This window comes from Hypanus sabinus, chromosome 1, assembly GCF_030144855.1.
Source record: "Hypanus sabinus isolate sHypSab1 chromosome 1, sHypSab1.hap1, whole genome shotgun sequence".
Taxonomy (NCBI): domain Eukaryota; kingdom Metazoa; phylum Chordata; class Chondrichthyes; order Myliobatiformes; family Dasyatidae; genus Hypanus; species Hypanus sabinus.
Window position 1 is genome coordinate 102,448,131 of NC_082706.1, and position 243,793 is coordinate 102,691,923.

At 44.4% G+C, this 243,793-nt stretch overlaps 1 protein-coding gene across 1 annotated transcript; it reads left to right on the plus strand.

Moving 5' to 3' along the window:
• Positions 1 to 129,481: 129,481 nt before the first annotated feature.
• sntb1 (syntrophin, basic 1) lies at positions 129,482 to 240,568 on the plus strand. The gene is made up of 8 exons (XM_059973075.1): positions 129,482 to 130,045; positions 137,364 to 137,583; positions 209,620 to 209,842; positions 213,025 to 213,232; positions 221,930 to 222,072; positions 232,861 to 233,057; positions 237,023 to 237,213; positions 239,996 to 240,568. Exons 1-8 carry the CDS (start codon positions 129,773 to 129,775, stop codon positions 240,086 to 240,088), a joined length of 1,548 nt encoding a protein of 515 aa, XP_059829058.1. The 5' UTR covers positions 129,482 to 129,772; the 3' UTR covers positions 240,089 to 240,568.
• The last annotated feature ends 3,225 nt before the right edge of the window (positions 240,569 to 243,793 follow it).

The window sequence follows — 243,793 nt, forward strand, 5'->3', positions numbered from 1 at the left end:
CAGAGCAGAATTAAGCCATTTGGCTCAAGAAGTATTCTTTGCCAGGATGTGTGGCAACACAAGCGAGCTGCCCTCAGCACTTCCTTGGGCGTGTTGCTTGTGTCACGTACCCCGTGACCGGGTTACAGAACCAGCAGAAATGGAAAACACTTTGGAGTCTGGTATTACTATAAGCTAACTGTGTTTATTAGTAACTAAGCAACACAGTACTATAAATGCAAATATATTGAACAGATTAGCAATGATGTATAGAAATAGGAACAAAACTAGGCTCTTTCAAACCTAGGGGTAAATGGGTACAGTCTTACGATGTGATGAAGAGAGTTCAGTTCAGTTCGAGGTAGTAGAGAGGTGAGAGGCGATGCCGTCAATCTTCCCGTTGTCTTCCGAAGTCCTGTTGTGGTCCCTGACTATGACCATAATACGTAAGACCGTTCTTCAGTGGTGGAATTATCACCCAGGTGAGGGTGGACACGCAAATAATCCCCACCGGTCGCACCTGAGCCACTGATTGATTTCCCTGAATTGATCCTCTGAAACCCCCACCTTCCTATGGGTGCAACAAAGCTCGCCCAGTGTCCGCTCTGCGTGTCTCGTGGTCTGTGTCCCAGCGGACCTGGCTTTTATCTCCACATGTTGGACACCAGCTGTCCATCAACCTGCTCCGTCCACCACTTTCTGCAGACTCTCTACAAGCAGGCAAGTGACCTTGGAGAAAGGTAGACAATCACCAGAGAAACCATAACATCATTCTTTCGAGCAGTTTCTGTTTCTCTCTCTCTCTCATTGCACTGGACGCCTCCCTCTCTCTCTTTTAATAGCAGCACAGTTCATGGGGTCTATTCTGGACCCCTTTTCAAATTAGGGTGACCCCTGACACGTGTTAACGCAAACAACACAGTCCACTGTATGTTTCAATGTACACGTGATGAATAAATCTGATGCACAAGGCTGTGTCCTCTCCTCTCCTCGTTTGCTTTGCGTCGGAATTGCCATAACTGGCCATGATCAACCAGTCAGGAGACTTTCCACCAAGCAGCTGTAGAAGTTAGAGTTCCGTTGTTGGATTGCACACACGTTGAGTATGATATGTCAGCGTGAAGAGAAGATCTTCCCAGATAGGGCAGAGCAGGGACCACCACATGGGCTTGTAGCACACTCAGGAGATTATTATTCTCCTGCAGACACAATCTGCCGCGTGTGGTGTGAGTTGCATAAGACATTGGCGAGGTTATACTTGGAGCATCGTTTTCAGCTTTGGTCTCCTTGCTATAGGATAGATGCCAATAAGACCATAAGATATAAGAGCAGAATTAGGCACATTGAGTTTGTTCCACCATTCTATTATGGCAAATTTATTATTCCTCTCATCCACATTCTCCTGACTTCTCTCCATAACCTTTGACACTTACCAGTCAAGAGCCTGTTTAAATTGCTTTAAATATACACAATGACTTGCCTTCCACAGCTGTCTGAAGAATGAATTCCATAGATTCTGGCCTGAGAAATTCCTCCCCATCTCTGTTCTACAAGGACAAACCTGTATTCTGAGGCTGTGCTCTCTGATCCTAGACTCCACGACAATAGGAAGTAACTTCTCCATGTCCACTCTATCTAGACCTTCCAAAATTTGAAAGGCTTCTATGAGATCTTCTCTCATTCCTCTAAACTCCAGTGAGTACAGGCCCAGAGCCATCAAATGCTCCTAATGCATTAACTATTTCATTCCCAAGATCATTGTGGTAAACTTTCTCTGGATCCTCTCCAATGACAGCACATTCTCTTTTAGATACGGGGCCCAAAACTGTTCACAATACTCCAAGTGCAGTCTGCCCATTGCTTTATAAAGCCTCAGTATTCCATCCCTGTTTTTATATTCTAATCCTCTCAAAATGAATGCTAACATTGCATTTGCCTTCCTCACCACTCAACCTGCAAGTTAACCTATAGGGAATGTTACACAAGGACTCCCAAGTCCCCTAACATCTCTGATTCCTGAATTAGCTCTCCATTTAGAAAATAGTCTATGCCTTTATTCCTTCTAGCAAAGTGCATGACCATACACGACCCCACACTATCTGTCACTTCTTTACCCATACTCCTAAATTGTCTTAGTCCTGCTTTCTCAACATTACCTGCCCTTCCACCTACCTTTCTATCACCCACAAACTTGGCCACAAAGCCATCAATTCTGTCATCAAAGTCATCGACATATAGCATGAAAAGAAGCGGCCCCAGGTCGGTGATGGTCCGAGGTTGGGATTGATCCTGGGATGCCTGACCTTGAGCTACGTGCTGCAATGTTGCCGCATTAATGTCAGACTTGCATTGCATTCTGATTGGCATTGCTCCTTGATACCACCGGGCATCACGTGTCAGATGCCAGCTACAACTCGAGCACAAGTGCCTATCAGCTTTGGTGATCGATATTTGTGCCTCTGTCCAATGGCAAGACAGAGCAGAGCAGGGAACTTTCAGCAATATGTTGATGCACTGTGCCCTCTACTGACTGCAGCCTGCAACTGGCCAAAAACATTCATCTCAGAATGGTCCCGCCCAACTCCAAAACTACAGCAGACAAAATGCAGACGAAGTAAAGACTGGGTGAAAACTCCAGAGCTGAAGGGAGTGGGTATCTGGAGCTGATCTGAGACCCTTAACCCCATGATCAGGTGAAGAAGCATCTGTGGTTCTGTGAGGCAACTCAGCACCACCTTCTCAGACAGTGAGGTCCAGACGGTAAGGGATGGTCTTGATAGCCACTCCAACACCCTGAACACAATGCCCAAGGGGAGTCTGTTACCTTAGCTGCAGCATCACTGCATACATTAAACTGTTGATTTGAAATAGTTCTGAGGGTTTTGTTGCAAACATATCAAATATTTGCCTGTTATTTCATTAACATGAATGTGGATATGATCTATTGTGATTGATCTTACTGGGTAAGACTAGTATTCAATCTTGCCAAAACTGCCTTAGTGTTTCAGTTTTCCTGATGGGAACCACGTTTCTCTTGTCTCTCCCCAACAAACACGCACTCTGTTCCAGCAGGGTAATATCCAGGAATAATTATCCTGGTCCATAACTGTGCTTGTGATGTTATTATTGTATTAATTGTTTTTTGGGGAGCTTTGGTTCTGGGCACCTGGGTCAAGGCCGGCATTTTGTTCCCCATCTTTAACTACCCTGGAGGTAGTGAGGTGGCCTTCTTCAGCCACTGCAGTCCTTCATATTGAAGACGCTCCCTCATTGCCTTTGGGGAGGGAGACCTAAGATTTCCACTCAATGATATAACCGTATAACCATATAACAATCACAGCACGGAAACAGGCCATCTCGGCCCTCCTAGTCCATGCCGAACTCTTAATCTCACCTAGTCCCACCTACCCGCACTCAGCCCATAACCCTCCACTCCTTTCCTGTCCATATACCTATCCAATTTTACCTTAAATGACACAACTGAACTGGCCTCTACTACTTCTACAGGAAGCTCATTCCACACAGCTATCACTCTCTGAGTAAAGAAATACCCCCTCGTGTTTCCCTTAAGCTTCTGCCCCCTAACTCTCAAATCATGTCCTCTCATTTGAATCTCCCCTACTCTCAATGGAAACAGCCTATTCACGTCAACTCTATCTATCCCTCTCAAAATTTTAAATCCCTGGATCAAATCCCCCCTCAACCTTCTACGCTCCAATGAATAGAGACCTAACTTGTTCAACCTTTCTCTGTAACTTAAGTGCTGAAACCCAGGTAACATCCTAGTAAATCGTCTCTGCACTCTCTCTAATTTATTGATATCTTTCCTATAATTCGGTGACCAGAACTGCACACAATATTCTAAATTTGGCCTTACCAATACCTTGTACAATTTTAACATTACATTCCAACTTCTGTACTCAATGCTTTGATTTATAAAGGCCAGCGTTCCAAAAGCCTTCTTCACCACCCTATCTACATGAGACTCCACCTTCAGGGAACTATGCGCTGTTATTCCTAGATCTCTCTGTTCCTCTGCATTCCTCAATGCCCTCAATGCCTCAATGCCCTACCATTTACTCTGTATGTTCTATTTGGATTATTCCTGCCAAAATGTAGAACCTCACACTTCTCAGCATTAAACTCCATCTGCCAACGTTCAGCCCATTCTTCTAACCAGCATAAATCTCCCTGCAAGCTTTGAAAACCCACCTCATTATCCACAACACCTCCTACCTTAGTATCATCGGCATACTTACTAATCCAATTTACCACCCCATCATCCAGATCATTTATGTATATTACAAACAACATTGGGCCCAAAACAGATCCCTGAGGCACCCCGCTAGTCACCGGCCTCCATCCCAATAAACAATTATCCACCACTACTCAATGATGATGATGAAGAAACAGTGATATATTTCCACATTAGGTTGGTGTGTGACCCAGGAATCTGCAGGGGTAAACATTCTCCTGTGTCCACCACCTTTGCCCTTCCTAGTAGTTCCAGTCACAGGTTTGGGAGGTACTGTCAGAGACATCTGGGCAATTTCTAAACTGCACACTACAGTCACAGTGTGCCTGTTGTGGACACATTGAAAGTTTAGGCTAGAAGCGGGATGCCAGTCGAAGGGATAGTATTGAGCTTCTTCAGTGCCTTTAGGCCTGCACTCACTTAACCAAAGAGAGATAGAGGTAGGAGTGACTTGGTCCTCTTGAACTTCTGCACTGGCTTTGATTGGCTGAGGGAGACGGGCCGGAGAGATTCTCAGGACTTCAATGGATAAGGATGAGAGACCCTCATAGAGAGGACAGCACGGAATACATCAAAATGTGAAAAGCAAAGACGAGAAGGTTCCAAGAGTGCTCAGGAGCCGTGTGTTAGGCCATCGAATGTCAAGGACGGTAAACACACAGTGATGGGAGGGTTCTGGCTGTTCTCATCAGAGCACTGGAAAACAGTGGCTGGAGCTTGTGCATCAACAACACAAAGTTCACTCACAGTTTGGTATGGCAACTGCTCTGCCCAGCGCCACACAAAATCGCAAAGTTCTGAATGCAACCTAGTCCATCAGGCAAACCAGACTCACCTCCCCACTGACTCCCTTTACGTTTCCTGCTGCCTTGGTAAAGCAGTCAGTATAGTCAAGGAGCCCTCGCACCCCCAGCCATTCTCTGTTCTCTCTCCTCCCAATGCGAGGAAGATGCAAAAGCTTGAGAACACACTCCACCAGGCTCAAGGACAGCTTCTATCCTATTGTTATTAGACTCTTGAATGAGCCTCTTATACGCCAAAGATGAACTCGTGATCTCCTAATCTACTTCATCATGGCCCTTGCACACTACTGCACTGCAATTTCTCTGTCACTCTAACACTATATTAGATTAGAACATCTTGCCTGATGAATGCTTTGAGGAGATTACAAGTAGGATAGATGAAGGGGATGTAATAGAAGGTGTATATTTGGATTTTCAGAAGGATTTTGACAAGGTGCCACACATGAGGCTGCTTACCAAGTTAAGAGCCCATGGTATTACAGGAAAGTTTCTAACATGGTTAGAGCATTGGCTGATTGGTAGGAGGCAATGAGTGGGAATGAGAGGATCTTTTTCTGGTGGGATGCCAGTGACTAGTGGAGTTCTGCAGGGGTCGGTGTTGGGACCATTTCTTTTTATGCTGACCATCAATGATTTAGATGATGGAATAGATGGCTTTGTGGCCAAGTTTGCAGATGATACGAAGATTGGTGGTGGATCAGGTAGTGTTGAGGAAACAGGCAGACTACAGAAAGACTTAGACAGATTAGGAGAATGGTCAAGAAAGTGCCAAATGTAATACAACGTTGGAAAATGCATGGCCATGCACTTTGGAAGAAGAAATAAATATGTGGACTATTTTCTAAATGGGGAGGAAATCCAAAAATCTAAGATGCAAAGGAACTTGGCAGAACACCCTAAAGCAGCGAGCTGGCTGTGTGCTCAGAGACCCGAGTTCTTTGGGACAGAGCTCGGAAGAAGCAACGCAACAGACTTTTAACACCATGAGTCAGCGAGATGTTTTGTTATGTCTCCCCCCTCGCTGTCCCTTATCAGGGAGTGAGAGAGCTTGTGGTTATGTCGAGTACCGGTAGAACGAGTAGTCTTTGGGTTACTGTAAGTCTGTATCTTTACTGATGCTTTGCTGCACGCTTGAGTGCTTGGTGGGGGGAGCTGATGCTTTTTTTTTGCTGGTGGGGAGGGGGGGTCATTGCTTTGCTGTTGCTTACATGTGGGAGGGGAGAGCTGGGGAGGCTTTGGGGTTCTAACATTTAACTGTCATTCATTCTTTGGGCACTCCTCTGTTTTTGTGAATGTTTGTGAAGATAAAGAATTTCAGGATGTATATTGTACACATTTCTCTGGCATTAAATGTACCTATTGAAACCTAAAGGTTAACTCAGGCTGAATCGGTAGTGTGGAAGGCAAATGCATTCATTTCAGGAGGTCTAGAATACAAGAGCAAGGATGTGATGCTGAGGCTTTATAAGGCACTGGTGAGGCCTCACCTTGAGTATTGTGAACAGATTTTGGTTCCTTATCTAAGAAAAGATGTGCTGGTATTGGAGAGGGTTCAGAGGAGGTTCACAAGGATGATTCTGGGAATGAGAAGGTTATATTCCTCATGTGAGGAATGTTTGATAGCTCTGGGTCTGTACTCACTGGAATTTAGAAGGATGAGTGGGGTGGGGGGGGGGATCTCATTGAAACTTTTTAAATTTTGAAAGGCCTAGACAGAGTAGATGTGGAAAGGGTATTTCCCATGGTGGAGAAGTCTAGGACAAGAGGGCAGAGCCTCAGAATAGAGGAGCATCCATTTACAACAAAGATGTGGAGAAATTTCTTTAGCCAGGGAGTGGTGAATTTGTGGAATTTGTTACCACAGGCAACTGTGAAGGCCAGGTTGTCAGGCATATTTATGGCAGAGCTTGAAAGGTTCTTGATTGGCTATGGCTTCAAAGGTTATGGTGAAAAGGCTGGGGAGTAAGGCTGAGGAGGGGAAAATAAGATTAGCCATGATTGAATGGCAGAGCAGACTCAATGGGCTAAATGGCCTAACCCTCAACATACTTACGTATGGAATGATATGTCTGAATGACACACTGAGCATTTTCCACTGTATCTTGGTACACGACAATAATAATAATAATAACCTCACCTGAGGTTGGGAGATACAGGTAAATGCAGGCAGATCTAACCTCCCCTCCACACCCCCAGCCACCAGTAATTTATTATTTCCTGTCAGACATTCCTGTGGCTAGCGTCACTTTATGGACACGCAGTCTATCTATGCATACAAGTTATCTTATGTACTTGTATTTACTGTGTCTTTTTTATTATTGTGTTCTTTATCTTGTTGTGTTATTTTTATTCCTCTCCATAGAGGCTGCCTGACCTGCTGAGTTCCTTGGGCATTTTGTGTATTACTCCGGATTTCCAGCATCTGAAGAATATCTTGTGTTTATGAGATGGTTTAGTAGGGAGGCTGGGATTATAGAGAAATAAGCAAGGAAACAGGCTCTTCTGCCAGTTCTTCCACGGTGCCCTTCTAAGCTAGTCCCACAACCCTCCAGACCTTTCCTACCCCTGTACTGACCCAAATGTATTTTAAATGCTGTTATTGTGCCGGCTTCAACTGATTCCTTTGGCAACTCATTCTATGCATGCACCACCCCCTTCATTAAGTTGCCTCTGAGTTCCCTTTACAATCTTTCACCTCTCACCTTAAGTACCCTTTCCTAGGAGGAACAAAGTTACATGCATTCACCCTCATGGTTTTATACACCTCTATAGGGCCACCCCTCAAACTCCTGTGTTGCAAAGAATAAACTGCTGGCCTGCCCAGCCTCTCCCTAGACCTCAAACACTCAGGTTCTGGCAGTGTGCTGTAAAGCTGCTCTGCAAGTCTTGCCAGTTGAACAATATCTTTCTTAATAATAGGGCATTCAAAACTGTACACAATATTCCAATGTCCTTAGCAACTGCAAAGCACCACCCCGAGTCCTACACACAGTGCCCTGACTGATGAAGGCCAGCGTGTCGTTGACCTGTGGCACGGTTTTCAGAGGACTATCCACTCGTACTCCTGGGTCCCCGTGTTCTCCAACACTCACTACAGCCTCACCATTCATGTATCATTCTTACCTGGTTTGACTTCCCAAAATGGAGCACTTTACACTTCTCCAAACTGAAAGCCATTTGCCAATCTTTGGCCAATTTCCCAAGCAGAGGTTATCCTAGTTGTCCTGTCTCAGTGTAATAAACTGCCCTGTTCCAATGTACCCATGACTTTGTATTTCCATATTCCCTCATTCCTTTCAATTATACCACAGCTGGGGGCTAGTGGCCATACAGCAGTTCTACTTGGTGACAGCAAGAGGGAGGCTTACAATTTTGTAGTACCTTTCACATCACTTTCGGTACACCACAACATGCTCCACTGCCATTGAAATAATTCTTTCTGTTAAAAGGTTCATTTATTATCAAATTATACAACTCTGAAACTCTTCTTCTCCAGATAGCCACAAAATCAAGAAAGAAAAGAACAGCAGCACGATCCTCCCCACACAAAGAACAAACTAAAATGGAACAGGTACAATGACCCCCAACCCCCAATCTCCCCAACACAAAAAAATACAAGAGAGATCTGCAAAAAACACAGTATATAAATACTATATGACTGAAAAAAAGTCCATAGTCCATATTGAAAATGTAGAAAACCTAGCTAATGTACTCTGGGCAGAACAGTAGGCCTTTCCCTCTCCATAGCAGAGCAATCTCTCAGTGATCGAAAGGCATTCTCCACTCTCCGTAGCAGAGTGGTCTCATAGTGATCCCACACACCTTCTACATTTGCCTCGATGTTTCAATCTCCCTTGTCGCTTTAATCAGTGAGCAATGGACGCTTTTATCAATGAAGTGGAATCGAACACTGGCAAGCACGCTGTCCTGCAGCCTTCTTGCCACGAGATTCATGCACGTTGCCCTTGCCTCCAGCATCCTCTTGGAGACTTCAGAGCATTGAAACATCCATGCGATGTCCAAACAGCAAATCACAGGCTCCAACACCTCCAGAATCACATTCAAAATGAAAAACAAATGTAAAAGACATAAAAGAAGTGAAATATATGGTTTCATGATCTACCCAGAAGATCTCGACCAAAGGACCGCTGTACACAGGTGCCATCTTTACCAGAGTGTGTAGCTACTGTTGCAAGAAACTTTGTAGCCAATAACACAACCAGCTCCTGGTGGTAACAAATGGGTGGATGATGTGTTTTCAGTGATGCTAGTTAAGGGAGTCAGGGCAGTGGCAAGGACAAGTATTCTATGTGGAAAAACATCATTCACGTTCACTGGAGAGGACGTGCAGGATTAGAACTTGAAAGATAACACCAACGACACTGAAGCACTCCCTCTGCGCTGAAGCCAAGACACACTCTCAACTTTGTGCCTCACAACCTGAAGTGAGGCTTGTAGTGACAGCATCTGTCCCCTGACCTGCAGCCACTAATCTGTGCAGGTATCTCCTTGCTGTTGACAAACAACACTGGCGCACTTCAGGAGTTTGTGCTTAGTCCACTGCTCTACCCTTGCTAACCCATGACTGTGGCTAGCTATAGCTCGAACGCCTTCTATAAATTTGCTGATGATACAACCATTGTTGGTAGAATCTCAGATGGAGATGAGAGGGCGTACAGGAGTGAGATGTACCAGCTAGTTGAGTGGTGTCACAGCAAGAACTTTACACTCAATGTCCATAAGACCAAAAAGTTGTTTGTGGATTTCAGGAAGGGTAAGATGAGGGAACACGAGCCAGTCCTCATAGAGAGATCAGAAGTGGAGAGAGTGATCAATTCCAAGTTCCTGTATGTCACAGTCTCTGAGGATTTAGCCTGGTCCTAACATATCGATGCAGCTATCAAGGGAAGACAGTGGTTACATTTTATTAAGGGTTTGAGGGGATCTGGTTTGTCACCTAAAACACTCAAAAACTTCTACAAATGTACCGTGAAGAGCACTCTGACAGGCTGTACCACTGTCTCATATGGAGGCGGGGGCTTCTGCACAGGATCGAAAGAAGCTATAGAAAGTTGTAAAGTTGGTCAGTTCCATTTTGGGTATTAGCCTCTGAACTACCAAGACACCTTCAAGGAGCAGTGCCTCAGAAAGGCAGTGTCCATTATTAAAGACCCCCATCACCCATGATGCTCTCTTCTCACTGTTACCATCAGGTAGGAGGTACTGAAGCCTGAAGGCACACACTCAGCGATTCAGGAACAGCTTCTTCCCCTCTGCCATCCGATTCCTGAATGGAAATTGAACCTGTGAACACCACCTCACTTTTTTTAATATTGTTTCTGTTTTTGCATTATTTTTAACTTAACAATTTAATACATATATATATACTTACTGTAATTGATTTAGATTTTTTTTAAAAAAATTCTATAATCATGTATTGCATTATACTGCTGCCACTGTTAAGATTCATGATATATGCCAGTGATGTCAAACCTGATTTTGATTCTGATTCTGTAAAGGGCAGAGACAGAATATTGCTGGGACTTAGTACATCAGGATGCCTGAGCCCCAACAAAGACTCAGTTTAACTTGAGAGGTGCTGCAGCAGAAAACCATGATACCATCACAGGGTGACTCTGAGCTCCTGTAAGTAATATCCTTGATAAGAGGATAAAATATTGAACGCACTATTCACTGAACAGGAGCAGGCCGCACCAGAGGGGGTATTTATACCCAGTTCCTTCCTTCCTTAGCTTATAAAAAGCAGGAATCTCATTGGTATCTCTAATGTTATTTTACCAAGTGCAGCAAAAGCTTTTCTGTAGTCTCAAGTAGTCTCTGGGCCGATTATTAGAAGTAAGGAGTGATCCCTGTAGATTAGTCCAAAGAAGAAACCTCGCAAGCCTTTGCTTTCCCTGTCAAGGATCCACCGCCTCTGCCCTTAGTTAAAGGAAAGACTGACATTATCACTCTCTCCATCTGGCTAGATTCATCCTGATGGTGTCGTCCACAAGAAGGCACGCACCCCGCCAATAATTTCAATGCAAGTGCTTCCATGCAAGTTTGACTCAGAGACCCACTTTATTAGTACCTCCTGTTTGTACTCTTCCGTTTCTCTAACCATCCACTTCAAACCTTGACGCGTTGAGCATTCAGAGATGGTCCTGTACACCACTATTGTGTGGCTTTTCAAAGACTCAAGCACATTAATTATCAAAGAATGTATAAATTATACACCCTGCAATTTATCTGCTTACAGGCAGAGGCAAAACAAGGAACCCAAATAACCAAATTTTAACAGAGACCAAAAATCACTATGCAGAGAAAGAGGGAGGAAAATACACAAATCATGAGAATAATAGAAGCAAGCCAACAGCTTTTCTGAACCAGATTGAGTCCCAGAACAGCCAGAGAATGCCCTAGATCATCACAGCAGCAGGACAAAAACGCACAGCAGCCAGATCAGTTCACAGCCTCGGTGCCTCAGAGAAAGGAATGAACATTCGCGGGAGCTGGAGCAAAATCAGCCAAACCATCATGTCCGTTCCTGGTACTTGGGCCTCCAGACTCTCTGTGCCACCGTTTAAATCGTCCAAGCACAGGTAGTGCCTCGTTCTAGGACCCAGACCCCAGCGCCATGATACGCTTGGGGTGTCCAGTCCAAAGTCGCTCTCAATCTCACTAAATCAGCTCAGAACTTGGAGCAACCCAACATTGCACCCAGGTTAGGGGAATGGGCATTGAAACTCTTCCACATTGACTCCTCTCCAGAGTGCTCACTCCGTCTACTACCCCAGCCCGAACATGTTGCCCCTCGCAATACCCCGGCATGGCTCATCCCCTGAACTAGCCTTGCCTCCACCTGCCTCCTCACTGTTTGTGGCGATAGTTCACCACAATTTGCAGTTACTTGAGTTACTGTCTCCTTCCTGTCAGCTTGAAGCAGTCTAGACACTCTCCTCTGACCTCTCTCGTATTAGCAAGGAAGCTTTGCTCATTGGATGTGGCTTGCTTTTTTGCACCACTCTCTGTAAACTCCACCCCATCTGGCACCAATATTCACTCCACAGCCAAAGTCACTTAGGTGACGTCTGTTCCCATTCTGATGTCTGAACCTCCTGACCACGTCTGCAGGCGTTTGTGCACTGCGTTGCTGCCACGTGATTAGATATTTGCATTAACGAGCAGAAACAGAAGCTGGAAGAGATATTTGCTTCTGCCTCTGAGTGAGATCATGGCAGACCTTCTATCTCAGTGAGCTTTTGTAGGATCAACCCACACCCTCTGATTCCCTGAACACCCTAAAACCTATCCATCTCTGCCCAAGTGCCTCAGTGACTGAGCCCCCTCAGCGCGGCTGGCTCGAAAGCTGCAAAGATTCACCACAATTCTCCTTGCTGTCCTGCAAGTACAGCTCTTGCTTTGGGATGGTGACGCTGGCTGCACACCCCAACATCCACCATGTCCTGCACCAAAAGAATTTTGTCTGTTTTACCTCATATTACTCTGAAATCCAGAGATGGGCAGAACCCATATCCCGGAAACCGATATGATGAACTTTCCTCCAATCCCTTTTCTGCATATGGTCTGACCATGGGTCTACACAGTTGCAGTAAGTTGCTGGTATTTTCCTGCTCAAACTCTCCTGCACTGCTGATTATGGTACCTGCACTTAGCTTGTCCAAGGAAGCTCAGGTCAATCTGAACTCCAGCGTATTTCAATCGCTGATCATTTAAAGGAACAAAGAAATATTTAAAACAAAGATGAGACAAAAGCACGTTCCCTTCAGAGGATCAGGGAAATTTCCTGCAAAGGGTGATGAAAGCAGAGTCTTTGGATTTCTTTTTTGAAAGAGGTAGATAAATTCTTGATAGAAACTTAAATGGGAGGGATGAGTTGAAAGGTTACCAGGATAGTCGGGAATTCAGAGGGAGAATCATAGTTAATGATCTTACTGAGTGGTGGAATTGGAACATGGGGCCAAATGGCTAACTGCTGCTCTTAATTTATATGTTTTAAAATAATCTCCACTCCTCTTTTATAATGTCTTTGTAGAAAGGTGTCCCTGGTGACACCATTACACTAGGGATTGAGAAGAAAGAGCTGAGAAAGGGAAAGCCATGGGAGGTGCTGCTCCTCATTAAAAAGCCAGTTCGGTGCCAGCCCCTTGTCCTTGACTCAGTGGTTGCACACATCAGAAAAAGTCAAGGGCTTTGCCTCAATCTCATTGTACACATTTCCCACACATAAAAAGACAGAATTTCTATACATAAAAGCAGCCAACTCCTCCTCCTTCCCAACTGAGCATCTGTCTTCCACCCAGGAATCCCAAAGGATAGTCTGTCTTGCATGTGGGCCCAGGGAAGATCATTCATTCTGAATTAAATAAACCCTGAATGGTGTTGAGTAAATATAAAGTATTAGCATAATGTTAACATCTGTCTGCAAATCCAGTGCACAGCCTCATGGTATACTTTGTGGTATTACAATGAGAGAAGTTCATCTGGCAGGATAACAGTTTGTGATCAGCAAGCTGCCTTTGTAATATACAAAGCTGGCAGCTTATTTGCTGTGTCCTGTGACTCCTGGACCAGGCTGCCCGGGTTCTACACCTTGTGATTAGAATACGGAGTGGAATAGCACAGGAACAGTCTTTTGGCTGATAGTGCTGTGCTGAAGCTAATGATGATCAATTCAACTAATCTGTGGCAGCGCAGTAACGCAAGTGGTCACTGCTCAGGGTTCAATTCCTGACACTGTTTGTAAGGAGTTTGTATGTTCTCCCTGTGCCCTCATGGGGTTCTCCTGAGTGCCCTGGTTTCCTCCCAATTTCCAGACACGTATGGTTCGGGTTCGTGAGCTGTGGACATGCTATGTTGGCACGGAAAGCACGGTGACGCTTGCAGGCTGCCCAGCTTAATCCTCGCTGATTTGATTTGATTTGATGCTAATGCACTTCACTGTGTGTTTTAATGTTTCAATGTGCATGTGACAAATAAAGATGATTTTTCATCTTTAATCCACTCTGCCCGAACATAGTGCATATCCCTTTGGTCGCCATGTGTTTAAGTGTCTGTCGAAGAACCTGCAGTCTTCAGAGCCTATTAATTTTGGCCAGCAGTTTGTTGCTTAGTTATTATTCAAAACTCATTAGATTTGGTTATTAATCAGCTGCAAACCCATCACCGTGTTAGACAGAAGTACAAAATCCTATTTGTCCAATTTGGAACATAGAACATACAGCACAGGAACAGGGCTGTTGATCCATGACGTCCACACTGAACACAACACCAAACCAACTTAAGTTCCTTCTGCCCGTAATTAATTAATATCCCTCGATTCCCTGCATACCTGTCTGTCCAACAGCCACTTAAACACCACTATCATATCTGCTGAACTGCTGTCTGTTAACGTAGCATCAACTACGCATCTTGCCCTTGTAATGAGATATCACTGTGCTGAGACTCCTTTCACTCCCCACAGCAGGGGCAACACATTTGGTGCAGCCAGTAGAGTGATTGACACATCGCTCCAATAAGCTCGGCTTAGTCCTGACCTCCAGCGTGGTCTGTGTGGAGTTTGCACGCTGTCCAAAACCATACATGCTCCTCCAGGTTCCTCCCACATCCCAAGGGCATCCAAATTGGAAATCAATGAGCCATTGCGAATTCTTCCCTGTGTGCAGGTGAGTGGTAGAAGCAGGGGAATATTGAGAAGAATGTGGAGAGAGTAAATATGTAGTTCATGGTCAGTGGGCCAAAGCCCCTATCATTTGGCTTTATGAACTCTCTGAAGATGCTGTCTGACCTGCCCAGTTCAAGTCCTACTTTACCAAAGTATAAATGCTATGAAAATAAGGTGTTTACAGCAGCAGCACAGTACATGAAAAACATGTTAAATTCCAATTATGTAAAGTTAAATTAGAATAAATTATTCATAACTTACACAAAATGATAAACAAAAATAAACATTAATGTTAGTGCAGGTCAAGGGGACAGGAATCTGAGACAGAATTAGGGTGTTTTCATGTTAGTTCAAGAACCAGATGGAAGCTGTGGTTGAACCTTGAGGAGTGGGTCTTCAGGTTGCTGCATGTCATGCCTGTTTACAGCATCGAGAAGAGGGCATGGGCCAGATGGGGGTCTTTAATGATGGATGTTATCTTCCTCAGTCATCACCCCTTAGAGATGTTTTCAACTGCAGGGGAGAGCTGGTCAAGTCTATCCCACATTGTCTGGTTTTATTACGTGCTGGACTTGATTGACCTTTCACCAGGAGTGCTGGGTTATATCGTCTCTGCGTCTGGAGACCAACAGTCTGTGCTGGAAATGAGAGTTGTGTTCATTATTCTGATTCCTGGGAAGAGGAAATGTTCCCCTGAAGGGAGACAGAGTAGGCAAGGCCCATGCTTACTGAAAATTTAAGAACAAGAGGTAATCTTTTTGCAGTGCTAGTTTCTACAAGGGCAGGGCATTTGGAGAGGTCTCAGGAGAAGGAGTTGGCCAGACAGGACAGAAATAAGGATGGATTTCTTCTCTTGGATCCTTACTGCAGATCAGCAGGCTGGATATAATTGATCAATTATTGCATGCTGCTGTCAACACAAGGCATCAGCACACAGTCTGCGAAGTCCAAGGAATAAACTTGAAAGTCTGGGTCCTATTTAGGGTTGTGAAGACAAGGTCAAATTCATGATTATGAGCTGCAGATTCTAACTCACGCTGCCCAGATTGGAGAAGATCTGGGGAGAGATTGGAAAAGCTTGGGTCTGTTTACCCTGGAATGAAGGAAGCTGAGCAGCGATCCAAGACTGGTGTATGAAATTATAAGAGACATGGATTAGGTAGGTCATCAGAATCTTTATTTCTATACACAAGTACATTTATGTGTAGGTACAATGAAAAATTTATTACACATAGAATTATAGAAACACCATTCACACGAAAAAGATAAATTAAGCATAAATTGTACACAAAGAACAGAATGAGAACAAGTCCATTTTCGTGCAAAGTGATCAAGGAGGTCATGGTGTTTCTAAACTGTAGTGATTAGGTTTGGGCTGGTTGGTTCAAGACCATGTGGATGAAAGTAAGTAGCTGTTTTTGAACTTGGTGTTGTGGGACTTTAGACTTCCGTACCTTCTGCCCAATGGTAGCTGCTAGAAGATGGCAGCGCTCTGACAGTGCAATAATGGATTATATACTGATGAAAGAGGGAGGAAAGAATATAAAAGGGGATTTGAGGGGAAAATGTCTTTACAGAGTGACTGCTATCTGGAACCCACAACCTGAGGATGTGGTGGAATCAGATATAACCGCTACACAAAGAAATTAAATAGATAAGGCACTGGACGACGCAGTCCTAATGCAGGCAGATGGGATTAAAGAAGATGGACAAAATGGTTGACATTAAGATGACAGGCTGAGGGGCCTGTTTGGGTGCTGTATGACTCTATGTTCAGCCAGATGAACTGAATTTTGAACCAAGGGTAATGGAGAATGGAAGTGAGGTCACGATCAGGTCAGTCATGGTCTCAGTGAATGGTGGAGCAGAAGAAAGGGGCCAAATGGCCTATTTTCACTTTTAATCTTTCTGTTTTTCACAAATCAGTTTCATAGAACGGTACAGTATATGAACAGGTCCTTCAGCTCACAATATTGTGTCAGACCAATGAAATTAATAATCCAATATCCAACTAAACTAATCACTTCTGCCTGCACAATGTCTATATCCTTCCATTCATGAGCTTATCGAAATGTCTCTTCAAAGTCCCTCTACCATCCCACTCTGGGTGGTAGAGGTGGTATCTACCTCAGGCAGCACATTCTAAGCACCCATCACGCTCTGCTTAAAAAAAATTGCCCCTCGCAGGTCGTTTGGAATTATCACCTCTCACCTTATACGTATGCCCTCAAGTATTAGACATTGAAATTCTGGAAAAAAGATGCTGTCTGTCTATTCTATCAATGCCTCTCATAAACTTATAAAGCTCTATCAGATCTCACTCTCCAGAGAAAACCACCCAAATTTGTCCATCCTCTCGTTTAGCACATGCCCTCTAGTCCAGGCAACATCCCTTTTGCAGTATTTCCAAAGCCTCAACATCTTTCCAATAATGCGGCAACCAGAACTCAACGCAATGCTCCAGATGTGGCCTAACTAGAGTCTTGTGAAACTGCAACGTAACTTCCTGACTTTTGAACTCACTGCCTCAAATAATAAAGAGAAGCCTGTCGTATGCCTTCTTAGCCACCCTATCAACTTGTGTAGCCACTTTCAGGGAGCTATAAAATTGGAACCCAAGATCTCTCTGCTTAAGGGACTTGCCCTTAATAATGGACTATCTCTTTACATTTGACCTTCTGTGACACCTCACATTTATCTGGGTTAAACTCCATCTGCCATTTCTCCGCTCATCTCTGCAACTGATCTATATCCTGCTCTATTCTTTGCCAGTCTTTTACACTATAAAACATCATCAATCTTCATATCATCTACAAACTTGCTAACCCATCAATCTACATTTTAATCTAGGTTATTTATATACATCACAAACAGCAGAGGACCCGATACAGATCCCTGTCACAGACCTCGAGCTAGAATAAGTCCCTACTGTCTTCTATGGCAAGCCAGTTCTGAATCCAAATGATTACATGCTTCTTAACCTTCTGAATGAGCCTCCCATGAGGGATCTTGTCAAAAGCCTTACTAAAATCCATGTAGACAACATACACAGTTCTACCTCCATCAATCATCCTTATCATCTTGTCAAAAAACTGAATCAAGTTAATAAGAAAAGACTTGCCCCACACAAAGCCATGTTGACTCCCCCTAATTAAACCATGGTTTTCCAAATGCTCAGAAATCTTATCCCTAAGAATTCTCTCCAGTAACTTCCCCACCACTGACATGAAACTCATCAATCTATATTTTCCAGGATTATCCCTGGTTTCCTTCTTGAACAATTGAGCAACATTTGCTACTTGCTGGTCCTCTGCGATTTCATCTGGGGCTAGAGATGACATGAAGCTATCGATCAAAGTTCCAGCAATCTCATTTCTTGTCTTTCTCAATAACATTGGGTATATATCCCATCAGGCCCTGGAAACATTGACCTTACTGCTCTTTAAGAGACCCAACATAACATCCTCCTTTACCTTCAAATGTCCCAGTATACCAATACGCTCAACACTGATCTTCTACTCTCCACGTCTTTCTCCTTGGTACATGGCTGGAAAGATTTAGAAAAAGTTATGGGTCAAATGCAGGCAAATGAGACCAGCTTGAATGAGACATTTTAGTCATCATGGATCCTTTGGGCCAGAGGGCCTGTTTCTGTGTTGTATAGCTCCATAATTTCTGTGCTCATCTCAAGACATCATTAAAGTGGAAAAAGTGCAAATGAGATAAGTATATGAGAACTATACCAGGATTCAAGGGCCTAAGCTACAGGGAGAGGTTGAGCAGCCTAGGCTTTGTTCCTTGGAGCATAGGAGATTGAGGGCTAAGCTTATAGAGGTGCATATCATCATGAAGGATGAATGGGTACAATCTTTTTCCCAAGGTTGGGGAATCAAAAACTACAGGGAATATGGTTCCATTGAGAGAAAAGAGATTTAAAGGGGAGTTGATGGGCAAAGATTTCACCCATTGAGTGGTCCATATGTAGAACAAACTGCCCAGGGAAGTAGTTGAGGCAGGTTACAATAACAACATTTAAAAGATATTTGGACAGGTATATTTATAGGAAAGGTTTAGAGGGCTATTAGAAAATTGCTGTGGGGAAAATGGGACTGGCTTATATAGGTATCTTGGTTAGCATGGATGAGTTGGGCTGAATAGCCTCTCCCTGTGCTCTATTACTGTAAAACTATATTGTGAAGTGAGTGGGGGTACAATTGGAATTAGGTTGGATAAGTATCTTAGTCAGCATGGATGAGCTGGGCTGAATGGCCTCTGTGGGCTGCATTACCATATGACCACATTGTGGAGTGAACGTACCACAACATCAGATACTGCTTCACTCTGAAATACAGGAGCAATTCGTACAATGATGTTTCTTTCTCTGGAATTGTGCACCAGGTCTGGATAGGACATCAGACTGAAGCAACCAGAGAACTCAGATGAGCAAAGACCTCAGTGGCCTGCTCTGTTGCTATCACTTGGGTCTAATACTGAAATTCGAAAATGTAGGAACGTAAGAAGCTGCTGAGAGCTGTGGATCAGCCCAATATATTCATTCCTCTCCTCTGTCAGTAACAACTACAGGCAGCACTGCCTCAAGAAGGCAACGACATCCATCAACAAAGATCCTCATCATCTGGGTCATGCCAACGTGCAGTTCATGCAGGAGGTACAGAAACCTGAAGTCCCACCTCAGCCGATTCAAAAACACCTACTTCCCTTCAACCATTCCATTCTTGAATCAACTGGTATAGCCCTAATTACTACCTCTGTATAGCAACATATGACCAATTTGCTTAGTTGGCATTACAGTTGACTTTTGTTTTAATTGTCTTTTTGTGTGATATTGTGTAATTGACATTATTATCATGAATGTCATGTCTCTAATACTAGGGGCCCGCAATGCTGCCAAAAGCAATATTTTCATTGCGCTTGAACTCAAAGACTTGGATTCCTCTCCCTTCTGCTTGTGACATCAAAACCATTCATTTCAGTGGAAGTGGAACTGATTCGCTCAATAATCATGTGAAATTAACATAGCTGAAAGTGGGGATTTACCCTTGCATTCATGCTGCTTTTTATGCTTTCTTCAGCCCGATAGCTGGTCATTTTTCACCTAATAGATTGTTCTTTTAGGAATGAAACCGATGTGAAAATCTGCCTTATTTCTGGACTGATCTCTGGGAGCAGGAAGGCAGGGTTGATGTACTTCCAAACACAACTTGGTTGTACAAATCTACTCTGCAAATTTAATTAGCTTCCGGATTAGCAAATTTTAAGCGTAATGAGAAACAGCAGGAATGCTTTACCCCATGTCACAAACTCTGAGTATCTTGGACACCAAGTCATCCTTTTTTTCCTGTTGGTCTGAAGATTGCGAAGTGTTTCCAAGTAATATTGAGAGAACACAAGCCAAAACCAAAGGGAAATAACTTGTCACTTAAAACTCTACTTCCACACTACTCTTCAAGGAGAAAAAAAACAAGGGTCCCTCTCTCTTTCTCTCTCCTTTCACTTTCATTTTTATTCTCTCTAACATTAACAAAGCAGAACTACCTTGATTCCATGCCGTGGGAAATGGGCTATTCAGCCCCTCTGCTCTGTGTCAGTGTTTCTTCTCCACATCAGTTGCCTGTAGTTGAAGACTATGCATGGGAAACGGTGGGGCAGAATCACACTATCAAAGGACACAGCTGTACCACTGAAGTTATGAATTGAGATGGAATAGACTTCCATTTTGAAAGGACAGCTCCTAGATCTTATCCAACCTGTGTTTCCAAGCAAACAGCACCTCAAGAAGGCATAGAAATGGTTAAGGGCAGTAAAAGAGGCTATTTAAATGCAAATCTCTTTTCTTCTATATGCAGATCATAAGAGTAAGATGCCTCAGACTTTACACAAAATGCTATTAATTTGCCAGGGATTGGAAAATATCCAGTCACATTGGAAGGAATGAGGGGACAAGGCTGAAGAAGATTTGTCACAAACCTTTAAACATAGCCCCTCTATCACTCAGTACATTGCTGAATTTGTCAGGCCAAGATCTGGAAAGCAGAACTGACAAAGATATCAGTAACACTCCTTCACCGTACAGCTTTCCCAGCCCTTGGAAAGTGCCTCAAGATGTTTCACAACATCAAAGATGCCCTACAAGTGTTAGTTTGCTATAATTGAATAATGCAGCAACTGCGATCCTAAAAAATAGCTGTGGAGCCAAGTTTTAGAAGTCTGTTCCTAAGATACAATTACTTTGTGAACTTTGAGCAGAATTCACAGGAAGAATATCAAACTAGCTTTCGTTTCTATTTTTTAGCAAATTAAACAATATGTTTAATGAATTGGAAACATAAGCAAGAAAGCAGTCGATAGTCAAAGTTGGTGCTACGCTCTCAATGCAGAGTAGTGGGGTGAGGAAAGTGGAGAAACACGCTATGGAAAATTGGATGGTGATGAATGTGCAGCAGAGAGCATCCTGACTAGCGGCATCACCACCAGGGATGGAAACATCAATGCACTTGAAAGCAAAATCCTACAAAAAGAGGTGAATACGGCCCAGTCGATCACAGGTAAAGCCCTCTCCGCCATTGAGCACATCTACACAGACGTTGTGACAGGAAAGAAGCATCTATTATATGCACCCCCTGCCCCACCACCACCCAGGTCGTGCTCTCTTCTCACTGCTGCCATCAGGAAGAAGGTACAGGAGCCTCAGGACTCCCACCACCAGGTTCAGGAACAGTTACTACCCCTCAACCATCAGGCATTTGAACCAAAGGGGATAACGTCACTCAACTTCACTTGCCCCAAAATTGAAATGCTCCCACAACCCATGGATTCACATTCAAGAACTTTTCATCTCATGCTCTCAATACTTCTGCTTACTTATTTTTCATTATAATTATTATTTCTTGTTCTTTCTTTTTGTATTTGCACTATTTGTTGCCTTTTGCACATTGGTTGTCTGCTCTGTAGGTGCGGCCTTTCACTGATTCTATTACGATTACGGTATTTATCAAGTAGGTCTGCAAGAAAGTTAATCTCAGGGCTGTACACTGTTTGTACATCGATAATAAATTTACATTGAGCTTTGAATGGCGACTCCAATGTACAAGATCAAAAGAAGGTGCAGATGGTTGTGGACTCAACTGCTTCCACAACATTGCAGGCATCTTCAAAAGGCATTGTGAAGGATCCTCACCATCCAGGACATGCCCTCTTCTCATTGCAACCAGCAGAGAGGAGATACGATAGCTTGAGGACACATAGCTTCTTCCCCCTCGTCGTTAGATTTCTGACCAGTCCATGAACTCAAAAACAAGACTCCTTTGCATTATTAATTTATTTTTTATTGAAATAGAGTCATCTTTTTGTACAAATTCCATGGCTTATAGTGCCTATAAGAAGTGTTCTTCCCTTCCTCCACCAGCAACGCTACCCTTAATCGCACTCTTCCATTTCACACATCTGCTCTCACCCCATCCTCCCGCCACCCTACCAGGGATAGGGTTCATCCTGTCCTCACCTACCCTACCACCCCACCAGCCTCCGTGTTCAGCACATAATTCTCCAAAACCTCCGCCACCTCCAACAGGATCCTACCACCAAGTACCTCTTTGCCTCCCACCCACTCTCTGCCCTCTGCAGGGGTCACTCCCTACATGACTCCCTTGTCCTTTTGACCCTCCCCCGATCTCTCTCCTGGCACTTATCCTTGCAAACAAAACAAGTGCTACACCTGCCCCATTTTACTTCCACTTCCCATTCCCATTCTGAAATGTCCATCCATGGCCTCCTCCACTGTCGTGATGAGGCCACACTCAGGTTGAAGGAATAACACCTTGTATTCCGTTTGGGTAGCTTCCAACCTGAAGTCATGAACATTGATTACTCAAACATCCGGTAATGCCCCCCCACAGCCCCCCTTTCCCCATTCCCCATCCCCCTCTCACCTCATCTCCTTGCCCACCTATCACCTCCATCTGATGCTCCCTCCTCCTTTTTCTTTCTTCCTTCTGTCTTTCTAGCCTTTCTTTCTAGCCTTCTGTCTCCTTCACCAATTGATTCCCAGTTATTTACGTCATCTCTGCCCCTCCAAGGTGCGTACAAAAACTGGTGATTCTCTTGCTCTCTCTCCCCTCCCTCACCTTTTAAATCTACTCCTCAGCTTTTTCTCCTCCAGTCCTGCCAAAGGGTTTTGGCCCAAAACGTCAACTGTACTTTTTCTATGGATGCTGCCTGGCCTGCTGAGTTCCTCCAGCATTTTGTGTTTGTTGCTCGGATTTCCAGCAGCTGCAGATTTTCTCTTGTTTGTTCACCCCCCTCCCCCCGGGAAGTTTTCATGCTTTGTTGTTTACAACATTAAATCTTAGTGGATTTAACTTGGTTTCAAAAAACTTCGTGGCAAAGTGAAAATAGATCGCTACAAGGTGATCTAAATTAATTACAATATAAAACACAAAACAATTGATTACTTATGTATTTACCCGTTCAAGTCAGTATTTAGTAGATGCACCTTTGGCAGCAATTACAGCCTTGAATCTGTGTAGAAAAGCCTCTGTCAGCTTTGCATACCTGAACACTACAATTTTCCCCCTTTCTTCTTTACAAAACTGCTCAAGCTCTGTCACGGGGATCATGAGTGAACAGCCCTTATCAAGTCCAGCCACTCAATCATTCTTAAATGGTTTGAGGTCTGGCCACTCCAGGACATTATCTTTGTTGTTTTTAAGCCATTCATGTGTAGCTTTGGCTTTATGCTTGGGGTTATTTTCTTGTTGGAAAACAAATCTCCTCTCAAGTTGGAGTTCTCTTGCAGATTACATCAGGTTTTCCTCCAGGATTTCCCTGTATTTTGCTCCATTCATTTTACCATCTACCTTCACAAGCCTTCCAGGGCCTGCTGCAGTGAAGCATCCCCACAGCACGATGCAGCCACCACCATGTTTCATGGTAGGGATGGAGTACTTTTGATGACCTACAGTGTATGGCTCACACCAAACATAGCATTTAGTCTGATGGCCAAAAAGTTCAATTTTGGTTTCACCAAAGCATAGAACCTTCTTCCAGCTGACTTCAGAGCTCCCAAATGCCTTCTGGCAAACTCTAACTGAGACTTCATGTGAGATTTTTTCAACAATGGCCTTCTCTTTGCCACTCTCCCAAAAAGCTGCGACGGGTGAAGCACCCGGGCAACAGTTGTTGTATGCACAGTCTCTCCCATCTCAGCCACTGAAGCTTGTAACTCCTCCAGAGCTGTCATAGGTCTCTTGATGGCTTCCTTCACTAGTCCCCTTCTTGCTCAGTTTTTGAGGGCAGCGTACTCTAGACAGATTTATAGCTGTGCCACATTCTTTCCACTTCTTGGAGTTCTTAACTACTCCAAGGGATATTCAGTGACTTGGAAATTTTCTTGTATCTATTTCCTGACTTGTGCTTTTCAATAATCTTTCCACAGAGTTGCTTAGTGTCTACTGTTGTCTTCATGCTGTAGTGTTTACCAGGATATTCACTCACTAGCATTTGGACCTTCAGCTTCTTCTTCTTCTTCTTCTGCTATTTCCAGCAGTTTAGACGCATTTAGGTGTATTACCATTCTCCACAGGATTTATAATTAATTATAGAATTTCAAGAAACTCAAATTCTCAAATATAAACTAATTGCACGTAGAAACTGAATGATAAACTCTTCAATCAGATGGTGGTTCTCTTGGTGGCCAAACAAAGATTTAATAGAAAAACAAAATACATTTAAGTCAGACAGCCTCTTGAACAATATGCTTCTTTCAATTTTATATCGATTATAACTCAGCAAACCATGCTGAACTCTCTCTGGACTACCACAGTCACATAATCCAGTGGGATGTTTTCCTTTTATCATTAAATAATAGCCCACAATGCCCCAACCTAAGTCTTGTTAATTTCACAATATCTCTACGATTTAAAGAGTAACAGTCTGAGACCTTTTTAACTAGTGGCTGACTAGAAAAGAAATGCCTTCCCTTTAATTCATTTTTCCAAACCTCCTGCCACTTCTTCTCTACACCTTTTTTTTTATCTTACTTCTCAATTCTGCTCTGCCTAGGGGTACTCTAATTCCCACTTGCCTGCTCTGTAAGGAAGACTTTGCAATGCCATCCACAGTTTCATTTCCCTCCACCCTAGCATGCCCAGGTAGCAGTTGGACCTTCCAGACACAGGTGTATTTTCACTCCAATCAACTGAAACACCTTGACTGCACACAGGTGATCTCCATTTAACTAATTATGTGACTTCTAAAGTCAATTGACTGAACCAGAGATGATTTGGTGTGTCACATTAAAGCAGGGGTCACCAACCTTTTTCGTGCCGTGGACCGGTTTAATATTGACAATATTGTTGCGGACTGGCTGATGGTGGTGGTGTGGGTGTTAATCATGACCGGAATATAGGTGATAAGACAACTATAAGTCACTTATAAATGGCTAATACACTCAATTTCGTTTCTAAAAGGGTTTATCTAACGAATTTAATATTAAACACACAGCGCATGTTTTTCTCGTATGAACATATAAAATTATTACAGTACAGCAGTGAGAGGACAAGGTCAGGGCCACGGTGGTCGCAGTCCGGAGAGAGCGACCAACCGAGCGAGGGGTGCGACAGGACACGTGCCTGCCCCCCCTTGTAGGTAGGGAGGATCTATCGGCCAACAAAAGTTTGGCTCGAGGGATGACTTTCAGTAGATTGCAGCGAGGTAACTGCTCTGCTACTTATGAATCCCTGAGCCTGAATTAGGTCGTCTGCGAATATTTTAGCACAGAGTTCCCCACGAACAGTCGGTGTGCTAAAGAGGTTTAGAGGCAGCGCCCATCTGTCTGCATTCCAGGCCAACCAAGAGGCATGCTCCAGGCTGGAGACGGCCGGTTACCTGAGACCAACCAGTGGTCCCCGGCGCGAGGGTATCACCGCGTTTAGGCGACTGATGACCTCGCGTGCGTACAAGCTCAACAGTGGGCGTGACAGGGAATGAGGAAAGGTGCAGCTCACCCACATCGTTTCCTCGCGGCCCGGTGGCATGTGCTTTGTGGTCCTGTGGTTGGGGACCACTGCATTAAAGGGTGTGAATACTTATGCAATCAATTATTTTCTGTTTTATATTTACAGTTAACTTAGATTACTTTGTAGAGATATGTTTTCACTTCGGCATGAAAGTCTTTTTCTGTTGATTAGTGTCATAAAAGCCAAATTAATTCCAGTGTAATTCAATGTTGTAAAACAATAAAACATGAAAACTTCCAAGGGTGGGAGAGGGGGGTGAATATTTTTTATAGGCACAGTATACCAGTGATAATAAACATGATTCTCATTCTCATGCCTCCAGCTTCTGTCAGTTCAAGCCCTCTCCCTTCCAAAGAGTCTAGGCACACACTTGTTTGAAGATGGGTCTACACATCTTAATGATGCTTAGAGCATCAGACACACAACAGTTCGTTACTGTGCGAACAGTACTCGAGCCAGACATCCTCAATGGATAAGAGAGGTTGTGGTCCTGAGCTGAAGGTCGACATTGGTGATATGCGTCACAGGCTGTGATTTCCTGTAGTCATGGCCCATGTTGTTGCAAAGGCCCTAGTCGTGGTGTTTGGCCACAGGCAGCCCCCCTGTAAAAACCCTCGGTCAATAGGGTGGTGCAGAATCAGAATATGGTTTACTATCTCTGACGTGTTAAAAAATTAGTTGTTTTACAGCAGTAGGTGCAATACATAAATGGACTACAAATACTGTAATAATAAGAAATATATATACTGTATAGTATAAAGGTAAGTAGAGCAAAAAATAGTGAGGTCACAAACAGGAGAAAATCTGCAGATGCTGGAAATCCAAAGCAACACACACAAAATGCATGAATTCCTTCAGCAAAAATAGTGAGGTAGTTCTTTTAGTTTTATTGTCCAGAAATTTGATGGCAGAGGGGAAGAAGGTGTTCCTAAAATGCGTGAGTCGTCAGGATGTTGTACCTCCTCTCTGGTGGTATCAACGCGAAGAAGTCATATCCTGGATGGTGGGAGTTCTTTTTTTGAGGCATTGCCTGTTGAAGATGCTGGTCACTGTGTAGTTCAGCCCTGGCCACTGATTGGCTCAGCTTTGTCCATTGCGTGCTTCAGCCCTGGTCAATAGATGAGGGGGGATCTCACTGAAAACAGAGAGACCTGCGTAGAGTTGACATGGAGAGGATGTTTCCATTTGTAGAAGAGTCTCAAAATCCACAGCTCAGCCTCAGAATAAAGGGACACACCTTGAAAACGGAGATGAGGAAGGATTTCTTCAGCCAGTGGTTGGTGAATCTGTGGAATTCATTGTCTCAGAGGATTGTGGAGGCCAAGTCATTTAAGGTAGAGATTAGTAGCTTCCTGATTGGTAATGGAGTTAAGGTTTAAGGGGAGAAGTCAGGAAAACGGGGTTGAAAAAAAATCAGCCTTGATGGGATGGTGGAGTAAACAAGATGGTCTGAATAGCCTAATTCTGCTCCAGTGGTCTAAGTGTGGTGGGAAGCAGTTGATACTTGTCACCACAACAGTGCGGTTGCTAAGTTCATTAGGATAAGCATGTTTGTAAACTGTCTGCTGAGCATCAGATCTTGTGCTTTGAAAGTGATGAGCATAATTCAAGACTCGTAAACCGCAAGCACGTTGCTGAAGTCAGGGATGCTGCACAAAGGATTTACAATTGCTTCGGAATGGAAGGGGCTGAGGGGAGACATAAACAGTGAGAGGACCAGAGAGGGTGAATGAAGAGAACATATTTCACTTTGCAGACTAGTTACAGAACTAAGGGACTGGGATTTAAAGTAAAAAAAACCCTAAAAGACAAGAGAGTAGATGAGGAAAGATTAACAAACATTAGCAAGTCTGGAGTGTGCCACATGATAAGGGGACTCAGAGGTTGGGTTTGTGTTCCTTAGAATCTAGGAGAATAAACAAAAAGCTTATTTAAACATCTAAGATCCTAAGAGGAGCTTCACAGGGCAGATGTTAAGATGTTCCCTCTGTAGCGATTCACAAATGAAGGGACATAGTTACAAGATAAAAAGTCAGTCATTTAAAACTTCTGAAATTCTCAGTCCCTGAGAGTGGTGGAGAACAAATCATTAGTTATACTTAAGGCAGGGGTTCCCAACCATTTTTTTGCCATGGAGTCTTACCGAGGGCCCGTGGGTCCCACGTTGGGAACCCTGAATTAAGGCGAAGATAGATAAATATATGAAAGATCAAGGAATAGCATGTTATGGAGAACTGGCACAAATAAGATGTTCCAGCCAGCAGTGATCAGCCATGATCACAGCAAATAGTTGGACAGGTTGGAAAGGCTTTGTGGTCTACTTCTGTCCCTGTTTTCTTGAGTTCTCATGACTGTGAAGTCAAATGTCACATTTAAAATGTACTTGTAATAATTGGAGTTTAATCTGAGAAGTGTGAATGTTACATTTTAGGGGGGGTCTAATGTAAGCAGAAAATACACAGTTAACAGCAGGACCTTTAACAGCTTTGAGGTACGAATTCATAGATCCTTGAAAGTGACTACACAAATGAATAGGGTGGTAAAGAAAATCAGGCCATTAAATATAAGAGACAAGAGGTCATGTTGCAGCTATATAAAACTTTGGTTAGGCTGCACTGGTGCGTGTTTCTGGTTGCATTATTATAAGAAGGATGTTGAAGTTTTGGAGAAGTGCAGAAGAGGTTTACCAAGATGCTGCCTGGATTAAAGGATATGACCCATAAGGGGAAGTTGTACAAACTTGTTGTTTTTTTTTTCAGAAGCACGGCAGGCTGAGTGGAAAACTGATAGAAGTTTATAACATTACCTGAGGTAGACAGTCAGAATATTTTGTCCATGGTAGAACTGTGAAATACTAGAACATACTTATAAGGTGAGAGGGGGAAGGTTTAAAGATGTTCATGGCAAGTTTTTTTACATAGAGAGTGGTTGGTGCCTGGAACAGGCTGCCAGGAGTAATACTGGAAGCAGATGCAATAGTGGCTTTCAAGAAGTGTTGGATTGACACAGGAATATGCAGGGAATAGAGGGATATGGACCATCTATGGGTAATAAAATTTAGTTTAATTTGATATCACGATGAGATAGATAGACCTTTTCCTGTGCTGTAACTGTTCTATTGATGATCTTAGTGTACTGTGACCTTTTGGGACTATGGGTGAAGATGTGGGGTTATCCACAACAGCACTTCTTCTATAATGACCAAATTGGTCACCCTATAGGCTGTGTACTTCTCTGTGTGTTTAGTGACAAGAGTATTTCTGCCCTTTTTAAGGATGTGTTCCACAGTGGAGCACACACTTTCATGATAACTGACTGGAATCTTGGAGTGGCCGTGGGTTGTATCATCTCAACAGGTTTGATACAGTTCAATTCCCTCTGATTGTACAGTTTATTGACTTTGCAAACAGGCAATCACAGGGAGCCCAGCCTGGGCTGAAGAGCAAAATGCTGCATATGCTGGGATTTTGAAATTAGACCAGAACATGCTGGAAACAGCGTCTGAGAGAAACAGAGTTAATGTTTCAGGTCAATTAACCTTTATCAGGGGCTCAGAATCAAACATCCTTTAATATCTAATTATTTTTTTCGGCCTTCATCTATGGATCAAGCTTTTCTTTTATGGAAAACAAAAGGTATAACATGTTTTCGTGATCTGTTTCTGGATGATAATATCATGTCCTTTGAACAGCTATTTATAAATATAATTTATCTAAAACCCATTTTTTTAGATATTTGCAAGTTAGAAATTTTTTGTATAATGAGTTACAGTCTTTTTCGAAAGAATGTCCATTGGACATTACAGATAGAATTTTAGCCCTTAATCCTTATCAAAAGGGTTTAGTAGCCATCATTTATAAGATGATCATGAATTTACAGTTAGATGTATCAGAAAAAATTAAGGAATGGCAAGAAGAGTTGCATTGTCCTATATCTACTGAGCAATGGGAAAAATTTTTATTATTGGTAAATTCATCTATTTGTGCTAAACTTGCCCTAATACAATTTAAGGTTGTACATAGAGCTCATATGTCTAAGGATAAACTGGCTCGATTTTATTCTCATCTTAACTCAACCTGCGATAGATGTCATTCTAATGTTGCTTCATTGACTCATATGTTCTGGTCTTGTCCTTGTTTACAAAATTATTGGAAAGATATTTTCAGTATTATTTCAAAAGTCTTAAATATTAATTTCCAACCGCATCCTCTTACTGCAAGTTTCGGTTTACCAATGATGGATAATAATCGTTTATCTGCTTCATCTCAATGAATGATTGCATTTGTTACATTAATGGCTAGAAGATCTATTTTATTGAATTGGAAAGAAATTAATCCTCCAACTGTATTTCAGTGGTTTTCTGAAACTATTTCTTGTTTGAGTTTAGAAAAAATTAGAAGTGTGGTTTTTGAACCTTCAGTTAAATTTGAAGAAACTTGGAGACCTTTTATTCAACATTTTCACTTGAGTTGAATTGTCTTTTCCTAAACCTTACTTATATTATCCTTAATTATTTGGATGGAGGTTCGGAGTTATTGGCACTACTGTATATGTACTTAATATTATTCAGTGGCCCATGTTGGTTAGTGTTTTTTTTTTGGTTTTTTTTTCTCTCTTTTTTGGGGGGTTTTTCTTTTTTTTCTCTTTTTACTTCTTTGTTCATTAATGTTCTGAGTTTGAGAGGTTATATATTTTTATTATTATACATCTGAATGTCTATTTAAACTATTAATTATGTACTCTCAAACATTTTGTATTCATGTTTCATTTATGTTTGTTTAAAACTAATAAAAAGATATAAAAAGAAAAGGAATCAAACATTTTAAGTTCCAAAGGAGGGGGAGGGGTGGGGCGAAGAGAGGGAATGTCAGTGATAGGATGGAGACCAGTGGTAGTGGTGCTGGCTGAGAGAGCAGGGTTTAGTGAGAGGGGAAAGATTTAAAAGGTACTTGAAGGACTTCACACAGAGAGTGGTGAATATATGGACCAACCTGCCAGAAGTGGTTGAGGTGGGTAAAATAGCAACCTTTAAAAGACAAGCAACACACACAAAATGCTGGTGGAACACAGCAGGCCAGGCAGCATCTGTAGGAAGAAGCACTGTCGATGTTTTGGGCCGAGACCCTTCGTCAGGACTAACTGAAAGGAAAGATAGTAAGAGATTTTAAAGTAGGAGGGGGAGGGGGAAATGCGAAATGATAGGAGAAGACCGGAGGGGGTGGAGTGAAGCTGAGAGCTGGAAAGGTGATTGGCAAAAGGGATCCAGAGCTGGAGAAGGGAAAGGATCATGGGACTGGAGGCCTAGGGAGAAAGAAAGGGGGAGGGGAGAACCAGAGGGAGATGGAGAACAGACAGAGTGAAGGGCAGAGAGAGAAAAAAAGGGGAGGGGGGAAAAACTAAATATATTAGGGGTGGGGTAAGAAGGGGAGGAGGGGCATTAACGGAAGTTAGAGAAGTCAATGTTCATGCCATCAGGTTGGAGGCTACCCAGACGGTATATCGGGTGTTGTTCCTCCAGCCTGAGCATGGCTTCATCTTGACAGTACAGGACTGAAAGAAGCTGCAGAGGGTCATAAATCTAGTCGGCTCCATGTTGGGTACTAGCCTACAAAGTACACAGGATATCTTCAAGGAGTGGTATCTCGGAAAGGCAGTCTCCATTACCAACGACCTCCAGCACCCAGGGCATGCCCTTTTCTCACTGTTACCATCAGGTAGGAGGTACAGAAGCCTGAAGGCACACATTCAGCAATTCAGGAACAGCTTCTTCCCTCCTGCCATCTGATTTCTGAATGGATTTTGAACACATGAACACTACCTCACTTTTTTAATATATATTCCGTTTTTGCACAATTTTTAATCTATTCAATATACGTATATTGTAATTGATTTACTTTTTTTTTCTATATTATGTACTGAATTGAACTGCTGCTGCTAAGTTAACACATTTCCCGTCACATACCGGTGATAATAAACCCGATTCTGATTCTGAAAATAAATAAATAGCACAAACTAAAGGAGTACAAGGTAATGTACATGGGTTCATGGACTGTTCTGAAATCCGATGACGGAGGGAGAACAGCCATTCCTGAATTGTTGAGTGTGAGTCCACCTCCACCCTGATGGTAGTTACAAGAAGAGGACATTTTTGTGATGCCTTGAGTTTAGTTGCAATATTATGTTCATAGAAACACTTTTTGAAGTGCACGAATTTGAAGCAGCCCAAGTTTGGTGCCTGTGTAGAGTATGTATCGATGTTTATACGTAGGAAGGCAAGTGATTGTTCAGACTGCTAAATGCTATAAGCTGTTAAACTCTCCACAGTATCAGCAAGGAAGGAATGATATAGAAATGAAACATCGACAGATAGACCTTCCATTCACTGATTCATGGACTATACCGTGAACTGACTGGAGAGGCTCCGTCAATGCAACAAATGCTGTCAATGGATGGTTCTGTTCAAGCTGCATAATCCGAGCATTTATAACATCAGAACAGGACCCGGAACCAGGTCTGGGATTGACCTCACCCTGCATAGTTGATGGCCAGTTAAGTGTGATCAACTTGCATCCTTTCCAGCTAACCCTCTGCTGCTCTCCCCCCTTCCCTAAGGGCGATTGGTGGTCTTGAAAAGAGTGCCTCTTCTGCTATCACAGATCTAATCCAGACATTATCTCATCTTTGCATCAAACTGCTGAAAGTTTTCCAGTGCAGCCCCTGGCAGCAGGCCTGTCTGACTATTGTTTGTTTGATGGCTGCAGATATGGAAGCTGTTCCTTCTTTTGCAATGAGCTTGATGCTGGAGTGGGGATGTATAAACAGTAGTTCTGTGCGTGGACAGGCACACTTCCAAGGTCTGACGTCCAATGCTAGACAAAGAACAAGGAACTAATTTAGTCTCCAGTGTATGGTGCTGTGTGATATATTTTTGGAAATAAGGTTAAAAGGAACTTAATTTCACTGCTATAAACGGATTCTTGATGTGGCAGGGAATGGCATTTAACTTGGATGGCTGAAATACTACTGATTAGAGGGGGAGGAATCACATCCAACACAAAGCAGTGCCACTCTGTACCAAGTCTGCCAAAGTAGACAACCAGGTTACATTTCAAGATTCAAGGTTATTTCTTCTTGTTCTTCATTACATGAGTATAAAGGACAGCATTATTATTGTTGTCAAATCTGACACAGCAGCTAAAAGGACAATAAGTGTACAGAAACAAAAAGATCCAAATAAATAGAAATATAAATATAAAAGCAATTCTCTAAACATAATGTACATGTAACTGTTATATACATAGACTGCTTGTATGTACATAAAGTGACACTAGGTGATATGTGTGTGGTGGTGAGGTGGGTTACTGGGTGGAGGTGTTGATCATCCTGACAGTATGAGGGAAGTAACTGTTTTTGAGTCTGATGGTCCTGGTGTGGACGCTAAGTCGCCTCTTTCCTGATGGGAGTAGGACAAACAGTCCATAAGCAAGATGGGTGGGATCCTTTATGATACTGCTGGCCTTTTTCTGGCACCTTTCTGTCTATATACCCTCGAAGGCAGGTAGACTGGTGCCTTCTGCCTGTTATGGGTGATCCATGAGGTGCAGTCAGCTATGTGTCCACGTCAGATGTATGGCCCTGAGTTCCTGCCCGGGAAGCTCCCAGAAAGAGCAAGGTAATAACCACCAGATATATGCCGTATGGGGATGCTACCAAGACTCAAGAGGTTGATTCATTGGGAGAGGTTGGACAAGTTGGCACTTTATTCCCTGGAGCTTAGGGGAATAATGAGAGATCTGATAGAGGTGTGTCAAATCATGGGGGGCTTAGATAGGATAAATACAGGCAGTCTTTTTCCAGGGGAAAAAGTACCAAAAATTGGAGGGCATAGGTGTAAGGTAAATGGGCAAGATTTAAAAGAAGCAACAAGTTCTGAGAGGCACCTCCTTGACACAGGGGGTGGTGGGTATATGGGACAAGTGCTCGAGGCAAGGACAATAAGAGCATTTAAAAGAGATGACAAACACATGGACAGGAAAGGTTTAGAGACAAACATGGGCAGATTTTGGGCTGAAGGGCCTGTTTCTCTGTGACTATATGAGGAGAGTTATTGGCCGTGGAATCTTTTCCATCCGCCAGGGAGAGGAGGCAGGACCTCAGTTCAACTCACTGATAGGGCAGCCCCTCCAGCGACGGAGTACTCCCTCAGGCAAAGCTTCGGAGAGGGTTTGTACTTCAGCTTTGGGGTTGACCTTTAGCGTGTGGTTAGAGGTGGAAGAGCAGCCCATTGATCACAATGAAAGCATTTGTTCACTTGCCCCCACCTCCCTTCAATTCCCACCCCTTTTCCCTCTCTCACCTAATCTCCTTGCCCACCTGTCACCTCCCTCTGGTGCTCCTCTCCCCTTTTTCTTTCTTCCATGGCCTTCTGTCTCTTTCACCAAACAGTTTCCCAGCTCTGCTCTTCATCACTCCCCCTTCTGGTCTCACCCATCACCTGGTGTTTCTCCCTCCCCTCCCCCCACCTTTTAAATCTACTCCTCAGCTTTTCTCCCCAGTCCGCCGAAGGGTTTCAGCCTGAAACGTCGACTGTACTCTTTTCTTAGATGCTGCCTGGCCTGCATTTTGTGTGTGTTGCTTGGATTTCCAGCATCCGCAGATTTTCTCCTGTTTGTTTACTTAATCTAATTGTTTCTGGGTTTTGGAGAGGGATTTTCCTGCTCATGGTAGCTGTGAGTGCTGTCCTATTGACACAGCCCAGAATTTTCTTGTCTGCTGTGAGTCATAAAGCAACTGAAAAGACCGTTGTCTTCTTTCTCTCATTCACTCTCACAACTACGTTGACACCTCGGCAAAGAAGGTACAGCACCGCCTTTACTTCCTTGAAAGGCTAATGAAATTCGGCATGTTCCAGATGACCCTCACCAATTTTTATTGATGCACCGTGGAAAGGGTTCCATCCTGGTACATCACGCTTGGTAGGGCAACTGCTTTGCCCAGGACTGCAAGAAATTGCAGCAGCTGGGAACACAGGCCCATCCATCATGCAAATCAGCCTCACCTCCATGGACGGCATTTATACTTCCCACTGCCCCAGGCAAGCAACCAGCTTAATCAAGGGTTCCTCCCCGCCAGTTGTTCTCTTTTTTCCTCTCTCCCATCTGGCAGAAGGTACAAAAGCACATACCACCAAATTCAAGGACCATTCAAAGATTCAAACTGTACAAATTGTACAACCTTGAGATTTGTCTGCTTACAGGCAGTCGCAAAGCAAGGAACTCGAAAGATCCATTGTTATCAGACTAGTGAACAGACCACTTGAATGATAAAACTGACCTCTTGATCTTCCAACCTCCCTTTATCTGCCAACATGCACTGCACTTTCTCTGTAACTGTAACACTCTATTCTGCTTCCTGTTATTTCTCTTCCTTCGTACAAGCTCGGTGTATGGAATGTTCTGTCCAAATGGCATGCAAAAGCAAAGCTTTTCACTGTGTTTTGTTACGTGACAAAAATTAAACCAAACAGCAATCAATCAACAATCACTATCATTCAATGTGAACAGGGGTTGGAGATAAAGCTGACCTTGGATTTTAGGGAAATTTTTGTTTTTGCACGTAACCATGTTGTCTGTGAACATCTGCTCCAAAAGCTTGATGTACAAATTGACCAACAGTAACATTTTGCATAGCAGTGGCTGAGAAGGTAAATTCCACATTTCAGCCAATTACTCTGATTTCAGAAGCATTCAGAACTAAACTTTATCCTGTCTCAGAGTGCTGTGGGTTTTTTTTTGATCCAACTAGCCATGGAGTAGTCAACCCAAATTAGGAAACCACACTACCAATAACTCACTAACTTGGCAACATGATATTGGTGCCTCAATTCACTTAGTAACACTGAAAGGCCCTTTGTGATGTCATTGGCCAAGGTCTGCATCTGAGTGTTAAGAGGAATTTTCTCCCCTCAGTTTCACTGTCAGAAAGGTTTCAACTGTGCATATTTGGTAATTGCGGGTCTGGTTTCACAATCCCCCCGGGCCCTATAAGTTATATTATTTTTGAAGGAAAATAATGTCTGATGAAAATTGCCACTGTACATTTGCCAATGAATTTTATTATAACCCAAAAGCAGGACATCACAAAGTCTGAAAATATGAACTAAAGCAATCAGCAGGTCAGGCGGCTCCCGCACCTCAGGAGAGCAAAATAAAACAAATACTTCACTCAGAGCCAAGGTTATTGGGCCTGAAATATTACCTCTGTTCCTCTCTCCATGGATGCTGTCCAGTTTGCTGTGTATTTCCAGCTTTTGTTATAGATTTGTAATGTCATTTGGACCAGGGATCCAGGCAATTGAACTGGCAATTTAATATGTTTCACATCAACCCTAATGCGCTTCGCTCACTCTGATTCCAACACTGGCAGAGGACATTCAGAATCAAAGTTCAAAATACATTTATTCAAAGATCAACATACATTTATTGTCAAACTATGTATACATTATGCAATCTTGAGATCTGTCTCCTTACAGGCAGCCACAAAACACAAACAAACCCATAAAAACATGACAAACACCCAATGTGCAGAGAGAGAGAGAGAGAAAAAAACAAAAACAAATTGTCCAAACAATAAAAGTTAGCAAGTAGCGTTTAGAACGAGAGTGAGTCCTCAGACACGGAGCCGGAACAGGCTCACAACCGCAGTGAAGAGCTGAGTAAATGTCAGGTGCAGAACCAGAATCTGATTTATTATCACTGGCTTTTAAGATGTGGAATTGGTTGTTCTGCAGCAGCAATACTGTGCAAAGGCATAAATTACAAAATTAAACAAATAATGCAAGAAAGTAACATCAAGGCAGGGTTCATGGGTTCACGGACCAGTCAGAAATACGACAGCAGCGGGGAAGAAATTGTTTCTGAATCATTGAGTGTGGGTCTTCTGGTTCCTGCACCTCTACCCTGGTGATAGTGATAAGAAGACTGCATGGCCCAGATGCTAAGGGCCCCCAGGGATGGATGTGCCTTCTTTGGTCACTGCCTCTTTGTTCCTGCCCTCCTCTGTGATCGCCATTCCACTTTGCCCATCCCTACAGTTATCTCCTATGGTCCAGTATTCACCAAAATCCATTATAAAATTCACACAGGGGAAAAGCAATAACAGAATGCAGAACAGAGTGTTACAGACAAAGAGCGATGCAGACAACAGGAAGACGCAGGGTCATAATAAGGTAGACTGCAAGGTCAAGACTCCGTCTTATCATACAAGCCATTCATTCATTGGTCTAACAGCAGCTGGATAGAATCTTGAGAAGCTGTCTCAGAACTAAGTCCTTGACCGGAAGCCTTCTCTTTCCATAGTTGCTGCCTGACCAGTTGACCACAACCATCTGTTTCCATCTAAGCGATACAGCTGGAAGCATTGTGCGCACACATGAGATTCTGCAGATGCTGGAAATCTTTAGCAACACATACAAGATGCTGGACAGAATCTGCAAGTCAGGCAGCATCTAGGAAGGGGAATAAATAGTTGGCATTTTGGACGAAGACCCTTCATTAGGACTGGAATGGGAGGGGACAGAAGCCAGGATAAGGAGATGGGGGGAGTGGAAGGAGTACAAGGTGGCAGGTGATAGATTAAACCAGATGAGGAGTGGGGGGGAAAGGTAGATGGGTGGGGGAAAGGAGATGGTGAGAAGCTGGGTGGTGATAGGTGGTAGTTGTAAAGGGCCAAAGAAGAGGATGCCTCTGAGATAGTATCTTGAGTGAGATTTGAACCTACAGACACCTGACTCAGAACCACCACTGAGCCACAGCTGAAACAAAACAGTGACACAGCTGGTAGAGCTGCTGCCTCACAGCTCTATCACCCTGGTTCAATATTGTCCGTGTGGAGTTTGCACAATCTCCCTATGACCATTTCTGTTTTCTCCTAGTGCTCCATTTGCCCCTACATCCCAAAAAAAGTACTATTGTCCTCTGTAAATTGCCCCCAATGTGAGGGTAAGCAGTAGAATCTGGGGGAGGTGATGGGAGCCTGGGGAGAATAACAATGGACTAATTAAACAGGTGCTATTTGGTCAACACAGACTCGGTGGGCCGAAGGGCCTGTTTGTCACAACCACAGAATCAGCAGCGCAGTAGATACAGCAATTGTGCCTGTGAATATGCATGTGTCAGCTAATTATTATTTAATCATGGCAGTATTTAACCCCATACTTGTCGTTGTAGTGCTTGTAGAGACTTGGACACAGCACAGCAACACTTCGCTGCTTGTTTGCATTCCACCTTCCCTGAGAAATTGGACTTTCAAGTCAACTGACTTTGAAGACTAGCAGTATTCCTTTAATTTTTAGATGTTCTTTTGAGCCACAGTGTAGGCTTCGTGTTCCTTTTGAGAGTTTTAGTTAATTGCCCTGCTTGGCCTAGCATTTATTGTTTTGCGCTCCCTTTAACACTGTTTGCATTGAAATTTTGTGAACTATCGACCTGCTTCAGTGTCTTTCACTCCGCAGTTGGGCCGTATCTGAATCCTGTGACAGCAAGTCTAGACCACACAAAGATGGACCCAGCAGAGAGTGAGCAGCTGACCTTGGCCGTGAGGTTCATTGGTCAGGTAGGAGACAAGCTACAGGCAATGGAATCTGTTCTCAGTGAAGTTATAGAGGCAATGAGGCAGATAATCTCATGCCGACAAGCCCAGTCTCATTTGGAGGAACAGGTATCGTCCCTAGCTGCAACTGTTCAACAGCTCATCACAGACAATCGGACTCAGGTGTCTGCGATTTCTGCACAAATGGCCACCATCCACAAACTTACGGTCAACAGCCTCAGGCCGCCTCAGACCCACTCCCAGCATCTTGCAGGTCCTCCTTTTCTGTTGCCCCGACAATCTCTGCTAGTAATGCCCCCGCTACTGCGCCTCAACTAGAGTTGACACTCACGACCATACAGGAACCGAATATTCCACCACCAGGCAGATATTCTGGTGATCCCGATGTTTGCAGGGATTTTATTACCTAATGCGAGCTGACATTCCAAGCCCAGCTTGGTTGTTTTGGTATAGATACATGCGCGAAAATTGGCGTATGCGGTCAATTTTCTTGACGAACCTCCACTCAGTCTGTTCAACACTTCATGGGAGCAATGATACCACGCAGCCTAGTAGTTTAGACATTTCGTGGTGGAGTCAAGGAGGATTTTTGACCTTCCAGTACGGGGTCAGGAGGCTGTCCACCGACTCTTGGACCTGCACCAAGGCAGAGGAGGGCTGAGAGCCTATGCAGTTAAATTCTGTACCCTTGCAGTAGGGACGGGATGGAATGAGAGATCTCTCATCACTGCTTTCCAGTGTGAACTGAACGTAGGGATCCGGCATGAGATCGCTGTCCGGGATGAGCAGGACAGTCTGGATGACCTGATTAATCTGACCATTCGAGTTGATGACCGGGTACCTGAGTGGCGCAGGGAAAGACTGTTTCAAACTTCCTTCACGCCGCCTGATCACCATCCTTCCTCACCCTCTCCCCCTCCCTCACCCCCCAGCACCCAGCCCACAGACACAGAGGAGCCTATGCAAGCGGGTGCATGTGCCTGTCTCAGAAGGAACAAGAGCAGCGCTGGAGAACAAGTTCCTGCCTCAATTGTGGTGAGCCAGGACACTTCCGGGTGGCATGTCCCAAGAGAATACCCGTCAGCAGGGAGGGGAATGCTGACAGGTCGGTTCTCTCTTCAGTCAGCTTCCCCTAATCCTGTAATGCTCGCAGCTTCCTTGTCGTGGAGGTCTCAGACCCATGAACTTAAGGCGTTTATCGACACTGGTGCAGCCAGGAATCTCGTGCACATCTCTCTTGCTCAAAGATGGGGAGTTCCAACTCAGGGATTAAGAGAAAAGATCAACGTCAAGGTGCTGGACGGTCGATCTCTGGGAACCTACCAGATCCACCTTTCCACCCAACCCCTCCAACTGGTGCTCGAAGGCAATCATCATGAAGAAATATCTTTCTATCTGGTTAATTCACATGAACTGCCACTGGTACACGGTCTCCACTGGTTATCCCGACATAACCTATGGATTGATCAGTCTCTGAAGGTACTCCAAGAGTGGGGGCCGGCATACCTGTCTGCCTGTCTGGGTCCAATTCAAGCTCCATGTCAGTGAAGGATGCGGACCTGTCTGGGATTCTGGCTGAATATCCGGATCTCCTTGAGATTTTCAATAAAAGGAAGGCCACCACCCTGCCCCCACAATGGCCATACGACTGTGTCATAGACCTCCTACCTGGCACTAGTCCTCCCTCTTGCGTCCTGAAACGGTGGCCATGGAGGAATACATGAAGGAGGCATTGAGCATGGAGTTTATCCGTCAGTCAACCTCGCCGGCAGCAGCAGGCTTCTTTTCTTGTGAGCAAGGAAGATGGCATTGATTATCGGTCCCTGAACAATATCACTGTGAAGAACCGCTACCCTTTTCCCTTGCTGGCGTCTGCGTTTCCAGGGAGCAACAATATTTTCAAAACTTGATCTGCACAATGCTTGCAATCTCCTTCACATCAGAGAAGGGGATGAGTGGAAAATGGCTTTCAGCACCTCTAATGGCCGCTACAAATACCTGGTGATGCCTTTTGGTCTGGCCAATGCCTCTGCTGTATTCCAGGCCTTGGTTAACGACGTGCTCCGGGACATGTTGAATCAGTTTGTGTTTGTGTATTTAGATGACATCAATATCTATTCCCACTCTCATCAGGAGCACGTTCAGCACTGTTCTTCACACAGTTCAATTTCGTCCTCACTTATCACCCCGGCAGCAAGAATACAAAGGCCGACGCTCTCTCCCAGCAGTTGGACGGATCTGAGGACAATTCCAATCCAGAGCCCATTCTTCCTCGCTCGTGAATCACTGCTCCAGTGATCTGGGGAATAGAGGCCGAGGTGAGGGCCTCCCAACAATCAGATCCAGGCCTGACAGGGGACCTCCCAACCGGCTGTTTGCCCCTGCAGCGGTGCGTTCCAAAGTGCTGGAATGGGGTCACTCCTCCTGTCTGTCTGGGCATTGAGGAATTCAACGGACTCAGGAATTTATAAAGAGACAGTTTTGGTGGCTGTCTATGTCCAAGAATGTCCACGACTTTGTATCTGCCTGTCCCACCTGTGCTTGGAACAAGACATCACGCCAGCATCCTGCGGGTTTGTTATGTCCACTGCCTGTGCCCCACCGCCCCTGGTCCCACCTCTCAGTAGATTTCATCACTGGTCTGCCCCTGTCTAATGGAAGCACCACCATTTTGGTAGTTGTGGATCAATTTTCCAAGGCTGCCCACTTCATTGCCCTCCCCCAGCTCCCATCGGCTCGTGAGACTGCCGCACTCATGGTTCAACATGTGTTCAGGCTCCATGGTTTTCCTCAAGACATAGTGTCTGATCATGGACCACAGTTCACTTCACACTTTTGGAAGGCTTTCTGCTCCCTTGTAGGAGCCACAGACAGCCTCTCGTCTGGCTTCCACCCCCAATCCAATGGCCAGACTGAGAGAGTGAACCGGGAGTTGGAGACAACCCTGTGCTGTCTTGACTCTTCCAACCCCACATCCCAGAGCTCCCAATTGGTTTGGGCAGAGATCACCCACAATGGTCATCCTCCACTGGTATGTCTCCCTTTGAATGCCAGAAGGGATTCCAGCCCCCACTTTTCCCTGATCAGGAGATCGACGTAGGAGTTGCTGCTGCTGAACAGCTGATCCACCTGGAGACGAGCCAGGGCTTCTCTGCTGCTCGGCCAGAAACAGCGCTCCCGGCAAGCTGATCGGCTCCGTCGACAGGGAAGGCCATTCAAGCCAGGAGAGGAGGTCTGGTTGGCATCAACGGATCTTCCCCCAATTCCCCCGAAATTGGCACTGCTCTACGTGGGACCATTTGTAGTGGAAAAGGCTGTCGACAAGGGTGTCCTATAGATTGCATCTACCACCATCATTGAAAATCCACCCAGTATTCCATGTTTCCTAGCTCAAGCCGGTTACTACCTCTCCCCTGGTCCCAGTCACCCCACCTTCCTCTGCTCCCCGCCTGGTAGATGGTTTCCTTGTCTATACAGTGTGGCACCACCTGGCATCTCGCTGGGTACGTGGTAAGGTCCAGTACCTTGTGGACTGGGAAGGGTATGGCCCAGAAGGACGTACTTGGATCCCGGCGAAGGACATCTTGGACAAATCGTTGATCCGGGACTTCCAGTGGACACAGGTCTGTGGTGTCTCAGGGGCTGAGCCTGGAGAGGGGGCCCTGTCACATCCATGGATTCAGCAGCGCAGTAGATAGGGCAACTGCGCTTATTATTATTTAATCGTGATAATATTTAACTCCATACGTCATCGTAGTGCTTGTCGAGACTTGGACAGAGCACAGCAACACTTCACTGCCTGTTTGCTTTTCTGAGAAATTGGACCTTCAAGTCAACTGACTGAAGACCAGCAGTATTTGGTTAATGTTCAGATGTTCTTTTCAGCCGCAGTATAGGCTTCATTTTCCATTTGAGAGTTTTAGTTAACGACTTTGTTTGGCCTAGCATTTATTGTTTTATTTTCCCTTTGACACTGTTCTCATTAAAGACTTTGAACGATCGACCTGCTTCAGTGTTTCTCACTCTGCACCTATCCGATCATGGTAACGCTGTTTCCATGCAGTATAATACTATGACCCAATACACAATGGTTTAAGGGGAGAAGAGGAATCCTTGTGCATAGAATGGGGACACACTTCCTGAAGAGACTATGCAAATACATTCCAGTGATGTTTCCCCAGGCATCTGGATGTACACGTGAAGGTGAGATGTCGCCAGGGCTGTGGGAGAAGAGGAGGGGAATGAGATGGCATCAGAAAGCAATGATACCTACAGAAAGGGCAAAATCTGAATACAAAAATGCAAGAAATAAAGCAGGAACAGGCCACCCAGCTTTGATATTCAATAAGTTTTGGCTCAATTTCCCCTCAGCACAATTTCCTGCACTAACCCTATTTCCCAGGGGATCCAGGCAACTATCAATCTGCCAGTGTGAACATACTCAATGACTGCCAGCCAAGATCTTTCGGCTACAGAATTTCACAGATTCACATTCCACTGGGTAAAGACATTTCATCTCCTCACTGTCCTGAGTGGCTAACACTTTACTTTGAGACTGTGACCCCTGGTACTGGACACTCCAGCTGAAGTTAGCAGCTACAACATCAGGATTTGCTTGAGTGTACACTTGTGGGAACAATACTGTACCATCACCTTGGTTCCTAGCAATCTTTGCAAACAGCGAGTAACCAGGATCATAAGCACAGGGCTGGAATTTTGACTAGGTATCTTTTAGAATGGTATGGACCCTGTCAGTCCCACCCTGGACATTCTCTCTTCTCCCCTCTTGCATCGGACAGACGACACAAAAGCCTGGAAGGACATAGCTCAAGGCCCAGGGGTAGCTTCTGCCCTGCTATTATAAGACAACCAAATGGTTCTTAGTATGATAAGATGGACTCCTGACCTCACAATCTACCTTGTTATGGCCTTGCACCTCACTGTCTGCCTGCAGTGTACTTCCTCTGTTGCTGTTACATTTTATTCTTCATTCTGTTATTGTTTTACCGTGATGCCTTGTGCAGTGATTTGATCTCTACAAACAGTTTGCAAGACAAGTCTTTCACTGTATCTCAGTACCTGTGACAATAATAAACCAACTACAACAATGAGACAGACGATCCCAGTCTTCATCATTCCAACTGAGCCTCTCTCAACTTTAATTGTTTCCTGTAGCCCTTATTTTGAAATCACTGCTCTTCTCCAAACAAGGTCCCAAGCTGCATGCTTAAATGTCTTTTATCTCATAAATTGTTGCTTCTATGAGTAGGTCCTCTTGGCAAATTGCCTGAACTTTTCCTGGGGTGCAACTGCTTTTGCTTCTCTTATGATCTTCTTTCTCCGTCAGCTGGACAGGACAGACCTCTACTTGCAACCCACGACGAGCACAGAGGACAGCTCTGAACGGATTGAATCTTTGGAAGATTTGTTCTTTCCCTCCATTCACACTCCACCTGGCCAATCCAGTCTGCAGCCGTTCCTTGGCACAAAGCAGCTGTCTGCTCCGGAAGTCAGAAAAGATGATGGAAGAAGAACGCTCCCTGTGAAGGTAGAAAGGTACCTAGAAGCAGCCATCAGCATAAGCACCAGGAAAGGATGGAGATGGATTGTGAGACAGAGGGTTAATGTTAGTCTCCTGCTCACAGGGGCTCCCCATTGCTCATAGTCTTTCATGTGGAAACATCTGTCCCTGAGTCTCACACTGATCATTGTCTATTCAGCGCAAGTCTTGATGAGTTAGTGTGAGAGCATTGCCAACGCAAACATCAACATGTGTTTAATAACTAAACATCTGCCTGGGGAGTATATAAAAATCCCCACGTTAATCTGCATTTCCCTGTCATGGTGTGGCTGTGTGTGCTTTGTTCCAGCTGGTCCAAATGCTCGCTTGAGGAACCTCAGGAGGACAGTCCCTGCAACAGAAAGCTACCTGCACATTCATGGGGTAGTTGTCTCCTGCTAGCGATGTGGCTCCTTTAAATAAAACTCGAGGTTTATTTACTTATTTACAGAATGTAACTTACATAGAATGCAGAACAGTACAGCATGGCAACAGGTTCTGTGCCAAATATAGTGCCAGATTAAACTAAATCACTCTCGTCTATACATGATCAATATCCCTATCCTTGCTTATTCATTTGTCTGCTCAACATTACAATCATATCTGATTCTGCCAATTCTCCTGGCAGTGCATCCCAGGCATCTCTATGTAAAAACTCACCTCATAAATCTCTTTTAAACTTTCTCCCTCTCACCTTCAGCAAATGCCTTCTTATATCTGACTATTTCATCCTAGGAAAAAGGCAGTGCTCATTCACCGTTTATAACCCTCATGATTCTATAATGATCACTGCTCATTATCCTACGCTCCAATGGGTGAAGTCCTAGCCTGCTCAACGTATCTCTGCAAATCAGTCCCCTGAGTCTCAGCAATATCCTTCTCAGTTGTTTCTTCAAACTGTCCAGCTTAATGGCATCTTTCCTATGGCAGGAGGACCAAAATTAAACATAATATTCCAATTGCACCTTCTAGACTCAGTATTGCAAAGCCACAATTGCCTGTCAATTCGGCCACAGCTGCTAATGAAACAATCCTTTCCGTTTGTCTGGGCAGACGTGTGTCCCATGAGGCCGACTCTCAGCTCTGCATCCGTTTTCATTGCGGGAATTCTGACTAATTTTGGTGACCTTGGGTTTTGCTCTCTCCTGCAGCAGCTGGCCACTTGACAAAGGAGGGCATTCTCTCTGCTCACAGTCCATAGGTTGGGTGTCTACACCCAGGTTGGGTGTCCTTGCTGTAATTGGCAAGGGGGAGGTAGTGCACTTGGGGAAATCAAATATAAAGTGAAAGTTTACACAGGTAGCCTTTAGCAGTGTTGACGTACACAGGGATCTTGAGGTCCAAGTCCACAGCTCCCTGAAAGTGGACACATACGTTGATAAGGTGGTAAAGGAGTACAGCGTGCTTGTCTTCATTGTTTAAGGCACTCAGCTCAAGAGTAGGGAGGATACGTTGCAGATCTATAAAACTCTGGATAGCCCATATCAGAAGTATTTCATTCAATTCTGGTCACCCCATTATAGGAGGGATGGGAAGGATTTGGAGACGATGCAGAAAACTTCTACCAGGATGCTGCATGAGGGCATGAGCTACCTGAAGCTGGGCAAACGTAAGGTTGTTTTCTCTGGAGTGGAAGAAAGACCTGATAGAGGTTTGTAAAATCAGGAGAGGCATAGAGCGACACACAGTATTTTTCTCCCAGAGTCAATCGTCGAATAGTAGGGGGCATGTATTTAAGGTGAGAAGGGGTAAGTTGAAAGGAGATGTGCGTAGAACCTAGAACAGTACAGGCCCTTCAGTGTTGTGCAAAATGCTTAACCTACTTTGCGATTAAACCTAACCCTTGCCTCCCACATAGTCTTCCATTTTTCTTTCATCCATGTACCTATCTAGGAGAAAAGATGGTGGTTCCTGGAATGCACTGTAGGGGTGGTGGTGCAGGCAGGTGCTCTTAGGTAAGTACATGAATATGCAGGAAAAGAAGGGTTACGGAAACTGTGCAGAATGAATTAGGTGTCATTAGCTAATTAGCTCAGAAAACATTGTAGGCCAAAGGGCCCAGTCCTGTGCTGTACTGTACAATGATGTGTGTTAACAGAGGCTTGGGGCAGGCTTGATCAGGGTGTCTGAGAGTAAGTGGGGCGTTGGAAATGTGGGGGAGAAATGTTCCTCTACATTTGTTTCCCCACCCGGGAGATGAATGATGGAAAGGAAGGCTGCACTCCTCTGGCGGATCAAGAGTTTCCGGTTAGGTTTTCCACTTATCCAGCACAATGGCTGGGGAATTTGAATTCAGCTAATTAAATACATTTGGCTAAAATTCAACTTTAATTATCATTCAACTAAATACGAATACCCATGAGTACAGCCAAATGGAATAATGTTCCTCTGGGCCAAGGTTCAAAGCATAGTACTAACTCTCATACACAGAACAAGTTACATATAGCACATTGAAGATAGCAGTAACACGAAAACGTATATTATAGACCAAGCCCCTAGGTGATATGTCCTTTAAGTTGATGGAGTATGGGTGACACCAGCAAGAACAAGCACCTCTCAGCAGTCTGCAGATGAATATACACACACGTGCAATTCAGCTTGTCATCACACCAATTGAACACTGGAGGGCAGTTCCGATGGGAGAGGTCCGCCCCCAACCCAGCATGGTTGCCACGCTACACCGCCTCTGACATCTCCTCTGCCGGATTGCTACAACAGGCAAGCCTGTGGCTTGAGGACTGGTCCTCACTACAACCAAGGCCATGCATACCCCTCGCCGCCTGTCTCACCAGTAAACAAGGGAAACAGACTTGCAGCATTTTACATTGTCAAGGTCTTGTGATCGTATGAGGAACATTCAAGATAATCACTTGCTGTTACAGTGCGCACTACCTTCACACATTGACTCTGATGTCTTCCTGTAGCAGATAGTAACACGGTCCGTATCAAGTCCAGCTCCTCCACTCCTCCATCAACGAGCAGCTCGCTGATGGGGTAGACCTACAATTCCTGAAGTTTTTCATTTCTAGCATTGTCCTGCAATTGTAAAAAAGTCACTGCATCCAAGTGCACTGCCATCTTACTGAAAGTCTCAATGACTGTAACTCTGAAACTCCAGGACTATTGAAAACATCTGGTTCAGTCATGTTCTTCAGGGAAGGGAGTCTACTGTCCTCACCCAGCTTGGCTTTCATGTGAGCATCACAGTGACACAGTGGGTAGAGCCACTGCCCTACAGTTTCAGGGCCCCAAGTTCAATCCGGACCTTGGCAACTATCTGTGTGAGGTCTGCCTGTTCTTCCTGCGACTGTATGGATTATCTCCAGATGCTCCGGGTTCCCCTTGCATCCTAAAAATGTGGATCAGAAAGTGAATTGTAGAGTACTCCCAGTGTTGTATGTCAGAAGTAGAATGGTGGAGAATCTGATGGGAATGTTGGGAGAATAAAATGGGATTGAGGTGGGATAGAAGTAACTGGGCATCTGATGGTCAGCACAGATTCAATGGGCCGAAGGGCCCAATTCTGTTCTGTATGACCACGGCAAGGATGTGACTCCAGACCAAGAAACATGCTGAATCTTCACCACCTTCTCACATTAGGGATAATCAGGGATGGAGATCATCCTGTAAATAAATAATTTTTTAAGAAGAACTTTAGCAATAAATCCAGTGTGAAATTCAAGAGTAGGTTCCTCCCCCAGATGGTGGGCATGAATGTGGAGCTCAGTGCCATAGCCATAAGGGGAAGTCAGGAGGGTAGGAAGCTCTAACTCAATCTACAAGTTTGCAGATAATACTTTTGTGGTGGGTCGCGTATTAAATAGCAATGAAGTACAGGATGGAGATAGAAAGCTCAGTGACATGGTTTCATGACAATAACCTTTCCCTCAATGTCAATAAAACTAAAGAGCTTGTCAATGACTTAAGAAAAAGGGGCTGTGTGCATGCTCCTGTCTACATCAGTGTTGGGGTTGAGTGGGTTAAGAACTTTAAGTTCCCAGGAGCGAACATCACCAATAGCCTGGCCTGGTCCAATCACATTGATGTCATAGGCAAGAAATCTCCCCAACACCTCTACTTCCTCAGGAGACTTAAGAAATTTTGTATGTCCCTGTTGACTTTTACCAATTTTTATGATAAGCATTCTGTCTGGATGCATAACGCCTCGGTGTGTCAACCGCTCTGCAGGAGACCACAAGAACCCACAGAGTTGTGGACACAGCTCAGCACACCGTCGGAATCAGCCTCCCCCCCCCCCCCCCCCAGACTCTGTCCATATCCTCACTGCTTCAGTAAAGCAGCCAGTATAATCAAAGACGCTACCCTACCCGGACATTCTCTCTTCTTCCCCTCTCTCATTGAGCAGAAGATACAGAAGTCTGAAGGCATGTACCATCAGCTTCTATCCTACTGTTATGAGACTCTTGAAAGGACCACTTGTACGAAAGGATGGACTCACAATTTACCTCACTATGATCTTACACTTTATTGTTTACCTGAAATGTTCTCTTTCAGTAGTTTTTACAGTTTATTCTGCTTTACCTTATTCAGGCTCAATGCACTGTGCAATGATTTGATTGGTATAAATAGTATGCAAACAACCATCTTGGTACATGTGACATTATAACACCAATATAAATACCAGTACATGAATCAGTGTAAATGTTTTGCGGTAAAGTTGTCTCTTGTAGTATTGTCACCAAGGAAAACAATGTCGGTCAAGCTCACAGCTGATATCACTCTCCCTGAAATCACTTTGATAAATCTTTTCTCCAGATCCGTCACATCTGCATAATGGATGGTCACTGCATACGTCCACAGTTTGCTTGGGTTCTGATAGAATAAGTGATGAGATCTCTTCTCGCTACTACTATTAGGCAGGGGGTACAGGGACCTCAGGTCCCGTATCACCAGGTTCAGGAACTTTACAATCATCAGATTCCTGAACTGACATGGATAACTTCATTCACCACAAACTGAACTTATTCCACAACATACAGACTTAATTTCAAACACTACAACTCATTCTCAGTGTTATTTTTTTTATTTGCAAAATTTGTCTTCTTTTGCACATTGGTTGTTTGTCAGTCTTTGTGTATAGTTTTGTTTTTTTATGAATTCTATTATATTTCTGTATTTTCCCATAAATTCTTACAGGAAAATGAATCATCCCAAGATAGCTTATGGTGACATATACATACTTCGATAACATTGCCCTTGATTTTATGTTCCCACAGACAGGACAGTGGGTAGGCGTAGGATTTTGGTAAAAGGACAAGGGACTTTTCGAAGAAGGAGGAAGGAGATGTTTTGTTTAACCCAGTGAGTTGTCAGGATGAAAAAGGAAACCTTTCGCAATATCATGGGCTGGTGTTCGGGAAGCCTTTAAAGTGCTAACACAGACAAAATGGGTCAAACATCTTCCTCCTGTGCTGCAAGGTTCCAAGCTATAGGTAATATGAAGCCTTCAATATAGGCACATTTCTTTACCAACAAAATGGCATCACAAATCAAGAATCTTATTTGCTGAAGCCTGTTGGTGAGTCGAACCTCCAGGGTCACAATCCCAATACTGCAGGACATTTCTTTCCCTCGGTGCTGATATTGTATTCTTAAATAATGCAAATGGATAAAATAGAACTGTGAAATAAGAGCTTTAGGTGATACGAATGGAATAGATTTAACCAGTGCAGTTTTATAGATTTTATACAGTAGTAAAAACAAACAGGCCTTTGGGCCTATCTGTTCCATTCTGGTGTTTCTACCCCCCAACAGCCCTCTCTGTCTCCCTCAATTCATCATCTTCTTCTGTTTATTTACCCCTCTTACAGTCTCCTGTTAAACCCATCTCTGTTACTAAACCCAACTCCTCCCCATACAAGGAAAGAATTCCTCACTTTGTCACTTTTCATTATTGAGAGTTACCCACAGCTGGAGGCAATGCCTCCACATCTGCCCTAGACAACCTCAGAGCCCTGATAGAGTCTTGACCCAAAACGTCAACGATCCCTTTCTCTCCTCAGATGTTTCTCAACAGGTGGAGATCCTCCAGCAGTTTCTGATTTGTTCCAATTTCAAAATCTTTCAACATGCAAACATTTAAAAAATATTTTCAGCTTTTATAATTAAGCAGAACAGCACAGAAGTGTAGTGGTTAGTGGAATCTCTCTTTAAAATTGCTCCGCCCAAACAGGATCAAAGCTGGTCTCTGGTGCTACGAGAGAGCAGCTGTACCGAATGTGTCACCTTGTGACCCAGTGTTACTACAACTCTGTTTAAATTTCATGTTTCCAGCATCTGCAGCTTTCTGCTTTTTAAACATTGATCAATGCCAGTTTGAAACTTCTGATTATCCCTGGTCTCAGCTAGTTTTTTGGGGGAAAGAGATTTTGCCCCCCCTAACTTTGTGTGGGGAAAGTCTTCTGATAACATCTCTGAATGCAAGGGTTCGAAGTTGTTGATGCTTTCTTTAGTTCTGGGCTCCTACTGACCAGAGGAAACAGTTTTCCTTGATCAACTTGATCAGATCTGTTAATCTTCTCAAATGCTTTAATTGAATTGACCCCATAATTTCTCACAATTTCTCTTCTCATAACTCATCAAGTTAATGGGGTCAGCAATAGTGGAACTAAATAAAATATTATCTTTATTTGTCACATGTAGATTGAAACATCAAAACGTACAGTGAAATGCATTGTCTGCATCAAATGAAATCAGCGAGGATTGTGATGGGCAGCTCATGGAGTCACAGAGCTTCTGGCGTCAACATGACTTGCCCACAATTTACTAAACTTAACTCATACATTATTGAAATGAGGGAGGAAACCCACACAGTCATGTTATTGCCTCACATATCAGTGGTCCTGGTTAAATTCTGACCTCTGGTGCTGTCTGTGTGGAGTTTGCATGTTCGTATTCTTCTTGCAACCATGCAGATTTCCCCTGGGTTCCCTGGTTTCGCCGCTCATCCCAACAACGGGGAGGGGGAGGGGAGTTAATGGGAATGTGCGGAATAGATTATCGGAGAGTGGGAGTACCTTGTGATCTAACACTGACCTGATGGGCCAAATTGCCTCCTGTGCTTTCAGGAATTATGGAAAGGTATGGAGGAGATAGAGGTGTGGGGATGTAGGAATGCATTGTGTGAGTCTGAGGTAGGGAATATTTTTATTTGCATTAAGTTTGTTAAGTGACGGCATCGGAAGCCACAGAACAAGGTGAGTTGTTGACGTTCAGATTGGCCAAACTAATCGAATGATGGTTCTGTCCCTAGGGGGCAGAATGTTAATGCAAAGACCCAGCTCTGGTAACCCAAACATGCAGCTCGTGGCTGGAGTGCAAAGTGGGCTGAACGATCGGAATTTATAAAGCAAGTCTGCAAGAGTGTGAAATCACTGGCACTAAGCCATTTGGGATCACCAGGATGGAGTCTGAGGAAGCACTTGGGGTTGCACTCTCCCTCTTGGGGCGTCTGCATCCCAGGGTGTGCTGCAGTCAACCCACACTGGCCTGACGCTGCAGGCCCCGGTAATTCTGTAGAAAAACTTGGAGAGCCCCCAACTATGGAACTACATCCTTCCCCTTGACAGATAAACTGGGGACCAACGACATTGAGGCTGCGAATTAAACCCCCATCTGATTGTCTGAAAATCACTTTGTTTCATCAGCTCGACAGTGTCCTCTGCAGAGACACATTCATGGAGAGACACAGCACGGAAATGGCTTGTTGCACCATCAATAACTCTCGGAGACGTGAGTCGAGGTAGGTTTTTATTAGCTGGAAGAAAGCACCGTCAGCAGCAAGAGACCACCACACAACATCCTGGAGACTGAGGGAGGAGCAGTGCCTCCGATCGCCTTTATACCGGGGTCTGTGGGAGAAGCCACAGGAGCAGTCACAGGAGGGGGGGTGAACGTGTCCAGACAGGTATATGTAGTTCACCACATGGCTCCTTCATCCCGCCAAGTCCTTGCTGACCATCAATCACCCTTTTATTCTAAACTCATACCAACCCCACTTAATTCCCCCAAGATTTTACCACTCTCCTATGCACTCAAGATAATTTACAGTGGCCAATTAATCCACTGGCACACATCTTTGGGATGTGGGAGGAAACTGGAGCATTCAGGGAAAACCCATGTGGTCACTGTGAGAACGTGCTAAGCTCCTGGACCTGAACCTCTAGACTCCTAGATCACCTATCCCCCTCCTTGACAGATAGACTGCATATTGTGCGATCTCTATCCCCAAAGATGAGGCCACATTGATCGGAAGCAGCAGCAGGAACCACGTCGGGCACGTGCTTGGAAGTGCGTACAATTACCAGGTCAGACAGAAAGGCCTTTCACATTTCATCTGAGTCAGAGAGGTCACCGGATGTGACCTTGCCCTTCACACTACGAGGCACGGGGACGTGGACTGCGCAGCTGTGGCTGGTCTGATGCAAACTCGCTGCATTTTGATCTCAACAAAGTCCCTTTCATAGAAGCTGGAGTTAATGTGGAATATATTCTAGAGGTACATATGTAACTCATTGTGGTGACATAAATTAATTCAGTCTACAACTCTCAATAATTGAAAGCACATCTGCAGTAGGTATTGCCTAAATGAGGCAGTCCTAATGGTATCATTGAAAACTTTTAATGATACTTCAGTTACATATCGCATTCACAAAGGTGCTTTCAGTGATCTCATCTCCGAATCTACAGACTTTAAAGCAGAAATCCAATAACATTGCAAACGTTAACCTGTTCCAATCCTGCAGCCTCTGAGAGCATTGAAATCCCCGACTATGACCTCTTGTATCTCCATCTGACCTCTTCGGACAGCGGAGAGGCGCAGCTGGTAGAGGCTTCAGGGGCTCTGCTTCGATCTGGACTTCCGGCATGGACTTTCCACGTTCTCCCTGTGCCGCTGGCTTCCTCCCGCACCCTGAAGGTTTGCCAGTCGGTTGGTTAATTGCCACTGTCACGTTTCCCTCGTGCGTGGCTGAATGGTGGAATCTGACACTGTTCATGGGATGTAGGGGAGAATAAGGCCAGTTAGTGTGGAGAACCTTTCCTTGCAACCCGACCCTGACATAGCCCCTTCACGGTGAGGGTCATCAGGTCGGGGGTACCCGAGCTAGAAGACCCAGGCGTCAAGGTTCAGCAGTAGGCTTTTCCTCACTGCCATCAGGTTCCTGAACATACCTGAAAAACTCCAACACTACATCAGACTATATCTACTTCTCTCTCTTTCAACTTGCAGGATGTTTATTGAATTCTGTAATTTATGTTTATTTACTATGTTTGCCTTGTTTGTAATGTCCTGTGCTGCTGCTTCTGCTTGGCATTTACCCCCAGGGTAATAAACCCGGGCCTGGCCTGGAACCTCCCCCGACATTCACGGTGTTTCCATGTGCCGCACAAATGAGCCTTGGCTGGAACCCAAACGCGTTCCCTGTCCTGAAATTCCATTGGGTCTCTGTGTGAAAGTTGCTCCCGTGGATGGAGAGCGTCGTGACGCCAAGCAGCTTGCAGTGTTTCGTGGATATCACTTGCATCAAGGAATGTAAGTAGCCCGTGCGTGGAACACAGAAGCACGAGCCGCTCACCCTGAGGTAGGTGAAGGGTCCGCTGTTACCCGACGGACGATCCAAGCCGCTGAGCTTGTTATGTTTGCGCAAGGAGGGCAGACGCTGAAAACCAGAACAACACACAAAATGATGGAGGAACTCAGGGGGTCAGACAGCATCTGTGGAGGGAAATAGACTGTTGATGTTTTGGGTCCAGATCCTTCATTAGGACCATTTTCTATTTCATATGCTCTCGTGCATCTGGAAAAAAAAATGCTTGACTTCATCCAGATGTTCCTTTCTCTCCACAGATGCTGCCTGACCTGTTGAATTCCTCAAGCATTTTGCTTCTTGATCTTTTGGTAATTTCCTTGTGGGCTGCACAGTGGATCAGATACTGGGGCCACTGCTTCACATCTCCCACGACCTGATTTCTATCACAAGCTCCAACACCATGCATCCATAGAGTTCTCCCTGTAGCCATGTTGGTATCCCTTGGGTGCTCCACTTTCCTCCCACATCCAAAGGCTTGCGGTTCAATAGGCTAAATGGTCAATGTGAATTGCCTCCAGTGTGTGAGTGAGGGGTAGAATCAGTGGGGGAGTTGAAGAGGATTGCAGGGAATAAAATAGGTTAGAGGAGCGTAAATGAGTTTTGATGGTCAGCCTTCTGAGTTTCTCCAGCTTTTTGCATCTGTTGCTCAACATTCCCAGCATTTGCAGAGTCACTTGTGCCTCCGTTCTTGGCACTTGGTTCCTCAGTTTAACGGCAGCCATGGGGGAGTGGTGAAACAAGTGGCAAAGGAGCGTAGTGGTTAGCACAACTCTGTACAGTACCAGCGACCCAGGTTCAACTGCTGCCGCCGCTGTCTGTAAGGAGCTTCTATGTTCTCCCCGTGACTGCATGGGTTTCCTCCCACAGTCCAATGACGTACTGTCTGGTAGGTTGATCGGTCATTGTGAGTTACCCTGTGATTAAGCTGACGTTAAATCGGGGGTGGCAGGGCCAGTTTCATGCTGCATCTCAATAAATAAAAAATAAATAAATAAACCTGGCTAGACAAGATAAATGAATATTAATCTATGTATTTTAAATTGATTTAGAATCTTTACATTTTTTACCTAATTTGTTATTAAATTATTTAATTTAGACTATGTATTTAGATTGTTAACTATTTAACTTGACTCTGTTGGTTTCAGTCACTGATTGGAGATGCCGGAAAGCTCTTTAACAGCAAGACTTGTCAAGGGCCATCACGTCAGCCCAGGGGCGGAGCTTCGAGATCCTCAGCCCGGCACCTCGTTGTGGCACAGCATGTCAGTAAGGGCTCTAACTCTTTTCCGCGGTAGGAAATGATCAGCACGGCTGGGAAAATACATGGGCGACAGGGGCAAATTTGATGTGAGGGTCCAGTCAAACATAAGTTTCTCCACTCTTGCTCCTTAATGTTTTAAACACCTTCACTAGATCACAACTTAATATTCGCAAACTGAGGGAATTTGAACTTTTCTACACAATCACACATCACAAGTTAACCATTTAGGTCAAAGACCACACTTTGAGTCTTGTGAGTGGTTTTGGGCCCTCCAATTAAGAGAAGATGTGCTGGCATTGGAGAGGGTCCACAAGAATGATTCTGGGAATGAAAGGGTTAATGTATGAGGAGCACTTGATGACTCTGGGCCTGTACTCATTGGAATTTAGAAGAATAAAGGGGGATCTCATTGAAATGTAATATATATATTGAAAGACCTAAACAGAATGAATGTGGAGAGGATGTTTCCTATAGTGGGTGAATCTAGCCTCAGAATAGAGAGACAGAAATCTAGTATGGAGATAAGGATGTTTTTAGCCTGAAGGTGGTAAAACTGTGGAATTCATTGCCACAGATGGCTGTGAAGGCTATGCCGTTAAGTACACTTAAAGCAGAGGTTGACAGGTTCTTGATTAGTCAGGGCATCAAGGGTTTTGGGAAGAAGGCCCCATGAGAGACTCATCCAGAAAGTCATGAGGCATGGGATCAGTGGAACCTTGGCTGATTTGTTAAAAAATTGGCTCACAAGAAGAAAGCAGAGGGTAGTTGTGGAAGGAAAGTATTCTGCCTGGAGGCCGGTGACTCGTGGAGTGCCACATGGATCTGTCCTGGGACCCCTGCTCTTTGTGATTTTTATCAATGACCTGGATGAAGGATGGCTGAGTAAGTTTGCGGATGACACAAAGATTGGAGGAGTTGTGGATGGAGCTGTAGGTTCTCGAAGGTTACAAGATGATATAGACAGGGTGCAGAGTTGGGCAGAAAAATGGCAGATGGAGTTCAATCCGGACAAGTGTGAGGTGATGTATTTTGGAAGCACAAACCAGAAGACTGAGTACAGGATTAATGGTCAATTACTTAAGAGTGTGGATGATCAGAGGACAAATCCATACATCCCTCAAGGTCGCTGCACAGGTTGATAGGATAGTTAAGAAGGCCTATGGGATGCTAGGCTTCATTAACAGGAGGATTGAGTTCAAGAGTAGAGAGGTCATGTTGCAACACTACAAATCTCTGGTGAGATTGCACTTAGAGTATTGTGTTCAACTCTGGTCACCTCATTATAGGAAGGATGTGGGAGCTATGGAGAGAGTGCAGAAGAGATTTACTAGGATGTTGCCTGGATTGTAAAACAAGTCTTATGATGTAAGGTTAGCAGAGCTGGGACTTTTCTCTTTGGAGCGTAGAAGAATGAGAGGTGACTTGATAGAGGTCTACAAGATTATGAGAAGCATAGATAGGGTGGATAGCCAGTACCTGCTTCCCAGGACAGAAGTAGCAAACACCAGAAGGCATATGTACAAAGTTAAGGGAGGGCAGTTTAGGGGAGACATCAGGGGTAAGGTTTTTAGACAGAGGGTTGTGAGTGCATGGAATGACTTGCCAGGGATGGTGGTGCAGGCCAAAACATTAGGGGTATTTAACAGCCTCTTGGACAGGCACATGGATGAAAGAAAAATAGAGGGTTACGGGGTGGTATGGGTTTAGAACTTTTTTTAAAGAATATATGGGTCGGCACAACATTGAGGGCTAAAGGGCCTGTACTGTGCTGTAGTATTCTAGTGTCTAGAATGTGGCTGAGAGGGATAATCAATCAGCCATGTTGGAAAGGCAGAGCAGAGTTAATTGTTGAGTAGCCTAGTTCTGCTCCTATATTTTATTTCTCCTGCTTTAGAGCAGTTTCATTTGAAATGAAGGCTTTTATTCTTCACAGAATAAAGAATATATCCTCACCAAGAAACACACCATACTGATTTCCAGAATTCACCTAGACTCTGATGAAAGCTTCACTAAAACCCTTCACCTCCTCCTGCTGTTTAGATTTTTAAAAATTTCTCCCAGAAACATTGGATGAAAATCCATGGGGAATAATTTCCATGTTTTAATCAAAGTATATCCAGAAATCAGTGCCATATGTAGCCCCTTCAAAGAAAGTGACACACCATGTGTATTTCTTTCTTAAAGAACATTAATACAGAGACACACTCACTTGCAGATTTCCACTGAACTCCCCTGAGGGTTATAAGTTATACCTTTCAAAGTTAATTTGAAATTCGTAAAACAGAATAGAAATATTGAAACTATAATGATTAAGAAAAATATATATTTCCTTACACATAGGCCATTCTGGGCATTAAGTTCAAACCAGCTCTCAATGCTAATCATTCCCCTGTAAGCTATTCCTTCTCTGACACGGCCATTAATAACCCCTGATTCTCAGGCCAGCCACCTACACTAAGGTACACTAAGGGGCAACTTGCAGTACTCAATTAATCAGCTTGCGTGTCTTCAGGATTTAGGAGGGAGCTGAAGCAATCAGGAGAAGCCCATCCACTTGCAGGGAAAACATGCAAACTCCACACAGGCAGTAGCGGAGTTCAGGATCGAACCTGGGTCACTGGAGCTCCGGTGCAGGCCACAGCCCCACCCACTAGCTATTCAGTCCGATCCACGTAACAGTGCAGGTGACTCTGAAGCACCAGAGCCACTCCCTTCCAGGGCATTTAGGGATGGACAATAGATGTTGGGCTTTAACCATGATGGGTCACACCTTGTGAAGTATTTTTAGCAGGAAAAATGAAGCTGAAAGTGATTACCCGTCAGCAAACATGGCAGAATAAAATGTATAAATAGGTTTAAGGTGAGCAATAAGAGGTTTAGAGGGGAGCTGAGAGAGAATTTTCTTTCACACAGACAGTGGTTAGAATCTGAACTTCACTGCCCAAGTCTCGCCACATTTTGGAAACATCTGGAGGAGTACTTAAATCACCTAAGCAGAGAAGGCTGCAGACCCAGTACAGAGTATACGAGTGATTAGTATACAGGTGGTTAGCAGAGAAGGATATAGATCATGTGCAGGCAGAAGGAATTAGTCCAATTAGAGGTTATTTGCTTAATTAGTTTGGCACAGCATTGTGGACCAAAGGGCCTGTTCATGAGCTGTACTCTTCCAGAAACCCTACACCTTTCAATCCGGTCTAACAGGTGAATGAGTGTAAGTGACCCGGGTGGAAGAAGACAACAAGGTATGGTTGTTGGATTTGCCAATGGCACAGAGATGGGTTGGAAAGTAGGTTGTGAAGGATGTGATCAGAGCACATCCAGACCTAAGTGATGTGCAAATGCCGGGCCACACAGCAAAAAATAAACGTTGGAGTAACACATAAAATCAGGCAGCACCGGTGGAGGAAGATGGACAGTTGGCATTTTGGGTCGAAACTCTTCTCCTGGACTGCAGGTGGATGATGGAATGACAAGTTAATAATATGTTATCAGCAGGAAAAACAATCTGGTAAGTGCTGTACAATATACAAAATTGCCCTCTTTGATAAGAAAAATGGAAACAGAATAAAACGCTCCAAATGGTGAGATATCACACCCCTCTGAGAATCTGGGGGATCCTAGCACCTGATTCACAAACAGTTCAATTGCAGGCACAGCAAGTAATTGGGAAAGCTGACAGGATGTCAGTGTTTATTGAGCAAGGGGTTAAATACAAAGGTAGGGCGGATGCACTGCAGATACATGGAGCATTGGGGAGGCCACATCTGGAGCCCAGTTAAGAATGTAATTGTATGGAAACAGTTCAGAGGAGGTTTGCTGTGAAATCTGGGATGGGCAGGTTCTGGGGAAAGGTGGGGCAGGCTCACATTGGTGTCCAGGGAGCTTAGAAGAGTGTGGAGCAACATGCTTGTAACATATAGTTTGATGAGTGTCCTTCTGAGCATTGATGTGGGGAGGAGCTCTGGGAAATGTGAGCAGCTGGTAGAATCACTGTCTGACCACACCAGAGTCCCAGGTTCAACCCCGACCTCAGGTCCTGTCTGTGTTGTGTTTGCCCATTCACCCCGTGACCGCGTAGGCTTCCCTGGATGGCTCAGCTTCTTCCCGCATCCCAAAGACCCACAGGCTGGCGAGTTAATTGGTTACTTTAAATTGTCAGTTTCCCATATGAAATTAAAAGTTTTTTTCTCTCTCTGTCAAAGGATTGTGAGTTCTTAGAAACACAAGGAAATCCACAGATGCTGGGAATTCAAGCAATACACACAAAATGCTGGTGGAACACAACAGGCCAGGCAGCATCTATAGGAAGAAGCACTGTCAACATTTCAGGCCGAGACCCTTCGTCAGGACTAACGAAGTCCTGACAAAGGGTCTGAAACGTCAACAGTGTTTCTTCCTATAGACGCTGCCTGGCCTGCTGTGTTCCCCCAGCACTTTGTGAGTTCTTGGTTCTCCCTTCATCAGAAGAGGTGAATAGTTTGAAGACAGCTTCTTGATAAGGAAGGGGGTGAAAAGTTACTGAGGATAGACAAGAGTGCGTATTGTAAGTGACAAGTGGGTCAGCCATGATGATATTGACTGGTGGGTTTGGATCATGGGGCTTAGTGGCCCAGTCTTACTCTAATCCCTATTTTCATATTTTTGTAGCAGGATTAGGCCGCTCAGACCCTCTATCGCAGCGGCTAAGAATTTTTTTTTCATTTTTTTGCAATGTTAAATTCCCATCACAAAGTTGCCTTTGTGAAAGTGGTGGTGACCTGCCTTCTTGAGACACTGTGGTCCTGGAGGTGTTGGTATCTCCACAATGCTACTGGGGGGGGGGGGCACTGCCAGGATTTTGACATAGTTATAGTGAAGAAAGTGATATACTCCCAAGTCAGGGCAGCGTGTGGCTTGGAGGGCAACTTTCAGATGGGGGTGCCCCCATGCTTTTGCTGCCATGCTGGTAGAGCTGGTGGCTTTGAAATGTTGTATCTCAGAAATCTTGGTGAGTTGCTGCGAAACACCCCGTAGATGGTACAAACTGCTGCTACTGTGCACTGGTGTACAGTTGTGCATGGGCTGCCCATCAACTGGCATGAATGTCCTATATGGCATCAAGCTTCTTGAGTATCATTGAAGCTGCTTTCTACCAGCCAAGTGAAGAGTGGTCACACAAATTGGAAACAGTGCCAATTATACTGCCCATAAAACCACAGGATTGTCATAAAAACTTAACTGGTTCACTGACATCCTTCAGGAATGGAAATCTACCACACTGTCCAAATCTGGTCTGTGTGAAACCCAGACTCTCAATGATGTGGTTAATTAATCAATGCTCTGTAAAATAATTCACCATGAAATGGCTTGGTGCCGGAGGAGCTCACTGGATCAGACAGCACTAGTGGAGGGAAAGAGACAGTTGATCTGTCAAGTCAAGACCCTGGATCTTGGCTAAAAGAGGAGGGGGGAGATAGCCAGTATAAAGAGGCAAAAGGATGGAACATGTTAGGAGCTGACAGGAGATAGGAAGGATGATAGATAGATGGAAGAAGCCAGAGCTGTTAGAAGTTGGGAGGTGATAGGCAGAAGTCACGGCAACAGATGAAAGACCTGGTGAAGAACCTCAGCCCAAAGCATCGACTTTTTACTTCCCTCCATAGATGCTGCCTGACTTCCTCCAGCATTCTGCGTGCATCTGCAGAATCTCTTGTCTCTGGAAAGGCTGAAGATGATGGAATCCTCTAGGAGAAGAAGGTGGACATGCACTAAAGGGAATAAGTTGAGGAGTGGAACTATCTGGAGAAGGGTAAAAGAGAAGCAACAATGGAAGGTGAGGTAGTTCAGGAGGAGAGAGAAAAGAGATGGGAAAGCGATTACTGGAAGTTGGAGAATTCAATGTTGAGGCTGTCAGCTTGCAGACTACTCAGGTGGAATATGAAGTGCTATTGTTCTGAATTGGGATTAGCCTCATCTTGGCAGTAGTGGAGACTGAGGTCAGACATGGCAGTGTGGAGATGGAGAGGAGAATTATACTGGCTGACCATCAGGAGATCCATTTGGCCACAGAGAGGACGGAGCAAGGATGCTTGGCAAAGCTGTCATCTGCTTCTGGTTTCACTGGAGGCAACAACGGGGGTACTGGATGCAATAAATAATGCCAGGGATGGGCATGTGAACGGCTGCTTCACCCAAAAGGGCTAGTTAGGGCCTGGATGGTGGTGAAAAGGAGGTACAGAGACCGGTGTTCCACCTCTGGCAGTTTACTGGGGAGACGGCCTTGGGGAGGGAGGGGTATGAGCACAGTTTGGTGGGTGGATGAACCTTCCTGGCTGATCATTCCAGTGACTTCCATGTCCCATGAATGAAAAACGGGTAAGAGCTGGTGGAAAAAGTGAAGACTTTTCACAGGAAAACTCCCACCACCTCCACTGTAATTTTTCCAGTGCAAGGTGATTTTGATGAAATTTATGACTACCACATCACGTATATTAAATAACAAGGTTCTAACCGAGAAAGATATACATCAGCCCTTCAGTACAACGAGCTACTGGGAGAGCAGCCAACTCAAACAGTACCTTATAATGAGGCACTCTGCTCGGTGGGCTCTCACTGATATTTTATACAAGTGTAAAGCACTGTTTGTGTTGGCAGTCAGCAGGGGAAATGCTACAACTCCCCGTCCCCATTCTTCCAAGAGATATGTTGTCATCTGCACGTTCAGCTGGACAAACTCTTCCACTGCTGCCGTGTCCAACTGTGTTATCTGAATTACCAGGGGCCAGTCTGACCATGATCAAAGACCAAGACACAACACCCGCTCTCAGAGCAGGGGGTGTATATCCAGTAATGTGTGTTTGTGTGCTGGCTTTCATGTCCAAGAATGTTCTCCAGCTAATGAGCTGCTCTTTACAGTATGGACATGGTCTCTTTCAATCAAGCTGGTCACTCGATAATTATTCTCCAAGACTCCTTCCAAGGATGTGGAGGTTTTGGAGAGGACACAGCGGAGGTTTACCAGGATGCTGCCCGGATTAAAGGGTATGGACAAACCTGGGTTGTTTTTCTGGAGCGTCAGTAGCCCAGGATAGAAGTATCAAATACAGGAGGATGTACATTGGAGGTGAGGTGAGGTGGGGGGGTGGTTTAAAGGAGATGTATGGGGCAATATTTTTCCAGGAGTGGAAGTGCACGGAGCAAGCTGCCAAGGGTGATGGTGGAAGCAGATATGATAGTGGCATAAGAAGAGTTAGACATAAGTACACAGGGAATGGGGGATATGAACACGCACAGGATGAGATATTGTTTAATTGTATGCTGTGCTTTGCATAGACATTGTCAAGTCAAGTCACTTTTATTGTCATTTCGACCATAACTGCTGGCACAGTACATAGTAAAAATGAGACAACGTTTTTCAGGACCATTGTGTTACATGACACAGTACAAAAACTAGACTGAGCTACGTAAAACAACACAGAGAGAAAAAAACAACTACACTAGACTACAGACCTACCCAGGACTGCATAAGGTGCACAAAACAGTGCAGGCATTACAATAAATAATAAACAAGACAATAGGCACAGTAGAGAGCAGTGAGTTGGTGTCAGTCCAGGTTCTGGGTATTGAGGAGTCTGATAGATTGGGGGAAGAAGCTGTTACATAAACTGGTCATGAGAGCCCGAATGCTTCGGTGCCTTTTCCCAGATGGCAGGAGGGAGAAGAGTTTGTACAAGGGGTGCGTGGGGTCCTTCATAATGCTGTTTGCTTTGAGGATGCAGCGTGTAGTGTAAATGTCTGTGATGGCGGGAAGAGAGACCCCTATGATCTTCTCAGCTGACCTCACTATCCGCTGCAGGGTCTTGCGATCCGAGATGGTGCAATTTCTGAACCAGGCAGTGATGCAGCTGCTCAGGATGCTCTCAATACAACCCCTGTAGAATGTGATGAAGATGGGGGGTGAGAGATGGACTTTCCTCAGCCTTCGCAGAAAGTAGAGATGCTGCTGGGCTTTCTTTGCTATGGTGCTGGTGTTGAGGGACCAGGTGAGATTCTCTGCCAGGTGAACACCACTAAGGGCCTGTACTGCTGTACTGTTCATGTTCTAGAACATAACCCACATCTCTAATGGCTGCATAGGGTTCTTCATAACCAGCTACATATGGCCTTGATGCAATATCTCATCTAAACATCAGCACCTCTGACAGTACAGAAACCCACAGTTCTGCACGGCATTCTCGTTTCTCTAATCTCCAAACTTGTGCAGTCCACTCAGAGAATCTCAACTTGGGGGGTGGAGGGTGTTGGCTAAGCTTGGTTTCGGGTGCATTGGTAGCTTGCTCCTATAAATGGGATTGAACTACTTTTATCCCCATGCCCCCCTTTAGCTCAGTTGATGTCTCAGGGCCAGTACTTGATAACCTTCAGAAGGCTGAGAGGGAATCTCATTTCATTTCATCTGCTAGTAAATGCTGAAGGGCCTGGATAGAGTGGACATGGAGAGGAAGTTTCTATTAGTAGAAGAACCTCACACCTGAGGATATAATCTTAAAGAAATAGAACTTGTCCCTTTTTAACCAGAAGTTAAAGTTAGTCTGTCCCGAGCCTTATAGTGCTTATGCCAGTTTCCATGGCATAAAGCAACTGAGAGTACGAGACTGCCCTTGATTAGGATGCCAGTCTATCGCGAGGTTAACCCCCAGCATTTTGCCAGTACCCATTTCAGCTGGGTAGACTGGTGCAATGTGTGGTTAAGTACCTTGCTCAAGGACACAACATGCTGCTTCAGCTGGAGCTTGAACTCACAACCTTCACGTCACTAGTCCAACACTTTAACCACTTGGCCACGCACCACACCTTTTTAACCAAGGTGAGGAGCTATTTCTTCAGCCTGTGGATGACAAATATTGATTGGCTTTTGATTAGTAAGGGATTAAGGGTTACAAGGAGAAAGAATTAGATTTAGGAGGGAAAAATCAGCTATGATTGAATGATGGAGCAGATCGATATGCTGAATGGCCTAATTCTCTTCCAACATATTATGGTATACTAGAAACAGCCTTGGATGATGTAATCTATTAGTTAAAGTATCCTTATTTTGCTCAAGCAATCAGTTGGTATATGTCCTACATCTGCAGGGTCATCAACTATATTTATCGACCATTAGAATCATGGAATATATGAATTGTTTCATCATCTCAATGTTGTTTTCCAACATCAGACCCACTACACTCTTCTTATTTTCCTGAATCCCTGCAATTTATTCTCTTTCACATCCTTATCAACTCTACTAAATTATTTTTGCCAATAAGCTATAAAAAGAGAACATTTAATGTAGACATATAACCAAACAGCATATTTTTAGGAAACCCATGCAGTCACAGGGAATATGTGACAACTCCACTGGGACAGTGTCGGAGGTCAGGATCAAACCTGGGATTGATCTTCAGGGTCACTGAAGATGGCAATGTTTGGGATTGGAAATGGTTTATTATTGTCACAAGCACAGTGAGAAGCTTGACTTGCATGCTGTTCATACAGATCAGATCATTACACAGTGCTTGGAGGTAGAACAATATAAAGCAATAACAATGCTGGAAAAAAATGTAACATCGAAACCTTACAGCACAATACAGGCCCTTTGACCACAAAGCTGTGCTGAACATGTCCTTACCTTACATCTACCTAGGCTTACCCATAGCCCTCTATTTTTCTAAGCTCCATGTATCCATCCAGGAGTTTCTTAAAAGACCTTATTGTTTCAATCTCCACCACCACCGCTGGCAGCCCATTCCACACACTCATCACTCTGCGTAAAAAAACTTACCCCTGACATCTCCTCTGTACCTACTTCCAAGCACCTTAAAACTGTGCCCTCTCATGCTGGCCATTTCAGCCCTGGGAAAAAGCCTCTGACTATCCACATGATCAATGCCTCTCATCATCTTATACACCTCTATCAGGTCACCTCTCATCCTCCGTCACTCCAAAGAGACCCGTCACAGGAAGAGTGCAGTGTGGTTAGCAGTAAGGTGGAACATCATAATAAGGTAGATCGTGAGGTCAGGAGTCCATCTTATCATGTTATGTAATAGTTTTGTAACAGTGGAGTAGAAATTGAGCTTGGTCTTAAGGGCTTTCAGGCTTTTGTATGGAAGAGAGAAGCAGGGAGAAGAGTGAACATCTAGAGTGGTGGGGTCTTTAATTGTGCTGACTGCTTTACTGAGGTAGTGACATAGATAGAGCCTATGAGGAAGATAGTTTCCATGATGTGCCGGGCTCTGTCCATGACTCCTTATGGCAGAGCAGTTGCCATACCAAAGTGTTTTGCATCCAGAGAGGGTGTTTCTGTGGTGCACCAAAAAGGACTGGTAAGAGTCGATTGGGACATGCTAAATCTCCTTAGCATCCTGAGGAAGTAGAGGCATTGGTTGGTCTCCTTTGTCATGATGTTTGTGTGGTTGAACCAGGACTGGCTATAGGTGATGTTCATTCCTAGGAACTTGGCACTCTCAAACTATCTCTCCAAGGCCCTTCTGTCAATTCCTGTTGAATCTGCTCTCTTCTTGCCAGATCATGGTACCTTCAGCACAGTGATGCAGACTGTAGAAACACTGCTCTCTGCTCCAATGACAACAACAACCTCCCACTCAACATTATCAAAACCAAAGAGCTGATTATTAACCACATGAAGAGAAAACCAGAGGTCCCTGACCCAGTCCTCATCAGGTGGAGAGAGACAGCAACTTTAAATTCCTCAATGTTATCATTTCAGAGGATCTGGTTTGGGTCCAGCACTGAAGTGCCATAACAAAAGAGGTTCTATTTTTCATGAGTTTGCAAAGATTCAACGTGCATGGTGCAGGGTATACTGACTGGTCAAATCACAGCCTGGCATGGAAACACCAACGCCCTTGAACAGAAAAGCCTACAAAAAGTACTGGATATGAGCTGGTCCATCACAGATAAAGCCTTTCCCAGCATTGAGCAAATCTACAAGGAGAACTGTCAGATAAAAGCAGCATCTATCATCAAAGACCCCCATCGTCCAGGTCATGCTCTCTTATTCCTGTTGGAATCGGGAAGAAGGTATGGGATCCTTAGGTTGCACACCTCCAAGTTCAGGAACAGTTATTACCCCTCAAGCATCAGGCTCTTGAACTAAAGGGGAGAACTTCACTCACCCCGGACACTGAACTAATTTCACAACCTATGGACTCACTTTCAAGGACTTCACAGTTCATGTTTTCAATATTTATTACTGATTTATTATTTTTGTGTTTCCACAATTTGTTGACTTGAACCTTGCTTGTTTGTCCACCTTTGTGTGCAGGTTTTCATTAATTCCATTGTGTTTCTTACTGTGAATGCCTGAAAGAAAATGAATCTCATGATTGTATATGGTGACATATATGTATGTTGATCACACATATACTTTGAACTTTGACCTGAGTGCATTCCTGACTGTCAGCATAATCTGTGCAGAGTTTGCATTCTCCCTGTGACCATATTGATTTCCTTCTTGTACTCCAGTTCCTTTTCACACCCCAGATTGGTAAGTTAAGTGGTCACTGAAATTTCCTCCTACTGTGTAGGTGAGCGGTAAAATTGGTGAATTTTGATGGGAATATGGGAAGAATAAAATGAGATTAGCATGGGAAATGGTGTAAATGCGCGGTTCATGGTCAGCTTGGGACCTGTCTCTGTTTTGTATATCCACAATACTCAATCAATTCTTTAAGCTCAGCCTAGTCTACTCAATCTGTTCTGGTAAGGCAGATCTGCCATCCCTGGAAGCAGTCTATTGAGTTTTTGACTCTAAGGCAAGTACATCCTTTCTGTATGAGGAAAATACAGTCAGCTGTACTCGAGGTGCAGTCTTAGCAAGGCTCCACACAACTAAAGGAAGACTTCTTTACTTCTGAGGTTATAATGTTGGAAGCACTCCACAGGTCAGGTAGCGTCTGCCAAAAGTAAAGCATCTTTCAACGTGGAACATTAAGCCTACTTTTCTGAGTGTTTCTAGCACTTTCTGCTTGCAGCATTTGCAGTGTTCAGATGATCTGTGTCACTGAGCTCAACTCCTGGTGCAATAAAGGCTGACATATCAATTACGCTCACTGGGGATTCACAGTCTACTCTGGAGTCTGAGGAGATTCGGTACATCATCAAAGACTCTTACAAATGTTTATAGACGTGTAATAGAGTAGAGAGTATGCTGGCCACATCACAGAGGATCCAATGCACAGGATCACAAGGGGCTGCAGCCAGCTCAATCATGGACACAACCCTCCCCACCAATGAGGACATCTACTAGAGGCAGTGCCCCAAGATGGTGCTATACATCATTAAGGGTCCTCACTGTCTAGAACATTCCCTCTTCATGTTACTGCCCTCAGGGAGGAAGTACAAGATCCTGAGGATTCACACATAACGATTCAGAAATAGCTTCTATCCCTCGGCCATCAGATTTCTGAATGGTCCATGAACACTAACTACCACATCGTTCCTTTATTTTGCTATTTATCTGTACCAGGTCCCTCACTTATTGTTGTAATGCTGAGTAATTTTATGTCTTTACACTGTACTGCTGCCACACAACAGCATATTTCGCTGGTCATATAGATTAACGGTAAATCCGATTCAGGCGTTCCTAGTTGCTTGCTCGTTTTCTTTGACGTGTACAAAAATACCCAGGTCCCTTTGAACATCAAAATTACCGAATCCCTCCCCACCTTAAAATATTCAATTTTTCCTCTGAGCATAATGAATCATTGGAACCCTTGCTCAAAGAGTTATTCTATATCCTCGAGGCAGAGATAGATGTATACTTGCTCAAAGAGTTATTCTATATCCTCGAGGCAGAGATAGATGTATACTTGCTGAAAGAGTTATTCTATATCCTCGAGGCAGAGATAGATGTATACTCGACAAGCAGTGTGCTACAAAGTGAAGAGGCAGCAGGAAATGTTGTGGTGGAAAGCAACGTGCATCATCATCAAAGATCCTCCCCACCCAGACCATGCTCTTTTCTTGCTGTTGCCATCAGGTAGATGGTACAAGAGCCTCAGGACTCGCACCTCCAGGTTCAGGAACAGTTACTACGCCTCAACCATCAGGCTCTTGAACTAAAGGGGACAACTACACTCATTCTATTTCCAGTTTCCCACAACCAATGATCTCACTTTAAGGGTTCTTTATCTTGTTATTTCATACTTGTTACTTATTGCTATTTATTTATATTTGCATTTGCAGTTTGTTGTTCATTGATCCTGTTAATAGATACTGTTCTATAGATTTGCTAAGTATGCCCGTGGGAGAAAGCATCTCATATGTGGAGACATGGACGTACTCTAATAATAAATTTTACTTTATCTTTTGACTTTTGACTTTTGACTGAGATCCATAATCAGATCGGATGATCTGGTCATCCCATTTCAAGAAGGAAGTGGAGGCTTTGGAGAGGGTGTAGAAGAAGTTTACAGGGGCACTGCCTGGAAAGGAAGGCATGTGCTATCAGGAGAGGCTGAACAAATCTGGGCTGTTTTCGAGGTTGAAGGGAGACCTAGCAGAAGCTCAACACAGGAGGGACTCAGCAGGTCAGGCACGCATCTATGGAAATGAATAAACAGGCCAGGGCCCAAGAAAGGGGGAAGAAGCCAGAGAAAGAAGGTGGGTTGAGGCGTAGGAGAACAAGCAAGAAGATAATAGGTGAAGCCAGGGGGGTGAGGGAGAGGAGATGAAGTAAAAAGTTGGGAGTTGATAGGTAAAGGGCTGACAAAGAAAGGATCGGATAGGAGAGGAGTGGACCATGGTAGAAAGGGAAGAAAGAGGGGAACCCAGGGGGAGGTGATGGGCAGGTGAGAAGAAGAGAAGAGGTAAGGGGAGGTGGCAGAGTGGGAAATAGAAGAGGGAAGAAGCAGGGTGTAAAGTTAACAGAAGCTGGAAAAATTGATGTTCTGACCATCAATTTTGGCTCCAAGTTATTTTTTATGCTGCATCAGATCTGGAGTAGCAATCATCGTGTTCTCCTTTACACTAGTGTATTGACCAATGAAACTAAACAATCGTGAATTGTATAGGCAGAAAGGATGAGGGCCTGTTTCTGTGCTGTTCTCTGTTTATCAAATGGAGAGCACGTTCAAGGGACAGAGTGGTCTTCTTCTCCAAGGTCATTTTCTGGGATTCACTGTGACAAAATCTATAGTGAACGCATCAGTTCAATGAGCTAATAAACTGACATATGGAAGTTAGTCATAATGGTGCTGCTGAGCGTTGGATTGGCTGGACAAGTCTAACTCCACCTAGGCAGATCCACCTCAACAAATGAATTGGCTAGCCATGTCTAAGTCCACTACTAGATCAGCTTTTAAAAATGGACGAAACAATTCTCAGTCTTGCTTTCAAATCCCAGCGTGGTCTCAGAATTCAGCCAGCAGGAATTAAGGAAAGAATTCCAGAGCTTGGGCTCCAAGAGCTGAAGGTTTGGCCACTGTAGTAGAGCACTTATAAAGGGGGCACTGAAGTGGACAAAATGAGGAAACCACAGAGATCTCAAAGAATTATAAACAAGAGGACAGAAAAAGACAGGGTATCTCACTATGCTGGTATCATTACTAACTATTAAATAACAGGTCTTTGTGCTGCTAAATTTGTAATCACTGGTCTCATTAAACTTATAAAACTAACACAACAGTGTTAAAGATTCACTTTGTGTCTAATTGACAATTAGAGCAATTTAGTCCAACTGTATACTGTGTGGAATTGTAAACTTTACCAGAATTATAGGGCCACGGAATGAAATGACACAGACTGACTGAGCTTTGAAAGAGCTCTTCAATTAGTCCATCTGAATGTCTTTACCTTCTGCAACAACTTGCCCAACACATTTATAAAATTTGGGATTGAACCTCTTTCTACTACACCTCCTGGGACAAAGCTTTCACCTCTGCCAAGCAACACCTGGAATATGACACTATAGATGATTAAAATTGACCTTATATTAGTTGTAGAACCACAAGGGAAGGCATACGAGAGTCTGTTTGTTTCTGAGATAGCCATTGAAGATACTGTGTGCGGAGTGCCCAGTGGGGAAGGGAGGAAGTCATGTGACAAAACTTCCTGGATCACAGCCAACCAACAACAGTGTGGTCTCTGAGTTCCTTCTGGTGTCCAGGGTCTCGAATTGGTAAAAAAAAAGCCTCCTCTGGTGGAAGTTCATGTGGAACATTCATACAGAGCCCAGGGTTGTCCAGATTATTTGGGGTTGGCACTCCAATTGACTATGGTTTCATTGTTAGTGACTGCGTTGTTAGAGAATGGGGCCTGATTTAAAGCTAAAGGAAGGCTTTCACTTACTGACGTATTTCAAATTCCCAAGCGAGACACATTTTGGCATCGATTACCGTTTATTGTTTCTAAGTTCCACTTAATGTTCCTCTCAGTTCTACAAATTGAAATCATGTTTTCTCCTTCATTTGGAACTCAAAGCAGCACTTGTGACCACTTATCCCAGAAGGGTACACTTTCCCTGTGAACAATGAGCAAGTACTTGTGGATCTGTTTGCAATTGAGCAGAATGGGGTGGTGTTTGCCACAGCAAATCTGAAATAAAAATGATGTTTATGACACCATGCCTGCAAAGCTCCAAATGTCATCAACGTCTCCAATAAAATAGAGGAAATTAGCTTTTAATGTCCTGCACTTACTTGCCCAGGTAACTCCAACAGTTCCTCCCCAACTGTGACCTCTATCACCAGAAGTGAATAGACAGCAGGCACAAGGGAACACCACCACCTACCTTGTGTTTCCTAAACACCGCACCGTCCAGACAAATATACATCTGCACCTTACTGAATCTAAATTCCAGGACTTCCCACCCAGATGGTTCAAATAGATGGCCAACCACCACCTTCTCAAAGGCAATTAGAGATGATGGATATAGACAACTACACCAGTGGGACTTGGAGCCTGAATATGATCAAGAAAACATTGCCATCAAATACAGCTGAGGCTTTAATAGCAGAGAAGGGGAGAGAGGTAATTTTAGTTGGGCTATTTCATAATTTTTCTGACCAAATATAGGGAGCGATGTCATGGGCACGGTTGGTGAGTGGGAATATCAGCATCTTGTTTATGTATGTACTGCAACTGAGGATAGCCCCAATCACCAGCCTTCCGCCATTTTATCCATACATTGGCCGCAAGTGCTTTTCAAGGTGGCTAGGGTCCTATCGAAGTCGTGATCTGGAGCTCAGCTCAGACTCCATGAGTGATGGGTTCTCATTTTCGGTCTCGCCGTGCAACCTGGTGCTTCAATATATCCAGGTGCAGCCTGGAATACGTGCGAGGTGCGGCCCTGTGAATGACCCAGCTCCTCGCCGACGTCGCTGACTGAACCATCATAGGAGATTGAAACATTGAGACAGCAGGTGGTGTACGTTACCGTCAGAAGGCCCCTGCAATCTCTTTCAATGGTGAGTGAGAGTTTGTTGGTCCTCAAGTCGGGGGACTAGGACAAGCAATACGCAAAATGGTGGGGTGGGGAGGGTCAGTGCATGTTGTGTGGTGGGGGCTTGGTGCTTGGTGGGTGGTGGGGAGGGTCAGTGCATGTTGTGTGGTGGGGGCTTGGTGCTTGGTGGGGTGGGGAGGGTCAGTGCATGTTGTGTGGTGGGGGCTTGGTGCTTGGTGGGTGGTGGGGGGGTCAGTGCATGTTGTGTGGTGGGGGCTTGGTGCTTGGTGGGTGGTAGTGGGGGTTTCAGTGCATGTTGGGTGGTGGGGGGGTCGGTGCATGTAGGGTGGTGGTGGGGGTTTCGGTGCATGTTGGGTGGTGGGGGGGGTCGGTGCATGTAGGGTGGTGGTGGGGGTTTCGGTGCATGTTGGGTGGTGGGGGGTCGGTGCATGTAGGGTGGTGGGGGGGGGGTCGGTGCATGTAGGGTGGTGGTGGGGGTTTCGGTGCATGTAGGGTGGTGGTGGGGGGTCGGTGCATGTTGGGTGGTGGTGGGAGTTTTGGTGCATGTTGGGTGGTGGGAGTTTTGGTGCATGTTGGGTGGTGGGGGGGGTCGGTGCATGGTGGGTGATGGGGTATCAGTGAATGGTGGGAGGTTGGGGGGAGGGTTGATGCTTTTAATGCTGTTTGTGCATGGGAGGGTGAGGGGGGCTTTGGTATTCTAACATTTCTGTCATTCATTCCTTGCGGATTTTTTCCTGTTTCACGGATGTCTGTGAAGAGTAAGCATTTCAGGTTGCATACTGTAAACATCCTCTGATATTAACTTGATCCACTGGTACAGGGCCAAGGCCAAGGAGGTGGTACCAGCCACACAAACCACAGAGATGATCCCAACGCCCTCCCCCAGCAGTGTGTCTTTGTAGCAGAGGAGACTGTCCCCAGCCTTGTGGAACGGCTCTCCTGCTGTCTGCTCTTCATGTCTCTCTCAGTTAGTCTGGGAGCAAACTCCCAATCATCTGACCTTATCCCTTCCCCATCCTCTGGCCTCTTCTCCCCTGTCCCCTCACCTCTCCTTCCCTCCTCACTGCCCTCCCTTCCTTTCTTTATTTCCTTTCATACCCACTCAATACATCTCCTTCCCTTCTCTTCCTTCCTCTACCCATTTCCCTCTTCACACCTGCTCCTCACTCACCACCTTCCCTCCCTTACATACCCCTCCCAACTCCTTACCATGGGACATTATTTTATTTTGCACTAGTCTTTGTTTTTGCGGTCTCTTTCTTCAAGGTATGGCATAATGTTATACATAATGAATCCATAATTTATGTTCTGTCTATTTTTTCATTGTTTTCATTGTTCTTTTCTGTCTAGTTTTTCATTGTAGTTGTCCCTCGCCATGCTTGTGCACCTGACAATAAATTTAACTGGATTAACCCTTCATATATATCCTCCCCTCCTGTCTACTGCCCCCTTCTTTTGCCTCTTACTTCTGTTTGTCTGCACTCTCACCTTGCCTTCCACCTATTCTCCATTCTGATCCTTTCCCGCTTCCCTCTCCTGTCACTCGGTTCTTCCTCCTCCCCTCCCTGCACCCTTCCCCTCTGCTTCCCCCTCTCCCCCATCTCCAAGACCGGTTGCAGCCGTTGTCCGCGGGCAGTGCAGGGCAAATTTTGTGTGGTTAGCCCCTTTAAGGACTGGATCCAGAGGTCACAGCTGCATGGACGAATGCCAGCTGTGCAGCGCAGCTACAGAATAATTTGTGTCAGATGTGCGGAGACTGAAAACAATGCCATTTCATAACCAAGTGTTTCTTAATGAGAGTTGTACTCGAATAGCACAACCCTAATGGCACTTTGCAATTCAACAGCCTTTGCACTTTAGACACGAGCAAGGTGAATTATAGACGGACAGTTGTCATAACACAATGTGGCTTAAGCAAGCTGACATAATGTGACTTGAGGCCTGAGCCAGTGCATTATTACAGTCAACTGCACAAATGGGTTATGCAGCTCCTTGGTAATCCTGATTCCAGCCTGTCTGTTAAAGGATATTCAGAGTTCAAAGTAAGCTTATTTTCAATGCACATATATGCCACCATATCCTGAGATTCATTTTCTTGCAGGCATTCACAGTACATAAAAGAAGCACAATCGAAGCAACGAAAGATTGTACCCAGCAGGGCGGACAAACAACCAACGTGCAAAAGGTAACAACCTGTGCAAATACAGAAGGATAATAATAAATAAATACACAAATCAATCGACCAGTAAGTGATAAATATCAAGAACATGAGTTCCTGGAGTAAGTCCATAGGCTGTGAGAACAGTTCGGTGATGGGGGGAGTGTAGTTGGGTGAAGTTATCCCCTCTGGTTCAAGAGCCTGATGGTTGAGGGGTATTAACTGTTCCTGAGCATGGTGGTGTGGCTCCTGTGCCTGTTTCCTGATGGCAGCAGTGAGAAGCGAGCGTGGCCTGGACGGTGGATGGTGGATGTTGCTTTCCGTGATAGGGAAGGCTTTACCTGCAATGGACTGAGCTGTACCCAGTATTTTTTGTTGGCTCCTCTTTTCAAGACGTTGGTGTTTCCCATGCGATGGTCTTCTATACACACCTCTCTCCTCCCCGTGATTCCTGGAAGTGGGATGATCGAGGGAGAGTGCACATGAGGCAGAGGAGGTAAAGAATACCTCTGCTCGATCAGGCTTCAGCCGGTGCAGGGTCAACCCCTGGCATTTGCCTTCACTGCAGGTAGAGCTGCTCCCTGCCAATTCAACCCCAACCTCTGTGCTGCTTCTGTGGAGTTTGCACGGTTTAGGGAGACTGTCTCGGATAAGAGTAAGGCAGCACGATAGAGTACCAGTTGGCATAACTTTATTACAACACGGGTTCAATTCCGCCACTGTCTGTAAGACGTTTGTGCAATATCCCTGTGACCTCGCGCATTTTGTTTGGCTGTTCCGGTTTCCTCCCACATTCCAAAGGCATGCGGGTTAGAGGTTAATTGGTCACATTGGGTGTAATTGTCTGGAGGGGTCTGTTACTGTGCTGAATCTTGAAGCAAGTAAAATCAATTAACAAAATTAGCAACATCAGACAGAAGTGAAGAGTGTGACAGAGGGCAGATTGTAGTGTTTCTTGTCTTGAGCAGCAATATGGTCAATATCTTGGGTAATGAAGCGAATTCAGCAAATATATAGTGGAACGTTGTCCTGTACAAAGATTACCAGATCACCAAGCCCCTGTCCGGCTCCAGTTGCCAAGATGTTAAGCTGTAGCCCTACAGCTGTTGGCTGACTACGAGCAATATCTGCCTCCCATGACTCATGCTTTGCCACTCTTCTGTGATCCAATAGACTTAGACTGCCAAACTTGCTCCAGCTGTGAACATCAAGCCACATGTGTTCATGTGATGGATTTAACTTAACTCCCTCAGCACTGCGGTAAAACATTCATAATCCTTGTTGGACTGTGTCCATTAACCAGGCAGTGAAACGTGCTCTGATGGCAGCCCAGCTTTTGCACTCCCTCAGCAGACGGATGGGGGACCTGGTAAGCGTGGCCCTTTCCCACCCGTCGGGGAGCAGGTAAGAATGGGGCAGCTCCGTGGCACAGCCCTCCCCCACCCTGTGTCAGAGACCTGGTGTCAGTCTTGACCTTGGATGGTGTGTGTGTGTGTAGTTCTCCGACCACTTGGGTTTCCTCCAAGTGACATACATAGAACTACACAGCACAGAAACAACTCCACAACCCACACTGACCATGATGACTATGTACACTAATCTCATTAACCTGCACTTGGCCCATATCCTTTCCTATCCATGGACTTGTCCAAACTTCTTTTAAAAGTAATAATTATAACCATCTTCCCCACTTCCCCGGCACCAGCCTCCCTGTGAAAAATTCAGTTTCCCTTTATAGTTTTCACCTTAAGTGCAACTCCCTAGTTTTACACTTCCCTATCCTGGATAAAAAAATACTCTGTGACTATCTAACCCAGCTCTGCCCCTTATAACTTGATAAATCTCTACCCCCCCCCCCCTCAGCCCCCGTGCTCTAGTTTCCTCTCTTATCCTAAAGATGCATGAATTGAGGGGTTATTTGGCCACTGTAAATTGCCCCCTGTACGTAGGTGAGAGGTGGAGTCTGGGCAAGTTGATGGGAGCATGGGTGCAATCGTCACAAGCTCTGCTGGTCTCCGTGGCTTGCTGGAGAACGTTGATCTTCTCGGGTTCTTGAGCACCACTATTTACTAACTGTTATCTTAACTAGAGCCGTCAAGCCCTTGTGCTTTCAGTTTAGTCTTGTGAAGTTAATTGTAACTGGCATGTGTTTCCTACATTCTATGAATATTTGAAGAGTCTCCAGTTAGCTCTTTAGCGGAGTCCTATCGTGTTATGCGGACTCGCCGGTGGTGTAGTGGTATCAGCACTGGACTTCAAGGCAAATGGTCCTGAATGCAAACCCAGCTGGGTCCCAACCCTCACAGCAGCGAGACCTGGCACTCTACTTCCATGAAAGCCCTGTGCTCAACATCGTGTTGTATGGTCACGGTGATCGCTGTTCCTCTGCACGTGGCTCCAGTCCAGGGAGCGCACACCCTGACAAGAACGAACAATGTCTTAACAATGTAATAAACAATGTCTGACCTGCACGGAGTCAGTGGACTGAAGGACCTGCTTCCATGTGGCCCTGGATTCCATGTAGTCCCACTCTAGAGGTTCGGACATATAGAAGATGGAGCACAGAACAGCACAACACAGGAACACATCCTTCAGCCCACATGTCTGTGCCAAACACAATGCCAAATTAAACAGAATATCATCTGCCTACATCCCTCCATTCCCTGCTTATTCTAACTAAAAGCTTCTTAAATGCCACTGTCATACCAGCTGCCAGAACCACCCCAGCAGCCTGTTCCAGGCACCTATTATGGGTCCCTCTCTGACCGGGGGCCTGTGTCTCGTGGTGTGCTGCAGGGATCGGTACCGGGTCCGTTGTTGCTTGTCACCTATATCAACAGTCTGGATGGTGATGTGGTTAACGGATCAGGAAATGAGCAGATAACACCAAGAATGAGGATGCAGTGAACAGCGAGGAAGACTATCGAAGCTTGTAATAGGATCTGGAGCAGCTGAAAAATGGAAGATGGAATTTAATGCAGACAGGTGGGAGGTGTTGTACTTTGGAAGGACAAACCAGGGTAGGACTTACACAGAGATCAGCGTGGCACTGAGTATGACAGAACAGAGGTATCTGGGAATACAGATCCATAATTCCTCAAAAGTGGCATCACAGGTAGACAGGATTGGAAAAAGAGCTTTTGGCACATTAGCCTTCATAAATGAAAGTATTGAGAACAGGCATTGGGACGTTATGTTGAAGTTGTATAGAACATTGGTGAGGCCTAAGTTGGAGTATTGTGTGCAGTTTTGATCACCTGCTGGAAAACGAGTACAGAGAAAATTTAGAAGGATGTTGCTGGGTCTTGAGGACCTGAGTGATAGGGAAAGGTTGAACAGGGTTAGGACTTTACTCTCTAGGGCATAGGAGAACGAGGGCAGATTTGATAGAGGTGTACAAAATTATGAGGGGTTTAGACAGGGTAAATGCAAGCATTTATCATTGAGGTTGGGTGAGACTAGAACTAGAGGTTATGGGTTAAGTGTGAAAGGTGAAATGTTTAAGGGGAGCATGAGGGGGCACTCCTTCACTCAGAGGGTGGAGAGAGTGTGGAACAAGCCAGCAGAGGTTTATTTATTTACTTAGTGATACAGTGCAAAGTCGGCCCTCCCGGCCCTTCAAGCCATGCCGCCCCAGTAACCCCAAATAAGCCAAACTAACTCTAATCACAGGACAATTAACCTACGCCGTGTGATATTTGGAGTGTGGTAGGAAGCTGGAGGACCAGAGCATTCCACGGGGAGGACTCCTTATGGAACAGCACCAGGATTGAACTCTGAATTCCAGAATACCCCGAGCTGTAATAGCATCATGTTAAACACTACAGTCCCATGACATCCCATGCCTTCGTTGTTACTGAGTGACCAAGTGTAAGTATGGTGAAATTGGTTTATCATTGTCACATGTGCTGAGGTACAATGGAAGTCTTGTCTTGCATGCACCATCATTTCATTACAGCAGCACTCTGAGGTGGGAACAAGGGAAAACAGTAGAAGGCGTAGAATATAACGTTTATAGTTACTGAGAAAGTGCAGCGCAAGCAGACAAACAAAGTGCAAAGTAGAGCGTGAGGCCAAATATTCATCTTTGTCATACAAGATTCTTCAAATCGTGGGGTGGGAGTGTGCTTTCAGGCTCTAGGAACTTCTGCCTAATGGGAGGAGGAGGAGGAAGAGAGAATGGCCAGAGTCAGAGTGGTCCTTGATATACTGGCAGCGAGAGGTCAGTCAGAATCAGAATAAGGCTTGTTATCACTGACATGTCATGAAATTTATCTTTTTGTGGCGACAGTGCAGTTCAAGTCATAAAAATTGCTATATGTTACAAAAAATGCAAAAGAGGCATAACTAAGTAGTGTCCATGAGTTAGCTGACTGTTCAGAAATCTGAGAAAGACAGGAGGAGTCTGTTCCTAAGATATTATGTTCTGCAGACTCCTGTTCCTCCTCCTTGATGGTAGTAAAAAGAAACCATCCATGCCTTGGATGGTTTAAGATGGCGATGGTGAAGCCCAGCAACTACTTCTCACTGGCAAACAAAACAAAGAGTACAACTTTATTACTAATACTATTTCTGGTAAAGTTTATGGTAAACAACCACCACAATGGGGAGGTGAGTGAGGGTGAGGTAGAGTTGAGGGTCAAACAAGTGGAGGCGATGCAAAGTCAAGGCAAGGTTGAGGCAGATTGAAGGCAAATTCAGGGCAAATGGAGGCAATGAAGAGTTGAGACCCGCCAAGAGCGAGGAAACACCCGAGGATTGATCGATCTAAGTGCCAGGCCATTTTGGAAAGGTCGGGTATGGGCTGAAACATGGTGGCAGGTTCCAGACCCCGAGTGTATCAGAGTGTCAGGGCCTGGGTACCAGAGCAAGGAACAACATGTTGTTTGGACAATGTAAATGACAGACCAGATTGAAAAGGCCGGAAGCAATGCTGGGCTTGTTCTGCTCACTCCTCTGCAATGTCTACTCAGCTCTGGGCTGAACTGAGGTCGAATCTGTGGCCTGCTCTGGCTACTCCAGGCTTCGCGTCTGAGGACTCACTTCTGTTCTGAAAGCTATTTGCTCACTTCGATTGTTTGCACAATTTGTTTTTTTCCCCCTGCACATTGGGTGTTTGACAGTCTTTTTTAAAATCGGTTCTTTTAGGTTTCTTTGTTTTGTGGCTGCCTGTAAGGAGATGATTCTCAAGGTTGTATAATGTATGCATGTTTTGACAATAAATGTACTTTGAATTATGAACGTCCTTAATGATGGATACAGTCTTCTTGAAGATGTCCTCTTTGATGGGGAACGTTGTGCCGTGATGAAGCTGGTTGAGTCTACGACCCTCTGCAGCCTCCCTGGATCCTGCAGATTGGAACCTACGTGCTAGGCAGTGATGCAACCGGTTAGAATGCTCCCATGGTACATCTGTAGGGACTTGGTGACTTACCCAATCTCCTGTCGTACATAAGAGTCCAAAGGGTGGAAAGCTGGTTTCAATAAAGAGACCGGGCAGAGCTTATCACTCGCTGCAATTTCGTTCAGTCTTAGGCACATTTGCCAAACTAAGCTGTGATGCATCCACCAGAATGCTTTCTATAGGACGTCAATAACAATTGGCGAGGGTTATCGGGGAAGTACTGTATTTCCTTAGCCTTCTGAGGAAGTAGAGGCTCTGGTGTGCTTTCTTGACAATGCCAGTACGAGCTAAAGCTGAACCTCTCTTCCTCCTCATACCACACTGGTTGTGTGTCGGAGATCATTCATTGATTGTAAGATGTTATGTGTTTCCCGATGAGGTGAAAATCTCTGAAAAATACAAGTATTTCTGTCCTCAGTTTGTCCCTCCTCACAGCTTGGATCAAATTTGAGCTTACTGTCATATGCACAAGTAAATGTACACACGGGGCAATGGAAAATGCACTTCCAGCAGCATCATAGTGCCAGACAAGCAGCTTTCACAAGAAAAAAAACATAAATTGAACATAAAGTATACAGAATTTTTACAAGAAAGAACAGAATGAGAACTGAAGTCACAATGTCCATTTTAGGACAGTGATCAAAGTGGTCATAGTGTTGCTAAACTTTAGTGATTAGGGCTGTGCAGGTTGGTTCATGAACTGAACAGCTGAAAGGAAGTGGCTGTTCTTGAACCTGCTGATGTGGAACTTCAGGCTTCTGTGCCCGATGTTGGCATAGCTCAGACTGTGGGGATCTTCAAAAATGGATGTTGCCTCCTGTGGGTACTGTCAATGGTGGGGAGGGTTCTGACCGCGAGGCATTGCACGGTGTCCTCTACTTTCTACCACTTCTTGCATTCCTGAGCATTCAGATTGCTGTACCAGACCATGATACATCAGTTACAACCAGTCAAAATACTTTCAGTTGTACATCCACCAGATCAAGTTCCTCTGTATTTCAATATTTCCTTTAGTTTAGTTTCCTGTCCCCAGGTGCTCTGCTTGGGGTTACCACAGTACAACCGATAACTGGAGCCCCTGGTGATGTTACATTGGCTGCTGCCTCTCCCTGCTTTATATTTCAATCAACTTTCAAACTTGGGGTTACTTTTAGAAGTTAATTTATCCCGCTTTTGACTCTGGCATTTTAACATCTGCAAACAAAGTCGTCTTGTCTTTGGTCGATACTTTCATCACAAGATTAACTGTCTCATGTTTGTGGGATTTCCTGCTTTAGGGCTGCCTTTGTGACTCTGGGACCTTTCATCTCTGTGGAGTGCCGGCCTGAGAGGAGCCTTCTCACACAGCCGTTCTTTGTTCTGCCTCCACCTTACCCTCCTTCTTTTCCGCGTTACCTCCGGCTGATGCCTTCCCCGATTCACTCACGGCTTTCTGGAGCCCTGGCCTTTCCTTCCCCAATCCCTGGGAGAAAGTCAGCAGCATCAGATCCCTGGGCGTTAAAATCTCCAGTGACCTGTCCTGGGCCCAGCACATCGAAAGTGAGAGGTACAGGCATGAGATTCAGCAGAGACATCAGGATGGTGCGTTGCCTCTTGTGTGCTAGGGTCAAGGATGACTATGAGCGGCCACAGAGTATCCTCATGAGGGAGGGGGAACTACCAGAGGTTGTTGTTCATGTTAGTACAAGTAACATTCCTCACACAAAATAGTAAAGATTTTACTCTGCAAGGAGCAATTTTGGACTTCTTAGGGAACGAGGTGGGCCAGGTAATTGAAGAAGCAGTTGGGGAGCACTCCGGGGTCAGCAACCACAATAGTTGTTCATAAAGACAGAGTGGGTTCACAGGACGAAGTCAGGAACTGGAGCACAGCCAACTTTCGGGGCATTAGGCAGAATCCAGCTGGGGTGCTCTTCAGGAGCTGATGCCAAATGGGAGGCTTTTAAAAGGGGCAGCACGCTCCTGTTAGGGTGCAACAAAAGTCTAGAAATGGAAGTGAGGGTCCTTGCTTCAGTTCATCCCAAGCATGCGCATAGCAGAGAACTCTGTGATCTATGGGTTGTTCCCAAGCACAGACACACAAACACACACACACACACACCAAATGGTCCTGAGAGATCATCAGCCAAGTGGTCTACCCCAAACTTGTTGGTCTTGCAGCATGATGAGCTGGCCTGGAGGGAATGCTGCCAACTTCCACTCGCCAGGCTGCAGGAATACGTGCTGAGAGATGCCATGAAGCTTGGCTCTGCAGACAAGGACCACAGTCCAGGGTCACGCCACCCTGAACACAAAGGGGATAAATCCGTGTAGAAGAATCTCAAGCATTTAAAGCTTCTTGCATTCCAGGAGAGTGACAATGACATTCTATACACAGAATGTACCGACACTGCTGACGTATGTAGAATCAATATGAATGTATTGACTGAAGGACAACACTCCATTTTTTTTGTATTCTTTGTACGGTATTTTTTTTATGAATAAAGTTTATCTTTAAAATTAAATGATAGGTACTCCTTCAGCTCCTTTAAGCATTGGCACATTGTGCCCAAGGGTTGGCAAAGAACCAGTCCACTACTGGCTGGTGAATGCTGAATTACTCCACTTCACTGTAGTCAGGTGTGCCACGAGCCAGCACCGAATGAGGCTTCGAGGTTTATGAGCTGGACTGTTGACTCTGAACCCTGCCCAGAAAGTGGTGCTCACTCTGAATCTCAGTGTCCCTGAGAGGAAACTCCCCCCCCCCCCCAAGACTGCGGCTTTGTTGGGGGCAGGTGGACCAGACCATCCCTGCCAACTTTAAGTTCCAGTCAACAATAGCCTCCCAGAAGTCAGAGGAAGAAGAGGAAGAAGTGAGCCAGGGGATTACCAACATTCTCATTAGCTGGATCTTCACTACGTATTGTAATTCCTACGAGATAGACAGGCCCAGAATCTGTGCCCCCTTGTGAATAAAATCTGTAGTACTCTGATCCTGTGTGTGTGTGTGTGTGTGTGTGTGAAGTTGTTTACACAGCAGTGTAGACAAAAGAGCACAAGGGTAATGGTTGAACTGGGCCTTTATATAGGAGCCAGTGTGATATGACTCAACATCAGCCCTATGCACACTGTGTAACAGATCCTGTCACATCTTCAAACCTTAAGAGTATTAATAATATGCAGGTCAACCTTTTCCTTTTATCATCTTTGACCTACAAGTGACCTCGGGGTTAATTCTGCCTTGACCTTCACAGCCATACAGAAGGTAGAGACAGTGATGAGTATGGTTTGAGGTCACATTGAATCAGGGCTCAGTCACTGCATTGTTCCAAGGACCCAGCCTAGAGCAGCCCCCTTGGGCCAGTCCACTCTAACACAAACGTTGTACTGTGACTAGAAGCGGCTTGGAATTGGTGTGGTGTGACTTTCAATGGTCCCTTCTCTAACACCTCTTTCAACCTCTCTGGCTCGCTGCTCCTTTAACACATATCTGTGACCCAGCCTTTCATCGTCTGTCCTAAAACATGGCTCAGCACCAGGTTTCATGGTCACAGAATAGATTCAGGCCCTTGGGCTCACAGAGTAAATGCCAATCATCAACACACCTAATTTTTAATAATCCTAATTTCCCACACTCCCATCAATTTCTCCCAAGTTTTACCAGTACCTACACACTGGGGGAAATATTAATGGCCTATTAAACAACCTACTGAAACATCTTTGGGATGTGGGAGAAAACAAGAGCAACCCTGGAGGAATCATCCACAGGGAGAACTTGCAGACTCCATGGCAACAGTCCTGGAGGCTGGGATTGAAACCGGGTCTCTCGCTCTGCGTGGCTTCTACAGCAAGGCTGGTGGCTGAACAAGGCCGATATAGAGGAGCCAGTGTGATATGGCATGGTCCGACCACACGCACTTTATCAGCCGTGCCACTGGGCCACTGCTTCAGCTGCTTACAGACTCGTGAACCACTTTGCTCTGTTTTACCATCTCAAATCTGAGTTCCTCCATTCATAATAGTAAATTTTAATTGTTCTTAAATTGTGTACCTCAGAACAAACCCCATTACTCTGTTGCCAATTTATTTGTTCCTTTTCCAGCCACATTCCTCAAAGGGCGCTGAAGACTTGCATTCAGTAACACGGACGAGGGGACTGAACATGCAGCTGCCAAACTTGCTGATGACACAGTGATAGGTCAGTTTGTCAATTGTGAGGAGGGCACAAGGGACCTGAAGAGGGATGTAAAGAAGTTCAGTGAATGGGCAAGAAGCTAGAGAGTGATGTGTATATTGTGGTGTTGTCCAATGAAAAGTGGCAAAATAAATAAATATTTAAACAGAGTGAGATGACATAATCATGTGTGAATGTATGGAGGATAAGGAGTTACCGTGCTGGTGGAGTTAGGAAGACTAGTCGAGTGCTGGGCTTTATTTCAAAGGTATAAAGGTGGGAACCTTTGATGAAACTCTTCAGGGTGTTGGTGAGGGTGCTCCTGGAATACCAGGTACATTACTTGCTGAAGAACGTGCTGGATTTGGAAGCAGTGCAGCGAAGGCTCACTGGATCAATTCATGTGATGAAGAGGATTTTGTGCGAAGAGAAGCTGAGAAAGTTATTGAGGATGAGAAGAATGAGGGGTGATCTTATTGAAACGTAAGATTCTGAGGGAAGTTGACAGGTTGGATACTTTCTGCCCCATGTTGTTTCAGAGTAAGGGGGTTGCCCATTTCAGCTGGAGGTGAGGAAGAATTTCTTTCCTCAGAGATCTGTGACTCTTTGGAGCTTGTTACTGCTGAGCGTTGTGGGATGGTGTCAGTCAGTACGTTCAAGGGAGAGACTGACAGACAGAAGAGCAGAGGAATAGAAAGAGAGCAGGACAGTTGTGCTGAGACCAAGATTAGATCAGACCCGACCTTATTGAATGGAAGGGCATCTTCACTATGTGAAGAACAAGTTGCTGGAGGAACTCACAGGTTAGGCAGCATCTGTGGAGGGTAATGTACAGTTTCAGGCCAAGACCCTTCACCCGACAGAAAATATTCAGCCTCAGATCTCTTTTAACCCATGTCTTATAGTTGTAGACTCCAGCGGGAAAAAGCCAGTGACTATCCACCCAGTCTATGCTCCTCATGATCTTATCTACCTCCATAAGGTCAGCCCTCATTCTCGTACCATCAACGGGAAAATAAACCTCTGCCTATCCAGTCTCTGCCTGTAACTCAATTTCAATATGCTTCCAAGCTTTCCATTCTGAATAGACTTTGCTGAGGTTAGATTACTGCCCTCTTTATGCCTTGACAAGTCCTTCCAACTTCAATCAGGAAACTAAGTGCTTATTAGAGTTGGGACCTCTCTCATTCCTAAGTAGGCCCAGGCTCCAAGTGCCCTAATTTAGTTTATAAAATGAACAAAGGAATTTGTGGAAAACACTTGCTTGCAGAAAGCATTGCTGAATTATATGTGCTTGTACTGTTCTGGACTGAAGTGAATGAATACAAAGTTACTGAGGGAATACCAAAGAACAAACATTTTGCAGAATTGCATAATACTGGGGAGCGTTAATCAGTAGCTACTTAGAAATCAGCCTCTAGGTGGGCTCCATTTATGGGAACCAGCACTTATAGTAAACATTATGTACTTTTGTTGCTTTAGTTTCTCCGATTTTGGAACTAATAGTGTCTCTTTAGGCCAACATCTGCCTTGAATTACCCCTGCTGATATTTTATTCTTACTGTGCTAACTCTACAATGTTGGCTCTATGACACGTTACCATACTAGGGAACTGAATTAAACTACCTTCTTTGTATACCTTTGTCATTTGCCCTGCAGCTACCAAGTGAGGAAATTGAATCAGCATCTCTATTGTCTCATCATTCTCTCTCGGTGTAATTTTCCCTACCCCCCCCCCCCCCATACCCCTCCTTATCTCTCCAACCTCCTCTGGCCACCCACATCCCTCCTTATTTCTGTAAACCCCCTCAGCCCTATATCTCCCTCATCTCTATAACCTCCTCTAATTCAGCCATCCTCTTTACAACTCTGCGGGAATCCAATTATAACTCCCACTGCTTCCCAGATTTCCTCCGCAAATTTCCCCTTTAGGATGGTCCCCACACCCATCCCATTGACCTAGCCTTTGGTCTCCCTCCCCAGTACATGACTGGGTGACAGATTTTGTTGGCTGAAGCTTCTGCAAAGCAAGTTCGATTTACTGGTTGGGAAGTGCTTTATAAATGCAATGGCTGATGTTATTGATGGTCCCGGCTATGTCGTGGTAGAATTGCTCCTGAACTGTCGTAGCTTTAGAAAGTACTGCTTCAACACATCTCCAACTGAGAAGCAGTAACCTGGGAGTCTGAGAAAAGATCTCTGTGCCTATGGGAGCTATATTATTTAGGAAAAGTTTAGAACATAGACATAGAACTCAAGATCAATCTAACCCTTCCCTCCTACATAGCCCTCAATCTTTCTTTCATTGATGTCCCTATCTAAAAGTTTCTTAAATGTGTCTGAATCTATCACCATCCCTGGCAAGGTACTTCACCTTCACACTCTGTGTACAGAATATACCTCTGATGTCCATTCCCACCCCCCCCCCCAATACTTTCCTCCAATCACTTAAAATTATGCCCTCTTGCATTAGATATTTCCACTCTGGGAAACTGTTTCTGGCTGTCCACTTGATCTATGCTTCTCAGCATCCTGTACACCTCTATCAAATCACCTCTTATCCTCCTTCACTCCAAAGAGAAGAGTCCAACCTATCTTCTAATCCTGGTAGTATCCTAAACATCTCTTATGTACCCTCTCTAACGCTTCCACATCCTTCCAATAATGAGGTGGCCAGAAATGAACACTATATTCCAAGTGTGGCCTAAGGAAGGATTTGTAGAGCTGCAACATTACCTCACAACTCTTGAACTCAATCCCTGACTAGTTGGGGCCAGCACACCATACGCCTTCTTATCAACTATCAATGTGCGGCAGCGTTGAGAATCTATGGACGTGGACCCCAAAGTCCCTCTGTTTCACTACATTGCTAAGTATCCTGCCATCAGCCTTATATTTTGTCTTCAAATTCGACCTTCCAATGTGCAACACTTCATAATTTTCTGGGTTGAACTCCATCTGCTCATTCTCAGCCAAGCCCTGCATCCAATCAATGTCTAAAATCAATGAGCAACAAAACCATCCAAATGGATTTCCTTTCCTTCTCCGATCATCTTTGATGGAAACCTTTCTCCCACAAGAAAGGTGTCAGAACAATGGAATAATAAGTTTAGGGAAAGAGAGTTTGAGACAGCTAGCAGAAAGAGTTGGACACATTCACTTGTAGAGTTTACACGCCAGTTTTCAAAAGCGAGCAGGGCCTGTTGGGACTTGGCTCTGGACCAAGAGGTTGCTCGGGTTATTTACAAGAGCTAATAAAAAGAAGCGAGGTGTAAGAGAGTGGCCATTATGACAGCAGCCATTGTTGGAGTGGGCCAGGATTAGAGTGGGAGGATTTAACTCAGCAGGCTTCAGCAAGAAGGTGTCATGGTCCCTCCTGGCACCTGGCAATCTTCCTCAGGAATTGGGCCTCAATCACCTCGTTTAGTTCCCAATCACTCCCAGGTTCCACCAACTACAAACACCCGCTTTCCATCAGCAAATGCCGTATAAAAATCCTGTGACCACAGCAAGGAGCTGCTAGTTCGTTTGGCTGACTGGTGTATGAGTAACCTCATTCCATGGTTCTTAGGACTATCAGTTCTTAGTCTAGCATCGTTCCTGAATTCTCTACTGAAACTAAGACTCCAGGTAAAGACTCCCTTGGCACCCATCCTACACTCGCTATAACTGTAACACCTCCCAACTCGGCCTCTGCGCCTGTGTTCAGCACTTGGGTTTCTTCCACCACCATGTCCTTGTGACAGAAGGCTTAAGTAAATCCCTAGTAAGCTTTTTTTTCTCTTTCTTTGTCTGTTGGTACATAGCTAGTGTATTCAGAATGGTCTAGGGTTAGCAGTATGTTCTTTGTATGAGATGTGGCAACTCTGGGAGACCTCTAGTCTCCCTGATAACTACACCTGCATGAAGTGCATCGAATTGCAGCTCCTTAGAGACCAGGTTAAGAAACTGGAGCTTCGTCTCATACAGAGAAACGAGGAAATGATAGGCAGAAGCTACAGGGAGGTAGTCATGCCAGAGTTGCAGGAGGCTGGTATCTAGGTGACTGTCAGGAAAATGAAAGGGAATAGGCAGCCAGTGGAGAGTACCCCATGGCCATTTCCCTCATTATCATGTATACCTCTTTGGATACTGTTTGGGGGTGGGGTGGGGGGGTGACCTATCATGGAAAGCCATAGTGATGGTATGAGCCTGGTACTGAGTCTGGCTACGTGGCTCTGAAGGGAAGGAAAGGGAAGGGAAGAGAAGGGGAGTGCAGTAGTAATCGGGAATTCTACAGATGGAGGAGAAGACAGGAGATTCTGTAGAAGTGAAAGAGACACCAGAATCATATGTTCCTTCCCAGGCCCCAAGGCCAGGGATGTCTTAGATCAGATCCACAGCATTCTAAAGGAAGGGGGTGAACAGCCAAAAGTCATGGTACATATTGGTACCAATGGCATAGGTAGAAAAACAGAAGAGTTCCCGAAGAGAGAAGTATGAAGAAAGCTGAAAGACAGCTTTCTTCATACCCCAGTGGGGGCAAGAATAGGATGATCTGGCAGATGAATGCACGGCTGAGGAACTGGTGCAGGGGGCAGGGTTTTGACATTTCTGGATCTTTGGGATCTCCTCTGGGGAATGTACAAAAAAGGACAAGTTACACTGGAACTTGAGGGGAACCAGTATCCTTGCAGGCAGGTTTGATAGAGCTGTTGGGGAGGGTTTAAACTAATCTAGCGGGGGGGTGGGAACAGGATTGATAGGGCTGAGGAAGGGGCAACTGGTGTACAAGTAGATGCAGTGTGTAGTGAGACTGTGAGGGGGGACAAGGTTAAAATTACAGAGAGTGAGATAATTTCAAGTGTAATGGAAGAAATCGAAAAGAGTGATGAATACAGAACTGAAGATGTTATATTTGAATGCACACAGCACACGGAATAAGATAGATGATCTTATAGTGTGTTTGGATATTGGCAGGTATGTCATTGTGGAAATCACTGAGTCAGGGCTGGAAGAAGATTATAATCAGGAACTTAACATCGAAGGAGACATTGTATCAAAAAGGGCAGATCGGTAGGCAGAGGGGGTGAGGTGGTTTTGCTGGTAAAATATAAAATCAAGTCCTTAGAAAGAGGTGGCATAGGAAGATATAGAATCATTATGAGTACAGTTAAGGAACTGCAAGGGTTAAAAAAACCCTGATGGGAGTTGTATACAGACCTCCGTACGGTAGCTGAGATGTGGGGTACAAGTTACAGTGGGAGATAAAAGGACATGTAAAAAGAGACAATGTTATGATAGTCTTAATAATTTTAATATACAGGTAGATTGGGAAAGCCAGGTTTGAGCTGGATGCCAAGAGAGAGAATTTGTAGAATGCCCACGAGATTGCTTTTTAGAGTAGACTATAGCTGAGTCCACTAGGGAAAAGGCAATTCTGAATCCAATGTTGTGTAATGAACCAGATTCGATTAGGAATCTTAAGATAAAGGAACCTTTAGGAAGCATTAATCATAATATGATAGAAATCACCCTACAGTTTGAGAGGGAGAAGCTGGAGTGTCAGGGAGTGCTTGGAAAGTTGAAAGGTCTGAAGGAAAATAAATCAACTGGACCAGATGGACTACAAACCAGGATTCTGAAAGTGGTAGCTGAAGAAATTGTGGAGCATTAAAAAAAGTTCAAAGCAAACTTATTATCAAAGTTTATAAATGTCAGTATATACAGCCCTAAGATTCATTTTCTTGTGGGCATACTCAGTAAATCCAATAACCGTAATAGAATCAATGAAAGACTGCTCCAAAAGAGCAGGCAACCAAGTGTGCAAAAGATAACAAACTGTGCAAATAGAAAAAGAAAGAAAAATAAATAATAATAACAATGCTAAATAAGGAATAAATATCAAAACATGAGATGAAAAGTCGTTGAAAGTGAGTCCATAGGTTGTGGGAACAGTTTAGTAATGAGGCGAGTGAAGTTGATTGATTTTATCCCCTCTGGCTCAAAAGCCTGAGGGGTAATAACTGTCTCTGAACTTGTTGATGTGAGTCCTGAGGCTCCTGTACCTTCTTGCTGATGGCAGCAGTGAGAAGAGAGTATGACCTTGGTGGCAGGCGTCCCTGATGATGGATGCTGTGTTCAATTGGCAATGTTCCATGTAGATGTGCTTAATGGTGGGAGGGCTTTATCCATGATGGATTCGGCAGTATCCACTGCTTTTTGTAGGATTTTCCATTCAAGGATGTTGGTGTATCCATACCAAGTTGTGATCTTTCAAGATTCTCTAGATACTGGAATGGTTCCGGAGGAGTGGAAAATTCCAAATGTCACTTCACAGTTTACAAAAGGAAGGTGGCAGAAGAAAGGAAATTATAGGCCAGTTAGCACAACTTCAGTGTTTGGGAAAATGTTGGAGTCCGTTATTAAGGATGAGGTTTTGGGGTACTTGAAGACTAAAGATAAAATAGGCCAAAGTCAGCATGATTTCTCCATGGGCAAATCTCGCCTGACAAATCTGTTGGAATTCTTTGAGGAAATAAAAAGCAGGATCGACAAAGGAGAATCACTGGACTTTGGTTACATGAATTTTCTGAAGGCCTTTGACAAGTTGCCGCACATGAGGCTGCTTAACAAGCTAAGAGCTCCTAGTACTACAGGAAAAGTGCCAGCAAAGTTAGAAGATTGACTGACTGGCAAGAGACAGAGGGTAAAAGGAGGCCTTTTCTGGTGGTATTCTGCAGAGGACAGTGATGGGTCTGCTTCTTAGGGTATATATTAATGATGATGGGATTGTGGCCATGTTTGCGGTTGGTGTGAAGATAGGTGGAGGGACCGGTAGTAGTGAGGAAGCAGGGAGCCTGCAGAAGAACTTGGACAGATTGGAAGAATTGGCAAATAAGTGACAAATGGATTATAGCATAGAGAAGTACATGGTCATGTACTTTGGTAGAAGGAATAAAGGTATAGATTATTTTCTAAATGGGGAGAAAACTCATAGGTGGACTGGGACTTAGGAGTTCTTGTGCTGGATTCCCTAAAGGTTAACTTGCAGGTTTACTCGGTGGTGAGGAAGGCAAATGATTCCGGTAATGAAAGGGTTAACATATGAGGATCCTTTGATGGTTCTGAAGTGTAGAAGAGTGAGGAGGGATCTCAATGAAACCTATTGAATATTGAAAGTCCTAGATAAAGTGGATGACGAGAGGATGTTCCCTATAGTTTCCTATAGGACTGGAGGGTGCAGTCTGAAAATAAAGGGACGTCCATTTAGAACAGAGATGAGGAGGAATTTCTTTAGCCAGAGGGTGGTGAATCTGTGGAGTTCATTGCCAAAGACAGCTGTGCAGACCAAGTCATTGGGTGTATTTAAAGCAGAGGTTGATAGGTTCTTGATTAGTCAGGGAATCTAAGGTTACAGGGTGAAGGCAGGAGACTAAGCTTGAGAGAGATCAGAAATCATCCATGATGGAACGGTGGAGCAGATTTCATGTGCCTAATGGTCTAACTTTTCTCCTCTGTCTTATGCAGAAGAAATTTGGTTTACTCCTGTCCAGCATGGACGCTGGGCGCCAAAGGGCCTGTTCCTGAGCTGTACCGTTTTATGTTCATTGATAATCATCCAAAGAGCCCTTCAGAGGTAGTCATCACTAAATTGCTGCATTCATCCCTTGGTCAGAGCATTAGTGATAAGGTAGGAGGTAGGATGGATCAGAAGGAAGGGTGGAAGGAACAGAACTGGGGTTGGTGTAATACAGAGCAGGAATATACAACGGGCTTTGGGAAAATGAGGATCTTGTGGTCTTAAGTACTAACCTGAGGTTACAAACACAGTGAGGACAACAACCTTTCCTGAGAGAACTTGAGGATCTCACAAGCAATAATACATTAATGCCAAAAGATAACTGGGGAGAGTTTTTTTTTTTAGCTGAAATATAGATATGGAGATAGTTGAACTGAAAGTAGGAGAACAAAATCCTCATCAATACACAATCTGCCCAAGGAATTCAGCATCAATGAAGGGAAATGGACAGTTGATGTTTCAGTCAACCCTTTCTCAGGACTGGAAAGCCAGTGTAAAAGGACGGGGGAGGAGTGGAGCAAGAGCTGGCAGGTGGGGAAGGGGGGAGAAAGTGAGGATGATGAAAGAAACTGAGAGTTGATAGATGGAAGTCACAAAGAGCTGAAGAATATGGAATCTGACAGGTCAGTGGACCATGGAATGAAAAAGCTGAGGAGAGGAACAGGAGGGAGGAATGTATGGAAGACCAGCAGGTTGCGAGGGCAAGGGAGGGGAAAGCAGTGAGGTGATAGGGGCCGGTGGGATAAACAAAAACAAAGGGAGACAGAGGGGAATGATTACCAGAAGTCAGAGAAGGCAGTGGTCATGCCAAACGGAATATGAGGTGTGGTTCTTCTCATCTCTGCAGAGCCTGAACCTGGCAGTAGAGAAGGACATAGACAGACATGTCTGTGTGGGAATGGGAGTGGAATGAAAATAATTGATCACTGGAAGACACTGGCTGTTAGGGTGGACAGAATTAACCCTAACCTTGAACAATTCATATTAATAATGGGTCTAAAGTAACAAAAATTGATATAATTTGCTAATTATAAACTTGTCATGCTCGCTGACACAATAAAGTTATCTCATTGATACAAAGAAATTCTATTAATTTAAAGCGCAATGCTCAAAATAATGTCACATCTAAACCCAAAAGCTCAAGATACTGAAAGAACTGTAAGTTATAATCTAGGGTATAGCTCCCTCCAGTGTTACTTTCAGTGACCTGCTAGAAAAAGACGATAGTTTGTTGACTTATATTTGACAATGTTTAATAAACTTTGTGAAAAATTTATAGTCCAAATTGTGCTTTATGAAATTGCAGAGAGAAATGTGCCCCCCCCTCCTCAAGTATGACTAAACGATAAACATATAAGGGATAAACATATGCTTGAAGAAGGTTAAGGAGCTGTGGTGGAAAGATGACAAAGTCTAGGAAGGAAGGTAAGTGGGAACAGCAGTAGCCCTTGCACCCTGTATTACCTTGCTTCGAATTAGATTGAGGCAAATCTCTGCCATAACTTAACCTCCCATCTACAATGGGTGGTATCAGATTCTTGAACAGACCTCTCATACACTAATGACAAATTATTGATCCAACGTACATCAATCTAGCAATCTACCTCACGGTTCTCCTTGCACTTTACTCACTCAACTTTCTCTGTGTCTGTAATACTGGCTTTTGTATTCTTTTCCTTTTTACTCCTTGCGTGTAATTATGTATGGCAGACAAATTTTTTTCACTGTCTCATTACAACGATAAGCCATTTCTACTTCCAATTCCATCATGGTTATAGTCATAAAGTTACAGAGTCTTCAGCCCACTGAGTCTGTGCCAACCACTAATTTACACTAATCCTGAACTAATCCCTATTTTTTTCCCAACATTTTAATTAACTTGCATGCAATTCTATCACTCACTTGTACACAGGAGTAATTTACCTCAGAACCTGGGACGTGGGAGGAAGCTTAAGCACCCTGGGAAATCCCACATAGTCATTGTGTGTTGCTCCAGATTCCAACGCCTGCCATTGTGTCTTCTTCATACATTATCCGAGACTGGGATTGAACCCTGGTCCTCAGTGCTGTGGTTAATACTCTTAAGCCGACAAACTCAACCAATCCCACACAAATGTGCTGCATTTGCGGGATTAAATTTTCAATGGACCAACATCATGCAGCTTCAGCAGATTGTTAAGGCTGCGATTTCCAGATCTCTCCCCACCTGTGTGATAAACAGCTTCCTGACTCCACAATAAATTTAACATTCTGTCCTCAAGTATTGGTCTCAGCCCACCAGTGGAAATAGTTTATCCACCCCGTTAAGTCCTTTGATAAACCCAGACTCTTAAAGACTCCTTCCACATGAGGCATCAGTTCACTTGCACTGTTTCCAGTCAAGTGCACTACATACAGTGTTCATGATGTGGCCTTGATTACACAGGAGAAAACAAACACAGACCAGGCTTCTGCTTCACAGAACACCTTTGTGAGGGTGACCTTGATGTTCCAGATGTCTGTCACTTTATTTCTCCATCCATAAGACATAAGAGCAGAATTAGACCATTTGGCCATTGAGTCAGCACTACCATTTGATTATGGCTGAATTATTAACTCTCTCAATTCCAATCTACACCCTCTCTGAGCTCTCCCTCCAGCCTCTTACCCTGTGGAGCTCAGCATAAACTCAAAGAAAATTATCTCATCTCCAACTAGGCAATCCTCAGCAACCAATCTTTCCAGTCTGTGACAGAAAAATCATTAAACGGTAACATTGACTCCGTGTTTCTCTCAACATATGTTGCTTGACTTGCAGGGTATTTTGAGAACTCTCCCTAATTTCAGATTTCCAGCAGCTTCCTGCAAGTCCAGCATCGTTTTGTTACCTCCTTCCCCAAGAAAGATCAGTTGTGATTAACCATTCTTCACCACCCTCTCCCAGCTAGCACCACCTCTACTTGTGACGTTTGTTCTCTCCTTTTGTCCCCAACTCCACCACTTATAACACCTCTGACCTTCAAGTTATGAAGAAACGTCATTGAACTGTCTCGTTATCTCCCCTATCTTTGCTAAAATGTCTCCATTGATCCTCTAAATTCCAGAGAATGCAAGCTGAGACCGTGCAATCTGCACTGGTAGTTTAACCCTCAGTTGTAGAATCACTCGAAGAATGCCCGATGACTGCATGAGCTGGAACAGCTTACAGTCATTGACTCATTGAGTTATGCAGCATGGAAACAGGCCGTGAAATGAGTCAGTCACAGTCGTGAGTCTGGAGTCATATAGAGGTCAGACTGCACAAGACGGAAGATGTCCAGCAATTGGAGTGTTGTCACAGTGTCACTGTGTAATACAGCATAGAAACAGGCCTTTCAGCCTCACTCCTCCATATCGACCAAAGTGCTCATTTAATCTAGTCCCATTCACCTGTGTCCCATCCATATCTCTCTAAGTCACTTCTATCCAGGTACTTGTCCAAATATCTTTCAAATGTCATCATTGTGCCTGCCTCAATCATTTCCTCCGGTAGTTTGTCCAATATATGTACAAGCTTCCTCATGAAGTTCTCTCTCAAATTCTTCCCTTCTCAAATTATACCAATGCCCTTTTTATTTTATTTCTTTGGTAAAAGAATGTGTGCATTCACTTTATCTATGCCCCATGATTTTATACACCTCTATAAGTTCACTTCTCAGCTCTCTATGTTCCAATGAATAAGGCCTGTCCAACCTCTCCATATAACTTCAGTCCTCTGATCCTGAAAGAATCAAAAATTCTTCTTTGCACTCTTTTTACCTTAATGACTTCTTTCCTAAAACAGAGTGATGAAAACTCTACATAATACTCCAGGTGAGCCCTTACTGAATGTCTTTTTGCAACTGCAACACAAGATCCCATCTCCTACGTCAATGGCCTGACAGATGAAGGCCAGCAAGCCATATACCTTCTCCACCCATGACACCAGCTTCAGGGAACCATGTACTTGTTTCTCATAGTTCTGGCATTGCCATGTATTCGATGACTTCCTCTTTTCTTTGTCATCATTTATTCCTTGATTAGAGAGCAGTCTGGTAGTCTCGTAGCAAGTGTTACTAACTGATAAATAGTTTTTTTTTTGTTGTCACGTGTACCCAGGTATAGCAGAAAACTTTGTCTTGCATATCTTCCATACAGATTACATCATCAAGGTGGTTCAAGGGAAAGGCAACAATAGAATGCTGAAGAAAGTGTTATGAGTTGGATCAAAGGGTTACAGAGTTACAGAGAAAATGCTGAGCAGACTGACAATAAGCTGCAAGCTATAATGAGGTAGATTACGAGGTCAAAATTCGATTTTATTGTACTAGGGGACCATTCAGAAGTTTTACAACTACAGGATAGAAGATGCCCTTGAGCCTGGTGGTACACACCCTAAGGCTTTTGTATCTTCAGCCTGGTGAAGGGAGGAAGAAGAGAAACTGTCTGGGGTGGGCAGTTTGATTGTGCTGGCTACTTTACCGAGGCAGCAAGAGAGCCAGACTGAGTCCATGGAGAAAGACTGTTCCGTGATGGGCAGAGCTGTGTCCACAACTCTCACCAGTGTCTTCGGGTCTCAGGCAGACCAGTTCCCACAGCTAATCATGGAGCAAATGGATGGAATGCTCTCCATGGAACATTTATAAAAATCAGGGCATGTCAAAGGGATCAGGCCAAATTTCCTTGGTGTCCTACCCCAGTAGAGGCTCTGGTATGGTTTATAAAAAAAGATTTATAAAAATCAGGGTGTGTCAAAGGGAACAACCAAATTTCCTTAGTGTCCTGCGCCAGTAGAGGCACTGGTATGGTTGGACCAGGGCATTCTATTATTGATGTTCACTCCGAAGAACTTGAAGCTCTCAACCCATTCAACCTCAGACAGAACCGTGTGAGCTGACCCGTCACCCCCACTTCCCTGAAATAAATGGCAAGCTCTTTCTGTTTTGCTGACGTTGTTGTCACAAGACCGTGTCACTAAGCTCTCTGTTTCCTTCCTGTACTCCAACTCAGCCTTATTTGAGGTTCAGCCGCCTACATTGGATGACAAGGAACATCTCCAAAATCTCAAGACAATGCTAAAAAGATTAGAAGGTTATGGGCTCAGTGCATGAAGCAAAGAGTGTGAATTCTTTAAACCAATCATCACTTCCTGCGGTCACACTATTGACACACAAGGTTTACACAAGTGTGCTGAGAAAATTCAAGCAGTGCTGGATGCCCCAAGGCCAAAGGATGTGTTACAATTGTGATCCTATTTAGGATTTGTCAATTACTGTAACAGGCTCCTGCCTAACCTGGTTACTGTACTCCACCCCTGAACTCATTTCTACAGACTGGGAAGAAATGGAAATGGACAAAGCAGTGTTTGGTGGCGTTCCAAAAGGCAGACACTGTACTCGCGCATGACAACCCACATCATCCTGTGACGCCTGGCCTTATGGTGCAGGTGCAGTCATGTCACACGTTATGAGTGTCGGAAGAGCATCACATTTCTTCATCGCTGCAGAGAAAAATTACACACGGATTGACAGAGAGGCCTGGAGTTTCTGGTTTGGGGTGTAGAACATTTCAGCCAGTACTGGCTTGGGAGAAAGTTTACCCTCATTACTGACCATCAACCACTAGTGACTATTTACAGCCCACGGAAGGTTGTTCCGCTGAAAGCGGCAGCGCAGATGCAGAGATGGGCTCTCTTTACTGGAGGGCACAACTAATCATGAAAATGCTCATGGATTGTCCCACTTACCATTGGAAAAAGAAATACCTGAAAAATATTCAAAAGAGTACACTCCTCTTGATGGATTTCCCCCAGTGCAAATCAAAAGTCTTCCTATTATGGCTGACATAATCCAAAGGGAAATCAGAAAAGACCCCACACTGTCTCAGGTCTACATGGCAACCCAAAGTGGCTGGAACGTGACCCCCATTTTTACCAATGCCAGAATGTACTTGCCCTTGATGGGGATTACCATGTGTGGGTATGAGAGTTGTTGAACCATCCAAGCTGAGAGCTAAAGTGTTAAGAAGCTACATGCCAGCCATCTAGGTGTGGGCAAAATGAAAGCATTAGCTCAGAGCTTTGTCTGGTGGCCGAGGATAAATCAGCAAATCAAGCAGCTTGCCATGTACTTTTTTGGGTTGCCAACACATCCACAAGAAAAATGTCCAGAGCTGTCAGAAATGCTTTCTGCAATCCCAGAGTCAGTTCCTACAGCCACCATGGAGGAGGCCTCAAAACCTGTGATTGTTTCACAACCACAAGTGTCACCTGCTGAACAGTGGCTTCGCTTGTCAGGGAAGGCATAGTCCCACAAGAGTAAGAAATCCTCCACAGATATTAAATCTTTAGGCTGATTGGGACAACTTAAAATTTTCAATGCTGTGGATGTCTATTTAGTAATTGTATTGTATAGTATACTGAAAACATACACATCTTAATATAAAATGTATTCACCACCCCATTGGAAGTTTTCATGTTTCATTTGTTTTACAACCTGAATCACAGTGGATTTAATTTGGCTTTTTTTTTTACATTGATCAACAAAAAAGACTCTTTTGTGTCAGAGTGAAAACAAATTTCTACAAATTGGTCTAAATTTTTATAAGTATTACACACACAATATTTGATTGCATAATTTCTTACCCCCTTCAAGTCAGTATATAGATGCCCCTTTGGCAGTAAGTACAGTGTGGAGTCTGCATGGATAGGTCTCCCTCAGCTTTGCACATCTGGACACTGCAATTTTTATCCATTCTGCTTTACAAAACTGCTCAAGCTCTGTCAGATTGCATCGGGATCGTGAGTGAACAGCCCTTTTCAAGTCCAGCCACAAATTCTCAATTGGATTGTGGTCTGGACTCTGACTTGGCCACTCCAGAACTTTAACTTTGTTGTTTTTAAGTTACTTCTGTATAGTTTTGGCTTTATGCTTGGGGTCAGTGTCTTGCTGGAAAGCACATCTTCTCCCAAGTCGCAGTTCTTTTGCAAACTTCATCAGGTTTTCCTCCAGAATTTCCCTGTATTTTGCCACATTCCTTTCACCCTCTACCTTCACAAGCCTTCCAGGGCCTGCTGCAGTGAAGCATCCCCACAGCATGATGCAGCTACCAGGTAGGGATGGTGTATTTTTGATGATGTGCAGTGTTTAGTCTGAAGGCCAAAAAGCTCAATTTTGGTTTCACCAGACCATAGAACCTTCTTCCAGCTGACTTCAGAGTCTCCCACTCCCGCTGAGATTTCATGTGAGTTTTTTTTCAACAGTGGCTTTCTCTTTGCCACTCTCCCATAAAGCTGTGACTGGTGAAGCACCCGGGCAACAGTTGTTGTATGTGCAGTTTCTCCCATCTCAGCCGCTGAAGTTTGTAACTCCTCCAGAGTTGACACAGGTCTCTTGGCCTCCCTCACTAGACCCCTTCTTGCATGGTCACTCAGTTTTTGAAGACAGCCCTCCCTTGGCTGTAAGTTCTTGATGATTGACCGAACTGTTCTCACGAGGGATTTTCAGTGACTTGGAAATTTTCTTGAATCTGTCTCTTGACTGGTGCTTTTCAATAACCTTTACGTGGTGTTCTTTTTTGTCTTCACGGTTTAGTTTTTGTCAAGATACTGACTCACCAGCAGTTGGTCCTTCTAGATAAGGCTGTAGTTTTACTACAATCAATTGAAACACCTTGACTGTACACAGGTCTCCAAAAACAGATCTCCATTTAACTAATTATGTGACTTCTAAAACCATTTAGTTGCACTTGTGATGATTTGGTGTGTCATATTAAAGGGAGAATACTTGCGCAATCATTTATTTTGTGTTTTATATTTGTAATTAATTTAGATAACTTTGTAAAGATCTGATTTCACTTTAACACAAAAGAGTCATTTTCTGTTGATCAGTGTCAAAAGAACGAAATTAAATCCACTGTGATTCAATGTTGTAAAACAATAAAACATGAAAACTTCCAAGGGGTGTGAATACTTTATATAGACACTATATATACATACACACACACCCTAACCACATGCCTCACTTAAAGTAAAATTGAAACTAAGCACAAGCTTATCACAGGCTCCTTTGTTTTTCTTTCAATTAGTTCTATGCAGTGGAGTTACTTCCATCTCCCCACCCCCCACATATTTCTTAGAGTGGAGTGACATTAGCAATGTTCCAGTCTTCTGGAACAATTCCTGAATCTAATGATTCTTGAAAGAATCATGCTAATGCTTCAATAATCTCTTCCGCTGGGGTCTGATCTATCTGAACTGGTTAGAGCTGTGACCACACTTGAGCATGGTAAAGTGTTTTGTAAAAGAGAAGAAGTGACATTTACTATTTACCAGTCCTCTGGAAAGATTTTAGAATTTAGTGATTCTTGAAGGATCACTGCTAATGCCTCCACAATCTCTTCAGCCACCTCTCTGAGAACCTTATGATGCAATCCATCTAGTCCAGGTAACTTATTTACCTGCAAACCTTTCAACTTCCCAAGCACCTTCTCCAAAGGAATAGTGACTGCATTCACTTCTGTTCAAAATTCAAAGTAAATTTATTCTCAAGTTTCATATATGTCACTATATAAAACCTTGAGATTCACTATCTTGCAGGCATACTCAATAAATCTATAGAATAATGACCGTAACAGAATTAATGAAAGATAGCACCAACTTGGGCATTTGACCAGTGTGCAAAAGACAACCAACTATGCAAATACAAAAGGAAGAAAAAATAAATATTAAGAACATGAGATAAAGAGTCCTTGAAAGTGACTCCAACATAGGTTGTTCGTGCTTTTTAATGATGGGGCTGTGGCGACCCGCTTTCTGCGCAGGCGAACCGTCTCACAAAATGGCACATGCGTCGGCAGAGAGGCCAGCCCCAAAACGGCGTCGGGCCGCTTTCTACACTAGCAAGGGGAGAAAGCCCACGCGCGGGAAGAGACTTTTGTAATGCACCTCTGACATCATTTCCGCCCAGAGAGGGCAGGAAGGGGACTGCATAAAAGCCAGTGCCGCGGAGTTTAAATAAACTAGTCTTGAGTGCAACTTACAGACTGCATGTCATTATTTCTAGCTCTGTGTGTAGCACATCGCTACAGGGCCAGTGAAATTGAGTGAAGTTATCCCCTTTGGTTCAAGAGCCTGATGGTTGAGGGGTAATAACTGTTCCTGAATGTGTTGGCGTGAGTTATGAACCTCCTGTATCTTTTTCCTGATGGCAGCTGCGAGAAGAGAGCATAGCCAGGGTGGTGGCGGTCGCTGAAGATAGATGCTGCTTTCCTGCGACAGCATTCCGTGTAGATGTGCTCATTGGTGAAGAGGGCTCTACTCATGATGGAGTGAGCTGAGGCCACTTTTTTTTGTAGGATTTCCCGCACCAGGCTGTAATATGGCCAGTCAATCTACTCTCCAATACATATTAATAGAATTTTCTTCAAGATTTAGATGTCATGCTGAATCTTTGCAAGCTCCTAAAGAAGTAAAGGTGCTATTGTGCTTTCTTTGTAACTGCATTTACGTGCTTGGCCTAGGACAAACGCCTGAAATAATAACACTGAGGAGGTTAAAGTGGCTGACCCTCTCCATGTATGGACCACCGATGAGTACTAACTTATGGACCTCTGGTTTCGTTCTCCTGAAGTCAATAAGCAGCTCCTTGGTCTTCCAATCACAAACAAGAGAAAATCTACAGATGCTGGAAATCTGAGCAACACACACAAAATGTTGGAGGAACTCAGCAGGCCAGGCAGCGTCTAGGAAAAGAGTTAAGTCGATGTTTCAGGTTGAAACCCTTTGAAAGGTCCTGCTGAAGGGTTTCAGTTATGGCACCACTCAGCCAGGTTTTCAGTCTCCCTCCTATATGTTGATTCGTCACCACCTTTGCTTTAGCCTATGATAGTGATGTCGTCAGCAAACTTAAATGAGGCATTGGAGTTGTGCTTAGCCAGACAGTCATAAGTGCAAACCGAGTAGATCAGGGGACTAAGCATGCGGCCTTGTGGTACACCTGTGCTGATGAAGAGCGTGAAGACGAGATGTTGCCAATCTGAACTGCTGGGGTCTGCACATGAGGAAGTTCAGGACCCAAATGCAGGAGGAGGTTTGAGGCCAAAGTCTTGGAGCTTATTGATTAGTTCTGAGGTGATGATGCTATTGAATTCTGAGCTGTAGTTAATCACAAGCATCCTGATGCATGCATCTTTGCTGTCCAGAAGTCCCAGTTTCCTAAAGGCCCTCTCGAATTTCGGGCACACTGCTGGTGTCTTTCACGATAAAGACTGACGCAAAATACTCACGGTGTTCTATTACAGACTGAGGGTTAGTGAGGGAGTTGAGGAACTGGTTGCAAAGGGAGCTACTAATACAAACTGCTTGACTCCGGATTCTGTTGTTGACAAACGGAGGCAACAGGAGGAAAAATGAAAAGACAAATTATTGTTCAAGGGAGCGAGACTGCAACATGTTGTAGCTCAAAGGCAAAGAAGGTAACTGTGGAGGGCATTGGAAGGTGAAGATTTTAGATGGAAGGCAAGAGGGATGGAAGAAGTGGATTCAGACTTCTTTCTTCCAACCATTAGTCCCAAGGCCACTTCTTCTGGTACATTGATGACTATTAGTATTGCTTCCCACACTTACACCTGCAGCAGGGGGACCTTTAGTTCAGGAATACAGTTAAGTCCATGGGAATGTTCCTTTTTTTAACTGAATGCAGACTATCTTAGTCTGGCGAGCTGGGAATGAAGATAATGTTAAACCTGTTGTTTACTAATTAGCAGCTGTACAAGTAGAGAATAGAACAAGTATGAAGGTCAGCCTGATGGTGAGGAATGATAAACAAACGGAGCATAGATAGTAGTTTGATCTTATTCCCACAATGACACCTAATGTACCAGAGAATCGAGGGTGTGATATCAGGGTTGTGAATTAGGAGGGAGGAGACGTTTCACAATTCAAAATTTGTATTTCCTGAGATGTTTACAAGAATAGACAATGGGGCTGATAATGATGTGTATGACCCTGACTAGCGCTGTGAATGTGTGAACACAGAGATGGTCAATGGGATTAAACGAAGAGCTCAAAAAAAAACATGAACAGGGGTCCCAAGCTGGTACAGGAACACAAAGTTGGAGCAATGGAGGACCCTGTATTTGGAACTCAGTGCGAGTCAGCATGCACACCTAAAGCCAGTGATAGGTCCCCTTCGAGCCCCTCTGTGATGTAACATGTCTCTATAACTTTCTCTGGTCCTGCCTCCCCTCAAGAGCACTTTCGAGTGATAACTCTCCTGGAAAATAACTGGGGATATTTTATTGCAGATACATGGTTGTTTAAAAATGGGAAATGCTAGAAACACACATCAATTGAGAGAAAAGCAGAGTTAACTTTTCAAATCCAGGATGCTTCACTGGAAAGGGAAAGAAGAGAAAAGAGCACATTCCGTTGAAGGGCCTCTGACATGAAACTGTGTATCCCTCTCTACAGATGTTGGTTGAGTGTTTCCAGCATTTGCCATTTTTGTTTCAGCTTTTCTGCATCTGCAGTTCTTTGCTCCTCTTCTTCAAACCTGACAAGGTTGTTATTAGTGTCCTGACAGAGGGGAATGACAAGGGGTGATTTAGTGAAAATCAATTTCTAAAGCATCAGGGGAACTGGCGCTCTGGCCCATCTTGTCCATATCAACCATGCTGTCACCAATCTAGTCCTATTTGCCCTTTTTTTTTTGCCCAGATCCCTCTAAACTCCTTCTATCTATAAACTTATTCAAATGTCTTTTAAATGTTTTATTGTACCAGTTCAACCCCTTCCTTTGGCAATTCGTTCCACGTATGGACCATGTGGTATGTGAAGTTGCCTCTCAGGATCTTTATAGATCTTTCCCCTCTCATTTTAAGCCTATGCCTTAATGATTTTAGTTCGCCTGTGCATTCACCCTACCTACAGTATGTACCTCATGATCTTATACACCTCCATATGATCATCTCTCAATCTCCTACATTTCAATGAATAAAGTCCTAGCCTACCCAATTTCTCCCTATAACTCAGGTCTTTGACTCCGGCAGCACCTTTGTAGATCTTCTCCACATTCTTTCCAGTTTATTGGCATCTTTCTGATATCAGGGTGACCAAATCTGTCCATAAAGCTCCAAGCAGTGTCTCATTTACACCTTGTACAATTACAACACAATGTCATTGATAGAGCTTTTTTTTTGGATTTATACATATTTCAGAAGTGGACAAAGTTGGCAGTCCAGTATTTATTAGTCTTCAGTGCTCACTTTGATCAACAAAGATATGGAAACACCTTTGCAAATCCCTACAGTCCCCAACAACCCTATGATCTCAATTTCTGATGCCAACATGAGAGCTCCCTTCAGGAGGGTGAATCCATGGAAAACATCTAGCCCAGACGGTATATCTAGCTGAGTGCTGAAGATCTCTGCTAATCAGCTTGGTGGAGTGTTTACAGATATCTTCAACCTTTTACATTGGCAGTCTGAGGTACTAACCTTTTCTATATGGACATCAATTATACTGGTGCCCAAGAAGACCTGCCTCAATGATTATCATCTAATAGCACTTGTATTCATTGTGATGAATTGCTTAGAGAAGTTGGTCATGAAGCCTAACGACTCCTGCCTGAGGAGTAGCCTGAGTCCATTCCAATTTGCCTATCATCACAAGTTAGCAGAAAATACCATTTTATTGGCTCTTCATCTAGCTCTGGAACACCTGGACAATGAAGACACATAGAAGGCCATAAGACATAGGAGCAGAATTAGGCTATTTGGCCCATCGAGTCTGATTCACCATTTCATCTTGGCTGATGCATTTCCCTCTCTCAATACCATTTTCCCGTCTTCTCCCTGTAACCTTTAACACCATGACTAATCAGGAATCAATCAATCTCCATGTTAAATACCCTCAATGATCTGGCCTCCACAGCCACATGTGGCAATTAATTCCATACATTCACCACCCTCTGGCTAAAGAAATTCCTACTCATCGCCGTTCCTCTAGTCTTAGACTCCCCAACTATAGAAAAACTTCCTCTCCGTATCTGTTCTATCTAGACCTTTCAACATTTGATTGATTTCAATGAGATCACCCCTCATTCTTCTAAATCCCAGTGAGTACAGGCATGGAGTCATCAAACACACCTCAAGGATAACATTCTCATTCTTGGAATAATTTTTGAGAAGCTCCTTTGAACCCTCTCTAACACTAGCTCATCCTTTCTTAGATAAGGGAACCAAAATGACTCACAATATACCGAGGTCTCTTCTGTGCCTTATTAAGTCTCAATATTACCTTGCATTTGCCTTCCATACCACAAACTCAACCTGCAAGTTAGCAACCCTGCCAATCAGCCAATTCTGCACAAGGACTCCCAAGTCCACATTCACCTCTGATTCTTGAACTTTCTACCCATTTAGAAAATAGTCTACACTTCTATTCCTTCTACCAAAGTGCATGACCATACACTTCCCTTCACTGAATTCTATCTTGCCACTTGTAACACCTGTATAGCACCCATCTTATCATGTGTGACTAGTCGCTGTCCTCTTTAGAGAAAATCAAATTATACTAGGTGCTAGTAGGCCATCAGAAGATTCTATTATCAGAAGGAGGCAGTGAACAGAAACCACTCACATCTGGAGATAAGCTTTTTTTAAGAAAAAGGAATATGTAAAAAATACTTACATGAGCAAGTTCAATTCAAAATTCCAACACTCTGTTTAGGTTCCAAATCTTAGATATCAAACCAACACAAATTCCTTCTTAATTAGAATCAGTGAGATTCCTTTATTACTCTAATCTCTCTGACTAATTAGATCCAGTGTTATTCCCTATTAAAAAGTTTACAGACTAAACTTTCCTTTTTACTTATCCCTAGACGTTAGAAAACTACAGTGATTGAATTCCTATTCTCAAGTATTATAGTTAACTTCAGTTTCAGTTCCAGGCAGTATACTTACGAAAGCAAAACAAATCTCATTCAGTAACTTATCAAAGACTTTGCAAAAATGGTCAGTTCTTGTAAAAAATCAAATTCAGATTCTTCAAATGAAGATGAACTTAAACATCCAGCCATATTAATCCTCTGTGTCATTACCCATTTGGTTCCCGCAATGGTTCATCATCTGGGTGGCTGGCATCTTTTTGCTGGTTTGTTGGATGAAATAGTTGACCATCCACAGAAAGTCAATTCACAAATGTGTACAAAACTTGACCAAATGCCTTGGTATGAACTTACAGAACTAGTTCCCGACTACATGGTAGGGACTTCGGACACACGTCTCTGCCAATATTATCTTGTTATAGCTGCAGTGTGTTATAGCCAAAGCTTCAATAATTCTTTTATCGCTATTGTCTCTCCTCCAGGGGTTTCACCCTGAGGTTTTCAAGTTAGTAGGGTAAAGACACTCACTACTAATTCTGCACTTAACAGTTCATGTCTTCAGCTTCTATTCATTGCTCCTGCTCTCCTGCATCAGCCTCTTATCGTTTTTTTTCAAATTCTCTTTTTTTTGTAATTTATTTTTTTATTGAAGTTCATCATCAAACATTTCCATAAGATGTATTTCAGACATTGTACATATATATCATATAGTCATATATGTCACAAATCTTCACAAAGTATTTATCTGAGGTATACACTTATAGAAAAGAGTGGAAAGAAAAAACAAGCAAAAGGAAAGAACTATGTACAAGTAGGGAGTGATCTTTTTTTTACAGCATATTCATTGATTTGTGAGAATAAAATCAGGCCTATGAGGCATTATGTAGTTAAACCATTTTTCCCAGTATGAATCAAATTGTTCCAGCTTATGATTAACAGAAAAAATTGGTAAACCTTGTTTTTATCCTTCCACTGGTGGAACTTTCTAACATTACATCTTTGGGTTTAACTAACCTGAGTTACACCCTCCGCCTTTGAATTTATGCAAGTCCCTTTGCACACGGCTGCAGGTTGCACTGTAATGGGTTTAGGGCATTCTTCATTTGTGAAATCTAGGAGTCTCTACAATAGCTGAACGTAGAGCTTGGAAAAGGAACTGAACTACTGTCACAAAAGGAATTCCTAGCTCAGGATATGTTAGAGTTCTAGGTTTTTCTGTGTCTAGAAGACCTTCTGAGTTCAGGCTCTTCTTTGTGAGAATTTTCATTTGTTGTGTCTATTCTAGTCAACACTTCATCATGTGTCTCTTTTTCTTATCAACTCTCAAACTCATTTGAGATCGACAAAATTCTTAGACTTCTGCCATCAGGTAGGATACTGATTATGCATTTCCACATTGGTTGTTTCTCCCATAGTGTTGTCTTCAGGACTGATGGGTAAGTTACTTTCTGCAATGGATTCCACTACATCAGGTAAGTAACTTGCATTTCTCTGGGATTCCAGCACTGGGTCTGCCACCGGAGTGGTTGTAAATGGGGGGTTTGGGCTTGGGGTGGAGCCCACAGTTCTCCTGTATAACTTTACAAGTTTCTCGACTCTTAAAAGGTTCAGCTATGTCAAGTCTTGGTCTGATGTAATAAACCTCTTCCTCATCCACTTCAGAGTTATTTGGATTTTCTTCCTCTTCAACTGATTGTTCATTCTTGATGCTGTGAGTTGTGTACTTGCAAACAGGGACAGGAGGAAGAAGGAAGAAACCACAAGGGAGCAATAGATGGTTTTCAGGAAGTACTTTGTAAACAGGTAGATCACCGGCTTGGCTCATCACTACATGGACTATTTCATCCCATTTATCAGCAACTTTGCTTTTACCTCGTCGGCGCACATTTCTTGGTCTCCTTCCTTCAACTGTGAAGCTGTCACATGGTTATCATATCTGCCCTTGTTTCGGTCTGCCATTTTCTGTGAGTTCCCTGTAGCTATCTTGAAGCTTTCTTCAAGATAAGATTTCAAATTTTGTACATACTGAGAATGTGATTTACCATGTTTGTCTTTCAAGGGTAGTTTGAAAGCTAAATCAGCTGGGAGTCTGGGTTTTCGTCCAAACAGCAATTCATATGGACTAAAGCCAGTCATCTCATTTCTTGTACAATTATAAGTATGGACTGGGGGTTTCACAAATTCTTGCCAGTGACTTTTATCTTTCGTCTGCAGGCCTCCCAACATATTAAGAGGGTCCTGTTAAACCTCTCGACAGGGTTTCCTCTGGGATGATATGGTGTAGTTTTGATTTTTTGAATTCGAGTTATCTCACACAATTCTTTAATCAAGTGGGTTTCAAAGTAGGCCCTCTATCATTGTGTAGGCACTTGGGATAAGAACCATACTGCGAGATGAAATGCTCCCATAGGCACTTTGCAACCATTTTGTCTTTTTGGTTGGGTGTAGGAATAGTGAAATGATCAGTTATTACTAACACATCTTTTGAGTTACTTTGATTGGGTTCTAATGTAAGAAAGTCTATGCAGACCAGCTACAAGGGTCGAGTAGTCAGAATATTCACTAACGGAGCAGCTTTCTCAGGCAAGTTCTTTCTTCTTATGCATCGACTGCATGCTTTAATCTTGTGTTCTACATCAGCAGCCATCTTGGGCCAATAAAATTGGCTTCTGACTAAATCCAGGGTACGATCAATACCCATGTGACCAGAGTCAACGTGAAGACTCTTAAGTACCTCAGACTGAAACTTTCCAGGTAAAACAAGCTGGTATGTGGTTTTACCTCTGGTTAATCTTTTTCTGTAGAAAATTCTATCTTTTAGCTCTAGACGATCTCATTCTCTGGGAAGGTAGGGTAGTCTGGGAATTGCGTTTCTCACTGAAGGGGATGGTTTTTCTCCAGTTTCCATCTGCTTGATGATTTCCCTAATATAAGGATCTGCTAAATGGGAGTCTGTAATCTCAGCAACAGAGAGATGAGAAATGACTGGTAATCCCCACACTGATCTTCTTGTACATAACTGTCAGGTATAGCACTTGAATGCATCATTAGGGATCGAACATATGCAGTGACAACATCTGTGGCAGGTTCTGTTTGTTAAATAAGACAACTCTCACAAATAGCTTGCGCAACGCCGGCACGAATTTCAACCATGTCACTTGAATTCACCAGATGACTTTCAGTAAACTTCAAGATGTGTTCCTGCTCCCTCTGGGACTTTGTTTCACCAAGCAAGATCATAGAGGTTTTGGGACATGCTTTGCCAACATCAGTCTCCATTTGTCCCACAACAGGAACTGCTTCTAGTTTGAAATGAGGCTTAGGAGTGCATGATGTGACTCCCACTCACTCCGTTTCTTTTCAAGCGGTCTTCTTTTTTCTGCTACTAATGCTGGATTGGGTTCGTAGCAGCAAGAGCTGGGTATGTGCCCATCTTTGGCTCACTTAAAACAGTACCAAGAATTTGGTTTTAGACTTGGCTGTTTGTTAGTGGTCGTGGACTCCCATTTATCCCTGATGTCAGGCCTTCCTTTTGGTGGCATATCACTTGGTGTCTTAGAGTTCGCTTTTACCTTCTGCTTTGTAGCTTGTAGAGCAGCTAGTTGACTTTGAAGATCAGCCTGCCCACTTGAAGTTTAGATAGATAGATACTTTATTCATCCCCAAGGGGAAATTCAACATCTTTCCAGTGTCCCGTACATCAGTTGAGATGTAATTGAAATTGAGATGTAATACAGGAGACTGTACTACAGCATGTGGTTTGGCTCTTCCTAAATGCTGTTTAATGTATGTGGTTCTAGAAGCATGCTTGTCTTCCTCGTTGTGTAGAAATGTTAATAGTAAACGATTGTGGTTATGTGTTTTCAGTTCCAGTTACCGCTTTAACATTGGGAGTGGTCCCAATATCCCCTACAAAACTACTTTTGATGCTTGTTAGCCTCAGTTTTGGCAACTCCACCTCACTTTACAGTCAGTGTCAACGCTACTTGAGGCTGCTGTAGGTAGGCGGATGGTTTTTCACCTGTGTTCTGTACCGTGTTCTTGAATTTGGTGAATAATTCACCATCTTCCTTGGTGGCAAAAGCTGAAGCTAGGAATGTATGCAATTAGCAGGTGAATCTCCAGGGCTTATTACTTTGATGATGTCAGAAGCTGGTGGAAGTATACATTCACTTATTTTCTGTGTTCTATGAAGATCAGACACACTTGGGTCTTGCAAGAGCAGTTCAACACTAGCACACCAAGTCTCATAATTCGCCTCATTAGGCGGACAAGGGATTCTACCAGAAAAAGTTTCGTGCTTTACTAGCGGATTGCCCTGAGCCATCAAGTCATTACTGCTCACAATGTGCTCCACTACAACTCTTTGACTATCTGGAGGGTTTAGATCACTGGGAGAGAGGGGTGGCTTCACTGAAACTCCATTAGTTTGTATTTCAGAGATTGAGTTATTCTAACTCTAGAGCTCAAGCAGTTTCTGGCTGGTTAACATCAGAGGAGTCTGCCCTGAGTTGAAAAGTTCTGGTCTTATTATGTACATCTTCAGCAGATTCACAGTGACTGCTTCCATACTCTCAATAGTAAGGGTTTCACTGAACTGGGTTAACATCTCCCTCAAGATTTCATTATAATCTTTCCCACCGCACTTTGCTAAGGTTTTCAGCTGGCCAAGATAAGCTTGAGTGGTGCCTTTTCCAACTTACTGAGTGTAAACACTGGCTAAAGTAACTACATGGTAGGAAACGTTTCGGTTACCGCTTGCCTGTGGCGATCTTGCATGACAGAACCAAAATAGTAATCTACTATGAAGGACTTGGGAAGTTCTGCACTGAGATCAGTTAGATGAATAACTAAGACAACCGAACCACATTCTTTTAGAAACTCCAGTATCATGTTCGGTTCCTGTTATGCCATTGACTAAAACAACATTTGGGATTTTGACACCAATTTCCTCTTTGACTTCCATTTTCTTTCACTGTAAGTCTTAATTGAACAGTTTTGAACAATAAGATTCTTTTAGTGCTTTGTATGCTGATCGGTATGCTATTGGTTATCTAATACATTGCCTCCTGGCTGGCTTGCCAAGTTTCATGTGACACTTGTGTAACACCAGTCTTATTGTGTGTGACTAGTCGTCACACACTTTAGAGAAAATCAAATCACACCAGGTGCTAACAGGCCATCAGAAGATTCTAGTATCAGCAGGAGGCAGTGAATAGAAACCACTGACTTCTGGAGGTAAGTTTTGTTTATAGGGAAAAAAGAACAATATGTACAAAATATTTACATGAACAAGAACAATTCAAATTTCCAACATTCTGTTTAGGTTCCAAGTCTTAGATATCAAACCAAAACAAATTCCTTTTTAATTAGAATCAGTGAGATTACTTTATTACTCTAATCTCTCTGACTAATTAGATCCAGTTTGCAGACTATACTATCCTTTTTACTTATCCTGAGTTAGTTAGAAAACTAATTGAATTCTTGTTCTCAAGCATTATAGTGAACTTCAGTTTCAGTTCCAGGCAGTATATCTACAAGTTTAAATTCAAATTCCAAGATTTTATTTTTATATATATATATGTGGTGACCCACTTCCCAGCGCACTGGAACCGGCTCACAGAGTGGCGCGAGCCGGCATTGAGGCCGGTCCCAAAAAGGGCGCCAAGTCTGCTTCACCAGCAAGGGGAAAAGCCCGCGCACGGGACGGTTCTGTGAATACGCGTCCCCTACAGCATTCCCGCCCGGGGAGGGCGGGATCAGGAAGGCTTTAAAGCGAGGCTGCGAAGTTTGAATAAACCTCTTTTGCAACAGCTGCTTATCGACTCCATGTCGTTTATTGTAGCGCTGCAGGTAGCCACACCGCTACAATTGGTGACCTCGACGGCCCAAACGATATTTGGGCTGAAGATGAACGACGCCGCATCTGTTCATGCAGTTTTGTTAAAACTGCCAAGCTTCTGGACGCTGCGACCTCACCTATGGTTCCAGCAAGCAGAAGCCCAATTCCACATTCGACAGATAACCTCAGAGGACACACATTACTACTACGTGGTGAGCTCCCTCGACCAGGAAACAGCGGCCCAGGTTGAGGAGTTCATACAATTGCCTCCAGCGGACGGCAAATACACGGAATTCAAAGCCCTGCTCATAAGGACTTTTGGACTCTCACTGCACCTGGATGGTTTGGGAGACAGACCTCCATCGGCTTTAATGAATGAGATGTTGTCTCTGGCCGGCGGACACACACCCTGCCTCATGTTTGAGCAGGCATTCCTGGAGTAGCTGCCCAAGGACATACGCCTGCTGCTGTCCGACGGGGATTTCAGCGACCCCCGGAAGGTAGCAGCCCGGGCGGACTTGCTGTTGGACGCCAAGAAGGTGAGTGGGGCGTCCGTCGCACAGATCACCAGGCCACGCTCCCAGCAGCAAACCAGACCAGGCCCGGCCACAGAGCTCGCTAACCCCAGAGGGAGGGGTGAGGAGACCAACAGACAATGGTGCTTCTACCACTAGCGGTGGGGCGCAGAAGCCCGCCGCTGTAGCCCACCCTGCAAGTTCCCAGGAAACGCCAGGGCCAGCTGCCGCTGATGGCTACGGCAGATGGCCATTGGGATAGCCTCCTGTATGTGTGGGACAAGCAGTTGGGACGCCGCTTTTTGGTCGACACTGGAGCTGAGGTCAGCGTCTTACCTCCGACGAGTTACGACACCCGCAACAGAGAACCGGGTCCCACCCTGAAGGCCGCGAACGGCAGCACCTACAGCACCCATACGGTGCGGCTACAGTTTGGCTCCAGCCGGTTCACGTGGGACTTTACACTGGCCGCCGTAGCCCAACCGCTCCTGGGTGCGGATTTTTTGCGAGCTCACAGCCTACTAGGGAAGAGACTGGTCCCCGAGACCTTTCAGACGTTCTCCCTGGGTGAAGCCCAGTTGCCAGCCCCACACCTGGACTCCATCACGCTGTCCAACAACAACTTCAACAGAGTCCAGGCGGATTTCCCATTGGTTCTGGCATCGCAGTTCACGGCAGCCATGCCCAGACATGGCGTACAGCATCACATCCTGACACAGGGACCACCCCTCCACGCCCGTATTCGGCGGCTTCCCCCGTACAAGCTCCAACTGGCGAAGGAGGAGTTCAAGAGGATGGAGGAATTGGGGATCATCCGGCGGTCCGACAGCCCATGGGCCTCCCCCCTGCATGGTGCCCAAAGAAACAGGGGGCTGGAGACCGTGCGGCGACTACCGCAGGCTGAACGAGGCTACCACACCGGACCGCTACCCTGTGCCGCACATTCAGGACTTTGCAGCAAACCTGCACGGCGCACGGATCTTCTCCAAGGTAGACCTCGTCCGGGGATACCATCAAATCCCGATACATCCGGACGACGTCCCCAAAACGGCACTCATCACCCCTTTCAGCCTTTTCGAGTTCCTCTGCATGCTGTTCAGCCTAAAGAATGCCGCACAGACGTTCCAACGGTTAATAGACGCGGTGGGACGTGGCCTGGACTTTGCTTTCATCTATTTGGACAACAACCTCATAGCCAGCAGCAGTCATCAGGAGCATCTGTCCCACCTCCGTCAACTCTACACCTGACTGAGTGAATACGGCCTAACAATCAACCCGGCCAAATGCCAGTTCAGGCTTGACACCATCGACTTCCTTGGCCACAGGATTACTAAAGACGGGGCAACCCCTCCCCCCACCAGGGTAGACGCAGTCCGCCATTTCCCCCGACCCACCACAATCAAAGGCCTTCAGGAATTCATGGGTGTGGTGAATTTCTGCCGTCGCTTCCTCCCCTCAGCAGCCTGAATCATGCGCTCCCTGTTCACCCCGATGTCAGGACGTTACCTGGGACGAGGAGTCCGCCACCGCTTTCATTAAAACCAAAGAAGCCTTGGCAAATGCCGCGATGCTAGTGCACTCCAGAACGGACGTCCCTACCGCCCTCACAGTGGACGCATCTAACACGGCAGTCGGTGGAGTGCTGGAACAACTCATCGAGGGTCGTTGGTAACCCCTGGTGTTTTTCAGCAAACACCTACGACCACCCGAGCTCAAATACAGTGCTTTCGACCGGGAACTGTTGGCGCTATACCTGGCAATCTGGCATTTCAGGTACTTCTTAGAAGGTCGGCCCTTCACCGCCTTCACGGACCACAAACCTCTTACCTTTGCGTTCACGAAGGTGTCTGATCCCTGGTCGTGCTGCCAGCAGCAACATCTGTCCTACATCTCCGAATACACGACGGATGTCCGGCATGTCTCGGGAAAGGACAATGTCATGACGGACGCACTCTCCAGACCTAACATCCAAGCCCTGTCCCAGGGCTATGAAGCTCTGGCGGAGGTGCAGCAGGCAGACGAGGAGATCCTTAGTTACAGAACCACAGTCTCCGGTTTGCAGCTCCAGGACCTTCCCGTAGGCCCAGGTGAGAGGACCCTACTCTGTGATGTCACCACCGGCCAACCCCGCCCCGTCGTTCCGGCAGTCTGGCGGCGTGTTTTCGACTCCATTCACAACTTAGCGCACCCCTCCATCAGGACAATCGTCCAGATGGTCTCCAACAGGTTCATTTGGCACGGACTCCACAAGCAGGTCAGTGACTGGGCCAAAACGTGCATCCACTGCCAAACAGCCAAGGTGCAGTGGCACACCAAAGCTCTGCCGCAGCAGTTCCACCCCACCCACCGGCATTTCAACCACATTCATGTGGATATCGTGGGCCCCCTGCCAGTGTCGCAAGGAGCGCGGCACCTCCTGACTATTGTAGACCGGTTCACAAGATGGCCAGAGGCGGTCCCGCTCACCGACACCACCTCCGAATCTTGCGCCCGGGCACTGATTGCCACCTGGGTATCTCGCCTTGGTGTACCGGCCCACATTACCTCCGACAGAGGCGCCCAGTTCACCTCCAGCCTGTGGTCAGCTATGGCCAGCCTTTTGGGGACACAGCTGCACCACACAACTGCCTACCACCCACAGTCGAACGGACTGGTGGAGCGTTTCCACCGTCACCTGAAGTCGGCTCTCATGGCCCGCCTCAAAGGGCCTAACTGGGTGGACGAGCTTCCCTGGGTCCTGCTCAGAATCCACACGACGCCAAAAGAAGATCTGCACACCTCTTCGGCCGAGTTGGTGTACGGCACACCCCTGGTCGACCCAGGAGAGTTCATACCAGCCCCAAGGGGGCAAGAGGAAGAACCCGCAGCAGTCCTGGGCAGACTACGTGAGAGGGTCTGTAACCTGGCCCTACGAGGGGCTGTTTACGGTGCTCAGAAACAACAGGTCCACATTCGTGCTGGGCATTGGGGGGAAAAGAGGAGGTTTTCACGGTGGACCGACTCAAACCGGCCCACGTGGAGTGGACGTGGCGCAGCCGGTCGAGATTCTGGCACCACGGCACAGAGGTAGACCTCCCAAACAGAGTCTGACCCAGACTGAGGACATTGGGGAGAGTATCGCCGGTTCTGGGGGGGGGGGGGTTATGTGACGACCCACTTCCCAGCGCACTCGAACCGGCTCACAAAGTGGCGCGCACCGGCATTGAGGCCGGTCCCAAAAAGGGCGCCAAGTCTGCTTCACCAGCAAGGGGAAAAGCCCGCACACAGGACGGGACTGTGAATACGCGCCCCCTACAGCATTCCCGCCCGGGGAGGGCGGGATCAGGAAGGCTTTAAAGCGAGGCAAAAACCCGATACTACTACACATCTATAGAAGTTTTAGATATTATGTGCCAAATCCCCGCAATCTCTCACCTCTCATCTCAAACTTACGTCCTCTAGTTCTTGTTTCTCCAATTCTGAGAAAAAGACTGTAGACACTTGTTGAAATCAATATTTCTTATTTAGTAACAGTTTGTATCAATAGTCCATCCCACAGCATATGACCTGTCCAATGCACTGAAACGACAACTCTCCATCATGGTATGTCAAAGAACTATGAGAAAATTCTGCATTTGTCCAAAGTATATTTGGTGTGAACAATGTTCCCCCAGCTAAGCATACCAGTGGTTTTGCATATGTCCTGTATTAGCCAAAATATACCTGTTTAACCACAACGAGGTATGTTGCAGTTACACTCTTAATTTCCCTGGAGGAAAAGTACATGTTCGGCAACTTCATTAACTTCATCAACATCAAATTGTTTTACAGGAGCATTTTGTTAAAAATTGACACTGAAATATAGGAAGTTTAATGTGAGCACAGCAGGACTTGATCAAAAGCTTAAAGGTCGGTGGTATGTAGGTCGTGTAGAAGGTTGTCGTAGCAGGCAGAGCTGGGCTCAGAAATGACAGATGCAGTTCAATCCAGGAAAGTGTGAAGTGATACACTTTGCAAGGTCGAACTTGAAGGCAGAGTGCAGGGTGAATGACAGGATTCTTGACTGTGTGAAAGAACAGAAAGTTCTTGGGCTCCTCATCCATAGATCCCTCAAAGCTGCTGTGCAAGTTGACAGCCTGGTTAAGAAGATATATGCTATGTTGGCCTTTATTAGTCAAGGGATTGAGTTCAAGAGCCATGAGGTAATGTTGCATCTCAATAAAACTCTAGTTAGACCTCACTGATAGTATTGTATTCAGTTCTGGTTTCCTCATTAAAGGTGGAAGCTCTAGAAAGTTTATTAGCATGTTGTTGGGATTAAAGAGCATGTTTTATGAGGAAAGTTTGAATGAGATAGGGCTTTTCTCTGGAGCGAAAGAACTTGATAGAGGTGTATAAGATGATAGGTGGCATAGATAGAGTGGTCAGCCAGTGCCTTATTCCAAGGGCATAAATGTCTAATAGAAGGTGACATAATTTTAGAGTGATTGGAAGAAAATATAGGGGGGGGGGGGTTGACAGCTGTAGGTTCTTGTCACAGAAAATAGTGGTGCATGGTGGTAGAGGTAAATAGATTAGGGTCATTTAAGAGACTCTTAGATAGGCACATGCAGTGCTGTGCAAAAGTCTTAGACACCTAGGTTTTTTTAAATTGCACAGCAGTGTACCTAAGAGAATAGATACCGTTTTAAAGGCAAAAGGTGGTCACATCAGATGTTAATTTGATATAGTTTTTACTGTTTCCTGCTCTTTATAGTAATTGTTTTGATATTTAGAAACTTCTCATTTCATTATTTTTGAAAGCATCTTTGCTTTACAGGTTTTTAATTACTTGTGCCTGAGACTTTTGCACAATACTGTAGATGAAAGGAAAGATGGAGTTCCAAGTGAGAGGGAAGCATTGCATTAATCTTGGTGCATTTTAAAAGGTTGGCACAAAATCATGGGTCAAGGAAGCTATACTGTGCTATATTGTTCTACCAATAATAGAAAGCAGTGGCTACAGCACAGTCCATCACAGGCAAATCTCTCCCCATCACTGAGTACTTTTATATGGAGCACTGTCATAAGAAAGCAGCATTGATTATTAAAGACCTCCACTATCCACGCAGTGGCCTCTTTTTGTTACTACCATTAGGCAGGAGGTATAGAAGCCATAGGTCCCACACCAGCAGGTTCTGAAAGAATTATCACCCAACAACCATCAGGTTCCTGAACCAATGTGGATCACTTCATTCGTCACTACTCCGACCCACAGACTCACTTTTAAGGACCCTTCACAACTCATGTTCTCAATCATTTTGTATTTGTACAGTTTGTCATCCTGCAAATTGTTTGTTTGCCAGTCTTTGCTAACACGTAGTTTTTCATAAAATTCTATTGTATTTCTTTTTTCCTGTAAATGCCTACAACAAAATGAATCTCAAGATAGCATATACAGTACCAATTTTGATAATAATTCTTTTTTGAACTTTGGACATTGCACTACTGAGCTTAAAGGCAGTTTCTACACCATTGATATAAAACTATTGAAATGGTCACTTCTACCATAAAGATAGCCTCTTATCCTCACAATCTACCTCATTATGGCCTTGCACTTTAACAATCTGCCTGCACTGCACTTTCTCTCTAACTGCAACACTTTATTCTGCACTCTGTCATTGCTTTTCCCTTGCAGTATTTCTGTATTGATGCGATGAAGTGATCTGTCTGGATGGCATGCAAAATAAAAATCAATTCATGTGAACTGAATAAAACAATTTACGATCCCAATTGCCTTTAAAAAGGAGTTAGTGAGCCACTTTCTTGAATTCCTTCTGGTGAAGGTTCCCTCACAGTGCTGTTGGAGAAGGAGATCCAGGATTTAGACGGTCGATTTGTGAACTTGCAGGAAGGATGGTTGAAAAGGGCAGAGACTGGCCTCAGAAAGATCATCAAGGTAATGATATCTTTAAAATTAGCTACTGGAGACAAAACAGGAAATGACATGGAAGTATGTGGCTATGCCTGTGTAAAGAGAGAAAAAAGTGCAACCTGAGATTTGTTGAATTCGATATTAAATCCTAAGGGAAGACCAAGGCAGAAGAATAGTTTCTGTTCCTGGACCCTGCATTGGGTGTCACTAGAACAACATAAGAGGCTGAAGGTTGTGAATTAAGAGTGGGAGATGGTGGCAATGGAGAAATAAAGCAGATAGGAAGCTCAGGGTCACCCTTATAGATTGAAGGGGAGGTTTGTAAGTTTATCAATTGAACTGGACAGCAAATGTTTTGGAAATGGTGCTTCCTCAGAAAATTTTGTGGTTATGATCAGCCACTTGAAACTGAACATAAATATAATTTCAGACTAATTGATTAATGTCAAAATTTAGAGGAACAAGGAATTGACTTTTGTAGAATATTATGTGTTTAATTGCATAACTGTGCTGACGGTTTGTAATAGTTCAACTAAGCTAAAAATAGTTTGTTGATTATTTTTGTTTGTACTCAGTGACTGAGGCTTCTTGCTTAAGTGTCCAACTGTTTACTGTTTAAATTCCAGTTGCCTGATACTATTTCTCCATGACCGCGATGTCCTGGTGAAACCTTTCACCATGCTCATCACAAACCATGCCAAGAGTTGCAGGAAATAAGTCTAAACGGGAGCGCAGAAAGTGAATCTTCTATGACACGTTGTACTTCATGGTTTGTATGCCTGCAGCATGTTGTCAACCAGCTGTACATAGTTTGGTGCTCTGTCGTTGCCAAGAAAATTTTCAACAGCCTTGAATGCCTTCGATGCGATTACAGTGCCACTAGAAGTCCTTTGAATTGCCTATCCTTGATGACCTGTTTGATTTGTAGACCAAAAAAATGCCTTCCTTAATCTTGGCATCAGCTTTGTCTTGGTCCACAATTCTAAGTGTAAAGTAGAGCTCATAGGCTTTCTTAGTAAGAGGAGTCATACTCTGTCTTTGAGACTTAAGCATGTACTCACCACAGATATAACAGAAAGTATCACAGCTGTTGCAACATCGGTGAGACATTTTGCTATCACAAATACTTCTGAAAATTCAATTACTTTATCATAATGAGTACACACAATATGCTATGCACGTAGAGCTGAGCATCAATGTGATTGCAAAGCAATATACATGTAAATGCAATGTGTAGAACAGTGTGTGCGTGAGGCTTTTACAGCCTTTCAAAAACCTGTCCTGCCAAGCAGCGTCCATCCTGCCTAAGCATTGCTCAGCATGCCTGAACAAGATAGAAAACTTCAGTTCCCATAATGGGCAACACTTTAATTGATTTGAATTATAAATTGAAATAACAAATATAGGTGCTTTTAAAAAATGGTGCATGATAGGGAAATTTCATGGTGATGATCAGCAGCACAAAATCCATAAAATATGTTGAGTTCTGAACATTTGGACTGTTTAAGTACTTAGTAGGCATGCACACCTCCCCTGTTATGCACATGGGCACCCAAGGAGGAGGGAGGAATGTGGGATAAAAAGGGGGCAGCCCTCAGGAATTGAACGGAGGCATTGAAAGTAAAGTTGTTTAAACAGAATAAAAACGTGTCCTTGTTGTTTGGCGTTAACGGTGGTAGCAGGGAATGGTTTCCAATTGTACAATCCCACCAGCATTTGCTGAGAGCAAGCCTTACAAAAGCTGGAAAAATGAAATTGACTCACATTATAGAACTGGAGAAGATGAGGCAAACCTTGGCTGTTGTTTGTCAATTTCAGGAAGAGCGAGAGAGACTGCGATGGGAATTTCGGTGGAAGACTTGAACAAAGATGACACTATGAATATGCTAATAAATCCAAATGACTGTATTTTTTGAAGGAAGGTAAGGATCAGATTTATGAGGCATATTCAGACTTTGACAAAATTTACAGAGAAAATTCTAAAGATATGACTGGTTATATTACAGATTTTGAGCAAAAGTACAATTGCATGCAGAAATACAAAATGGAATTTCCTGACACTGTATTAGCTTTTAAATTGTTGGTACTGCATGTCTAGACATAAAGGACAGACACCTAGCATTAACTGCATGCACAGAACTTACATTTGCATCTATGAAATCAGAACTGAAGAGGATTTTTGGAGAGAAGTCCACTGAGACAACAGTCGGAATTAGTTTGAGTCAGGAAATGGCGCGCAAGATTATGGCGTACTAAGCAAAACAAGATTATAGCAGGCATAGATCCAAGGGCAGGGGTCAGCAACCTTTACCACTGAAAGAGCCACTTGGACCCGTTTCCCACAGAAAAGAAAACACTGGGAGCCGCAAAACCCGTTTGACATTTAAAATGAAATAACACTGCATACAACGTTTTTTTTGCCTTTATGCTATGTATAAACAAACTATAATGTGTTGCATTTATGAAATTGATGAACTCCTGCAGAGAAAACGAAATTACATTTCTGCATGCAACAAAAACATTTTGAACTCCGAAAAAAAGACGTTGGGTTGAAAGTTACTTTTAAGTAAAATACTCAATGTCTATTTGAGTCCTTCTTGTATTTATGAAAAATGCCGAACTTAAATTTTCCGCCAGCAGCAAACCAAAAATAACATCAGCCAGCTGTCAGCCTGAAAAATAAAAGGACTATTTCACTGAACAATGAAAAAATATGAATATACATAAAATAATAGGCAATTAAAATATTTATCATACTTGGTTAATGGGATTTCTGCTCCTGGACCTCAGCGCACAGCGTCTGCACATCAGGGCTGTATGACATCACCTTCATCTTTACACAGGATCGCAAGCTGTCATCTGTGAGGCGTGCGCGATGTTTGTTTTTAATAAAGTTCATGTTGGAGAACACCTGCTCACATACATATGTGGATCCAAAGATCGACAGGACTCCAAGCGCATACTTTTTCATGTTTACATAAATGTCGGGCATAGCATTCCATGTTTCGAACACAAGTTTGTCTGGTTTTGGAAGGTTTTCAATATCACTCCATTTGTGATTCTGAGCAAGAACGGCCTTCTGACGGGCAACATCTTCAAGCTCTGCTGTCAAGCGTCTAAACTTGGACACCCATATGTCTTTGTCGGCTATGTCGGCCAGTTCCATCTCAAGATCAGGTTGACTCACACCTGCCAATGCAGTCGTATTCAGTAGGGAAGGATCGATGCTTAAGGGAGTGACCGGAAAGGATAATGTGTTTTTTTCCTCTCTGAACTCACAGAAGCGTTTCCCAAACGATGTTTGCATTGCGATGATTGCAGAATGTAAATACTCCGAAATTATCATGTCGTGACCTTGTTTGAACTCTCTCAAATTGGGGAAGTGAGACAAAGTGCCTTTCTGTAAATCTCTGGCAAGCACTGTCAACTTGCGCTCGAATGCCAAGACATCCTCCAACATGTGCAGGGCTGAGCGTCCTTTCCCCTGAAGAGCTGTGTTCAGCGTGTTCAGGTGCGCTGTCATGTCTACCATGAAGTTTAGCTTTTCCAGCCACTCTGGCTGTTCCAGCTCAGGAAAGGTGAGCCCTTTGCTGCCCCGGAAAGTTTTCACTTCTTCCAGACACGCGACAAAGCGTTTCAGCACCTCCCCTTTGGACAGCCACCGGACTTTGTTGTGCAGCAGGAGATCAGAATATGCGCTTTCCAGCTCGTCCAGTAACAAACGGAATTGACGGTGATTTAAACTTTTTGCCATTATTTTATTGACAATCTGAATGACAACATCCATTACTTCTGTGCATTCCGGAGGAAATGTTTGAGCGCACAGTGCCTCTTGGTGCAAGATGCAGTGAAAAGTCAGCAGCTTTCTGTCCAGCGACTTCTGCAGTAAAGCCACAAATCCCTTGTGCGTTCCCGTCATATTCGGTGCCCCATCAGTAGCTACTGACACCAGATGGGTGGTCTTTATTCCTTTGGCTCTTAAACAATTCAAGACAGCCTCACAGATGTCCTCCCCCCGTGTTTGGTCTTTTAGAGGTATCAACTCAATCAGTTCTTCCTGTGGCCCGGCAGAGTTTACATACCGGCAGAACAACGCTATTTGTTCAATATCACCTTTGTCTTTAGACTCGTCACAGGCAATCGAGTAGGCCACAGCTGAATTGATGTCTTTAATTTGCTGTCTTGTGATGTCTTCTGCCATTTTTATGGTTCTGTCTTTGACAGTCTTTGCAGAGAGGGGCATATCCTTGATTTTCTGCACAATTTCACTCTTGTTTTTAAAGTCCGTGAATAGATGTTCTGAAATCTTAATGAAAGATTCTTTTATATATTCACCATCTGTAAACTGCTTCCCGTGCCTGACTATTTCCTGAGCGGCAATATAACTGGCGTATGTCGTTGATTTTCCAGACTTCATCCATTTCTGGAAATGATTTTTGCTCAGATCAACCTTCCGCATCAGTTCTGAAACGGCTTTTTTTCTCTCATCTCCATCCGGATATTTTTGAGCAAAGGCTGCGTGTTTATTCTGGAAATGCCTTGCGACATTTGACTTTTTGTTGTTTGCTAGTTTCTCATTGCATATTAAGCATACCGGTAAACCAGTCTCGTCAACAGTGAAAGCAAATGAATCTGTCGTATCATTAAACGTTCTGTTTTCTTCAGTCACTTTTCTTTTTTTAGAATTCTCCATAGTTGGCTTACCTTGGATCGAAAAATTAAAGAAATCGCGCACTGGCGGGTGTCAGGTATTGGCAGTGGTGACGTATATTAATAGCGATAAAAACACGTTGTAGCGGTGTGCTCACGCAGTCAGTAAACTGCAGTCGAATAACTTTATTCGAACTAAACAGCCTTGCTTTTAAGCCTCCCTCAACCCAGCCCCCATGGACGCAGATGCTGCAAAAGACGCGTACTCACAAACCCCCGTAGGCTATCTCCCTTAGCCGGAATGCTGGCTAATTGTGAGCCGTTTCGGATGTGCCAGGAAATGTGTCGCCACACTTAGAATGTACAAGATCACCATAATCTTCAAATTTAGAATTACATTTCAAAAGCTAACAAACTAACATAAAATACATTTTAATTAAATACTGACCAATTATTTCCCAAAGCCACAGAGAGCCGCAGCACAGAGGTGAAAGAGCCACAAATGGCTCGGGAGCCGCAGGTTGCCGACCCCCGTCCAAGGGTGACCAGACAAGGGAACCATTACCTGCCACAAGTCCAATAAGCAAGTATGGAAGGAGATCAAAATGTGTGGTATCTCAAAGTACTTACCACTAGGCAAGAAACTGTCTGCACAGAACCGAACAAGTTAGGCTAACTGAAGAAATTAACAAATCCGAAGATGTCGAAGAGTGCCGTATCACATTGTTTGCAAGAGCATCACTCACTAATGAGGAGAGACATCTGAGGGAGAGATTTTGATGATAGAATCTCGAGGATCTGCTGTTAATGATGCACATGCACAGTGTGGAGAAAAATGGCTTGAAAGCTATCTAAGTGAACAAAACCAGAATGAAGTACAGAAACTGGTGAACGCAGGTACACCTAGTAACAAAGCATTCAAATTTGGAGATGGAAAGATTGTACATTCTATCAAAAGAGTGAAAATTCCTGCAAAAATAGGGCAGACGAAATGTTACATTGAAATGGAGATGATACCAATGAACATTCCGTTACTCTTGAGTAAAACGTCCCTGAAGAAGCCAGAAGCAGTGCTGGATATGGAAAATGACCATGCAATGATGGGACAACGGCCAGCGTCCCTGGAGCTCACCAGCTCTGGACATCACTGTGTGAACATTCTAGATAAATACGTTACTGAGAGCCATTGTGAAAATGTAATACTAATGGTCACACAAAACAAGACCAAAGATGTGAAGTGTAAAGTGTTGTTCAAACTTCACAAGTAGTTTGGAGACACTTCAATTAAAAGACTTCGGAAACTGCTCAGGAATTCAGGAAACAAAGATGCAGATTATTTTTCCACTGTGAAGCAGGTAATTGACAGCTGTGAGACATGCCAAAAGTTTGTAAAGCCCAAGCCCATGCCTAAGGTTGGTCTGCCACCAGTATTTGAATACAATGAAACAGGAGCCATAGACCTACATGAACTGGAGCAAGGAGTGTGCTATCTCCACATCATCGATGAGTTCACATGTTTCAGTGCAGGTGGCACTGTAAGTACCTCAGAGACAGTAAAGAAAATCTTCATCCATTCCTGGATAAGTGTGCATGGCCCACCTCAGAGAGTATTCAGTGATAATGGTCCTGAATTTAATAATGATGAATACAGAGATATGGCAGAACTTTCACATTGAAACAAAGACAACAGCGGCATACAGTCCTTGGAGTAATGGGCTTCTGGAATGAGCCAATCAAACATTGACTGAAATAATACTGAGGGTAAAGAAAAGCAATGGCTGTGATTGGAACACTGCCCTGGACTGGGCCCTTATGGTGAAGAATACCATGCACAGTGTACATGGCTAGAGCCCGTATCAATTGGTGTTTGGCCATAATCCAAACCTTCCCTCTGTACTGGTTGACAGATTACCTGCTCTAGAGGGCACTACAAGGAGTGAGTGGGTTGGGAGACGTATTTCAGATTGCATGCTTTCACTGACGCAGAGTGTTCAGAGAGAATTCAAAGAGCACTGAGGGCACAGGTCTGTCCTACAAATGACAAATATGACACGGGACAGAGTGCATTACAAAAGAGCAGACGGTACAGAATGGAAAGGTCCTGGAGATGTCAGGATGGTATTCGTGAGACATGGAGGTACATATGTGAGAGTGCATCATTCCAGACTACATAAAGCACAAACCGAGGACCATCAGACTTCATGGAAAATGACACAAAAAACGAAAAGCACTGCCAATCATCTGGATGGATTGTACCATATACAAGGACATTGAAGTAGTAGAAAGAAAATATGGTGCTAACAGTTCAGTGAGGAATGAGAGAAGATTACTTTGTGGGCATCAAGTGTAGGGCACTGGAGTGGAAAATTAAAGTTTCACCTCAAAGTGAAACTAGGCTTTCCTTCTGTCTTGGTTAACAGGGCTCTCAACTACAGCTTTCCACAGCTCACAATTCTGCCCTAACCTCTCTCCTCACCCACAGCAAGGAAAGGGTTCCCCCTCATCCTATCTCACCCAACCAACCTCCATATTCAAGAGATCACCCTTTGTAGTTCTGGACAAGTCCAACAAGGTTGTACCGTCAGACACCACTTCCATTCCAATCTACTTTTCACATGGTGTCAGGGCCATTCCCTCCACCACTCCCTGCTCTCTTCCCTTTGCTTCTGTCTCCCATCCCCTCACCTCACCCAATTCCACCTGTCCATCATCCCCTCCCCATCTGCTTCCACCTATCACCTACCAGCCTCTGATCTCCCTCCCACCTCCATACTACCATATCCTGGCAATCTTTCCGCCCATTACTGATGAGGGATCCCAAACCAAAATGTTGTCTACAATCTTCTGCCATCGCAGGTGTAGCGTGCCTTGCTGAGTTCTTTTAACATTTAATTTTCTGTTATCAGCTGTGATGAAATTCCCTAAATAATATCATGTTACAGAATCACATCAGTGATGTAGGTGTGGCTATCTGACATAAATGATTTCTTAAAAGTCAACTTTTTGATTAAAGATGGGACTTTTATACCTCGTTACATTTGTTAATTATTTTTAAGTACTGTCTAGTGTTTTAACTGCTCTGTTTCCTTTTTAAACAGCATGTTTAATGTTATTAAATGGTATGTTTAAACCTATATCTGTATCAGATATCACTCTTCCATTTCCTGTTAGCAACCATGCATTCTTCTGTTATGTTTTTTCTTTCACTTCTGTATCAAGACCTGAAATTTTGTCTATTATTCTTGCACAGGCTGTGGGTATTGTCTGCAGCAGCATAATTTATTCCCCATACTGCTGGCCCACATGTAAGAAAATGTAACATGCAATAAAACTCCCAACAGGTCACGCAGCATCTGTGGAGAGAGGAACTGCTCTGATGAAAGACAATGGAGCTGAAGCATTATCTGTTACCCTCACTTACATTTATACAGCACCTTGATAGATTAGAAACATCCCAGAGTGTTTCACAAAGGAAAAATAATAGTAAAATAATAAAGATAGTATAACTAGTATGATAATAAAAGTAAAAATAAAATGGATTCTGGTTAAAATACAAAGGGCTGGAAATACCCAGAATGTCAGGCAGCATATGTGGAGAGAGAAACAGAGTTAAAACGCTTGAAGTTGAAGACCCTATATGAAAACAAACTGAACTAAGTTGTTTCAGTATCTGATAGGAAGAGTTTATATAGCAGCAGGGGTAAAGTGGTGCTGGTTGGAGAGTTCCTCATAAGGGCAGACAGACAGAAGCTGATGGCCAAATGGCCTCCTGCGAGTGCAGTGGAAAGTTAGGGAGATGGATTGCAGTAAACAATTTGATGAAATCATAGAATCACTGAAGCACAGGAGAAGGCCATCCAGCCATTCTCTGCTGGCAGAGGGGGCAGACTGTTACTTCCTCGAAGAATTCCAACAGATTTGTCAGGCAAGATTTTCCCTCAAGGAACCATACTGACTTTGGCCTGTTTTATCATGTGCCTCCAATTACCCTGAACTCTCATCCTTAATAACAGACTCTTCAGATATTATTGAAGTCAAGCTAACTGGCCGATAATTTCTTATCTGATGTCCACTCATACTTCTAGACTCATAGAGTCATAGCATCTTAGAACACTAAACACAGGAAAAGGCCCTTCGGCCCATCTAATGTGTGCCAAATTATTAATCTGCTGGGTCTGTTGAACTTTACCCAAACCATGAACCCTTCCATTCATGATCCTGTCCAAATTTCTCTTCAATGTTGAAATCAAACTCATATCTGCCACTTCTGCTGGCAGCTCGTTCCACACTCTCACCACCTTCTAAGTGAAGAAGTTTCCCCTCATGTTCACCTTAAACATTTCACCTTTCTTCCTTAACCCCCCGCTCTACACATTTTACACCTACAACTGTCTGGCTAAGTACAGCTCCAACACCATATTCAAGTGTGCTGACGTTGTGGGCTATGACAAAGGTGGTGATGAAATAGCATGCAGGAGGGAGGTTGAAAACTTGGCTGAATGCTGTCATCACAGCAACCTCTCACTCAATGTCAGCAAGACCAGGGAACTGATCCAGCGGGAAAAAGAATCTCAGGGTTGTATGTGGTGACACACAATCTCAATGGCTCTTCACACAGCTTTAGACCACCTGGACAACACAAGCACCTACGTCAGGATGCTGTTCATCGACTATAGCTCAGCATTTAATACCATCATTCCCACAGTCCTGATTGAGAAGTTATAAAACCTAGACCTCTGTACCTTCCTCTGCAATTGGATCCTTGACTTCCTAGCTGGAAGACCCCAGTCAGTGCAGATTGGTGATAACATATCTCCTCACTGACAATCAACACTGGTGCACCTCAGGGGTGTGTGCTTAGCCCACTGCTCTACTCTCTATATACACATGACTGTGTGGCTAGGCATAGCTCAAATACCATCTGACGATACAACCATTGTTGGTAGAATCTCAGGTGGTGACAAGAGGATGTACAGGAGTGAGATATGCCAACTAGTGGAGTGGTGCCGCAGCAACAACCTAGCACTCAATGTCAGTAAAACGAAAGAGCTGATTGTGAACTTCAGGAAGGGTAAAACGAAGGAACACATCCCAATCCTCATAGAGGGATCAGAAGTGGAGAGAGTGAGCAGCTTCAAGTTCCTGGGTGTCAAGATCTCTGAGGATCTAACCTGGTCCCAACATATCGATGTAGTTATAAAGGAGACAAGGCAGTGGCTATATTTTATTAGGAGTTTGAAGAGATTTGGCATGTCAACAAATACACTCAAAAACTTTTATAGTTGTACTGTGGGGAGCATTCTGACAGGCTGCATCACTGTCTGGAATGGGAGTGGGGTACTGCACAGGACTGCACAAACTGCAGAAGGTTGTAAATCTGGTCAGCTCCATCTTGGGTACTAGCCTACAGAGTACCCAGGACATCTTCAGGGAGCGGTGTCTCAGAAAGGCAGCGTCCGTTATTAAGGACCTCCAGCACCCAGGGCATGCCCTTTTCTCACTGTTACCAGCAGGTAGGAGATACAGAAGCCTGAAGGAACACACTCAGAGATTCAGGAACAGCTTCTTCCCCTCTGCCATCTGATTCCTAAATGGACATTGAATCATGGATACTACCTCACTTTTTAAAAAATATACAGTATTTCCATTTCTGCACATTTATTTTAAAAATCTATGCAATATATGTAATTGATTTACTTGGTTATTTTAAAAAAATCTATTATTATTATTATTTTTCTCTCTGCTATATTATGTATTGCATTGAACTGCTGCTGCTAAGTTAACAAATTTCACGTCACATGCTAGTGATAATAAACCTGATTCTGATTTTGACATGTATGTACTCTGATAACAAATTTTGCTTTGAACTTTAACCAATAATCTCTAGTTCTAGTCTCACCCACCCTCAGTTACATTTATCCTATCTTCATCAGGTGCCTTGCCGTTTGGTGTGGGCAATCATGTCTCTCCATTCACCATGGTCCCTGACTCTCCAAATTGTAGTTGTTGCCTCCCCTGTTTCTAACCGTGATGTTAATCCATCTCTCATTTTCATTCTCTCTCTGCCTCTGCTTCTTTTTCCTTCCAGCTTTCCAGTTGTAACTAAATGTTCTAATGTCTCTCTTCGCATGACGTGTCCAAAGAATTTTGATTACTGTTTTCTGATATTTATAATATTCTGATCTTATAAATGGTCACTTCCAATAACTTAACCACTATTGATGTCAGGCACAGCAGCCTATAATTTCTTGGCTTATTCTTAGAACCTTTCATAAACAACATTAGCTGTCCTCCAATCTTCTGCCACTTCAGCTGTTTATAAGGATGTTTTAAATATCTCTGCTAGGCCCATTGCAATTTCTTCATTAGCCTCCTCCAAGGTCTGAGGGAACAGCTTGTCATATCCTGGAGATTTATCCACCCTATTTTGTCTCAAGACAGCAAACTCATCTCATTATAAATTGTATACTGTCCATGACCTCCCTGCTGTTTTGCCTCACTTCTGTGGACTCTCTGTCAGAATAAAAAGCAAGGACCAATAAACCAACTTTTGGAATTGAATAATCATGCCTGGTGCTTCAGGGCTGGGTGTGTCTGCTCCTGTACCACCCCCTGCCCCTGGCACTCCTTCCCTACCAACTGTCCCATACCCCTCTCGCAACGTGCCACCCTTGCCATTCCCAACATCCTTTGCTCCTGTCAGATTTACAAACTTGCTCTCCCCTCCACATTGACAAATACAGTACTGTACAAAAATCCTAGGCACCCTAGCTCTATACATGTGCCCAAGACTTTCTCAGTACTATTGGAGCAGAATTAGGCCATTTGACCCATTGGATCTGCTCCACCATTTCATCATGGCTGATCCATTTCCCTCTCAACAGCAATCTTCATCAGGAGATCTCCTCACAATCTTTTATGCTCTGACTAATCAAGAACCTGTCTAAAATACACCCAATGATCTGGCCTCTACAGTCACCCGTGGCAACGAATTCTACAGTTTCTCCACCCTCTGGCTCTATTCTGAGCCTGTGCCCTCTGGTCCTAGACTCCCCCACCAAAAGAAACATCCTCTCCACATCCATTGTATCTAGGCCTTTCAACATTCACGAGGAAATCTGCAGATGCTGGAAATTCAAACAACACACACAAAACGCTGGTGGAACACAGCAGGCCAGGCAGCACCTATAGGAAGAAGCACTGTCGACGTTTTTGGGCCGAGACCCTTCATCAGGACTGTGCTTCTTCCTATAGATGCTGCCTGGCCTGCTGTGCTCCACCAGCATTTTGTGTGTGTTCTTTCAACATTCAACAGGTTTCAATGAGATCCTCCTCCATTCTTTTTAGTTCCAGCGAGTATGGGGCCAGAGCCATCGATCGTTCCTCACATTCCAGGAACCATTCTCACGAATCTCCTCTGAACCCTCTTTCTTAAATAAAGGGCCCAACACTTCTCACATTACTCCTAGTGAGGCCTCGGCAGTGCCTGATAAAGCCCCAACATTACATTATTGCTTTTATAATTCTAGTCCTCTAGAAATGAATGCTGACGTTGCACTTGACTTCCTCCCCAACACTTTAATCTGCAAAATAGGGAATCCTGCACCAGGTCTCCCAAGTCCCTTTGCACCGGATTTTTTAATTTTCTCCCCGTTTAGAAATTAGTGTGAAGAAGAACGGAGAGATATCGAGCTGAGTGATAAGGCATCTTCACTCTTTGTGACCTCCCTTGCCCCTCCTCTCATAGTCCTCCCTCAGACCACACGAGGTCGCCATCTCCTGTGGGAACTGCCGCCTACCGCTCAGCTCTCGCCTCGTTCATGGTGAATCGTAAAGCACATCTTTGCGCCGACCTTCCAGCCAAACCGTCTCTTTCACAGTCTACAACCAACCATTCCTTGGACTCAGGTATTAACCGGCACAAGTGAACGATGTGTCCCACTCACCGTTGCACCTTAAACCACAAAGCCTCATTTTAAGGTTGCCTTACTACTAATGTAGCAGGGAGTTACACCTTTGCGTGTTGGGGCCTTACATTTTTTAATAAAGTTGTTTTACTTTTTGAAAAGTTTTCAGTGACTTCAGAGAGCCCGGCGTTGCTTTAAGAGCGCCGTTCGGGGGCGGGGCGTTGATGTGATTTGTTTGGGGTTATTCTGATCGATGTTCAGCCCATGGGGTTCCCTCTCCCCATGTTTTGAGCTGTGTGGGCTCATTAATCTGGGCACCATCTCGAAGCGAGTCGCTGAAAAGTTTGGGTCACCGCAGGTTCCCCAAAACTCGGAGTGGGTGGAGATTAATCCGTGTTCCTCTGTTGCCTAATCACTGTTAGCTCCACCTCGAACAGTACTTGAGCAGAGGAATTTGTCAGCACTTCTGCGAGCGCGAGACCGAAGTGGACCCGGAGCGTCCTGTCCTCTCCCTCTCGGCCCCCGGGTCCTGGAATGAGAAGGATGCTGCGGAGATGGCGCTGACGGCCAGGATGCAGAGGAGCGGGCTGCTGGACGTCCTGGTGCGGGACACCTGGCACCGAGTGTTGGCCTCTTTGTACGACGAGACCCTGGTGTTGAGCTGCGACCAGGCGGCCGATCCCGCGGCATGGAACGGCGTGGCCAACGGGAACCAAGCCGGCTCGCCGAGCCCGTGCGCCAGTCCTAGGGCCGGAGGGGTCCGCAATGCCTTCTCCGAGCTGCCCGAAAGTGTCAGCAACAGGAAGAGGAGCGTCAGGGTCATTAAGGTACCAGAGCTCCTGATTCTGGGGTGGGAAGGGGAGGTCTACCCCCGCCCCGGGACAAAGGGCAGGTGGCTGGGGTGGTCTCTAGAAGCAGTGGGGTGTCCCGGGAAGGTGTCTTGGATAGACACAAATGTTAGGGGCTGGTGTACCCTGGCTGATGGTTGAATGTCCATTCCGAGAAGTGTGGAAGAGTTGGGTCCGTTTCTCCTCCTCCTCCTTCCCCCCAGCAGCACAGCCGAACTCTCACTTTTCATTCAGATACTTCTGGGCAAAGTTGTGATGGTTCCGAGACTGGGGTTTTATCTGCAACACCGGCACTGGCATCAGTCGCCCGTTTCCAGGCACCGACGCCCCCAGTCACCCTGAGTCTCAATTCCTAGATTCCGGCACCGGCGCCCCCAGACTCCCTGCATCCCAAGGCTCATGCCCCCGGTACCCTCTCCATTTCCAGGCTTGTAAATATGGGCTGGGCGAATTTCTAGCTGAAGTAATTGAGTTATTTAAACATTTGCTGTTCACACACTTTACCTTACAGAGGCTTTAAAGGCGGAGGGCAGGGCAATGGTTAATAATTATTGCCCTCCCTCACTAGCCTGTGAAAATCCTGCAGCAAGTATTCACAGATGGAAATACCACAGGATTTGTGGAAGCAGCAAGTAACCCTTTGTGTGCTGAACGCTTTGCCGTGTTATTTGAAGTTCAGTGGGGCTCGGCCAGTAAGCGATTGGGATTCCAGGCAATTTGTTGCCATGATAGTGACTTTAGTCCTTATTTCTAGGACGTGCATTTTGCTTCACCTGATTTATAGATGCTAATAATTGTGCCAGTTCACAACTACCAGTCATGTTCCAGTCAAACAGCGGGACACTGGTTTCCTTTCACAAATTATTCGATTACTGAGGCTTAGTGAAATGAGCAAGTACATTTGACACTGCAGAGTATTAACTAACCGCCCTCGTGAAAATACACTTCTTCAATCCAACCAGGAACTTCAGACTGTTCAGAATTAACTTGGTTTTGCAATCAGTTTCATTATTGACATTGGAGCAAAAGTGATTTGTTTTACTTTCACGAGGTAATGATTAGTGAAGGACGTGACATCAGTTCTCGCAGAGAACAGAAGAAGTCATCGGATGATGCAAGTTACGGTTGAGTTTCTAGAAAGGACTGGTACAAGCTTTGGTTTGTTGTTAAATGAGTCCTGGGGTTGTCTTGACTGTAGGTAGAGGGGTTTTGACTTCCATGGGGAGGGGGAATGGATTTGAGGAATGAATGTGGGAGAGGACAGGGATGGGTTATGAATACCTGCAGGTCAGACACATGACAGCTCTGTAGACTTTACCAAATACTTCTGGCCTTAATAAGTTTCTGCAGAATGTTGCCAGGTTAGAGGCTTGGCTCTGCTATATCAGGATCTCGAGACATTGAATCATACAGCATGGAATGGGCCCTTCAGCCCAACTAGTCTATGCTAACCAAGATGCCCATTTGGTTTGGTCAACATCCTTCTGAACCTTTACTATTGATAAGCCGTCGACTTGTCCATTAAATGCTTTAATTGTAATTGTACCCACCACATCCACTCCTTTTGGCATTTTGCCTGTCAAGTCACTTTTAAATCTTTCCTCTTTTATCTTAATCCTATGCCCTTAAGCCTATTCCATTTTGGGGCCCCTTTATTTTGAAACCCTTTCCCTGGGGGGTAGTGTGGAGAGATTGTGTAACTTCACCTTGTGTGTACCCCACTGTATACACCAAAGAGAAGAGAGAACTAGGTTGTGGGGAAGTGTAAGTGTCTTGGATGCTTTTAACTGTTCTCCTGGGTTTAATTGTGGGCTGAGGCTTTTATTGTTTTCACCTGTGTCACCAATCAGACCTGCAACCTCACTTGGAAATGGGCTTGCAGGATCAATAAGTGGGTGCTGTCATTCCATATAGCAAAGTATCATGACTGTTTTATCACTATTCTCTGGGATGCCATGGGATTAAGTACCCTCACAGGTAGATAGGGTAGTTAAGAAAGCTTATGATTAAGTTAGCTTTCATAAGTCGAGGGATAGAGTTCAAGAGTCGCAATGTAATGATGCAGCTCTATAAAACTCTGGTTAGGCCACACTTGGAGTACTGTGTCCAGTTCTGGTCACCTCACTATAGGAAGGATGTGGAAGCATTGGAAAGTGGAGATTTACTAGGATGCTGCCTGGTTTAGAGAGTATGGATTATGATCAGAGATTAAAGGAGCTAGGGCTTCTCTCTCTGGAGAGAAGGAGGATGAGAGGAGACATGATAGAAGTACACAAGATATTAAGAGGAATAGACAGAGTGGATAGCCAGTACCTCTTCCCCAGGGCGATCCTCAATGCAAGAGGACATGGCTTTAAAGTAAGGGGAGGAAAATTCAAGGTGGATATTAGAGGAAGGTTTTTCACTCAGAGAGTGGTTGGTGCATGGAATGCACTGCCAAGTCAGTGGTGGAGGCAGATACACTAGTGAAATTTAAGAGACTACTAGACAGGTATATGGAGGAATTTAAGGTGGAGGGTTATATGGGAGGCAGGTTTTAAGGGTTGGCACAACATTGTGGGCTGACAGGCCTGTAGTGTGCTGTATTGTTCTAAGTGTCTCATTATCAAAGACCCTTTTCCATTCTTAATGCAGATATCTAAAATACAGAGGAAATGTGAGAATTAAGAGCCCATTCAGTTTCAGAATTGCGTCAGAACCAAGTTGTCCCTAATAAACCTCAGTGCCTTGGTTCCACATCTGTAATAGCAGTGGTAATTTATGAAGTCCAGTTTTGAACATCAGTTGATCCCTCTCTCAAAACTGATCCCTATCTGAAGTTTAATTTGCAAGTTGAGTTGGTGGTGAGGAAGGCAAATGCCATGTTAGCATTCATTTCAGGAGGACTAGGATCCAAAAGCCAAGGATGTAATGCTGAGACTTTATAAAGCACTGGTGAGGCCTCACTTGGAGTATTGTGAACAGTTTTGGGCCCCTATCTTAGAAGAGATGTGCTGAAACTGGAGATGGTTCAAAGGAGGGTCACGAAAATGATTCCAGGATTAAACGGCTTGCCATATGAAGAGATTTTGACGGCTCCAGGCTTGTATTCACTGGAATACAGAAGAATGATGGTTGACCTCCTTGAAACCTATCAAATGGTGAAAGGCCTTGATAGAGTTGATGTGGAGAAGATGTTTCCTATGGTGGGAGTGTCTAAGACCAGAGGACACAGCCTCAGAATAGAGGGGTGTTCTTTTAGAATGGAGTTAAGGAGGAATTTCTTTAGCAAGAGGGTGGTGAATCTGTGGAATTCATTGTCACAGGTGGTTGTGGAGATAAATCTGTGTATATTTAAGCCAGAGATTGATAGGCTTTTGATTGGTCAGGGCATGAAAGGATGTGGGGGGTGGGGGGCTGGTGGAAGACAAGAGTTTGGGGCTGAGAGGAAAAATGGATCAGCCATGGAGCAGATTCAATAAGCCAAGTGGCCTAATTCTTCTATATCTTATGGTCAAAAGGAGTAGTTTCTCACTGCCCCATATACTTCCCCTAAAATCATCTTGGAATACGGAACTCCCACTTTAAGGTAACACAAGGATCTCAGTCGGTCAGGCAGCATCTGGAGGCAACGTTTTGGGTTGAGACCCTTTGTCTGGACTCAAATAGACTACTGCTTCCCTTCCCTCCCCCCCAGCTGCAGCTCAGCTGGCTGAGTTCCTCCAGTAGTTAGTTTGTGTGCAACAATCACAGGGCCCAGGCTCTTTGTTTGCTCTTGGACATGAAGGCTTTGTGTTACCTGATGCTGGCTAGAGTCAGAGGACACTTCAGTTAATGTCTTTATAACACAATGACATGTCATAATTGTTAGAATTGTAGGTTCTGAGTGGATACTGCTTGTGAACCGATTATTTGCCCCGATCTGAATAATCTTGGCTCACTGATCCTGCAATCTCTTCAAGCCCATCTGATGCACCATCAATAACTCACACTGAGACGTAAGGCGAGATATCGGCTTTTATTGACTGGAAGAAGGAACCAGGAGTGAGTGTCCATCATACCATGTCCTGGAGACTGAGGCCGAGCGTCAGGCCTCAGATCGCCTTTATACAGGGGCCTGTGGGAGGAGCCACAGGAGCAGTCAGCAGGGGGCGTGTCCAGACAGGCACATAGTTCACCACATTCACCCCCCCTTTGTTTGAAAGAGTCCCATGTGGCGAAGTTTCTTACAAGTCAAGTCTATCAGGTGGTCGAATCTGTCGCTGCGATCTACGTAGCACCGGCTGTGATCGCATGGATGCCGGCGACATTGGTGATTGCACAGGAGACGGAGGTTGCGCTTGTTCCTGCCCACTAGGCGCCGGTGATCCCTCACGCATGTGCGAGGCGCCTGGTATAAATGCGTACGAAACGCCCGGTATACAAGTGTCGTGAGGAGTCTGTGTAGGGCCTGGTGAGTACGGTGTCACCTCTGGTGCAGGGTTCATAGTTACCGGAGAGCCTTCAGGGTAGTGGTCTGCTGCACCTGCGGGTGCCAGGTCGCGGATGGAGACCGTGTCCTCCCGCCCATCAGGTAAGACCATGTAAGCATACTAGGGGTTCGCATGTAGAAGGTGAACCCTCTCTACCAGCGGGGAGTATTTATTGCTCCTCACATGTTTCCGGAGCAGCACTGGCCCCGGGGACGTCAGCCAAACTGGTAGGGTGGTCCCAGTGACAGACTTCCTGGGAAAAGAGAATAGGCGTTCGTGAGGGGTGGCATTGGTGGACGTACATAACAGAGAGCGGATAGAGTGCAGTGCCTCAGGGAGGACCTCCTGTCAGCGAGAGACCGGCAACCCTTTTGACTTAAGGGCTAAAAGTGTGGCCTTCCACACTGTGGCATTCTCCCACTCCACCTGGCCATTACCCCGAGGATTATAACTCGTGGTCCGACTGGTAGCAATGCCCCTAGCTAGCAAGTACTGGCGCAGCTCCTCACTCATAAAGGAGGACCCTCTATCGCTGTGGATATAGCAGGGATACCCGAACAGAGTGAAGAGCTGGCGCAGGGCTTTTATGACGGACATGGCAGTGGTGTCGGGGCAGGGGATGGCAAAGGGGAACCGTGAGTACTCGTCGATAACACTGAGAAAATAGACATTGCGGTCAGTGGAGGGAAGGGGGCCCTTAAAGTCAACACTCAGTCGTTCAAAAGGGCGGGTGGCCTTGACAAGTTGTGCCGTGTCAGGACGGTAGAAGTGCGGTTTGCACTCAGCGCAAATTTGGCAGTCCCTGGTCATCGTCCTGATGTCCTCCAGGGAGTATGGCAGGTTCCGAGCTTTCACAAAATGGTAAAATCGGGTGACCCCCGGATGGCAAAGTTGTGCATGAAGGGCGTACAGCTGGTCGAGCTGTGTGCTAGCACATGTTCCCCGGGATAGGGCATCAGGGGGCTCATTGAGTCTGCCAGGCCTCTCCCCATTTCCCAGCCCTACATACTGCTTAACCCCGGTACCAACCCACTGCAGGAACTGGTCCACCTTTGATAGCCATGCCTGCCATCTCCTCTGCTCCTCGTCTGCAGCCCCTCCCTCTTGGTCTCATCCTCGTTCAGTTTTAAGAAATACATTGCCAGTGTTTGCCCCGGTGGGAACAACGTTTCAGTATGCTGTTGCCCATTTGGGATGGAGCTGAAGAGTATGTCGTGGGGATTTAGAGGTGTGCAGCCTCCTCCACTACCTCCGGCAGCTCATTCCAGGTACCAAGTATTTCTGTGGAAAAATTCACCCTTCATATCACCTTTAAACCTCCCCTCTTCTCAAGCTAAGCTATGCTGTGTGGTTTTGGACACCCATACCATTGAAACTACTCTTGATTATCTGCATTATTATTGCCTCACATAATTTTATATGCCTTTTTTGTCATCTCTCTGCCCGCTTTCCTCCAGAGAAGGCAGACCCAACGTGCGTACTCTCCCTCATGACCTCCAACCCCAGCAACATACTTGTGACTTTTTCCTCCACCCTCGAGCTTAATCACTTCGCTCCTGTTGAGTGTTGACGAGAGCAATGCACAATATTAGTTAGGCCGCTGGTGTAACCTAACCAGCATCTTGTACAACTAAAATAACATCCCAACTCTCGTATTCAGTACTGAGCTGTGAAGCGAAGCACTTCACGTGTCTTCGCTGCTCTGGAAACCATTGTTGCCATTTTTTAGAGAGCTATATATTTGTACCCCTGGGCCTCGTTGTTGTTCCACACTCTCCAGGGCCATGTCATTGGTGGTGTAATTCCAGACTTGGTTTAACTTTCGAAGGTGTATCAGTTTGCATTTTCCTGAGTTAAGTTTCACCTGCTACACTCTTCAAAGGTTCAGTAAGCTCCCTTGTCCATATTCCCAGTTGGTCTGTGTCCTGCTGTAACCACAGACAACTTTTTTTTCACTGTCCACCCCACCAATTTTGGTGTCACCCACAAATATATTGACCATGCCAGCAACATTACATTCAGATTAAATATATGACCAACAACAGATGACCCAGTACTGATTGCTGCAGCGCAACACTGGTCACAGATTTCCAGTCTCGAAAGACAAGCCTGCACTGCCACCAAGCCAATTTTTGTATCCAATTGGCTAGGTCACCCAGGATCCAATGTGTCTGAACCAGCCTGCCATGCCAAAGGCCCTGCTTAAATCCACCTAGAGCACATTTCATTCTCTGCCCTTATCAATCCCCTGGGCCAGCTCTGGCAGATGTATCTTTATAACTAACCACTGTGGAGACTGTGACACCTATTTTGGAAGATGTTTATGGGAGTCCTGGATTCAGGACAATGGACAGGAAAGTTGAGCTGAGGCCAAATCATGATCTCTTTGCATGACAGCCAGTTGGAGAGACTGGGAGGTTGACTCCTTATAAGCCTTAATGATCATCAGTCCTTGCGTGCCTCAATGTGAAATGTTTGATGTTTCTCTTAATGAAGCACCTTGGGACATTGTTGTGGGCATTTTAGTAGAGGAACATAGCAAAGATTTTCTTCAAGTGTTTAAAATGAAAAGTTAAAGTGGGTTCAATTTAATTTTTCATTGGAAAAATGACATCCTTATGTCGCGTCCTTCTGGGCTGTGCTATATTGGAGACAGCTGACATTTTGTGCACATGTCTTTGGAATGGTCTCTCCACTCAACAGAGAAGAGGTGCCCATGGCCCTCAGATGCCCCTGTAGTCCGGTGTTGGTTGATGAGCTAATGCCCTTAGTTTTTGTACAGATAGATAGCACCATGATGGCCTGCACTAATCCCCAAGGTTAACACCTTTGTTTTCTTCTTTCAGCAGGAGGTTGGGGGCTTGGGGATCAGCATCAAAGGAGGCAAAGAGAACAAGATGCCAATCCTGATCTCGAAGATCTTCAAGGGTCTAGCGGCTGACCAGACTGAGGCTCTGTATGTCGGGGATGCCATCTTGTCTGTGAACTCTGTGGACTTGCGAGACGCAACGCATGATGAGGCAGTGCAGGCTCTGAAGAGAGCGGGGAAAGAGGTACTCCTAGAGGGTGAGTGAATGCTTAGAAATTCCGGCCACATCTGTGTACGCATCCACTTGTGTTTGTTCATTGAATTCAATGCAGCAGCAACGAGCCACATTCATATCTTGCCATGTGACAGCTCCAGCTGTGTAACCAGGAATGGATTCATTTCTGCAGAATTTCCTTATTCCTTCATAATTTTCAATGTTTGAAGATATTTTAAAATCAAATTTCATTTTCAAATATTGAGTTCAAATCCTAACCCTTAATCTGTCTAAGATAATATTTAAATATAGTTTGTGAAACCAGTTTCATAAAGAAATATTATTGGTGCAACATCTAAAATTTCTTTCTGGTAGTCTGCACATGAATGGGTTATTGTAAGACTTTGGATAAATTGAATGTCGCCATACTATTTTCTGTTATTGGATGCATTACTTAAAAATCTTAGAAATTTAGACCTTCTGGAAAAGTCTGAAATGGAAGGCATTTCTAAAATGCCACAGACATATGAAAGTCCTTTCAGCCAGTAACTAGTGACCACTGCTGTAACGTGCAATTTGTCCAAAAAAACAAGATAATGACCAGATACTGTTTTGCAATGGTTGAGAATTACACACTGTCACCAGTAAGAGCATCAAATTATAGGTGTGAGGTCAGCAGGGACAGAAAACACTTGGTTTATCATCTTGTCCAAACATCACCACTTATGACAGTGCTGCTCTACCCCATTAATGCACAGGGATAATTAGACTGAGATTCTGGTATGGGGTTTGAAAGTTCGTATTTCATCACTAAGAAGCAAGGATGCTACCACTGCAGTATGGCACTTGCATTCCTGTCCATTTCTGGAGCATTGCATCCAAAAACCAGCACCCCTCAGAAGTACTGCTGTCTACGCTTCTCCCTGCCTTGGTAAAGCAGCCAACATAATCAGATACCAGTCTATTATATTCTCTCTTCTCCCACTACCATTGGGCAGAAGATAAAAAAAAAGCTTGAAAGCATGAGCCATCGGGTGCAATCTCACTTCTGTCTCACTGTTGTTGGACTGTTGAATGATAGGATGGATTATTGACCTCACAATCTACCTTGTTATGACCTTTCACCTTACTGTCAGCCTGCACTGCACTTTCTCTAAAGCCGTAACACTTTATTCTGCATTCTGTTAGTGTCTTTCCCTTGCACTGCTTCTGTACCGATGTAATGAAATGATCCGTATGGATAGAATGCAAAACAAAGCTTTTAGTAAAGTTTTTACCTGGATAACAAACCAATTTATCAGGTGTTGTTACTAAACTGCAGTTGCAAGTTAATAATCCATGAATTTTCTACAAGCCCCCTCCCCCCCCCCCAAAAAAATTAAACTATTAGTGATGTGTGGGTACTGTTGCTCCTTGAATTGTGGGGTGGGTCGGTCATCCATGAGCGTAATCACTCTGCCGCTGACTGTTCATCAGCTGCTTGTGTCCTAAGCCCCGAGATTCCACCCAAAAGCTCCCTTCCTCTTCTCTAAAACACCCTCTTAGGCCAAACCTTTGTTGATGCTGGGGAATTTTCTCCCTGTTACATGGACTGTATAAATACATGTCGTGTATTTCAGTTTCTAGTAAAACTTCTGGAATATGTTGAGAATTTGTGTGTCTTGTTATCCAGAGATGGAACTTGATTGTCTGTACAAACAGATGTTATCCTTCTTCCTGGAGCCATTCTTGAACCAAAATCATGTCAGACAGTTCTGAAATTTTATGTATGGTAAAACTGAGCAAGATGGATTGTAGCTGAATAAATTTGAGCTCCAAATCCAGAGTTTTACTGGCTAAGCTGCTTCTAGGAATCTTCTTGTGGAAAGTGAGATGACTAAGTGAGGGCCCTGTCACCTGATTAGAGTGGAGGATGGTTTAACATCTCCAATTAACTTTAGTGGATTGAATGTAAAATCAGTGTGTTCTGGGTTGTTTAAGATGAGCAAGTGGTGAGGTGAACGATAGCAGCAAATAATCTGCTGGAGGGGCTGTGGTTGAGCAGTGTGTGTAGGAGGAAATGAATTATTGACGCTTTGGGTCCTGTACCTGCATCAGGATCCTGGGTTCCTCCTGCAGATTGATCGCCAAATAATAGGCTCGTTATCACATTAGTCATGGTCTCACGTTAGTCTCGTGAGACCATGGATTTGCGCCTTGAAAGCTTTCCAGGGCACAGGCCTGGGCAGGGTTGTATGGGAGACCGGCATTTGCCCAAGCTGCAAGCCTTGCCCTCTCCATGCCACCGATGTTATCCAAGGGAAGGGCACTAGGACACAAGCAGCTTGGCACCGGTGTCATCGCAGAGTAATGTGTTAAGTGCCTTGCTCAAGGACACAACACGCTGCCTCAGCTGAGGCTTGAACCAGTGACCTTCTACTAGTCTGATGCCTTATCCACTAGTCCATGCACCAACACAATAGATTGCCAAAGTAAATTTATTATCAAAGTACATGTATGTCAATGTATACAACCCTGAGATTAGTTTTCTTGCAGACACTTACAGGAAAATAAGAGATACAATAGAATTTATGAAAAACTATCTATAAAGTCTGACAAACAGCCAATATGCAAAAGGAGACCAACTGTGCAATAAATACTATGAACATGAGTTGTAGAGTCCTTGAAAATGAGTCTATTGGTTGTGGAATCAGTCAGAGTTGAGGTGAGTGAAGTTATCCACACTGGATCAGGACCCTGATGGTTGTAAGGTCATAACAGTTGTTGCTCCAGATTCCAGCACCTGCAGAGTCTTGTATTTCCGGAGAGATGGTTAATGTTAGTGTTGCATTGTATAGTGTTTAAATTGGGAATGAATAGGCCCATGATGTCATCCACTAGGACAGATTTGCCACCCTAGAGAGAGCTGTTCAACTCCATCTTCAAGGCACTTGAAGAGGGATAGAGACCACAGTTGAGGCTCCCTGTGAGATTGCAACCCACTCACTTTTGACTAGCTCTGTTAATTCAGGACAGAAGGTGGAAGTTGTGGTAGAAAAGTCCAGGGTTCAGGTCCCACAATGAGCTCTTGATCACAAGGACTCGTGCTGCATTGTCAGTCAACCAGAGGTGACCTATTCCATGGAAATATTAAACTGAAGGTCCAGTGAGTTACATTGCATCAAGTTCCCAGGAGCTGGGGAGTTCCTCCAGCTATAAAGATAAGAGACTTCAGACGTTCCCAGGACTTATGGGACGGGTTACGTTGTTGCCCCAGCACTTCCTCGGACTGTGATCGTTGCTGCAAATAAAGCTAATTTTCTAGAACTCTTTAGATGCTGGAACCTAGAGCAGAAGCCTAATTCTGGCAGAACTTAGTGGGTCAGTCAGCATCTGTGGAGGCAAAGTTTCGAGCCTTTGCAGGTCTTGACTTGTACCTTTTGGCTTGATAGATGCTGGTTGATCTGAGTTTTACCATTGTTCTCATTTGTTCAGTTGGATGTCTCAGGCTAACAAAAGTACCTGGAAAAGAAGCATTTGGGAAAGGTGATCTGATGGGAAGACCACCTCTGCATTATGGCATATTTGCTTTTTAAGCAAATGATCCATATCATTTTTTCTGTAGCTGCATGTTCTGCGTATGTGTCAAAAAATAGCAACACACACAAAATGCTGGTGGAACGCAGCAGGCCAGGCAGTATCAGACCCTTCGTCAGTACTAACCGAAAGGAAAGATAGTAAGAGATTTGAAAGTAGTGGGGGGAGGGGGAAATGATAGGAGAAGACCGGAGGGGGATGAAGCTAAGAGCTGGAAAGGTGATTGGTGAAAGTGATACAGAGCTGGAGAAGGGAAAGGATCATGGGACCGGAGGCCTCAGGAGAAAGAAAGGGGGAGGGGAGCACCAGAGGGAGATGGAGGACAAGCAGAGTGATGGGCAGAGAGAGGAAAAAAAACAAACAACTAAATATGTCAGGGATGGGGTAAGAAGGGGAGGAGGGGCATTAACGGAAGTTAGAGAAGTCAGTGTTCATGCCATCAGGTTGGAGGCTACCCAGCCGGTATATAAGGTGAGTGTGGATTCATCTTGACAGTAGAGGACAATAGTGTTTATTTCCATTTTCCCCTCAGATTCTGAGTGAATTTTATTTTGTATCTCAAATTTTTGGGTAGTAATTTGAGTTCTGAAAGGACACATTTCAATCACCCATTGGTCGTAAGGTGAGTTCGTTACAAAGATAGATTTGCCCTGTATTTTTACAGCTCCAAGCTGAAAATGCTGGAGGAATTCAGGAGGTCCGGCAGCATCTAGGGAAATGAATAAATAGTCAATGTTTTGGGCAGAGATCCATCATCAGCATTTTGTGTTCTAGATTTCCAGCATCTGCAAAATCTCTTGTGTCTATGATTCTCACAGCTGATTTGTTATCTTGGGAATTACAATCAGCTTGGATGACTTTTTCTGATGGCACAGACATGACTCGATGATCTCTGACAACACTTGTGCTTCTAGTACAGTCTGCTGCTATATAAACCAATATTGTCAACACCCTGTACAAGAATTAACAGGTTCCATTGCATCATTCCAAGTATTCAGAGAGGCAGGCTACAGTGTTGGCGTTGTCACTGTAGAGTAATGTGCATCAACTCTGCCTTAAAGAAAGTAAATTGCTTCAAATGTCCAGCAAGAAAGTATCTTGCATATTTCTCCCTCCCCCCCCCCCCATCCCCCTCAATCTGTAGGTGATCCCACCCTTCCCCAGCCTCTACTTCCCTTTCTATCAGCCCCTTCTTCTTCCCTTAATCACCTCTGCCCCTCCCCAAGGGAGTGTTTTGTTTTCTCCACTCACTGTGAAAGGAGGTTTCTCCTGGGACTCGGGATTTGGGAGCAACTGTCCATTAACTAGTTTTGGCTCTCCTCCTCTGAACCTACCCCATGAAGTTCACACTTGGGACTCAGCACTGACTGCAGCTGCCAAATGGATTAAGCTGAGAACTCAGTGGAAAGTGAAGAATGGAGATGAGGTTGAGAATAAATTGCTCAAGAACTACATAAGAAATGAAGAGCAATGTTCACAGCAGGCAGCTGTTGAGATCTGTACCTGATGTTGTTGGGGATGGGAACTGAATTCCAAGCCAACATTCAGAAAAACACAGATTTACAGGCTTATGCACAAAGTATGATAGAATGAGATGCCTCCAGGAATCACAGAGTTACTGTGACTAATCCTATTTCCCGCTTCTTGGTGTGAAGCTTGTTGGGTTGGTATTAACCATGGTGAAGACTCGACCTGCCATCTCCCTTTCAGACAGAGTTCCAGGCTACCATTATCTGGGGGAGAAAAACATTTCCATTCAATTTCCCTCTAATCCTTCCATAAATACATAAATTTTCACCTTGCCTCAAGCCAACTGAAAAGGGATGTTTAATTTGTTTTTCATGTGAATGCTGCGTGTATGATGCTATGTGTCTGTGATATTGCTGCCAGTAAACTTTTCTTTACACCTGTGCACATCCATTCAGTGGGCACTTTATTAGGTACACCTGCTCACTAATGCAAATATCTAATCAGCCAATCATGTAGCGGCAACCCAATGCATAAAATCATGCAGATGTGGTCAAGAGATTCGGTTGTTCAGACCGGACATCGGAATGGGGAGGAGGTATGATCTGAGTCGCTGTGATTGTTAGTACCAGACTGTTTTGAGTATCTCAGGAACTGCTGATGTCCTGGGATTTTCACAAAAGACGTTCTCTAGAATTTATAGAGAATGGCTTTGGGGGGGCGGGGGGCGGGGGGGGAGGGAATCCAGCGAGTGGTAGTTCTGTGGGCGAAAATGCCTTGTTAATGAGAGAGGTCTGAGGTGAATGAACAGACAGGTTGAAGCTGACGGAAAGGCAACAGTAACGCATCGCCACACGTTACAGCAGTGGTGAGCAAAAGAGCAACTTGGAACATGTAACATGTCAAACCTTGAAGTGGTTGGGCTACAACAGCAGAAGGTCGCACAGTGGCCATATGAGGTATATCTAATAAAGAGGCCACTGAGTGTCTGTACTGTACTTGTGCATGTGACAATAAACTTGAATTTAGCTTTGTTAGCATTGTGGTTCAGTTACTGGGCAAAAAGCCATAGTCCAGCCCATCGATCCAGAGACTGGAGTTTGAACTCTCCAGATGGAGAATTTAAATTAAAAATATCTGGAGAAAGAAAAGATTCTCCCATGAAACTCTCAGATTAATGCACGAGGCTCTTGGTTTCACACGCACCATTCAGGGAAGAAAATCTGTGGCTCTTGCTTGGTCTGGCCTGTATCCAGACCCACTAATGTGTTTGACATTAACAGCCTCCACAGTGCAGAGGTGGACAATAAATAGTCAGCGGTCCACATCTGGTGAACAATTAAGAAAATAATTGTTTCCCTTGGTTGGGCCTTCCATAATTCTATTTACCACTAGCCTCCTACACCTCATTTTTAAAAAAGAAACCCAACCTTACTAAACCCCTTCCTTGTGAAATGTGCTCTAGAAGTTCTACAATCCTAATACATTTTTAAATGAGAAACTTCAGTTGCTCCTCTTGAAAAGAAATTAGCTTTAGGCATGTATTTCAATTCATTTTGTAATGGGACAAACCTATTTTGTAGTGATGTTGCTGGGATGTTTGTACTTGTCGTTTCAGCCCAATTATTCAGTCCAAGGCAACAGAGGTGTCTGCATGGCAGAATAATCAGCTTGGCTTTCGCAGCTTTGTGCATTCATTCCGAATGGTGCTAACCGTGTACGTTTTACTGCCTTTGCGCCATTTGTTAGGAGAAGGTTCATTGGCTGGGTCAGATTGACCAACCTGTTGGACACTGACAGTAAGAAGAAAGTGTTCCCCGGGGCAGGAGAATGTGATTTGAGGATCAGCGAGTCGGAGCTACTGGTCGCACAAGCAACGTTTTGCACCGCACTTGGTGTGGTCAGGAAACTGGTATCTGGGAAAACATATCTCAACAGCAGTGATGGATAAAGCATGAAAAGCTACAGAAATGCAGGGTTAGAGAACAGCTCTTTCAAAAAGCTAGTACTGACACAATGGGCTAGGCAGCCTTACTCCCTACTTGTAAGATTCCATGATTTGCAAATTCCAATAAAGGTACACAAAACTAATGTGCCCAGTGACCATGTCTCCAATCTTAAATAGACTTCCTTATTTTTTTTAATCTTGTATTTCCAGGACTGAAGCTAAATGTCATCAGTTAGTGCTCACTTAATCATCTCTTTCCCCATTGAAGGATTATTGAAGTGAATCTTGAATTAGAGTCGATTTTTTTTTCACCCCCCTGAAGTTTATGACTTCTGCTAGTAAACAACACTAGCTTTAAGCGATTGCAAATGTCATTCGTTCAGAGGGTTCCAAGTTTAGTGAATCTTGGAGCACCTCACTGCGTAAACTAAATTAATCTATGTACTTGGCTCATCTTTAGGAGATCTCCAATCAGTTCCTCCATCCCACAGTCCAGTGATTTTATTTTGCCTTAAAGTATTCACCTTTTAAATTTTCCTCTTGAGTTTGCTTTCATTGCCTCCTCAGGCAACAAGTCCCCGATCGCAGCAACTCACTGCGCTGATTTAAACAAATCCTCATCCACTCTGTTATCAACCCGTACTGTCTGGTAGCTGACCCTTGTAGAAATCACCGCTCTTTCATCAGAAAGCCATCCAGAAAGAAGAAACAATGTGAGCCATAGGGATGTGGGGACTTTGGCCAGAGTATCTGAAGTTGTTGGTCCTGGAGTTAACCCTCCCATCTGTGTGTCTGAGGAGTGGGGCAGTGCGGAAATGGGCTCGTTACTGCATAGTGACCTTCGAGCACCAATCTCAGAATCAGGTTTAATATCTCCGGCATATGTCGTGAAATTTGTTGTCTTTGTGGCAGCAGTACAGTACTTAACGAGAGAAAAACAACTAAGTGTGGGAACTCCATACATTTACATTGTGTTAGTTAAATAAGCAGTGAAAAACAAATTTTAAAAATTAGTGAGGAAGTGTTCATGGGTTCAATGTCCATTCAGAGATCTGGATGGTAGAGGAGAACAAGTTGTTCCTGATCGTAGAGTGTATGCCTTCAGGATTCTGTGCCTGCTTCTTGATTGTAGCAATGAGAACAAGGCATGACCTGGGTGCAGTGTTGCATTAAACCCATTTCTTTTTATTCTCCTCACTGATTCTGCCATTGATCTATGAACTCCGGGCAATTTGGTATCAATTAGCCCACACGGCTTTGAGCATGTTTTTAATTCCACTTGTGCTGGCAACACTCATTTTTAATAAGGCCTTTCTCTCAGCAGACCTGTGCCTCAGCTTATACCCTACATGAGCCTTTTCCCTTCTCTATTACTTCTATTCATTGCACATTTTTGTTGGTGCAAAATTTGCTAGCAGTTTTACTAAGTGCAGCTCCAGATGAAATCTCAGACCCTAGTGGCAGACAGAAGCCATTCAGCCCATCGTGCTGGCGTGGCTCTCGTGCCCTGAAACCACTCTCTAGCTGGCGCATGCCCATCCTCTCAAACACAACTGTGAGTGGCGCCACTCAGGAAAGCAGCCAATATAATGAAGGGCCTCCCAGGCCAGTCCTCTCTGTTCTCTTGCCTTGCCATGAGGTAGAAGATGTAAAATTTGAGAACACATATCACTAGGCTCAGGGACAGCTGCTCTCCTGCTGTAAACAGACTCTTGAATTGACCTATTAAACAATGCAGGTTAACTCTTGATCTCTTGGTGTACTTTGTCATGGCCGTTGTATTTTCTGTATGTTCCTGCACTGTGATTTCTGTGTGACTGCTGTGATGCTGTATATTCTACATTCCCTTGTACTAACTTGATGTACATGTGTATTGAATGATCTGTTTGGAAAACGTATAAACAAAAGTTTTGCACTGCATCTTGGTACTTGTGACAATAAAATACCAATTACCAAGAAGAATTATCCGAGAGCTCTGTACAATAGGCCCTGCCTCGGTCACATGTCATAGCAGCTGCCACGTGACCAACCACATTAAATTTTTTGGGGCTAAACCACAAAACTGAGCAATTATCTCTGCCACATCCTCCAAATGTTGCCAGCATGGGTGCAACAAGCGAAAAGGCCTCCTCTCTGCAGTAAATCGGAGGATCTTTTTGAGATGTTGCTCCCTGACTACAGTGATATTGCTGACTTTGTTGTACAATATTTGGAAGAATTCGGAGGGATGTTGATCAGCTGGGTAATTGCATTGTGGAATGGCAAATGGAGTTTGATCCCAATAAGTGTGAGGCATTGCAAATCGGGGCATTCACTATGAACGCAAGGTGAGAGGTGTAGAACAGGGTGACTGAGGTGTACGTGTACATGGCTCCCTAAAACTGGCATTGCAGTCAGACAGGGTGGTGAAGAAGGCCTTTGGCCCACTGGTCCACATCAGTCAGGGTGCTGACTATAGAAGGGGGGATGTCAGCTTGTAGTTGCACAAGATGTTGGTGAGGCCATATTTGGAATATTATATTCAATTTTAGACACTCTGCCACTGGAAAGGATGAGGAGATTTATGAAGACGTTGCTGGGACTTTATGGACTGAGCTCTGGAGATGGGTTGGGGCTTGATTAATTTTGCCTATAATACAGTGAGGGGTGAGGTTATAGAGATGACATGAGTGAACCACATCAGATTGCTTGGAGAATGTGTCAAGTGTGCATGTGGCCCGTTGGTCACAGTGGATCGATTGGGCCTCCTATGTGCGGGAGGCACTCTGCTTTTGCTTTTGGACTCAGCAGGCTTGATTCGTAGCAACCACAATGCAAGCTGCCCAGCCTATGCCATTACTAACATCACTCAGTAAAACATTTAATCACACCATTACGTTGACGGTCCTGCTTTACGTGTATGTATAGATGATTGTTTTCCTAGTGTTGGGGAATCAAGAACTCGAAGGAGTAAGCGTAAGGTGAGAGGAGGAAGTTCTAATGTGAGCCTGAAGGGCAGCTTTTTCATCCTTAGAGTGGCCAATAGTTGAAGTCTGCTGCCTTAAGAAAGTGATTAAGGCAGGCAGGCATATTATCTGCATTAGAAAGGTACTGGGTAAGGTTTAAAGCAGGGGCTCTCAACCTGGGATCGACAGACCCCTCCGTTAATTGTAGGAGTCCATGGCACAAAAAAATGTTTGGGAGCTCCTGGTTTAGAGAGATATGGGGTAAAGATGAGGAAGTGAGCCTTGGTTGCCCTGGAACCAAAGGCTTGCAGATCCAGCACGAGCCTTTGACAGAAATTTGGACAAACATTTGGGAAAATGGCGATTCTTCTTCCCCACAACCCCCCCCCCCCCCCCATAGGGAAAGAGCCAGCATCAGTGTGACGGGCCAAATAATTGCTTGTGGTGTAAGATGCTATATGAAGTAGTGAAGTCCTTGAACGAAGGTTTGAGTGTTGCCAACAAGGTTCTCAACGGTTTCAGTCCAAGAGCCATGTAAGGATTCAGCATCAATGGAATATCTCGGTGAAAGTTAGTAAGGACACCGATTCAGGTGAAGAAGCACTCGTGGAAACCTGTTGCCATCCACATGTTGGTGTGAGGGCAAGAGAGAAGGGCTTCAAGGTTTAGAAATATGTTGTCTAGGTCATGCCTATGAGGGCACTCTTCAGTTGTAGAATTATGGTACAGCATTGAAACAGGCCATTCAGCCCCTCATCTATGCTCACCATAATATCTGGCCTGTGTTCCTCTATATCTGAGCATGGAGCCAAGGGTATTTCTGGTCCACTGAGGGTCTTGATGGACATGGGGAAAATACAGCGAAAAGAAATGCAGATTGAAGCTTAATCTGATGTTTAAATCCAATTAAAACCAGGGAAAGCAGAGTGAGACAGAAGAGCAGTGTGGGTGATGAAGGGAGCTCTGGGATGTGGGTGGAGAACAGTCAACCTTGGATGTATATGAAGGAGCTTGAGGCCAAGTCGCGATTCAAGTCAGACAACACGGAAACAGGCCCTTTGGCCTCACTCATCCGCGACGGCCAAGATGCCTGTCTACCTGAATTCTGCTTTGTCTTTATTAGCAGCTGTACCTCTATCCTTTCCTACCCAGGTACCTGTCCAAATGCCTTTTTAAGCATTGCAATTGTACCTACCTCTGTCACCTCTTCTGGTAGCTGGTCCCTCATGTCCCCACCCTTTGAATAGGAAAACATTTCCTTCCGGGGTCTGCTCCAAGGCTTGAAACACCTGGACCACAAAGAGCTTCTTGGTGTCACCTGGCATATGTCGAGGAGCTGAGGGGAATTGAGGTAATTCTCAATCTCACCCTTTGGGCAGTACCCTCCTCCAAAATGTGAGCCATAAAGTTGAAGTCAGTTTTGTTACCCCAGAATTATTTAGTCTAGTCAAGTTTGTCATTTAGCTATATGCTTGTATACCGTCAAACAAGACAATATTCACCCAACCAGAGTGTAAATGCTTAACACACGATTTATGAAAGTAAGGGTAAAATCTGCAGGTGAATTGTGCATAAGGGTAGAAGGTCAAAGGATGCTGGATGGATGGGTGGGATTCTGAATAATACTAAGGGCCCTGCCTACACAATGCTCCTGATAAATATCCCTGAATGATACAGGGAGACTCCTATGACGCCCTTAGCTGTTCTCAGTCCTTTTAAGGGACGTCATATCAGATGGAGATGCAACTTGTCAGGCCGCTCTCAATGGTGCTCCTATAAAATGCTGTTAAGATGGGGAGGGTAGAGAAGAGCCTCGCTTTCCTCAATTTCCTTAGGAAGTGGAGGTGCAGCTATGCTGCCTTCTGGGTGGTGGTATTAAGGGTCCACGTGAGATCATCTGTGCTGTGAGCTCCCAGGAACTTGGTGCACTTGACTCTCTCTGCAGAGGAGCCATGTACTGGCAGAGGGAGATGGTTCAGCTGCACCTTCCTGAAGGCCACCATGATTTCCTTCTCCACGTTCAGGCTTGGGTTCTTCCTGCACCAATCCACCTGCCGCTCTGTACTGTCTCATCACCACTGCTGAGAAAGCCAACTGCTGTTGTCATCCACAAACTTGATGACACTCTTTGAGCTGAATCCTACAACGTAGTCACGTGTCAGCAGGCTGAGCACGCAGCCCTTTTCCACTTCAGAGGCCAGGGAAATCTAGATCTAGACTTTGTAAGGATTGCAGATTTCCTTCCCTGAAGGACATTGGTGAGGTGGAGGGCATTTAGGGTAGGTGTTCATTTTAGGTTGATTAAAAGAGTTTAAACCATAGTAGATGCAGTGGTGGGTTTGAATTGGTAGCTTCTGATAATCGGTCCAGTAACCTTGAGCCTTGAAACCATTTCCTGTCCATGAACTGGGTTTATCTTGCTAACCCTAGATTCTCCCATAGAAAAGTGGCTGGTCAGGTGGGCATCTTGGCATTTCACTGGCCCACACAGAAAGATTAGCCATTGTCCCTATTCCACATTGAACGAGTTTGTTGCCTTCATTTTTTTCCCTACACTCTGGTTAATGGTTTGAGAATTAATCTGCAAATTCCCTTGCAAGTGGGTTTGTGCATTAATTCCGTTTGCTGTAAGTTGTCCTCACACTTTCATTCTCTGAGAGTGCAAAGACTCTGTGACATCTATCCCTGGTGTCTTTTAAAAATTTTTTTTTTAAATTCCTGTTGAGTTAAAAGACTTTGACTCTCTTTCCTAGACAGTAATTACGTAGAAGTACTTTAAATTGAAACTGGAGAATCAGTCAGTAAAGCCTCTTTCAAACCGAAGTCTTAGTTTCTCTTATCTCTGCTCATATAAATCTAGCCTCTTGGGCATATCCCACCTTATCATTTGAGTGCTTAGGTCTGTGTAACAAATTGTTAATGTGCGGTAGCTCTCCCTGTTAAGGCATTTCAGGTCATCCTATTATGAACATTCCCATCTTTCTAAATGTCTTCTACCTACCTCTTTCCCGGTTCTGGTAAAGGGTCCCACACCTGAAAAGATAACTCTTTCTCTTTTTGTAAGTCAAGTCAAATTTAATTTGACTTCCATGGATGCTGATGAATTTTTCTTCAGTATTTTCTGGTGCTTAATGCCCAAAGGAACGTTATCGAACAAAAGTCATAGTTGTACGGCAGGGAAACGGGTCCTTCGGCACCACCAGGTCTTTGCTACCCTTTTGAACCAATCCTATGCTAATCCTGTTTCATTCTCTCCACGTTCACATCACCTCTCCCCAAGTTCTACCACTGACTTGCACACCAGGGACAATTTATAGTAGATGATTTATCTACCTACCATGCGTCTTTTGAGGTATGGAAAAGAACTGGAGCACAGGAAACCTACAAATTCTACACATTCTGCACTTGGGTCACCAGAACTGTGAGTGAACAGGTTTAGAATCAGGTTTATTATCACTGACACACAACGTGAAATTTGTTTTGTGGTAGTAGTACTGTGCAAAGACATTAAAAATCTATGAATTACAAATAATGGAAAAAAGGCCAACTTAACACTTGGTTAAACAAGGTGGACCCTTGAGTTGAAAGCGGAGATGTAAGATTCAAGGAAGGAATCCCAAAACAGAGTTGAAGGAACTGTTGCTTATGTGTTAGAGCAGAAATGGCAGTGGTGGATGTGCCATCTGTATAACAGCAAGGTCTGGGTTGTCTGAAGTCATGGTGCAACAGAATGCACAGAATTTGGCTAGGAAGCAGTCAACCCTCATTAAGTGCTGAATTTTAGTGTTGTTCATGAGTTGACATATAGGGGTCTTTGTGAAATTTTGCTTGTGACATTCCTTAAGGCGAACTTTATTGTTTTAATACAATATATTCAGTTACTGGTCTGCCTTGGTGTTTTATTGCATATCTTCCTGAAATATATGTACTGTATTAATCGTTATCACTTTATCAGAACCAGATTTATTATCTCTGACTTGTATGACATGTATGCATTAGTAGTACAGTGCAAAGATGTAGAGTGACAATAAATAACAGAAAAATTGCAAAGAAAAGGAATAATCAAGTAGTTTTTTTTTCCATGGACTGCTCAGAAATCTGGAGAAGAAGCTGTTTTGTGAATTGTTGTCTTTAGGCTCCTGTGCCTCCTGCCAGATGATGATAAGAAGAGGACATCATGGTTGGTGCCTCTTCCTTGAGAGAATGCCGTGAGAAGTTGTTCTTGTTGGTGGGGAAGGTTGTGCCCAAAAGAGCTGGCCAAATCTACAGCCTCTTGCAATTCTGTGTTGTATATTTATGGAACGTTGTAAGAGTCTTTGACATACCAAATCTTTTCAAACTCCTAACGAAGTAGAGCCACTGTTGTCTTGTTCATGATTGCATCAATGTGTTGAGACCAGGACAGGTCCTCTTGAGGCATTGATGCCCAGGACCACAAAGCTGCTCACACTTTTCACCGCTGAATCTTCAGTGAGAACTGCGTGTGTTCTTCCAACTTCCTCTTCCTAATGTCTCCAATAAATTCCTTGGTATTGCTGGCCTTGAATGTGAGATTGTTGCAACACCGCTTAACCGGCTGCTCCATCTCATTTCTGCATGCCACCTCATCGTCATCGTGAGACCCTATCGACAGCAGAGGTGCCGTTTGCAAATTTATATGCATTTGAGCAGTGTTTAGTCACACAGTCATGAGCGTAGACAGATTAGAGCAGTGAACCTAGCATACATTATGTACCTCTTTAATATATTAATTGGAAGTTAATAAGGCACAAAACAGGCCTTTAGCCCAATTGGTCCATATTAGCCAAGATTCCTTTCTGAGGAAGTCCAATTTTCCTGCATTTTGTCCATATCCTACAAGATCTTTCCTATCCATGTACCATCCATCTATCCAAGTGTCTTTTTAAATGTTATTCCATCTGCCTCAAGCACTTCCTCTAGCAGTGTTTCATTTACCAAATGCCCTTTGCATGAAGTTGTTGCCCTTTAGGTCCCTTTTTTTTAAAAAACCCTCTCCTGTCAACTTGAACCTATGCCCACTGGTTTTTGATTCTCTTTCCCTGGGAAACAGACTGTGTGCATCCAACTTGTTTTTGCTTTGCATTATTTCACATCTACCTCTATAAGATGTTCCTTGTTTTCTTGTAACCGCCTCCAAACCCTGTGTAGCGGAACACTCTGCTGCTAGTCCGGGAATCTTCATGGGCTTTTATCTCTCCTACAGAGGAGTGATCATCAGCTGGGAGAAGCTGAGCATGAGCAGTAAGTGGCTGCGAGACAGGCGGTAATTATGTAGGGTGGGGAGCACATTGGCCTCAACAGAATTCTCAGATTTGAACTGGAAGCAAGTTGATGCCAAAGGACTGCCTAGAATGTTTTTATTATCTTGTAAGTAGAGAGGAGAGGTCATTTTAATCTAACTCCTGCCTCAGATCCCAAGGGCAGGGTGGAACTATTGGAGAGAAGTATTGGGAGGCTCATATAGAACAATAATCACTCCCAACAGCCTCTGGTTGAAAGCCTCAGATGTTCTATCATTTAGAAAGATTGAAATCATTGCTCATGGGTAAAACATTTGGACTGGTGATATGAGTTGATCTTCACACTGAATGCCTACAACATTTGTACAGCATAGTAACAGGCTGTTCAATCCCCTGACCATACATTGTACTTGTCTATTCCCATATACCTACATATGGTATATAGAGTCAAAGAACTCAAACAGAAACTGAATGTTTAAAAGTAGGGCATCAGAATGAGAGTAAGAGGGACATCAGCAGCTGTTGCTTCACGGAGACATGGCTCACTGCCCAGCACACTAGACAGAGGGCTTCATCCACAATATGGACCATGTGGTGGCAATGGGTCAAGGCAGAGATGGCTGTGTTTGCTTCATGATTAACTAATTGTTCTGTTTCAGTCCTGCTTCCACCAACCTAATCATCTGGCAGTCAAGTGAAATCTGTTCTACCTGTCAAGGGAGTTATCTACTGTAATTCTGGTACATTTCACCACTGGGCAATGTCAGGCTGCCCCTGGAGGAGCCAAGCACCCTGATCAGCAGCCTCAAGACAGTACACCAGGGCACTTTCCTGGTCATTACGAGGGACTTCAGCCAGGGAGCAAATGACCATCAAGTTGCTACCTGCAGACCATGAGGAACCAACACCATTATTAAGGCCACTTACCGGGCAGTTCCACGCCTGCACTTTGGTAAGCCCGATCCCCTGGCTATACTCCTATGCCCAGCATATGGGCAGAGACTGATGACTGAAGATAGCATCAGAGTAGTCTTTACAGGACTGCTTTGAATCAGTGGACTGGACCATATTCAGGTGTTCATATTCAGATCTGAATGAATAAGCCTCAGTCATCTCTGACCCCATCAGGACCTGTACAGATGAGTGTGTACCTTCAAGGACATATTGAGTTTTCCCAAACCAGAACCCCTGGATGAACCAGGAGATTTGCAGACTGCTGAGGGCCTTGTCTGTGGTATTCAAGATCTGTGATCCAGAATTCTATAAAGTTGGTCGGGTTCAACCTATAGAAGACAATTGAGAGAGCAAAAATGTAATTCCATGTGAAATTAGGGACACAACAGGATGTACAATATCTATGGAAGGATTTGCCTACCATTACTTCCTATATGACATGAATAGCACTGATGCTTCATTCCCCACTGAACCTTGCATTCACCATTTGAAAGGGAGAGTAACACTACACTTGTGTCAATCCCTACTGCATCCAGCATCCTTGTGATGTCATAGCATCCTCTGGGAGGGTGAAACCTTCAAGATGTCAGGCACAAATGGTCTATGTGCCCAGGTACTGAAGGTCTGTGGCAACCAACTGGCTGAAATTTTTTAAGGAAATCTTCAGTCTCTCTGCTATAGTCTGAGTTTCTCACCTGTTTCAAAATGGCCGTAAACATTACCGTGCCCAGGGAGAACAACGTGAGATGCCTCACACCTATTGTAATGAAGCACTTCAAGAGGTTGGTTATGCCTAGAATTCCTGTCTGAGCAAGCACCTCAACCATTGCAAGTCTAAGAGGACGCAGTAACTAAGCTTCTAAACCTAGGCCTTGGTACCTCCCTGTGCAACTGGATTCTCATCAGGAGAGTTATGAAGGATCGATTATAACATCTCCCCCACCCCTGCTGCAGCTCCTTTGATACTGGTACCCCCCTCATATGGATGCTTGATCTACTGCTCTACTTTGACGGGCTGCATTAGCACAAGATGTTGATGTTGGTCTGGCAACACAAGGTTTACAAAGAGCTTGGGTGCTTTGGGGACTTTTCAGTGGGCTAAAATCAGAACTATCTATTAGGCACTCGGCAGGGCCAATAAAAAGACGTGAGGTGTAATCAAAGCAGCTATTGTGTGAGTGCTCAGTGTTAGAGTGGTCAGGCTTTGGCTCAACAGGCTTAGGTAAGCACAGGCAGAGGTTCTAAGTAAGTTTTTTTTCCCCTCTGTTCGTACATAGTGTGCTAAGAATGGGTCCAGAGTTAGTGGTAGTTACTTATTTGAGACCTTCAGTCATCCCGATAAGTGCATTGAGCTGCAGCTTCTTGGAAAACGTGTGAAGGAACTGGAGCTGCAGATCCATGACCTTTGGCTCATACGGGAAAATGAAATGACAGAAAGAAGCTACAGGCAGGTAGTTACCCCTAAGTTGCAGGAGGCAGGTAAATATGTGACTGTCAGGGGAAGGAAAAGGAATAGACAACCATTGCAGAGAACCCCTGTGGCAGTTCCCCTCAATAGTAATTATACTGCTTTGGATGCAACTGGGCAGATGACCTAGCAGAGGAAGTCACAGCCACCTGGTCTCTGGCACTGAGTCTGTTTGTAGCTCAGAGGGAAAGGGGTGGGGGGGGGGAGGAGAAGAGTGCAGTGGTGATGGGGGATTCCATAACTGGAGGGGCAGACAGCAGATTCTGTGGATGTGAAAGAGACACCTGGATGGTATTTAAAAATGCAAACATGAGGAAATCTGCAGATGCTGGAACTTCAAGCAACGCACACAAAATGCTGGTGGAACGCAGCAGGCTAGGCAGCATCTATAGGAAGAAGTACAGTTGATGTTTTGGGCTGAGACCCTTCATCAGGACTAACTGAAAGAAGAGATAGTAAGAGATTTGAAAGGGGGAGGGGGTGATCCGAAATGATAGGAGAAGACACGAGGGGGAGGGATGAAGCTAAGAGCTGGAAAGTCGATTGGCAAAAGGGATACAGAGCTGGAGAAGGGAAAGGATCATGGGACAGGAGGCCTAGGGAGAAAGAAAGGGGGAGGGAAGCACCAGAGGAAGATGGAGAGCAGGCAAGGAGTGATTGTGAGAGGGACAGACTTGAATGCCACTGATCCGTCCATTGGCAGACTCTGCATCTCATGGTTCATCCAGGGCTTCTGGTTGGGGAAGACTGACTTTGTGGAGAGACACCTGTCTATGACTTTTTTTCTCTCTCATAAAGTCCACAACAGCCATGATGTTTTCATTCAGATCCATTGAGTCCTTGATTTGTAAATGCCACCAGTGTTGGTAATATCTCAGGTGGCAATGGGGAGGTGTACAGGAGTGAGATTGGCTGGTTGAGTGGAGTCAAAACAACAACCCGGCACTCAACATCAAGACTATGGAAGCAATTATGGACCTCAAGAAAGTGAGGTCAAAGCACAGTGTTCCTCATGGAGGTTTCAGTGGGCCCAACATGCGAAAGCAATCATGAAGCGGGCTAGCTAGCTGGTCTATTTTGTTAGGGGTCTAAGTAGTTTTCATTGATGTCTGTTGGAGAACATTCTGCCAGGCTCCTTGACTGTCTGATGTGGTGGCTCTGATGCACTGGATCACAGCAGGTTGCAGCTCCATCATGGGCAACCCTCCCAACCATCAAAGAGGTCTTCAAAAGACAACTGAAAAACAGCTTCCCTCTGTCAGATTCTGTATCGTCCATGAACGCAAACTTGTTATTCCTTTTGCACTACTTATTTTATAAGGTTATAGTGTTTGTTTTGTACCCCTGCCACAAAATAACAACTTTAACGTCATATAAGGCAGTGATAATAACCCTGGATGCAGTTCTGAACTATTTTGGCAGGGTCTTGTGTGTTTCATTATTTAACTTTGCATTTACCAAAGCTAAAATCAACGAGATTTCAGATATGAATGTTTCAATGGGGTGAGTCACTGTGATCTGTGATGTGCTGCCTGAAAAGATGGTGAAGCATATTCAGCAGGACTTCTCAAAGAGGAAGGTCTCATAAATGTATGTAAATAGCAGATAGCTGTGTGTCTGTGGGAAAGAATATGGGGCATACACTAATTAGAAAGTGGATTCAAAGAACCAGAGCCACTACCAAGGACTTACCCTCTTATGGTTACCATCAGTAAGGAGGTACAGAAGCCTGAAGACACACGTTCAGTGCTCAAGGGTTCAGTGTCCATTCAGAAATCAGATGGCAGAGGGGAAGAAGCTGTTCCTGAATCTCCCACCCACTACTTTAGTGTATTTGTTTTGTACTACTTATTTAACTATTTAATATGCATACTATAATTCTTTGTATTTATCATGCTTAGTATTGTTCTGCTACCGGAAAGTTAACAAATTTCACAACGTGCCAGTGATTTTAAACCTGACTCTGATTGTTTATTATTATTTTTCAGTGCACAAGTGTAAAGGATTCACAGTTGTTACTCTGAATCCAGTACAATATAAAATAACACAATAACCATAAAAATATAATATAAAAGCAATCCTATAAAATGAAATGTATAAGTAATTGAGTGTGACTATATATACATTTTTTGTATGTAAATAAAGTGACTAGGTGCAGGCATATATAAACATACAGTGACTGACAGGAGATGATAAAGTGGTCTTCTAGGTTGTATCAGGGAACGGGAAACACAATAGGGCACTGTCAGTGTTGGAATGAGATGTGGAGTGTAAGCATAAAGCGTCAGTGCATGGGGGATGAGGGGTGCTAAAGTGCAGTGGAGAGTGGCTGATGTGAATGTAAAGGTGGTGGTCAGGTGTGTTAATAGGTGGAGGTGTTGATCAGCCTGACTGGGTGGGAAAAATAACTTTTTGAGTCTCGTGGTACTCAGTCTCTCATTAAAGAGCAAAAGACAGAGCAGAATTGGATGATTTTTTTTATAATGGGTCGCTCGAATCCATACTCCAAATGCCCTTGATAACCAAGAACCTATCAACATCTGCTTTAAGTATACCCAATGACTTGGCCTCTACAGCCAACTGTGACATTGAAATCCACAGTCACTACCCTTTGGCTATTAAGAAATTCCTCCTCATCTGTTCTAAAGGGATGTTCTTGTATTCTGAGACCATGCTGTCTGGTTCTAAACAATTCTGGGAACATCCATGCCATGTCCACTCTAATATAGGTCTTTCAATATTCAATAGGTTTCAATGAGATTCCCCCCCCCTCCCCATTCTTCTGAACTATAGTGAGTACAGATCCCGACCCATCAATACTCTAAGTGCAGGTATTTGGTCAGTGATAGTGCCGGAGTCCAGGAACAGGAGCATCTTAATTCAGCAAGATGTGTGTGGTCTAGCTAACTGTGGCAGTTTAGTGTGGCCTCCTAGAGCTGTTGTTAGATAACCAACAGCTGTTAACCTGCAGATGCAGTTGCTCTCTCCTAACGACGCATGATCTGCTGATCCAGAGTCCTGATGCAGGGTTTTTGCCCAAAGTGTTTATAATTCCTTCCCCTCCACAGATGCTGCTTGACCTGATGAGTTCCTCCAGCAAACTGTTTGTTGCTTCAGGTTCCAGCTTCTGCTTGTGTCTTCATGACTAGTGATGATCAACTCCATTTCTGACCTGCAGATGCTGCCTGACCTGAGTGTTTCCAAAATTCCATTCTTATTTCAGCATTCCAGCAGTGTTTTGGTTTGGGATTGAACAATGGTTGCGATTGCAAGCTGGACTTGTAACAAGCGAGCTTTGAATTGTCTCCTTGTGATGTTGGAGTTGTGATAGAATGGGGAGCTGAGCTTAATAAGTGGATTCCCCTCTCCTATGGTCCGGGCTAAATTGGTGCCAACAACTTAGTGCAAACCTGAAATCTTTAATGGCTCTACCACCACACTCTTAAGTTGATAAATCCACATTTTAAATAAAAAGAGCTTTGGAAATCCCTTGGATTTTTTGAAGTAGATACTCAGCTAAACCAGATATCGATATGCAATTGCTAAAGAGCAGCAGATTAGCATATTAAATGATGAGAAATGGACTTTGACTCTACTACTGCTTCATAGTACAGTCTTGCCCTTGTCAAGATTCAAACAGTTCATTGAACTCAGATAAGGTTTGATTGTAGTCAAGGAGTACTTAACATTTACAATGGAGCCTTTATTCCAATTTGTGATTCAGTGACGAGTGGTTTCTGACCAGCACAACAAATCCCATCGTTCTTGAAGCTTCAATTGGCCACAGCTGACGGAGACTGTCATTGTCCAGGGAATCTGACCTCTGGGAGACTCCGGCACTGTGCAAGTGTGCTGCACAGGAGAAGTCTGGGTCATCTGTTGTGAATAGCAACAAGGTTGTGATACCCAGTGCTGTCTTATGAGGTACTTTCCCCTACCCCATCACCATTTTAGGAATGGGGAAAGTAGAACTGAGTACTGTGTGTGCAATGGTAAGAAAACATGGAAACATTCTTTCCACCTCCCTGATTCTTTATGAGTCGAGATATTTTTCATGTGCTAGAGGTTCCTGATGAACTTTGGCCCAGTAGTCAAACTTAACCGTTCACAGTGCAGATTTCTCTTTAAATGGTCATGTCCCATTTGGGATCATGTATATCAGCCAGATCAGATAAGGACGACAGATATTCTTCCCCGAGGGACTTCAGTGAGCCAGATGGGTTTTACAGCAATCCAGTTGTTTTAAGCTTAGATGTCCTGACACTAGCTAGCCTTTCTTTGAAGTTACAGATTTAAAAAAAACTGCTGAGGTGGAACCTGAAACATTGTCTCTGTTTCTTTTTCCATGGAGGCTGTTTGATTTCTTGAGTGATTCCAGATTTGGGTGGTTAAATAGTTCAGCTGTCTTGGTAGTAGGCACCTAACTCAGATAGTGATTGAACTTTGTAGCTGCAGACTCACTCTTCATTGCCTATGAACAGGGGTGAACAACACATAACAGCACTGTCTGCAAATGAATAAAGTGATCTGACATCTCATAAAGCAATTGGGCACCTCCTGGGTTAATCCATTTTTCCTCATGGGAAAAGCTCCATTTAGATCTCAGACTTGCTAGAGAGGCTGTGTTTGTTTTCCTTGGGCTGATAGAAGTATACAGAATTGAGATGCGTAGATAGAATGGGGCAGTAAGGAGCATCAGCCCATAGCAGGGGTATCAAAGACTAAATGAGATGGGATTAAGGTGAGGAGTAGGGGTTAGAGGAAATCTGAGGAAGAGATTTTTTTTAAATCCGGAAGGCAGCTAAAATTTGGAACACTGCCTGAGTGGCTGGTGGAGACAGAGAATCCTACAGTGGTTAAGACACATCTGGATAAGCACTTGAATTGTCCAGGCTGGCAAGTGGGATGGGATCCTGATGATTGGCATGGATTTGGTGAGCTGACTCAGTGATTCTAAAACAGATGTGCCTCGTGTGTAACTCTTTTGCTAATACTTTTTTAAAATCTGTACCATCTGGTTCCCAACCCTCGCTCAAGCAGACCCAGCCTTTTATTATTTGTTCAATCAAACACCTCACACTCCTATTAAATCTCTCCTTAAGCTGCTGTGGGGATACAAAGTGCTGATGTGACATTTCTGGTAGAAACACAACTGTCTCAGAGCCCAACCGCCAGCACAGGAGTCTTGTGTTTTATCATGTTATCCCAAAGATAATGTCATGAGGGTACGATGTCTCCCACAAAGAAGTGTGGACTTTGACCTGCAGGACAGGTTGTGCAAGTTCAGTTGTTTCAATGGCGATACAGAGAACCTTTTGTTGATAAAATATGAAACACTGGAACAGCAAACAGCTGAAGATAAATCTGTTAGGTGACATGAGTCCAAGTATTGCTGTACTGTTCTCCATTATCTGGTAGTAAGCAAACTTAGCTGCTCTCCTTTCAATGGATGACCTGTTTAGACAGACATACTTTATTGATCCCGAGGGAAATTGGCTAAAGCAAGTACAGTGAGGTGCAGGTACAATGAAAAGTGTGCTGTCCCAGGATACAAACACCAGTGCAGTAGTCTGTATATTTTATTCTATCCTAGAGGTGTCACTGTAAGGGTACAGTGTCTGACACTAAAGTTATGTGGACTTTGACCTCCCCTGCATAGAGGTTGGGAATACCTGACCAGATTAACCCTGGATTAGTTCTAGGGAATGGGGATGTGTTTGAAAGAACTTGTCAATGAGATCAGTAAGTATTAGTCTGGACATTGGACTAGTGAGCCAGGGGCCTGTATTAATGCTACTGCAGGCAGGAGGTACAGAAACCTGAAGATATGAACCTTGAACTGACCTACACAATCCTAACCCTATCTCGGAAATAGAACACCACAGGCCATTTCTTGCACTTAAGTGTCATTTTTTTTTTGCACTAAGGTCCTGTACAGTTTTGCTTCACACTGTATTATATAAATTTGTGTATGATTTTGTATTGTGTTGTTGGTGCCTATGTGTTTGTGATGGTACTTTCTAAGTACATTATCAACACAATGTCCTCTGCCTCTCCATTTACACAGTTAAACTTGCACAACCTCTATCTAAGAGGTCAAAGTCCACATAACTTTAATGTCAGACACTGTACTTTTTATAATGACACGTTTGGGATAGGGTAATGTGATCAATACAGACTCCTGAGCTGCTGTTTGTACCCTGGGCAGCAAGATTTTCCTTGTACCAGCACCTCACTGTACATGTACACGTGATAATAAACTTGACTTGCTCCGGGGATGCAAGTTTAGTTCCCATCACAGCAGCCAGGGAATGGAATTTAACTAATTAATTCAGTATGGAATAAATCCAACTGAAAGACAATTGGTGCTGGCCTGCTAATACCAGTCTCGATGACTCCTGCATCCCTGAATCAGCACAAAACAGATCCCAAGCTTGTGAAATGAGCAGGAAGTTTCCCTGTGCCAGCCACAAGATTTAGTGACTCCTGCCAGAGAGTGGACACTCAGCAGTTGTTTATTAATAGTCTGTTGTTGAGGGTATGCGGTATTAAGTGACTGTGTTCCAGTTATCAGAGAGCAGACGGCTGTAGTGGATGCATTGGAATCCGTACTCCCTTCCCCAGTGGCGCGTTTCCCTGTGGCACAGCTTGTGAAGCAGCGGCTCTCTTTGCGTTCTGCTCTTTTGCTCAGTGCCCCCGGTCCAGATTTCAACTCCTTAAGCTTGCTTCCATCCCTCCGCTGTTAAAGTTTTGATCCGCTCCAGCTATAAATCTGGCGCCCCTCACTTCCGCTTTGGCCTTGCAGTGTAAGAGCCAGAGTGTGAGAACGTCAACGTGCCAGTGAAAGTCAGGCCATGTCCGTGTTGGGAAGCACTCTACATTTCCGGGGCAGCAAGTTAACTAAATTCTTGGTTTCACCAAGAAGACTCGTACCTCAGTGGCTGAGCAGATCAGAGTTTTATAAAGAACTTCGTTGAAAGCAGACCTTATTGCAGTGTAGGAAGTTGAAATATTGACTCCCACATCTGCAGACAGTGATATAATATTGCCGATGCTGGAATCTGTGGCAACAAATAAGATGCAGTTTGTGTGGCCCTTCATTTTCTCCACCTATAGTTTCACCTCCTAACCTCTTGCCCCCTTCACCTTGTGTCTCTTTGGAACAGAGATGAAGTGGAATTTCTTTAGCCAGAAGATGGTGTATCTGTCGAATTTCTTGCCATGGCTAAGTCATTGGGTACATCTAAAGTGGTGGTTGATAGGATCTTGATTAGTAAGAGCATCAAAGTTTACAGGGAGAAGGCAGGAGAATGGCACCGTGAGAGGAGTTATTGAAACACACCACGGAATAGTCACTTCTAGCCCTTCAAACCACACTGCCCAGCAATCCCCAGATTTAATCCTAGCCTAATCACAGAACAATTTACAATAACCAATTAACTGATCATCCACTGTGTCTTTGGGCTGTGGGAGGAAACCGGAGGGAACACACATAGTCACGGGAAGAACGTACAAACTGCTTACAGGCAGCAGTGGGAATTGAACCCGGGTCACCTGTACAGTAAAGTGTTGTGCTTACCCCAGTGCTACCATGACAGCCAAATGGTAACAATGAGGCATGGTGAAGTAGACTCAATGGACGGAATTGCCTATTTCTGCTCCTGTGTCTTAAGGTCTTGTGGTCTTATCAGGATTCACTGTTTGTTTGCCAGCTCTTGTGTCATCCCTCTTCACGGGCTATCTTCTTTCTACTCATTCAATCCAGATGATTCAGTCCATTCTATAAGAAGTACTGGAAGCAAAGCACAGTAAGTTATAGGTCAGTAACCTTACTTCAGTTGGTAAGATTTTAAAGTTGATAAAATTACAGGGTACCTGGAAAGACGTGGTCAGATGGACAAAATCAGAATTCTTTCCTTAAGGGGAGATCTTATCAAATTGGTTGCAATTTTTTTGTTTTGGAAATGGATGCTTTATTGATCCAAAAGAAAATTAGTGGCACAGTAGCATTACAGTAGACAGATATACAAATATTGGAAGAGAAATAAGAAAGACTAAAATAAGTTACCTTAAAAATAAGATGTACAGGGTTTGCAAATCAAAGGTTACAGGATTTCCAAGTTCAAACTGATAAGATGGTAGTGCAAGAATTACTGTAATATGCAGTAATGAGTGTCTATTCACACTGTCCAGAAAAGAACTGATGGTAGTATTGCGCAGGGTGTCTGCAATAGCAGGCTGTGGCAAACAGAGCTAAAACCAGCTTGAGCAGAGTTCTTGGTAAACAGGTTGATAAGAGGAAGTAATAAGCAGGGCAGAGAAAGAGTCGGTGGATATCTACTTGAATTTTCCAAAGGCCGTTGACAATTTGTCTAATTCTGCTCCACTGTCTTATGAGCCTAAAACATTGAGTACAGCATGGAGCTGTTGGTCATGACTTGTGCTGCAGCATCCAGTTTGGGTTCAAAACCCAAACCGTGGGATGAACGTGCTCCTCTCCGAGGCACAGCTGTCCGTGCACTGCATGTTATCGTATGCCACCCTCAATTTGGATGAACTTTAAAAAAAAAAGTTAAAAGGGTGACCTGAAACTAATTATGCACTTAACAACAGTGCGATCAGTGATGGAGAATAGCTGGTAGCTCAGGATCAAGTTGAGATGTTTAGTGCCCTTTTAAATTAATCATCAGTCCTGGTCGTGATAAACAGGAACGGGTGGTTGGATTAAAAAGATCGCACTGTCATTAAACTGAGAACCGAAGTTCCAACTTTCTAGTTGATTCCCTGCAACCAAGAAAATGTTGTGACCTTCTACATTTTCAGTCTGAGAAGGGAGAACAATGTTCTTCTAAACACTGGGATTTGAGTTGAAGACCAGGCCAGCCTGTTGAGATGTTATTGTCTTCAGAATGCATTGCTGTGCAACATGTCTATATCCCAGAGGTGAGGGTTCACTTACAAGGCAGCCAGTAACTAATTATATGTTGTCTCTAAGCTCTTGGTGCATAACAGAACATCTGTGGAACTGTTAACTTGCTTGAGAAGCAAACACTGCACGTGACTGCTTCCCAATTGGATTACAATATAAATACAAAGATTAATGGAATAAGCGCATTATGTGCTTAAATATATTATATTCTGCTTCCATTGTTTTGAGTCAGTGAAATACCAGCAACTTGCTATTCACATTTAACTTGCAGCAGCTACAAAATAAAATCCAACTAGTTTTGGGAGCCTTTTCTAACTCTGGGTTTTGATGTTGGGGTCATGTTTAGATCGCAGATCTGGATAAGAACTCCAGCCAAGTTCTGTTTCTTTGTCGCATTTGGTCAGAGTGGGATCCAACTTGCACAGTGCTCCATGATCTGACGGTTCTCCGTTCAGACTTGGTTCATCTCTAACAAAGCTGATCTGATCAACTTCAGTTTATGCTTTGTTTTGAAATGGAAGAAGATGAACTTCCCTCATGAAGTTAACCCTTGCTTTGGTCCTTTCCCTCAGGCACTGTTACGATGTAAGCTGTGTGACCGTGGGGTTGCTGCTTTATGAGAGAGCTGTGGAGGGTTGCAGAGCAGTGGGATGTCTGAACACTGAGGCTGTTCATTTGGAGGAGTTAATGAGACCAGCTGAAAGCTCAAGGACATCGGTTGATTTTGGACCAAAGGCAAGCCATGAGCCCAAGTCTGCTCTTCTTCCATCATGGCTGATTTATTAACCTATTCCTCTCAACCCCACTTTCTTGCCTTCTCCCTGCAACTTTTGATGCCCTTGCTAATTGAGAACCTTTATAAGCATTAAATATACTGAATGACTTAGCATCCATAGCCATGTATGCCAATGAATTCCACAGATTCACCACCCTCCATCCCTCACTATAGGAAACGCCTTCAGCCCATCCACACTATCTATGCCTTTCAATATCTGATAGGTTTCAGTAAAATCCCCATCCCCATTCTCCTAAACTACAAGTACAGGCCCAGAAACAAGAAATGCTCTTTATACAATAAAACTTCCATTACTGGAATCATTCTCATGAAGCTCCTTGGGACCCTCTCTTTTCTTAGACGGGGGTTCAAAGCAGCTCTCAATACTCTGACCAACGCCTCAGCATCACACCCTTTTTTAATTTTAGTGCTCTAGAAATGGATGCTAATACATTTGCCACCTTTACCACTGGCTCAATTTACAAGATTCCCTGAAGGTTAACCTGCACGAGGACTCCCAAGTCTCTTCCCACCTCTGGTTTCTGAGCGTTCTCTCTATTTAGAAAATAGTTTCTGCCCTTATTCCTTCTACCATGACCATACATTTCCCAATACTATATTCCATCTGTCTCTTTGCCCATTCTCCCAATCTGTCCAAGTCCATCTGCAGACCCCCTGCTTCCTCAACACTACGTGTCCCTCCACCTACCTTCATATTGTCTGTTGTCCCTGACCCATGTGCATCGAAGGGCCTGGTTGATGGGAACAGGGCTCTCGGGTCTGTGCCATTCAGTACCAGCATTGCTTCACATGGTTTATTAATGGTCAGTGGGAAGAAAGGATCTGTACAAGTGTACAAATTCAAGCACTACCCATTCCACACAGTAACCTTGCCAAATAATAGAGGACCTTCTTGCACTAACTTTAACTACAGTTGGCTTCAGCTCTTCGAGGAATATCCAAGTAGCTTGAATTCCTTCAGTTGCACTGCTGGAGAACAGGCTGTTCTGCCACTCTTATCCATGCTGCTATTTTGATCTGCGTAACCCATCTCCGTTATCAGTTCCCATTCCCTGAGTGTGATTTCTGCTTCCCTTGAATCTCTCCATTTGTGCTACCTTGTAGGAATAAGCTTCTCCTCCCCTCACTCCCTGGGACAATTTTCCTCCTGTGTTTCTCCACAGAATATTTAGAACTTCTAATCCCAGCTTTCCACTCGACAGGAAACACCCATAGCCAAGCAACACACGCAAAATGCTGGAGGAACTCAGCAGGCCGGGCAGCATCTATGGTGGTGGGAGGTGGGGGGGCAGGGGAGTACAGTTGACGTTTCGGGCTGAGACCCTTTGGTAGGATCTGCAGATTTTCTCTTGTTTATGATGTCCCTTGCCAGGATTTTCCTTTACATCACCACTCTTCCTGCCTTCTCCTTAATGGCATTGTTCTTCCATGGATAGCGCTGCTGTTGTGGTATCCTACCTGTAGGTCCTGAATAGCTTCATTTTTTATTTTTATTTTAATATGCCACGTGGTAAAAGATCCTTCCGGCCCAACGAGCCCGTGCTGCCCATTACACCTGTGTGACCAATGAGCCTACGTTTTTGGAATGGGGGAAGGAACCCACATGGTCATGGGGCAAATGTGCCAACTCCTTGCAGACAGCAGCAGATTTGAACCCAGGTCGTGGGGGTTATAATAGTGTTGCATTAACAGCTATGCTACCATGCTGCCTCAAAGTTGCTTGACCCTTTCTAATACGATCAATGCGAAGAGTCTCGGTCCTGAAGGTAATGAATAAAATGTAAAGATTCTGTCATTTGCTGAGCGGGCAGTTTTTAAATCGCATTCTGTCAGAAGCCCTTGCTGAGCACTGCAGACGAGCAGAATCCAAAGCAGGTTTTGAACCAAGTTAATTTTTATGGGACAATTTAAATGTCTTGTTTTGGAAAATGAATGGGATTCAAACCCAAATCAGGCACAGTCCAGAGGGCTTTTACTAATAGCTGTTTGGGAGGGTGAGTGCCCCAGGGAGTTTACCCAGACAAAAGGCCAGCATTACAACAGTGTCATTATCCTATAGGGTGCCTGTCCACAGAGTGGTTGGCAGCTCCAGGGTCCCCTCTGGGTTCTCATCTCTGGTAATTGAAGACAATTTATTTTGGCTCCCAAAAAAAAACTGCCGGAAATTCAAAGTAACTGAACAGCTTGGAACGCTAATATGATATTGCACAAGAGGGCATTTGTACCAATGCAGTGTTTTGCTTAGAAGACTGTTGTACTCACTGTTCACTATTCTGTAATGCTCCAAATGCACTGTAGCTCAGCAAGGCATGTTTATTTAAAAGAAAATCATGCTAACTTGGTGGAATAAGTATTAAATGTTGTTTCCTTCTTTAGACATTGTTCTTTCGACGTCGGCCAATCTGATAATTGGCTTAAAGCTAGGTGGTAATTTAAGCGTGACCATTGAAAGTCACTAGAAAGATCAGAAGGAGGAAAACTACTCTTCTAAAAATGGTTGTTGTGGCTACAGATGGCGAATTATCTCCCTTCATCGAGCGATTTCCCGATTATAGACTTGCATATTTTGAGTATGATAAGACCTGGCCAAAAAAGGATATTCTTAAAGAGAAAATCTAACCCAAGGCATTTAATGGGAACGAAAGTAGCAGAAAAGAATGCATTCCTTGCGCTGCTCAAAGTGGCATATTTTTGTTGGATAAGGTGTTGCAGGTTACAGAACAAAGCAATAGATAGAGTTACACCCTAGCCATGATTTAATTGAATAAGAACGCAAGTACATTGGAATTGGGAACAGGAGCAGCCTCCATCGTTCAGGCAGAACCTTGGCAGAAAATCAACTTCCTGCCTGGTCTCCAACTCCCTCCTTTGGTCTAATTGTGAAGTTAAAACCTGGCCCGGCCCACTGAGGGTGATCTGAGTCCAAACCCGAGAACTCGTCTCCGTGCTCAACCCAACCAACGTTGTATCTCGAGGTTGCCGTTGATCTCTCATTGGGAACAGAGGGCAGATTGTCCTGACCTGAGTGTTTTATCAGAGCACACTTGAGCCAGTCCAAGGTGTAGTTAGCTGTCGCTGAACTTGGTTGGCAAGGCCAGGCTCAACTGCAAGCTTTCGGTGTCCAAAGTTTTCTTGACATCCTGCCAGCCCCTGAACATAATGTTGAATAATCCACAGCTCCCTGAGTTGAAGAATAAAGCTGATCTATGTAGATGAGGAAATATCTTCTCATTGCAGTCCTAAATGAGTTTCTCTGTATTCTGAAGATCGACATCCCTGATATGACACCCTTGGTGATGCTGTTTAATCTTCCTTGAAGCAAAACACTGTGAAGATGGACTGGATGGAAGGAAGTGATGGACTGGGCAGTGTTCATCACTCTGCAGATTTTGTTGGTCCAGAGCAGAGCAATTGCCATACCAGGCTTAATTGCAATCTGTCAGGGTACTTTCGATAGCATTCCCTATGAAGATTGAGAATCCTCACGGACAAGCCGAATCTCGAGTACCTAAGATGGTAAGTTCACTGGTGAGCTTCTTGACCACTTTGTGGAAGGACCAAAGGAGGTAGTTGGAGATATGGGTGCCAAGGAAATTGTAGTTGTCAGTTATCTCTACAGCAAAAATCAACATGAGGGGTAATTGCCACATTGCCTGTAAGCTGAGACCCTAATGTTTGAAGTTGTGTCATGTTCATTCAGTGCTTGGCTTTGGTGTACTGTCAAACTGTGTGAAGAGGTATTGGGTTGGTCAGGATGCAGTGGAGAGTGTTAAGGAAGAAGTCCAGAGCGTAGGATCCTAATTCAAGAAGGACAAATAAAAACACGAGTCCTCCACTTCTCTCCATGGCCTAGAAACAGTAAAGGCAGCTGAAAGCATGTTTCAGCAATCCAGCTTGTGTTGGATCTAACCACCTGAAAATCCCAATCAAGAGACAACACCCAAACAGCTCCTGACAAAGATGCAGTGAGTTTGGTTTTGCCTTAACCTTTACTAAGTACTTGAGGTCTGGAGTACAGGGAGGGGAGGACCCATTTCCGATTGTCACCAACTTCGCCTCCACTGCAGCAGAGCCTTGCTTACAAAATGAGTGGGCACATTCACGTACGAGTTTTCCCAACATTGTAACCTAATGCTGTTTGACAATTAATAATGGGTGAGGCGTGTACACGCAGATTCTCAGCAGACCTGTTTTGCAGTGACTTGTGCTACCTGCTGACTCGACTCTTTCTAGGTGGAGGGTGAGATGTTTTCCCTGCTTTTGAATCGCTGAGAGCTCACTGATTTTAAACCTGTTCAAGGCGATCACTCTGAAGTTCCTGATTCCTTCAGCTCTTGGCTTTTCAGCAAAGCCAAAGCACTGAGCATGTTTTCCTGACTCTCATTAGCTTTGGATTCCTGCCTGCTGGAATTCTGGTTTGCCATCATGTTTTTGAGAGTAGACTTCGTTTCCTATTGGAACCTTTGAGCCATTTTGCGGCTGCCTGTGCCAGAATCCTCCTGAGGCAATGCCAGGACGGGCTAACCTCCACCCAGGGGGAAAAGGGGCAAATTTCTGGACTTCATTTTGCAATCCTGAGGCACGTCTTTGGGCTGCATGGTGAAGCACTCATCGAAGTGTTCAGTAATTACTAAATTAATGAAGCAAATACAATAGTTGGCATGAATGCGCAAGCAGCAATGTGATGAGAGCTGGATGATCTGTGTCTGGTGCTCTGAGGGGCCTGGCCTACTGAGGAGTGCAGGATACCTACTGACTGGCCTGCCGAGGAGTTGTTCTGGTCCGGGGAGCAGCAATTTGCTGAGAAGCTGAGCCTGGACTTTGTGCTTCTATCCTGGGAGAGTGGAATCGGAGGTGATCATGATATACATTGAACCTCAGTCAACATTAAATCACAGCTTCTGGAAATATCAGTGACTGTGACTCACTCTAAGATGTGGTGAGGTTTTATGTACAAGTTCTAGTTTATTGTCGTAGGCACAGGGAAATGATACAATGCCACATACAATGTTACAAAAGTTAGCTTTTGGTAGCAGCATAATCTGTAAGTTTACAAACATAAATTCACATAAGTTGTATGTAACTTGCAAGTGTTCAAAATAAACAACGTGCAGTAAACACAATGACATGGTGCAAGATTGATAGAAAGGAAAAATAAAGACTGAGGTAAGGATTTTTCAGGTTGATTTAAAAACCCTTTAACAGTTTGGGGAAGAAGCTGTTGTTGAAGTGTGGGTCTTCGGGCTCCTGTACTCTTCTCTGCTTGATGGTAGCATCAAGAAGAGGTCATGGCTTGGATAGCAGGAGCCCCTTGATGCTGGATGTCACCTCCTGAGACATCATCACGTCCTGTAGGTACCTCGGTGGTGGTAGGAGCTGGAGCCATGATGGAACTGGCTGAGTCCAGATCTAGTTGGAGGGACTGTTTCCATCCAGTCTGCTCTTACCTGGTGTTCCAGGCTGCAGCAGGACATGAAGCCTTGGCACCCTGCTGTGCTGTATCTTCACACTTTGAACAATAGTTAATGATGTTTTTGCACTCACTATCAGCATAAATGGATCCAACATCTGGTGTGCCTTAACTAAAGAACTGCAAGTTCCTCAGTGAGCAATTAACGTCTTTCCAAAATAATGTAATGTATTGGTCATCTTAATATCTGACTGGGCAAAGCACTTATTTAGCTTGTTATTATGCCGAAGGCCATCAGTGCTGTCAGAAAGGGCCAAGTTAGCGATAGAAGCTTAGCACTGCCTTGTTAGGTAAAAAGCATTTACAGTGTTCAAAGGCAACCTTTCAGTATATTTGTCTTAAGTTTTTCCTAAGGATCTTCGTGTTTCTTCAGTTTTTCCCTCCCACATCTCCTTGCAAATCTTTGGACTGTGATGAGAAACCATGTTGTAGCACTTTAACTCCCCGAGATTTGGACTTCTCTCCCTGAACCTCCTGGCCTCTCTCCTCCTTTCGGTCATCTTTCAATAAGCTCCAACAAGACAGCCTAGTCAAATCCATTTGATATTTAGTGAGTTTTCCATCAAGTCCCTAAAGTCAACAAGTTCGGGGTTATCACTGACCAGAAACTCAACTGGACCAGCCCTGTAAATGCTATGACTAGCATAGAAGGGTATCCTGCTGTGAGTCGTTCACCTTCTGACACCCCGAAGGTCTTTCCATCATCTGGAACACACAGGTTAAAGTGTGATGGGCCACCTTCAATCCACTTGTATGAATGCAGCTCAAAACACTTTTCAAACTCAACACTATTCAGGACAAAGCAGCCTTTTGATGAGCACGCTGTGCACTGCCCTCAATATTCATTCCCTCTGCCAATTTGTTTAGTTACTGCAGTGTGTACCACCTACAGAATGCAATTACTTGCTTAGGCTACATAAACAACACTTCTCAAACCACCTAGAAGGACGAGGCAAAAAGATTCATGGAAGCAGCCATCTTGCATTCACCTTCAAGTGCACATCATTCTGACTTAGAAATGCATGCATTTATCATTGCTGGCTCTAAATCTTGGAAAACCCAACCCAACTACACTGGGGAATAGAAGGACTGGAGAGTTTCAAGCAAATGATCCACACCATCTTTCCCAGGGAAGTCGAGGTTGGTCAATAAGTGCTGGCCTTCCTGCAACAAAGATTAAAAAGTAATGTTTTTCTTTTGGTAGGATCTCCTTCTGTAACACAGCACTTGGTTATTACTCCTTGTTCGTTGTCTGCGAGGGGCACTATTTGAGTGCAAGTTCTCGGCACACACTGATAACCTACTCTCCCAGTGAAGAAATCTAGAGTACGACTGCGGAAATTTCCACTCTAGACCAGATATCCCTGGCTGGTACAGTTCGGTAAAGGATTCGGTGATTAGGGGAACAGACAGGGTGTATGCTACCTCCCAGGTGCCAGAGTTAGAAACATCTTGGATTGAGTCCACAGTATTGTAAGAGGGAGCATGAGCAGCGAGAGGTTGTGGTCCATGTTAGTAGCGTGAGTAGGAAGGGTGACGAGTTCCTCCAAAGTGAGCTCAGGGAGTTAGGTGCTTTTAAAGGACAGGACCTCCAGAATTGTGATCTTGGGATTGCTCCCTGTGCCAAGTGCTAGCGATGCCAAAAACAGGAAGGGCGTAGTTTAACATGTGGCTAAGTAAGTGGTGCAGAAGGGAGGGCTTCAGATCGTTTTTTGATTATTGAGCTGTCTTCCATGGACCTGCACAGACAAGAGGTTTTGCACCTGAACTGGACTAATATTCTTGGGAAAAAGGTTTGCTAGTACTGCATTGGGTGGGGGGGGGGAGGGGGTGTAGGTGAGATTAGATTTGCAGGGGGATGGGAACGAGAGTGCCAGAGCAGACTGTGGAGTGGTTATGGAGAAAGATGTTAAGCCTACATGCAGAGTCAGGAATTGGAAGATTGAACTTGGTGGGACTAATGTTCTGAGTTGCGAACATTTCAATGGGAGGAATATTGTGGGAGAGGTGGATGAGCTTGGGCATTGTAGCTGCTGGTGTGACTTGGTTGCAGGAGGGGGAGGACTGGCAGCTCAATGTTCAGGTTTCCATCATTTTAGACATGATGGAGCAGAAAATTTGGGCTTGGTGAGGTTTGGGGATTTGCCCTGCCGGCGAGTGAACTCGAATGTGGCGGTGCATGACAGATTTGTCATGAGAAACTTACACGGTATCGACCCAAAGCCCTTTGTGTCCACAAGCTGGCAGTTCCTAAGATGTAACGGTCTTCTGGCACACAGGAATTCTGTGCCAAGCAGAGGTCTAGCAACTTTAGCCAAGACAAAGTCCCAGGTGTAGCTCAGCTACCTTTCCTGCAGCATTCTGTGCAATGAAATATTCACAAATTAGCCCCACTGTTTTCCTAGCTTCAAAGTCCCAGGTGTCCCGTAAGTCTGGATCCTGCTGCCTTTGGGGGGGGGGGGGTCCAGAAAGAGTCCATTGCTGTGTTTTATAATCCGTGGATGATGCTGGCAGTACACTCTCTTAAGCACCTGTGTCACCGGGAAGCATTGCCCTTAAAGGGTGTCCATAATGACTCTGGTAGCTGGAGCTCATGGTGTTCACAGACACCATGTCGAAGTTGCAGGGTGTTTGGCACGGTGTTAGTGCTGAGGAGTGCGTGGTGAATACGTAGACTTAGTGTTGTCTTGTTCTGAGCCGCAGGTGTGAGTCGGATGGAGGCTCTGTCAGGTGAGGTGTAGACTATCAGTCATTTTAACAAGCTTCCCTATAGTCTTTCATGAATTGAATTGACTTCATTTCTAACGCCCTTCACAAGCATGAGAAATAAAAATCTTTATGGTGTGTCTCTGTCTAAATGTGCAATCATAGTAATTTATAATATTTTATAAATGGAATAGTCATTGTAACATAGAAATACACACAGATCAGCGTGAGTTAGTCAGTCTGATGGCCTGGGAGAAGAAGCTGTTGGTCCTGGCTTTTATGCTGCGGTACCATCTCCTGGATGATAGGAGCTGGAACAGTTTGTGGTTGGGGTGACTCGGGTCCCCAATGATCCTCTGGGCCCTTTTTACACACCTGTCCTTATAAATGTCCTGAATCATGGGAAGTTCACAACCACAGATACGCTGGGCTGTCTGCACCACTGTCTGCAGAGTCCTGCGATTGAGGGAGGTACAGTTCCCGTACCAGGCAGTGATGCAGCCACTCAGGATGCTCTCAATTGTGCCTCTGTAGAAAGTTCTTAGGATTTGGGAGCCCATACCAAACTTCCTCAACCGTCTGAGATGAAAGAGACACTGTTGCGCCTTTTTCACCACACAGCTGGTGTGTACAGACCACATGAGGTCCTCAGTGATGTGGATGCCGAGGAACTTGAAGCTGTTTACTCTTGCAACCCTGATCCATTGATGTCAATAGGGGTTAGCCCGTCTCCATTCCTCCTGTAATCCACGACCAGCTCCTTTGTTTTTGCAACATTGAGGGAGAGGTTGTTTTCTTGACACCACTGTGTCAGAGAGAGGACTTCTTCCCTTTAGGCCACCTCGTTGTTTGAGATTAGAATCAATGTAGTGTCGTTGACAAATTTAATTAGAAGATTAGAGCTATGAGTGGCCACACCATTATGGGTATACAGGGAGTAAAGGAGTGGACTCGGGAGTCCCTCAGAGCTGCATACTATATTGAGAGTCAGAAAGGTGGAGGTGAGGGAGCCCACTCATACCCCCTGCCGGCGATCTGACAGGAAGTCCAGGATCCAGCTGCCCAAGGCACAGTCAAGGCCGAGGTCTCTGAGCTTCTTGTCGAGCCTGGGTGGAACTATGGTGTTGAATGCTGAACTGTAGTCCAAGAACAGCATTCTCACATAATCATCCTTCTTCTGCAGATGTGTAAGGACCGTATGTAGAGCATTGCCTATTGGGTTGTCTGTCGATGGGTGAATTGTAGGGGTCCAGTTTGGGTGGTACCAAGCTGATTGCCGGCAATGTAAGCTCTATGTCGCATGATGAGTGCTGCTCACGTGGAACTACTGATCCAGGGTTTCTGGTTCGGGAAGACCCTGACCAACTTCTGGGGACAACATCGTCGATGCACCTCCGGACGACTTCAGTGAACTCGGAGACATCCTCATCACAGAAGACACTCCAGTCAATGTCGCCGAAGCAGTCCTGCAGCATTGAGGCCAATTGTTTGGACCAACAGTGGACGGTTTTAAAAATGGCCGCCTCTTGTTTCAACTTCTGCCCATATGTCAGCAAAAGCAGGGTCAAAACAAGTAATTGATTATTATTTTGTAATTTGCCCTTTACTGTGCCTATTGTCTTGTTTATTAATTATTGTACTGTCTTGCACAGTTTTGTGCACTTTATGTAGTCCCGTGTAGGTCTGAAGTCTAATGTAGTTTTGTGTTGTTTCATATAGAACAAGGGTCCTGGAGGAACATTGTTTCATTTTTAATGTGTACTGTACCAGCAGTTATGATTGAAATAATAATAAAAATGACTTGTGGCATAATTTTTTTTTAAATAACGTGATTTCCCAGGCAAGACAGCATGTTGTCCTTTAGTTCTGAGGGCCTAGTGTTAAGCATGCTGGACAAGGGGAGCAACTATTTGGCACGCTCAGGCTCACAGTCCAAAATTCTGTAATCAGTGAGTTTTCCAAGTGACGTATTTATCACATGCCAGCAGAAATTCTAGCAATCAACAGTCTGAACTTTTTAGGTAGTTCCACTGCAGCCGAAGTAAAAGTTATTATCAGTGCATACACGCCATCAAATGCAACCCTGAGGTTTTTTTTCTGCGGGCATACTTAGCAAATCTATAAACTAATGACTGAAAATGGGATCTGTAAACATTGGGAACTTTAAACAAACTGTGCAAATGCAGATAGTAAATAACTAGCAATAAATAAAATATGAGCATGAAATAACAATACAAGAGTCCTTAAATGAGTGTAGCTATCCCTTTTTGTTCAAGAGCCTGATTAAGGGTAGTAACTGTTCTCGAACCTGGCGGTGCGCTTTCTGAAGCATCTGCACCTCCTACCCGATGACAGCAGCGGTACAAGGTTTCTGGAGAATGATAGATGATGTTGAGAAGTAGTTTATCCATCTGTTCTTTCCTGAACTACTTTCTCCAGCTAGATAAGTCGATGGCCCATCCCACCTATTCACCTACCTACACTAATCCCATTACCCAGATTAGATCCTGGGAAAGTCAGCTGAATTCTAGCAAATGGTACCCATTTGATCTTGGGAGGTGCTGCCAAGGGAGGTGGTGGAGTCGTATACAATTACTATGTTTAAGAGGCACAGTCAAGTCATCACTTTTATTGTCATTTCAACCATAGCTGCTGGTACAGTACATAGTAAAAATGAGGCAACGTTTTTCAGGACCATGGTGTTACATGACACAGTACAAAAACTAGACTGAACTACATAAAAAAAAAACAACACAGAAAAAGCTACACTAGACAACAGACCTACACTGGACTGCATAAAGTGCACAAAAACAATACAGGTATTACAATAAATAATAAACAGGACAATAGGGCGAGGTGTCAGTCCAGGCTTCGGGTATTGAGGAGTCTGATGGCTTGGGGGAAGAAACTGTTACATAGTCTGAGAGACCGAATGCTTTGGAGCCTTTTCGCAGACGGCAGGAGGGAGAAGAGTTTGTATGAGGGGTGTGTGGGGTCCTTCATAATGCTGTTTCCTTTGTGGATGCAGCGTATAGTGTAAATGTCCGTGATGGTGGGAAGAGAGACCCCGATGATCTTCTCAGCTGACCTCACTATCTACTGCAGGGTCTTGCGATCCAAGATGGTGCAATTTCCAAACCAGGCAGTGATTCAGTTGCTCAGGATGCTCTCAATACAACCCCTGTAGAATGTGATGAGGTTGGAGGGTGGGAGATGGACTTTCCTCAGCCTTCGCAGAAAGTAGAGATGCTGCTGGGCTTTCTCTGCTGTGGAGCTGGTGTTGAGGGACCAGGTGAGAAAGATACAGTCCTAATATGGGCAAGTGGGATTAACATAGATGGGCAGACATTGGCATGGACACGGTCATTCAGCCATACACATGAATACAGTATATGAAACAGGGTTCCTTTGGGGCCAGGGTGCAAAACCCAGTACCAACAGTCACACATAGACCTGCAGCAGTGGAGAAACATCCAGTCACAGAAAGATAACAAAGGCCATGTCACTCAGGGACTTGAGCTGTGGATTTATGGTACATGGGATGTTGCCCTGGATCCACATTTCTGCAAGAACAAGCACATGGTGGTTCCTTATCGTGTGCCAGTACAGCTGCAGACAAATGCAATCCAGCCAGTGTTCCACTGGGAGAGCCGGTCTGCGGGGGGGGGGGGGGGGGCAGCCCCCAACCCAGCGCAGATTCTGCTCCCTCTGGCATCTTACTCTTTGAGCAGCTGCAATGGGCACGTCAAGGCAGGAGGGCCTCGCGACTCCCCTGCCGCCCGACTCACTAATGGGTTGGACTTCCAGGATTCTCCAATACCACAGTCCAACAGGGTCTCACGATTACATGAAGATCGTCCAAAACAAACTTTTTCATTGTTCTGGACTGCACTCCACCCCAAATGCCTTCTTCCTTGATGGCTATAGCAAGTGATGACAGAGCACGCAACGTCCAGCTCCGCGGCTACCCAACAACTCGACAGTCGGGTAGCCCTGCAGTACTTGGTGATCTTAGGACTCAGTCGTGTCTTGTGACGGTAAGAAAGCTGCAAAGGATGAACAATTACACCATTGGTTGCACCTGAGCAAACACCCTCCCATCTTACGGTGGTGTGCTGCATAGCTCTGCGATTCTTCATGTCTGGCACTGCTCACTGATTCCTATTGGTTCAGCCAAGTCGGATTGTCTTGTCTGTTTACCACCCACACTTCCTCTGAGTGTCTTCAGCCATTCTGTTCTTGGTTTGACTCTCTTCCTTCGCTTACAGATGCACAGTGAGTTGGTGCAGACTCCCTACCCAGCACAGAACCCAGCCACCTCTCGCCTCTGATGGAAATGTCCAGTGTCTGTTGGACAATGTCCAATGCCTGAGAGGCCAAGGGAAGACTTGTCCTGAATGTGTTGGAGTATCTTGTGGGATGTAGGGACGACTGGTGTCAAGAGAAATGGGGGGAGGAACAAGTCTGATTCATTGCTTAATGCTGTGGAGTGGTGGAACAGACTGGGCTGGATGAAGGATGATGAGTCCCTCAAATTCAACAATTAACTGAAACGCAGGCTTCGGTCTCCAAAAACATCAAGGCGCATGACAATGAAGGATCCATGGGAGAGTGCCCTTCAGGAGAGATGCAGGCTGTTCTGTCATATCAGCGTGAAATTATTGCTGGATGCTATAGTTGCTGCCATTACTGGGTGGTTGACTTCAAAGACCAGAATTAAAGGAGATTTTCTGCAGGCTGCCATGGAAAATTAGTCCCATAGAAGCCTTTTGATTTTTGGAGATAGCCGCATTACTGCCATCTTTTGCAGATGGCAAACTTTCAGAAAATTTCTGGCTTTGAAACAATATAAATTGGAAGGTGGAATGGCTCAGCAGTCCTAAAGAATTCTACCATAAACATTATCCACTTTAAATTTGTGTTATCAGATGTTCACAAGGACAGGTGCTCCTTTAGATCTGAGGACTGGCTCACATTCACCAAACGTACAGGCCAGCCTAGATCCCTGCAAAGGTCAGCCATCTTTTATAAAGCTCAGGAAACCGTTGGAGGTACAGCGGGGGAGGAATCTAACTTGATGAAAGTCAAGGTCAATGAAATACTTAGCAATAGATGTGTCACAGGCACAGAACATCAGATAAAGCAGCAGCCATGAGAAAATATAAATTAAACACTATTTTTAGAAGAACTCAATTAGAACAAAAGAATTAAACACAGTTTTTACAAGAACTCAATGAGAACAAAAGTAAAACTTAAGTCCATTTTAGTGCACGGTGTTGCTATACTGTAGCGATTAGGTTGTGCAGGTTCGTTCAAGGACCAAGTTGTCGAAGGGAATTAACTGTTCTTGAAACTGATGGTGTGCTCTTCAGGCTTCTTTACCAGCTGTCTGACGGTAGCTACGAGAACGTGGCTTGGCCTGGATGTTGGGGATCGTTGGATGTTGCCGCCTTGAGTTAGTACCTCCTGTAGATACTACAGACAGTGGGGACAGATGTGTCAGTATCAGGGATGTATTCGGCTGGGTCTACGACTCTCTTCAGCTGCTGACTCTCCTGTGTATTTGACTAATGTCAGCAAACTAGTGAAGTGAATGGCCTTGGGCTGGTTACTGAATGTCAAGGACTGAGATGCTGTTAGTATCTTGGAGACACAGAATGAAATATTGTGTGGCTGAGACAGTTTGATTTCTATTTTTCCACGTGTATGTGTATTCACTAAATTTATTGTCAGCTGGCTAATTTGATATTTGCCTTATATCTGCCATTAGATGCAGGTATCATGAAAACTGAACATCTATAACTACACTTAGTGGCTTCTATATTAGGTACAGAAGTAGAACCCGGTGCTGTCTTCCTCTGCTGTAGCCAATTCACTTCAAGGTACAGTGCATTGTGTGTTCGGAGATGCGCTTTTGCGCACGACTGTCGTAACGCGTGGTTATTTGAGTTTCTGGAACCTTCTGTCAGCTTGAACAGTATGGCAATTCTGACTTTTGTCGTCAACGAGGCCTTTTTCACCCGCAGCTGATGCTCACTGGATATTTTTTTGTTTCTTGCGTCATTTTCTGTAAACTTTGTGTGAAAATCCCAGGGGAACAGTTTCTGAGATACTCAAACCACCCCGTCTGGCACCGACAATCATTCCCCAGTCAAAGTCACCTAGGTTACATTTCTCCCCGTTCTGATGTTTGGCCTGAATAACAACTGAGCCTCTTGACCATGTCTGCATGCTCTATGCATTAAGTTGCTGCCACGTGATTGACTGATCAGATATTTGCATTACCGAGCAGGTATGCCTGATCAAGTGGCCAACAACTGTATGCCATTCAAAGGGATAGATGACAGGCATTGGTAGCTGATTTGTTTTTTTGTGTGCTGTATATATTTATCTTCAAGGCATGGTCCTCCCTGAAAAGGCAAATAATTGTTGCCCTCACCAATTACCCTTGATAATGAGCTTTTGGCTGGAACTGCCACAGTGTTTCTGATGAAGGTGATCCCACAGGTCCATTGGGGAGGGCTGAGAGGCGTTGGTTGGTTTCCAGCATTTAAACAGAGTGATGGAGGAGGAACAGTGATGTTCTTACCAGTCAGGTTGGGGTGTGATTGGGGGCAACCTATGTTCCAAAAATACACTCGCTCATCTCAGATTGTAAATGTATGTAGTTGTAAATCTACCATCATGGCAGATGTAGTAAATCCTGCAAACTGTTTGAGGAAAAATGAATTTGTCTTGAAATTGAGAATCTCTTTACCATGATTTGCTATGATTCTGAATGGTAGTTTTGAATTTCTGAATGGTATGATTCTGAAAGTTTTGCAGCCTGACTCCAGCAGTGGCCCTGGATTTGGTCATCACAAACCCCTGACCCCCATGAAAGGAGACCTGTGGTGAGCTGGGAATGTACTTTGACCTGTTCTCCTGGGAGCTCAATCGGAACTAAAATGTAGTGCAAAGGGTTAACTTGGTTTCATGAAAAGATGACAGTTCTTTGGGCAAAACTGGTCTCATGACAAGCTTCTACAAACCCTTTGGTAGCTCCATGCTGATGTGGTGTTCATAATTGCAAAGTAATGATTAGTGTGCACTTTTGGATGAATGGTCTGTGTTGTCTAAGAAATAAATGCTAGACTTGGCAGTGAGAACTCTCCAGTTCTCCTAACACCATTGGATCATCTGCATGTGTGAGAGGGTACATGTTTGGTGCCTCAGCTAAACCGTTAGCAGAAGGTATTGTTTTATTATTGTCACGTGGACTGCGATACAGTGAAACGGTTTTGTTTGGCATGCCATCCATATAATTGCTGCCATAAATACAGTGAAATAGTAGAAAGAAAACTATGCAGAATGGTGTTGCAGAGAATATGGACTGCATATAGACAAGGTGCTAGGGCTATGTTGAGGTAGGTTGGGAGATCACGAATTCCTCTTTTAGTGGATGAGGGGTTTGTCAGGAGTCTGATAACAACAGAATGGAAGCTGTCCTTGGTGCAGGAGGTAAATGTTCTCAAGTTTTTGTACTTTCTGCCCGATGGGAGAAAAAAGAGTGGCTAGGCAGGAGGGGTCCTTGATTGCATTGTCTGTTTTCCTTTAGGAAATAAGGAGCAAAGTTGAAAGATATTTGAAGAGGTCTCCTATGTCAGATTTTAGCATTAAATGGGAAGAGGGATTTCAGACCTAGAATCAGCTACCCTAAGGTCTCCTTGTGGTAAATAAACTGAAGTAGTTTAAATATATGCTGAGTGGGCACTTTGTCAGGTACACCTATACACCTGCTCATTAATGCAAATATCTAATCAGCCAATCATGTGACAGTGACTCAACCACATTTGCATGCTTTTTGAGGTTCAGTTTTTGCTCAGACTATCCATCAGAATGGGGAAGAAATCTGATCCAAGTGACTATGATCGTGAAGGGTTGTTTGAGTAGCTTGGAAAATGCTGACCTCCTGGGATTTTCACACACAAAAGACAGAGAACGGTGCGAGAAACAAAAAAACATCCGGTGAGTGGCAGTTCTGTGGTCGAAAATACCTTCTTAATGAGAAGGGTCAGAGGCGAATGGCCAGACTGATTCAAGCTGAGAGGGAGAGGATGGTGTCTCAGGTAACCACACATCACAAAAGTGGTGTGCGGAAGAGCATCTTGATGCACAACACAGACCAGTATGTAATACAGTTGCCACAAAGCGTTAGAGGCGACGCGAAGAGAGGTATTGAGGCCAAAGTCTTAGTTTCAACAAGTGAAAAGAGGGGGATATTTAACTATTTGCTGTTCACTATTCAGTTAGATCAAAGCTCATCTGTATATTTGTTGGCTCTGTAATTGTTGATTCCTTTACCCAACAAATGTCCATCAGCTCCAGAGCTGCACCAAGATCTGTCAAGAAGTTCTGGACAAGAACTGCAAAAGAGAGGACATAGAGGTGGTGATGAGAAGGTTTGATGAGGAGTTTGCAGAATGCAAAACTGGAATTGAGGAAATACAACAAAGTTTGGTGTTAATTAAAACAGTATGAGGATCTTTTCTGCACAGTGGTTGGAATGATGAATTCCTCCCTTCCCATCGGGAAGGGACTAGAGGAATGGCAGAGAACAGTGTGATGGGATCCTGGATTAATGCAGATGGAAGAAGGGAGAGAAGAAAGGGGACGGGGCAGCTGAGTTTGGGGCAAGAATGTCAGCAAAGACTCAGTGGCCTCACCTGGCTTGTGCGATGAAACATATATTTCGGCAGAGACGCTGTAGTCATTGGCCAACCATAGCAGATTCCTGTGGTGGCTGCGGCTGAAGAGAAATGCATGCCCCTTGACCAGCAGGCCGCTCGCTGGATGCCAGCGTGTTAGTGTGCACGTGTTCTGAAGACGCAAAGCACCAAATTCCACGGGCCCTGGCAACACTTTCACTGCCCAGACAGCAAACCCGTAAGACTTGTTCTATTTGCAGTGAGACAGGCTTTGTTCCCGGACATGTTGATGCAAGCTCAGATCCTGTTCACTTATTCCAGTCTGTACAGTGCCTTTCACAACGGCACTTGGCACTGACCCTGACACTTAAGTTAACATAATTTATGTTAATTTGTTTATATTAACCTATGTGCTGCTGCGGCAAAAAGCTTTCGTGGCATTTGTACCTGAGTATGTATGTCGAGGACGACAATAAATGAGCAAGCGTTGTCCATAGAACCTCACAGCAGTGGACGAGACCATTCATCCCTTCAAGCCTGTGCTTGCTGATTTTTAAAAGCTCCTCCATTCAGCTCCCATGCCTGCCCGTCCTGTGCAATTCTCAGAAAAGTTTCAGATGTCTGAGGAAGAGGCTGTTGAATTTTCTTCTATGGCTGTAGCCAGCTGTGCGGGGTGTGAAAATGTTTCCCTCCTCTGCCTTTCTTACTGGAGATTCAAAGTGCAGCCATTCACCTAACACTGGCTGCACAGGGAGCTGATCTTCGTTTCCCCCACCACTGATGCCTGTCATCAAATGTTTAATGCCTTGTCTCTATCGCCATTCAAAGTTAGTGAAAAGTTGTAATTGAGATTAATTGTATGTTTAAGCATTCTTTGCCAAAAACTAGATTCAGATTCATTTATCATGTATACATTGAAACTTGCCCAACACGCTCAAGGACATATCGGCACACAATCTGACACCAATGTAGCATTCCCACAATCCTTGGCACAACACAGAACTACCAAGTGTCAAAGGAACAACAAACAAACCCCATTCTTCCCTCCCATCCCCACACACATACACACACACACAATGAACCCGTTCCCCCCTCCTCCCCCCCCACACACACACAATGAACCCGTTACCCCCTCCCACCCACACACACACACAAAATGAACCTGCCCTCCTCTCTCCCTCTCTCCCTCCCTCCCACCCATCCATGCACACACAAAACAAGCCCAGTTCCTCCTATCCATGCACATATACAATCCTCTTACACCATTTCAGGCCGTCTTCAGCCTCTGGCAGACTCATGGATTTACAGATATCGGGCCTTCAATTTCTCCAGTGGACTCGGCATAAGAAATCACCAAAAGAAGCTTCACTAGATTTATCTTAAAATGTACGAAAGGACATTAGCAGCACAGAGGAACAGAATCATTTGCCCTGCATAGAAACGTCAAATGACACAGGGAAGAGGTTTAAGGTGAGAGGGTGGAAGTTTAAAATGAGATGTCTGATGCAGGTTTTGTTTTCACCGAGTGGTGGGTGTCTGGAATGGGCTGCTCGGGGTGATGATGGAAGCAGATCAGATAGCAGAGTTTGAGGAGGTGTTTGAACAGTACACGAACAGTCAGGGAGTGAAGGGACATAGACCATGCACAAGCAGGTGGGGATGACTGTAGATCAATATCAGAGACATTGCAGAGCAAAACACTGCTCCTGTTCTGCAGTGTTCTATGTTCTTGTAATAGCCCTGGTCTCTCTATACTTGGTAAAGGTAAGGCCTGGGCTTAGCTAGATATTGTGTTCAGGTGTTCCACCAGAAATTTGAGCAGAAGACCCAGGCTGATACTACACAAGTGCTGTTTGTCAGCAATTCTGCTGTTTCGGTGAGACGTTAACTGAAAGCCCCACCTGCCCCATCGATGGATGTCTCATCTTCCCCCCAAAGCTCCATCCCAGTACTTGACCTTCGGTCAGATCCCCCAGCAACAGGCTTCTTGGCTGATGCTATTTCATGGGAGCAGGCTCTGCACAAACAGACTGCCACAACATCAGTATAAAAGCATATCCCATTGGTTACAGGATTCTGAGATTGTGATTGGTCCCATAAAGATTACAAGTTCAGGCGAAGAGTTCACCTGCAGAACATTCACAGCTGAATAGTCCAAAACCACTCACTAAGACACAAAGGCTGGTGATTTCTGAATATAGTAAGTAACTATCCTGGTGTTCCAAGTGTTCAGAAATCGTCCTTGCTGTACTGAGAGAAATATATGAATCTGTATCACTGCCTATACCAACCTTCACCAAGGATGGGTATGGAAGCTTTCAAAAGGTGCAAAAGGGTTTCACTAGGATGTTCCCCGGATAAGAAGGCATGTGCTGTGAGGAGAGGTTGGGTTGTTTTCTCTGGAGCAGCAGAGGCTGAGGGGAGGACTGATGGAAGTCCATAAGATTGTGACAAATAGAATAGATAGCCAATATCTTTTTCCCAGGGTCAGAATGTGTGACCCTGGGGAAGAAGGTGAGGGGGCAAGTTCGAAGGAGGCAAGTGGCCCAAGTTTATTTTCACTACAGAGAGTGGTAGGTACCTGGAATGTGTTGTTTGGAGCAGTAGTGGAGGCGGACACAATGTAAAGGCATTTAACAGGCTGTTGGGCACACGAATGTGCATTGAATGGAGGGATTTGTACATCGTGTAAGCAGAAGGGATTGTTTTATTTAATTAGTTTGACACAACAATGTGAGCTGAAGGGCCTTTTCCAGTGTTCAGGTTTAACACCATTCTTACATCCTGATTGAAAACCTTCAGAACCTGGGCCTCTGTACCTTCCCCTGCAACTGGATCCTTGACTTCCTAACCGGAAGAGCACAATCTGTGCGGATTGGAAACAACATCTCCACCTTCCTGACGATCAACACTGGCACACCACAGTGCTCAGCCTGCTGCTGTACTCTCTCTATCTAGCCCATGACTGTGTGGCTAGGCATAGCTCAAACAGGATCTATAAACTTGCTGATCAAACAACCATTGTTGGCAGAATCTCAGGTGGTGACGAAAGGGCGTACAGCAGTGAGATATACCAGCTAGTTGAGTGGTGTCACAAGATCAAAGAGCTGATTGTAGACTTCAGAAAGGGTAAGACAAGAACACAAACCAATCCTCAGAGAGATCAGAAGTGGTGAGAATGAGAAGTTTCGAGTCTCAGGGTGTCAATATCTCTGAGGACTTAACCTGGATTTAAATATCCATGCAGCTATAAAGAAGGCAAGACAGCGGCAATGTTTCATTAGGAGTTTGAGGAGGTTTGTCAGTTAAACTTCTCAAACTTCTACAAATGTACTGTGGAACTTATTCTGACTGGCTGCTTCACCGTCTGGTATGGGGGGGGGCGGGGGGCCACTGCACAGGATCGCAGTAAGGTGCAGAAGCTTGTAAAGTTAGTCAGCTCCATCTTGGGTACTAGCTCCATGATGGGTACCAACCTCCACAGTATACAAGACATCTTCAAAGAGTGGTGCCTTAGGAAGGCAGTGCCCATCATTAAGGACCCCATCACCAAGGACATGTCCCCTTCTCTTTGTTGCCATTAAGGAGGAGGTACAGAAGCCTGAAGGCCAACACTCAGCGATTCAGGAACAGTTTCTTGCCCTCTGCCATCCGATTCCTAAATGTTCATTGAACCCATGAACCCAACCTCACTACTTTTTTTATTCCTGTTATTTTGCACTACTTGACTATTTAATAGACATATATTTACTTGCTGTAATTCTGTTTTTTTCCTCTATTTATTTATCATGTATTTTGTTGTATGTACTACTGCCATAAAGCTAACAAATTTCACGACATATGCCAGTGATATTAAATCTGATGATGTTCTATATTCTTATGTGGTATTCTCACCGATATCAGCCTTGGGATCCAAACATCTTCCAACTAAAATCAGTTCATTCTTACATGTTTGAGTAGGTGAGGTTGAGACCAGGCTTCGACAGTTAGCTTGCGCTGCATCAGAGGAGAAGCTGGAACTCTGGGAGGGAGGGAGGGAGGGGTGCATCGAGATTTAATTCAGAAAACCCAGGGGAGCAGAGGAGAGTGTTTTTTTGAGTAAGGGAGCATGGAGGCAGATCACAGACTGGCAGTAATTCCGGTCAGACAGAGCTCCTTTGTTACTACTCTGGGTTCCCATGTGTAACTGATTCTGATTGTTCTCAATGAGAAAGCTGTTCCTGCACTCGGTGTTAATCTGTTTCGTGCTCATTTCCTCTCCCAGTCCCACAAGAGCACAGAGACATCTCTGTCAATCTCATGCATAGCTCCCAGGCTGGAGGAAGTTCTTCATTCTGACCTGCAGAAAACGGTGCTGAGTGTGTTGTAAGTATGGGCTGCCGGGGTGACCTTAACAGTCCCTGCTGTGCCAAACCTTCCCGGCAAATAAGCAGGCTCATGGAGACCTCCCCCCTCCATTTCTATAGCCTCCCTCAACTTGAAGGCCAAGTTGTCAGATATAGGGATTGATAGGTTCATGATTAGTAACTCATGGGGATAGAACAGGAGAATGGCAGAGGAGACTTGATGGGCTGAATGGCCTAATTCTGCTCCCATGTCTTATGATATCTGCTCAGTTCTGTTTCTCCTAACCCCCCGCCCCCCACACAAACTCCTGGGCCCCTCTTTCAAATGCCTTCCACATCCTTAAAGGAAAGAATTTGCTTTGAACAGCAGTGAGAATGTCTGGTGCTTGAACAAAGACCCAGGGTTTTGAGTTGCCTTTCAAAATAGCATTAATGTAGCCTGTTGCATAACACCGGGCATTCAGAGTATCTAAACTGGACTTGCTGTTACAATGAAGGAAATTTGGCATCCGGTCTCTGCCTAGCAAAGTCCACAAATAGCAGTGCAAGAATGACAAGATAATCTGATATATTTTTTTGTCGTGGTGTTATTTTTCAGTCTGACCACTGGTGTAATGCTTTGGGATCTTTCATGCTCAGCAGAGAGGTCCTCCATTTGACATCTTAAACAGAAAATAGGTGCAGGAGTAGGCCATTCAGCCCTTCGAGCCTGCACCTCCATTCAGTATGATCATGGCTGATCATCCAACTCAGAACCCTGTACCTGCTTTCTCTCCATACCCCCTGATCCCTTTAGCCCCAAGAGCCATATCTAACTGAGGCCTCTAGCAGCACAGCAGGAGTGGTGGTGAAAATGTGAGTCTCTGCAGCCCTGGACTCAGGCAGGTTTCCCTAAACTGACATGTTGGTCCATGGCCGCCTCTGTTGCCACGATGACACCACTGTGAGATCACTCTCACACCTCGTATTCTATCTGGGTAGCCTCCAACTTGATGGCATGCATATGGATTTCTCAAATGTCTGATCCCTGCCTCTATAGCCTCTTGTATCTGGACTTTTTTTTAAAAAAAAAAGATGTGGTAGGACCTTTATTTTTTTATTTATTATTTATTAACTTATGGGATGTGGGTGAAGCCAGCATTTATTGCCCAACCCAAGTTTTCCTTGAGAAAGTGATGATAAGCTGCCTTATTGAACCACTGAGGTGTGGGTGCACCCACAGTTAGGGAGGGAATTCCATAATTTTGACCCAGTGATGAAGAAGGAACAGCGATATGTTCCAAATCAGGATGGTAAGTGACTTGGAGGGGTATTTCCAAGTGGTGGAGTTCCCAGTATCTACTGTTTTTGTCCTGGAAAGTGGTTGTGGGTCTGGAAGGTGCTTCCTTAGGAACTTTGGTCTGTTGTTGCAGTGCATCTTGGAGATAGTACACCCTGCTGCAACTGTTCGCCAATGGTGGAGGGATTGGATGCTTGTGGAAGGGGTACCAATCAAGTTAGCTGCCTTACACTGGATGCTGTTGAGCTTTGAGTGTTGATGGAGCTGCACTCACCCAGGCGAGTGGTGAGTATTCCACTACACTCCTGACCTGAGCCTTGTAGATGGTGGACAGGCTTTGGAGTCAGGAGGTGGGTTAGATGTCACAGGATTCCTAGCCTGTCACCTGCTCTGGAAGCCACAGTGTTTATATGGGAGGACCTCACACGACTTCTGCCAACCTCAGTGAGCGTTTGGCGAGTCCGGAGGTAGTAAGCTCAAAGTTGAAGACAGAAGTTGGCGAGTCCCGAGGTCGAGGCCAGGGACTGGAGGTTTGAAGCCCAGTGTCTGAGAGTCCAGGACCAAAGGCTAGAGGCCACGAGGCAGCCTGTCCTGAGGTGGGAGGCCTGTGTATATGCAGGGGCAGGTGGAGGGAGGGTAGGAAGGGGGCTTGTTTTGCTCTGTTGCTGCTTGTGGGCATGCTGTGTTGGTGCTGGAATGTGTGATGACACTTGTGGGCTGCCCCCAGCTGATCCTAGTTGTGTTGGTTGTTAATGCAAAAGATGCATTTCACTGTATTTTGAAGTACGTGGGATAAATCTGAGAATGCAACCAACAGGCCAAGGCGGTAACTTCAGCGAAGTCTCCACAGTCTGAGACAGTTTGCTCCGTATCCCCGATCAAAGGGTTTTCTCCATAGAAAGGGCTGAGTTTGAATTTTCATCCAAACAAATTCTCCTGCTGGGGATGGCTGTCGAGGATGTGCACCTGTTGAGCTGACATCGAAGTCAATGTCGCGTTCATTGTCCTGTGCACAAGTGCATGTACTGTATGCATAGGCGCAATGAAAAACGTCTGCAGCAGCAACACATGCATCATTCGCAAGAAAAACAAAATTTGCACAATTTTTTAAAAAGAACACAATTAGAATTCAAAAAGGCCCATTTTTAGTACAAATTGATTAGAATAGTCATTCTGTCGCTTTACTGTAGTGATTAGAGTTTTGCTGGGTGATTCAAGAAAAATAGTTGAAGGGAAAAAGCTGTTCTCGAACCTGGTGGTATGGGACTTCAGGTTTTGGTACATCCTTGGTCCATTACTCTCTGCAGCTTCTTACAGAGAGTCCGCTGCTCTGATTCTGTCTGCTATCACTCCCGGGCCCTTTCCTCTGTTCTCGGCTTAATTCTCCACAATATACACCAACCATGGTATCCATCTTCAACAAGAAGAACTGCAGTTACTTGGTCAGGATCCCAAACTGCCGCCTCTCCCGACAGGACGGAGAGGAGATTCACGTGTACGGATTTTGGAAAAATAGCGCCATTTCTTCACGGAGCTTCCTCCCCAGCAGTAAAGTGATACTTAAACCAGGGCTTCTTTTTAATGCTGTGAAGTCTTGCCATTATTCGAGAGGTCTGTAGATAGTTGAAGTAGAAGGTGCGTCCCCACATTCTCAAGAGCAATCGAAAATGGGCAATAAATGCTGACCCTGCAACACCCACCCCATGTGACTGACTTGAGCAAAAAATGTCTCGCCTCTAGACTTTGAAGTGAGTTCCTGTGCAGCACATATTTTTGAAAGATGTTCTGATAACATTTGCACACAAGTTCATCAGCCACACAGTTTCACCGTTCATTAACTTCCCCCATCTTCAGTAATGGTTTTGAACTTGCTTTCACCTGCCTTTTAACCATTGAAGTTACTGAAAATGTGTCATTTAAAATATTTGAGCAACCTCTGTTTTCATTCTGCAAGCTGCGGCAGTCCTTCATTCTCTCGCCCGTCTGAAATCGTTGTCTGAGCGTATTTGAGCAGTGCCGACAGACATGTTGACCACACACACACACACACGTGCAAGAAGAGCCCCATCTTGTCCACAGCCGATAACCCAGTCAGCTTTCTCCCGTTCTGTTGGTGCCCACCATCACTTAAATCTCCCCACTGGGACTGGATCCACCAGCCTCACACAAGCCAGGGATCAAAGGCCTTGAGCTGAGTGGAGATGGGATCTTTGTGTTACTGGGAGGAGAGAAGTGGTGTTGCCAATGAGTGCGTGGGCAAGCATGATTTCAGAAGATATTCTGATAGCCTGCTGAGCCTGCAAAGACAAATGAGGGGCTCAAGGTGTTTGACGGTAGGGAGAAGTATCTTGCAAAAGCGCCTGTGAAGGTGCTGAACTCTGTACTCAACAGGAGGACTTGGGTAGAGGCAGAAAACAAACAATGCTTGCTTTGAATCTATCAACAGTACCACAGGTGATATGAGTTAGATAGATACTTTATTGATCTCAAAGGAAATTACAGTGTCACTGTAGCACTACAAGTGCACAGATACACAAATATTAGAAGAGATGCAAGAAAGAATAAAAAAATAAGTAACCACGAACAGTCTAATGGGGGGGGGGGGGGGGTCATCATTTCCCCTGTGATAGGTTGACTCATTATAGAGCCTAATGGGCCAAGGATAAGAATGACCTCGTATAGCTCTCTTTAGGGCAGCGCAGTTGTCTCAGTCTTTTACTAAAAGTGCTCCTCTGTTCAGCTGAGGGGGCATGCAGAGGGTGAGAAACGTTGTCCAGAATTGTCAGGATTTTCCATGGAGTCCTTTGTTCTACCACAGCTATTTTGACTCCTATAACAGAGCCAGCCTTTCTAATCCGTTTATTGAGCCTGTTGGCATCATTCGTGTTGATGCCATTGCCCCAGCACGCCACTGCATAGAAGAGTGTACTAGTGACAGCAGACTGGCAGAACGTGTGAAGGAGAGGACCTCAGTCTCCTCAGGAAGTAGAGGTGACTCTGGCCCTCCTTGTACACAGCCTCTGTGTTGGTGCTCCACTCCAGTCTGTCATCCAGGTGCACCCCCAGGTCCTCGCCATCAGTGGTAACAGGGAGCAGTGCAGGCTTAGTTTTCCTAAAGTCCATCGCCATCTCCTTTGTCTTACTGATGTGGAGCTGCAGATGATTCAGCCATTTGACAAAGTCCTCCACCGGGGCCCTGTATTCATCCTCCTGTCCTCCCTTATACACCCAACTATTGCTGAGTCATCAGAGAATTTCTGCAGATGACATGACTCAGTGTCGTATCTAAAGTCTGAGGTATACAGGGTAAACAAGAAGGGAGCCAATGCAATCCTCTCTGAGGCCAAGTGATTTTTATAGCCCTGTCTGATGCACAGCTCTGAAGCCGCACAAACTGTGGTCTGCCAGTCAGTTAGACATTACCCAGGATACAATGGAAGTACCAACCTGCACTGAACGGAGCTTTCCCCCCAGCAATGAGAGCTGTATGGTATTGAAGGCACTTGAGAAATCAAATAACATGTGTCTCACATGCTTATCTAAATGGCCCTGTTCAGGAGGTAGGTGTCAGCGTCGTCGACTCCACTGTGCTCCTGGTAGACAAACTGCAGGGGATCGAAGGCTGATCTGACCAGGGGTCGGAGGTGAGCCAGGACCAGCCTCTCCAGGGTCTTCATGATGTATGAGGTCAGAGTCACTGGACAATAGTCATTCAGGACTTTCCATTGGCCCTTCCTGGGTACTGTGACCACACATGATGTTTTCCACATAGTCGGGACCCTTTCCAGGCTGAGACTCCGATTGAAAATGCACTGGAGAATACCACACAACTGCTCAGCTTGTTCCGTCAGCACCTTGGGGTTCACATCATCCAGTCCCAATGCTTTGCCGTGTCTGAGTTTCCCCGGAGCCCTTCTCAGCTGCCCAGTAATGATGGTGAGGCTAACCTTGAAAATTTATGCTTGGTGACCAGCCCTTCATTGCCTTTGTGTGAGAAGCTGAATACAAAGGAGAAGCAAGCCCTGCTGCGATTGCATAGTGCCTCAGTGGGATCTCACTGCACTTACTTTTAAATCTTAAATCTTACTGTTTTCGTCTCGCTTCCGGACAGAGGGTGTACTTGCCAGAGAGGGACTGCAGCCGAAGTTCGTCAGGGTGGCTCCTGAGATGGCAAGTTTGTTGTATGAGAATAGATGGAGGAGACTGGGTCAGTGTTGCCTAGAGTTTAGAAGAATAAGAGATGTCATTGAAACATACAAAATTCTTACAGGAGACTTGACACTGCAGATGCTGGAATCTGAAGCAATAAGAAAGATTGTGGAGGGATTCAGCAGGTTAGGCACTATCTGTGGAACTTTGTTTAATTGTTATTCAGCCATTCATGAATACAGCCAAGTGAAACAGCGTTACTCCAGGGCCAAGGTGCAAAACACAGTACCAACAGTATACACAGCACCAAGCACATATAGCACATATAAGATAGCCGTAAAATAGAGACACACTGCCTGAGTCTTTGAATGTTACAGCAGTTTGCAGTTGAACACAATACAACTTGTCTTCTGCCGATGCCTCTGGCTCTGACTGCTGTCTCTCTCCTGGACAGTTCCAAGTAGGCAATACTGTGGTTTGAGGCCTGGTCCTCATTTTGACCGAGGCCTCACAGGCTTTCCCGCCATCTGCAAACCAGATAACTGGGCTTGCAGCATTCCACATTACCAGTGTCCAACAGGATCTTGTGATCCCAAAAATCACTGGCTGTTAGACTACACATAGCCTTGGTGCAGACCGTGTTGCTCAAGAGGTATCAGATTCTGTGCACAAAGTCCAACTCCTTCATTTTCTCCACCAACAAGCAGTTTGCTGATGGAGTAGACCTGCAGTACTTCAAGTTGATTTCCAGCAGGGTCTTGCAATCGTAAATACACTTAAAACAGGCAACATCACTTTTGGTTGGCCAGTAAACTTTTCGGGTCCAGGTTAAGGGCCTTGACCCAAAGCATCAACTATCCATTTCCCTCCGTAGAGGTGGACTGACCTGCTGAAATCCTCAAGAATCATTTCTATTCAAAATTCTGAAAAGGCTGGATGCCTCCCCCAGCTGAGGAATCTCAGACCGGGGCACCATCTCCGAGTAAGGGCTGTTCCAGACTGAGGTGGTGAATGCTTGGAATTCTGTGCCCTAGAAGGCTTTGCAGGCACAGTCACTGAGATCATTCAGAACAAATGTCAGTGGATTTCTGGATTATGCTTTGTAGATAGATTTTAAAATCTTTGCACTGTAAAGCAACAGAAAAACAAATGTCACCTTAGATGTCAGTGATGATAAAATCTGATTCGGAGGATAATCAGTGAGGGAATTGGAATAAGATTGCTTTGAGAGCCAGCACAGACTCAATGGGCCGAATGACCTCTTGCACTCTAAAAGTATAGAGTCAGAAACTGCAATTTAACTGGTGTAGAATTCAGCGATTTGAATCCACTTATTTCATTCTGATGTGGAAAAACAAGATTTAGTTGGAAAAGTTCTCAGTAAAGTGGGAAAGCAGGATTGAAGGGATAAAGACATAAAATACTGGCAATGCTCAGCAGATTGGGCACAGTTAATACATTGGGTTGAAGATTGTGCATCTGAGCCATTAATTCTGCTTCTCCTCCATAGATGCTGCCTGACTTGCTGAGTATCCCCAGTATTTTCTTATTCCATGGTCTTTTGTTTTTTTTTGTGTAGTTTAAAAACACTTCAATATCAAGAGGAGCTGTCTTCAGAGTAAGAAGAAGGAACATTCCCAGTGACCGTCGGAGTGAAGGCAGGTTCAAGTAAAGAATCAGATTAGGGATGAGAAGTTATTGATGGTAGCAACTTCAACAGGATCATACAAAAAAAATGTTTGGGAGACTCTGGAGACCCAGCTAGGGTCTGGGATTAATTTGATTATTCCTTCAACCAGCCAGGATAGGGCTGAATGGCCTTGACCTGTCCCATGTAGTTTTGTGCCTCTCGGGGCTGGTGACTACATTGCTTTTGGGAAACCTGATATCTCTATAGAGATCTGACATCCCACTCTGAAATGGGGAGTGAATTCAGCCTCTCCTCAGCCAGTTTCTCCAACTGTGTTAAGGTACAACTGGTTTATAAATGTCAGCCTGGGCTTTGACTTTGCACTTTGGCTTTGTGCTTGATAGAAAAGTTGTTTTAGTTCTCAAGTGACCTTATTAATCAAGCCCTGTTGGCAAAGTCAGCACAATACAAACAGCAGGGTGCACATACTTTGCCATCACCTTCCTGCAGCTGAGAACTGTGTGAGCCTTCCTGAAAGTGCTTTACCTCAGTGTTGGCAACCTGCTACTGTATTCCAGTATTTAATCAACGTCAAGTTTATTGTCATGTGCACAAGTACACGTATGCATTGGTGCAATTACTTGCGATATTATCATAGGAACATAGCATCATACACGTTCACATGAAAACATAAATGTTACATAAGTTATTTAAAAATTATGCAAAAAACACAAGTGACCCTGATGGGAGTTATATCCAGACCCCAAACAGTAGTAAGGATGTGGTCTATGAATTATAATAGGAGAGAGAAAATGCAGGCAAAACTGGTGATGTTACAATAGTGATGAGGGATTGCAATATGCAGGTAGACTGGGGAAACTCAGGTTGGTGCTGGATTCCAGGAGGGAGAATTTCTAGAGTGTCTATGAGATGGCTTTTTAGAACAGCTTGTGGTTGAGCCAACTAGGGGATCAGCTATTTTGGATTGGGTGTTGTTCGGGGCAAGTGATCATGATATGATCAAATTCATCCTGAAATTTGAGGAGAAGATGACATTAGTTGTATCAGAATTACAGTGAGTAAATGGAATTAGAGGCATGAGACAGAAATTGGCCAGAATTGATTGGAAATAACACTGGCAGGGATGACGGCAGAGCAGCAATGGCTGGAATTTCTGGGAGCAATTCGGAAGGTAGAGGAGATATACATCTCAAAGAGGAAGAAGTGTTCTAAAGGCAAGATAACACAGCCGTGTCTAACAAGAGAAATCAAAGCCAACATAAAACCCAAAGAGAGGGCATATGATAGAGAAAAAATTAGTGGGAAATTGGAGGATTGGGAAGCTTTTAAGAGCCAACAGAAAGCAACTAAAAAAGTCATTTTTTAAAAAAAAGTAAAGATGGAATACAAAAGTAAGCTAGACAATAATATTAAAGAGGATACCAAAAGTTTCTTCAAATACATAATTTGTAAAAGAGAGGCAAGAGTGGATATCGAACTGCTGGAAATCGATGCTGGAGAGGTAGTAATGGGGGACGAGGAAATGGCAGGCGAACTGCCTAAGTATTTTGCATCAGCCTTCACTAGGGAAGACACTAGCAGTATGGTGGAAGTTCCAAGTATCAGGGGTCATGAAGTGTGTGAAGTTACCATTACTAGAGAGAAGGGTCTTGGGGAAACTGAAAGGTCTGAAGATAGATAAATCACCTGGATCAGATGATGTAAATCCCAGGGTTTTGAAAGAGATGGCTGGAGAGATTATGGAGACATTAGTAACGATCTGTCAAGAATCACTAGAATCTGGAAAGGTTCTGGAAGACTGGAAAATTGCAAATGTCACTCCACTCTTCCAGAAGGGAGAGAGGCAGAAGAAAGGAATCAATAGGCCAGTTAGCCTGACCTCAGTGGTTGGGAAGATGTTGGAGTCGATTATTAAGGATGAGGTCTCAGGATATGTGGAGGCACATGATGAAATAGGCTGTAGTCAGCGTGGTTTCCTCAAGAGGAAACCTTGCCTGACAAATCTGTTGGAATTATTTGAAGAAATAACAAGTAGGATAAACAAATAAGAATTGGTTGATGTTGTGTATTTGGATTTTCAGAAGGCCTTTGACAAGGTGCCACACATGTGGTTACTTAACAAGCTGGGAGCCCTTGGCTTTGCAGAAAAGATTCTAGTATGGATAAAGCAGTGGCTGATTGGGAGCCTTTTCTAGTTGGCCACTGATGACTCATGGTGTTCTACAGGGGTCTGTATTGGGACCAATATATTTTATGTTATATGTCAATGATTTAGATGATGGAATTGATGGCTTTGTTGCAAAGTCTGCTGATGATATGAAGTTAAGTGGACGGGTAGCTAGTTTTGAGGAAGTGTGTGGCATCCGTTAGTCTCGGGAGACCCTGGATCTGCGCCCTCTCCAGGACGCAGGCCTGGACAAGGTTGTATGGAAGACCAGCAGTTGCCCAAGCAGTGAGTCTCCCCTCTCCACACCACCAATGTTGTCCAAGGGAAGGGCAAGGATTGATACAGCTTGGCACCAGTGATGTCGCAGGAGTTGCCAGAACGAGGTTGAAGGCAACATTGGACTGCCTTAGGGACTCCAGCTGCGGATTTGTCCTCAGGGTTTACTCCCGAAGCCTTTCCCATGAGTGGGTATGGCCGCAAGGCAGCGGAGGTTTGAAATCAGAGTTTACCCTCTCTTAGCTGGACTGCCTTCCCAGGCTGACGAGCTCCATCTACCCGAAGCACTGGTTTTAAGGCACCAGGACCCGCCTTCACCCCTTCTCCCATCAGTAGAAACAGTTCCGCCCGGCTTAGAGGCTAAGCCACATGAGGCCAGGAGTTGGACTTGGTTGTCAGAGGCTATTTGAGGCGCGTGCTTTGAGGAGCACTTTTAGGTAGTGGGAGCTTGTCCCCACGGCCACTCCTTGGCTTGGCAACCTTGGAACCTTTGAAGAAGTAGAGAGGCTACAGAAGGATTTGGACAGATTAGGAGAAAGGGCCAACACATGACAGATGGAATACAGTGTCAGGAAGTGGATGGTCTTGCACTTTGGTAGAAGAAATGAAAGGGTTGACTTATTTTCTACATGGAGAGAAAATACAAAAAAAAACTAAGGTGCAAAGGAACTTGGGAGTCCTTGTGCAGGATTCCCTAAAAGTTAATTTGCAGTTGAGTCAGTGGTGAGTAAGGCAAATGCAATGTTAGCATTCATTTCAAGAGGACTAAGATGGAAAAGCAAGGATATAATGTTGGGACTTTATAAAGTACTGGTGGGACCTCACTTGGAGTTTGCTGAGCAGGATGTGCTGAAACTGAAGAGGTTTCAACAGAGGTTCACCTCAATGATTCTAGGATTGAATGGTTTATCATCTGAAGAGTGTTTGATGGCTCTGAGCCTGTATTGAGTAGACATCAGAAGACTGAGGGGTGACCTCATTGAAACCTATCGAATGGTGAAAGGTCTTGTTAGTGGATGTGGAGAGGTTATTTCCTATGGTGGGAGGGTCTAAGACCAGTGGACACAGCCTCAGAATAAAGGACCGTCCTTTTAGAATGGAGATGAGAAATTTATTTAGCCAGTGAGTGTTGAATCTGTGGAATTCCTTGCCACAGGCAGCTGTGGAAGCTAGGTCTTCATGTATAAGGCAGAGGTTGTTAGATTCTTGATTGCTCAGGGCATGAAGGTATATGAGGAGAAGGCAGGAGGTATGGGCTGAGAGGAAAATTGGATCAGTCATGATGAAATGCCAGAGCATACTGGATGGGCCAAATGGCCTAATTCTGTTCCTATATCTTATGGTTTTATGGTCTTAGAACAAAACATGTGAATAGAAGTGCAAAGTGGTCATAGTGTTGCTGTTCTGAGGTGGTGTATACAGTTGGGCAGGTTGGTTCAAGAACCAAATAGACAATAGGTGCAGAAGTAGACCTTTCGGCCCTTCAACCCTGCACCGCCATTTTGAGATCATGGCTGATCAACTACTATCAATACCCGGTTCCTGCCTTGATACCCCTATCCATAAGATACCTATCTAGCTCCTTCTTAAAAGCATCCAGAGAATTGGCCTCCATTACCTTCCGAGACAGTGCATTCCAGACCCCCACAACTCTCTGGGAGAAGAAGTTTTTCCTTAACTCTGTTTTAAATGACCTACCCCTTATTCTCAAACCATGCCCTCTGGTACTGGACTCTCCCAGCATCTGGAACATATTTCCTGCCTCTATCTTGTCCAATCCCTTAATAATCTTATATGTTGCAATCAGATCCCCTCTCAATCTCCTTAATTCCAGCGTGTACAAGCCCAGTCTCTCTAACCTCTCTGCATAAGACAGTCCAGACATCCCAGGAATTAATGTCGTGAATCTACGCTGCACTTTCTCTACAGACAGGATGTCCTTCCTTAACCCTGGAGACCAAAACTGTACACAATACTCCAGGTGTGGTCTCACCAGTGCTCTGTACAAATGCAAGAGGATTTCCTTGCTCTTGTACTCAATTCCCTTTGTAATAAAGGCCAACATTCCATTAGCCTTCTTCACTGCCTGCTGCACTTGCTCATTCACCTTCAGTGACTGATGAACAAGGACTCCTAGATCTCTTTGTATTTCTCCCTTACCTAACTCTACACTGTTCAGATAATAATCTGCCTTCCTTTTCTTACTCCCAAAGTGGATAACCTCACACTTATTCACATTAAACGTCATCTGCCAAGTATCTGCCCACTCACTCAGCCTATCCAAGTCAGCCTGAATTCTCCTAACATCCTCATCACATGTCACACTGCCACCCAGCTCAGTATCATCAGCAAATTTGCTGATGTTATTTTCAATGCCTTCATCCAAATTGTTGACGTAAATTGTAAACAGCTGTGGTCCCAATACCGAGCCCTGTGGCACCCCACTAGTCACCACCTGCCATTCCGAGAAACACCCATTCATCGCTTGTTTGAAGAGAAGTAGCTGCTCTTGAACATCCTGCCTGATAGTAGCTGTGAGAAGTTGGGATGCAGCAGGTGGTGGGGATCTGGATCGATGCTGCCTTCTTGAGACAGCACACAATACAAAACTTGTAGATGCTACCAATGATGCCCATGATGCATTGTGTTGAGCCCACTACTCTTTGCAGCTTCTTGCATTCTTGCACACTTGAATTATCGTACCAGACCCTAATGCAACCATTCAGGATAATTACCACAGTACATCTGTGGAAGCTTGTTAGAGTGGCATGTCAAATGTCCTTAACTTTCTGAGAAAGCAAAGTCACTGGTACACCATCCTCATGATTGTGTCAATGTGCTGGGCCCAGGACATGTCATCCAATTAGTGACCACACAGGAAGTTAAACTGCTGACTCTAAAACTGCTGATTTCTCCCAATATAGACTGGTGCAGGTTTGTCATTCCTCCCCTTCCTGAAGTCAGCAAACAGCTCTTTAGTTGTATTAATGGTGAGTGAGATCTCACTCTTGTAGTTCTCTTTCAGACTTATACTCCATTTTGTTTCTGGTTCTGACCAAGGTTTGATGACCCTGCTTCCCTCTCCACAGCTGCTGCCTTACCTGTTGGCTGTCTTTGCCAGATTCTGGCCTTGATTCAGATTGTCAGCATGTTTTGCCGTTGAATTTCTACAGGATGATGGGAAATCACAGTGAATGGTGTTGTTTTGTCCCAATGGAGAGCTTTGGTAGTGTGGTCACTGTCACAAAGCAGGAGACGCATCAGCTAATCTGCACACAGCTAGCTGTTGCAGAGTAATGAATTCCCTTTGAGAAGGTGGTGATAGGACCCTTCATGAACTGTTGTACATCTCCTGGAGAAGGTGCTCTATGGGGACGACGTTTCAGGATCTAGGCCCAGTGATATTGTAGGGAGTATAGTATGTGACTTGGGGAGCTTGTGGTCCCTTGAGCCTGCTGCCATTGGCTTTCTTTGTAGAAGAAGTTTTGGTTTTGGAGCAGCCCTGACTACAGAACATTGTATAGATGATGCTCATGGTTGGGTTGTTGCCTTCCCCCGTGCAATAGCTTCATTTATCCCTCAAACAACCTTCCTTTCCCTTTTTTTTAAAAGAAGGGTCCATTCCTTATCAGCATAATTTGTGACCTACTGTGCACATTTCAAGAGGATATGCACCATGCCAGTGAATGGTTAAAAATGCCTCGCGAGTGTGGGAGGTACCTGGTATTGAAACTCCAAAGCAAAGGAACTTAAGGGGTTGCAGAGTGTGCACACACCCAGTTCCATAATCAGAACACCTCTCTCCACCACTGAAGTAATGTACCAAGAGGGTGACATCCATTATCAGGGACCCCCCCCCCCCCCCCACACACACACACACACAATCTGGGCCATGCCCTCTTGATGCTACCATCAGGCAGAAAATACAGGAGCCTGAAGACCTTCCCACCCCTCAAGGTTCAATAGTGACTCCTTTCCCACTGTCATTAGGTTCTTAAACTGACCTGAAAAAACCAACACTGCCCAAGGCTAGATTTCCATCACCTTGCAGTAATGTTATGACATTTTTGTGTCATGCAAGTTACACATAATTTATGTTAATTTAAGTGTATGTTGTGTTATGTTTGTAATGTATTGTGCTGTTGCTGCTAATTGCTTGTTGTTATGGCATTTATAATGTGGATATGTAGGTCCATGGAAATATTTATGAGCTTGCTGTAGACTAAGTGGTCTCTTCCTTGCATTGGATTTACCCTGGAGTTTAAACTCTGTGCAAGGCCCCTGTTGAGTCCTGGCAAAGCTTTGCCCTTGGCTGCAGGTAGCCCACAGCTGGCATTTCCTTCCCCGAGAGGAAGGTATCTCCCTTCCTATTTTGCTGGAGGCTCTGCACTTCATGTTCTCTAGCCGTGGTTGGGTGAAGCATCTGAGTCATGTTTCGGTCATCGCTTTGAAGCTGGATTATGTTTATATTTCATTAATACTTCTATCGCTTGCCAGTAGTATGGACACTTGATCTTAGAATCTGATACCCCAGCTGAAGGATGTGGTTACATTACTGGGCTGGAGTCCAGATCTCACTGTCTGGGCGTCATGTGGCAGGCTGAGGTGCTGTATTTTAGATGTGACTTCATGGCCATCTCCTAGGTGGGTATGGAAGGGTGCCTGATAACGTTTGCCCATCTAAGACCACACTAAGAGCATGGTGTAATGTTTTGGTTACATTATCGAAAATACATCATTGAACTAGAAAGAGTGCAGAGAAGATTTCACAAGGATACTGCCAGGACTCAAGGGCTTAAGTCATAGGGAGTGGTTGGGCAGGCCAAGACTTTATTCCTTGGAATGTAGGGGTAGTCTCACAGAGGTGCACAATATCATGTGGAGCTTAAACAGGGTGAACTAACACAACCATTTTGCAAGGAAAGGAGATCTAACGACTGTGTTTGAGGTGAAAGATTTCGAAGAAACCTGAGGGGAAACCTCTTCACAGGGAGTGTTGCGTGCATGGAACAATCTGCTAGAGAAAGTGGTTGAGGCAGGTTCAATAAGGTCGTTGAAAAGACATTTGGATGAGGACATGATAGAAAAGGTTTAGAGAGATGTGAGCCGAACAGGGGGTAAATGGGACCATCTTGGTGGGGAGCATGGTCAGCATGGACAAGCTGCTGCAGGGCCTCTTTTCATTTGTGTTACTGTATGACTCTGCCTCCAATCTCAGAGTCTGATGGACTTCTGAATATTATGAAATTCTAGGGACATGGAGTTGGTACACAAAGAGTCCCTGAGGTAAATAATCAGCCAGAGTCTTTCTGCAGGAACAAGGGTCTGAACAACCTAGACTTGTCCAATTCCTGCTGCTGTTATCACACTGTCACTGTTGTGCACAGGCTTGCTCTTGTCTTTCGAAGATCAATGAGATTCATACAGTTCTACATAATGGAAACAGGCCTATTGGCCCAACCCATCTCTGCCAACCAAGTGCTTATTGAAGTAAATCCAACTTGCCTATGTTTGGCTCCTATCACTCTAAACCCTTCCTATCCATGTAACCTGTCCAAATGTTTTCTTTTTAAAGCATTGTAATTGTATCCACTTCTACCAATTACTATGGAGGCCGTTTCCATTTACCCACCACTCTGCGAGAAACTTGCCTCTTGGGTCCTTTTTTAATTTTTTCCCCTCTAGCCATAAACCTATGCCCTCCAGTTTTTGACTCCCCATACACTGGGAGAAAGACTGTGATCATTCACCTTATCTATGTCTCTCCAAATTTTATAAACCCCTCTAAGGTCACCCCTCTACTCTGCTCCTGTGAAAATAATCCCAGCCTATCCAGTTTCTAGCCCTCCGGTCTCGGCAACATCCTTGTGAATTCTATCCGCACCCTCTCAAGTTTAATCACATCCTTTCTATAGTGAGGTAACCAATCTCATTTTGTATCTTGTTTTAGACTAAAAGTACCTTATTGGCAGTAAAGTGGTTTGAGACCTTTGAAATGATCTTAGGTTCAGGCTATCCTTGGATTTGTTAGAAATGACAATTCATTCAGTGATGTTGATATGACATACTGACCTTCAATCACATTTAACTCACTTTATTGGGGTTTCTCATAATTGATGTGCTTTTTGTTTGAGGTACTCTTGTAAAGTATTTTAGGGGGGGGGGAACTGATTATTCCTGAATTGCTGAAAGTACTAAATCACCCAACTCAAAAATTAAGAGGTAAATGTCACAGACAGCCAGAAGCGAAGTGGAAAGCTTAAAATAAGCTGTGGAATCAGATGCTCCCAGCACCATTCTGCTAAACTACTTAAGCTGTGTAAGAACACTTAACACATTTTGTGTTTTTACAAGAGTGAAGTTCTGAGACCAGGTCAGGGCTTGGGGGCAACTGCCAAATGTTAATTTTGCCTCTGCAGCAATGGTTTTATAGGACGGCAGCTCAGCTGGAAAAGCGTGCCCATGTCCATACCTCTGTGTGAAACAAAAACAGAAAGCTGCTGGAGATGCTAGTCAGGCTTCACAAGCATCATTTGTGGAGAGAGAAAAGGTTAACATTTCAAGTCCAAGACCCTTCAGCAGAACCCATTCTAATGAAGATCTGATGCAGAGTCTCGGTCCGAAACATCAGCAATTGCTTTCTCCCACGGAGGCTACTTGATCTGTTGAGTTCCTCCAGTGGATTGTTTGATTGCTTGTTGCTTCAGATTCCAATGTCTGCTCTTCCTTGTGTCCCCATTCTAATGAAGGGTCTCAAACTTAAAGTGTCAGCTCTGTTTCTGTCTCGGGTACCTAGGATCAACTTTACTTGCCGCGGACATTTACAGGTACAATGGATTCCGATTAATTGGGCCATCGATTAATCAGGGTAGCCATTTATCGGGGAAAACTCTTAAAGAACAAAAACGAATCCAGAAAATAGTTGGGATTCCCTTTATTTATTTGGGACACCATTCTGCTTAAATGGGACAGGAGAGAATTGCCAAACAGTTTCTAACTAGCGTCAGTTGCGTGATATTGTAAAATATATTGCTTGAGTTTTCCAGTGCCATCCCTGAACTCCACTGTGGCATCATCCTGTACCTTTCTTAAGTTGCTTTCAGTTGACTCTCTCGCAGGTGATGTGGCATGCAAATGGTGGATGAATTTCAATCCAGCTTCAGCTACTCGCGGCCCCACAATGCTGAACCTCCTGCTTTTACTATATACAAGTTCAATATGGTTTGTTGATTGTTATATTTCACTGTTATAAATGTCATTTCCATAGGAATGATCTTTTCTCCAGTACAAGTTCTTAGTTGGGTATCTGCAATCTTCAATTCAGTTTCTTTTGAAATGCCATTCAAGCTCATTTTGTGGAATGACTGAAACAGCCGATCTTTTAATTAATTTGCCATTCTCTTCTGGTGTAAGCCATATGGCTTGTCTATTGTTTTCACATTGTGAATCTCAAGGCTATTCAGTCCTGTGTCAGTCACTCCCATCATTTTCAGTTTTACATTAACAGCATGCTGATTAGTGTTCTTTTTAAAACTGCAACTGGAGGCTTTATCTTCTTCCACTTCCCTGTGTAGTCCATTTATTTTTGTCTGCCTGACTTGCTCTCTGTATTGGTCTGTTGTATGTGAGCTCCTGCCATAACAGTAACATAATTTGTTTGGCCAGGCAGGCCTCTGTCTAGATGGTTCATGCTCATTTTCGTTCCAGACTACAACTCAATTATGTCTCTGTCTACTGTTTCCATAGATACTTCTATTTCAACTGCTCTTCTAAATGTTAGTTGTGCTTCAGTTAGCTATTTTTGAATGCATCCACAAACTAAGTGATTTCTCAGTGTACTACTAAGCCCATCGTTGAACTGATGATGCTTAGACGATTACTTCAATTCACCCACATTCACTGAAATGAATTGCCCTTCCTTTTGATTCCACTTATGAAACCTAAAGCGTTCTGCAATCAGTAATGATTTTGGTCTCAAATGTTCCTGCAGTACTTCCACGATATCAGCAAAGCTCATTTTGGCTGGTTTGGCTGGAGCAATAAAACTTCTATGCAAACTGTGTGCCTTTAAATTCGATGCGTTCAATAAAATTAGCATTTGCTTCTCATTGGCAGTTAAAATACTACTTGGTTTGCTCACTGACACAACAGATAGCTAGATAGTGTATAGAGTTACAGTACTTATTAGGACCTGTCAATCACTGCATCAGGTTCCTCCCAAATCTAGCTACTGTGCTCTACCCCTTGAACTTGTTACTACAGCTCAGGAAGAAATGGCAATCGCTAAAGCAGCGTGACATCAGACACTGTCCTCACATTATGATCTGAGCACATCCAGAAGAACGGTGACCAGAGCTGTAAGATCCCTTTACTGCAGTCCTGAAGTCAACTCCAAGAACCACAATGGAGGAGGCCCCAGAACTTAATATTATTTGTTTCATAGCCACAAGTCTCAGCTGCTAAGCAGAGTGACTCCCCCTCATCAGGAAAGACATTATCCCACAAGAGTAGGCAAGACTCCACAGTGATTAAATCTTTTGACCTGAATGGAACAATTTAAAATTTACTCTGCTCTTGGATGTTTATATAGTTATGTGCTATACTGCATATACAGTATTGTCCTAGTTCTTTCTTGAGCACATACATTATACACAGTGCCTATAAAAATTATTCAACCCCTTCCCTGGAGGTTTTCATGTTTCATTGCTTTACAACATTGTATCACAGTGGATTTAATTTGGCTTTTTTAATGCTGTTCAACATAAAAGACTCTTTCGTGTCAAGTGAGAACAAATTTCTACAAATTGGACTACATTTATTATAATTATTAAACGTAAAATAATTGACTGCATAATTGCTCACCCCCTTCAAGTCAGTATTTAGTAGATGCACCTGTGGCAACAGTTACAGCCTTGAGTCTGTGTGGATAGGTCTCTATCAGCTTTACACATCTGGACACTGCAATTTTTCCCAATTCTTCTTTACAAAACTGCTCAAGCTCTGTCAGATTGCATGGGGATTGTGAGTAAACAGCCTTCTCAAGGCCAGCCACAAATTCTCAATTTGATTGAGGTCCAGATTCTGACTTGACCACTCCAGGACATTAACTTTGTTTATAAGCCATTCCTGCGTAGCTTTATGCTTGTCTTGCTGGAAAACAAATCTTCTCCCAAGTCACAGTTCTCTTGCAGATTACATCAGGTTTTCCTCCAGGATTTCCCTGTATTTTGCTACATTCATTTTACCCTCTACCTTCACAAGCCTTCCAAGGCCTGCTGCAATGAAGCACCCCCACAGCACGATGCAGACACCACCATGCTTCTAGGTAGGGATGGTGAGTTTTTGATATGCAGTGTTTGGCTTACACAAAACATAATGTTTAGTCTGATGGCTAAACAACTCAATTTTGGGTTCATCAGACCATAGAACCTCCTTCCAGCTGACTTCAGAATCTTCCACTCGTCTTCTGGCAAACTCTGCTGAAATTTCAGTTGAGTTTTTTCATCAGTGGCTTTCTCTTTGCCACTCTCCCATAAAGCTGCAACTGGTGAAGCACCCGGGCAACAGTTGTTTGCGCAGTCTCTCCCATCTCAGCCACTGAAGCTTGTAAATCTGTTCCCTTGATGGAGATGGGAATATGGGGTGTTTTCACCTTCCTGAAGTCCATCACCTTTGTCTTAGTGATGTTGAGCTGCAGGTGATTCAGCCCACCCCACTCAACAAAGTTGTCCACCACTCTTCCGTGCTTGACCTCGACCCCAGCTGATACAGCCCACAACTGCCGAATCATCTGGAAACTTCCGCAGGTGGCGGGACTCCGAGTTGTATCTGAGGTCTGAAGTGTAGGTAGTGAACAGGAAGGGGGACTGGACAGTCCCCTGTGGTGCTAACCACAGTGTCTGATACACAGCTCTGCAATCTGACATACTGTGCCGTCTGGACAGGTAGTCTGTAATCCAGGACACTAGTGGAGCATCCACCTGCATCTCCGTAGCTTCTTCCCTAGTAAAGCAGGTTGTATGGTGTTAAAAGCTCTGGAGAAATCAGAGAACAATATACTTACAGTGCTGCCTATCTCGTCAAAGCCCATTGATGCAGGAAGATAATGGCATCCTCAAATGCAATTTCTGCTCAGTAAGCAAACTGCAGGGGGTCCAGTGATTTACATAGAAATACTGCAACGTGTTGTGCTCAATCCTGACCGGGGCTGGCTCACGAGTGTACTTCGATATTTGCCACTGATCTAAGTCACTCGTATCTCTCCTGTGGACACTCCTGAAACTACAGAAGTACACTCTGTGCTGTACTCTTCAGGGGACTGGTGGAAGGAGGGAGAGAGAGAGAGAGAGAGAAGTGATAAATGACTGCACGGTGCATTTTCTCAGGGTCTGTGTCAGTCTTAGGAAACTGCAATACGTGCATGAAAGTTTTGATAGAATTGAAGAAACGTTGTTTTCTTTTCCAGGACATTTCTGGGGTGGGGGAGGCAGAAAGGATGAAAGAAAAGTTACACAGAACAGGAGAGTGTGTTGTGGGGCAGAGCTTGGACAGTTACTGCTTTGCAATGCGATACGTAACACATTCAGACAACCTGCGTGTTATCATGTGTATGGTGAATTGTAATCTTTTAGTAGTTTGGCTGTGAGCCAGAAATAAGGAAAGGAGAACTTTAAAGCTACCTGAATCATTTCCATGACCAAGGTCACAATGTAAGCTCTCTGAGTTTCAGTTTTAACAGAACGCCAAAGCACAAAGGTTATCCTGAAGAATCGAGAACTTTAACGGGCATTTTGTGCCCAGATAATTTGGGGAAGGGAAGGTAACAAGTTCTCCAGAGCAAGATTTGTTATTATATTAACGGGAACCTCTACTCAGTGTTGAATCACGGGGGGGGGGGGGGGGGTGGTAAATGGATCTCTGCCAGAATCGACAATGGGGTGGGAATGAAGATGGGACGGCTAAATCGGTGCCACGATATGTGATCTGCCAGCTTTGATCGGTCGCCGGCTCCAACAGGCCTGGCTCTGGGAGTCTTCCTGTGCCCAGCAGCCCCAGACCAAGCTTTCAAAGGCAGACCTCACACACAGTCTCGTACTGATACAGTTCACTGACAGAGCAGACATCAGTTGGCGATAAAAAGACTGACTTTCAGTGCCTCAGTGAAATGAACATATTCCATGCTGGTTTCCGGCCATTAGAAGTTGAATAAACACCCTTATCTTTTTTTTTGCCTTTTTAAATCACATTGAGGGGAATGTACAGCAAATGGAGCATAATCTCCTCCATCTGTACAACCCTCCCCCGTCATCCAATGTCACTCTCTCATCGGTAACTCTCATCTCAGCCACTGGATGAGCTCTGGAATTTTCTCCCAAAGCCTCTTCTACCCCCACCACCCCCCTCCCTCCCCCCGGCTCCAGGATGATCCTCAAACCCTACACTACAGAGCCCTGGATTAAACTTAAAATAGGAACAGGAACAGCTCTCTCGTCCCTTATTGTCTGTAGTGAATATGGTGTCAGTTTAAACTAATCCCATTTGCCTGCACATGATCCACACCCCTCTGTTCATGTGCCCATCAAAATGCCACTTAATCGTCACTCTCTTGTCTGCTTCCACCACCTCCCGTTCCAGGCATCCATTACTCTACAGAAATCCACACATTTCCTTTGTCTCCCATGGAAGGAGGCTAGTCTATTGGATGGAGGTGCAGGTATTGTGAGGCGCCGTGGGATGTTTGGCTGTGGTAAGGGTGCTCTATAAGTGAGAGTTGTTTTACCGTTTCCTGCCATGAAGGAGTGCCGTGGGTTATCCCAGTCAGTATATGACAGAGAACTGATGGCGTGATCCCACTGCCTGGCCCATCAGCACACTCCACTTCTCATCTGCCCTCTGGTGTCCGAGCTTCATCCCTCCAGTGACCAGATACAGTAAATGGAAATTTGGACCTGCGGGTGCACAAGAGGTGTGAGGGCTGGGCAGATCAGTCATGTGTGTACAAATAGGCTTTGGGGAGTGAGTGGGCTACCACCCCTCTTGCTTCTGTTTTCTGACCTAACTCTACCGGATGTCTGCAGTCCTCCAATGCCGATCTCCTGAATGGACCCAATTTTAATAATTCCACGCTTGAATGTTGTGCCTAAGCTCTTCAGGTCTCCCCTCTCTGTCCGCATGCACCTCCTTTTACAAAGCAGCTGAGTCCCACAATACAGAAATGGCGCTTCAGTCTACCGTGACCACGTCAACCTTCACCAATCACATTTCTCCACGCTTCGACTCTACCCTCCATGCCACGCCACTTTAAGTGCCATAGGGCAGCACAGTAGCGTAGTGGTTAGCACAATGCTTTACGGTACAGGCGTCCCAGGTTCATTTCCTGCCATTGCCTGGGAGAGGCAATTGCTTGCCCTGTGGTTGTGGGTTTCCACCCACAATCCAAAGATCATCAGCATTGGTCTTTGTAAATTGTCCCATGATTGGGCTGGGATTAAGTCAGAGGATTGCTGGGTGTCATGGCTGGAAGGGCCTACAGTGCTGTATCTCAATAAATGAATTAAGTCTTTATCCAAATGCCAATTAAATGTTGTGATTCCACCACCACCTCTGGCAGCACACAGCAGATATCATTCACTCTTCATAATAAAACAAAAATTACACCTACCTTGAAATCCCCTTCTAATACTCCTCACCTTAAACTTATGCCCTCTTGTTTTTAATAACTGTACTGTGGAAAATGATTCTGGCTGTCAACCCAATCTGCGCTGCTGAAAATGTGATACATGTCTACCAGGTCACCCCTTAACCTCCTATGCTCCAGGGAAAACAAGCTCAAGCTATCCATTCTCCCCTCATAACTGAAGTCCTCCAATCCAGGCAAATCTCATCTGCTCTCTTTCCGGCACAACCACATCCTTGTTACAATGTTTTGTAAAGTCACAACATAATGTCCCAACTTTTATGTTCTCTGCCACTTGTACAAAGGTAAGCATGCCATGTGCTCTTTTCAGTACCCTCCACCCTTACTGCCACCTTCAATGAACTCCAGGTGCCTATGTTCATCAGCATTCCTTAACTCTATCGTTTACTGTACACCTCCTACCCCCAAAATGCATCACCTTGCACTAGTCAGGATGAAATTCCACCTGCCAAAGTCCTGCCCAACTTTCAGATCTCTTTCCTGCTGTAGATCTTGGCAAGACACAAAATGTTGGAGGAACCGTGCAGGTCAGGGCTCTGTGGAGGGAATAAATAGCCAATGTTTCGGGTGGAGACATTTTCATCAGTCTTGCTCCGTATTTCCAGCATCTGCAGAATCTCTTGTATTTATTAGCTTTAGACAACCTTCCTCATGATCAATAACACCAACTTTGTGTCATCAATAAAATTTACTAAACTTACCTCTTACATTAACAGCCAAGTTGTTAATATATTATCACAAACAACAAGTGGCCCCAGCATCCATTGCTGTGGTATATCGTTAGTCATAGTCCTCCAATCACAAAGGAACCTTCCCATCACTCTTCCCTGCTCCTTATCACCAAGCCAATTTTGGATTTAATTTGCTTGTTCTGAATCACATGTGTCTTAACTTTCTGGACTAACTACTATGCAAGACCTTGTCAAATACCTTGCTAAACTCCACATAGACAGCATATACAAACTTTGCTTCATCTGTTTTAGCTACCACCTCAGAAAACTCACTCATGATTTCCCTATACAAAACCATACTGATGATCCCTGATCAGACCACTGGGCTTATTTCTGCTGTCTTTAGATAAGGGTACAGGATTAGCTATCCTCTAGTCTTCTCAACTGTGGCCAACACTGGCGCAAAGATCTTGGTTAGGCACCAGCTATTGTATCTCCTCCCTTGCTTCCCAAAACATCCTGGGTTAAATCTCATCCAGCCCTAGAGATTCATCAACCTAACTCCTCCCCAGTACTGACCTGCTACAAATCTGACTATCTGTTCTCACACCCATTGTTGTCTTTTTGTCTTTGCAGTGAAGTACATGAGGGAAGCCACACCGTACATTCGGAAGACCTCGCCAGTCTCTGAAATTGGATGGGAAACCCTCCCTCCAGAGTCGCCCAGACTTGGCTCAGCTGCCTCAGAGTCTCCCTCCACACCTACCTTCTCTTTGCGCATCGAGTCCAAGGACAAGAGTATCCCGCTGAAGATGTGTTACGTTACCCGAAGCCTCACTGTCCCAGACCCAGAGAACAGGTAATTCCCCTCTTCCCACTGTCTAATTGTCTTTATATTTACGAGTAGTCTAATTCTAAACTGGCTGAGGTGAGGCTTAAGTATTGTCAAATGATCAATGAGCAAATGTACTTCTGTTAACAGCAAAGCGTTGAGACTGTGCTTTCGTTAATTCCATTGAAAGAGCTCTGGGTCACCACGAGTTATGACAACATAAGGAACAGTGAAGTAGAACCGAAAACTCATAAACCCTCCATTACAGTGGAGACGTTAGACCACGTCTCCGCCTCCTCTCTCAACATTTCAGAAGGTCTATTCTGCACTCAACGTGTTGGTGCAATCACGAAGAAGGCGTGCCAGCAGCTATATTTCAATAGGAGTTTGAGGAAATTTTGTATGTCACCAAATATCAAATTTCTACAGCTGTATGGTGGGGAGTATTCTAACCGGTTGCATCACTGGTATGGAGGGGCCGCTGCACAGAGTTGGAAAAAGCTGCAAAGGGTTGCACACTCAGCCAATTCCTTCCTGGAAACTAATATCTCCACCACTGAGGACATCTTCAGAAGGCAATGCCTCAAGAAATGGTATCCATGACTGAGGGTCCACACCATCCAAACATGCCATCGTTTCTTTACCACCACCAGGGCAGAGGTTCAGGAGCCTGACTAGGCACACTTCATGTTTTAGGAACAATTTCCCTCCATTACCAGATTTCCATGGTCCATCAGCATTCCCTCACTATTTTGTCTTCCTTTCGCGCTGTTTGTTTATTACTGTAACTTGTAAAACAACAATTTCACGACAGTGATGAAAAAAACCTGATCTTGATTCTGAAACCACTTCCATCTCTTCATTATTATATCTTCTGCATCCCTCTTGTGAGTTCTGTCACATCTCATTCTCCCCCTTCCACTCGCACTCTCCCTCCATCCTCTCTCTCCTCTCCCCTAACTTGCTGTCTTCATCCTTTCTCCTGCTTGCTTTCTCTCCCCTCACTATCTGTATCCCTTTTCTCCCTCTTGCTCCTGCTCCTCTCTTCCCACTTTCCTTCCTCCTCTCCCCTTGCTCTCTCTACCCGCTGTCTTTTCTCATTTCCTCTTGCTGCTGCTTTTTATAACCACTTGCACTATCACTTCTTCCCTACTGAGCCCCACCTGCACCCTTTTCTTCTGTTTGCCTGTTCCCTTTATTGTGCCTCGCCCTGATTTCATTGCTCTAGCATCTTTAGCCCTTTGTCACCTCCACCTATCACCTCCCAGCTTCTGTCGCCCTTCCCATTCCTCTCTCTGTCCCTCCTCACCTGGATCCACCTATCACCTGCCAGCTTTTGCTCCGCCCCTTTCCTCCAGCCCTCTATACTGGCTGTCTTCCCTCAATCTAAGGCTTTTGTCACAACACATCACCAATCCGTTCCCCCCCCCCCGTAGATGCTGCCTGCCCCACCAAGTTCCTCGAAGATCCTTTACGTTGCTCCAGTTTCCAACGTCTGTGGTCTCTTGTGTCTGCATCACTCACTCTGACAGTATCACTCATTTGTAGTACAGCTCATGTAAACTTGTCAGGAAGCTTTGGTTTCCAGTACAACTATTTGATATTTCACGAAGACGCACCAACATTTGTATGTTTTAGAACATGCCTCTCCAGAAATACCACCAATACCACAGAGGTACTGCTTGTGCACAAGTACAACCTTCCAGAACCAAAAAGGCTTTCCACATTTGCAATAAAGCCAGAAGGTGCTGGATCATTCGGCTGATCAGCCATCTCCTCTCAAGTGTTCTCTGAATGTGCATTTCTGTACCAGAACTGCTGATCTCCTGCCCATGTTTCGGCCCAAACTGGAGAGTGGAATGACTGCTGGTGTAAGAACATTATTAACATGAAGTTGTAGTTAACCAGAGTGAAGGAGAGTCGGCGAGCACTCTTTGCCTTTAAACTGGGGATACACAACTTTTTTTTTTAATGCCATGGAGCCTTATCATTAACGGACCCCAGGCTGGGAAACACTGCAGACTTAACGAAGAGTTGCTGGTTCACATCCCAGTCTGATGGCTTGTGCATGACATCTAGGCTGATACCCCACTGATGGAGGGCTTGCATTTCATTCCGGGGGCTCAGGCTTCATGCAGTTGGCAGCAAACTGGACTCTGACTTCAATACAGTGTATTTGTGAGGTAGAAATTGTGGCTCCAATTTGCCCACATGGCTTTACTAATTGGGATAATTACAAGTCAGGACAAAGGGGAGGACACACGCTGCTTAGAACAATGCCACGGGACCCTTGGTTTCATAGTTCACTGGGGGCACGGCAATTGATCTGTGAGTGGAGGTAGCCCTGCTGCCTGTAAACTGCAGAGCCCGAGGGTGAGATACCCACTTCCTCGTGTGGCATCACGGGCTGTCTCGCTGGCAATGCTGCCACAGCTCTGCCACATCCTGCAGAAGAACACAGCCCACCTGCAGGTTTCCTGTCAGGTTTGCATAGCATACGGTATATATCACCAGGTCAAGTCATGGCACTGTGGGAGCATCTTCACTCGAACTACAGAGGTTCAAGAAGGCAGCTTGGAAATAGTGGCACAGTTGGTGAAGCCACGGCTCCTAAGACCTGGGTTTGTAGCACTAGCTCTATGGGTTTGCATCGTCTCCCTGTGACCGTGTGCGTTTCATCAAGTTGTTCCAGTTCCAACCGCTTCCCAGCTCTGGTAGGTTAATCGGCTGCTGTAACTTGCCATGTGTTGTTGAACGGTGGGATATGGGGAGAAGTTGATGGGAGTGTGGAGGAAATAAGTAATGGAATTAACGTAGGATTGGTACCAATGGGTGGTTGATGGTCTGTGGCCTGAATATGCTGTATAACTCCATAGCACATCACCACCACACTCTAAAGGGCCGTGAGGGATGAACTGTAAATGCTAGCCATGCCTGTACCACGTAAAGGTAAAAGCTTCCCAACGACATCTGTACCTCCGAGAAGGTCAGCAGAACATCTTGCCTGCCATTCCCCTTAAAGTCACCCACCAACTAGGAAGCAGTTTGTTTGACGTAAAGGATCACAAGTCTAGAGAAAGATGATGGGAGTGTGGAGAACCTTATCACACAAACTCTAAATGCTGCATCTAGAGTTCCTTCCTTCCTTCTGCAGTGGGAGGTTGAACATAATCAGATGTCCAAAAATGACACTATTTTGCTTTCCTTAGGCAGTTTGAATTGCATTCACCCGACTGCAAGCACACCGTGGTGCTGAGGTGCAAAGATGCCCCGACAGCCCAAGCCTGGTTCAATACCGTTCAGGCCAACGTCAATAGCCTGACATCCAAGGCCATAGCAGAGGTCAAAGATCAACTTGGCAGAACGGGGATAGCTGGCTGCCGAGAGGTTTGGCACATGGGCTGGCTTGCGGAAAAGGTAAGGCCACGAGCAATTGTTGTTTGATCATTGGGATGTTTTGCTGCGGGGCTTGGGGAAGTGAAGATCCTGTTCAGACAATGGCAGGACAGTGTGAAAATGTTGGAGGTTACAGTCTCTGCCCCGTCAGCTGCTTCCTGTATAATAATCACTGTGCACAGAGATTGCCGGATTATGTTACGAGCTGTAAAAGTGCTTTATAAAGTTTCCCCTCGTTCATCACCTAGCAGGTTTTGTCCAATATATTTCTCAGATAACAGGAAGGTTTGAAGGTGGTGTCTGATTACATTTTTTTATATTTTCATTGCTGCATTGGAGGCTATTCAGTCCATCAACCCTGTGATGGATCATGGAGCATTTCCATCAGTTTACTTATTACCCCGTAAGATGGTGTGTCTTATGCTTATTAACACTTAGAATCACATAGCAGTAAAGCATAGACACAGACCGTTCAGCCCAACCACTCCATGCTGACCACAGTGCACACCCAGCTGCTCCCAATTTCCTGCATTTGGGCCACATACCCCTCTGCTCCAGCATTCCAGTGCTGCTTAAATATTGCTGGACCTGTCTCAACCACTTCCTCTGGCAGCTCACTTCACGTAAGACTGAAAATCGTAGAAGCAGTGTTAGGCAATTTGGCCCATTGAGTCAGTGGACAGTGGTCTTCCAACAACAATGGAGCAAGTGGCTTATAAAGTTCAAAGTAAATTTATTATCAAAGTACATGCAATATGTGTCTACCCTGAAATTCATTTTCTTGCAGGCACCCACAGATACAACCAAATACAATAGAATCAGCCATCATGGCTGATTTATTAATACCCCTATCCCCATTCTTCTGCCTTCTCCCCGTAACCTTTGCCAAGCTTACTAATCATCAACATATCAAGCCCTGCTTTAGATATACCTAATGACATGGCCTCCATGGCCATCTGTGGCAATGAATTCCACAGATTCACCACCCTCTGGCTAAAGAAGTTCCTCCTCCTCATTGTTCTAAAGGGACATCCTTGTATTCTGAGATTGTGCCCTCTGGTCCTAGACTGCTCTCCACCTCCACTCTATCTAGGCCTTTGAATATTCGATAGGTTTCAGTTCTTCTAAACTCTCGCAAGTACAGGCCCGGAGCCATAAAACATTCTTCAAACGTTACCCCGTTCATTGCCGGGATCGTTTTCGTGAAACTCCTCGGGACCCCCACCGATGCCAGCATCTTCTTTCCGAGAGGAGAGGCTCAGAATTTCTCACTGTATGCCAAGTGTGGTCTGACCAGTGCCTTGTAAAGCCTCAGCATTACATCCTTGCTTTTATATTCTAGTCCTCTCAAAATGAATGCTAACATTACATTTGCCTTCCTCACTACTGAATCAACCTGCAAGTTGACCTTTAAGGAACACAAAGTACACTAGATGTTGAGTTTATCCAGCTTGTTTGTACGTCTTGATTTAACCTTTAAGGAATCCTGCACGAGGACTCCCTTTGTTCTTCTGACTTCTGAATTTGCTCCCTTTGTAGAAAGTAGTCGATGCCTTTATTCCTTCCACCAAAGTGTATGGCTGTATGCAACACTACATAGTATTCCCTCTGCCCAGCCTCCAAATCCATCCAACTCCTTCTGCAAACTCCCTGCTTTCTCAACATTATCTGCCCCGCCACTTATTGCTGTAAATTCCACAATCTTGACTGCAAGACCATCAGTTCCATCGTCCAGATCGTTAACATACAACATGAAGAGAAGTGGGCCCAGCACTGAACCCTGCTGAATACCACTAGTCACCGGCAGCCAAACCATAATGGTCTCCTTTGTTCCTATTCTTTGTCTCCTGCCAGTCAGCCACTGTTCTGTCTATACTCACCACCCTCTTCCCCAAGCCCCATCTGCAAGGGCATCAGGCTTGGGGTAGCTTACAGTGGTCAATTAACAAACCAGGTTTGGGTGGAAATCAGAGTATCTGGCAGAAACCGTCCAGTCACCGGGAGAACTTGCAAACTTCACCCAAAGGTGTTCAGGGTTGAACCTGGAGCAGTGAGACAGCAGCAGTGACGCTCTCGCCCTCATGGTGCATTAAAATCCAGTGCATCCGGCTCCTGCTGATTGGTCCACAGTAACAATGAGGTGCCGTGGCACAGGCCAGCTGAAGTTCAGCAGGCAGCATCGTCAACTCTGAACCTGGGGGCAAAGGCAAAGAATGTCAACACAGATCATATATTTTTCAAGCTAGTTAAGAACATTGCATTCTGCTCATTTAGTGTGAACAAGAGATTATTTGGGAAGATCCAGGTTTGAAGGGATGAAGCAGTTCTACTTTTAATAAGTCTGCTGGAAAAATGAGGGAAGGGAAACTGGTCAATTCCCCCAGTATTGAGAACTGAGTGTAGTGGGGAGATGGTCAGTGTAAAGAGGAAAGGGGCAGTGGTGAGGCAGGGATCAGTAGGTGATAGGTGGATTAAGGAGGGGCGAAGGAGTAATGGGCAGATAGAGCCAGGTAGGGGAGGCAGAGGGGGTGGAATTGAGAAACAGCGGCAAGTGGGTGATGGATGGCAGTTTCTTTAAAAAAAGGACAAATGGGGAGAGGGTGAAGTTGGAGACGGGAGCTGGAGGGTGATAAATAGGGGCACAAAGGCTATGAGTGCTTGGTGTCCACAATTCTGCTTTTACTGCTGAGTTTAAATAGAACCTGTTTTTTTCTTGGTCAGCAGACAACCTGTTCTCCAGTTTCTGGGTTCTGAGAATGACCGGTGATCCATCGGTTCATTGGGATTGTTGCTCTTTCTGAAGGAGACTGAGACAGCCATCAAATCTTTTCCTCCCTCCAGCTTGATAATGTCTTGTCAAGATGAAGCTTGGAATCGACCATCTGTTGCAGGAAAGCCCCGTAGGACTCGAGTGTGTGGTCTACCCGGTGGAGGCAGCAGAATACAGAAGCTGTCCATGTCAGAACCACTAGATTCAAAAACAATTACTTGCCCCTAGCTGGCTGGCTGACCAACAGCACCACACCCACATCACCAACTACTCTCCGCACCCTCGCCCACTCCACCATGCACTGCCACTTTATGCTTTCAGTTCAGTCCACCCCACCCCTCTGTCACAGTTACTGTCTTACTTTGATTTCCTATGCCCTGCTGCTGCCTAGGAGAGTTTCTCTTGCCAAGAGTCACGTTATCACTTTATCGTTTCCTGTCAGAGTCACCTCGTTTGCAGAGGCTCCTGTAGTTGGTGTCATTGTATGTACATACAATCAGTCTATGTACATTGGCTAATCTTTGAATATATGGCCATACCTGGTTACTTGTGCACTGTGTTCTATAGGATTGGTGTTATATTTATTTTTGTGTTTTTTCTGCTGCCTATGATCCAGAGTAACAATCATTTCACTCTGCTTCACACTCGGGTACTGAAGAGTGTTAGAGGGCACTGCCGTTCAGCTGAGTCAGTTCGACAGAGACATTCTTCTCGTGGAAGTGAGAGCCCATTCTGTCATGCCCTTGGTGGATGAGTCAACAATGACCTTCAAACATTCATTCTCTAGCGCACTCTGTACTTGCAGCTCGATGGTCAAGGTTGGAATGGCCCTGGTCTGGGAGTGGAGCTGCTGTAGGTCAGAGTGTGGTTTGGCTCGGCTCTGCGGACCAGCTGGTCTCCCATGTGAAATTACCAAAGAACACGGAACAGCACAATGACAGATTCTTCGGCTCACAACGTGATGTTACTTTGAACTAATCCCACTTGCCTGCACACGGGCCGTATCCCTCTATTCCCCGCCTGTTCACGTACATGTCTAAATGTCCTTAAACACTGCTGTCATGTCTGTTTCCACCACCTCCACCAGGCTGTTCCACGCTGGAGGGGGTGGGGGGGGGGGAGGATCTTAAAACTTGCCCTTTTTCTTCCTCAAACTTCAAAGCTATAAACTCTAGCGTTCAACATTTCTGCTGTGGGGTAAAGATTCTGACTGTCTACCCTATCATAATTTATAAAGCTTTATCAGTGTTCCCTCACGTTCTGAAACTCGGTGCACAGAAAAAAAACAATGCATGTTTGTCCAATGTTCTTTGCAGTTAACCCTCTCCGATCCAGGCAGCATCCCGGTGCATCCCTTCTGCACCCTCTCCAAAGCCTCCACATCCTTCCTATAATGAATGATACTGCAAGTGCATCCTAATCAAAGCTTGCTGGAGGTGATGTGCAGCGTTGCAGTGAGAAAGATTGAGAAATGTTGGTCGATGATTCAGCCTTGTGAAAATAGAAGTAGCATTAACTATTCAGCCTGCCCCGCCAATCAGCATGATGATGCCTGACCTTCTCCATGCCAATACCCCATAAACCCTCAATCCCTTGATATTTTTTCAATAATTTATCTACCTCCTCTTTAAATATCTCTGCACACCTCCGATTTAGCAAATTCCTGAATGTGCTGTGAGACTGTGGACCTGTTGATTGGCCTGCTTTCGCAATGCAGACAACAGTGAATATCTGACAGCGGACAGAAACCTCTTGACTGCCAGAGCCAAGGGCTTTTGTAATGTCAAACAAATTCTACATTTAAAAATAAAGCAAAACAGTTCTGCTTTTTGTAGCTGGTTTTGAATAGAATTTTAGAAACAAAACCAAGTTAATTCCTCTTTTTTTTTGATAGGCCAGTGCCCTGCAAACTGCTGATGTACATGCTTTCCAGCAGTTCACATTGGCTTGACTGCCTTTTTCCTTTCACTTCTAATGAAAACGGATGTGGTTCACAGTCATCTTGGTCAGCATGGAACAGCTGGGCCAAATGGCCTGGTTCTGTCTTGTATGATTCTGACTCAAAGTTGGATTGGGCTGTAAGTCTGCTTATCAAGGCAGAGCAATAACCATAAGACCAAGGGTATAGGAGCTGAATTGATCCAGTCAGCCCCTTGAGTCTGCTCTGTCATTAAACCATGGCTGATTTATTCCTCTCAACCCCATTCTCCTATCTTCTCCTTGTCAAGGTTGATGGCCTTACCAAACAAGAACCTATCAGCATCTGATTTAAATGTACCCACTGACAGCTTTCACAGCTGTCTGTGGCAGTGAATGCCATAGATTCACAATCTTCTGGCTGAAGAAAGCCCCCCACCTCTGTTCTAAAGGGACGTCCCTGTAGTCTGATGCTTGCCCTCTGGACTTAGACATCCCCACTATAGGAAACATCCTCTCCGCGTCCACTTTATCTAGGCCTTGCGATATTTGATAGGTTTCAGTGATACCCACTCTCATTCTTCAAAGCTCCAGAGCCATTAAATGCTCTTAGTACATTAACCCTTTCATTCCAGGATCATTCTTGTAAGCCTCCTCTGGATCCTCTCCAGTATAAACACATACTTAGATATGGGGCCCCTAAATTGCTCCCAATGCTCTGTGTGGTCTGACCAATGCCTTATAAAGACTCAGCATTATACAGTATCCTTCCTTTTATATTTTAATCCTCTTGACAGACAGACATTATTGATCCCGAGGGAAATGAAATGAAAGCTAACATTGCAATTTGTTTCCTTACCATCAAATCAATCTTCAAGTTAAACTTTACTAAATGCCACACAAGAACTTCCAATTTACTCCCCATTTAAAAAATAGCCTATTCCTTTCACCAAAGTGCATGACCATTGATGCACCATCAATATCTCTGAGACGTGAGGCGAGATATCGGCTTTTATTGACTGGAAGAAAGAACAAGCAGCAAGTGACCACCACACTACATCCTGGAGACTGAGGCTGGGGCTCAGGCCCCAATCGCCTTTATACCGGGGTCCGTGGGAGGGGCCACGGTCAGTGGGAGGAGCCAGCGGGGGGGCGTGTCCAGACAGGTATATGTAGTTCACCACAACCATACATTTCCTTATTCTGTATTCCATCTGCCACCCCTTTGCCCATTCTCTAATCTGTCTTAAGTCCTTCTGCAAGCTCCCTGCTCCCTCAACACCCCCTGTCCCTCCAACTTTCTTTGTATCGTCCACAAACCTGGCCACAAAGCCATCAATTCCAACATCCAAATCATTGACGTATAACATGAAAAGGAGCAGTCCAACACCGACCCCTGCAGACTTTCACTAGCCTCCATGTTTAGTGGATGGCAATCATCACCGTAAATACTTGAACCAATATGCTAAACACAACTCTTTAAAAGAATTGGCATAGGAACTGGCCTACTGCATTGTATGATCATGTAGTGTCTCTTTAATTCTCCATAAACTTTTACTTTTTTCTCACTGGTGTGGCAGAAGATGCATAAGCTTAAAAGCATGTGCCACCAGACTCAAGGATATCTTCTATCCCACAGTTATCAGACCTCTCATACACTGAAGATGAATTCTTGATCTCCCAGTCTTCCTGAAGCACACAGTATTCTGCTTTCTGTTTCCTTTTTACTATCTCGACGTACAGAATGATCTACCTAAAGAGCACAAAGTTTTTTACTGTATCTCGGTGACAATAATAAACCAATAATAATCAATACATCTGAAAATTACTTCTAGAAATGTTATTTTTACCAGTTTAGAAACCAACACAGAAACCCTTCCTTCATTCCAGGCGGTTGCTGTCTGAGGCTGACAGAAGCACTGTGCCATCTTCTATTTATACCAAAGCCATTCCACCTTGTCAGTCTGTTGTGGATGAAGAAAGTTAGCTTGGACATGACAGTCAGAGTTGCAGTCTTGTGAGAGACGGTGGGGGGCGGGGGGGGGGGGGGTGCACAATGTACTGACAAGTAGACCAGACATGAGGTTTCCTCAAGCACTCATTTCCCTGTCTTGCATTACAAAATCTGCAATGCCCTAATTTAAATGTGCTGAATTCAGCAGAGTGACCTCCTGATTACCAGGATGCTGTCTGGATTAGAGGGCATGTGCTTTACGGAGAGGTTTGACAAACTTGGGTTGTTTGCTCCGGAATGACGAGACTGAAGGGAGACCCGATAAGAGTTTATAGAATTACGAGAGCTCTAGATGGCCAGTATTTTCTTCCTAGGGACAAAATGTTTACTATTAGAGGAAATCAATTTAAGGTGAGAGGGGAGAAACTACAAAGGTGATGTGCAGGCAAGTTTTTAAACAGAGAATGGTGGGTGGCTGGACTACTCTGCCAGGGGTGGTAGTGAAGGTACGGGAACGTGCAGAAGATGGAGGGATACAGACATTGTGTAGGTAAAAGGGATTAGCTTGGTTAGTCATTTAATTGCTAGTTCAGCACTACACCCTGGGTCTAGGGGTCTGTTCCTGTGCTGTACTGTTGTGTTTCTGTCAAGTTAGACACGTCTTCAGGTATGGAATCCTTTAATTGAGGGCTTTGTTTACTTTAAGTCTGCATTTTTAAAAGTTGCCCTTTTTTAAAAAAAAGTCCTGAAATTAATCATCAGTTATGAGAAGAGTCCTTTAATTCAGTGGAGCCCTGGTCACTGAGTGCTCATGTTGATATCTTGTGGTTCTGGCTGTATCCCTGCTCTGTAATTGTGGTTTGACTACAGGGGTATCCCAGGGAGAGCTGGATGATTGTGCCTCCCAGACCCGTTTTATCTTGTGGCCACAAAATAACTGCTCGCCTATCGAGGTCTCAGGAATTGTCTAAAGGAGGAGGAATGGAAACTGTCTTGGGTCTGTTCCTTATGTGCTGAACATTTGGCGGGGATGGGAAAGAGGGAGAGTATAGCATTTCATACAAACAGGAAGCTCAGACTATTGGGAAACGTGGAAAAACAGAGATGCTTTTTACTTAACTAACAAAGTAGATTTTACAAGCAGTGGATAAGAACCTTCCTTCCTATTGCATCTCCCCTTCTCAACCCCAAAAGTGTCAGCACTAAGCTCAGAGAATACCGAGTCCCGATGTCAGTCTACTAGTTTGAGAACATGCAAAGAGAAAGTAACATTCTTTAACCCGTGTCACACTTGCAAAATTCCTACCATCTCCCCATCTGCTCGATACTATTATGAACTTCTTATGTTATTGTCAAGTGGTCTTGATTCTAAAGATGGCTTTGGTGGGGTGTGGTGATTGTGTTTTCCTGTGACAGAGGTGTGACACAAATGCTGATGTTGGGCTGGGGGTGGTCTGGCCTAATGGAGTTGGGCTGGGGATGGTCTGCCCTAATGGAGTTGGGCTGGGGGTGGTCTGCCCTAATGGAGTTGGGCTGGGGGTGGTCTGCCCTAATGGAGTTGGGCTGGGGGTGGTCTGGCCTAATGGAGTTGGGCTGGGGGTGGAGTTGGGCTGGGGATGGTCTGCCCTAATGGAGTTGGGCTGGGGATGGTCTGCCCTAATGGAGTTGGGCTGGGGGTGGTCTGGCCTAATGGAGTTGGGCTGGGGGTGGTTTGGCCTAATGGAGTTGGGCTGGGGGTGGTCTGCCCTAATGGAGTTGGGCTGGGGGTGGTCTGGCCTAATGGAGTTGGGCTGGGGGTGGTCTGCCCTAATGGAGTTGGGCTGGGTGTGGTCTGGCCTAATGGAGTTGGGCTGGGGGTGGTCTGGCCTAATGGAGTTGGGCTGGGGGTGGTCTGGCCTAATGGAGTTGGGCTGGGGGTGGTCGGGCCTAATGGAGTTGGGCTGGGGGTGGTCTGGCCTAATGGAGTTGGGCTGGGGATGGTCTGCCCTAACGGAGTTGGGCTGGGGGTGGTCTGGCCTAATGGAGTTGGGCTGGGGGTGGTCTGGCCTAATGGTTACCTGTCTTTTTCTCTTTGCAGCCGATGGTAGAGGGTGAGAAGAGAAGCTGGAAGCCGGTGCTGGTTGTACTCACCGAGAAGGACATGCTGATGTATCCTAGTATGCCTCGACTGAAGGACTCCTGGCTCAGCCCAGCCTGCACTTACCCACTGCTTGCCACCAGGTAAGAGGGCAGAATGCGAGGAAATCCTTCGGTTTACCAGTGGGAACTTCACTTTCCTGTTACGAAGGCGGCAACTTCAAGTTTGGTTTAGCTTTGATTAAACGGCTCTTTGCATCTTTCCTTCTTTCACCACCCTCCATATGAGATGCCCCTACCTCTACCAGTCCACCGACAATCCTGCTGCTGCAGATGCATGCGTTCCCCGCAGGCCAGACCGGAACTTGATCAGAATTTTGAGTCTCACTTCTGCAGTTCCTGGTCTGTAACCAATAGATCCAGCATGGCCGTCGCTGTTGAGGCGGACAAATGACACCTGAATTCAGCCTGAAAGGCAGATTGGATACTGTATCCCCAATTTTACTTGGCACATCAGTTCATTCAGTGAGTGAGTGGGGCTTAACTGTGATCCTCCTCTTCACCATGTTCCCCCTTCCTCGCCACTTGTCCATCTCTCCTAATATCTCCTGTGAGTGCTCTCCATCTGAGATTTAACAGTCCTGCTTTGACTGTTGGTGTTGGAGATAACTCTACATTTCTCCTGTAGAACTTCACTCTTCAAAAACCTGGCTCTTAATTTGTGGGCTTCATCTCCAACCCCTCCCTCTCCAAAGAGTTATTTTCTGTCCCATCCTTTGTTTCCTAGACCTGGTCAGAACATCAGACCTGCCAATTGCAGTGCCCAGTACCACTTGTCAAACCCTCGCGTGTCAGGTCAAACGCTCAACTCCGTTCAGTGTTCCAGATTTGCAGGAGGTTATGTGAGCAGTTCCTGCAGGGACAAGCAGATACACGGGCAAACACACAGACACCCAGAGTGAAACACACACAGACGAGCACAAACAAACATGGAGAGACACGCACACATGTGCACAGTCACACGGGCATGGAGACTCGTGCACGGGCACATCCCATGAGGGCAAGTTAAATCCCTCAACAAATCTATCAACATACTCTGAGCTCCTCTGATAAGCAGCAGGAAGATGAGTGAGATCGTGCTGGGATCTGCTTGAGGCCTAAAAGTAGGTGCTTTCTGCTCCCAGCCTGAGTTACTGAGAAGGGGGCTGAACACAGGGCAGAATAATTACAACTTTGAAGGAGAGTTCTCTTTTTATGTTGGGAATATTCTTACCCAAAATATTTTTTAAAAGGCAAGGATGAAAAAGAATTAATAGCAGTATCTAATGATGGATTTGCCAGCGCTGAAATGCCAACTAATTTCCCTTAAATCATTAAAACAAATTTTCACACTCTCTAGGAAAATTCTGCATTCAGGAGAAACAGGATGAGAAATCCTGTTCTTGCTGTGTGCCAGAGGAAACTTGCCTCCGGAAGCGAGAAGAGTAATCTGTTTATTGTTTTATGAAACCAACTGAATCTGATCACTGCTGTTGACCCAAGATGACGTAAGACTTGAAGATATTATCCAGCCCGGTCTGATTTGCCACATCCAAAGTTCCCAGAAGAGTTGATGTATCTTGTAACCATCTAGCCAGCTTCTTCCCACAAGCCTTAGTTGGTTTGACTCGGACCTTTTAATGTTAGAAGTTGTTTACCTAAGGGGCTGTTTTAGTGCCTTCATTGACACTCTGCGTACCATTGTTAGTTTTGGTCAATCATCTTGGCTCTGGGGATCTTCTGATGGAACCTTACAGCTGAAATGAAGCTAGTGAATAGATCTCTCTGTCTGTCTCCAACCCTTCTCCAGGAACCCCCCCCCAACCCCCACCTCCTTCGTCCCCTCGCAAGTCTCCCAGGAGCAGCTTCCTGTAGTTCAGTGTTCCCCTGGTATGAAAATGTATTAATTCAATATAATATCCTTAAGGTTTTAATTGAAAGATTACAGTTTGTTTCATCAGGAAGTTAGTGATGCATTGGACCGTACAGCACAAGATCAGATCCTTTGGTCCATAAAGCAAACTACATCTGCCTGTATATGAACTATATCCCTCCATTCCTTGTCTCTTTCTGCATCTAAGTGCACCATGGTACTTGACACTTCCACCTTGGGGGAAAAAAGATCTAACTATCTACACATATCATAATTTTATATACTTTGATCAGGTTTCCTTTAGTCTCCAAGGCTCCAGAGAAAACAACCAAAGTTTATCCAGCTTTTCCTTGTAGCTAATACTCTCCAATCTGGGCAATATCCTGGTGAATCTTTCTGCACTCTCTCCAAAGTCTCCATATCCTTCCTGTAAAGCAGTGACTAGAACTTCATATAATTATCCAGACCTAACCAAAGTTCCATATAGCTGCAACATAGCTTCGTGACTTACTCTCGGTGTCCTGACTGATAAAGGGAAGTACGTTTTTCACCTTACAACTAACTAGTCACCACACCAATGATCAAAACAGAACTAAAGTTCTTTAGTCTTTTATGCATAACTAATAGTGAAAATTGTAGTACAGTTACCTAAAATAATGTAACACTGAACTGCACTACAATTACTACACTGTAATAACGTTAATTCAACCCAGAGAACGACAGATAGGTCCAACAATGTCACCAGCAGGTGATCTGGTTGCTTATGGGGTTTTTCTGTGCAGGAATCACCACAGAAGCAATTCCACTTCAGAGGCATTTCACTGGCATCTGGAACATGCAGAACAGCAGATTGGTGCAAAGAGAAAAGTATCAACAATGGAATAACTGCGGGAGTTATTCTAAGTTAAATGAATTTTAATGGAGAGTCCGAGAATGTGGCATCACCTCCGAAAAGGGGTGTTTGGTTCAGAAATCTGACAGCAGTGGAGAAGAAGCTGCTCATTAGAGGGGAGAAAGAATTAATTTAGTATCTTTTTATTCTATAATAAAGTCTGTGCTAAACAAAAGCAGTGTTGGCAAGGAGAGCAGCCAGTGGACTTGTTCAGTAACTCGTTTCCCACTTGTCAGCAGTGAATAGTTAATACAAGGGACTAGCATTAAATCCGAAAACAGACTGCAAAGTAAGTGTTGCTCCAACAACACTGACTTATCATTTCCCACCGATGTACCGCTGGGTCTTCACTGGCCTACATCATACAGCAGCAACAGTGGGAAAGAGCTCTTCAGATCGCAAATGTTTCAGCGAGATTCTTTCTTCCTCAGGGCAGGTGCCAGCACGATCAAGACAACGCAACTGTCATGGGCAGGAAAGAAAAATAAGCTAGGCATTAATTTGTAAAGCTGTTTCCTCCCTTTCTGTGGAAGGAATTTGATGGCATTGGTGAGTCAGTAATGGAACAAGAGCGTATTGTAGAGAGCGGGGTCAAGCAAGGGTCATGGGAGAAATTTCACCTGGCAATGATCAACCTGCCATTAAATTCTGTCTGGAAACAGTTCAAAGAGGAATTAGTGTACGAGATCTGGCACAGACAACTGGAACCTCTGTCAGTCCTTCCCTGAGCGTGGCAGTCACCTTCCCACCAGAAGCCTGCTCCAAATCTAACTTAGTAACTGGGGCTCAGTTGGACCCCTCCTGCCTTGGACCTGGAGGTCTGTGGGTTCTAGTCCCAGTGCAGTGACATGAGCGCAAGGATTGTGGTCGGGTTTCCAGAGCAGTCCTGAGGGATTACTGCACTGTTCAAAAAGAAAAATGCCTTCTAAAAGAATCTCTTTCACATAAAGAGAAGTAACACTTACTATTTTCCAGTCCTCTGGGAACGTTTCAGAATCTGTTGATTCTTGAAAGATCACTGCTCATGTCGGCACAATCTCCTCGGTTACCTCTTTTAGAACCACAGGGTCCAGGTGATGTTTCTACCTTCAGACCTTTCAGGTTCCCAAGCACCACCACCTCAGTAATAGCAACAACGCTCACTTCTGGCCCCTGCCACTCAGCTTTCTGGCACACTGCTGTTGTCTTCCACAGTGAAGTGACAGATGAGGTACCATAGGATTGGAGGATAGCCAATGTCATTCTGCTGTTCAAGAAAGGCTCTAAAAATAAACCAGGAAATTATAGGTTAGTGAGCCTGACATCAGTCGTGGGAATCTTATTGAAAGGTATTCCGAGGGATCGGATGTATAAGTGTTTTGATAGACATGGGCTGATTAAGGAATAGTCAGCATGGCTTTGAGTGTGGTAGGTGCTATCTGGCCAGTCTTAAGTGTTTTTGAGGAAGTTACCAAGAAAGTTGATGAAGGCAAAGCAGTGGATGTTGTCTACATGGCAAAGCATTTGACAAGGAGGTTGGTCAAGAAGGTTCAGTCACTTGGCATTCAAGGTGAGGTGGTAAACTTGATTAGACATGGCTTTGTGAGAGTGGTAGTAGATGGTTGCCTCTCTGATTAGTGGAGTCCCACTAGGTTCATTGTTGTTTGTCATCTATAACAACAATCTGGATGATAATATGGTTAGCTGGATCAGCAAATCTGTGATGACAGCAATATTGGGGCTGTAGTGGACAGTGAGGAAGGCTCACTGTGAGATCTGACCCAGCTGGAAACATGGCAGATGGAATTTAATGCAGACAAGTACAAGTGTAGCTCTTTGGTAGGACCAACCAGGGGAGGTCTGCACAGTGAATGGTAGGGCACTGAGGAGTGTGGTAGAACAAAGGGATCTGGGTATATAGGTCCACAATTTATTGTAAGTGCTGTCACAGGTAGATAGGACTACAAAGAGTGCTTTTGGCACATTGGCCTTCATAAATCAAAGTACTGAGTACAGGAGGTGGGGTGTGATGTTAAAGTTGTATAAGACGTTGGTGAGGCTTGATTTGGAGTATTGTGTGCAGCTTTGATCACCAGCCTACAGGAAAGATGTAAGTAGTAGTTTCCAAGAACCTTCTTTAAGGAACGGTGCCTCAGAAAAGGGGGAGTCCATTATTAAGGACCCCCATCACCCAGGACATCTTCTCGGTGTTACTGTCAGGAAGGAGGTACACACTCAGCAATTCAGGAGCCGCTTCTTCCCCTCTGCCATCTGGTTTCTAAATGGATATTGAACCCATGAACACTACCTCACTTTCTTTTTATTATTTCTGTTTTGCACTAATTTTAATTTAACTTTTTAATATACATACTATATATGTATTTAGTGCAATTCATTTTTTTGTGTTGATCACATATTGCATTTTATTGCTGCTGCTAAAATAACAAATTTCACAACATGCACCAATGATACTAAACCTGGTTCTGATTTTGAACAAGGTTGAAAGCGTACAGAGAAAATTTACAGGGACATTGCCAGGTCTAAAGGACCTGAGTTATAAAGAAAAATTGAATAGGTAAGGACTTTATTCCTTGGAAGGTAGAAGATTGAGAGGAGAATTGATGGAGGTATACAAAAGTATGAAGGGTATAGACAGGGTAAATGCAAACAGGCTTTTTCCACTGAGATTGGGTGGGACCAGAGGTCATGGGTTAAGGGTGGAAGGTGAAAAGTTTAAGGGGAACAGGAAGGGAAACTTCTTCACTCAGAGGGTCGTGAGAGTGTGGAAAGAGCTGCCAGCACAAGTGGTGCACACAAGCTCAATTTCAGTGTTTAAGAGAAGTTTGGATAGGTACATGGATGGTAGGATATAGTCTGGATGCAGGTCAGTATTTTATATGTATATGTACATATAATTCTTATTTAATATAACAATTTGATCTCCTCTATATTATCAGCTTTCTCCCTGGTGGGCTCAGCCACAAGCTGCTCCAAAGAGCCATCTTTCATTGAATTGACTTTACTTCCTTCATCTTTCATATCCACGAGGAGTAAAAATCTTTACGTTACATCTGTTTAAATGTAGAATCATAGTAATTTATAATAAACGAACAGTCAATGTAACATAGAATACACTCAGATTAGCATGAGTTCATCAGTCTGATGGCCTGGTGGAAGAAGCTGTCCCAGAGCCTGTTGGTCCTGGCTTTTATGCTGTGGCATCATTTCCTGGATGGCAGCAGCTGGAATAGATTGTGTTTGGGGTGACTTGGGTCCCCAATGGCCCTACGGGCCCTTTTTAAACACCTGTCCTTGTAAATGTCTTGAATCATCGGACGTTCGCAACTACACATGCACTGGGCTGTCCGCACCACTCTCTGCAGAGTCCTGCGATTGAGGGAGGTACAGTTCCCATACCAGGCAGTGATGCAGCCCATCAGGATGCTCTCAATTGTTCCCCTGTAGAAAGTTCTCAGGATTTGGGGGCTCAACCAAACTTACTCAACCGTCTGATGTGAAAGAGGCGCTGTTGTGCCTTTTTCACCACATAGCTGGTGTGTAAACCACGTGAGGTCCTCGGTGATGTGGATGCTGAGGAACTTAAAGCTATTTACCCTCTCAACCCTGATCCATTGATGTCAATAGGGGTTAGCCTGTCTCCATTCCTCCTGTAGTCCACAACCAACTCCTTTGTCTTTGTGACATTGAGGGAGAGGTTGTTTTCTTGACACCACTGTGTCAGAGAGATGACCTCTTCCCTGTAGACCACCTGGTTATTGTTTGAGATTAGGCCAATCAATGTAGTGTCATCAGCAAATTTAATCAGCAGATTAGAGCTATGAGTGGTGATACAGTCATGGGTATACAGGGAGTAAAGGAGGGGACAGTACACAGCCATGAGGGGCTCCGATATTGAGAGTCAGAGGGTTGGAGGTGAGGAAGCCCACTCTTATAACCTGCTGGTGATCTGACAGGAAGTCCAGGATCCAGCTACACAAGGCACAGTCAAGGCTCAGGTCTCTGAGCTTCTTGTCGAGCCTGGATGGAACTATGGTGTTGAATGCTGAACTGTAGTCCAAGAACAGCATTCTCACATAAGCATCCTTCTTCTCCTGATGAATAAGGATGGTATGTGGAGCAGTGGCTGTTGTGTCATCTGTTAAGCGGTTGTGCTGGTAGGCGAATGGTAGGGGGTCCAGTTTGGATGGTAGCAAGCTGCAGAGGTAATCCTTGACCAGCCTCTCAAAGCATTTGCTATCATTGAGGTGAGTGCGACAGGATGCCAGTTGTTCAGGCATGTTACTTGGGTCTTTTTTGGTGGATAATTTGAAACAGTAGGGCACTCTACACTGGGAGAGGGAGAGATTAAAAATGTCAGTGAACACACCTGTCAGTTGTGCTGTGCACATCCTGAGTACTCACCCTAGGGTGCCGTCCAGTCCCGCAAGATTGCGACTGTCCAGTTGTTGGAAACATCTGCGTGCCTCAGAGATGACCAGGTTGCAGGTTGTAGTGGTGACTTTCCTCAGAGACTCAGAGTTAGCATTCTACAAATCCCTTCTCTTTGTTCCAGCACCAAAGAGATTTTCCCAATCTGCCTGCATATTGAAATTCCCCATGATTGTCACAACATTGCCCTTTGACAAGCCTTTTCTGTCTCCAGTTGTGTTCTGTAGCCCACATCCTGGTTACTGTTCAGAGGCTGATGTACATCTCCCATCAGGGTCTTTTTACATTTGCAATTTCTTAACTCTACCTGCAAGGGTTCTACTTCCTCTGATCCTATGTCACTTCCAAGTACTTGATTTCATGTTATACCAACAAAGCCACCCACATCTTTGCCCAACTGCCTGTCCTCTCGATACGATATATATTCTTGGATGTTGAGCTCCCAGCTGTGATCATCTTTCAATCATAACTCTGTCATGCCCACAACTGCATACTTGCCAATTTCTATCTTTGCTACAAGATCATCTACCTTATTTTGTATACTGTGTGTGTTCAAATATAACACTTCCAGTCCTGTACTCACCATCCTTCTATAATTTGTCTGCAAATTGCCTGAAGTTAGATTTGTGTCCCTTTCTAAGCTTTTTGTCTAATTCTTTATTCTGGAGACTTAAGTAATTTCTCCTGTGCTCTTCTTTCCTTTTGCTTCGTCCATACTTTTCCAAGCTGTTGAACCCACCACCCTACTATTCATTTAAAGCCCTATCAAGAGCCCCAGTTGCACCATTCACCAGGATCCTGGTCCCAGCATGGTTTAGGTGGAGTCTGCCCCATCTGAACAGCTCCCTCCTTCCCCAGTACTGGTACCAGTGATACCACTACTCCTGGTACTGCAGTGATACTTGAAGCAGTGATCTGCCTCATTGGCCCAAGCACTGCCCACTGAATAACAACTGACAGAAAACAGCAACTGTATTTTATGGCCTGACCTCTTGATTGTGATTGGACAATTATTTGTAAGAGAGTGCACCATGAAGTAGCAAAGAGACTATAAGTGTACAGATCTTTGTTGCATAGAAAACCCTGATATAATTTTAAATATTTGATTTATGTGATATTTTATATACTATATATAATGTAATACGTAATGTTTAATGGTATTATTTGTTCTTGTAAGGAGACACTGTGATGAAGTGTTTACTCACAGCTAATGTCTGCAGTCTGGCCCGCCTCCCAGGCCACTGCTGTTTCCTGTGATTCCAGCGGCAGTACACTGTCATGTTGCAGAGAGGGGGACTGATGCCCTTTGCGTGCTGCAGTTAGCTTTTACGCCAGGGAGGGTGAACAAACAGTGACCTCATTCATACCACTGCAGTCAGTTACCCTGGGGAAAAACTGAGGGCCTATTTTAATGTTGTTAACTGTCTCTGTGTATCAGAAAAGCTTTCAAAGGCTAGTAAGGTTTGACTTCTGAGAAACGTGCAGGCAAGTAGGAGGGAGAGCAGATGGCTGGTCAGGTACATTGTGTGCACGTGAACTCGCTCTGAGCCACACCTCTGCCAGCTTGCAGAACTTCCAGGATTTGTAGCGTGACTTGAACTTTAATTGAAATCCCATGTCACATTGTGATGGGGCAGTTTGATTTTTATTCTGCCACCTCCCAGAGGCCAGGGGCCGTGCTGGCTTTGCTGATATACATTTGCCAGGTTAAATCAATCAAGAGTACAATAAACTGCATGTTCTGTGAATGCGAAGATTCAGGAAGTACAAATAGTCTATATTTAATTAACAGGTATGGACTAGATGTGCCACTTCTAATACGTTGTTGTAAAAAGAGTGTTTCCCGATTAATATCTGCAAATACTGCAATCTGCTTGTATCTTCTGTAACCTTAGTTAAAGTAATGGGTAATAACCTTTTTACTTCTGACAGGTAATAGGGCTGAGGAGAGCATTTGATATCTACCTTGCACCATAGATTCTTCTACGCAAATGCAGTCAATAATCTTCTCATCTCACTTGCAGTTCTTTGAAATATCACCATGGACCGAGTTCATTTGCATGAAAGATGCCCTTGACTTGTAAAGTCATTTATTTGTGTTGAGAGTTTTCTACTGTCAACATAATACTCCAGCTGTTAGTCCACCCCAGCCTTGCACTCATTGTACATCTGTTCATCCAAAACTCTTATCAGTCTCTTACTTTGCACCAAATTCTGTTCAACTTTCACCTCCTATGCTCCCAAACATCGTGGGCTCCTGGTCTATAACTTTCAAGAACACACACAAAATGCTGGAGGAACTCAGTAGGAAAGGAATAGAGAGTCAATGTTTGGGGCTGAGCCCCTTTATCAGTCCTAATGTAGGATCTCAGCCCAAAAACATCGTCTTAATTCCCCCCATATTAAGGTGGCTGTCAAGACATTTTGCTGTTACTGCTGTAATGAGGAATTACGAAGTTTTGATCAGTATTGCAAAGAGCAAGTTTAATGAATATAGCAATTCAATCTGCAACTACTGCCTGAAGATTTTGACCAATCCATAATATCGAGTAGCATTAACTGGCCTTAATGATGTTTTAGAAGATCTGGCATCTTTGTAAATTCCTTCAGGAAAGCTATTTGAATACAATTGAAGCACTGCAGTATGCAAACACAAAAGTTAACAAGTTACAGTCCGAGTTCTGTTTATTTGAGTGACAAACTGAAAGATCTGCTTGGATTTATAAATCCTGACGTCAATACTGGGCCATTATTGTGTGTGTGTAATCACTTGGATAATAGATTTTCTGATGGCTTATGAGAATAGCAAGCTTTTGACCCTGTTGCTATTGCAAACACAACCAATTATGAATTTAGAAAAGAGAATGTTGTATTATTACAAAATACAACTGAAGTGTTGCCTCAAAAATATTGCAGCATTACTGTGATTTCAAATTTGTTGTTTCTGGGTAAGTTAAGACTGGTTCAATTAAGATGTTCACTGTTAAGTTAAACTACATGCCTAGAAAGGAAGAATTTGAAGAACTGCCAATTCTTGACATAGTTGCAAAATCTCAAGCTTCTAGTGCTGACTGCGAATGTGGTTTCAGTCTTATGAATTCAATCAAATGTAAATCCAGAAATGGACCAGAAGTGAAACATTTGATTGATCTAATGAGGATTAAGACTTGTCTTTCATCTGGATGTGTAATTAATCTGGGCAGTGTTTATAGACAATTGATTTGTAATAAAGACATACAAGGAAAAGTTTACAAAACAGAAAAGATTTTGTTGTAGGCATTTCATTATACCCTTCAATTAATAAATAAAATCAGAAGTATGTGATTTTTCAATCTGTATTTATAGTATGCATATTACAAAAAAAAAATTTAAGTGCTGCACAGTTTTCAATCTGTGTGCGTGCGTGTGTATTTTTTATATATATAAAATAAATTTCCAGCTCGGAGCATGGTTGTTCTGTGCAGCTGTAAACATAAATTAGAGAATATATTGCTGTGGAGGCAAAGGGATTGACATTTTGGGTCAAGTACACACATTAGGGATCAGGGTCTCAAACCAAAACTTTGCCTCCAGAGATGCTGCCTGACTTTAAGTTCCTCAAGTTGTTTGCTTTTGTAGGTAAGTGCTTTACTGGATGCACAAACTTTGGGGTGTTTAATTTTTTTTCTTAAAATGACTAATTATGCATTTCTTTTTGTAGATTGGTTCATTCTGGTGCAGGGAGAGACTCCCCTCAGCCAGGCGCAGAGCTGTCCTTTGCCACTCGAACCGGAACTCGTCAGGGAATCGAAACTCACCTCTTTAGGGTTGAGAACAACTCCAGTCTGTCTAACTGGACCAGGCAAATCGTACAGGGCTGCCACAAAGCAGTGGAACTCATTAAAGAAGTTACAACTAGTGAGTGTTTCCAGTGTGGGATGGGAGATTATGCTGTGAAACTAGTACTGATTTATTATTGTCACGTATAATACAACAAAGCTTTTTATTTTGCAAGTCATCCAGAAAGTTCATTTGGTTAGTACAAAGAAAACAAAATGCAGAGTATGGTGTCACAGTTAAACAAAGTGCAGGTCGAAAATAAGCTACAAAGATGATGATGAGGTAGATTGGAAGGTCAAGAATTTATCTTTTAGTACAAGATGTCCATTCAAGAAAAAAAGCTTTACTACTCCGTATAGTCACAGTGACAGAAGAATAAAGCATTTTAAATAATCATCATTCCTTTTTCTCCTTTTTGTACTTCTGAAGGGACTAAGAGTCTTTGGGATAAATATCAAGGGTACCCAAAGCTTTATATTCAGCCCTAGTTGATGAAAAGACAAATCAAACCCTCTCCTTCAAATTTTCCAGTGATTGAATTGTACGTAACTATGGCAATCCAGTTTGAGAAAGTTGTATTTAACTCCTGGAAGTTTTGTGGCATTTTCCATGTTGTGCAAACTGGCATTAGTTCTGTTGTGGAACTCACTGCCAAGTCCACAGTCGAAGTGGGGTTGAAGGCAAAGCCAAAGAGGTGAACAAGGGTGGTGGGGGGGGGGGGGGAGGGGGAGAGGAATAATGATGAAATGAGGTGGACACAAGCACAGAGAACAGTTGTTGTTATTAAGTGGATGGTCCAAAATGTTGCAGGGCTTGGACTCGAGCCCTAATTTTAGGATTAGGCGCTATATTACTTGCTGTAAAGAGAGTGCGAGGAAATTAACTCATAACAATTTGCATTTATTAGTATGTAATGTGGTCATCTGTCTCAGAGGAGCCATGAGGCCATTGATGCAAGGAACTGTGAATATGTAGTATGATGTGTTGGACTCTGCTGAGTTTGATCAGAGGTATGCACACACATTTCATGGATTAATGATTACAGAGTTAATCCATTCAAAACGCCCAGTCATTTAACTCTTATTGACCAGTGAGGTAAGGTTTCAATGACTATAAACTCTCAATGGTTACACTGGGAGCATTTCTGAGTACCTTAGCCTTGCAGGAAGAGAACTTGCAGAAAGTACCTTTATTCAAGGATTAAAATATGAACAGATTGCAGAATCCAGGATAGTATTCCCTGGAATTTTTAGAAGATATAATGTGTGATTTATTTAGTATTTTTTTTAAGAGATTTAAAGGAATTTAGAGAGTTTGTAAAGAGAAACTCTTTCCAGTAGTGACAAGGTGGCCAGAGCATTAAAATGAGGGCAGACTCCTCAGGAGTGAGGAAGGGACTTGCCCTACAATGTACAGGGCGCTAGAAATTAGGACGTAAGAGACTACAGTTGCTGGAATCTTGATCAACAATCTACTGGAGAAACTCAGCAGGCCAGGCAGATTACATGGGGGGAAATGGAGAGTTCTTGTTTCATATCGATTGTCCATTTCCCTCTACAGATGCTGCCTGACCTGCTGAGTTCCTCCAGCAGTTTGTTTTGTTGAAGAAATTAGGAATTCTTTGTGAATTTCAATGGTTCATGATTAAGATTTTAAAATCTCCAGCGTTATCAATGGAAACGGAGTTAAAAGGGAAAGTAACAGAGTTTGACTATAGGCCAAATGCTTGCTCACTAACTGTCAGTGCAGGGTGGAGAGGCTGAATGTTTTCCCTCTGTTGCTGTGTTCCTAACTGGATATCCTGAATTACCTTCCTCAACCAACGAAAACACAGCATGGACTATAATGGAGGCATAAATAGAAAAGACGGCCAGCATCTTTTTTTCTCCCCATGGTCAAAGTATCGAATTCTAGAAGGCCTGTATTCAAGGTGCTATGGGAAAGAGTTCAAATGGCAGTAGATGCCTGGAATATGCTGCTGCAAACTGTGGTGTAAGCAATTATGATGGAGGCATTTAGAAGGTTTTTGGATAGACACATGAATCTGCAGAAACTGGAAGTATGAGGACCATGTGCAGCCAGAAGGGAATTGGGTATGATTAGCTTGATGAGTTCAGTACACATTATGGTCAATGGACCTGTTCCTCTGTTCTATAAGCATGGAAAACTCTGAAACACAATGATTGAATCTTCCTAAATTTAATTGCTGACCTTTGTTAATGTCGACTGCTTTCTCCTAATATTGATAATTAACTGCCCAAAGCAGAAACTGGTTGGGGGTGCAGTCTTGCGTACATGCAGGCTTGCCAGTTGACAAGCTTGGCTTGAGGTGCCGTTAGCAGTACAACTCAATCTCCACACTGAATCAGTGGTTATCTTATCAGGCTAGCAGCTGGAGGAAACCACAGCACTAGGCAAGCCTTCCTGGAATTGCCCCTGAGGACTGTAGAATGTAAAGCCCAAGGATGATACCATTTTTACACCGTGGATTTTTTTTCTTGTATCAATTGAAATGACAGAATAAAACTAGAATACGTTAAAGGTGAGATGGACTAACTGTTGATACAGTTGTCAACTTGATTCAGATTGGCATGTTACTCAATAAAGGGCAGGTTTGCAACTTATTGGCACTGTTCATTATCCAGTTCCCACAGCAGGAGGGAGACTTGGAGTTTAATAGAAAACAGAGGTAAAGTTATTCATCTTGCTGCAAGCCCAGACTTCTAGAATGTAACCAGCAATCACAATTAGTTGATGACTTTATAGTTAGGCAACGGGTGAAGCACTAGTTAAAGTCCCTGTACATTTCTATCCCTCCATCAGAAAGGCCTCAGGGATCTCCACTTTCTCTCTGGACAACAGACCCAACCAGCTCCCCTTCCCTCCACCCACACCCTCCTCTGTCAGGTGGAGCTGGCACTTACAGTCAGTGATATCTCTTTTGGCCCCTCCCATTTTCACCAAGCCAAAAGTCCCAGTTTATGTTGGCTACGTGGAACAACCCGTGTTCCAAGCCTTCATTAGCAATGCACCTCTACTCTTCATACGCTACAGTGAGGGCTGCATTGCTGCTGCTTCCTCCACCCATGCTGAGCTTGTCAATTTCATCAACTTTTCCTGCATCTTGCACACCGCACTCAGACTATTGGGTTGATCTAACATCTCTCCCTCCCCACCCTCTCTTCTTCCTCCCCTCTCTCCCCTTTTACTGATTATTCTCAGTCCATCTCCAGAGACGGATTATCTATCAATAGCTTGCACAAATCCTTCATTCCCACAAATATCTGGACTATACCTCTTCCCACCATTTCACATGTAAAATGTCATTTCCTTCTTTCAGTTCCTCCACCACATCTGTTTTCAGGATGAGGCTTTCCACTCCAGGATTTCCTATTTTTTTCAAAAAAAAAATGGGGTTTCCCTTCTAACACCACCAATACTGCCCCCCTCACCCATACCTTATCTATTTCCCACATGTCTGCCCCACCATTCCACCCACCCACTCTCCACCCCCCAGCACAATATAATAGGATAAGGTTCCCCTCGTCCTCACCTACCACCCACAAGCCTCCGCATACTACACATCATTCTTTACACCTGACCCGACACCACCTCCCTCATCCCCATCAGAGCCCTAAACAGTCCTTCCAGGAGAGGCGTTGCTTTACCTGTGAGTCTGTCGGGGTTGTCTACTGCATCTGGTGCTCCCAGCAGCGGCCTGTACATTGGGAGACCGTTTCATCAAGCACCTTCACTCTGTCAGCTGAGACAGACAGGATCTCCCAGTGGCCACCCATTTCAATTCCCATCATTTCACTACCCGTCAGGGAACCCAGTGTGGTTTCCCAGAGCTGTGAGGGAGTGTGTCTACCAGGTGTCCCACTGTGGTCCCCATTTCTAACTTGGGGTTCAATAAGCAGTGATGTTTTCCTTTTAATAATTGATGTTGCAGTTTGCATTTTCTCTCAGTTCCACTCAATGTAGGCAGACATTTTTCTTGACTGAACTGCTCCTAATGCTGGTGTTATTTATGTGCCTCACAGCATGTACATACAGGACCCAGGAGTGCTGTCTGAAAATACATTATGAAAATGGATTTTCTATCTTAAAAGACGCACAGGAGGGAAGCATGCAAAAGTTGATTTGTCACTATTCCTTTGAGAAATTAAAGAACTCCTCAGATGATGGAGTGAGAATGCTCTACCTAGACTTTGGTGGAAGGGACGGGGAAATTGTAAGTACTTTTCATTTCCTCTGTCTAGTACTAATGACTGTATTGGTATAGTGTGTTTAATACAGTGAAACATCCTAAGGGCCATCATAAGAGTAATATCAAAAGTAGACATTTGTTATTGGGTTCTGATGAAAGATCATCAAACTGAAACATTAACTGCTTCTCATAAACACAATAAACTCTGCAGAGGCTGGCAATCCAAAGCAATGTACATGAAATGCTAAATTGCTGGAGGAACTCAACAGGTCAGGCAGCATCTAAGGAGATGAATAAACAGTTGATGTTTCAGGCCGAGACCGTCCAGGACTAGAAAGGAAGTGGGAAGGTGCCAGAGTTAAAAAAAAAAGCATGGGGAGAGGGAGGAAGATAGCTAGAAAGTGATGGGTGAAACCAAGCAGATAAGAAAGGTAAAGGGCTGGAGAGGAAGGATTCTGATGGGGAAGGAAAGTGGACCATGGGAGAAAGGGAAAGAGGAGAGGATCTAGGGGGAGGTGATGAGCAGATGAGAAGAGCTACGAGGCTAGAAAGGGGAATAGAAGAAAAGGGGAGGGGGAGGGAGTTTTTTTTCTCTGGAAGGAGAAATCGATATTCATGCCATCAGGTTGAATAAGGAGTTGCATCCCCACTCTGAGGGTGGTCTCGTGGCACAAGAGGAAGCCATCGATCCACATGTTGGAACAGGAAATGGAATTGGAATTTAAATGTTTTGCTAGTGCGAAGTTCCGCTTTTGGCAGAAGGAGTGGAGGTGCTCAACGAAGCGGTTCCCCCAGTTTACAACAGGTCTTACCGATGTAGAGGAGGCCGCATCGGGAGCACCAGATACAATAGACGACCTCCGCAGATTTGCAGGTGAAGTGTTGCCTCACCTGGAAGGACTGTTTGGGGCCCTGAATGGAGATGAGAGAGGTGGTGAATGGGCAAATATTGCACTTTGGCCCCTTGAAGGGAAGATGGGGTGAGCGTGGATGTCTGGGAAATGGAGGAGATGCAGGTGAGGGCAGCATCGATGGTGCAGGAAGGAAACTTCATTCCTTGCAGAAGGAGGACACCTCTGATATCATGAAAAGGGAATGAGAAAAGGGAGACGTTGGGAAGAGGTGAGTCAAGATAGCTGTGGGAATTGGTAGGTTTATAAAAGACGTTGATCGACAGTTTGTCTCCAGAGATGGAGACAGAGAGATCGAGAGAGGTATCAGAGGTGGATCAAGTGAATTTAAGGCAGGGTGGAGGTTGAGGCAAAATGGATGAAATTGATGAGCTTGACATGTCGTCAGTTTAGCAGAGAAAGATTTGTGCACATTACTGGGGAAGGCCTGGAACGTGGACTACTCTGTGTAGCTAGTAAGGGGTAGGCATAGTTGGGGCCCATGTGGATCTGGAGAAGGTGGGAGGAAGTGGAAGAGAAATTGTTGTTAAATGCTTCTCTCTGCAGATGCTGCCTTACAGTAGGTTTTGCTTCTACAGTACTGTGCAAAAGTCTTAGTCATATTTTGCATAGTACAGCAGTAATTTTACACATTGGCCTGTACTGCTGCTGTAAAAGAAAACGACTAATTTCATGACATATGTGAGTGATGATAAACTTGATTCTGATGTGCATTTGTATTGTGGACTGATAGTGGGAAGGGGGCCAGGAGAGGGGAATCATGTTTGGGAAAAGGGGAAGGGGGAGTGGGAAGCACCAGAGAGACACTCTGTAATGATCAATAAACCAATTGTTTTTAATCAAATGACTCTTGCCTGGTGTCTCAGGGCTGGATACATGTCTGCACTTGTGGCAACACTTTTTTTTAAACATTAGGAGCAATGTACAAGAGAAGTTTTAGCGAATGTCTTAGAAGAGAAAATGTTCAAAGGTTCACTATTATTGTCAAAGTATGCATGTATAATACAACTGTTTGTCTTCTCCAGATAGCCAAGAAATATAGAAAGGCCATACATCAACTCACACCCCGCCCAAAAAAGAAAAAAAAACCAAAACTCTCAAACCCCAATATTCCCCACCCCCTCCATAGGGAAAAAAACAGCAACAATAGCAACAAATCTTCACCCCCTCCCCCCCCACAGAAAAATACTGCAACAATAACAATCCCCAGCCACTGGGACAATAGCGACAAATCTCCTACCCCTCCGCAGAAAAACCCAACAATAACAATTGCCAACCCCTCACTTGCAAAAAAGGACAGCAACAGTAGCATCAAAACCCCCTGATTTCCCTTCAGTCTCTCCCACACACAAAGATCAACCCACCTGCCAAATGGCCACAAGAAACAAAATGAAGACTGATACAATCACGTAAATCTCAAAACATTGAACAGTCCTTCTGTGACTCTGAACTCACACCCAATCTGAATGACCTGGTGCCTCCATTGGGAATGATGGCTGATCTCCCTCCACATTCACCTTAGTGGCCTCCATTGGGAGCAATCGCTCACTGTCTGGCCTCCAAAGAGAGTTCCAAAGCTTTGGGTATAGGCAGCTGAAAGCATGGTGGAGTAATTAAATCTAGAATGAAAATGGAGTAAAACAGCACAAAGCAGGTTCTTTGGCCCAACAAGTCTATGTCAGCTAGTTCAATTTGCTTATGTTTGGCCGATAGCCCTCAAAGACGTTATTACCAATGTAGCTGCCCTGGTGTATTTTAAATGTTGTTATTGTACCAGCCTGTGCAGACCAACTGGCTGGAATATTCAATGATTTTAAAAGCAAGTAGAATCTCTTTCTATATGCCTATACTGAAGATTGTCATAACTCATGGCTACTCTTTTGTTTCCCATCTAGCAACTGGACCTTCATTCATGTCCCAAACCCATCGTGTTCATCATCCACTCCTTCCTTTCAGCAAAGATTGCAAGGCTCGGCCTACTGGCTTGAGGCAAGAGCGCCTACTCAGTGCAGTAACAGCCTCCGAGAGGGCCACTGTTCAGGAGGTGCTGGATAACTCCAGAGGGAAGAACAGAGCTCTGAAGAGTGGGATATTTAATCTTTAATAGAATCAGAAAGATAGTTTATTTAATAGAGAAAAGATTTGTAACAATTCAATTTTAAAGGCACCTTGCTGGTTTTATAACAAATCTTTGAATTCTTTTCTATACTGTTGAGGTTTAATAAATTTTCCAGTCATTGTTGGTAGAAAATCATAATCTTCTCCATCAAATTCACAAACTAAAGTCTGTGTAATGTTATGCCTTATTCCTACTTGCCCACCGTATAAGTGAAGAAACACTCATAATTTCAGATAATGAATATTAATTTCACATTCTCTAAAATGGCTGTTGCCAATTAGATTTTATAAATATGTAAAATGAGATTTAAGCTAAAATCACATTATATCATTAAAAAATGTTGCAGCTACTTTGTTTCTTGATATTATTTTGACTGAAGGGGAAATCACTGTGTGACTGGGGACTTTCACCGTGGTGCTCTTTGTGGTTGTTTCCACTCGTGCCAGTTTTGGCTGAGTCAGTGTACTTCCCCTTCCAGGCAGACGACTGTCTGGATGAGTATCATTCAGAGAAATCTCAGCAGACACCAGGGTGCTATTCCGAGGAAGGTGCTAACCCAAGAAATAGTTTCACCTTTCCAGTGCAAATTCTACATTCAAGTCTGAATTGGAGCAGGGCGTTTCTGGATGCCATTGTTGTTATTTCAACCATAGGACATGATATCAGAATTAGGCCACTTGGCCCATCGAATCTGCTCTGCCATTCCATCATAGCTGATTTATTATCCTCCTCATCCCCATTCTCCTGCCTTCTCCCTGTAACCTTTGATGCCCTGACTAACCAAGAATCTAACGACCTTTGCTTAAATATACTCAATAACTTGTTTTCGACAACAGTCCGGAGTAATGAATTCCACAGATTCAGCACCCTCTGGGGAAAGAAATTCCTTCTTAGCTCTGTTCTAAATGGACGCCCCTCAATTCTGAGATTGTGCCTTCTGGTCCTAGACTCATCTACTACAGGAAGCATGCTCTGCTCATCCACTCTATCTAGGCTTTTCAATATTTGGTAGGTTTCATTGAGATTTCCACTCATGCTTCAGAACTCCAGCGAGTACAGGCCCAGGGCCATCACACACTCCTCATACTTTAACTCTTCCATTCCCAGAATCAACCTCATGAACCTGCTCTGGACCCTCTCCAATGACAGCTCATCTTTTCCTAGATAATGGGCCCAAAGCTGTTCACAATACTCCAAACATGAGAAAATCTGCAGATGCTGGGAATCCAAGGGAAAATGCACAAGATACTGGTGGAACGCAGCAGGCCAGGCAGCATCTTATAGAAAAGAGTAACATTGATTTCTTGAGCTTCTGGTAATTGCCCCACCCCTCCCTCATCATTCCTGATTCCCCCTCTCCTATCCCCTTACCTGCCCATCACCTCCCTCTGGTGCTCCTCCCCCTTTCCTTTCTTCCATGATCTTCTACCCTCTCCAGTCAGATTCCCCCTCCTCATTTCATCTCCCTCACCAATCAACTTCCCAGCTCTTTACTTCACCCACCCCACCTCTCCCAGTTTCAACCATCACCTGCCACTTTGTGCTGCTTCCTCCCTTCCCCCTACCTTCTTGGTCTGACTTCTCATCTTTTTTCCAGTCTTGATGAAGGGTCATTTTACAAATAGTTTACACAATACTCCCAAGTGCAATCTGGCAAATGCCTTATAAAACCTCAGCATCACATCCTTCAGGTTCATGTTTAATTACCATTCAACAATACATGAATACAGCCAAACAAAATGACCACCAACTCAACCTGCAAGTTATCCTTTAGGGAATCCCTTTGCTCTTCTGATTTTAGAATTTCCTCTCCCTTTACAAAATCGTCTACACCCTTATGCATTCTGCCAAAGTGCATAACCATAAGCTTCCCTCTACTATATTCCATCCACCACTTCTTTGCTTATTCTCCCAATCTATCCAAGCCCTTCTGCAGACTCCCCGCTTCACCAACACTACCTAGTTCTCCACCTATCTTTGTGTTGTCTGCAAACTTGGCCCCAAAACCATCAATTCCATCATCCCAATCATTGCCATACAGTACCTCAAATGTACTCAGCACCCACAACTGCTTTCATAGTTTACTGTCTCATTTTCTAAATTTAAAATATACTGAAGCAGGATATTTTTGAGCTAATCTACAAACTGTTATGTCATGTCAAATTAAAAGAAAGATTCCACGACCTGTCAAGAATTTACTAAAACTTAAAAACGAAAATTGGTAGGCCCAAGACGTATTCATCCACTTTGTAATTACCTGGCTAACTTTCCTCAGCTATATTACCTTACCAACTCACCCAATTTGTTGATGTAGAAAATTGGAGGATCACCTGAATAAATATCCTGTCTCTCTGCAAGGTCCAATAGTATGGTAGATTTTTAACAAAATGAACATATGCATCTCAGAGCTCAGTGCATTGTTAAAAAAAGTGGAAAATATGAAACCACAGCCCCCTCCTTTACTCTCTATAGATCTGTGACTGTATCGCCACTCACAGCTCCAATCTGCTAATTAAATTTGCTGATGATACTACATTAATTGGCCTAATCTCAGATAACGACAAGACAGCCTACAGAGAAGTCTTCACCTTGACACAGTGGTGTCAAGAAAACAACCTCTCCCTCAATGTCGCAAAGACAAAGGAGCTGGTTATGGACTACAGGAGGAATGGAGACAGGATAACCTCTATTGACATCAATGGATCTGGGGTTGAGAGGGTGAACAGCTTTAAGTTCCTCAGCATACACATCACTGAGGATCTCATGTGTTCTGTACGTACTGGCTGTATGGTGAAAAAAACACAACAGCGCACCTTTCACCTCAGATGGTTGAGGAAGTTTGGTATGGGGCCCCCAAATCCTAAGAACTTCCTATAGGAGCACAATTGAGAGCATCCTGACTGGCTGCATCACTGCCTGGCATGGGAACTGTACTTCTCTCAATCACAGGACTCTGCAGAGAGTGGTGCGGACAGCCCAGCACATCTGTGGATGTGAGCTTTCCACTATTCAGGACATTCACAAGGACAGGTATGTAAAAAGGGTCTGAAGGATCATTGGGGTTCTGAGACATCCCAAGCACAATCTGTTCCAGCTGCTACCATCCAGGAAACCTCAGCATAAAAGCCAGGCCCAAAAGGCTCTGGAGCAGCTTTTTCCACAAGGCCATCAGACTGATTCAATTGTATTTCTATGCTACATTGACTGTCCTGATGAACATACTATTTATTACAAATTACTATAAATTCCCCTTTTAGACAGAGACGTAACATAAAGATATTTACTCCTCATGTTATGTGAAGGATGTAAGTAATAAAATCAATTCAATTCAATACTGCTTAGGTCAGGCCACTCCTAATTCAGTGGCTGCAACTGGAGATGAAGTTCATGGTTCCACAATCTCTAAGGTGTTGTACAAAATGGGTACATTTATGGAAGAGTGCAAGGAAGAAGCCTTAAGCTTTTAAAAATAAGCATTTCCTTGCCCATCAAGTCTTTGCAAAGCGTCATTTGGAAGATACAGTAAAGATGTGGTCTTGTAGATGAGACTAAAGTGGAACTTCTGGCCTCAACA

Excerpts from the sequence above, each read along its gene's own strand:
- sntb1 (XM_059973075.1), top strand. The coding sequence starts at position 129,773 with ATGGCGCTGACGGCCAGGATGCAGAGGAGCGGGCTGCTGGACGTCCTG. Across the intron at positions 213,233-221,929 it reads TGGGCTGGCTTGCGGAAAAG|CCGATGGTAGAGGGTGAGAA; the intron begins GTAAGGCCACGA and ends TTCTCTTTGCAG. Across the intron at positions 222,073-232,860 it reads TACCCACTGCTTGCCACCAG|ATTGGTTCATTCTGGTGCAG; the intron begins GTAAGAGGGCAG and ends TTCTTTTTGTAG.